The sequence below is a fragment of the Phaethon aethereus genome (assembly GCF_964289735.1).
Source record: "Phaethon aethereus genome assembly, chromosome: 5".
In the NCBI taxonomy this organism is placed as follows: domain Eukaryota; kingdom Metazoa; phylum Chordata; class Aves; order Phaethontiformes; family Phaethontidae; genus Phaethon; species Phaethon aethereus.
The window spans coordinates 55,247,636-55,485,803 of record NC_138579.1 but is presented as its reverse complement, the minus strand read 5'-3'; the positions used below and the strand labels follow the sequence as shown (position 1 = coordinate 55,485,803).

The following is a 238,168-nucleotide window of genomic DNA, read 5'->3' as shown; positions in this document are numbered from 1 at the left end:
ACACCACGTTTTCCAAAGATAGCAGAAGATCCCCACCTGGAAGAAAACTCTGTGTAAATTGGTGTGGGTCTGTGCAAATTTACATCAAAGGAAAATCCAGATAATAAATGCTCGCACATGTATCTTTCCAAGATCAGAGTACGAAGTCCAGGCTGTTGAATTCAGTTAGGCTGTGCCTCTGTGCTGCCTGATTTTATCATACTGTGGCTCTTTATGAGCCTCTTTTCCAGCTCCTCCAGCATAACATGGCCTTCAGAGGTCTGGGGTAACATCTTTGGCTTGTGGTCCTCCAAAGGGCTGCAGTACCAGCATGTAAAGAGAGCAGAGGTAGCACTGTCTCGCATAAATAGGTGAAAATACATCCACATCAAAATGGGTTGATTAAAGGCAATGGCACATGAAAGGGAAAAGTGGTAATTGTTAATGACAGTCTTGCTGATCCTATTCTAATATAATTCTTTTTTTCCTTACCATTTGCTTTTTCGTTAAGAAACCCCTCCCATTTCAAGATGCGGTGTAGCTTTTTGCAAAGTCTTAACTTTCCAAGGGGTTGTCTGCACTACACACACCTTTGTCCTCTAATACATGTACATGAGGGTATGTGATGTTACTGGTGAAGATTGGGTGGTGGTTGCTTTTCACTTGTGTCAAGAAACTGAAATAAATGTTGCTGGAAACATGGGCATTGTCTAGGACTGCCCTCAGATCCGGTGGTGAGTCAGCTTTGCAGATAAAGCACCTTGGTGAGAAATTCTGTGGAAATAAATCCAAATAGTTTTTACTTCAAGACTTTAGGAGAGGTAAGTGCCAGCAAAGGAGCAAAACAGTGCAGAGACACCACCTGTGGTTTTCCTCTATTAGAATTTCATAGCAAAATGAGTAATCTACTGTGAAAATACAGGTTTTCAGGCTGGTGACATATAGGCCTGGTGTTGCTCCTAGTGTTAATTTAGAAGTAAAGACCTCCTAAGGCCTTTCCTGACCTGCTAACATGCATAACTGCAACAAATGCCTTGTCATTTTTAGGATTTACGGTAGGTTAGCTAACTCAGACAAAGACTGACTTTTTTTATTTTTCGTAGTAAAGGCAAGACTTAAGGTTCCCTGGATGTCAGCCAGCTCCAGTTGCCACCTCTGCGAAGTTTTGTTGCACTCTGGGATATTTTGCTGCTGCTGTAGGACTGTCAGGGTGAAATCAAGGGATCCTCTGAACAGCAGTGAAGTCCAGGACAAACACGTGGGCCCGAGGACAGGATGGCTTCATGCAGCCACTGCAGCAGGTCCAGCTCTGGAAGATAAAATAGAGGTAAGATTTCAATGGTCTCCACACTGGCTGCCACAAACAACATCTCTGTCCTCAAGTGAATGCTAGGCTGTTTGAGCAGTAATTGCCACCACCCCCTAAAAAACTAAGCCTGATGTGGTACCCCCGCTAGCAGCAGGAATTCACAGCTCCAGATGTCACTATATTACTTCCCAGCACGAGGTACCTGCTTGACTGATTTCTTTACCCTTGTCACTGTTCAGAATAGCCGTGCGTCTATTTTAGCCAATCAAGTCAAGTGCAAGTTGTTTTTCATGCAGGATGACTGTGTACAGCAGCACAGGCAGAGGGAAGCTGGATTTTTGGAGAGCAGACCCTTAGTATGGGGCAAAATGCTCGCCTGCGCTCTGCTGCTGATTTTCTTCTTTATTGGCTGCTCCTGAGTCTGCAGCCAGAGGAACGGTCTCCTGTGGAACGGCAGCTTTAGACAATTTTATTGGCTGATGAATCTGATCTTGCCTGGCCACCTTCCAGAAACACCGACTTGCCCGAGATGAGAGTGAGAGGAAGGTTGCTCTGCCTGAGGCTGTAAAGCAATTGTTTTGAGACCAGCGTAACACCCATGCCTTGCTGCACAGTAAGTATATAAAGATAGGTCCATATACACACATATATATACATAAAGTGCTTTATAATAGAATTGCTGACACAATTAAATGTGCAGCTCCTGTGGACTGCGTCTCGTTTGCTGCTTAATTATGTGAAAATGTACTTGGTAAATTGCTTGCTGTCACAAAAACGCTCAATTAACTGTTGCAACGATCTAAGTTGAAACACTGCATTTGTCTCCTCCTCTGATTATTTCCTGTGTTGCAGGACATTTATTTAAGCTTTTGCCATGCGAGAACAAAACACAGCTGCAAGATGTTGATCTTAAAATGTTTTCTTCAGCTTTATTCTTTTGCTAGTGGAAACTCAAAATACCAGAGCTAGTTGCTATTATTTGCTCAAGTCTTCTAAAAATTGCTGATTAATCTTGACCTTTCTTTTTTAAGGGTAACTTCTCTGAAGTTTGATGCTGTGGATTGTTTTGGAAGTTGTGCTTTGCAACAGAGCAAAAATAGGGCAGAGCTAAGGAAGAGAATGTTTTTAATGTAGCTCCCAAAGTGTGTGGTGCTCAAAGTGGCAGGATACTGCATTGCACCTACATCAGTTGCAAACAGCTCTCCAGATGAACATTTCTGGAAGAGCCTCCAAAGCTATTGCTACTTAAGGAATTAATGGTTGACCTGCAGCGCTAGAACAGATTGAAGGAATGCAGCTTTTTAGACTGCAGCAGCCCTATAATATTTAAAGATGCAGCAAATGCTGTGAGCATAGCATACCTGCTGCTTCAGAAGTGATACCAAATATTTTAAGTTTCACCCTAATAACCTGCACTGCCCCTAATAGCCAAGGTGGAGTTGGAAACTGTGACTTTTTGACAGCTTTGGGAAGCAACCTTTTATCACCATACTTGTTCAAAATACCTCTCTCTAATATTTCTTCATTCTTTGTTAGGAGAGGTAGGGGAGGAAGTGGGATGGCAGTGTTTTCTGCAAACAGATCCCCGCAGAGTATAGTGCATGAACAATACAGCATCCTCAGGGCTAAGACAAAGTATTAAATTAAAGATGAGTAAAGCTATATACAGTCCCCAAGCACTTCCTGAGCTAGAACTTTCCATACCCTTGAGCTGTGCTTGGCACAACTATGTTGATGGCAGCAATGTTTTTTTTTGTTCTTCTTCCTGAGGGCCATGTGGGAACCTGAGCAGCTTCATGATTTGCCTTGGCTGGTATAGTTTTGCGGTACCATACTGGCCTGGGATGCAATGGGTTCCTTAAGGAGTCAGAAATAGACGGCATGGTGCTGGCTATAGCCTCCTAAAATGACCTGTACCACAGCTGCCTTTCCAGGCTGTGGTGATGTTATGTTTTGAGAACTATGGGAAGAGGTTGGAGTAGGAGGGCCAGGTTTTGCAGGTGGAAGAGAAACGTGCACTGATTTGCAGCTGTAGTTGTAAGGAAGTTTCCCCGTTATGTGCAAATGGAGGCCGCACTTGGTGCAATTCCTAGCTCTGTTTGAGCTTCAGGAGAAAATAACCTTGTTGAACTGGCTCCCATGACAAGTGGAATGGCAATATAGGAAGTCATGTAGCTCTGTTATCAGCCATGGTTATGAGAGTTAAATAGGACCTTATCTTAATGAGAAATGATGCGGCAAATGTGTTTTAGTATGACTTTGGTGCAATTGTACCAGGTAGCATTGACAAACTATGGTGCTGTGTCTTCTAAACGTTCATTTTGTTGGCCCTGTAAGTAGCCTAAACTACTTTTTTGCATGCTTCTGTGTTTCTGCACTACTCCTGCTCTTGTTCTTGCTGGCTGAAGTTTCTAAGGGGGGCAGGGGAAGTTGACATTCATACTCATTGGATTTCAAACATCCCTTCTAGAAATCACAGGCAATGTCATTATATGGAAAGTGAGGCAGTACAAGCAGAACAGAATTATCTAGTTTTATAGATGTGTGTGTGATTTCCTGTGATTTTGTTGTGGAATTTCAATTAGGGCTTCTTTCAGGTTAAGATGTAAGTTTTATACATATGGAAAACATAGTATTGACATACCAGCTAGGTACCTGTTCACCCTCCTAGAAAAGTTTTTTGTATTAATGTTCAGACATGCATCTATGAAGTTGCAAGCTGTGGCTGGTTTAGTTGTAACACTAAAAAGAAAGGAAAAGGGGAGGATACTGTGTGTATGAAGATGTGAATTCTGCTAGTTTTAGCTTTAAATGAGAAGCATTTGAAAGCAACCTATGGTAGGAATGGAGCTTTACCCACTAAGCAGGATGCAACTTACTTGGGGGAGGAATACATGGCCCTTTTGAGTCTCCAAAGCATTTTTTGATACTCCGTTACTAGTACAGTGCTGGTGTGTTTCTGCAGGACAACCATCGTGCAAAAGCTAAATACAGGCTGCTCATTTATTTGTGGAGCATTTGCAATAACTCTAGGTGCTGCAACAATTAAAATGCTGGTGAATTCTGTCACTGTCAAGCCAAAGGTAGAGGTGGCCTCACTTCAGGCACCTGTAGGATGGATACCCAAGGAGTGTTCCTTGTGCCTGCTCTGTGCTGGTGGCCTTTGTGAGCAGTCTCTGGGAAGCAAGGGTGGCTTGTGGCCCTGTAGCAGGTCAGGGGAGGAGGACAGGACAGCAGCAGATGCGTCGCCCTTTCCTGGCAAGCTCCACAGCTCATCAGAGTGCAAAGGCCACGATTGCAGACAGCCTCAAAACAGTGTGGCAGATTTTTGCTGTCCTGCCATCAGTCATCTGGTGTGGTGCTCTGCACCCTAGTTGCCTCCTCCAGCCTTGTAAATGTGCCAGGATCCTGATCTCTCATTTTTCTTGGAGTAAATAAAAGATAAGGGCATTTCTAGCCCTTTTGCTATGAGAGAGGAAAATGGAGAAAAGTAGAAAAATCTCAGAAGAGGAGGCAACTAAAAATATCATAAAGCTTGTGATCTTTGTTAATGGTTATATTTGGCAATTCTGTAGAAATGGATCTGAGAGAAAATTATCATTCTCAGACTTTTAAAAAAGCACTTATTTCAAAATGTTTTGTTTTTAAATTAAGATGTGAGTGAAGAAAGTGGAAATACACTGATTTGTATTTTGACAGTTTAAAATAGCTTTTGTGCAATGCTTTTAGAATATGTTCATTTAGAATGTGGACTTGCAAATTACAGTAGTATTTTAAAGCACTTGGAATTCAGAATGACACATAAACTGACTGCAGTGATTTTATTTTTATCATGGTTGGTTTTGTGTTAGTTTGGATGTGAATTTGTATTTCTTTATATATGTTTATAAACATAATCCTATTACACGTATGTAAGTAGGAAGCCGGTAGGCAATGTACTTACATATATATCAGCATATTATTGATCCGTAATATACAGTATTTACTACCAATATCCATTTGTAAACCTGATGTGCTGTGAATTCATGCGAGGAGTAATAAGGCAAGAAACTGTTATGTTCTGTGATACAAATAGCTAGGTCAACAATAGGAATGAAAGCTGGAATATTGTTCTTCAGTTTTAATTACAACTCGGTAAATGATGCATTCATTTTTCATTGTTAATAAATGGCCCATATGGCATCCTTTGATCACATGCTCTGCAACTTCTGCAACAGTAAAGCACTTATTTTCAGGGAATATAGAACATAACATTTAATCTGGGCTTTTTGAGCAGATTGTCTTGAGTAAGAAAATGGACACTATCAGGAGAAGGTACCTTAGGTAGCTCAGAGTTTTCCCGTCTGAAGGCTTGGCGCACTTGCAAGCAGCTTGGCAGTGGGGCCAGCAACTTCCTCATGTTCCAAATCAAACTGGGTAAAACCAGGAAGGGTTTTTCCCCACCAGCAAATTTCATCCGTTCACAAAATGCATGAGGATGGTTTTTGCATGATGCACAATCCAGATTCCAGGATGCCTGGCATGCAGGGATAGATAAAAACTAACCAGAGAAGGGGGCTTTATTTAGAAAGCAAAGCAAAGCAAAATTAGAATTTATTTGTGTGTGAGAAATATGCATCACAAACACCCCCCCCCACCCCATTCCCCAGAATAAAGACAACCTATTGCTTTTAATCACAGTGTTTATCATACCTTTTAGAAACAAAACTGAAATCCATAGCCAGGACACCAGCTGGAGACATTCAGGAATATCTCCATGGAAATACCATCTTGGAAAGCAAAGCTTGCCGAAGTTTATCTTCACAGCATTGCTGTCGGGGAGAAAACAGGAGCTAGGCGACAACTAGTCTCCCTGTTTTCTACACCCACTGTCACAGCAGATGGATGGGTGATAGGATCTCTCCAGAGAAGCTCGTGTCTTCCCTTACAGTGTAGCTCTTGCAGCCACTTTGGTCTGAATGGGTAGTCGGTGTTCAGCACCTTCTGGGGTGTTTCTATGAGAAAATGATACTGATTATACATGACTCGTATCTTCAATGTAATCTCATGTGTTTACAAAGCATGCATGCATATACGCTACTGAACACGAGAGGTTTCCTCCCTCAGAGTTTTCATGTGACCCTTCCAGGTGCAAGGAGATGCAGGAAGGAAGCAGGGAGAAGGAGAAAGGGGAAAGCCGATTGGTCTCACTTTGGGAAAGCTTCATCAGTAAGATAGCAACCTATGACCACTCATAACCTGCTGCAACGCTGTTAGCCCACTCTAGAGTAGTTTGAACTTCTGGTCTCACAATAGCAAATGACCAAACTTCACAGACTGACCCATTGCTCCTTATGAACAAAGATTTGTGTCCCCTTAACCTTTTGCAAATGGTGGGTACAACATGATAGCTTAAAACCCAAGGCAGATGGTGCATTTCTGTACCATGCATCATTTCATATGTGTGATGAAATGTGGCTGGCTAAGCGTGTCCAGATGGGCATTGCTCCTTTGATGAAGAAATCATTAAAGTGTGGCAATTTGTGGGAATCTAGGCTAAAATAAGCTCTCGCATGGACTGTTAGTACAAGGCACAAAGTTGAAAAAATTGTTCTCCACATATGTAACTAAATTGGGGGAAAAAATCCTTTAAAAGATTGTGTAATCATTTAAGTTACTGCTTCATGGAACTCAAATGTAAGGCACTTAAAACACTGTGAAAGCAAGGAGTGTTCTGAACTTTTAGCCAATACTCTAGTGCTAATACATAAAATGCTTCCCCAACATACTTGATTTCTCCTTTCAGCTGACTTTTTAGGAAGGATTTTTGAGGAAAACGTTCTATCTGATGGTACATGGTTATATTTTCAGGCTAGACTGCTGAGGGATTATATATTTGTTATTTTGGTTTTCCTTTAGAGAGTTCTGCAATGTTTCATAAATCCAGATAACCAGTACAGGTTTTAGGGAATATGTAATTTGCCATGTGGAATATATACTGGTTACTACCTCTGTTCTTAAAGGAGACAGCAGCTAACAAAAATGATGGCTGACAGGCTGTTTCAGACTGTGTGGAACGATCTGTCATCTCCTCAGTTCTTGTAAATTGCTGTAGCTCAAGATCGGGGTAAAAAGTTTGAAGCTGTCAAAAGTAGCTTTAAAGCCACTGACTTTCTAACTTTTAAAAGTGGTTTAGACAGGGACTTAGTTGTTGAATCCTGTAATGACCTTTGAAATGTTCTTCTAGTTCATCTTCCTTGAATGAATAGAAAGTTCGTTCTTTATCAGAAGTAAAAAGTGCCTAACTTTGGCCACAAAGCATTGCTGATCATGAACTTGCTGAAATGATATCTGAGGAGTAGAATTTGGGAGTGACTTGCTGAACTGATAAGATTGTCAGATGGATAAATGCCTCAACCTTTGTAATATAAATGATTACATTTGAAACTAAGCATGGGGGAATCACAGAATCACAGAATCATTAAGGTTGGAAAAGACAGAGCTCTAAGATCATAAAGTCCAACGATCAGCCCAACACCACCATGCCCACTAAAGCATGTCCTGAAGTGCCACGTCTACATGTTTTTTTAACACCTCCAGTGATGGTGACTCCACCACCTCCCTGGGCAGCCTGTTCCAATGCTTGACCACTCTCTCCGTAAAGAAATTTTTCCTAATATCTAGTCTAAACCTTGTCTCAGGAAATGAACAGTGAGCACTTGCATTTTCCTTCTTCCAGAATCCATGCCAGAAATGGGAATTTCCTCAAGCAGTTCATTCTATCACAGCAGATTGGGGTTTTATAGTAAATGCTCTTGCCTGGGCTGCAAACCAAACCTCATTCCTTTTGCCCTTATTTAACATGACGGACATCAAAGTTTAATATAAAAAAGGAAACATTTAGTCAACCTCTTACCCCCCGCCCTTTTGTGGTACGAGGCTCTGTGTGGGTGGAAGGACAAAGATACGATACATAAAAATATGACTGATTTGGTTGCGGGTTTATGTTATATGTCGGCTCCAATATATGGGCATCACACTTTTCATCAGAGTATCACAGAAATGCCATGAAGACCCTATATGGATGGTGATTTCTGCTTGAGAGTGAAGGTAACGAAACTTGTCCCAGTCGTGTTTGTGGTGTATATATAGACACCCCCTGCAGCAACTGCAGCAACACAAGCCCTGAGTCGCAGGTAAGCCATGTGGCTATGTCTCAGCAGTTAGTCCCTACTTCATACTGCAGTTAGGCTGCACTGACTTCTAGGAGGTTATTGCATCTGCATCAGGCATTTGCATCGGTGCAGTTGGTTTCAGGCTTTCCCCGAACGCCCCAGAAATGCACCAGCTGGTCCCAGGAAATGTCTTGTCTGCATGAAGTTTTGAAAATAGATGGTTAGATTTCTGAAAAATAAAATGAAAAGGGAAGTAACACTGAGTAATCTGGAAGATGTCTTTCCATCCTGGCTTTACTAATGATCGTTTCCTACTATGGTTATTTGTGTACATTTACTGAGCCCAGCAGAGCTATTTTCCTTGCTCTGGTTTTGTCTCATAAAATTCCAAACTACAGAGCTGCCACTCATGCTTGCCAGGGATGAAATGTTGGTGTGATGCAATTGAACTATAGGCAAGGTGGCTTAATTAACACTTACAGTTTGTCTTTAATAGGCGGGTTTAGGCTATGCCATTTTGTTTTGTAGTAACGTCCAATTTTTCTTTTACATCTTTCCTTTTCCACTGTAGCAGTGGAAAAAGAGCTCATGTGCTCTTTAGCTGTCATGTGACCATGCAGCTGCACAGAGGGACAGGGAAGGCTCTGTTCAAGAAAAGTCAATGTATTTGGGGCAGGACTCATCAAATTAACTGGGAGCCTGTTTTTCTAAAGGCTGATTTATGCCAACAGGGAGATCCTCAGACAGTGTGAAGCAGCACTGCACTGATCTCAGCAGAGCTACTTTCTTTGATGGGGGTTAAAAATCTGGTCCCAAGTGCGTGTGATTTTTTCCTTACGCTGATGCAATTATCACCACTGCGCCTGGGGAAGGTTTTGCCTCTGTCTCATCCTCTTCTCTCTTCACAGCCTAGTAACACTACAATGCACTGTTTATCCCCTTCTTTTATTGAAGGTTATCCATGCTCACGTGGCGAGCTGTGTTTGCGGCTGGGTGTTGCTACTTGTGTGAGCTTTCATTGCCACAGGCTTGGTGGCAGTGAAAGCACAGCAGCACTGGCTTTACTGCAGCCTTACTGCCTGCAACAGGGCCCCAGGACCTGCTTTGTAAAGCTCAGCCCGTGCTGCTGTCTCACTTACTGCTCACTTACATACCAAGAGTGTGCTTTCCTCCCTGCAGCACAGCATATCGAGGAGGTAGGACTTACTCTGAGATGTGTTTCCCTGCCAGCAGTGGCTCATCATGCTGTATTTGAACCAGTTTGCTTTTTATGTATGGCAGCAGGAAAAGCCTGTCCCCATGCTGCTGCTCCTGCTCATTTTATCATTTTGAAAGACACAGTCCGTTTGACTAGCACTCCTTCTCTGTAAGTTAGACACAGCTCCCTGTGGGTCAGCTTTATGTCTTCAGATGTAAATGTAGGTCAGCTGGCTGCTGTGCAGTGTATTCCTTATGCTTAAAAGCACAGGTCCTCACACGCAACTTCACAGTACATTGCATTTGCTTGTCTTGTAAGAAAGCTGCTTTTGCTAGCATAGCGAGTGGTTCAGCTGCTCTTGTGACATTAGCAGTCCTGCCAGCATGGTAGCAAAATATTTTTCAGTCTAGGTGTTGCAGATGGATAATGAGAAAATTTTTTGCTGTTTCACTTGAGCATTTTCCTGCCACCTTTTTGGTAAGGAGACACTGATCTCAGCCCTGTTAATGAAATTATTACAGGGTGTGACAGTTGCTGCCTGTAAATCAAAGTGAGTCCTTCAGCTTTTCTGCTGTGCTCAGGGTCTGTCTCTTCTGATGCTAAACCTCAGATTTGTTCATTCTTGCATCCTAGAGAGCCCATCAGAGGTTTGAAGTCTAGATGTGAAAGAGATTCTCACGAGCTTGCAAGGAGCCAGTTGGGTTCAGTCACACTGCTGAAGGACCTGCTGTTTCCTTTATAGCACACATTTGGTTTACGTATCCCTGCCTGCAGACTCTAGTCTTAGATATGACACTTAATATGCTTTGAATTTTTTTTAGACCAGTTTCCTAAGAAGTTGAGGCTTATGCAATCCTTAGGCAAAAGGAAAAGTCCCCAAAGGTTTCCCAAAAAAGACAGCACAAACGAGCCAATGGGTTCATGAATCAGAAAATTTATTTTAAGTTTCACACAGAAGAAGGTGGATGGTGTGGACCTGCCTTTGTCCATGGCTGCAGGCACCCTCCAGCTGCTTGTAGGATCATGGCACGTTACAGAGAAGGTGGATGGTGTGGAGCTTCCTTTGTCCACAACTGCAGGAGCCTTCCAGCTACTTGTAGGTCCATGGGAGGGTACAGACTGGGACTCTGGATGACCTCCAGAGGTCCCTTGCAACCTCAACCATTCTGTGATTCTGTTGCCTTGTAGTATTAACTCCTCAGCAAAATTCAGCAGAGGGTTACAGCTGTCAAAGGCAAACAAGTTTGGACAAGTGTCTGTGCTGAGGGGAAGGATCTAGCATGGATGGGGCGGTTGTATGTCTTGATTGGCATGAGTACGCTTGGACTCACCAAGCATTCACAATCCCGCAGAGCCAGTGGGGGTTGGTGGCTATAGAAAGGAGTAAGGGGATACACTGGAGGAGAGATACATGGAAATACAAGACCTGTTGGGGGTCTGTGGGGGAGATAAGGAGATGGTGCATCGATGCATGGGATGTTTCTAGACTTCATTACTTCTGCTGGCAGGACAGCTTGTCTGCAGTATTTAGAGAGAAGGAGATGCAGATGTGGCTATGGTAGCTAACAAGGAAGGGAGCGTGGTCACTTTCGTCTATCTTACATTTACCTCCAACAAAGCAAATTTGTGGAGACATCATCAGTGTGGCCAGCAAAACAAACATAGTCTGTTTGTAATATAGTAAAACCTCTATTCAAATATAAGATAGGTTAGCAACTTTCTTAGGGCAGAATTGTTTTTTTAACAAATGGAAACTTCTCAAAAAAATTGAATTATTTTTCCCCCAAGATTAATTTTCTTAATAACTGAGTCTTGAAATGTTACTGTTTTATTGAAATTAATTTATTTGGCTACCAGAAAGAGTAAAAGAAATTCAGGAAAAACTAAGAAAAGTTTTTTAAAATTAAATGTCTCACGTTTTTCTGAGAAAATGTAACTGTATAATAGATTATTGAGATTATATGAGATGAAGTCAAATCCCATTAAAAATTGCTTGGTTCCATTGCTTCAGTAGTAGGATGCTACTTTATCCTGCTCGTGAATCTTCAAGTCACTGCTTTTTTTTTTTAACCTGTGTCTCCTCCTCCTTGAGCACAAAACAGAAATGCAAAACCCTGTGTGGGAAATTGAAATCCCCAAATTCTACTGCAAAAAAGTCTGCTAAAGTGATGCCAGTTTAATAAGTACTTTGCAGGGTCTCCACTTAAAAGAAACTCTTAAGAGCATCCTTAAGGTCACTCTGACTTGTTACCTCTGAGATAGGTTGTCCTTCCTGGAAGACACTCAAAGTAAGACCAATAGCTAAACCTTTGAAAAAAGCAACCTCAGACTTTGGGGCAGAATTTTGCCTGGCACCGTTCAGTGGGGCACCACCAAAGCCAGCCAAGTTCACCATCCAGTGGTTCACCAGCCCCATGGGCAGATATCAGTGACGTTCGTTGATCACCTACGAAGACAAGAGCCATTCAAGCTTCATTTGACTAAGTAAATACATGGTGCTTGCAGAAAAGTTACCATTTTCCTGCAGCAGAAAATCGGGCAATTTGGAACTTTAAGCAATTTTCTTGCACAAAATTACAAGAGAGTAAAATAGGGCTTCATAATAGAAATGATGTAGCATTAAATATGGATTGTCTGTTGCCTTCCCATAAGAAACAAAAGGCATTTTGTATCTGACAATATATGTAAAACCTCTGTATATTTTTAAAAATACCATAGGTATTTTAAACCATAAATTGTAAATCTTCAGGATTAGCTCTATATATCTTAGCAGCCATTTCCAGCTGGGAAAGGAAGCATTGCTGGTCAGATGTTAGAGCAGTGCCTTGAGAAAATGAGGGGGAAAGTCTGATCAATTGCTGAGAAAATATTACCAATCTGGAGGTGTGACAGGCTGCCTAACCTGCAGTGGAAAGCAGAGACAAGCCTGTCCAACGTGGCCCTGGGTCCCCCATCAAAAAATCACTGACAGAGTACACTGCAGCTTTCTGCTTTGATCCTCCTTGCTCTGCCAGACAGGGATTTGCTTTTCCCTCCACCCTCAGTGGTGCAGCAGCATGCCTGGAAAAGGCATTTCTGACCTGGCCATGGCTGGATGCAGAATAAAACTTACCTGAGTGCTGACAGAGCTGAAATGACTGGAGTCAGGTTTTTGCATCTTCAGGGAGAGTCCCATATACTGACTTTGGCCCAGCCTGCATCAGCTGGACCACATCCCCAAAATCTCTGGGGTGGAGGGGGAAATGGCACCCCTCTGGAGAGAGACTGACTGGTTTTGCATGCACAAGGATCAGCCAGGTGCAACGCAAAAGAATTGCACAGCAGCTGTTCAGACCCCCATGAGCAATAAGATGGCAAGGGTTTCTTCCCTTGAAAGACTCTGCAGAGAACTATTCCTCTAAAATGCTTGCCTGGAAACACACCTGCTATTATAATCTACTAAATAGATGTGAACTAGGCTTCATTAGGAGTTTTGATGGGTCTAAGCAGATTCAGGGCAGCAATCAGACTATGACCTAACCAAATCTGTCTCTTTCATTCCTCCAATAACTACCTGAAGCTGATTTGCTTTCATTATAGGAGTTTATTTGGGCAGCAGTGAGGATGGGCAGGGAGCAGACATTCAGTGAGCAGCAGAAATGAGGAGGAGGCAGCTTTTTCCAGTGGCTGTTAAAACATTCTTGAATGGTGATGGGGACAGTACCTGATCTTTTATTGCTTCCGCAAACATGTACATGTAACAGGAACTGGGAGGAGGGAGGATCTGTCTGCTTTGCTGTTAGCTGAGGGTCAGGCTGCCAGCAGCGGATGCTAACAGTGGCTGTTTTAAATCAGACTGTGTCAAGGTTTTGGAGATGGAGAGAATGTGCTTCTAGAGCCAGGGCAGTGACCTGGAAGAAAGCAGCAAAAGCACTGCTGACACTGGCAACAGACAACATTGGGTCAGGGGCAGCACGGAACAGAAGATGGTTGCTAGGTCAGGGCTGTCTGGCTTGGCTGGAGGTGGATGCGGGAAGCAAGCTATGTGTTTTTATGTGGCTGTGTCTCTGTGCTATGAATGTGAGAGGAGGGAGTCTCCTCAGACACTCGAACCAGGCCAGCTGAAGCACGGCGGGGGAAGTTAGGTGCAGCTGGTTTTTGGAGTCTTCTCACCAAAGGCTGCAGTTTGTGAAGGACAGCGGTGGGTGGCTTGCAAGCTGTCCTTCGTGCCTTCTGCCGATGTGCCAAGAGGAGCTCCTTTCCCATGCCACCTGAATGCAGCCTGTGGATATTGGCAGTGTGAGAGGACGCCATACAGGGACACACAGACTGCTTCCCTGTGGCATTTTCTGGGTACCAGAAGCAGCATAACTGCCTTAGTTCAGCCCAATATTTGGGCTAATTTAGCCTGCCTTGCAACAAGATTAATTCAGTTAGGTGGGAAGCAGTATCTAGAGGCTGTGCTGCGGTTTGCACTTGACTTACCCTGGCTGTCTCTGCCCAGCACTGCATCCTGCTGCAGAGACCGCTTATCAGAGATGACAGCACGTCAGAGACTTTTCTGTCTGGTATTCAGCACTGGCAGTGGAGGATAAGCAGATAAACATAATCTTTACATGAAATCAATCACTGGAACAACTTACCAGTGCTTGTTGTGAACTCTTCACCACTTAAAATTGCTAAATCAAGATGATGTATGTTTTTAAAAATACAAAATACATATGTATGAGTGAGTTCAGTGATATCTTCTGCCTTGTTCCAAACAAGAAGCCAGACTATGATCACAGTGATCTTTTATCACTTTATAAAAATGACTCTATACATAATTTATAGTTATAATGAATATTAGAAGTATATTATTAATTTTCTCTTGAAACATGTCTACTTTTATGTCTGGATCCTTCTTCTGACACACAAGTACATTTAGTAACAAGTTGTTGTAGTCTTCATAGCTAGTTAATGTGACCTTAATTTAAATCTGGCATAAAACAGCAAACATTTTTGCAAGTACTTCATAGTCTCCATGTAGAATTAAGTATGTAAAGCTGAAGTCTCAGATTCCAGAATGGCTGAAGAACCGAGGACTCAATGTGGAAAAAATAGTCTCCTTAATATTAGCAGAGTTGAGTATGACCAAGCATGAATTTTAGTAAGGTCAGGATTTTTGCAAATTAGGGGACTTTGAATATGGAGCCAAAATCCCAGACCAGACTGGAGGAGCTTCCCTGGAAAAGGTTTCACCACATTTCAGGTGCATTAGGTGTCTTGCTTCTTTTCCATACACCTGCTTATTGCTCCCAGCTGTGGCAATCAACAGAAACAGTTATTTTTAAAGATGATGGGCTGTATTTTTCTAGGATATATCTGTCTGTAGGTTACTAGTGATTTCAAGGAGGTAGCTCACTGGGGCTGCTCAGAGTAAAGTTGGACCTGGGGTTTCTGGCCCTCTGGTGTGCCCAGCTGCTGCTTTTCCAAATGCCTCAGCAGATGTGGAATCAGGACCGTGCTGCACTTTGGAGGGGGCTGACACTACAAACGAGGCTCCCTGCAGTGCCAGCACACCCTGCAAAAGGAGCAGGAGGGCCAAAGGCATTGAACTTTTGGACCAGGCAAGGTGCCGCAAGTCAGGAGCACACTTCTGCACAGCCTTGGCTATACTGTATTTGTAGTCAAGGAAGTTTACAAACACCTTGTTCATGGTTAAGTGTGTTGTCTTGTTAGTGACTGCCCTATGGAAGAGGGGCCAGTTGTGTCCCAAAATAAAATACCTTTATCAGGAGCTCTGCAAATTAAATTACTACTTTACTTTAGACTTTTTTCCAGTGGTTGTGAATTCCTTGGAGATGCTTTGCTTTATTAACAGGAGTGTGCAGGAGTGTGCGCTCTGCCAGAAGTTGAGAAGAAATAGGTTACCCATTTCTGGAGGATAGGATTACAAAAGCCTTTGCAGCCGCTAAGGTATAGTTTAAACCTTTTCTGCCTGAGCTTTGCAGGTGCTATGCTTACCAGGTTGGCTTCTGGCCTAGGACTGTCAAACATCAGCTCTCACACACTAATTTTTTGCCTTGTGGTTTCCTAGTGCGTCCGTAGAGGGAACACAACACTGTTGTGCTCCGATATCGGTCCTGATAAAGGTCCAAATATGCAAATTCAGGTCTACTGTATGCTTTTGCAAAAACTCTTATAAACTCACTGAACTGAATCGGCAAGTGCTATAAACATGAGTTATTCTACTGAAATGATTTACAATGACTTCAGGATTTGTGCCAGGCATAGAAAAAGCCAGCAACATAGTGAAGTAAATTCAGAGAAATGGAGTTCAGTTGTTTTTAATTTGGGCAACAGAGCCCTTCTCTTTTATCAAACAAAAGGCAATCCACTCTTTAATTGTTTCTGGACATGCCCAGAGGCACTAATATTTTTGCAGCTTGATTTTTAGCTTCTTTTCACCTCATATTCCTTCTTCTTTGAAGAACAATGTACCCTTAGCCTTGTCTTTTAAACTTGCAACCCTCTTCTCTGGCATCACACTAGAAACATTTTTATTAGATGATATTTGGCAGCGTCGTAGTTTACAAGCTTCATTTTGGTAGACTGCAATCTCAACCTTAGCATGACAGCGTGTACTCCATGGCCCTGTGCAGAGTCTATGGAGGGAATGCAAGGAAGACTAATCCCAATTCATAGCAGTCCTGAGACTGCAACTGAGATACCAGCTACTCAGGAAAGGGAGTACCCTGCCAAGGAGGTTTTATTGCTGATTGTTCTCAGTGCCTTCCCTTGGTCAGCACTGAAAAGCCGGCTTTGGGGGAAAGTCCTGGAGGAGGTAGGACGAGGAAGAGGGAAAACTACCATGATCCCCTTAAGGAATACCTGAGAAGTCCTCATCTCTTCTCAGATTACTGTTTTAGAGAGTGAATTTTGCTGTATCTGTGGGTCAACACTGGGGTAAGAATGAATTTCTTTATCTTCTATTCAGTGTGTTATGGGAAAAGCCAGCTTTATCTCCTTTCTGTCATTGTTTTTAGGATGGTGAAGAAGCCTTTGGCATAAGGAGGATGATTTTCCAGTGAAATACAAAGTCAGGCCATATGCCTGGCTCCTCCTCAGCTGTCTGTCGTTCTGTGCACCAGGGTGCCAGGCAGTGTTGTCTAGTGTCTTGCTATTAAAAAAGGCAATCAAACTAGTTTCTGAGTGCTCCTTTTTTGAGGAGCTGCTTTAAACCCCTCAAGGTAACCAGCGTTTTCTTGTGGAGACGTGAAATCTGATGAACCTCTTGCATAAAAGACTTAAGGTCGAGGCTATAATGGTATCTTTTACTGTGCTTTGTTGCAGACCAAATTAAATCACTGGAGGAAGCCCAGCTCTCTTTCTGATAGCACTCTCTTAAAGATCATTGATTTTATACTTGAATATAATGAACATAACATTCTCAAAATTTTTGACATTAATGTGAATGTTCTCCCATTGAAGTCAATCATTAAATGATCTTCATTTAAATAAGAAAGTCTAAAATGCTACGTCAGAAAAGCCTTACAGGCAAATTTTAACTCTACAGAAATTATTTTACCTCATCAGACTAGCTGAGAGACTTTTTTATCTGCCTCTAGTTAGACTCGTGTTTAGGAGGAATCTCCCAATAGTGGAGAGTGAGCATTTCCAGAGGGCAAATCATTGTACCCATCAGTGATGCTCTTTTTCAAACACGATTAACTATGCTGTGAAGATCTGGGTCACTGTGTACTGACTGGGGTGATTACATTGACTAGTTGCCTGTAGTTCACTCTAAATGTTTGTTCTTTGCCGTATATGCTTAGATGCTTATAAAAAGGGTTCAACTTAATCAGTCTTTCCTGTCAAAATGTGTGTATATAAGTCGCAGTTCATACTAGCGGTGAATTTCATTTAAAAGAACTCAGATTATCCATTCTTTAAAAGCCTTCACCTTGATCACCTTGATTGTGGCCAATTTTCTAGGCAATGAATGCGAATAACACTGTTATTTTTGTTTACTTTTCCCTTACACATTGCTTTCCTTACCCAGCTATTGTTCTCCTCGTTTTGTTTGCTTTCTCATCTATACTCGCAGAAGGCCATAAACTCTTGCAAGGCAGCTTGCAAGGCAAAGCTTAGTGAAATGTCTCAGACATATTCATCTTAAAGACCTGTACTGCAGTGTTGTGACTCTCTCCGGTGCTGGTGGGAGTCATGCACCTCAAGTCTTGCATGCCATTTTGAAAATACTAGAGCAGATTTAATCTTTTAAGGCATATTGTACTTCCTTCATTTCTTGGATGATTTCCATTTCTGAATGATGTGCTAATTTCTGTGCGTTTAAACCACGTGCTGTGGAGAGCAGCAAAAGGAAGCAATTTCCTATAGTTATTCTGTCATTTCCATTCTAGTCAGGGCTAGAAATGGGTAAATCTTGCTCAGCAAAAAATGCAAATTGAAAATCAGCAAAACACTTTGCAAATTTGTGTTGATTTTGCAAATAATTCGGGGAAGAGAAAAAAAAGTTTTGTCTCAGTATACCTCAAATGTTCTTGAACAGTATATCCTTTTTCATCAGACCTTATTAAGTTTAAGTTACCTGCAGACCTGAGTAATTTTCTCTGGTCAGGGACCTGCTTTTCAGTCTTCTTGCTTTTTTATTCATCTACTCTGCCTGGGACACCCATTATGACTTTGGTGAAAGCTAAGGCTATATCTGCATGATACAGCATTGTGCTGTATAAAGATAGCGAACCTGTTCTGCATGGGGTACCCTGAGTGCTGAAGAAGTCCTGTAGCTGTGGTGAATGATGACAGTGTATCCTGTTTTTCAGCTGGGTTGGCAGAAAAACTGTGTTGCTGGTGTATGTTGTACTGCAAGACAAACTTGCTGTCTTCTGGCTAAAATGCAGCTCCTTGCCTCACTACTCCTGTAGCCCTCGTGAAATGGCCAAACATGACTCAGAAAGGCTCAAGCTTTGTCCTGGAACAACTTCCATAAGCAGGAAGTCAACCCTCAGAGACACACATTGATATGCACACACCAGCTTCTAATTTGGGCACAGTAAATATCATTCTGACACATCTATTGGCTTTCTCTGACACTCTTTCTGAAGGACAAGAGGACTGCAGCACAGGTTTAATGGACAGTGTTTCTAACAGGCAAATCAAATACTTCAAGCCTGCAGAAAAACTAGTCATGTCTCCTTCTCAGTGGTAAAATTTTTATATAATCCTGAATGAAAAAAAAATTACATGAAGATGTAGTTCTGGAAATATATGTAAAGGTAGGCTCCAAGGGGAAGATTCCTTAAGGTTATTTTTATTCTTGTAATGAGATACCTGAGGAAGGAGGAAAATATCTCTGCAGGAGTATAAAGTGCTTGCCACCTAATGAAGTGGAATCAATATTGGGAATGTTAAGTGACTACATTATGTTCTCCATTAATTCACTTTGCACTCATTTATCTTGAAGCCTCTTAAAAAAGCTGGTGATTGAAAAGGCGTTATCTCTTCAAAGTGTAAAGATTTATTCTTGAAAAGTGTCTATTGTTAACAGTCCCATGTGACAACCATCTAATTGTATCATTGGTAGCACTGGGGTCTCATTTATCTTTCTTTAGTAATTGGTTTAGTTACATTAGCTTCTATTTGTACTAGTCGATCTCTTTGGGTCTGGATAATATTCCCTCTCTAAAAAGCTCTTTCAGGGAGCAAAGGACCACAGGGAAAATGAGAGCACTCTGTATTCTGGGGAAACATTTATCTCAGTCCTAAGACTGGTGCAAAGCTTACAAATCTCCTAAATCCTCCCTTTAAGCCTTCCCAACAGGGCCCTGACTCTGAACGCTTCCAGGTGTGGATTCCCTGTGCAGGGCTGTGTTTCACTGCATAGGGCATTTCTAGAAGATGTGCCTACAAGAAAAGTCAGAAACATGAATGTGCAAAAGTAGCACCTTCCCTGTTGGTTTTTTTTAATCTCACCCACAAAGTTTTCTGGAAGTTAGGTGTGATATCTCTAAACATGAGACAGCCAAAATCACTATGAAGAAGCTGGCTTCAAGTGAGCTGCAATGGTGACCAAGGCAAGCCTGATGCCCAAGAGAAATGTCTGCTAAAGATAAGAAAGGCACACAATTTACAGGTAGAAGGCAGCATCTTAAGCAGAAAGCATTGTTCTCTTTCATTTCCAGTACCTGAGCAGCCCCTGTACTGGCCACATATTGGGCCCAGCCCTCAGCTGGTAGCCAAGGGATGGGCTTTTTCTCCTGCTTTGCAAAGTGAGTGCTGAGCTCAGGGTGGGTGATAGTCCCTGGAGTGCCTTCCTAGTAAAGATGTCCTCCGGTGCATTGCAGGCTTCAGAGAGCAAAGCTTTGTCCAGGCTTTGTGCTAGCCATTTCTGGAGTGTTTCTGATGGCTTGTCTGCTGTTTTTTTTAATTCTGTTTTTCTGCAGAGCTTATTACTAGACTATACAGGACCCAGAAAAGGTTAAGCACAGCAATTTTTTCCCCCCTTGGGATGGGGAGACAGGCCAGCAGCCTGCAGGCAGTTTGCCTTAACATTTATTGAAACCTTTCAGCTTCAGCAGCTCCACATGTGCCTGTGCTGAACCAGAAGTGCCAAACTAATTTTTTACAGGTGGATAAATGAGGTGCCTGAGTGTTTGCACATGTGCCCAGTTTATTGCAACCCGCACTGTAACATATTAGCTGGAGCCATAGGCCCTTGTCCCATACAAGACAGTGAGGTAGAATAAATAAGTGCAAAGCATTGATGCTCCTGAGGTAGATTTATTCTAGATAGCTGGAGATCAAGTAGTGCTGAAGCAGACTTTATGCTGCAGGACACTACGAGCCTGTCCATGACCCAGAACATGTAGGTACACCTATAATAATTTTTCTTGTCTAGAATGGAGGATGTCACAAAGCTATGGTGTATTTTCCCATGTCAGTGATGTTTTGGAGTGGTTTAGTGCATAAATACGTTAGCAGTGACTCATATTAACCAAGGTAGTTGCACATGCTGAGTTTCATCAAGGCTTAATGACAAATGCTATGGGCTAATCACTATCTTGTTTCTGTTAGTGGAAAATGTAATTGTTAACAATTATTACCTGCTTGCACATATCACACAGGCTCACTAAGGTGTGTGCTTCTTCCTTGCCCACCCAAGGCTGGCTTCTCCCATGCACATCACCCTCTCACTTCTATTTTTCTTCATCTCACGTGGCTGCTTTGCTCTCACGCTCCTGCACATTGGTCCTAGGCCCTCCTGTGAATGCCTGCACACAACAGTGGGGAATAGTGGTTTGCAGCTCTGGGAGGCCTTGCCTGTGCATTTGTGCTGGGGTAATTGACACCAAGCAGCTCCATGGTGTTTAGTCTAGTACAAACAAAGAACAAAAAGGAGGTCCCTCCCAGAGCATGGGTTTGACAGTCAGGGAGATGTGGAAGTGTGTGTAAGGGGATTTGAAGAGACTGTGGTCAACATAGGTCTTCAGCCAGCGTGGCATCAGCCAGACATGTGAAGTTGGTATCACTTCTAAAATAATTTAGGCCTGAGGTGCTTATATTAGCCTTCCTTCCTCTTTGAATGGGGTCAAGGGAAAGGAGACTTTAATTTCGCTTTTGAAAAAGGGGCAGATCCTGAATATGGGAAGGGCTTTGGTGTGTGGGGTGTTTTTCCTGTAGAAAATTCAAAGAGGGTTTTCTGCTTTTGAAAATCAGAAGTTGACTCTATTGTCTGAATAATGACAAAAGGAAAACAAGGTGAAGATACATAACAGTGGGTTGCCAAGAAACTTCCTGGCATGCTGATTCTGTAAGCATCCCATTAGAAACTAGCTCTGAAAAAAATTGTGGATCTTTTTATGTTCTTGACTTACAGGACAATTTAAATATCAAATGATTGTTTATTCTGCAATCCATTATGTTGGTATGAATTAGTGTGCTATATTTTGTACTAGATAAAAGTAGAGAAATTGTCTTTTTCTTTTTTTAATGTGGATTTCTTAGATGTTGCTCCAGTTCTTGTAAGTTCCAGAAGTTGGTGTGTTATTCTTCACGCAGTCATTCTTCATTCTGTGAAATGAGCAGTGTTAAGGCATAACCCGCCTCATAACGGGGTGTTATCTAATCTCAGCTCCACTTCAATGAGAGTGAAACACATGTTGAACTATTTTGCTGAATTGCGGTATTTATGATTTAGACATGCAACATCCATTCTGACGTTTTACAGTAAGAGTCTAAGAATATCTGGTCAGCCTGAATTAGCAATTATCAGCTGCTGCATTTATCTGTTGAATCAGTTCATGTCATTCATTAAGTATCTTTTAATATCATGCACGAAGTTTGATGCATTTTAGCTTTTGTCCCAAGAATTTGGGCTGTATTTTGGGCCTCTGATTCCTGCAGGGTCATTGTCAGCTGGTGGGAACCAGACTAGGAAATGGCCAAAAAGACAAATACCCTTTGTTATAACATAGCATAATGTAATTTCTTGGTAAAAGATACACCATATGTTCTAACAGCTCATTGGCCGTAGCAATTTACCTTCTACCCCGGAGTATCTGATTTTGACCTCTTACACCTCTTTTATAGCAGTGTAGTTTTAAGAGCCTTAGTAGACTTTTGATTTAGGCACAAATGCAGCAATGTGATTAAACACACATTGATTTCAATCAGGATGAAGCTCGTACTTAAAGCTAATAATGTACTTAAATATGCTGCTGAAGATGACTTTTCCACTGATTTATGCAAGGGGAAAATTGAGCCCAAAAATACATATGAAATAAGACAGGTATCTCTTTCTTTTGAGATACCCTTTCTTATCTCCTCCTCTTTCCTCCATTTATCTATACTAAAAAACTATCTTTTTTTGGATTTCCAAAGACTTGATGATGGCATTTTCTGCAGCTATGCTGATGTCCCCAGATTTATGCCAATAAATCTAATCCATATGCTTTCCATCTTTCCTTAGCAGTCTCACTAGATCTACAGTAGCTGTTAAAGAAGTTTTGCTGCTAAAACTTCTATTTAGCTTTTTTTGTTGTTACATCTTTTGAAAAGATTGGTGTCTGCAGAGACTGTTAAGCTTTAAATCTTTGGGTTTGTTCAGGCTATGACCCCTAATCACATAATTAGTGATGATGGGATGCTTACAGCTGTCACAGAGCCTCTGCAGGATATAATGAGCTAAGCAAACTCTCTGCTCACCCTTTTGTGAGTGCAGCCATCTCCTCTGCTCCAAAGATATGGAGTAACGAGGGGAGGCCAAAGCCTTTGGGCTTTCACAGCACACTCCAATATTGGAGTACTTTACCTGTTTTCCAAAGCACGGGGCCTGACCCAGTGTGGGCAGACTGGGCGATCTGCTTAGCCGTGGCTAAATGGTGTAAAATTAGATGGTACTGCCAGCCTGTTCCTGCCTAACACTCTGTTTTTAGGATTGCTGTTCTGCAGTCATCGTTGCTGTTAGTGGGAAGAGGCCCTCTTGCTGGCAGTTGCAGTAGAGCACCTGAATAAAGCCTAGGGAACAATTTTTCTGTTAATTTACAGACATGGTGCTTTGCTGAGGATTTATCTGACTTTGTGGCTATTCCAGGCTAGTAAATAATGTCTTATTGTAAGATATGGGATGTCTTTCCCCGTGCCAGGTCAGCTTACAATCCTTCACAATCGACAGTTGTGGAGAAAACAAAGATCACCTTTGCCCAGAAGTCACAGGACTGCTGCAATCAGGGCAATTCGTCCACCCCTTATCTTGAAGTTTATTAGAAACACACTGCCTTTCCTGTTGAGCAGTGGTAGTCAATGGCCAATACGAACCCAAAAGGTATAAATCTGTAACAGGCCCTCTGGCATGTTACTTGATATGTCGTACTGAGTGCGGTTGTAATTCTACCCTAAGTCTTGGTGCTTTCCTGCCATGCCCTTGAGCTACTCGTTAATATCTGTGCAGAGTGCCTAAAATACGAGCACACCAGAATACGCATTTGATAGCCAAATGATGTGCACCAGTAGCACACATTTCACTGGGCCCAGAGTGAGTGTAGGCAGCTCAGTCGGCTTTGTCTGGTCACACTTTTTGTTTTCCCAAGACTGACGTGTCCCTGCAAGTCGGGCAGAGAGGCACGTCACACCCCGGGCAGCCTGTGCAGCGTGCACAGGAGAGAGCCTGCAACCCCTTTAGTACATTTACACTTGGGGACAGAGGTGTGCTTACTTCCTGCACAGGTATACCAGAAAGCAGAAAGGGGATCCCTTCTAAATCATTTGCAAAAAGAAGGCATAACCTGTTTTGAGGGTGGAGATACCAAAGTGCGTGACAAGATGCTTTGAGGTTGGAGCGCCGTGGGCTGGGAAGGTACTCCCCAGCCCTTTCTCTGGAGCATTAACTCACAGCTGTGTAGCTCCTGGTGAAGCAGTGCTTCCAGGGGGATGAGGCAGGATGCAGTGTATGGCAAAGCTTGCTAGTAAAAGAGCTATAAAAAGAAAATGCGCAGAGTTCTTGAGGACAGCTGAGAGCAATTTTTAAAGAAGTAAAACATGAATCTTAATGTTTTGCCTTGGAAACCTTCTACTTGCACGAGCTGCTTTCATTCTGCGTCTGTATAGAAACAACCCAGCATGTTACGGCCTCAGTTTGGGTCAGGCTACCTCAATATCACAAGTGAAGAATAATCAGAAGATCCCGTCTCTTTAGAGTAGAAAAGCCAGAAAATATTCTTGCTTGAGCACTCTTGTTATCAGAGGTTTACAATTTATGCAGTATTTGTCTTTCAACTCTGAAAAAAAGGGTGACAGCAAACTGTGTTCGGATGTGCAGGTAAGCTCTGATACACTGAAAGAACCCAATACTCATGAAGAGCTCTTGTAGCTTCCAATATATAATCTTACCCAAGAAAAAAAGTCAGGCATGTGCCCAGAGTATGTATTTGGGGATTTATATGAGGGAGATAATACTCTAGTTTGAAAAGGAAGCCAGGAAGTTTTGAGGGGCAATGTTTTCTTTAGTGTCCAAACCAAGAGCCACAACAAGAGGACAACTCACAGACCAGGCCCCATCTATTTAGCAAGGACTCATCTACTTAAGACCCAAGCACCAATTGATGCTGATTGAAACAATTTACTTATGCAGTGGTGAACACAGACATGCAACCCTACCCGTTGGGACTAGGCACTTGAATCTTCGGGTGGTCAGGAAAGAAGCAGGGGCCACAGGGCAAGCACAGACACACAGGGAATTCTCTCCTTAACACCTAGGCAAAGAGCTCAGCCTTTGGCCGCTGCAGAGAAGAAGTGAGGTGAACCAATAGTGCAGCTATTCTTCAGTCCTCTTTTCTTTTTAAGCTGTGCATGATTCATGGGTTACATTAACATCCTTCCAACAGAAGGACATGGATCATTAATGTACCAGTTCAGAGGAGACGCAGTGAGTGACAGCTTTCTGCTTTGGTTACATATCGCGTTGTTCATGTTGCATGCTGCCAACCTGGTCTGTGGCTCTCATCTGTGCAGCACTCCCCATTTATAACATGTAAATTCTCCAGGCTCCAATGTGTCATGCTAGATAGACCCTCCTTTACAAAGAACACCTACTGTTTCAGGAGAACGTGCACTGGTGAAAGTCATCAGCGTTGGGCCACCATACAGAAAGAGTTATGCAGAGCAGTTTAACTTGACATGCTAGAGCAGGTCACACTGATGTAATTGCTAGTGCTGACCCTCTGCCTTTGAGCATGGAGCGCAGTATCTGTGTCAGTGTTGCAGTACTGCCAGCTGCCCTGGGTGGAGAGGATGCCCTTCTCCTGGCTCACCTTCTGTTCAGGTCAGACGAAAGCATGCTGTGTGTCATACTTGAAGAGCATGACAGATTTTAAATAATTCTTTTCACCAACTGTGTGTTCTCTTTGCAAGATAGTAGCTGCACAAGACACGAAAAACTGTTGCCCAAGGTGCCTGTTTTGACATTAAAAAGTTATAGATTAATAAATTAATAAACTGTCCAGGGTCAAGCAGACTGAAAATGCCAAAAGTAACAGGTAGATCATTGGTAGAGCACAGTGTGATCAAAGGTAAATTTGAGATGGAGTACACGCATAGCAAAATCAGACATTTCTACTGTTCTGAGTAGCTGTAAATTTGCACAGTGTAACTAAAAGTCTGGGGTTGTACATGCATGAGTGCTCAAGATCAGACCTCTTTGCTAAATGTGTTCTCTTTCTCTGCTCAGCTCCAGCCTATTCAGCAAATGAATACCCTGCCTAGCACAGCCTGCTTGTCTTCCCAGCACATTCCCCTCAGAGTGAAGAAAGAGGTGTCTTTCCCCTTGCACTTGGGGGAACCTCCCTGTTTGCCCCTGTGCTCTACGACTGGGGTTGCATGGGAGTGGGAATTGCAGTCCAGCCCTTAACAGCACTTTTGCCCCAGTGAAATGCAAGTGCTGTGCCCTGGGGTTACACCGCAGCTGCATCTAACACTTGCCCTCAAGCAAAGATGAGATCACTCTCACTAAGAATAAAATATTTTAATATAAACTTCCACCTTCATCTTTACTGCTCTTAGAGAGAGCATCTAGCTCCTTAAGTAAGACTTTTTTTTCCCCCCGCTTAGCAAGAAATCAAAATATGTGTTGGGAGAAGTGAAAGCTTACAGATTCCTGGCCATCTAGGACTCATCTCCTGCTCAGTCTCCAGAGAGATAGCACTTTTCAGGGTGCTGCGTACAGGCAGCTGCAGTGTGCTTGGGTAGCATTCCTTGTGTGCTCACCATTTCTTGGGAACTAGCTTCCAAATATCTCATTTGCCTCCTACACATAGGTAAAAACAGCTGCAGAAAACCCAAGATTGGCTTGGTCTATTTTTGTCCCAGAAGGTGTCACTGAAGAGCTGGGAAAGGTGCAGTTTTAGTAATAGTCTTAACTGGGGTCTTAGCTGCAGCATCATGAAGTGGATCCTGGACAAGTTAAAAGCAATTTGGAGCCAGAGATCCCTGCGGATCTGGAGATTTTTGCATCAGAGAATGAATACCCTGAAATTTGCAATGCTGTGTTACTCAGACCATCTTATGGTCTGTAAACAAGACTAAATGATTCTTGGGCAGTGGTGGGAAGAGGATCGTGAGTTTGGAAGTGCTTTTTTATAACATACCTTTAAAGGAATACGTTTACCTTCTTGCTCTACATTATAAAGTGCAACCATCATGCTTTTTTGCAAAGTCTAGGACTTTAGGCCTATTCTTAAGGAGGGGAGGAAGAGCTGGGACTTTCTATCTGATTGCTTTGCTGTGATTAATTATGCATTATCAATAGACACAGAACTAATACAGATTTGGTAACAATGTAAGAGGCCTCAAAGAGCTTGCAATGTGAATTCAACCAAGAACAACAATTTACACGTGGCAAGCTGAGTGTCCATCTCTCCATTTGGAAAAAGTAGTTGAAGTTACTGTTTCAATAGTCTTTTCTCCAATTTTAAGTGTCTTACGAGACTTCATCTGATACATAAAAAAAACCCCCAAACATTTAGGGTACCTGCCTCCATGATGGGTATTAGAAAGAAATTCATCCTTAATATAACCAGAGTAGAAAGCCCTCCCAAATCGCTGCTTAAATACCCTGCTTTAAGCCAGTCTCTTAACCGCTGAAGTTGTGTGATCTGGTATGGGGGTCAGATTATCCTGCAACACCCTACTGCAGGTTGTTATTTCCTTCCCCAGAAACATCTGCTCCTGTCTGAGGCAGGATAATGGACTAGATTATTGCATCCATGTTGCCATTCCTGTGCTTTAAAGAGAGAAATTGGAGGGTCTTCAAAAAAACAAGAGGTTTAGTTGCTAAGTCGAGCTATATAGAGGGTACATACCTAGCCAGTTCTCTGCTCTTCAGGGTACTGATGCTGCTGATCTTGTCCTTTTCTCCCAATTTCCAATAGCATGCCCTCAGCAAAGTTGGTTTATCTTGCCTATAGCTTAATACACCACAGCTTTATGACATGTCATTATTAGATTTCTGAGTAAAGAACGAAGGAGGGAGACTCTTAAGTTTTTCTGACTGACGGAGCTATGCCAGGTTCATTGCTCCAAAGGACTTCCAAGGTCTGAAAGAAGGAATATAAAAAATAGTGCCAAATTCTCTAAAAAGTATGTCTTCTTATTTGATAAAAGCCACACAGAGTTTCATTTAAGTGAAAATACTTTTCCTAACCTCTTCAGCACAGGTTGAATCATACACTGGCTGCAAGGACATTTAATGGGAGAAATAGCATAAATTCATAGGAATGTATAAGAAAAACTGTTATTGTTGTTTCAGTAGAAAGAAAATAAGCTGGAAAACCCCATCTTTAACGACATAATAGAGTCTACACCATGACATTCTGCTGAAAAAGATATGTGGTCACACAAAGGCAGCCCAGCAGAACAGAGTTGCAGGTCTGAGCGCTGGAATTTTGCCATTTAATCTTTCCTCTGGCAGATTAGCACAGAGATTACATAGCCTCTGTGCATTGTTATCCACAGAAATAAAACATATAAGAGTTTGTTCACCCATATTCCCCACTTTATTTATCCATTTTTTATTTCAGCCACTAATCTGCTAAGGATTTCAGCCTTTAGCTCAGGGTTATCAGAATGGCATTGTGAATGGATAACATCTGTTTCAGCTTTCATCCATCTAGAACACAGGCATTAATCACTAGAAATGGAGTGTGAAATAGAAAGAAGAGTTAAATGCACATTTGATTCTGAATGCTTTCAGAGAAAATGCCTTTCAGGATCTGACCAGAGGGAGAGCTTTGCTATGCTGTAGCTGGGGTTGCCAGTGCATGAAAAGCTGGTCATACCATCTGACAGAAATTCTTCTTTCAGTTTGTTTTAAAGACACAATAAAACCTTCTCCTGTCTATTTTAAAAGAAATGTTAAAAACAACAACCCCCTAAACAGTGCATCTGTTTAGTTCAATTTGGTTGTGGTTATCAGAAAGCTTCTCTTTGGGCTGTCTGTGCCCTGGTTGCTATCTCCAGCCCTGAGCCATTGCAGCCTTGTGCTGCAAATGGGTAGCTGTAGCTACTCCCTCTCCAGGAAGGGGTGAAGAAAATACAGCAAGGACTAGGAACAATCTTGGACCAAGACACAATGGGCTGACTTAATAGGCTTTTTGAATACAGAGTTTCTAGATTTTCACAGATCTTGGCAATATGTGGTGAGGAACTGTGCTGATTTTTTTACTTGTCTGGCATGCCTCATGGTAGCTGGACTTCTAATTTTTAAGTCACTTCAGGAACAAATCACCAGCCCTGCCTTCATGGGAGCAATAGGCATGAGATACCATGAGACTGCTTAATTTTCTCTCCAAATTCACTTGCTATTGTACATTTAAATCTTTTTTAATGATCTTCATATATCTCTTAATTTGACCTTCCACCACACTCTGTCCTTTTGTCTGGTAAAGGTCTGCCTTTCTAGCTAGAAATACGAGTCTCAAAAAGCAGTACTGTTGGAAGAAGCAATAAATCAGTAAATCAGTGTTTATGTGATGTCAATCAAACAGCTACTGCAGAGAGCTGTCCTGTTTCTTCAAGGAGGTTTGTTAAGGGCCATAAGATTTACTCCTGTAAGCAAATTTTTGCAGAGTTAAGACCCTCATTTTGGGTGGTTATTTGATCTCACAGCTGACCACGTCTACTTCTCTGATAGTTGTACAGGGAATATTTACAGCACAATGGGCTGAATTTGCTCCATTTTGTAAGGATTTATGTGTAACAGGTTACCCTTTTTGCACTGGAGAACCTGTTGGGTGTTGTGTGGCTCCGGAAAGCTGGACGTGAGAGACAGCTGTATTCAGACCTGGATGGTGGTATGTGTTTTGTATGTGTGCCCTTTTGCAGAGGTGATTTCCAGCTTTGCGTCTTACATCACGAGATGCTCAGAAAACTGGCAGTAATTATGGTCTGAAACCCTCAGAGAAGGCTTCTCACAGAATTCCTCCAAAACCACAGAATACAATTAATCCAGAGCAGTCAATACTATCTACTTCAGTCATTTTAAAACCCCTTTTTTCATCAACAGATAGTTAACTGAGTTCATCGTGGCATAATTTCTTTGCAGTGCAATTAATTCAGCAGACTACCTGTCTCTGCTTCCTTTATCACTCCTCACCCTTGTCATACTTTGAGATAAACTGTTCTCAGCATCTTAACCTCTAGAAGCCCCTGGAGAAAGCCATTGCAGCTCCTTAAAAACACCCCAGCAACCCTTGCCCACCCACAGGTCTGTGCTACACTTCCAGGGGGGCACTGGAAGTGCCCTGTTTCCAGAGCCTAAGAGAGGTGTCTCCCTGGTAACAAGAGAGAACCATGTTAACAAGAGCATTATTTCTCTAGCATTTGAAAGCTAAGCCCACCTCTAACGCTTTCTAGAAAAATTACTTCATTTGCTGCCCTCCACCTGACTTCCTTGCAGTTTCACTGTAGGCAGACTTAAATATATTCATCTTACACACACCAGCAGCCAAGCTCTGTATTCTTCAAGCTCTGTATTCTGTGAAGTGTCTCTGCAGGCCCACATCCTTTGGTCTTTTGATTTCCTTGTGTGCTTTGTTGAGGAGTGAAATAGTTAATATTTACTGGCATTACAGTTACAATGCTTGTCAGCTGAGTTGGCACCCATTCAAGTGAAGGCAAATATTATGCAGCAGAGCAATCAGTTTAGTCTCTCTTCAAACTTGACTTATCGACATGGGATAGTTATAATAGAAAGGGAAAGGGAGAGAGTTTCAACCTCTGTAATTAAACCAGCAGTAGTTCCCAGGAGGACACTTTGTGTGTAAAATCAAGGTCTGCCCTTTTTACTTTATATTGCTGCATGAATTCTTTAAGCTATCCTGACAAAATTCAGTCTTCACCTAAAATCAGAATGTCCACCCTGGTCTAACACGAGCCATTTAATTAGACCCGTATAACCAGAAAAAAAACGCCTGCATAGTCAAGCTCACAAGTATCTATTTATATTCACTTTGTGTGAATATTCCCATTTTAACAGAACAGAATTTTCTTTTATAAGTGAGCTGAGAGTCTGCCAAGCAACTGCCAGACATTGAATCCTTTGTGTTTTCTGTAGCTGATGCCATCTACCTGTGCTTTGGGTAACAATTGAAAGTCTGCTCTCTCCCCAGACAGTGCTCTCCTACCTTTCCACACCCAGCCTCCCTCTACCACGCATACTGGTCCCACATCAAGCAAGCTTTTCCTTCTGTTAAAAAAAAAGAGAGGAGAGGGGAAGAGAAATTGTTGCCAGTTCATGGCCCTGTGCTTTTAGGGTTACATTATTTAGGGTGTATCTTACTGACTCTCCTATAAAAATGGCATAGAAAAACCTTTATTATTTTTTTTCTAGGCAGGCAACAGCCTAAACACAGAAATAGAGACACTACCTCCGACTGATTTGTCTCTTCTCTACAGGTAACTTTGCTTCTTTGCAGGTCCTTTTAGTTTTGGAAAATAATATGTTCCATTCTAAAAACTCATTGGTACTTTTAGAAACTCCTTGGGTTTTTTAAGGAAAATCTAATGAACCCACAGGAAAGCAATAGAGAAGAAAAGTCCATGACTGTGTTTTTCTTTACAAGTGATAAAGCGCAATACTGAACTGAACTGAAATACTGTCATTTTTATGAGAATAGGAGTAATTGCAGTTCTAGGCATGGTGGGTAAGAAACACATCCACTGACATCAAGAGTTTAAAATGTAAGTAAACAAAGTCTGTGGGAAAGGCTCCATCCTGCAGATGAAGAACTGTGAGCGGGTAAATGGTTTTGCACAGAGAAATTCAGTAGCAGTGCAGAACTAGGACCTGCTCTGATGAGGACAATATTTTCCTCATGAGACCCTCCTTTCTTTCCTTTGGGCTCTATGCTTTATACCACCTTGCAGAATAGGCTTTTTGAAACTACTTAGTATTCACCACAGATGATAGCCTCTAATTTTGTGAAAAGTAACATCTGTTCAGGGGGAAACTGTTTGTACATGTCTAAGCAAGTTTCTAAGACACCTATCTGAGGAAGAAGAGAAAACAGTTTTGCTTAAATATCCCTAAAATTTACCAGCTTATTCAACATAATCCAGTGATCCAACTGCAGAGCAATCTTCTCAGGTAAAGAAGAAGAATAGATAATGATCTCCAAACTCCCAGATAACATCAAATGGCATTGCTCCATTACAGATCTAGTCCATTATGTTTTTGTTCCCTGATAAAAAGAATTTCCCACCACTGACAAGTGGAATTTTTCAAAACAATTTATGTGCTGGATTTCACTCTGGCTTTAACCGGCAAAGCCTTGTATCCATGCCGCTGCTGCTAAAGGCCTCCTGTGAGCTTTCTGAGAAACTGCTGAGTTTCTTCTGGTTTCACTGGCAAGTTTGGCAAAGTTGTGAGGAGCACAGAGTTTTGTGGCAGAACCACAAGTTGGCTGAGATGCTTGGCACAGCTCTGATGACAAGAGGCTGAATTTTAAGATTTTAATATGACCCCACACACAGGAAGCCTCATTTGGATTCTGCTCTGCTTAAAAAAACCTCTTTTGCCAAGGGTTACTTAAGGTACTTTTGCAGACTACTACAAAGTTAGCTCTCCATATTCAAGTGCAATTATTTGTCTCCCGCTGAGATCAGCTAAAGAGAATATTTTATTCTTCTCTTTATTCTACTCTCTCCTTTGTACCCAAGAATCTAATGGGAAGCAGGACAAGGATTAATTGCATGTCATAGAGTCCCAGAGGGTCTCTTGTTCTGGGTAGGAAGAGATCATTGATGGTCTTGAACTCTGGTTTCATTCAAATATGCCTGATCAACATTACTCCTCTAGTCCTGTAGTCATACAAATATAAATACAAGTGATAACACTTTAACACATTTCATATATGTGTATATTTATTACAATTTCTCGGTCTATGTTACCACAGATTAGCATTTGTTGTTCAAAACTATGGTTATGTTTTTCACTGACTGCCTTTTTAAAAAAGCATCTGTTCTTAGAAGTTGGTCTTACTTTTAATCCCTGTTTATCTACCATGAGAGTTCAAAGTGGATGGCTGCTACATTTAACATGGTTCGTCTTCAAACCAGTAGCATAAAAGCACCATATGGCAGTGGCTGACTGAAGAAAGCAGCCTTTGGCCCCATGGCAAGGCTTGCACTCAGAGGAGGCCTGGGTGGAATATGGGGCAGTGGTGCTCCAGCTGTGGGTTCTGCTTCCAGCGGTGCCCCATGCAGGCTAGCTGCCCCGCTTGCCGCACAGCCATCCACCCTTAGGTGTGAACTGGGGACAAGTATCTCAACCCTCATTGCCAGGTAGCAATTGAGGGAGTGTATGATCAAAGGGCTAAGCAACGTGCTCCAGGGCTTCTACAAACCTAAGGAGCTATTAACAGTCAGTAGATAAGGTGACATGTTATCCTAAAATCTGTCTCTTTGCATTCAGCAGTATTTTTTTCCACCGGTATCTCTTTCTTCAGTCAGCAGCCTGCTCGTATCTCAGATGTGCCACTCTTTTTTTTCTCCAGACAGATCAGCAATGTGATTTTGAGATAAATCTCAAAATCGTCTTTATTTACTACTCTTTAATTCATAGCCAGAGCAGCCTTGGAGTACATGCACCTAGATTCTCTTTCAGTGAAACAGCATGGGAAGATATACTCTAGGAACATACCTAATTCACTGTAGCTGCTGATGGATGCTGACTTGATGGGACCAGACTAAAGCTAGTCCAAAGCCAGCTCTCTGAAATGCAAATAGTGTGGATGTTCCATCCTCACTACCGATTTCTTCACCCTACAGATCTGCTGCTGCTTGCTAATGTAGCAATAGCATGAGAAAGCCACACACCACAGCAAGCCTGATTTCACCGTATGAGGGGATCAGGAGACATAATAAATGACAATAGAAAAATGAAGTTCATCAGGGCTGAAAACAGCTAGGATTAATAATTTTATTTGGAAAATGATGGACCAGATACCTACACTTCTCTGTGGTCACTATCATACTTCCAAGCTATCATTCCACTATTTCAAGACTCCAATAGTAGCTAAATCCAGTTGTCTTCTGTGAGACTGCCTTTGTGTTTCGACTTCAATAGCACAGATCTAATCAGTGACTCTGGGATCAAATCTATGGCATAAGAGATGGATGTTTTGCTCTGGAACAAACCTTTGTGTGTTGCCTTTTTGGGATGTAAGTCAGTCAGAGCATGGTCTCTGGCAGTTAGATCTGTTCTGGGGAAACAATTTTTTTCTTCCAAGCTTCACTTGTGTTTTACTTCTGCAATTGTAATTTGTGACGGGAACACTGGACAAGTCTCCCTGTTTGAAGCAAAAGGAGGACAAGAATACTGGCATCCCTCTGTGCAGACAATAAGCCAGCTACCCTTCACCAGTAGCAGAAAATATTATTGTACTTTCTCTTCCTAATATCCTTCAAGCTCCTGCGGCAAGTGCAGGTGTCCTGTTCATGGGAGGCATCAGCAATAACAAAGAATCCTTAAAATGAATTGCAACAGTCAAGGAGACTTTTTTGCTTGATCACAGATGGAGACAGAAGATGGATTTCAGAGACTAGAGCAAGAAAGAAGCGGTGAGAGGTTCTGTAATTTATCAGAGATGAGCTGGCTGCAAGAGTGAGTCAAGAGTCAGGCAAAATAAAAAGGGTCAAGTATGAGAACAAACACATCGTGTAATGTTTGGAAGCAGCTGCAAGCTCGGGAATATGATATAGGGTTATTACAAAGCTACTAATAGATCAGATTTGTGACTCTCTGGCCTGACTTCCAGATCAATAGCATATGGTTGTCAGGAACTGGTTTCAGTCATCTGTAAATTAAAACACCCCTCTCTAGAGAGGATGTAGTAATGAAAAAAGCAGAACTAAGCTGTGACTTTCTGTCTGCCTAGATCCAGATCTATCTGTGGACAGTATCAATCGGTTAATAAATAAATAGATATGTGTAGAGAGATTGGTACTGGCCTATATGAAGATCTGTGTGTCTATGAGTCTGATAATAAAATCCTTTGTAGAGAGACATGTGTTTATGTTTGTTCTCACTGTAATGTTTCCTGTATGACAACAGCACTCAGTCCAGACAGATTAAACTTGTTGGCATCTGTTCCAGAGTTTATCTGGGGCAGGAAGAAAAATAAACTAAAAATCCTGGCCATTTATAGAGTTTGACTTCTTATGGACATTTCCCATTAGCTGTTAAAGAAATCTGTGATCATTCAGAAACATGTCAGCTATCCATGTGGATGTTCCAATCTTATCCAGCCATGCAAAAAGTTCATTTACATATATATTCATATGCATGTGTGCATATATTTACATATACATGTATGTTTTCATTTTATCCTTCCAGGCTTTGTAACAGCTAGCTTGATTGGCAATTAGCTTGAAATATGACCAAGAACAAGGGCTATTGGAATGTTTTTGAATAGCAAATTGGTTTCATGTCATGTCTTATCAAGGGTTTTGAAATCTAGCCCAGATTTCACTGGACAATTTGTCAGATCCTGGATATCTCGGCTGCTTTCCAGCCTGCTGCTAGCTGCAGAAGGAACCTCGCTCATCAGATCAGCTCAGCGTATTGGGCTGCCCTCTGAGAGGAGACTTGCTGTTTGTTACTAGCCAGGCCTGCAGGAGCAAATCAATGGCGACCAAACTCTTTGATCTATTTTTCACACCAAAGCCATAATGGCAGCATTCAGTTTAATCTGCTATCTATCTTACACACCTAGGGGAAAATAAAATATGTTCATGGTGCTTAATGTGAACAGCCTTAAGCTGAGCAGTAAGAAACAAGGACCACAGGTAGTCACAACTAAACCTCATTGACTCCCAACTGTAGCAAGACCAAGGTGTGTGGAAGAACAGTCTTACCTCCCAGCACAGACGTTAATTGAGGACTCCTGAGGATCAGCCCCCTTGAGACAGAAGTTTACGTCAGTGAGGATGCAGGGTAGGGAAGGTGAGATCTGCCCAAGAAGTCTTGTTTAATGTAAGATACCTGAGATAACAAAAGACCTCTCTGAGATGAGGTCTGGGTGGAAGTAGTTGAAATGACACTGTGTTTAGACTCCTGAAAAACACCCTTCAGGTTAAGGTTGTAGAAGGCAGGGCACCATCCAAGTATATGACAGGTCCTATAGAGAAAATGAAGCTGTTAAGAACATCTGTGATCCTTTATCTTGTTACTGGCAGGTCTTTAAAACTGCCTCCAAAGCCTCTGCTGTAACCTGTTGCTGGGGTCTCTTTTCTGAAATCTCAAACCCTCTTTTACAGGACCATCAGAGCTGCGAGTGGCTTGTGAGCCCTTTGGAGGCTTAGCCCACTGGGTGAAATTCCTAGACAGATAACCTCTTTGCTGTAACCCAAAGCCCAAATGTGGACATTTGAAAATCTTCTGACCACAGCATGTGGGTGAAGACAGACCCTCAGATTGTTCACTTACTCCAGGTTCTCTAGTACTGCTCCAGGCAGGCAGCATGGCGCTAACGTGGCCACATCCATCATTCACACGCAGTGTCTCCTAAGCTCAACTCAAGGCAGATCACAGGGACTACTGCAGGTAGAAAACAACACAGCTGAAAAGGAGATGAAATACAGAGCAGTAGGGTCTAAACAAGTTCTTAGAATTGTGTTATCTACCCGTCTCAGGAGCAAACTGACAAGAAGGATGGGAGCTGGCCTGATTACTGTATGGTGAATGTATTAGCTAGGAGAAAAGTTCTCAGTAGTGAAACACTCAGGAAAAATTACCTCTGCTAACGGAGGAAAAAAAACCCAGCCAGAAACATCATCTCAGCAGGGAACACACACTAACAGACAGGAGCTTCTAAAGTAAACAGAAGCACAGTCCGCAGTATCAAAACATGGTGGTGTTCTGCTCTTTTTGATGCTTGCCCACTGCCAGCTGCAAAGTCTTCATGCTGCTGCTTTTATGCTCTGCAGTGTGATGTGAAACTCTTTGCAAAGCTGATACTCTCTGTATCTGTTACTTACTGTGCAACCTCCTGTATAGAGCCCCAACTTTAAGCAGTCATCAGTTGCTGAAAATTTTCCTTTACCTTTTGCCACAAGAGGACTCCAGTCTCCAGCGGCTCCCTGGGACATGTTTGTGTTTTTTCCTAACTTCCCCAGAGACCTGTTCTAGCAAACTTGCAATTAGGAACCTGGTTTAGCAGCAGCTTTGTTTTTCAAAATGTAAAATGAGCAAATATGTTTAGCTGTGGGCTGACTTTTCTGGAGCTCTAAACAGACAGTCTGCTATTTGTTAGCAAGAAACTCCTGCTCTATCCAGCTATGACATTAAATATTTTTGCTAAGGAACTTTGCCCTGGAAAATGCATGCAGGTAAAAGTAAGCTTTGCTTATTGATTGTATACAGCTGTGTTGAAGCTTACGGCAAATGATAAAGACCCATGTTTAATAACTTTTAATTCATTTGTTTTAAAGCTTCCTGCTTCTTGTCTTGCTCTGTGTCATGAGCTTAAGGGCAAGTATATTGCGATGCTAACAACCATTCATATAATGTCTGATTAAAATGGTTATGGCTGTAGAGACATTGTACTAATTATAATGATAGGAATATGGTTGTTCCTCTCAATTTCCATTTTAATAGAGGCCAATAAATATATCTGATGGCTTTTATGGTATTTAGTTTCTAGTCATAAATGGGTGCTTGTAGAACTATTGTAGATATGTTGTGAGATATAAGAAAGCATAAAATGCAAAACTTGTGGGCACTGCAAAATGATTATGTATTTGCATTTCACAGAGGTGGGGTCTGACCTCTGTTGAGGGGAAGAGGAGCTCAGCAGTTAGCAAAAAGTGAAGGAGATGCAGGGAAAAGTGTTGCAATAATTTCCTAGAGTAAACAGCAGGCTGCTGACCGGAAAGAACTGAGCGATCTGTCTGTTGCTGCAGCTCACCTCCCTGTCTCCCTTTATCACAAGTTTTAAACAGCACTGATACTGTGTTGTTACACATCTCCTAGGGTTGTTATAAAAAGACATTAGATATTGTTTTTAAGTGCCCTGACCATTAGGCTCTCTGGGTTGCATTATTGGATTTTAAGGGTTGGAGTAACACAACTGCATCACTTTGATTTCACTCTCCCAGCACTACAATTACAGCTTATTGTGTTTTGCTGGTTTTGTTTACCCTTGCTTATGATAGAGTTCACACCAGTTTACAAGCCCTCTTAGGACAGAGTTATATTGCTGTGGTGAGAAAGGTAGGTATTGCAAACACTGGCAAATGCCCAAAGAAAATATCACAGCTCCAGACACCCTAAAAGGAAGGCTGATTTCTTGCAAAGGAGAATTGAAGCCAGAAGGAACCTCAGCCCTAACTGCCAGGTACATCTGTCAGACGGCTTTTGCCAAAGGTGTATGTCGTATCAGGGGGACACTGATGAATTAGCTTTAAGCTAGGGAGCTCAGGTGGTGTTAGCACAGAAGCTGGTGCACGCAGCAAACCTCACCCCAAATGCAGGGTTGGGTCATGAGCTCTGTACCCCACAGCTACCCTGTTAGGGTTTTACGGGGAGCTCAGGTGTATCTGCATGACAGCACAGGCAAGGTAATCATAACCAGCAGAACCAGAGCAGATGTGTTGTATTCTGAATGGCTGTTAACAGAACAGACACTAGAGGGCTGTGGAAAATAGCCTTTAAAAATACTAGTGTTTGCATGGTTCAGTTTGCTCACTTTTCTGTAGGGGATTTATAAGGGGGAGAATGGGTCCAGGTCCTGTCTTTGATAGACAGGCAGGGAAGTGATGATGTCACTCTTCCTGTCTAACCCAGTCAGAGGACCCATCTGGTGCAAGGCCTGAAGACACAGCAAATCCAATTTCAAGGTTCTGTCAGAAATGCCATGGCTACCTGATGCAAAGCACCAGTCTGATGTAAATTTTCTCTCATGGTCCAGTTTTACTTACAAAGTACTGACAATTTAACTGGCAAGCCTTTTGCTTTGTGTATCCACATCATGAATGTCACGTGCTGTCCTAGAGCACATAGGAAAACATAACGTATTAATGTATTATTCTTTATCAGGGTCTCTTAACTGTTTTGACAAGAATGTTTTTGGATGCTCAGTTTTTTGTCAAATGAGCTTTATGTGGCGATGTGGCAGTGAACTGACAAAATGTTAATAATCATGGAATGATTGCCTGAGAAGAAAATAGTTTAGTGGAAAACGTAATCCAAAACACTTTTAAAAGGGTTTTAAAAACTTTTAAAACAGAAGTCCTTGGGAAGCGGACTCTTGAGTCCCATGGTGATTTGTGTAGGGAGGCTAGAAACCCTGGATCTACGTACCAAAGTTGCCAAGGAGCCAGCTGGACAAAGCCGATCTGCATGTAGACGGTGGGATCACTGTCAAGTCCAGGGTTTAGTGAAAAAGACATTTGGACCAGGCGAGGTACTGGCAAACTACGTGGTGCATTTCAGTGAGCCAACCCTAAAAGCAGAAGGGTGAAGGGAACAGAGGGCACAGAGAGGAGCCTGGTGTGGCCCAGATCAGACAGGGCAGGAGGCAGCAGGAAGAGGCAGTATGAGCCCCCAGGGTAAGCTGCTTCTGCCTCCAACATGGCAGCTCTGCCTGGCAGTGCCCTGAGCCACTGTGACAAGAGGCCTTGGCTCGTGCTTGTTCTGGCATCTCCATGCAGTGCCCTGCCCCATTGCACAGTACAGGCTTGCCCTCAGGGTAAAATTCTGGTGAGCTTTAAGTCAAAATCCCAACCAACTTGAAGGCAGCTGGAATCATGACAACTCTCCACACCTTGCAGATGATGATAGAAATCACTACAAATACAGGTGAATTTAATAATTACCTGCCTATGCAAGTGATTCAGGGACTTCTTTAATAGGTAGAGAAGGGCTATGGTGACCCTTGAATAGGAAGGACAGCTTAGGCTGTGTGATCTGTTCATAGTCTGGTTCATGCTTTGTACTAGAACTTCTGGGAAAGAGCAAAAATGGTGAATTTTGTCTCCATGCTGTACTCCTAGTGTACTCCTTAGGCATAGTGCATATCGTCCTATGTCTCACTAGGCTCTCTAGGAGAAAATCAGCTACCTCTACTGGCTAATCTTAGATACATGGATGCAAGGGCTGCAGGGTCGTGTAGCCCGTGGATGGGCTGGAGGCAATAAGGGAGAGAAATTGTGTCCTGGTCCAAGTTGAGCTTGCAGCTTTGGCTGAATTCATGATTTTTCTCTTGGATCTGAGAGAATTTTTCAATCAATGAGTTATTGCTCTTATAGAGTTGGAAGCTGTCTTCCTGGGTAGTATGAGGAACATCAGAGCTGGTGGGTCTTTGTCTTGGTTTAGAGGCTGCACACACTACAGAGAAAAAGGATCTAGCCTTTTCTGTGAAGGGTGGAGTAGCAGAGCACTTCAGGCATCTGGTTTAACATTTCTGGTTTCAGACACATGAGTCTGAGCTCCACGCTGTGTTTTGCACCAAGGGCACAGCTGTACATGGGTGATTCAGACTTGGTGAAAGTTAGACATGCATGTTGGTCATGTTATCCCCTTATGTGATTTTTGGTTTCAGAATGTTTGGGTGCCTTTTAACTCTGCTACTCCAAGTTTGGGTGGACTTTTGGCATTATCTTTTCCCATGGCAATGAAGGAGGCATGAAGTCCTGCTTGGCATCCTGCTCTTGGTCCAGCGTTGAACTGTGGGACCTGTGGGGTGGAGGGGAGAGGCAGCAGCAGTTAAATGCGTGTGGCTGGGTCGTTTTCTGCTCATGGTATTTTACAAAATATCATACTGCTGGTAAAGTCATGCCTCCCGCAAGGGGCACGCAGACTGCGGCCAGGGATGTGATGATTGGGTTGTCCTCCTTGTCTGGAGGAGCGTAGGGGTCCATGCTTGCCATGGGATTGATTTTTCATTCTGGATGCACAGGCAAAGCTGGGAGCGTGCCCGGCTGCATGTCAGGGCTGCCTATTACACGGGCGCCTTTGAGTCACGGCATCGGAGGATGCACACGGCTGGATGCTGAGACAAAGTGCTCTTGCAGCGGGAGGGCCTCGGCGTGGCGATTTCCCCAGGTTGAATGTCTTATCACCTTGCACATGGTGTCCGCGAACCCCAGGGATGGCTAGTTGCTTGCCTGGGGAGTGTTGGGGGGGTGTGGTGTCTGCATGATTTTTTTTGTTGTTGTTGTTCTTTTTTCTTTATTTACTCTGCCTTGGCTTCAGCCTCTCCCTGTGTCGAGGAGAAGAAAGAAACAAACTCCAGGGTGGAAATAACAAACCAAACCGAGCCGAGCCCGGCGGGGAGAGGCCGGGCGCTCCCGCGGGCCCCGGCGCGTGGACCCGAGCGCCGCGCCCGCTCCGCGCCGATCCCTCCCGGATTTTGCACGTTTCCTTTCTTCTTTTCCTCCCTTTTTTTCTTTTTTTTCCCTCCCCCTTCTATTTTTTCCCTCTGTTCCCGCTTCTCTTCCCTCCCTCCCTAGCGTGGTTGGATCAGTCTTTTGGTATTTCCTGCCGCCGCCTCCCCCGAGCAGCTGTCCGGCCGCGGCCCGCCGCTCCGCGCTTTCCGTGACGCGGAGGGGGAGAAGCTCCGCGGGGCCCACGCGTGTCCTGGCGGCGGCGATGCGGCGGCGGCGGCGGCGGGGCGCGGCGTGCTGAAGGCGGCGCCGCGCGTGGGGCTCAGCCGCCCCGATCAGGTAAGACGCGCCGGGCTCCCCCCTTCTCCAGCCTGTGAGTCGGTTGTCTCTGAGCTCTTTCCACCTAAAAAGCCACGCACCCCCACCCCCATACCACCGAAAGCTATAGTCCCCAAAATATCCTCTAAAAGCAGATACATCACCCAGTTACCCCAGTCAATCCACACACCCTAAGCCCGCCCTTCTCGTTCCACGCGCAGCCAGGCTGCCTATTTTTAAGCATAACGTGGTACCCCAGAGTCATGAGCCGTGATTTCAGCTAGAGGCTGAGCGTGTGTTGGCAGCTCCGGGAAGGTAACCCTGCTGCCTCTGCCCATGCTTTGCGCCCGGGTTGTGTCTAGGAAGGCTGTTCTGCCGTTTCTGTGTGTGCCTGTTGCGGTTTGGGGTTTGGCGGTGGGAGCTGTGGGGTGCCCCCCCCCCCGGTATCTCTGCATGGTAGGGTTGGATGGCTGGTGTGTGTGGGACAGCAGGCTGTCAAGGTGACATCGTTTCTTCAGATGTGTGGGCATATCTGGTCGGTGGAACCCATTTTTAATGTACTACTTCGAGAATGGTGAGGACATAGTCAGGAGACTGGCTGTGCTGATACAAATTAGCTCCGTGTAAGTGAGGATAGTAATTACCTTTCTTATAGGCACTCGTACAGATACCATACTGGAAACCATTTGCCTTGCAATCTAAAAACCAGGTAGACCTGAGTTGGGAAATGCTTTTAGCTTGCACTAAGTGAAGTGAGGCTGCATTCCCAAAGAAATATATATGCAGATACAGCTGTCTGCTGGATCAGAAACCATGTTTTTCAAATGCTACGCAAACCTGAAGTGCTGTAGTGTGAAACAATTGTTTAACATAAATGAGGAGGAAACTTCTTCAAGCTGTGTAGTCACCTCCTCACTTCATCCAGTGGCACCAGTATCTTTGTTGTCAAAATATTCCTTCCCTCTCTTTGTACTGATGCACAAGATAACAGTATTCAGCAATGTCTGTACAGCAGAGAGCAGCCACTGTATTGGATGTGTCCCCAGCTGCCACCTTTCCTCTTTGGCAGCAAGTTTCCAAAGAGGTGTGAGTGGGGAGGGAGGGAGATAAGCCTCAAGTCACACTTTGCAGAGCTTCCCTTCTGCGCATGGTAAGTTTTCTTGCCGAAAGTGGAGAATGGGTGTTCTCCACAGGGCAGCTCATGGTGGGATGGTAGGTGATCCTGAGAGTACACTCACCCCTGCCTGGTGAGGGTGGTGGTGGTTGACCTGGGCCAAAAAGGTGTGGGGACAGCCAGGTAGTCTGGTTCAGTGCCTGGGTTTACTTCGTGCCACTATTGATCAAGGTAGGGAGGGAAATTCTCTGATTCAAAGGAAAAAATGCAGGCCTTAATCCTGCCCACAGTCTGTTTTGGTCTGAAGTGGACAATGTGAACCTAAGGAATGATTTAATCATGGTGCTACATGAATGTAACTGAAAGGTGGATTTGCTGTAATCTTGTCATGGTACTTAATTTAATTTTCATGTGTTTTATTACAAGACTGATTCATCATGTGAGTGGGAGGGAGGCTTGTACAGTACAGGTGGTTTAGTTTCCATTGCTGGGTTAGGTATTTAGCAAGGTGCTTTCTTGGCTACAGCAGGGGAAAATGGCTCTGTGTTCAATACAGCACTACAGTTTGGAATTTGGGATATCTCTAGGGAAAGGCCATTCCTATAATCTGTAATGGGCAGCGTTTAAAGTCGGTGTGCTGTGTTCAGGAGCAAAACTCAGACTCAACTAATCCATGTTATGTTCATAGATCATAAACATTTTAGTTAATCTGATCTGAATTGGGTTAGACTTGCTTCATGGCCAAGGGACCTGTTATCTGCTGGAGGCAATAGTGAGATTGTCGGTGGTGCTAGGGGTGAAGGTCTTTTAGGGCTGGATCAGGGGCTTAAGAGGCGAAAATGAGACTGCCCTGAACCGTGTCAGCAGGGTCTTGCTGCTTTCAGAGCCATGGAGCACAGACCTCCCTTTGCAACTGCACAGATTTGTGCTATTTGATCTCCTGTTTTATTTGGGGAAAAAACCTGCATTTAGTGTTTCTTCCCCTGACCTCCCTACCTCTTGGAGCATTAATAGCACAGTGTTTTCTCAGCCAGAAATGCTGCTCCTCACGCCTCCACTCCTCAACATGAGACGTCTCTGGCAGCACATTGTAGGTGTTTGTGCATGCCTGCTGTGGTTACTAAGGTACAGGAAACAAGCAGCAGCTCGGGGAATGGGAACAGACAATCCAAATGCCACATACATTTGGGTTTGGGCAAGAATCATGGTGACCTGCTATGCCAGCCTGTCTCATGTGGGGCTGGGCTTGCTTACTCCTCGTGCAGGCTCCTGACTCTCATTGCCAGTATTTGTGCTGTGCTTTCCAGAGCACCAAGCTTCTGAGACTGAGCAAACTCCTCCCAGGTGCTGCTGTGTGTGGAGCTCACAGTCCTCCTTATGGAGTAGCGTGGTTGTGCATTTAATTGTACAGGGCTGTGTCTAAATCACAGGTGCTACCCTCATCCCAGCCCCTCCCCACCACTGTGGGTCCTTGTGGCTATGCAACGAAGGAGGAAGGAGACAACCATCCTGAAAAATACCCTTTTGATAAGCAGCTGCTGAGCCTCTGTAGAGGGCTAAGGAGCAGCGTACATCCTGCCCAGACCTTCCTGCCTGCTACTTTATTGCTCCAGAGGACGAGCTGCTGAGAACCCAGATCCCAAGTGGTTCTCTTCACACCTGGCTACACACTGCCCTGGTTTTGCAATCTCATCTTCCCATTGTACCTGCCTGCCTTCTTCATGTCTTGTCTTCCCTGCCCCCTCCATGGTGATGGGTTACTCTTCAGGGGTGGTTTTCCTGCCTGCAAAATTTACTACCCACATGCTGCTGCTGTGATACTAATTGGACACAGCACATTTTAGCATACTGTATATTTTAAGCCAGCCTTCACTTAGTAGCAGCTCTGAAAATCCTTGTTGAAATTCTTCTGTCCATTGCTACTCTGGAGGTGGTGGGAGAAAAATTAATTCATGGATGGTCTGTCCTGAGCTTGGAACGCGCGATCAGGTGAGCCAGGAAATAGCAAAACCTTCCCAAAATAATGACTGCTGACCAGGAGTATTTTATCACTGAGGGACACAAAAGCTGAGACTGCTTCAATAATTTCCGTTTCTGAGTTATTGGAATACTGTTTCAAGGTGTAGGGGTGTCGTGCTTGTGTCAGGCTCAAGGTACTGTATGTGCATCTGTATAATATGAAAAGATCAGGGGATTAAAGGGGAATATTCTGCAAAATTGGAAGCAGCTGACACCAGGCTAGTAAGAGTTAACCCTTAATGTTAAATGGTTTCTGCCCATCACAAAAGGAGAGTGGTGTGAAAAGTGAATTATTTTTTTAGGTTAGAATAGTCCAGCTACTGTGTGTTGGTTGTTTTTTTTTTTTTTTTGCATGTTTTTTCTTGCAACCTACATAAAAATATGTGGACATATCCCTTATTCTCTAGTCTCAGATAATTTTGTGTTGTGTCTGTAGAGCTACAGTTGAAGTTGTGCCACTGTTCCTTTTGGATTGAAGGATTTATAGCTATGTAAATTGAAAAGGCTCTTTTCTCCTCATTGTTTAATAAACAGCTAGGTGTATACCTAGGCTTTCTTCCTGCAATGTGTCACTGAGGTCTGTGCTATGGGCCAATATCAGAAACCTTATTGTGCTGGCAGCCTTCTTGATAATAGTTTTTGTATGTATTTTGTTAGACTCCAAGCCAAGCTTTGACTTCTTGGGAATTGGCTGTAGGGCTGTGTGAAGTTGAGTGTTTTGGCAACCAGGTTACCATTCGTATGGTTATAGTATCAGTGTAAAATTAACCAACTAAAGGCAAAAGAAATACACACGTCCTTAATAAACTGGGACATGTGCAGCTATCCTTGTCAGGGGAAAAAATACTCAACACCAAGGCTGCCTGCATCATCCTGTCTAATCTGTCATTGAATCAATGTGAAATTGTACCCCCAAGGAATAATGTAATAGCTATTTTGTGTGTATTCCCAATATGGGATGCTACTATAGTAAAGTCCCAAAGGGTATGCTGTCTAAATTCATCAGCAGGGACTAAGATAAAAGCAGACTTGCTGTTTATCTTTAAGATGCAGAATAGCAGCATTGAGTGATGAAATGTCTAGCTCTGTGTTGAGTGGAAAGCTTGAATGTGAACTTGGTCCGTTTGCATTCTAGCACTTTGAGCACAAAAGCAGTGTCCTGCTAGCTCTCCTCTAGTTTTCTTACTGCAAAAACATGAAATTGCTCTAAACAGCACTTTAATTTCCATGCTATAATGCTGTTTGTTCCAGACAACTGTTTGTGTGTTGTTGCTCCTTCCTACCTTCAATGCTGCAGAGACAGTTTGGCTTTTGTTACCTGTTTGATGCCAGTTAAGAGTGCAAAGCCTATGCTAGCATTGCACTATTCAATTGTTTTGCTCTTTTCTCAGCTTATAATGACAGGGAATTCTCTCCTCACAGCAAATATTTGCCATGTCCCAGTGAGGAGAAGGGAACTCTGCTGCATTGTGTGGTGTGGGTAACTGTTACTCACTGTGGGTAATCTTGGCAGAATAAAAAGAACAACTTACATTTTGTTTTAATCTTTTCTTTTGCCTTTTTTCTTTTTGGTATGACTTCTCAGCATCAAGAGAGAATCGCTTTTATGTAGTAGTGGCAGGTGACCGAGGCTTTTTGACACTTTACCAAACATTGCACGGTTCACTGGGGGAGCTGCTGCTGGCTCATCTGTAAAATCCCTGGAAACTGAATGTGAAATTGCCACGGGAATTAATGCGGGACCGGGGGGAGTTATTCTGGTAAGGTCCTGGCATGGATGCAAATAGATGAGATTCACATTTTATAAGATGAATCTTTCTGCCTCTTCTTGCTGTGTTGCTTTGAAAAGAACCTCACGCAATGCTGCAAGCCTGACAATTGTTGATACAGTGAATAATTTTTTTCCCTTTAACCTTACTAAGGAAAGAAATCTCAATTTGCAGATTGTTTCATGATCTTTTCTTTCATATGTGGGTCAAAGAAGGTTCAGGTCTGAGCAATATCAGTTTTTTTATATCAAGTTGTAAATCCTTACTTGGATTGTGAAGGCTTTCTGTGAACACTGAATGCACCATACAGATTGCAGCACTAGTGGGCAAGGCAGTAATTTAAGCTGCCTTCCATGGAGCTCTCTGTTATTGTCAATCTAGAGCAGGACACAGGTGTGTCAGACATGAAGTACACAATCTTTGTATTTTTGAATTTGGTTTAAAATAAATTTTCTTCTCTTCATTTTAACATCTGTTAATTTGGCCCAACCTCCTTGTCTTGCTCTGCCTTTGTAACATCTCTCACTGAAGAGGAGATGTAATTTATTAAAGAATGGATATAAATGGATTATTTTTTTGTCTTAATTCAGGTTCAGTGAATGCCGACCAGGTCCCATATTTTTTTGACTGATGATCCACCCCGGCTTTGTTGCCTATAATCACTCTGCTGTTACTACCTGAATTTCTCTCTGGACTCCAGGTCATGGGAGGCACATTGGCATACCTGCACTCATTTATTCATACATCTATGCATTGCAGTAGACTCAGGGAGCTCTAGTTGTGGGCAAGGCTGGAGGCTGTGTAAACCAAGCCTAGACTGTCAGGCATCTAACTGATTTTTTTCCAAGCTGGTATTCAAGTTCTGGCTTGTGGAAACCCTCAGCATAGGTGCTGAAAGCTTTCTTTTCCAAGAGGGTGAGGTATGCTGAGAAGCTGGGAGGATCCCCTAGCCATGAGCATATCTGAAAAGTGTGGTGTAGGATCTCCTATTCCTGAGTGCCCTGAGTAGGTAAGTGGCCAGGGTGTGTGAACATCAGCTTCCTATGCCTTTTTCATCTTCTTTTATGTCTGCTTGGATTACATGTTCTTTGGTGTCAAGGTCTATCTTTTATTGTAAGTTCACACAGTGTCTAATGTGATGTGGCCTTGGCTTCTGCTGGGCTGTTCTGTAATATAAATAATCCCATTGTGTAGGCAAGATACTGAATAACTCCTCTAAATTAGCTACAAGAGCGGGTGTAAGAGTGCCGGTTTTATTCTCTTCTCCAAACAGGTGCATCCTCATGAGGAAATAAAAGGTAGGTAGGGGCCAAGTGAGAAACATTGAGCAAGAACTGACTGTGACTCAGAAGCAATTTAACCACGATAATCCCTACAGTGCTAAAGATTCCTTTTCCCAGAAATGCACAATATGCTGTTCTCTGCTGTAAAGGTGTTGTCAGCTGACATCATTGTGTTAATATAAGCCTTGCTGTTATCCACAAGATGCACGGTTAGCAGAGAGCAGCTCTAGTGCTGGCTGCTAGTTATTGCTAATGTTCTCCCAATTGTTGAACAACAATATAGTAAAGATACTTCCTGCTTAATATTTTATTCCTAGTGGCTGGTATGCTTACATTGTGTTAAAAATAATGTTTCTAATATCATGTCAAGTATTACCAAGCCAGTGTTTGATTTATTTATGAGAACGTAGAATGACCATTTACCAAGAGTCTCTCTTGGATACCTCTTGTAGATTCTTTTTCTTTGCTGAGTAGCACTGTAGAAATTAATTGCTTTAGACGGACTTACCTTCTAGGAAAAACCTGTGTTTGGGATTTTCACTTCCTTCCATGGTACAGATGTGAATAGGCATGAAATCCATGTCTGCATTTTGTCCTCACAAACGAAATAACTTTGACTGCAGTGGGATTGCTCTAAATAGGGACTTGTTTGTGTAAGTCAATGTTTGCAGAACTGGATCTTCCAAGCTTTTACCACTTACCACCATATATTTATTAGATGGCATGTAAATGCATGTGGCTTCTTACCTGATTTTCTCCTGGCCTCTGTAGTTTGATCTCCTGTGGTGTTTGACATCCTGACCCTCGTGAAGACTGTTTTCTTTCCTGTTGACTGCATGGCAGCCAACTGCTTTTTATCCTGTGTGTGTCTCAGAAGTCACATTAACAATACGTCGCTATCCGGAGAAAACTTTTGCTGAAAGCACATAAAGGCAATAATTTGCCATGTTATTTTGTAAGATGCAATTTTTTTCCTCATATAAAAAATGGAAACTTTGTTGAGGTGAATGAAAGTGGACAGAGAATCAGAGCTCAGATACTGTCTCCGCAATGCGAAAGGGACATTGTGCTCTCATTAATGAGATTCCCCTGTTTTCCCTTGGAGATGTGGTATTGAATTTGGAAATAGAATTTTACCAATTTTCAGCTGAACATCTCGCTTTCCTGCTCACTGAATAGATACAAACCCTTATTGTTTAATAGCTAGATTCATTTTTAACTGATAGATTTTTACAGAGGTAAGATAAAAGCTCTGAAAAAGCAAGTCTTTTTTCTAGACACTATTTAATTTGCCATAATTATATTAAGTGCTAAATTGAAAGGGGCTTTTCTAGTTAAGATGAGGGTAATGAATAGTTGTGTATTATTACCATAGCCACGATGAGGGAAGAAAGAAGAGATTTAAGATTTGCTCCAGACAGAAAGAAAATCTGCATCAATGTGATCCTTGATAATTTAGTTTCCTCTCTATTGCTGACTCCAAGGTTTTGCTAGGAGAGCTTTCTGCCCTTTGTACCTCAGGGATGCAGCAGTTTTTGAAAGGAAACAGCAGGCACTCCAAGTGAAAATGCCTGTGGAGATGGAGTTCACTTCCAAGCCAAACCTGGAGCTACATAAGCAGGGGCACTGCATGGAAAATGCTATTGCAGGAGCTGGCTCTGAACGTGCTGGATTGTAGCATGGCTCCCTGGAGGCTCTTCTCCCTCCGGGCTTCGCCCACGCTGCAGAGCAAGGTGTAGTTTGCTGCTGTTTTCTGCTTGTAGCAAGTTGCAACAGCTCAGGTCCTGGGGCTGGCTGGGCTGGTTGAGTGGGGGCACACCAGCTTGCCGCACCATGTGCTGGTACCTGCCTCTGTTCTTCCCTGCCTGGAGCTGTGGGCAGCTTGTGCAGATGGTTGCTTCCCTCAGTCTCCCTTGTTTGAGGGCCTGAGCAAATCACCAGGTGTGCGGAGTTGTATATCCTATGTAAAAACTCACCAGCTCTTTGGTTTGCCATGTTTGGTGCAAATGAGAATGGTGTCTTTATGCTTTTACCGTGGAGCTACTGTAAGCACATCCTGCCTCTCCATGTGGATGAAAGTGACTTATTTGGGACAGGATTTCACCAAGTCTTCAGAAGCTGAAACAGTCAAGGGGAAACCAAAGCACATTCCCTCATTTATTTACCTCTGTACTCTGGGGTCCAAGATGCCTCTTCTCATTGCTCTCTACAACTACCTGAAAGGGGGTTGTGGTGGGATGGGTGTTGGTCTCATCTCCCAAGTAACTAGCAATGGGACAAGAGGAAATGGCATCAAGTTGTGCCAGGGGAGGCTTAGACTGGATATTAGGAAAAATTTCTTTACTGAGAGAGTGGTCAAACATTGGAATAAGCTGCCCAGGGAGGTGGTGAAGCCACCATCACTGGAAGTATTCAAAAAATGTGTGGATGTGGCATGTCAGGACATGGTTTAGTGGGCATGGTGGTGTTGCATTGATGGTTGGACTTGATGATCCTAAAGGTCTTTTCCAACCTTAATGAGTCTGTGACTCTCCGCAGCATACCTTCCACTGGCTTCTCTTGCTGTCCTGCTAGGACTGCTGCCAAACTGATGCACAGGGATGTGTCCCATACAAGCATTTTTCTGCTGGGAATTGTTCTTGGGCTGTTCTCTTACCTCTCAAAGTCTATCAAGAGTGCATGGGATTGTACTTGACACTTGTGATCCCCGGGCTGGATGTGAACCCCCGGGGAAAGGCAGTGCGTGAATTATTTAATCTCTTGAGCATTAGTCTCTTGTCTAAAAGGCATTAAGCAATATGGAGCTTTTTGCTTGATTTAATAGAGGGTCTGTGTCAGCCTCACCTGAACTTCAGAAAGCTGAGTATTTTGAGCACTAAAAGTTCATTCCCTTGTTCCAAATTCCTTGGACTGCAATATGGGAGACTTGCAGCAATGTAAGCAGTATCTGCTTCTAGGTTGGTCAGAAATATTCCTGATAAATGTTGTGTTTTCTTCCCTTCCCCAGTAATTTGGTACTTCTGGATTCAAACAGGTTGAGGCAATGAAAGTAGCGTAATTTTGTGGTTAAGGCATCTGGCTTTGGATTCAGATCAGTGTTAGTTCCTGCTTCCATCACAGGCCTTGTATGGCTGTGGGGAGATAGCTTGCACCCCTGTGCCTCTGCCTGCATTGGAAATATAATGAACAGGAAGTAAGTTTTGGGGTTGGGTTTGTTTTTATTTTCCTGTGCTGCTGGCCTTCAAGACTCTGTTACGAGGCTAGGGAGAAGGTCTGATCTCTTCTCTGGGTTATTTGGCCTTGTTTGCCTGCCCTGTCCTAGCCAGAGTATGGTTGTTTACTCTCTGGATAAAGCTAGTGGGAAATCTTCAGCCGCCTCTTTTTTTTTTTTTTTACTGCCACTTTTTTGTCATGCTCTTTGCTTTCATTTAATGTCAAAATTAAATGATAAGTTAAATAGTGTAGCTCTTAATAATGTTTTGAAAATGAGCTGAGCTGCACACATAGATGGTGCCCCCAGGAAGCCTTGAATTATACCATAGTATTTTTAATGGGCAATCCTACTGAGCTCTAAGCTGTTGGCTCAGTGAGTCTATCTTAGATGAGCTACAGATGAGGCTTTCAGTACTGTAAATATCTGTACCGTTTAGTTTTGAGTACCAGAAAATGAAACAGCATATGAGATAATAAAAAGGTTTATTTTACTGAAGTCAGTAGAGCAATTTTTTCCTCAGGCTGATTTGGAAATGGACCTTAGAAGAATTAGGTGGAGGATAAATGCAGTGTTTAGGGGCTAGAAATGTTTAACAAGGAAGACGAGTTGGCCCGTTGCGGGTTGCCCTGCTGCTTGGTCACAGCACGGTACAATACTCGGACAGCCTGGAGAAAGACTGTGTGGCACTTGGCATGGTGATCTTGTAAGGTGCTTACCTGGTGAGTAAGTGGGTTCAGATAGGAAGGCTGGAGTTTGCTTTTTGGACAATTTGGTTTTTCTTTGCATTCTGGATTTTAAATCCAGAAATATCAGTCCTATAGATCTCATTTGACTTTGCATACACAAGCCACAAGATTTTAGCCTGGGATTCTTACCTGATGTCTAGTAACTTTTGGTTGAATTACAGTATGTATCTTAGGCATGCAGTGCACTTTAATTTTTGTTGGTGATTCTTTTGTGCTCTTCAGCAATGTGTGCAAAGGGTAATTATCTTTACAATAAAAGATGTGTACTTTCTTTCTAACCTGGCTTTTTTCTAGCTTCATTTTTCTAGCTTTCTGACATCTTTTCCCTCTAAGTAAATGCAGTCTATGCTCAGGTGATGCTTTAAGTGTCTTTGATTACTTAAGGAGGTTGAACACCTTAAATCTCTCCTGGCAGTTGATTTAAGACGTGGACACAGCCTTGTGGTTTTATGCTGGGTCCTTTCCAGTTTTTCATGATACTGTATTTCAGGTAAAGATAAAGTTTGCATGTGTTAATGCCAGCAGTGATCTTGCAACTGCCACAGAAAGAAGTAAGGCTGCCTTTTGGCTTTTACTTTTTTGTTCCTTCCCCCGCCTTGTTTATGCTTCCAGGAATTGAGTAAGTTCTGCTCACCCACGGTATTGCACTTGGCATTCAGACTCTGTTGGTTAGCTGCAATTCGTTATAAATTGGAGCCGTTTTGGAAAACTAAGATATGTGTCTGGACAGAGAGGAGGGGGTGTTTTGGTCTGGTGTATGGCAACACAAGGTTATTTATTATAGATTGTGCTCGCTGCACTTTAATAATCTGCTGACATTTTTCCAGTAATAAAAAGGTCAAGGAAAAAAGTTGCTTCCTACAAATCATGGCATTTGATTGTTGTTATTAAACAGAGCATGGTTTCCTTGCAATGAAATTTCAGCCATCCACAGCTTTGTAGAAGACTAATTACCCTCTGGCTGGTACAAATTTATAAAAATAAAAAAGCAGCTTTCTTAAGCATCCTTTATATACCACTGGCCCCTGTTCCAGTGGTTTGTCCTTTCCTGAAGCAGGGTATAGGGAAGATGCAAGGAAAAAAGTGTGCCTTCAACACTGAATACAGTAGTGATGCTCAGAAGTTGGTACTTGGAAAATGAGACATTAAGTTGATTTAAAAGACTGCTAGAATAATCTCTCTGCTCTTAGGTTCACAAGATCTTATATATTCCTAATTTTTAGCAATGGTTTTCTGTGTTACCTATTAAGAGTATTCTGCTATGTCCAAAGTACAGTAAGTAATTCAGTGAAATATAACTCTGCATCCTTTTCTCATTTGCCTCCAAACTTCCCTGTTGATTTTTTGTCTTTGAGATGCCTCAGTTTGAAACTGCAGTGCCATTTTTCTTGTGACCCCAAATGGCCCTTACTGATACAGAAATCATACTGTTGGAGGCAAGGCTGTGGCTTAAATATAACAGTGGTGGTTGGGCAGCGGATGAGCGTTTGCAGTCAAGTTGGACATGCTGTAACACCAAGCCACGATCAAGGGCTTGGGTGGGAGCTTGAGGGGAAAGGTGCGGACACCTCGCAGGGTTACTGTTTGTGGGGGCAGCAGGCATTTCTGGCACGTTAATGAGTATTAGTGCTGTGGATTAGGGTATCTTGTTATTTTTCACAAAGAGGCAGCATAGCTGGTGTGTTTTTGTTAAAGGAACAAAAGTGTCTTGCAAGGGCAGTGCTGGCTTGTTTCTCTTGTAACCGGGCATTTGCTGCTACCCCTCCCTAAAGCATCTCTGTAGATACCTAAGAACACATGCCTAGAAAGCTGAATTACAACAATTACATGGCTACAGTGGACAGAAGAATTGTGTGCTGCAATTCTTACTGCCAAACCACCCTCCAAATGAATTTGAATGTAAATACTTTCAAAAAAGGGAGTGCTGAATGGTCTGTATTGGCAGAAACAGCATGTGTAGTCTCTGGCTAAGCAAGTCAGGGTTTTTTTAGCACTTTACGATGTCATTATGTGAAAGTCCAGTGGGCAGAAGCTACATATTTAGCTGCCTGAGAATTCAATATTGCTATTAATTGGTGTCGGAAACAAGCCAGATCCACTTGAAATTGATTTGTTGCTAAAAGTGCTGTTTTGCCATTTGAATTACTTCAGCCAAAGTGCTCTTGGGCAGCTCAGTGGGTTTTCCTTTTTCACAGAGCATCGTATGTGTTGGGACTCTGCACATATTGGTCCTGGTGGTGGCTGCTGTGTTATAAAACGCTGAAATGTGCTGGAGCTGGAGCGAGCCGCTGGCTGTGCGAGGGCTGAAGGTGCATTCCCAGCTTCCTGCCATCCCAAGGGATATGGGGAGTCACATTCATGCCTGCTTTTCTAGCCTTTTATATTTAAAGCTTGTCATGCTTGTGCAGAATAACACAGTGTCTTTCTGTACTTGCTTTCTACCAAACAAACGTGTTGCTCTTCTTCACACAGTAAATGTGTGCAGGGTACCTAAACAGACTTCTTAGAAAACCCCTAAGGGTTTATATTTAGTACATGAAGTACAAAAATCTTGAGCTTTACCTTTAAAGTATCTTTTTCTTAGGATGACTTACATCTGGAGGTCATTCTTTCCTCTCCAGGATCATCTCTACTGTAAGAAAGGATGCAGAAGGTTTCCCTTGTGAAAGCATCTGGCATTGCTGTGTTTGGATTTGTGTGCTGGTCCTCCTGTTCTCTGGAGTATGTCTCTCACAAAATAGTCATTTCTGCTCCTAAATTCTTTGTTTAGCCAGCACCGTCTTTAGGCAGGCTGAGAGATAAAGGTGGGAACTGAATGAGACTGCAGAAATGGTCCTAATTTCAGGAAGGTCAGAGCTGAACAGGAGGGGAGCGGGTGGGCAGGATGCTCTGGGGCAAACACATTGTGTAATGCTGGTGCCTGTGTACACATGACAGTGATACCTTTCTTACAAGTCTGATTAATGTCACATTTCTCATTAATCAGATACCAGTGTTATCTCATCCTGGGAATTTCTTTGGCTTGTCTCCACCCCAGCTTAAAATTTGACTTAATGAGCAGCTTCTGGAAAGTGGGGAAAAAAGTACGTCATGGCCTGTCACTCTGTTTTCATTCACAGCTGATTTACTGGGCCTTTTCTTGATATTTTCACTAGCTCCTCCAGGCTTTGGGTGGATTCTTAACAAAAAAACATTTATCAGGCTGTGTTTTTTTCATCAATGTGATTCAAGGAAACGTCTCCTACTTCTCCTATTTAAAAACCAGCCAGTTATGCAAATATCAGAGGCTATCTTAATGGTCACAGAAAAGAAGAACAGAGCCAAGGAAAGGAAGGCAGGGTAACACCATGGCATTTGAAATGCTTGTTTGTTTTCACTCAGATATTTTTAGCTAATGGTGATTTTTTTTCCTTTATGTGAGTTGATGTGCTGTGTCAGTGCTAGAAGCTGCCAGTGTAGATGTCTGTCCCAGGGAAAAAATACCAACTGACATTGAATACATTCCAGGGACTACTGGATAAACTGATGTTAAGGAAACATAAGGAATGCTTCAGCAGCTCTCCTTATTAGTAGTAATAAAATCCAGATTAAAAATTCCAAGCCCAGTTAAAGGAAGATCTTGCAGTCATCCACAGCCTTTGCTTTATTTCCACAGCTATCTTCCTGCTGTTTCAGACACCCCACTCAGGTAGACCATGGGTTACTTTCCTTTGTATGGTGCAGTCCTTCCCAGGACAGGTGGTCTAAATACTTTAAAAGAAAGTGATAAATTGTTTCCAATCTCTCCTTAGCTTGAAATGGATTTTTTTTATTCTGTATATCCATTTAGGCCCTGATCTAAATCCCACCAAAAATTATCAGGGGGGAATGGGACATACAACAAATGAAGGGAATAGGAAGTAAATCAAGCCCATGGTTTGTACTCATGACTTGAATATGTAAAGGTATTATTTTTGTACACATTTGAGCTTTAATTGTGTTCTTGTTTTCTCAGAGCCATGCATGTTTCATGGACAGATGGTGTGATGCAATGGACGTGTGGGAAGCTGGGGACTTACTGTGTTTGTAGGTGCAAGCTGGACCTGCCCTTTGCTAGGTGCTCGTGAATTTTCCAGTATGCGAGACAGCAGCTGCTCTCAAAGTGTAAAATGATGCAAACTGTGTGTAAAATCGGGGCAGAGAACCTGCCCCTGTCTCCCTCAGGGTGTGCAGAGCTCAGGTACCTTGTGCTAAAAAGATTTTCTTCCATGAAGTTTTATTTGCAAACTGGGGAGCCCTGGCTGGGTATGTATTCAGCACTGTCCTTTCTTGGGGCAAAGAAAGCTGGGAGCAGTGATATAACATCTTTTTTTCAAAAATAAATAGCACTAGACACACAAAAAAATTTCGGTTCCTTGCAGGATAAATGAAGGCAGCCCCAAGACTTCTATAATTTATAGCTTTCTTTTTTTGATGCTGTCACTGGGGAAAATAACAGCGTGCCTGCTCGCTGTCAGAGATCTGCTGTGCCAAAGCAAATAATTGTAGCACATGGCAAGCAGAGAAGGCACCAAGGTATGTGATGGATGAGTGTTCCTCCACCAAGCAGAGAAGAATGTTTGTGAGAAGCTACTAATATACTGTGGTTGAAATGGCCCATTCACTGTATAAAATTCCCAATCAAGCTGCCCAACAGAGGCCTTGAACAGCTGGTGTAGGAACAGAAATCACTGTAGATAAATCAAGTTGGCACCTAAATAATTGTGGGCCCTGATCAGGCCAGTTACCTGATCAGGTTAGCATTTTGTCTTCTGTGAATGAAGTCAGGGAAGACTTCATTGTGTGACGACTACAATTTCCCCCAGCTCCTTCCTCTTACAGCTGCCTCGGTTCATCTGAAACAAGATGCTTGGCATGTTATGCTACTGTTGAGGCTTAATATTGCACTAGTATCCCAAAGTCCTTATCCTTGGTCAGGGCAGGATGCTGCTCAAACAGGTCCCAGAGAGATGGTGATAGAGGACAGTAATAACCTGGATGGAGAGCTGGAGCATCGATGTGGATGAGTGTGGCTGCTGAAGAGCTCTCCAGAAGTGAGAGCAGTTACAGCTGGCTGTGAGGTGGAGACAGGCTCCTGTTCTCTAATTACGAAGGCTGGTGTTCTAATTGCTGCTACTTGCTTCACAGGCGTGCTCAAAATTAAGAAGGCGCTTTACCATAGCAGCATTTAACTTTTCTGTCATCTGCTTTATTTTAATCAATCTGGGTTGGGATTTACCAGGGGAGGCTTCCTGAGCTGTGTAAGTCCCTTGAAAGGGTGTGGGCTCCAGGTTCCTAATTCTCCTAGAGGTGATTTGATGTTCCCCTTCAGCCAGGGTAGTCAGGCTCCTCTGCAGCCACACTGTGTCCCACGTATAAAATCCAATGACTGCTTGAGCTGATCCTAGGGAAGGCAGACCCATCTCCTTTCTATCACATAAACCAAGGTACATCCCTGGAGGCTGCATGATTGCTGGGTGCAAGGCAAGAAGAGAGAGTGTGCAGTGGGAAGGAGAGGGGAAAGTCTGTATTTGTGCAGTTGGGTTAGGCATTGAACTGTGGCCCTTTGACAATCACTGGTGGGGGGGGTGGGTAAAACCTTCAGAGCTTCTACCCATTCTTCCATCTTTTTTTCCAAATTTAAACAAGACAGACACCAATTCAAGGTTGGAGTGACAGATTGCATATGCCTAGATATTCAAAGTTAAAGCTCTAGTATGCAGGTATAGCCAAAATAGTTGGGACAGTGCTTCTTGAAGTACTTTGTTCATCCATTTGTTAGGGATAATATTAAATATCTAGGACAATATTGTCAGTCTCGGAGATCCTGAAGTTTTAAGACATTCTGAAGCTCAGTTTAAAAATAGCAACTTTGGGAAGGAGCAGGGTTAAGGAGCCCTCTTTACTGTTAAATTTTTAAAATTCTAACTTCTGGTCCACACACACTTCCAAGCCTTTCTCTCCAACCACAAAAGATTTTTTTTCACGTGTTACTTACTAACAAAGAAACACTTTTTCAAATCAATCCCCTGAGGTTTAAAAGGAAAAAAAACACTGTGAAATTGATTACGAAACTGCAAATCATAGCAGCCCTAGTTAAAACACAAAGTAGAGTGAACATTTCCTTAGTATCCTTTCTTAGACTCCTGAAACCTTTCAAGTCTGTGAATAGTGCCAGAGGAAGCCATTTGCTTAACTCCAGGATCATACTATGGATGGGCCATAGGCGCCTCTCTTGGCATGTAAACTGTATACATACATGCAGGTAAGACCATGAATATAGGTTCGTCCACAGGAAATGGTCAGTCCCAGCACACCTGTAGTCTGGAGGCGAGGTAGCCGTGTATGCCAGGTGGTCCTCCTGGGCTGCTGCATCTCCTTTCTCAGGAGGCAAGCAGAGTACATAGCAGTGTGCACAACTGTGTCTGGTACTTGGAGCAGCACACTTGCAGGTGTCTTATATAGCGCTGTGCTGTGCTTTCATTCACTTAATGTAATTGGCAGTCTTCATTCAGGATAACACTTTTGACATATGTGGTGGCAATTAGAGTCACTGTTATACATTATGTACTCAACTATTGTACATTATGTACTCATTGGAGGAAGACGGGAAAATAGGTGAGGAAATGCTAGCTTTGAAGAAGAGGAGTGGTTGTGCCAATTATCTTGGGTGAGTTGTTCAGTGACAGTTAATCCATGTGAGTGAAAACAAGTCCTCTGTGATGCTTTGCCAAGGTCAGGAATTTGAGCTGTGTTTGGAGAGTGAAAGTTAGTCTTGCAGATTAAAGCTCCTTAGAAGAAAACATCTTTATTGCGAAAATTGAAGCAGAGCTTTTCCAGCTCTGTCATCCATACTCCTTGACATCCAGAAAAGGACTATGGCAGAATAGAGCTAAGACCCCCTCATATGAAGTGTTCAGCAACGCAGGGGTGTAACACAGTGGGTTTGTGAAACTTGTCCTAGTGTGGCTATGCCCACATGCATGCGTACACACATGCTGACAGAGGACATCAAGCAATGTGTGGACTTGATTTTGTAGAACTACTACTGCAGACATACATCATCCTTTGCCATCTGTAGTGACAACAGAGCTGTACTGATTAATACCACCTGGAGCTCCTGCTCAGTATGCGGCTGTATTTTTACCAGGTGGAAAATGGCCAAGTTCAGAAAGGTAACTGACCTTATTTTGTCCATGTTTTCTCATTTTGCAAATAGGATTGAGCCAGCACTTGATATGTTGGAGGTTGAGCTACATTTGCAATACAGTGCTCCTTGTAGCTGGTAGTTTGGAGTATCTGGTTCATCCATATGAATCACTCTATTGTGCAGAACAAGGTCATTTTCCTCTCTGTCTCTGCCTTCTTTCTAACCAGACACCATCTCATAGACACTTTGTTCAATATCTGTGGAAATAATTTCCATTTCACTTCATATTTGGGTTATATGTGTCTGTCTGTGTCCCCCTGCCCCTTCCCCCCCTTATTGGCACATATATTATATAGGCTATCCAGAAATTGACATTTCATTTAGGTCTCTGAAAAATAATGCTATAAATTCCACAGTAGACTGCAGTTTGTAGGACATGTGATCTGTGATGCTAAACAAGGAGATGCCCCTTGATCTCATTATGTTGGCCTTGCTGGTATGTAGCACACCCATTTTAGTATGTATTAGTACTGTGTATTTCAATATACAGAGTATAAATACAGTACTTTCCATATATAGTTTTTTCTTTAATATAGTTGTTTTGCATAAATAGTACTGTTTTCATGCAGAGATTGCTCACTTGCCTATACAGATGAGTGTGTAAGATCCTGGGTGTGGAATCTCATTGAGTTCATTATCCACTTACGTTGGTGTGCTTGAAGGAACAAGACTTCAGTATATAAAATGCTATCGTACAGTTTACACTTGCCTCTCCTGCTAAGTGTGTGTATAGAAGGGAATTGATGGCCTTAAAGATAGTTCCCTCTGAGCATTAAGGGCTTGTTCATTGCAAAGAACAAGTTGGATGGATTGGTCCTTCAAATATGAAGTGTTATTGGAACTCAGCACCATCAGTGTGAAAGCAAACATTGAGGCCCTGAATTCCTTTGCAAAACAGGATTGCTGTGTTGCAGGCAGCCCTGCCGGCGGGTGCCTCCACCAGCCCCAGGGTCACCCGCCCTTTGCAGCGTGGGTGCTCTGGCTGCCCGCCTCTTCTCTCCTCCGCTCTTCCCTGTGCTCTCCAGTGCAGCCTGATAAATTGGTCCTTCCAAGTTAATTTGTTGTGGGAAATGGCTCTCAGCAACTTCTTTCCGTGTTGCTGATCCATCCAGAGAAAGTCACTACCACTTGACCCCTTCTAACCTATCCGTAAGTAATTTTTATTTGTGTCTCAGTCTCGGGCTTTTTTTTCCTTGCATGTTGGGGATGATATCCTCTTCTGTCGCTTAATTAATAAGTACCCACTGCACTGAAAAACCTGAAGGGCTGTATTTGGTCAGGGGTAAAACACTGTTGTCAAACAGTAGGATTTTTCAAGGGGAAATACCCCACTGCCCACATGTAATTGAAACCAGGCTTTTCCAGAATGTCTCACTTGCACAGGAATCTCCCAGTGCTGAGAGCTGTGAGTACAGGCACACCCTCTAATTGCATAAATGCAGAATGAATCTACGGGAGGACAAAGTCTATTAAAGTTGTATTTTGGAAGGTAGGATTGTTGTTAGGGTTTTGAGGTTTGGGGTGTTTTTTAACTGTTTGTGAACAGAAAAGCTACCATTGCTCTGGGAAGGCTTGTGTGAGTGTCTGTGGGAGGGGATGAGCCTGGGCAGTTTTGGGGATGAGGCCCAGAGCTCCTTTTGCTGCTACTGAACACAGGCACTCACACCACAACAAGCACCAGTGCTGGGTGGCATGCACTAAAGCCAACTGGGCAGAAGGGCAATGCAAATCAGATGAAGCAGGTTCTTGAACAGATTGAGCTCTGTGCTTCTAAATTAGAACGTAAATGTCAAATTCCTTCTAAATATCAGGGGGTGGGCAGCTGCACTGAGCTAGCATAGCTGCTGTGGTCTGCTTGATGGGAGAGCAGGGTCGAACTGTTCCCCTGTGAGCCAGAGATATGGTGGTTGTGCTTCTCAAAAGCAATTGGTCGCATTTCCCTCAGCTTGAGGCGATGGGTCACCCCCTTCTTAGCATGCTGAAGAATGCATCCAGTCAGCACTGGGGGGAATCCTGGAATAGTCCAGAAGTGCCAAGCATGCAAACACAATACTGGCATTGGCAAATCAGCATGAATAGCTTCAGAGCGCTGTAATGTGGGCTGCAGATTGCAAGGCTGACTCCTTAAAAAGACCACAGATCCATCACTTCGAAATGTCAGGCCTTTGTCACCCAAAATAGGCTTTTGTCTTCTGTTTCCATGCATGAAACATAGAATTTTTTTTTTTTTTTTGGCTTTGAGTCGTACAGCATAATTAGAAAAGAATCTGGGAAGTTCACACTGAGAAGCTCAGCTAGGAAGAAAGTCTCCTTCCCAGCTGCTCACTGACCAAAGGCACCCAGGCACAGTTGAGTTGTGGTCAAGGCAGGCAACCAAGAGGCAGCTCTTGGGACTCCTGGGACAGTGTTACGATGCTCTCCCCTCTCTGCCCATTGCAATGCTGTGTATATAGGGTCTAGGAGAGCCACTACTGAGCAGTAACATCTGAAGCCCAAAACCTACATTTCCCTTTTTTAGCAGCTTGGGTTGTGGCCCAGGCTGTCACATTTGCATTTTCAATGGCTGGATTGTGAGAGCAAGCTTTCTCCCTCCAACTTATCTGCGCGAATCAGGCATGTTTGGATCCTGTGCGAAAACACGGTATGTGGTGTTAGCAAGGGGGAGCTGTGATTTCCCCTCAAGATCTCAGCTGTGGTGATCTTCTGAGTCTTGATTAGGTGACCTGTGGTCCATGTGTGAGTTACAAGTTTGAGAAAGGAAAGAAAAACCAAGTCTCTATTTTTACACACATGCTTGTACCACCAGAATTATAGCACGTACCTAAGCTCTCATCTGGTTTTGAGGTTGAGGGCTGTGCTGTGCTTGGTGCAGTGGGAGGGAGTTCAGGGTGTTTCCAGTAGCATTTTGGTTCAGATAAGGATTGTGCTTTGCAGATACAGTCTCCACTTCCTTTGCTCTATTTCATGTTTTGGAGCAGTCCTAGAGTATGCAAACTAGCTTACCTTCAGATGAAACTAAGTTGTTCGTCCAACTGCTTATGATAACCAGAAGAGATAGTCCAGAGTAAAACCTGTCCTGTAACTTGATTCCCTAATCTGGATTCATATGCAGTCACGGTAATTACAGTTCATGAGTTTGGATCTTCGTGTTTGTGAAAGGCATCAGCCCATCAGCAAGTCTTGGAGAAATCAGACCGGTATTAAAGTCATTGGCCCATGTGCTGTGTGGGAGCCTGGAGGAGACAGGCTGTCTGAGGGCCTTTCACAAGTGTGGTGGAAGATTAATAGGGTTGAAGTATTGTGGGTTATCACATTGCTCCAACGTTTGGCCCCAACAGAGTGGGACATATATTTAACTTGGTCACTGGTGGTGTTGAGTTCTGACCAATGAATGTCAGAAATCAGTTCTGTTCTCCTGGGTCTTCTGTGCTCCAGGATAAACTGGAGGTCTTTCAACTTTCTCAAAAATGGAGTTTGGTATTTGTGCTTTTTCTTGTAGCTAACACCTGAACTTGTAGGAGACTATACTCTTGTCATGTTTCAGTGTAATTATTACTAACAAATATCCCAGAGGAAACACGGGATAATGAAAATGATCTTGGCAGCAAAGTACATGAAGAGCAGACTTTCATTTGTAAATTTAATCTCTAAATATGCTTTTTTCCCTTTTAGATTTGGAATCTTTCCTGTATCAGTTAATTTCAGGTAAGAAAGGGTGGGTTGATGAGGGTTTAGTTTTTTGGTTTTGTTCTTATCTCACCATTCTTGTACTCTCATGGGTTAGCTTCATGTGCACAAGTTCCTTCTGTGGAAAGAGGCATACAAACCCAACCACCTCCACGCTCGACTTTTTTTTTTTGTGTGTGTGAACAGAAATGTTTCTTCCCTTTTTACTGGGAGGCAGGGTATGAGCACTGTGCAACTCTTGAGTGGTAGAGGGAAGTGGATGTTGCATTGTTAACGGCAAGCTATCCAGCACTAAAGGGCACAAAAGGGTAGTTTTTAAGCAAGTTTGCAGTGCCCTTCTCAGAAGTGTCATGTGAGTCCCCTTTTCATATGCAAACATACCTTTCCAGTAAATTGAAGGAAACCCAGCAGCTCTTGTTTCCAGGATGAGACATGTGAAGGAAGGAGTGTGTTGCTGGGAAGATAAGTAAAAGCCTCACATCCAAGCATAACTTTAGGGGAAGAAAAAGGATTTTTCTCCCTCCCATGTTAATATAGGTTATAGTTGATTGGCTGTGTCATGTGTAAAGCTTAAAGTCTACTAAGAGCCTCATTAGCTTGATCAGAGTTGAATTTGACCAAGCTATTCACACCATACTCTTTTCTTATGCATCCTAACATAGCGTTAGAGGCTGTGCCAGTGAGATTAGGCCCTCATTTTCTGGGACATATGAAAAACCAGAGCTATACCCCTAAGAATTCACACTTGGAAGCCCAGTCCTGATATTTCCTCCCCTGCCCGAACACAGTCACATCACTGGTGCCTTTGCAAAGCCCTGCGTAATTCAGCTGTAGGGCCGGAAAGTCTGCTCCCATGTATTGATCTGTAGGAGAGGGTCAAGACGTTCTAAGTTGTGAGCAATAATCTCCCATCAGCCCAAGAGAGAAAATAGTAACCAGAGTGTTAGACTCATGTTCTGGGGGAAGAGAACCAGCAGCAAGTGTGCAATCACTGCTTCACTGTGAGCGCTATTGCCTCAGCATTTGTATTGTGTTTTCTGCTCGGCCTTGGACCGGGAATTGTTTGCCATGTGACCCGTTTGCTCGAAATGCAAAGCCAGGACGTTTTAAACATCTAACCATGCCAGAGTTTGAGTGAGCTCTGAGCAATACTACCAGAACCTTTAAGGGACACTGAAAGAGGGCAAGAGCTCAGCAGCTCATCATCCCATCCCAGGGCTCTCTTTTGCAAGGACATCCTGTGCAAGTGCTTCTCTCCAACTGCTCAGAGGCTATTGCCCTTTCTCGTTACACAGAAGCTTCACAGTCAGACCTCAAAGACATGGGGAAGGATGTTAGTGTCCTGTATCTCATGGGACCTGTGGGATAAGGTCCTTGTGGTTGCAGTGAGGTGCATAGGTGTTAGTGGAACAGGCTCCAGTTGACCTCAGTCCCCAAATCATCTTTTTGTGCTGCAACTCTCTGCTGATAAAGTCCCTATTGGTGTAAAATGTCATACAGACCAGAAGCAGCTCACAGCTGTCATCAGAAAAGGTTATGTTTTACCAGCAGCTTGATCTTCCTTATTTTCATCATATTGAGTGAACCTGTTTTAAATTTCACTGGGAAGACCAGGAACACCGACTGATAACCTGACAGCCACCCTGTAGCTGAATCTGCATCAGCAGATTTACAATTAATGAAGTGGCAAGGCTTGTCAGCAAACTCTTGAGGGGTAATGATGGAGCGCCTCTTTAGCACTCTATGTATTATGCTAATAATATTGCAAGTAATAGGTCACTGTGAGAAAACACTCTGATCCTTTTCTTCTGTAATATGCTCTTTTTTCTTCTAAGTAGTTTTTGTTGTTGTTGGTTTAGATTTTGGCAGTTAGCAAGTAGAAAGTTGTTCCTGCTGGGCTGGAACAGGCTGGTGTAGTCAGAGTTGCTTGTTGACTTATCCTTGCACAACTCCCAGGAAAATGTATTGCAGGCTTTGCTCCATCTGGCTAAATGCCCCATCCTCTGTAAAGCACAAATTGAATTAAAAAAGCTATTTTCTACAGTCTGGCTGTTGCTATTCAGTCAGACACTGTTAGAAACCATTTTAAACATGGATTCCAAAGTTGATTTCATGTCAAGTACAAATAGGTGCTAGAAAGTGACTCCTTTGCAGCTAAAGGTTGAAAATGGTGTTGATTCCCACTTTCCACCACCCCCACCCCCCCCCCCCCATCTTCAGTGCCAACTTTGGAATATGAATGTGGTCTGTGTCCCAGGCAGACTTGCTTGGTAGTAAATACTTCCATATATTACTCAGGTGCCTGAATTGCAGTAGGATTCTTGGAGATCTTGGCTTACTCTTGAGAACTAAAATGTAGAAAATCGGAGTTTGAATTTTGCAAGCATATCTACAAACAGCTCCAAGGTAGGTGTGGGATGGCACTCCTTTAGCTTTGTGAATTCACTCTCCTTTGTTCTGTACCGGTGGGACTTGCCGGAAAGTAAATCTACTTTTCCTCAATCTGCATTGTAAAAGTAAATTGTAAAAACACTCTTTTGTTACGTGTCTGCATTTCTGTTTTCTCTGGGCCCTTCCATGGACACAGTCTCCAAACTGTAACTACAGTGGAACAAAGGCTTCTTTCCCCTTTTGTGTTTTTGACAGCACCAGGTTTTAAGCCCCCTTAAGGGCTTAAATGAGAGGTGCTGAGCAGAGAGAAAATGATACAACCCTAACCTGGTGTCCAAGTTCCCATCCAGACACTGGCAATAAAGACAACCTCTCCTAAGCTTTGGGGATGGAAGAGCTTGGGAAACAAAGTGCACTTTTAGCAAATGCATGTGTTTAAACAAAATAAAGTGAAGCTGTCAGCCCTTTCCCAAGGCACGCTGGTGACTTGAGCTTGATACTGAGTCTGGACACTACCTCTAGGAGCCCAGAGGTACATGTCTCAGCTGACACAGTCTGCTTTTCAAGGCTGAGATGAATCTGCTGCAGTGGTAGGGTTTATTGGTGAGCTGCCAAGGGGTATACTGTTGTGTCAATGGGGAAAGGTCCCACATGGAGATAAATCATAAAAATTGAATTACCTTTCCTCAAAGGTTGCAAAATATGAAGCTGTCTACCATGGAGCACTGGGGGAAATGATGAATGGTGACCTCAGAAATCTGAAAGCTGTACCACTGAGCCTGTCGACTCTATGAGCTGAAGGGTCTGACATCCCTACAATTGCAGGCTAGTAGGAAGTGAGATAGCATTGCTGCCTTGGCCTCTCCTCTGTCATCTCCCCCCTTCCTTTGCAGCTCAATCCAATCTCAAGATGGATCCAGAGTATAGATAGAAGCTGTCAAATTTCTGAGTGAACAGTGTTCTTCCCCACTTCCCTCTGTCGCATCTGCACCAGTTCTGTTAAATGAGATGTGCTTTAAGAGCAGAAATGTTTAAATGCATTTAGTAGTGACTTAGCTTCTTTATTTCTTTTCCTCCACTGTTGTTCTCAGAAATAGGCAGTGAGTGGTCGGATCGTGGTGGTGTTATGGTGAGTTTTAAGATACACCTTTGATCATAGTTGATGGGTGCCAGCCATCTTATTAATTCCAAGCTGTCCGTATGGTTCCAGACCAAAATACCCCTCCTGCTACTCTTCATTTTCTTCAACACTTAGCCTGCTAGCTCAGACTACTGTGTCTTCCCGTGCTGCTCTAAGAAACTGGATCAGGTTTGATATTTTCTCTTCTCATCGGAGCAGCAGCTGGCAGAATTAAAGCTTTGCATTTGTGAGAGTAGTGGTCAGGTCACTGTGTCTTCCTCAGAGCAGACTGATAGTTCTTGAAGATTTGGGGGATAAAAAGAACATTAGGAAATGGGAGGAGAAAGACTCTGTCAAAACACAAGGTACCACAAGTGCGAACTTAGTGATTTATACCCTTATCTCTTGCCTTTTCAGTCTTCCTGTTGCACCGTTCACTGAAGTGCAGGTACTTTGCAGAAGTGATATTCCTGAAACTGGGGGCCACATTGAATTGAATGCGAACAAGTGTTTGGTGATGTGCGTAAATTGTATAGTCAAGCCCTGGCATTTGTGTTACCTGTTCTACAGTGGCAGGGAAGTGTTGCGCTGCTCAGTATCGACTCCTCTAGCCAAATCAGCAGCAGAATTAATTAGAAGGAAGAACCCTGTCTGATTTTCCTTTGGTAGTAGCTGCAAGAAAAGACCCTACTGATAGATACTGCAGTGCATGCAGATTAGTGTCACGCTGTGGTATACCACCCTTGATGTTGAAGTGTAAGGAGAGAAAATGAAGATTTTGGAGGGGTCATAGGAGGAATGAGAAAGTGTTCCTCATTAGACTGTGGGAATATGAGGGTTTGCACCTTGAGAGCCCAAGACCCAGCTGGGACCAGTTTCCACAGTGTTTCCAGATAAGTAAGCACTTCATGTATGGTACTTCAAAAAAAAAAAAAAAAAAAAAAAAAAAAGGCATCTGGTAACTTCTCAGAAGTGAAGCAGCAGGTAAGTGAGCTGACCTGGCTTAAGATCAACCTTTTCTTGGGTGAAGCATCTTAGTAAAGGAGTAACTTTAGCTTGATACTGTATCAGTGTTGTCCATAATGATCATGGAAAGGACCTTTTCTGCTCATGGACATGGTTTGTTACCAGAGGGCTTTGCTGAGGTAGCTGGCTTCAGGTAATCTGTAGATTTAGCTATTTAATGTGAACTTCTGGGTATGGGAAATGAGATACTGAGATTCCTTCTCTGAAAATAAGTAGCAGAACTCCTACTACAGACAAAGAAGACAAGGTCAGATGGTTTTGTCCCAACAAGCACAATTAAGTCTAGAAATGATATAGCTAGAAGTATGACTGCAGTGGCAGATTGTCCCATCTGCCTTATGTTGGCCAAAGAGGAGTCTATAGCTCCAATGCCTTACTAAACCACTCAGGTCTTCTCACTGAATTGAAAGCAGAAACCCTGCTGAAGTCAGGAGGGCTTAGGCATCACCCAATTTTAGGCAAATAATCTGAAAGTTATTAATGCACTTAACTTGCCTGTAGTATTGGAGATGATGCAGGAATGACTGGATTCACACATAATTGTGGGAGGAAGTGCTGTAATTGGGAAACACTGTCAAAATTCAGCATTTTCCTTGTTGCTGTTTGGGGGAAGTCTGGCCTGCTGATGTAGCAATGCTGCTCTGCAGAAGGTTGTCAGAATAGTTGTTTTCTGGCCTTCAACTTCACTTGTTCTGCAATGGTTAGATGTCTTGTACCTATGAAAATATTTTGCTGTCCTGTGTGGTTTTATACAAATATAACGGAAAAGCCAACTGTCAGGGAATGTGGTGCTTAGTTATTTTCTGTGATTTATGCTCTGGTTTATCTGGCGAGGCAGCCAAGATACTCAAGAGAACAGTCTGAGTATCTGTGTGAGTAGAGCTCAGATAGCAGTCGGCCGTGGCTTGTTGGGCTGGAGGGCTTAATCAGTTATTAGAAGACGATATTAGGAAATATGATTTACAAAGACACTCTGTTCAGAGAGTTTTGAGTGTTGTCAGTTCTAATAGAATATTCAAGAGGAGGTTTGCAATTTCGATCTAATCCTTTTGGTTTTATTTTTCATTTTTGTGTGCTTGTTTTTCTGCCAAGCAATTGCCCACTGCAACTATTTGCTAGGCCTTGCTTATCTAGGCTTCTGTTTTTATCCTGGTTGAATATTATTATTTACTTGTATGGTAATACCTAGAGCTTCTGATCTGGGGTCAAAGCTCCATTGCACTAGATATTACACAGACCTAGTTTATTAAAGACAAGATTCACTTACCTTATGATACAAGAAGGGACAGAACAAGCTAACAGGAGAGCATTCACATGCAGTATAATAAGCAACGGTCAATGCATACCAGCTGTCTTGTTTTGAAATGGCAAAGGTTTGTGCCTGGAAAAAAAAAAAGGCTAGAAAATGTTGTTTTTCCCAGCAAAGCAGCAGTTATCAAAGTGTTTTCATTTTTCTTGCCTCTGTAAAGTATTTGCAGTGCTTTTTCAGTGTAGAATCGTTTTTGCTACTATTTGCAGGACTACAGCCAACTTCACCAATCAGTGGGCACAAGAAGTTTCTTTAAACAGAAATTAAGAAATCCCAGGTAAGAAGTTTGCATGGCAAACTTTAGTCAAATGTATGCTCCTTTGAATTAAAACCTGGCCTGAGCCTCTTGTAAGTCCTTGCCTTGGTCCAGGTCCTGCAAGCATCCACATCTCCTGACTACTTGCGCAAAGCAGTTGGCGTGGCTCGTGTTACTCCTACTTGGCATAAGTCTGCTACAGTTGTGTTACAAGAGGCAGCATCACAGATCTTAAAGGGATTAAATGGATATAGTTTCGGGGTAAATCTGAGTACTGGTCATATGCTGAACTTGATGGTAGCGTTAGCCAGGCTGGGAACTGGCTGGTTGATGTGCAGCCCTATCAAGAAGGACACAGTTTAAAGATGAGCCAACATTGTGAACAAGGCAAACCATGTGCTGGGCTGCGCTATGAAGAACATTGCCAGCAGATTGAAGGAGATTAATACTTTCTTCTACCCTTTGGTGCCCTCCCACTTCAAGGGGGTTGCGGAGAAGCTGAGGGGGCCCAAACCTGCTGACCACATTCAGTGTGTGAGAAAAGCAGTAGCAGTGAGTTTGAGACTCTTTCAGAGTACCACAAAGTGAAAACTGAATGTGTCCCAGCAAGCACAAAGTCTGGGAATTTCCCCTCCTGTGGGAATGGAGGCTTTAAACATTATCTTCCTCATCTTAAATGCCTTCTCAGCAAGTCTGCCTATACCAGTGGGATTCGTCCACCCAGGTCTGGTGGCATCCTTGGAAAAAAATCAACTTTTGCATAATCAGCCTCAATAGTGGGTGGGTGGTTAGGAGGGTGCCTAAAGCTTGTGGAATCAGGTTTGTTTTGTTTGTTGTCTTGTTTTGGGATTTGGTTTTTTTTTTTCCTTTTTTTGGAACAACAGTGTATTTCTCCTGCCAGCAAGGAGGTAAACATCTCTTCCACCTTGGAACTGTGCAGCCTGCACTTCTGTTTTTCTGCTGGCTCCCACACTTGGCTTTCTGTTGTTGTTGCTGCTGGTGAGCTTAATTTCAGAGATGTGCCAGTCTTAGCAGACAGATCCAAATTTAGGTGTCTCTGCCTTTAAACAGAACAGAAGGTCTACAGAAGGTGTTTTTTTAGGATGTATTCAGAATAGCTAATAGCAGAGGCTTATTGGCTGTAAATGAGACTGCACAGCATCCTTGGACCCAGCTGTGGTGAGCACTTGGCTTTTTTATTTTCTTTTATGCCTTCATTTCTTGCCATGGTGATGGCCCTAGGTGGCAGTGGTCCCAGGGAGAAGTTGTGAGCAGAAGCCTCCAGCCAGGATTGATGTGGGACTAGCATTACTTTACCTCTCAAGGCTCTGTACCTCTGGCTGTCTATGGGCTACCCAGGCCTGTTTCCTTTCTTATGTCCTGGTCTCCTGATGCATGTCTTCTCTTCTTCATAGTCCTAATAAAATGCAGGTGCAGTGAGTTTTATTCCAGCCTGGAAGACAAAGATGTTTCCTGAGCAGAAGATGGCATAAGAGGGTGGAGCACAGATAATTTCCCTCATGCAAACCTACCTTTGTAGGTATTGTAGCCAGGAGGGCTGTATTACGTGGCTCTTAGACTGCTTTGAATTGCAGAACGATTGGAGATAGGAGCTGGAGCATTTTAAGAATTGGAGAGAGATTTCTGGCTTGTTTGGATGGAGTTGAGAAGCACGAGGGAAAGGACTGAAAATGACAGGCTGGTGAGAAACTTAACGTGGCATATAACTAATAGCAACGCACATGTGATCTTTTATGTGTGTTTAATTTTATTTTAAAATTGGCTGGCAGTTAACTACTTATTACTTGAAGTCCTTTATGTCTTCAGGTTTAACTTCTAAACCATAAGGGAAGTCACAGCTCTCTACAGCTGACTAGAAGCACATTTTAAAAGATAACTTGCAGTTATTTAACTTTGCCTATGTTCTTCAATAATACAGCAATGGTAAATGTATAACTCCAGGAGCCTACTTGTAGGTGTGTCTGGTTATTGTATTTCTTTCTCCTTAGATTTTTAAGTAGCTAATATTTGGGTAAGCAAAAGGTGAGCAGAGGTATTGTGTTATCATTAGTTGCTTTATTTAATACTCAAGCCTCCTTCACTTTTTTCATTAAAGGGATTTGAGCCTGCTGGGTTGCATAAGGGCTGTGCCAGATGAGCAGCACCTTGTGCCACAGCTGCCAACTGCGTAATGCACTCACCTTCCTCTCTTTCCAGAATACTTGTCTGGCTCAGGAAATGTCTGTATTTGGACCTGGTCCGGGTCTTGTGACGGTTCTTTATGTGGCTTCTTGAACACACATGTTCAGTCAGAAAAATGAAATAAGCTTTGAATCTTGCCTCACATGCTGCGGATCTGTGGGAGGAAGATGGTAGTAGCTACGTGAATGATTTCCAGCATTGCATATAAGTCTTGGGTGGAATTAAACTGCTATAAAATGAGCTGCTGCCTTGGGGAGCAATGTAGTAATGATTGCAGGGTGCTGAAGAATTCTTAGTCAGGATTTGGGAGAATACTCACCTGGACCATTACCACTGGTGCCTTCGTTTCTTGTTTTTGTACCATGATGTTCCTGCTCATGGCCTTAACGTCAGTGAGTGGCACATGGGAAGGAGCTAAGGATGCTTTTAGGACTCCGAGGCATTTTGGTGTGGTGATAGATGGCAGAAATGACTCATGAACTGCCCTTTGTGAGGACTCTCACCCTTCCACTTGACACCAGTTGCTCTGTGCTGCTTCTACCTGTGCTGAAATGATTGCTAATGAGGGATACAGTTGTGAAAAGGAGCTGGGAGTGTGGCTGCCTTGCTTGAGAGGGGATTTGGGGTAGGTCAGGTAAAGGAACAGAGGCTCAGAGTCCTCGCCCTAAACTTCAGGCTCTTCAGTGGAGTGTGAAGGGTATGTGGTCTCCAGGCATGTCTCAAGGGTAATTCTTTGCAGGAGTAGCTGGAATAAGATTGCATAAATCTGGACCTAAAAGTGTCATCTTTAGGCCATTAGCTCAATCTCCAGCCTAATTCTTTCTATTTTAGGGTCAAATACCTACTTTGCTGGCGTTTCTGTCCTCAGTTTATTAAAATTAAAACTATTCTGTTAGATCTCAGCCATTCATTAACCTAACAAACCAGTACTGATTTTAATTTCTGTGGCTGGAATTTAATTTTGCACAAGCCCTGATGCACAGGAAGCTTATAGACGCTTCTGTGATTGCCTTTCAGCAGGCTCGCTGGTGCTTATGCCACGAAACTGTTATTACTAGCAGTGCACACTAATGCCTTCCTGCTTAAACCTGCCTAGGAATCTGTTAATGGGGTGGCCTACTTCCAAATTGCAAAGAGAAGCAAAAGCTCATCAGACAATGTAAATTGTGATAATTTCAGCAAATGCTTTCTGTGTAAGGAGATTGATGTTTTAAGTGTCTCAGCAAATAGGTAATAAAGATCAGCAGTTCTCTACCATTCTTCATAAAGGAATAGGTCTTTGAAAGAAGCAATTAAGTGCAGCCACCTTCTGGACTGAGCTAATGCAGACTTTTCCCATTGTTCTGTAAGTTAACTATTAGACATACAAGTCATGTTTAACGAGCTTTCTACCTCCAGTTCCGCAAGGAGTCTGCGATGAAGCTGGGGAAATGTGACCAGCATTTATGGCAAGTGCCTACTGCAGCTTTCAAATTACACTGGACAAAGCTGTGATTTCCTTAGTGGAAATGGGATAAACCAGGAGATGAGCAATAATTCTGCAACAGCTGCTGTTCCTGTTGTTCTACTTGCTCATCTTACAGGTAGTGACTGCAGAATGAACATCAGCCAGTTCCCTAATGCAACATATGGAAGAATTTCAGCTTGGATGTCTGCGTACATCCTGACTCTGTAATCATAGATGTGAGGAAGAGATCTAAATTGAAGCTAAAAATGAATGCAGTCTTACCTAGAAGCTTCAGTTTAGAGGTCCTTTTACTTTGCTATGGGAGACATTATTAGCATAGTCTATATGTTGCTGTAGCCCCTGAACAACTTCACCTGCTCAGCTGCAAGATGATCAAATTTAAAGTCCTGACTGAGTAGGGAAACGCAGGGAGCAGTTTCCAGATCCAGTGTTCTGTTTAACAACAAAACTTAGTTTCCTGATTGAGTCTGCTCTTGAGCCTATGTAAACTTCTTGTACCCGAAGTGTCCTTTCACAGGGTGATCCTACTTGTGTAAAGAATAGGGATGCTGTTAGCTTCACTTAGTAGACTCAAGGTCCTGCCTTGGAAAAGACAGCAAGCAATCAGTTGTAACCCATGCTGATGCCAGTTATCCTTTTACAGACGTCTGTTTTGTCCCCCTAAGTCAGGTCTCTTCCAGACTAACGAGTCCCAGACTACTCAGTCATTCCTTATAAAGAGCAATATCTTTGATCATTCTTGATGTCTTTCTGTGAGCATATTCCAGCTCTAATTTATCTTGTCTGAGGTGAGAGGACCAGAACCTCATGTAGTATTCAATATGTGAATTAGCTGTGGACTTACAATGTCATCTTCCCTACTCCACTGTGAGCTCCTAATGAAACTTCATGCCTGATCTCCTTTCACTGGGAACTGACCACTTACTCCTATCCTGTTTCCTAACTTTTAAACAAATTATTTTTATAAGGATTTCCCTTCTTATCCTGTGGCTTTTAGCTTACCAGAGCTTTAGATGAAGGTCTTTGTCACAACTCTCCTTGAAATCCAGATCATGTGAGGTAAATCATTTTTATCCATACAGTTGCTGAAATATTTCAGGGACTCCAAGAGGCTGGAAAGGCAGGCCTCCCCCTTACAAAGCTGTCTTGACTCTGCAACAAGCTTGTATTTATGTGGATATCTGTTGTCCTTTATTATAGATTTCACAAAGTTGCCAGATACAAACATTAGTCATATAGGCCTGTAGTTCACTAAATTTTCCCAAAAATCTTTTCTAAAGGCTTCACATTTGTCATTTTCCAGTAACCCAGCTACCTCAACTATGAGTGTTCTTAAAATTCTCAAGCGAACACATGGTCCTGATTTGTTACTGTCCCTTTTTCCTATTTGTACCAGAAGTTCTCCTATCATCATTGAAATTTCAGATAGATCCTGAAAAGGCTCCACTGTGAAAACCTCCCTAGTTTCTCTTTGTGTTTTCTCTTGCAATTAGATCTATGCAGGTTTTAATGGGTATGGTTTTTGTTAGTTACTTAATACAACCTTTAGATTAATTCCTGCTATAAAGAATATCAAGAGACTAACGATGTGTCTTTCCCCTATTTGTCACATTTTGTTTTAACATAATTTCAGTTCTCTTTAAAAGGAGAAAAAAAACCCAGACAAGCATCTCACACTTGGGATGTTTTTTCTTGCTCTGGCAAGACAAAAGGATTTTCAAATTTGGAAAATTACATTTATGTCTCTATACTGACAGATCAGTAGAAAGCTGTTGCTGCTGTAAACAAGAATTACACCCCATAGTTTTCTTCTGGCAAGACAAAGAATACTTTAAGACAGATATGAAGTAATTAAAATGTTCATCAAAGTCACTCCATTGCTCTAAATCTAAGGGGTCAAATTTAAAGAAAAATTAACTGCTGCTGTTTCCACATTCAAGTCAGCTCATCTAGGTATGACTTATTTCTCTCCTGTGTTTACCCAGTTCCATCTGATAAGACCATCTATCTTGATAATGATGGGATTGCACTTTGTGCAGGCAGGCTCACAGCTCACATTGGCACTGTGAGGACAGGTTATGGCTTTTCGCATTGATATCTCTGTGCCATTATAATCTTATCAGCTTGTTTTTATCCCCTGGGGGTATGCAGAAATGCAAATGCCAACCTACCTCTCTATTTCTGGAAGAAGCTGAAGCCAGCGAATTTTGTATGGAACTAAATTTCTCTCCATCTCATCTGTTGTAACATGGAGTCTTCAAAATGGTACCCAAATCAGGCAATTAGCAGCAGGTAAATGACATTTCAGCATACGGCAATTGTTTTGCCTCTATTCTAATTTCAAATTGCAACATTTTGGTTGTGTTTTTTGCAAGTCCAAATGGAACAGTAAATACTCAGTTGCCAACTAGTGAAAAAGTGTGCTCTAGGCTTCCTGAGCACCTGAGCTGTTTTAACAGTCAGCTCTCTTAGTTTGTTGTAAAGGCTTTTTCATCAATGTCTTCACTTGTCATGTTTTTGTTATCATGAGAACTAGAAGCCTATATTTTCTTGAATAAAAGCTGGTATGATTTGTGTTCACATGTCCCCAAGAACAGAAACTTGAGGAAATATACAGAATTCCTTGAAGTCGAAAATGAAATGGCAAGTTTTCGCAACAAAGTAAATAATAAGGTTTGGTATTCTACTATTTTGTGAATGTATAATTATTATATAACCTCAATCTCTGAACTTTTCAATATGAAAAAAAATTTAGGATGTTCAGGGTTGGGTGCCTTTTGGAGCTGAGATGTCCTTTAAGCACTTGCATAAAAGCTGTTGGCTTTCAGAAGTGCTGACTCTTGCAATAGCTGCTGGAGTTGATAAAAAACTGTGTCTGCTCAGACCTTTGAAAACCAGGCTGGCCTTCTTCAGGTAAGCAGATGTGGAGTTACACAGGCATCTGGGCATCACATTCTGGAATTAGGTCTGCAGTATCATCTTTAGTCCCCAGTCTGCCTTTCCACCTTGTTTGCGTTCACCTGTAGCTTTGTCTCGCATCTGCTGAAGCCACTGACAAACCTCCCCCAACCCCTCCCGCCTGTTTTTTTTTTCCTCTGTGTTGCGTGATTGGGCTGTATACACTTACATCCTTTAATTTAAGATCCAGTAAGGTAAATGGGAAAGCTCTCACTGACTTTGGAAAGGTTTAGGCCAGATCCTTTCACGATTGTCTTTTATCACTTGGGAAAAGGCAATTCTTGATAACTTTCCTGAAGTCCCCTTTGCTTTTAGAGATCATTCCATTATTGTAATCAGGCCAACACCAAAATAAGTGTGGTATTAGCTGAGAGGTTATTAGCTTTCATGTTTATTAGTACAGCAGAGGTTACTAGAGGTTTTTTTGGTTACATACTTGTGCTTTTAAAATTTGGCGGGAGGTACTAGGAAGAAAGGTAGGCGTTCTGACTTGGGCATATGAAATGAAAGAAAATAAAATCTAATTTAAAGTCACAAAGTTTCCTGTTCAATGCAGTGTTACACCTCATAACACAGAATACACTGAATATGAGAGCCCCAAACTACATTTGGGATCCAGCTGAAGCCCATCTTTCCAGACTAGATAGGAAGACTGAAAATAAGGGGAGACCTTATCGCTCTCTACAACTACCTGAAAGGGGGTTGTGGCGACGAGGGTGTTGGTCTCTTCTCCCAAGTAACCAGCGATAGGACGAGAGGAAATGGCCTCAAGTTGTGCCAGGGGAGGTTTAGATTGGATATTAGGAAAAATTTCTTCACCAAGAGAGTGGTTAAGCATTGGAACAGGCTGCGCAGGGAAGGTGGTGGAGTCGCCATCTCTGCAAGTGTTCAAAAAACGTGTTGATGTCGTGCTTCAGGTCATGGTTTAGGGAACACGGTGGTGCCGGATTAATGGTTGGACTTGATGATCTTGAAGGTCCTTTCCAACCTTAGTGATTCTGTGATTGAGCATTTGGGATGTTGCAGAAACATTTATTGAAGGTGAAAAAGTTTCAAGGCTGGAATAGGTTCCTAATAATAATGGTATCCCAGAACTCAGGTAACTTTATAGGCCTTTACATGCTGAAGGCTATTGTTCATGAGTTTTACATCCTGATTCAAGCAAGTAGTCCAGCTCTGCAAACCCCTGATGTACAGTTTAGTCTGTATAGGCTGCATTAGCCTATACCTTGCCTATACCTAAGCTTTGTGTGTTTTGCTGAACTGGATTATTTAAGCATGCATTTGAGTATTTTGCTGAACCACTGCCCTAGAAAGGTGGTATAAATTGAGCTTATGTAATTTCTAAAACACTGCAGTGAATACTTTAGAGAAAGATGCTTCTCTGGATCCTTTTATGCTAGCGCTTAAGTAGTAGCGTTTTTTGTATTTCGTTTCTCAAAGTTAGACTTTCTGTTTCATTATTCTTATATGGTGTTAATTCTTTTAGTTTTTTATTCAGAGACATTTTTTGAGACTGTATTCTTCTGTTAAGTGAAATAAAGCTTTCATCTATCCTTAGACATCTCAGAAAATGACATCTATTTATTTTCAGCTGAGGACGTTTTGTTTTGAACTATTGGTATCAAGATTTATTTCCCCATTTCCCTGTCTCCTTTTCATCAGGTCTAAATGCAGTGTCATGATTGTTCTTCTCAGGCCCAAGCCTTCAATGTCCTCTTCTCTTGGTTTCAATTTGATTACAGCTACATCAGGAATACTGTCTTGAAGTCCACTTCGAATATGTGGCTTTCTTTCACTGAGTGAAGTATATTCTCCTGGGAAATCCAATATGCAAATTGATTTCTGGGCATGAGCTGAAAAGGATTCACAGATGTGGAGTGCTCAAGATTTTTCAAATGTCAGTCCTGACTTCAGGTTATCTTAAGTCTTTGATATGCCACTTGGAAATGCTGGAGAAGATCCTAGCTTGCAAAATGTGGCTGCTGAGCTCTTTGAAATTAGGATCTCTTACATTCTCACCTCTTGGACATCTAAGTTGCTGGGTGCTTTTCACAACGGATATAACAAAAAAGACTCATTCTTTTTTCTCAAACTGAGGAATATGACTGACACTCTTAAATAACTAGGAAAGACTGTTAGCTATATTCAGAGAAGTATGAGGTCTGTTTCTCTTTCAAATTTGCAGTTTATTTAAAACTAATTATTGAAAGCCCCAACCACTTGTATATGTCTGTGTAAGCTGAGGTGCCTGTGGGATCTGTCTTCTCAATATCTAAAGGAGGAGACATAAGTGTATTGCACTGATGGATGAGTGGCAGAGTCGTGACTCATAGGCAAAGAAATAAAACTGTCTATTATACATCCATCCCATCTGTTGTGGAGAGATGCCAAATAGCACCAATACTTGGGATGTAGGTTCATATTGCACTCAGCTGATGTGAGGGCCAGCTGCCCCTCCATTGGCCTCCCTTTACATAGCCATTTGCTCTTGTCTCTTTCTGGACTGGCACCCGTGCACATAAAAACAGGTCCTACAAACCCATCTATTTATTTTGGGATGGTTAAACTCCCTGAATCAGCTCACTGCACCTCTCAATGAAGGTGCAAGAACTCAGAGCTGCCTTCCCTCCCAGTGAGGAGCAGGAATTACCCTTCTTGGGAGCAGCTTGCTGTCAAAGCCTCCATCCCAGGGGCAAAGCCTGTGTCCTGGGTTCACAGTCCCACATTGGGATGCTTTTCATGGGGGCTCCAGTGGATGGCTGAAAGCTAGGGAGGGTGCACAAACCCATTCTTACTATCTCTGCAGTCAGTTGTGTAGGAGGGAGGATTGCTGCTATGGGGCAGTTCAGACCAGGGACTGGCAGGCTTTTCTGAGCGATCATCTGCAGGAGATGATTGCTGATTTATAAAGAAGGGACTGGGGTGAATATATTGCCGGACTAAAGCCAGCTTTTTAAGTGTGCTCCTAAATCTCACCATCTGAAACCTTCCACCACAAGCATTTACTCATCAGCCTTCCAGATCATCCTTGTTGTTTTGACATATGATATTTAGAGGCAAACATCCAGTCCAGCTTCTCTTTCACAAAAGTTCAGTAATGACTGCAAATCATTGTGCAGATAGTTTGGAATTGCAGTTTAGATGGTTCTGAAGTGAGCCCTTCAAAATACTTTTAAGTGAGGATATGGGCAAGAATGAATCACTTCTGACCCTTTGAACTCCTCTGGGCTGGTTAGAATAGTGATTGGTGTCTTCTCTTACAGAGTCCAGTCATCTTCCCGAGCGTTTTACTGAGCTATAACTTACGGATGTTGATGGATGAGCTCTGGACAGTCTTGCTGCTGCAGTTGTAAAAGGTGCTACTCTCTGCTCGTTTCTTTCTTGGGGGTATTGGACCTATAACAGAAACAGCAGAAGGAAACTTGCATTAGCAGCTGCAGTAAAAAAATCAAACTTCTCAGCCTAAAAACACTTCTGAAGCTGCCCCAAGGAAATTCTTCAAAGCCAGGGCACAGTTAGTGCCCCTGTTTAAGACGGGGCATAGCTCCTGTGTTAATGTTACTTTCTCAGATACACCATTGTAAAGCTTGATTGATTCTTCTTAAGCTGGCTTTTTTTGCTGTTGTTTCGACAAGAACTGGAGAAAAGCCAAAGTGGTGTCTGCTGGGGCTTTCCCTCCCTTGGGTGTTTGGGGGCATGGGGCAGGGAGGCTTCTCTTACAATCAACAGTACAATTCCAGCTGACTTAGACCAAGAAGCAACCTCATGCTCTTGTCTCAGATAGATAGGTGTCTTGCTAAGTTGCTGCTTTCCTTTTCCTGTCATGTTAGACCTGGGGTAGCTGGTATTTTCCTTCAGACCCCGATCCTGGGAGCCTAGGGGATTGCCCAGAAATGCAACCAGTGCTGAAACACCTTAAATATCTTGCACCTCCTACTTGAAAAACAGGAAGGAGATAAAAGAATAGAAAAATTATTATTTTTAAAATCTCATGGCTTTTTTTTAGCCTCATGAGTTTTATAGTTTGACTCATGAATATATAGCCCTGTGTATTGGCAGTTCTGTGAGCGTGCAGGAGTCTTTTGGCAATCATGGGGAGTCATGCTGAAGGGCAAATACAGAAAGACTAGAATAATTATAAGGCAGTACAAGTAAAATGCCTTTGTCTGGAACTGCACAGTTTCTAAGCTTCTGTGATGCTCCCCTTCATGTCTTGTGACATCTCCAGCAGGAACGCAGAAAATAATGTTAGCCAGCCAGCTATGTATTCTGGGCAGGTTGCTCTTGCTTAGTGCTGTGGCACTGTGTAACAGGATGTTGTTTCTTTTCTCATGTTGCTAGCTGGTCTGCTTGCAGAAGACGACAACATCTATTTCAAAACCACTGTTCACACATGTATCCTTTGTCCTCAGCATGTTGGTCATGCTTCAAGGTAGGAGAAACACCTCCTCTAGGAAGAACTTATACAGGAAACAGGAGCTGCATTTTAGCACAGAAGCTCCAAACAATCTTGGTCATCTGGAAGAGAATGCTTTATGGCTTTTTGGCTTTTTAAATAGAGGCTCTATCCTGCAAGCTCTTGTTGCTTCACAAGGCAGAGTCATGGCCAAGGATCTCAATGAAGAGCTGTCTAAACCTGGGCTTCCTGTGAATTGGTATGGAGTTTCCTGACAAAGAACATCTCTCCTGCAGAGTTCCCACACACCCTGCACCCCAGGATGTGGGGCTCCATTTCTCAGCTTGGTCTTGACAAATGTTGTCTCCTGTGGGTCTTACCCAGAGCCTATCCTTTTGAAGGGAGATCAGTAGCAACACCTATAATGTATGCTGCTTAACTGATTCTGGGGGTGGAGAGTGGTTTCAGGGCTCCATATTAAGAATTTGTTGCAGTGTGATGAACCAGGCATCATCTCACCTGTTAAACCAGAGTGCCCAGGAAAAATTGTCTCACTACTGTCTCTTCAGGACAGTGTTGGCAGACAAGCTTGACACTCTGTGGTCTCTGCAGACTATGACAGCAGCACAAATCATGACCTAGAGGACAGTAATTGTAGCCAAATTATTCCCTTATTGCTTCTATCAGCAGCATTTTTCATGTCACAGGCATGGCTTTTGTCTGACACCTATGCTCTCCTTCTATTCTGCTGATAATCCTCCAGTCACGTCTTTCCTTTATACATCTGTTGTATTATTTTTCTGGCTGGAAGCCGCTTTCACATGCCAGCAAAAGAGTTTTGCACTCAGAATACATATTTAAAAAAAACCTCCATGCAAAGACCAGCTTTGCTTTTGTAACAGATGTCTGTCTGTCAATCCAGATGCGAAACAGGTAATGACTTGGGATCTTGCCAGTAAGCCCCATTCCTCTGCCATGAATAATGAGATAAAGTGTTGCAAATTAACTCTTTGTATTACATTGGTAGATTGCAGGAGAAGAATCTCCAAATGTTTTTGAGTTTGTAAACCAGTGTTAATGTAGTTCTCTCTCTCCCTCTCTTCAGAGACACCTATGCTGAGTTGTGGGCTTAGGTTTTATTTCTCAATTAAATTTAGTAACCAGGAATAGGAGAGGAGAAGAGTTAAGAGCTGGGAGAATATTTTTCTGTCTGTTATTTGAGAAGGGATAATGGAGCAGATACTTTGGGCCAGGTACCACAGCCCATTTAGGTTCTTAATTCTTAGTGAAATAAATGGGAAAGCCAATAAAATACAGACCCATTCTAATGAAATCAATGGTAAAATAAGGAATGTAAATAGCTTATTGAACATGGTCCCTACTGTGGCTTATGAGTAAAACAGATGAGAAAGTTCTCGCATCAAAACATGTCCTTATTGTAGTAATAAAAATGAAGATTTGAAATGAACTGAGCAAATTGGAAGTAAAAAAATAGTTTCTCTTTGGAACAAAAACAATCAGAATAAAAAGTGTCTTTTGCTACTGGAAATCTCTATGCTAGGTTTCAGCCGGGTAAGAATGTTATTTGCACCAGGTAGCAACATGTTCCACATTCCAGAAATTGAGTCCTTAGCATGAAAATGCCGATCCAGTCCTAAGTACAGTTTTATAAATAAAACATAGAATCATTAAAGTTGGAAAGGACGTCTAAGATCAAGTCCAACCGTTGGCCCAACACCACCATGCCCACTAAACCATGTCCATTATGAAAAAGAACAAAACCAAGTATCTTTAAACCAGTCCCAGTGGTCTGCATTAGATGAACTACAGCTGGCAGAAGCAGAGATATTAAATGTTTAATCACTTTCACAAAGAGGAGGAGACCTCCAAAGATATGCAGCTGTGTAATATTCTGAGCTGCTTTTAGGAAATATTAATTTAAATTTGACCACCAAAGCTTTTTTGTTCTCTCTCTATAGTTGTAACCAGGAGAATACTAAAAGATCTGTTTTTTTGTGTGAATAGCTTGTGTCAAAATTTATGCTGATGTGATCTTAGCTGAGACAAATATCTTTCTGTGTACATTGAAATACAGTGTGAACTATGGGAGAGAAGATGAATTTCAGCCAAAGATAAATATAAACAGTGCATTTCAAGCTTTAGCAGAAGATATTTCTGGTTGCAGCCTAATAGGCAGCTGTCTCTTAGTGGTTGCAGCATTGCTTTGGCTTCTGCTGAATAGGTGAAGATGACATGCTTTAATTTTTTTTTCCCAATTTTAGAGTCCTGCTACTTTTAGCATATCTGCATTTGTTGAGCAGTGCACACGCATATATTCCTGCTCCTTTTGAGGAGGAGAATGCAGGACACCTGTCATGCAGGTGTCCTGCATTGAGACTATCCATCAGTCTTTGCAAAATGAGAGCATAAATTATTTACAAATCAAGAGACTGAGATGCTGTACAGTGCTACAGATGTGGTATTGTATAAAGTTTTCTTAATTGACGTGGCTGTTGCAAAAGCATCTACTCAAATGCATTTACTTTGCCCACTGTTCCTGGACTTAATGGACAAAACCTGTCATAAAATAAGTGCAAGTAGTCAGCAAATCAGGCTTTTCATTGTCAGTTCTGCTCATCTGGAATGTAAGCCACCTCTTGGAATGTGTGTAGGTAGATCAGGTCCTTGGATGATTGAATTCAGCCTAATTCCTGTGGAATGAGAAATTCAATGGGAGGTGTAAGAGAGATACCAAACTGCAGTTGAAAATTATTTGACATGTCTCTCTGTAAGCTTCTCTAAGGTGCTTAAAACTGCTCAACTGGTGTCGATGGAGGGCAGTTCTGTAGGAGCCAGGCATTTTGAGCCGCTCCAAAAGATGTGAGCTGAAGATCTAGCTCGTTAAAGCTGATAGTCACAGGTCTGAGGATGCATACTCATAGCTACCTTGAAAACAAACAGATGCTGTGGGACAAAATACCTTTTTGAGCATGCATATGTGCTAGTATGTCCCTTCATGTCCTCTTCTATATGTGTATGTGTATATACATATGTATTAATATGTTTATGTATGAGAAAAGGGAAGAGATGCAATATACTTCAATTGGCTTATTTCATATTTGCATGTCTTTGAAAGAGTTGTATGTCAGAGGGAGCAGGAGGAAAGGTTAGAGTTGGGAGCACTGCCTTGGAGCTTTGAGAGTGCACAGTTGGTTATGAGAAGCAAACAATTTCAGGCTAGTGAAAATTGTCAAATATAATTTTAATGCCTCTGGGAAGATCACTGGTTTGATTGTCCTCTCATTATGTGCCTTGGGAATGGACTCCATGAGATTGCTTATTAGTTTGCCTTTGTTGCAGCAAAGCTGATGGGCTTACAGCATTAGACTTTTTTTTTGCAGGAGATGCTGAATGAACATGTAGAAAACAGCAATCCCAGAATACTGCCAGTTCATTGCTGTTAGCAAGTGGAGAGTTGGTCTTGATGCAGGACCAAAATGAAGTTGCCTCAGTTCAGCATGAGTCATGTGAAACAAATATTTTGCTATTCTGAGTGAATGACTCCTTCCTTTTGCACTTCATCCAAACCAAATCAAAAAACCACATCATCAACTGGAAAGAAAACTTGCAGTCATGAAGCAAGCAGGCCACCAAAAGGGAGCTATTTAATCAATTTCATGTGTTGCTAATGGGAAAATACTGAAAGCAAGTTGTCTGCAGTAGCAGGCATTTTTAAGACTTCCACAAGCCATGGGTTTTTAATGCTTGTGTGAGTATGACTGCACAGTAATTGGTGTCATAACTTGTACTGGTGACTGTCCTGCAGAGAAATTACAGTCTGTACCTGAGAGATGCAGTCAGAGCTCTTGCCACAGGGAGTTTCATGTCATAGACTGGATCTGATATAGGCAGCAGAAGACTAACAGGACAGAAAGCAGAACATATAATCAGGAAACTTGTGGGGTGACAGTAGGGAGGGAACAATCACATTTTCCAGCCAAGTACATCTGAAGAGCCATGTCAGACTGTTGAAAATAACTGGTTCATAAAATCAGTTAGTCACCTGAAGAGCTCCATAGCCTGAGTCTATCCTTACAATGGTGGTTGTCATGGAAATGTAGAAATCCTGGACTGAAACTTAGATTTGAAGTATATTGGGAGTTTTGGATGTACCACAACTACTTTAGAACCATGTACCACAACTATTTTAGAACCATGTACCACATACTGCTGCTGGCTTCTGGTGTTGCAAACTTCCCTCTTGTCTTTGTCAGTTCACAGACTAACTTTCCCAACTGTGTGGTAGCAAAACCACTCCTAGTCACCAGGTCAGTAGATACTGTGTTTTTGTTCGCAAATAACATTGCTTGGCACTGGTCCCAGCAGAATTTTTCTTGATCATTTGAAACACAAAGGCAATCCAGTGCTTTCCTCTGGTAAATCTCCTTAGGCCTGATCCAAGGGTGCAAGACCTGGGATCTCATTTATCTTACAAAGTACCTGCACAGTACCTACTTATGAAATTAGTCCACGTGGTCAGCCGACTTGTGTTCTGAACTGAGCTTCTTGGTTAGGTATCACTGTGTACTACTGCCCTAGAAAACAGGTTTGAAAGCCAGAGAAGTGCAAGCTTTTCATGGCTGGTCCTGCGCAAACTGGCATTGCTGTTTGTTAGTCACAGCCCTTGGACGTATATCGCTATTTAATTTTTAGGGCTCTCTCTGCTTTACAGCAATCATAACTGCTTGCAACAGGGGAAAAAAACCCCAAACTACCATATTACGACGAAGTAGATTAATTTTAGATGCCCTTTTCCTCTTGATACCTTCTGTCATTGCCAGGAACCTCTGTCTCAGGCTGTACATTGAAAACAAAAGCCTAAACTTTTCCTAGTCACTGTTCTGAGCGAGCTGTCGTGTATAAACCAGCAGTACTTTTTGCAATGATTGTTCACATCTGACAGCATGCAGATACTGTTTGTTTAGCTTAGTCATTCTATGGGAGGCAAGGCTGAGAGAATGTCAGCTTATTTTCTGAAATGCTAGCCTTTACAGCTGAGAGCTCTGACTTTGCTATATGTTCAGAGCTGGTAGTGCATTTGGGGCATGTATGCTAGTTTGGGATATTTTTTAATAAATAGCTACCTAGCAGCTGTTTATGAAAAATTGCTATTTTGTGTAATTTTTGCATATTTTTTTGTCTCACTTATTTTAAAGGCCAGTTTTCATAATGTATGTTAAAGGTACAATTAATGTTTGCCGGTCTGGTTAAAATCGCAGAAAATAGTTCCATGCTTCACTGCAAGAGGTGTTTCCCTCTGGTCAGCCACGGTGTCTTCCAAAACAAGAGAAGTTTCCCTCATGAAGAAGTGGTGGGTTCTGATTTGCTTGTCTTAAAAATAGCGTAGTGCAGAGCGTGGTTTTGCAGCTTCCTCTCTGTGTAGTTCCAAGCTGAGAAGATACTTGTTTATGAAACTGAGAGCTTGAATATCTGGCTGTTATCAAAATGCCAGTGCTATAATTGGGAGCATATGCTAAAAGAGTTGAAAATGTAAGGAAGACTCTTAAATGATTAAGTCCATTTCCTTACAAAGATATGACAGGTTCCAGTAAAGGTTTTTCTGCAGAATTAAAGTGATGCTGCAGTGATTAGAACCAAAAAGCTCGTTCAGCTTTTCACATGCTTGCTCAAAAAATAATTTTTGAATTGGAGAAAACATGATTAAAAAAGTGTGTGATCATTTTGGGGTTTTTGAAGTGACTAAATGATGATGCTTTTTCCTATTTCTGTGTTTAGAAATTTGTGTAACACAGAAAACTTGACTATAAAAGTTTACATGGCCTTCAATAAGGACAGGCACCTGGAACTGTCTGTAGAAAGCTGTTCTAGAGATGTGACTTTTAAGTGAGAGCTACATCCCCAGTAGTGCAGCAGCGTTCTTGCTCTTCACACATTGGCAATGCTGTTCCAGGTGGCAGAGGCTTGAATCCTGCATGGTCTGAAAGGGAACATGCACATAGCAGTCCACACAGCTGTGCTTATTTCAGCCCTCATGCTTTCAAATGCCCCTGGATGTGCTGTTATGTATATGTGAGAGCTGTTAAATAGACACACTCGTTGGCTTATGCTTTGTAATCGGATGTGTGTGGGAAGCTTACAGTGACAGGCTGCTCTTTTGCAAATGTTTGCACACTTGAGTAATTTCACTGGTGTGAATAGGTCTGTTAAGCAGGAAAGCACTTGAAGCTTTTCATTTTTTTAACTTGGGGGAGTTTTAGTTTGAAATACAAACTGAGGGGACTCCCTCCTTTGTCTTGGACACAGTGCAAATAGGATTCTTTTCTGTCACTTAATATTATTCCTGCAGGAGCAAAGTGAAAAAAAAGAGAATATATGCAGAGACCTGTATATGTAAATAATGTGTTAGATTCAGATACAGGTATAGATGTAGACGAAACTAAGAGGAACAATCATAGAAATGAAGTTACTCATCAGTGTAAAACCAGGAATGAAGAGAAGATGTGGAGATTAGTCCAAGTTTAACAAAATCATTGCTGTATGCCCTCTTGAAATGCTGTATCCTTGCTAGACCCCCCCTCCCTAAGGTGCAAACTGTCACACAGCTCTGTTTCATATAGGCAAGATAGGTGACAGTATCTCCAGGTACTGGGTTTCTGTAGGGGTTCTGCCCTTGCTTATCTTCCTCTGTTTACTTGTATATTGTTGTATTATGGTTAATTATACCATAAGAGATCAAGGCTTGTTTTTGTTTTTTTCTAATCTTCTTATCTGTCGGCAATGCTGCTGCTAGCCCATTTTGTTTCCCGTTCACTGAGTGACTGCAAATTGAGAACTTCCTCCTAAGTGGTCCCTTTGAAAAATGCTGATGTGATTCATGGCCCTTCCCTTACTCCAGCTGTGAAAAGCTCGATGCTTTTGTGGAGTGACCCTCTAAGGCAGTGTGCCGTGAGAGTCCATTCTATACGTTGTGATGGAAAGCAATGGGAAAAGGTAACTAGAGTGGGATTTAACGTGGTATATCAGGCATCTGTGAGATTGAGTTTACAGCTCCAGATTGGGAGTTTATTATGCCTTCAGCTTGATTGATCTATTAATTTTACAAACTTTGTATCTGTGAAGAGAGACTCATGACAGCGCTCAGGACTGCAGTACTCCATTTGTTTGCAGATAGATTACCATGCTCAAAGCAGGAACATAAGCTTTTTTTGCTACCTTGCCTTGCCCATGTACCTCGTCTTTGAACTGGAGGGATTTATGGGAAAGGCTGAAGGGCAGATTGTGAGTACTAGGTAGTAGTAGGAGTACTAGCTACTAGGAAGTACTAGGAACCAGCTTCTGCTCCACTGAGATTACTAGGGGTTTGCCCACTGAGCTCAGAGTGAATAGCATCAGGTCCTAGACTGTGTTCTTGGAGACTTAGTTCTGGTTGCATCTTCCTCTGTATCTTACTCCATTGTCTGCTGTCAGTATGCCTCCAGCCTTCAGCATGCCAAGGCCAGGCTCCGGTTGATAGCAAGAAAGGCTTAGTATGGAAGATATGTTCCTTGTCCAACCTGTGAGTGTTTCTGAGATGTTTTGAGGCTTGTTTTGCATCTGCTGCCATGTGAGTTAGGTTCAGCTGCCATTGATTTTTACCTTCCTTCATTTCTGAAGTGGCTGTACCAACAGTGGACTCCTGAGCCCCTTCAGGATGGAAGGCTGGAATAAAAACTCATAGCTTGGCCAAATTTTGGTACTTTTCCATAGGAACAGTGCTAGCCTGTATTTGTAAGTTCCTGCTTCCAAACGGGGAGTCAGGAGAGGGTTTCAGTACTAAAGTTTTCAAAGGGAGTGTCTCTTGCTAGTGTGCAAAATACACCATACCTCCATTCATAGAAATCACTGGTTATGTCTGGTTTAAGTATCCTTTAAACCAGCCCTAAGGCAGGTGACTGAGGTGCTGAATTTCAACACAAATAGTTGAAATTCATTTGAGTAGCAGTCCTCTATTAGGAAGTCTTGGGTAACTTTAATTATAAGCTATTGTAGTGATGTTAGTAAGTTTGTTTACCACTGCCCATGGCACCCTCGTTCTCAGTGTAAATAAATGAGTCAGGTGAAGCATTAGGAAAAGCCATGTAACTGTAGAAAAGATGAATCATTGGAAGAGGCCATGGAGGAAAAGCTGTGCAGTTTTCCTCACTGGAGGTCTTTAAGAGCATCCTCGAGAAATACCTGCCAGGCATGACCCGAGTACACTCAGGCTTGCTTTGGGCAGAGGTATGGGAAAGAAATTAAGATCTTTTTCAGCCTGGAATAGAAGGATAACTTATTGATGAGCTAATAACCATTTCACATAATTTTCTTAGATGTCTCTTACTTCTACATAATGAGTGTTGCCTTAAGTGGTAGCTTGCTCTCTCTTACAATCCCTTATCAAAAAGGCACCATAACTCTAGTTAGTTGGCCCTCCCTGCCAGGTGCAGTAGATGAAGGACAACAGTGAGTGATACAGCTTCAGCAAGCCCAACAAATGGGCTGTGCTCTGCTGAGTGTACTTGTACCTTTGTGCAGGTCTTGGCAGCTGCTATGGAATACAGCAGAGATCACTTTGAAGGAAGCCTTTGGGTGGAAAGCTTATCAGCTGGTGTTTGTTGCTGTGTACGTACCAAATAGAAGTCTTCTGGGGCAGTTGCATCTGCATGATAATCTGGTGTTCAGGGTTGGTTTTGGTTGCAGTTCTGGGAGTAAAGGCAGCAAGCGTACAGCCACAGAGACAGAATGGTAATGCTCTTGGATTGCATCTTGCATTTATGCTGCATCGCATGTATCAAGAGTCACTGCACTGGCATTTCTCAAACACTCCAGTCTTGTCTGCTGCTCCAAATTCTGCTCCAGGTCACGAGTTGCAAATCTTGAAAAGCTTCAAACTTGGGATTCTTCCCTTCCCTCCAATATTTCCATTTGTGCATGAAGCTTCCACATGCAGCTGCAGCCAGTCTTGGGGGAGAGAGTAACGCAGCCTTGACCCGCGTCCATCCCTACATGGGTACTTCAGTGGTAGAAAGATACAAGGGTACTTTAAAATAGCTCTTTAGAAGCCAAAATTGTGTAGCCAGAAGTAGTGCTCCTTTTCCAAAAAAGGATATAAGTGAGAGGAATGGAAAGGTGCCTCAGCGAGTGTTTTCACTTGCTACCTTTAGGTGTCTGACTTTAAATGTCTGCCCTAAGAGTTTAGGGATACTAGTGTCCTGCTAAGAGAGGCTGCTGCTTTGAGTCAATCTTGGCAGGAGCCTCTCTCCTTCCACTAAAACCAGATAGACTAATTTCCTAATTTAGGAGCCATAATTGGTTACTAGAAGATGGGCAATGTAAATACCAGCAACAAGGATCTTCCTGAAAGAGGAGAGTGCTGCTAGAATACTGATCTACTGGATGTACAGTTCTCTGGAGTCTGCTACAGGTGGGGCATGATTTAGGGCAACCAGAAAGCCACCATAACTACTCTAGGGTTGAATTTGCCATTAGCTATTATCAGAATTAGGCTTCTATGTTCTGGTATATAACTGGTTTGTCCTCAGTGTATGTGTGTTAGTACTACCTATCTTCCCAGGTGCTAGTCTGCTCCTAGCAGATGTCTGCTTGGAAAGCCTGGGTATCATTTTTATTGATATTGTGGTCTCTCTGCATGCTGGAGCAATAGTTTTTTTTGCTCCTTAGTTCCCCTGCTGCTGGAGTTGCCTGTCAGGGATTTGCACACCAGAGAGATAGAGGAGAAAAGCAAGGCAGGATTTAGGCTGCTGCTTATTTTCCATCAGTTGCCTTGTTAATGCTATTCTTCCAGGTCTAAGATGCATCTTGTGTCCACTCTGTTCCACCTGCTAATCATTTCAACTTTTTTCCAGTTTAAGGGTTTTTCTCTTTCTAGTCTGAGATTTCTACTTTTATTTGTGAACAGAGCTGGGGATGTGATTTGCCATCAACGAGTAGGGTGACTGTAAAGAAAAGGCTGTTGGTAATGCCTTATGTTGTGTGATGTGTGACAGTTTCGGGTAGGAAGAAGAAAACTGGGAAATAAAGAGCTGAGCTGCTGGCACACCTTAGCTTGTATTTGCTCGGAAAGCCCACCACGTTTGGAAAATAGTTGCAAGGAATCATTATGTGGCTGGTCATTTAGGTGGTGAATGCACCTTCAAAAAAGACGTTCTGCCAATTTAAAGGTATCTGCACAGTGTTGCCATTTTTGGAATAACATCCCTTGCGAACAAGTCTGACAGTACATCAAGACTTCTCATGAGATCAGAAACCCAATGTGTTCATGCACTGCGCAACAGGAAGAGTGAAAGTCCCCACCCTATGTCTTTGTACAGTTTCTACATGGACTAGAAAACAGAAAGGCAGAAGGTGTGGGCTTAGGGGTTTTATTTTTAACTTCCAATCCAGTGTTATATCCACAAGATCATAGACCTGTATGACTACATGCTGCACGTGTATGGTCATCTGGATATTGAGCATCAGTGCTGAGTACATCAGCTGACCCTTCCCAACTGTGGTTACACTTAAGATGTTCTGGAGCAAGCAAAGCTGAAGTGCTCAGAATGAACCTGTGAGAGAAGCAGAAGTGGGAGAGATTTCTCCTTGTATGAGAAAGTTAAAGCAAAGTGTTTGGTTTCATTATTGACTTCACATTATTTCTGGAAACATCAGTACCATCATGCTGGTAAGAAATTTGGGGAGTGTTACATGAGTTCATGTAATTCAAATCCTTTGTACTGCTAATTCAGATACTTTTGTACTGCAATGTAATAGGTTAGTAATAGATAAGTTTAGGACAATATATGCAAAAATGTTACTTTTCCGCAAAGTGTTGGTGTTAATTGCTTCAATGTTGTGTAACAGCTTTTGTTGGCATTTACAGAGGATACTTGTTCTGCTTTTAGACCACTTCAGGGCACTATGCAGAGGAATGGGTAAGTGGCTGCTTAGGGCAGGACCCGGGCTGTTGTTTGGTGTGAGGACAGCAGGAAGTATCAGCTCCAGGATGGGTTATTACCATGCTCAATGCCCATTTTAGATATTTGAAACTTACTGACTCAGTATGTTCATCAGCAAACACTTGTGGCAGACTTACGTGTTCAACCTACCTGTGTGTGCGTATCTGTCATTTAAGTTGTGTAAAGCACGACAGGACATTGGAACTGTATTCCCTGCTCTCCTAAAGACACTGAATCCATGCAGTATACAAGGTAAAAATCCACTCTTTCCTTTTTTTGGTGTAACAGTCTTTCTAAAGATAAGACACACCTAAAACATGGCAGTTCCCTGCATGCTGGTATTCTCATACATGCAATAGTAAAAGCCACCCCCTTGGGGCGGGGAGGGAGGAATCCACAAAACACAGATTTTTTTTTTTTTTTAATCACCTTTGCTCACTGTGAGTAGTTCCTTACTCATCATAACCACCCATTCAGATCAGTCAGGCTATTTGTGGAGTACAGCGTTGTTCACTGTGTGGGAGATTGTCAGAGATTTGGTCCCTATTAAAAAAGATTTCTCTTGCACTAGAATGTTTCCAGTGGGATCACCTTATGTATTCAGGCAACATTTGTAAAAAGGACTCCCTGCTGTAAATGAATTATGATTTCAATGGAGCAGCATCCAGTTGTGGCAGCTTAGGAACCACCACTCTGCTCTTAACGTAGGTGCGTGGACTCAAACTATCCTGGAAAAGAAACCTGGGTAGATTTTATGGTGCACTGTGGTTCCAGCTTTCACCAGGGCAAGATCTGAACCCTGATGCTTTGTGAAAATATGGGTATATTCATCTCAATGTATTTTTCTGCTTTTGCTGAAATGCTGTACCTACCTTGCGTTTGATGAAGGATTAAATAAATGGCACCTGCTGATCTGGTGCTCCAATACCCAATGCATCATTCTCTTTGGAAGAAGCTCCATTTATAACTACTGTTTTATTTGCTTTGATGAAAATGCCTGGATTTGTTAGCTCCTGCAGTGTTTGATTGAGCTGAATGGTCCGATCAAGGAAAGTCGCTGTGAAATTTTCTTCTGCTTTGGTAAAATTCAGCTCAGCACACAGAGTTGGTGACATGCCAAGAAGATGTGTTTTTTCTGAAGCTGGAGCTGCTTTGTGTGAATGTCGTGTAAGGACTGTGAGGTGAGTTGAGGGAAGAAGAGGGAAGCCCTTTTCGCATCATGCAAATCCTAGCAGTGATTTCATTTAAGACCAAATACTGCTTTTCAACACCTTGCCGTAGCTTACTGGTGACTCAGGATCAAAGAGGAGCTTTTGCCAGCTGAGTGACTGGAAGGTTATTGTGCAGAGCTCCCAGATGGAGACTGGAATATGAACAGCAACCCGCTGTTTGACCCAACAGAAATTTAGCTGTTGGTTTTTTTTAGGGAGAATGAACACCTAGTGCTTTTCATAGTTCTGATATATTTAGCTTTTGTAACATAGTTCCTATGAAATGAAAATATTTCATTTATAGCCTGTGCAGCTCAACACAGAGCAGTCAGAGTTTAGGGTCAAATCTTCAGTTGTGCTGGGTAGCTTCATTGGAGTGCTCCTCTGGAAAGGTGCAGGAGACTGCATGTTTGCTTTTGCTTTGCTTCCTTTGTAGTGTGCATAACTGGGTCCAGCCTGGATGCAGAGCCTCTTACAGGCCATCAGAAGGTGCCTGCTGTTTCTTTGTATCTCAGTAGTCCTTGTCCATCTAGAGAAGCAGATGATAGGGGAATTTCCTATTTTAATTTCTTGGAGAAACCTACCAATTGACATTAAGCTCTTGTGAAGGATAAATTTTTGCAGTGAAGATTGATTTTTCTGGTTTGATTCTGTCACTTCAAAGTTACTTTTAGTGCATGTTCATAAGGTTGACTAGGCTCTCCACACACCATAAGCTAATCTGTACTATTACCTTGCTGATTAAATTACAGTGTTCTTTTTTGCTTATAAGCAGAAAATTTTGATACGCAAGAGTTGAGAGGCAGTAATTGGAATTTTCTGATGCTTTTTATACAGGGAGCTATAGCACTAAACTTTCTTAATATTGAGCTTTCTCTTTTGTTACAGGCAATGTATCTACATTTTTTTTTTTTCTGTGAATGATTTTTTTTTTTAAATCTAAATTTTCCATTCATTGTCCATTAATATGATTTGGCACAAGGATAGACTAATTGCATGGGCAGGCACAGTGATAGGGATATAAAACTTTTCCAGTGACAGTGTCTTGAAATAGCAATCAGTTAAGATATCATCACTGCAGCATAATATTGCAGGTGAATTTTGCTGCCTTTCTGTGAGGATATGAGTATTGTGTTGAAGCCATACATGTGTGTATGCATACCTATATATTGGGGGGTGTGTGTATATATATACATGTATGGTTTGTGTGTGCAGTTGTGGAGAGCTTGTATTTAATTATTGTTGGATCCTTCTGTCACTGAGCCATTAGGGTATGGTGGATGTTATCACATAGAGATCTAAGCAAAAACCAGCCTCTGCCTACTGTTTTGTCCAACTTCATCCACATTGTAACACCTCCATTGTGCTGTCAGTGTCAGCTGTTAACTAGAGTGCTCAGGAGAGAGATGAAGGCCTGGACCATGAGGCGTGTGATAGTGTGAGTCCAGCCGGTCCTGCCTGCAGATCTGGGCAGGTTGGGTGCAGACAGTACCGAATATGTTTCAGCCCCGTTCACTGGTGTTTTTTGCAGGTTTGGCTTTCCCCAAGCACCGCCTCAATGTCATGGTCCTGCAAAGCAGCGGTTGTCATGCTCTGGTCCTGAGCTTGTAACGTGGATGTTGCCCTTAAACATGTTGGGCATGTTTAACTATCGCAGGCCTGTTTAACACCCCTGGAAATCCTGACCTGGGATTCACCAGCTGTGAACTCAAGATTTGAAGCCAGATTTCAGGGGATTAAAAGTATACTTGGTTTGTTTTCTTTCTTGATTGATATCCACCAGCAGGTCCCCAGTTAGCTACCTTCTTGCCTGTCCCCGCAGGGAAGCACTTTGCTTGCACTGTTTCTCTGGTTGTCAGACCCTAAACCGAATAATGGCAGTCCGTGAACTTAGTCCACTTGGAAAAGCTGTAAAATGCCAGACCGGGAGCAGCAGGCATGAGGACTACACAGGTTTTGTCTTCTGCTTCTTGTGGTCACCTGCTGATTGATGCAGGGAGCTGTGGAGAAAGAGCATTTGTGTTGCCCTTCCTCCACCATCATGTTCCAGCTATGGGATCACAGCTCACAATCTGGTTTTGCATTCACTGATGTATTCACTCTGTTTAATACAAGAAGAAATACTCCAGAAGCCAACCTAGGTCAGATGTAAGTGTCAGTCCTGGTTCCCTGCCCTCTTGAGCTGATTTCCCCTTCTTGCCCGTGCTGCCACTGGGCCACCAGTGGGACAAGTCTGGGGACTCAGCACCAGGGAATCTGAGTCACTGATGGCACAGCTGCATAAATGGATTTTCTTGGCAGAAGAGCCTATAACAGGCATGGTTTCAGAGAAAAAATCCTTTGGCAGACACGTTATGTTGCCATTTTAAAAATGGCATGTTCTGTCAGAAACAGTTCTGAGCGTTCTTATTTGCTTTAGATTTAGAAGTGTGCCCTTTGATGTGGAGAGCAGACTTGGGGCTGGAGGTCCTTCTTTTGGGCGTCCACTCTTTCGAGGGAAAGGCTGTTTTCTAAATCATAGGGTTCAAGCCTGACTGTCTTCACTCTGTCAGAGTTAGCTGCCACGTGTCATACTCCTGAGCCTCCAGCATGTACAGCACTCTCCTGGCTGCAGTGCAGGCTCTGGCGGTTCTCTTGGGTTGCGTGTCATTCCCTCCTTGCTGTGCAGCCGCTCTGCTTAACCACGGGAGCACGGTTTAAAACCAGAAGCCACTGAAACACATGATACTCAGCTTTCTACAGCATGAAACGGTATGTTAGCTCTTCAAAGACAACCTGGAGCCTCACAGTTGTCCTCTACAACAGATCCTGCTCTCTGCTAAACATGAAACGGCATCGTGTAAATAGTCTCACTTGCATCAGTCAGTTCACCAGCTGCGGATCTGGCTCCACATGTCTGGTATGTTCTTTACCAGCAGAGATAATGGTATTTAAAGTGACCTTTACTGAGGTTTTTGACACTCTGTGTTGTTTCTCACTGCATCTGTCTCTGTTACTGGCTTTCTTACCATTCCTATAACCTCTTTTTCTTTATGAAAGCATTAAAGTGAAAGGGTTCATGAAGAGGGAGCAGAACAAGCTGTTTCTGACTGTGATTGCTTATAGCTGGATTCAAAAGAAGCTGACACATGGGTCATTTTGTATGCAGTCCCATGGTTCTGGCTTAATTTTAAGCTACAAAACACTATGTTTGTCTGTGTAAAAGTCTGTCATGAAAACCAGAGTGTTGGAAGAAATGAGGTTGTTTACTTTTTATGGGGTTCCTTCCTTCCTAGTTTAATGAAACACTGTATCCTCATGTAGCTCCAGACAATAAACCCATCTTTAAGCAGTTAGATTAAACTGCTCATTAGGCTTAATTTTCAATAACTGTAAGTGCCCAATACATTCAATTAGTCAGCACGTGCTGTGCTGAAAAAAAAATGACCATTGAACAAGTTATTGGTGTAATCTGAAGTATGTGGGGTTTATTGTGTACAATAATATCAAAGTCATGTTAGGAGGCTACAAAATTACTTAAGTCTACCAAGTTCTCTGGTACAAAACCACAAGCTTTTGAACATTTGAAAGTTGAGTTTCTGAAGGTTTGGATAAATTTGTCTTTTGCTGGAATTTGTTAAATTTGAATAAACTTTACCAAGAAAAGCCTTTTTTGTGCCATTTTATCCTCAGTGGCCCTGTTTCTTATCAGAAGTCTTCTGTGGTATGCTACTATAAAGAAGTACTGAGAAAAAACATGTTGGCTCCAAGCACTAAGTGTGAATCTGAAAATGGACCAAAGCTGTGGATGCAGCTAGAATTTTTGCAAATGAATGGGTTTGGAACAAAACCCTTCCAAAGGTGGGGGCAGACATGCTGTTTCATGGAAGCAAGATGACACTGCTGAGAGAAGACAAAGTCACAATTTAATAAACAACACTTTTTCATTCTCCCTTCTTAACTGCAGAAGTCAGAGTTCAGGTCTTGCATGTTAAACAATGAGGAAAAACAATTTCCTTTTTGTCCTTTTTGCTGACTTTGTATAAAATGGAGTGGTTTTTTTTTTCCTGTTTCAGTAGCTGAAGTTACTGAACTTAGTTAGTTTCAGTAACTAACAACAAACAATTTGGGATTCAACATAATAATGATCACTCAGTGCATTTAGAAAGTTTACTTTGCCCTGGAGCAGCCCACATGTTTCATTGTATGGAGTTTTTTAATCTAAACCTCCTTTTGTGCTCTATAGCTGCCGGGAGCTGAGGAGGGTGCTTGGGTAAGTGAGCAGCACCCTTGTCCTGCTTTTGCTCTGTGCTGTGGAGCAGTGGGCTCCAAAACATGTCCCAGTAGCTTCTGCCCTGATTTTCAACAGGCTGAGCACCTGGTTTGCCTGGTTTAGTGACTCGTTTGCCCATTGCTCACTAACTGGACCAGCCCTAGCCCTATTCCTCCAGTTCTCAATCCAGCAGCTCTTGTGGCTGCCAGTCCTGTTTTCTGCTGGCAGCAGTTGGATAGTTGGAGTTTTGCCCTTCTACTTTTCCCCTGTTTGCCCCCAATGTGGGGCTGATCTTTGTAGGGCAGCATTGCTCTGGCAGCACAGTCCTGCTCTCGCTGCAGTCAAGCCGTGCTGCTGTCATTCCTCAAGACCAGGCTGGGTGCTTGCAGAGGTTTCTGTGCGCCTGTCAGTCCTTGTGGGGTGCATTGCTGGACTCTTGGTACCTTCTAGCTTGGCTGAAGAGCTTTGCTGTTTTTTGTGGGCGTGAAACTGCATCTTGGTTCACAGTTTTGTGGTGGCTTTTACTTTTCAAAGACAAATTCTCTCCTTTTCTTCACCTCTGCAGATTTGCAGTAAGAAGATTTGAAGTCTTCTTTCAAGAAGATGACTTCTCCTTGCAGCCTTTGTTTATTAGACTGAGGAAAAAGAACATGCCCCCCTAAATCAAAGCACTGCTCTTGGCAGCATGGCAGTGTTTCAGACTAACTGGGCAGCACGTACAAATCCTGTCTCGACCACATTGTGTCACTTGGGAATATCATTACAATAGTGCACGTTTCACACAGTGGTATTTCCTCAGTGTCCTACCCCTGCAAAACCTCCTGTTACTGGAGACTCACCAGGTTGCTAATGGAGAGTTTGGAAGCAGACATCAGACATGGCAAGTTTTATAAACACACATTATCGATCTTCTTGCTTCTTCCTGGATTGCGGGACCTAATCACGTATTTGGAAAAAGCTTTACATTTTCACCTAAACTAGGGCCCAAGACCTACCTTGTACTTTCTAGCAGGCTTATTTCACATAGCTGTGTTCCCAGAAACAGGCACAGAGAATGCAAAAAAGGTATTTCCAATCTGATCCTTTCATTGCTGATGGTGCATAACACCTTGTGTTTTCTCACTTTTCTACCGTGTTACTACAGTATTTTACTCCTTAGGTACAGTGGAGCATGCATTGACAGTGGTGATGGCAGGGAAGTTCCTGTGTTGTATAATAGCTGTTAACACTACAAATCAGCCAAGTTCTGAATTTGTATTCTTTCAGGGGACTGCATTCACAGAAAAGCCTGCAGTCACCTTTTCAGACCTGGTTATGGGATCAGTGCTGTTGCTAATTCTGTTTCATGAATTTTAAGCAAATGTAATTAATTCATCTGTTTTCTTAAACTGCTTCCAAGATGCTCTGTAAACAGTGCCAAATCTTAAGCAGGAATGAGAGTGCTGTGATTTAGAAAGGTTACTTTCTTTACATGAGCTAAATTCATGATAGTGGCAGCATTGCCGGTGAAAAGCAGGATCCCATCAAAGCTGTACTTTGCATAAAGCTGCAAGCATGCCTCAGTACTGTCAATAACCTGCTTCCTGTGGGCCTGTTAATTTGCAGACAGAAAAGGGTGATATTTAGGCAAAAGATGCTCTTTAGCATGTAGGACTCTTAGCATAATAAAGGAGAGTTGGCATTATCTCCAGCCTGCTCCCTCTGACCCAGGGCTTCCTCGAAAGTGAAGCTGTGAGGATTTTTGTGCAGAAGCACAGACCCTTCCCAGAGGAGCTCGCTCTCCCAGCTGGGGCTCAGGGTAGCCAGGAGTGCCTGGCCGCATGGTGCCACGCTGCCACGTCTGCACGCTGATTTCCTTGTGACTGGTGTAAACCAGGAGCAACTTCAGTGAAGCCTCAGAAGCAGGCTGTTACCACACACAGCTGAGAGAAATAGGACTAAATGAAAGAATTGGGATAACTTCTACTTCTTGTGTGAAAAGCCATTGCTGCTAAAGTTGTTGGCAGAACTTTCTTTCGTTTCTGTGGTCTCTATTTTATACCTATGGTGGTTTTGATTTATCTGAATGTCAACTAAAAACTGCAGCAGCCACTTTAGATGTAGAAGAGGCCTGAGATGAGTGTATGCAGCTAGGGAAATAGCAGGAGATAGGTTTGGCTGCTGTATTGTTAAAGCCACTGGTGCAACCTACATTGTCTTAAACCATAGTGGTAAAAGCATGTATTTTCTGGAAAATTAAAATGTCAGTTTCTACTCTTTTTTTTTTTTTTTTGTATGGCATGATAGGGAGCTGCTTAAGAGTGGGCCCTGTTTACAGAGCATCTTGGAAACAGTTTAAGAAAACACATGAATTAATTATATTTGGTTAAAAAAACAGCTTTGGTTTGAAAATAGCATGAGAAGGTGAAGCATGAAAGATATTGTAAGACTGTTTGAGAACAGCAATTTAGAACAAAAATTTTTTTCTTAATCAAAATTCTGGATATAAAATGGTTTAATCTGCTAGAAACTGAGGGCTTGCCTGTGTCATTCCAAAATGTGCAGTTGTGAAAATGTGCAGTTAACGGGCAGTCTGGAAGCAGTGAAAAAGTATGGCCAGAAAGCAATTCTTCCTTTGTCTCCTCCACATCTTGCTTAACGGAAAAGCAGCACTGTAGAGACCAGCATGTTTCTTTTGTGTCAATATGTGTGTGTTTGCACTCTACAACCACAGAAAAATGCAAAACCCAAATCTCTTTCACCTCAGTGATATTTCAAGAGGATTCCAGGTCTAAAATTAGAAAGAAAAATGAGTTGTTTCTGGTTGGTTTTCTTTGGTTTGGTATGTTTTTTTTTAGTGCTAGAAATACACCATGGAGACTGTACAATTGAGGGAAGGCCTGGTAGGCTCAGTTGTGCTAAGCCATCCTTGCCAGAGCCCCTGCAGAATACCTCAAGGCATCCCCGCACTGGGCTGGCGCTGGGATGGGCAAACCCTCCTGGGGCTGGAGGGCTGAGGAGGGGTGTAGGGAGTCTTTCCCAGCAATGCCTGCGTCCCATCGCCTGGCCAGAAGAGGGTTAAGGGCTGCCCGCTTGCTCTGTGATTCAGAGTGATTTGAAGGAAAAAGGTGTGCCTTTTTTTGCAGGAAATGAGATGACACAGAGGGAGATGCCTTTGGGCCTTTGCTGCTTGGGTTATAGGAAGAAGCTGTGTTTTATATTACTTCAGCAATGTCTTTGGCTAAGTCATGCCCAGAGGAAAAGGGCCAGTGTAGAATTTGAGGTGGGAGCATGCTGAGATTTTCCTAGACAGGTTACCAAGCTCTTCCGAATTGATAATGTCTTTGAAAGCAGTGTTGCTACTGGATCATGAGTTGCTGTGTGGGAGCTGAACCTGCTTGCGTAATCCAGGTGCCAGCTCAGTTGTTTTCTAGTTGTAAACTGATCAGACCATTGATTTGTTGCAAGCATCAGAATTTGGAGGGATTTTAAGTGTAGGAGTCTGCTCTAATATCTGGTTTTGCATTGTTAATTAGCAACACAAAGCTGCATGTGCTGCTTGGCCTTTTTCTAACAGCATTTAATACTGCTCATTTTGACTGCTGTCTTTTTTTTTTTTTTGAAGATTAGGATGTTTTGCCTGCTTTTTAGGAAAGCAAACAGTTCAGCCAAACTTACTAAAAAAAAATCACCTAGTATAACCTTGGGGACCCAGTTGTGCTTTTCCAAGTCCAGGAAGGAAGCTGTTGCTTGGCAGAAATGGAGCATAAACACAGAAAGAAACAGCGGGAGTGTGATTACCAGGCATGTGGAAAACAACTTTCAAGCAAGTGCCTTACAGATCAAGACATGTTAAGGCTGATCCCGTCCACACTGACCCCAAGCAAGTCACCACTGACCCAAGTCCAGCCAAGTGGTACGAGCTAGCAAGAGAGAAACCACATACCCGTTTGTAGAAATTACTTTTGTTATGCCATTAATCCTGAACTAGGCTGTGTAAGGAAGGAGCAGGACATCTTAGAAAGGAGCATTTCCTCTTGTTCTGGTATGGTTGAGATGGTGGAGATAGATGTGCCGTTGCTCACAAATGATGTAGCAGCAGTTCCCCTCTCCAGATTGTCGTGCCTTGCATGGAGCCAGCAACTCTGGTGGCTGCCAAGGGCAGACCACAGTCCAAAACGTTTGTGAGGTGCCTCCAGGTTGCTGTGACATTTAGTGGTTCAATACAGAGAAGGGTTTGCTTAGAGCTGCCTCCGCATCTACCCGTTCAAAAATTCCCCACGCTCTCTCAGAGGCGACCGGCCACGGTACTGCTGGATTTGCTGGCGTTGCTGCAAATGCCAACAGCCTGAGTAAGTGCTGAAAGACTGACTTATCTTTGCAGTACTGGGCAATGAAAATGGGGGAATTAAGAACCAAAGGAAACATAGGGCTGGAAGGGACCTGCAGAGACCATCAAATCTTTTTCTTGGACAATACTGTTCCTGGCAGCTCCTTGTCTCATGTGCCCTCGAAAATCCCCTGTGTCTTCACAACTAGCATGGCCTCAGGATGTCCTTCCCAGCCAGGAGCCCACCTGCATCCCCTCGGCTTGATGAAGACCTCAGGCTCTTTGCAGTGCCAGTTGCTTGTGAGCTTTTCTCTTCAAATTCATCCCAATTTTTTCTCTCAGCTCATAATACACATCCACAGAGGGCTCCTTTAATAACTGTCTGAAAGTGAGAGAAACTCTCTTGTCTGAGCACTGGCTCCCAGACCTCAAATGTGCTGGGTGGACTTACTGTGCCCCCTGCCCAGACCAACTCTGGTATGTGCAGTAAAAAAACGTTACTTTCCACTCCTCCTGTCATTTACTGCCACAATTTACTGCAGGATTTCTCTGCTCTCTTAAATGAGGCTGGACTTTTTTCTGCACACAGAGTGCGCCCCACTTGGTTGCACCCTTGCTTGGTTATCCCAAGACATGCAGGCAGTGTCTCTGGGTGCCCTGGTTTGCCCAGCCCCTCATGGGAGAGGGGCTGTGGACCCTTGCCCTCAGCATCCCTCCTTCCATGGAGCCCCACCGAGGTGTATCACTTCCTCCAAGGACGCAATGTTAGGATCCCGGCGGTGTTCATGCTGCCTGACACATGAGCATTGCCACCCATGAGGATTCCAACAGTTTCCCACAGCGACGGTGTCTCTGATAGCTGAAATTTCTGATCTAATAAAAGATCTTCATGTCTCAGCAGATGCTGTGGCTTCAGCAAACTATGGACTGTCAAGTGCAGAAGGTGGTGTTTATGCATACGTTTTAATCCTTGTTTGCACAGTACTTTGAAGGTGTAAAATACCTTGGAAATGCTGGCTTCTTATTGTTACTATTATCACTGTCATCTTAATTTTCCATCATTTTGAATATCATTCATGAGAAATCAGTGCAACAAGTGGGAGGTCTTCCAAAGCTTTTTAGTTCATATTGTTTTCAGTCACATCATGCCAGATGTCTTGGAGGAATCTGATCTGACACAAACCCAGACAAGTCACTGTAAAACTGTATACAAAAAGACACAGGCTGATACACTGCAGCTGGTGACACCACCAGATATACATGTTATTTGCAAAACTTCCTTCACTGCAAGAGCGCAAGGGCCAGGGAAGAGCACGTGCTGCAGAGCACAGCAGCCACACAAATAGCCTTGGGAGCAAGCTTTGACTGAGGTGTGTTTTGTGTTTATTACTTAATTTAGTAATATTGGGGAAAACCCACAAAGGAAAAACATTTGGATATTTTCCAGATGCGGAACGATGCGGGAAGAAGCAGGGCTGTGATTAAGCATGCTTGTCTACTGAAATATGTGTGCAATTGCTACGGGATACTGTAACTAACAACTTCTATAGTACTATTTTTAAAGCTCAAGCAGTAATACTGTGCTGGTGTGCCTGATGTCTGTGCCTGTGCTTGGCAAACCTGCCTCTGTATGGCAGGTTTAGGTTCTGTGCAGCTTAGGAAAGGATGCTTTTATTGTGCTCAGCTTCATCAGCTGGGATATCTTTGTCAAACTTGGGTGTATCTGAGCCCTGTGCAGAATGCACCGAGTGATTTCCACCACCACCAGCCCGCTGTTGCAAGGACTTACTTTGTTCCTTGCAGATTAATTACGGAAAAGAGTGAACTTTTTTTTTTCTCTTCTGATTGCACAGTGATTCTGTGTGCCAAGAAGCCACCAAAAAGAAACAGAAAGAGTGCGAGAGATCATGTGTGACAGGAATAGAGTCTGTCACAGAGTTGCAGATTATTTATTGCTGCTGTGCTTTGATAAGTGGCTGCAACTGGCTCTAATTTTCTTGGTGCTGCCCAGCTGCTTTGATCAGCAATGAAACTGTTAACAGCGCTGACAATTAAATTACTGCAGTTTAAACTTCCCCTGACAAACAGTGGCAGATCACACCCGTCAGGCTTATTGTTTCAAGCTTTCTTTGGACATATCACTGGGTTGAATCACACTGCACTTCTTTTCAGGGTTTTCTTCTACAGTCACCATGGTTAGAGAGTCGCTCTGGTTTTCTGAGCGAGAGCTGGGATCGTAGACAGGGTGCTGGCAGCGTGTGGGAGGTGTGCTTCATTGCCATGTGCCCCTGGAGCAGAGGCTTTGCATGCAGGTGTCTTCTCTGGGTCCTGTGCTGACCTGCAGCTTAAAGGAGTGTAGCATCCAGGAGGGGACCACAAAGCCTCTGTGCACATAGCAGGCAGCGAGGATCTGGGGTAAGGGACAGTGGCTCTGAAGGCAGGTGTCGCGTGGGAGAGGAGAGTGATTGCCGTCTGAGACAGCGAGCGCTGCGGTGAGTGTCCTTTCCTCCTCCTTCCCCGAGACTGATCCCAGCCTTCCTACTTTCCTATAGCTCTTTAAAATCTCCCCTCGTGTAGGCTCTTTCTTTACTCCTTTCGATCTCTCCTTTTTTACCTGCCTTCCTCTTCTCCCCTCATCTCTTACTCCCCCTTTCAGTCTCCCCTTCTTTCTTTGTTTCTTTGTATCTCTGAGGCTGGACGCAGTCTCATGCAAATGTGGGGGTTCTTTGAATATTTGTAGCCCTATTCTTTAGGATCTGTTGACTGGCAGGGATTGTCTATAATGGATTTAGAAGTACCTGAACACCCTATTTGCATTTGTGCCTGTCTGCTCAAAAATGCTGGCACTCTGATCCCTTGAGGCTTGAATTCTGCTAGAAGCAGCTGTTACAGTGGCATCCTGTGATTTCCTTCATCAGTTGACATTTTCAGGAATTTGGTCTGAATTAACTAGGCTGGCCATATTACTGCCCTTTGCTGCTAAACAACTTGGGTAACTTCTGACCTGCCTAAAGGGATGGAGTCCCCTAGATATAACTGGCTTTATTAGTGAGAGCCCACATGAAGGCGTGCCTCCTCCTTATGTTCTTTCTATTGTTGTTGTTACTATTATTCAGTGTTCTTCATTGATTTGTGGTATATTTTATTCAGCTAAAACCCTGATCAGCCCAGTTCTGCTCTGTATCTAGACTGTGTGTAGAATTAGGAGTTCTAGTAGCAATTTCAAGATCAGGAGCAAATCCTCTACAAAACTAGGTCTTACCTATGTAAACAAGTTGCACTACTTTTAACTACTGTTCTGTAACGTTGGTGTAACCCTCTCCTAGTGTGCATTCAGGTATGCCAGTACGAACATGCTTATACCAGTGTAGCTTGTTCCCCTGCGGGAAAGGAGAACAAGCTATTCCAGTATAGAGCACTTTTATTTGGCTCTGACTACATCCACACTTTCGTTGTATTGGCAGAAATATACCCAGCAAATAATACTTGTAATTTAACATGGGTGAACTGGTAGAAAATCATGTATAGAACAAGTCTTGGTCTGCAGACTGCCTCAATAACTCTTTGACAAGCAAGTGTTGAATATGCTCTGTATTTATAATCTTGTCTTTGTGACTGGAGGTGCAGTGGAAAGACTTAGTGTTACTGCTGTTATGCATTCACAATTAAGAAACTAAGAACTGGTCAGTGTGTTGGCTATAAAGTCATGACTGCAAGTCATGTGAGTCATGGCTGTAGTTTATTTTTAAGTAAAGTGTGTAAGACTCTATTCACTTTCAGACAGTTTTCTGACCTTTGTTTTTATTTGCAGCATATTGGCAATGTGAGAGGACTGTGGCAGAGATGCAAATTCTGGTAATGCTTACTTGGAAGTACCTTTGAGCTGGCAGGGAAATAGAAGTGTTCTAGCAATGTTGAAAATCTGGGTCCTGAAAAGCCACTTGTGCCAGTGAAAAGTGAGTGCCTGGTGGCTGTGAAACCCTTGGCATTCATATCTGTGGTTACTTACCTCAGTCATTGGCAGGGCAGGGCAGTCCAGAGATCAATGGGCAACAAGTACAGAGAGAAACTTAAAAAAATTCCAGTCAGATACTGTAATCCCAAAATCATGGTTTATTGATGGGTTTTTCCCAGTACTGCTGTGAATCTAGATGATCGATATATGCCTTGTAGCAAGAACCATGTAGGAAAGACTCTTGGTGTTTGCAGGCAAAGAAGAAACATTTGGTAAGGGAAACACTTCCTCTTTAGAGTAATTGGGGGGAAGGCAGTGCCACCAGCAGACTCGGGTCTTCTGGAGAGGAGCTGTCCTAGTTGCACATGACTGACAGGTGTCTAGAAACATGGGACCTAACTAAAACTTCTAGGTTTTCTTCTACCACAGAGGAAATAAACCGGTATGACCCTTTTCTTCTGCAAGAATAAGAGGTTATTTTAAGGCAGGTGATGGTGACGTGAAGGAATCTGTGGGGAGGAGAAGCTGGTGCCAATTAGGGGACTGCAAAGCTTTGCTGGGAGGAATGCGCTTTGTTGTGCTGCTTGTTGGCACAGTTACCTTGCTGGGCTGTTGAGGGAAATAAATGTTCACAGAACCTAATAGTTTCCTCCTGTGAGTTAGTGTCACCTCCATCTCATTTAATTCCCACCTTTGCTTATTGTGAGTGTCATTTCAATGCTGCATTTCTCGACTTCATTACCTCCAGACTGAGCACTGCTTTGGAAACAGCTTTCTGAACTGCAAGTGGCTTGTTTTGCAGAGTAGGGAGGAAAACTTCTTTGACCTTTTTTCCCTGATCTCATTGACTCCCTGTGATTCAGACGATGGTGACGGAGGTGGGTACCATGAGCAGGCTGGGGCTCTTGCCTGTGGGCTGGGGCTGCGGCTCGGTGGTGCTGGGGCTGTCGGGGTGGCACAGGCAGGCAGCACTTGGTAAAACTGCTGTATGGTCATCAGGAGCAAGCAGCTGACTTTGGACAAATCTGCAGTTGGACTGTAAGCCAGCCTAGTGTCCAGATTGACCTGGTCTTTGCTGCTTCTTTCTGGGAGGAAGGTGATCTGTGGCAGTCCTTTTGCTGGTTTAGATTACTTTTCTCTCTCATGGGTTTTGCCTGCTCTGCATCGAGTGGGAGCCACAGGCTGTCAACAGCTGATCTTTCTCCTTAAAGAGTCCAGCAACATTGGCAGCTCTGGAAGGAGAGGCAGAGGCATCAGACAGGTCCTTGCCTGTAGTTCTTGGCAGTGACACTTGACATTGGGACAGTTTACGTGAGATTGACAGACAGAAGCAGTATCAGCTCAGCCCTGCTCCCACAGGAGTCTGCAGAATCCACTGGTGAGCAGTTTTGAAAAGCTCCTTTTTATTGTCTCATCGCCTCCGCTTTTAGCCAGATATGAAATTGTTCATTATAAAACACCCAATCAGGCTTATAGCAGTTGCATCACTGATGTCTGTGCTGATGTGTTGTGAGCTGCACAGGAGAGAAGTCATTAATATCTGTGTTTATACATTTCCCTAAAGATGAAGAGATGACTGCAGTGGAAGATTAGTTTTGCTGGGAAAGACATTGAACGAGCTGACCTGATCAAAGGAGATACATTAAAATGTTATGCTCTTTAGTTTTCTCTGCTTCACTCAGACATTAGCTGGTCTGGTCTGTTGCTCTTCAGTAAATATGCCTGGGCCCAAGCGCTGCTTGAGATGGTTAGAAACCCAATATGCTTTCTGAGGCAGGGACAATTATTTATTACATGTTTGTACAGCTCTTAGCACTTTGGATTGCTGTGCCGGCTGGTTGCTAATGGTTGGGCAATAGTATTTGTTACTGGCAGCTGGTAATAGCAGTCTGTGTTTATGCTCTGCAGGGGAGTTCGGTATGTGTGCACAGCCATGGGATGTTAAAAGTTTTGTACCTTGTAGAGGCACCACAAAGTCTGTGCAGACCATCTAGCCTTCTGCCATTTCAAGTGCTTCCTTATTTAATTTCAGAGATATTTGTTTATTCCTTCCCTTGTTACTCTCCCAAACCTTTCAAATCTTTTCCATCTGGGCTCTTGTGTTTATAAACTCGTCTGTGTTTGGAGTTTGTAGGCAGCAACCACTTTGAAGCCTACTTTTGTAATACAGACCAAATAGTTGCTAGAAAGCACCATGGGCTCTCATTCTCCTCTGCCGACTTCTTAGGGCATTGCAGGTCTCTCTGAGATTGCCTCCCTTCTACCTGTTGGAAGCCCAGCCCTGTGCTTGCTGCTGCAAGTCAGCATCACTCTGCTAAGGAGGCCACAAAACTTCCCTGATTTACACAGCCTGGGGATCTGGTGCAGCACAGTTGCTTTTGAAATATTTTCATTTGTCTTGGTTTGTTTCTCTTGAATCTAACTCCTGTTTTGTAAGACCCACACAGCTGAAGCCTATCACTTTTTGTCTGGTGTGGAAAAGATGAGTTAATCAGCCCTGAAGCGGGGCTGAGGTCCAGTCTCGTAAAATGTCTGTCACCTTTTAGCTGTTCTACTCACCACTTCCTTTTCATAGCAGAGATAATGGGACTGTTTCCTGCTAGCTCTTGTCTCTCTGTCATAAATTGCTGTGGTCTGTATTGGAAAGCATTGTCTGGCTGCTCTTAGTGCTGCGATAAAGAAAATGCTGTGAATTGGCTGCATTGTGTTTGGCTTCCTTTCAGCCAGGGCCAGTCTGGATGCTGAGGACCTGGTCTTCCTTTTGTGCCAGGCCTCAGCTCGTGTTTGTGTGGGAGGCAGGGATTTTTGTTTGTTTGTTTAAAGCCACCTTTACACTTCTGACATGGAGCTGTTGAAGGCCAATGTGATCCATAAATCCATAGACAGGGGTCTGCAAGTGCCCCTTATTCTCCATATCCTCCTTTATGCTCTCCTCCCTCCCTTACGGCGATGCTGGAGCTAGTGTAGGCATCCTTGTGTTGGTAGTGTGCTGTGTGGTTAGTGCTTTCCTTACCCTCCTGAGCTGGGAACCCCTAGCTCTTGAGGCAGGGGTGCTTTCGACTCCCCTTGTATTTCCAGTTGTCAGTGTTTGTGTCAAGGAGGGTTTGTAGCTGAGCAGTACTGTTTTGTTTCAGTTTGGGTTTTTTTGCTTGGACCTTTCCACTCAGTGATAAAAAAAGCCGGTGTCAGTATAGGTTAGCTTTAAAGTGATGAGAAAAGACCTCTTTCTGAATTCCACAGCTTTCAGATTTGATGTCTTTTGTCAAGAGCTGTATTATCAGGTTTGCTTCCTGCAATATCAGGAGCCACATCCTGCCTTGGCTTACACTGGCATCAGCAAGGAGGAATTGCACTACCACCACCGGTACTATTTCAGTATAAAAGCAATATGAGGGAAAGGTGACTCAGGTCTTACTCTTACCTTACTCTCAGGTAATCAGGTATTTTCAACTAATTACCACTGAAATGTATTAGAAGCTTTTAAAAAGGAAGCTCACAATCACTACAAAGCACGTGTAAGTCACTTGGGGACCTTCCTTTTTCACTGAAATTACCTCAGAGGCAAAATGCACACTCCGTCATAACTGCTTTCTTGCTGCAATTCCCCAGGGATTTCACTTATGGCTGATAACTCACACACAGAATTTCTGTCTGGCTTCTGCTTGGCGTGCACACAGCTGCATCTGGTAGTGGGACAGTTGTACGAATACTGGAAAAGTCACCAGCAAAAATACTGGGATAGTATTATTTGAACATGTAGGAGATCAGCGAAGACAAATGCATGGTTAAATTTGCGTGACCTAGGTGTGTTCATTCACCTGCGTGCCTAAAGCTCACTCCAGCTGAACCAAAGGAAAGCACCAGTGCAAAGAGTTTATCCTGCTTGTTTTCACTGTGTAAGTCATGGATAAACTGGGAGAGAAGGAAGGACTGAGGTAGGCACAGAAAACTTCTTGGCTGGAGAACTGAGGCTGAGAGTGGGTTTCGTTGTGTGTGCTGCATCAGCCTGTGCGCGGTTAGAGTCCTTTGGGCTCATTTAGCACAGCATAAATTCCACCCTTAATGCTCTTTGTGGGTTGTCTAGTTTCCTTCCTCCCACAGAGATTTTTAATTAAAAATCTAGGACCAAAATAGCTCCAGTGCTGTCTTTTAACTATTGTTGAAGGAAGAACTTGATGCTCTCGTCTCCGAGAAACAGTGAAGTTTATGCAAAAATACACAGTATATTAATTTCCTGTAGAATTTCAGGGAGAGTGGCTGTATCAGAGGAAGTAAAGGTGGATGCTAAATTTAAACCACTGTACAGCAGATCTTGGTATACTACAGTGCCCAAAAGTCTGAAAAGCTAAACAGGGGCATATAAGGATCTTTTCAAAAATAGATGCACTTCCTTAAAATTTTTTTGGTCTTGTTTATTCAGCCCTCCTTGTAAAAGCCCCTGAGGTTTACAGAGCTCATTTGACAGGAGAAACAACAAAGTAGAGGAGCCGAAAATTCAGCGTGATTGGAGCACCGTGCCATGGCATGTGGTCATTTCTCCATCATTTAGCTGTTCTTCAGAAGCAGATGAGGCAGGTCGGCTATAATTTAGTGGGATTGGGGTCAGAGACATTGGGTGGAAATACAGTTTGTGCTTATACAGGATGTCAAGGTAGCACTGTGCTTCTAATCTAAAATTCTTGGCATTTAGGTGTGTCCATTTCATTCTTTGTGAGAGTGTGTTTGGGACGTGGGTGCTCATGACATAAATAATCTGGAACTGATTCTGGGAAATCTTTGTGAAATTGAACAGCACTTGTTTTCTCTCTTGTATGTTGGTTTGTAAACATCCTTTCCTGCCATTACCTTTGCCTTATTGCCATGGTGAACTTCCCTTTTGAGCCCGAGTCTGAAAATGGCTCAGCAGGACTTGAGATGTAAGTCTAATTTTGTTTTACTTTGTTACAAGCGGCCAATATTTCACAAACAAGGGAATAATGTCAAGAGGACACCATCAAGCATGAAAACTGGTCTTAAAATTAGCTTGGTATTTCCTAGTAATTGTGTGGTGGGAGTGTAGCCCCAAGGCACAATCTTTTCTAGATTTAATTATATAAAGGCAGAGGTGGATATCGTAGAAAGCCATCAGTGAGGCTTGCAGTAGTCTGAGTTTTTTTTAAATGTCATTAAAGCTTGAAGTAGAATCCTTCCATTAAAAGGGAATATGATCTCATTATGTGATTTAGATAGCGGTATGAGGCTGTAATGATGGTCTTTAATATGTTCTTTTTAAAGAAAAATATCAAGGCAAGAATTGACCTTGAAGATGTGGCCTCCTTGCAAATGATGTAACTGCATGCTTGTCCAAAGCAATGTCTTCCTGTCCTGGCTTTAAATCTCTGAGAGCTTCAGCTAAAGCAACTAAGTGATTTTCTCATTTATGTTTCTGTGCACCTGATACCATGTTTCCCAAGGCTGGTCCCAGTGACTACATTAAGGCAACCCTTATCACAGCCTGGGGTCTCTAGCCCCTAAGGTACCACTAGAAAAACTTGGTTATTAGAAAGCTGTTTTCTTAGGTAGTCAGCTACAGTTTAAAAGGATGGTATGGGAGGTCATCAGAGGGTACTAACAACAATTAGCATGCATAAAAACTTCAGGGCACAGGGGCCTGTGGGATATCTGTTCCCCAAGTAGTGTGTGTACTGTGTTATGGATAATTACTGGAAAGCTCAATGTGTTAAAGGTAGACGTTTACAATTATACAACTCATTAATACTGTTCGTGGGACTCGGAGACTTGCTCCTTGAAATGCTCAGGCTTGGAGACCGTGTTCATAGTGTGCCTCACACAAAAATGTCACTGATGGATGAGTTACCAGTATTAATAACAGCAATAAAAAGGAAGTGGAGCACCTCAAATCTACTTTTCAGGTGAACATTTTTTGAGTCATATGTCCAATCTTCTTTGGACCTAATACTATTTATGTTGAGTGCTTATTTCCTTAACTAGCACAAAGCTTTTAACACTGATTTTTAGTGCCTAACCTCATGCTGTGGCTCTGTGCCTGAGCCTCACACATGTGGAAATCAAAGGGAGTGTTGCCTTTTGGCTTGGGTGTGCACTGCCAAACAGCTGTGGGCTGGCCAGGAGCTGTGCCCACCCTTCCAGCACAAGCAGCAGGGATTCAAGGGTCATCTGTATTGCAAGTGAGGTGTAGTGGTGGCTTATATCTCCTTACTTGAACACTTGAACAAGCATGTTCAGTAGCAGACATCAACACGGATTTCAGAATGGTCTGGCCCTGTGGTTCTTGCCTGATTCTCAGACACAATTTCTAGCCTGCCTTGCATGCTTTACTACTTGTGGCCATGCTGTTAGCCCTGCCCCAGCCAGCTAGCTCAAATGGGATTTATGTATGTGTGCCTGAGTTGCTCTTATACCTTAATTTTGATGTAAATGTATCTCCAACAGCCTCTTGAGTTCACTGCCAAGAAGCAGCTGTCATAGCCACATGAATCCTTGTGTCATCTATACAAAACTTTAATTTAAAGAAGTATATAAATATTTCTAGGTTAACAGAAATTTAGAGGCACAAATCTGATTCCTGAGTTTGTTTCAAAGTGTATCCTTACAGGAATTTTTTGGCTAGTGTGTTAACGAAAACTGCGTCAGGACATCAATTGTGATCTGTGATGGCACGTTTCCTCCTATACATTGCACATGTGCTTGGTTGTACATTATGTTTTTGTGGGGACTCTTTGCTATCTGCATTTTGATTTTGTTTTCCTGCTTAAAAGAATGCCGACTAGAGATATCAGTAAGATATAATGGTAAACTAAACTTTAAGTAAAAATTCAGTAAGGTGGGTAAGCATTCAGGTGCTTGATGTATGCTTAATAGCTGTGATTCACCTTTTGGTCATCTTTGGTTGAATATACTAGAACATGGGATTAAAGGGCTGAAGAGGATTCAAAGAAAGCACCTTGTCTTCCTGCATAGATTGGTGCTTCAAGAAAATACTTTTGCTTGAGCTTTATTCAGTAGACATGCATTCAGAAATCGGGGCCTAACAGAGATCATGCAAAGTACGATTTGCTGAAAATGAGTGATTAAGACAAAGGTCTGCAGGAAGGGTGCTCGCTGCTGTCTTTCACTGAGTGCTGGGGACTTTCTCATCCTTCTGGTACTATGGGTAAAACCTTCAATTCTGCATGCACCTGCCGTTACTGGGGAAATAATTAATGTTGATGTACTAGTTGTAATTACAGCAAGTGAGGTATGATCTATGCAGTTGGCAAGGGGAAAGACCAGTGAAATTGCTAAGTCAGGAGAAGCCCCTCAGTGCTAGTGGGAAATTTAATATGCTTTGTTAAATTAATAGCCTTCTGCATAACAATCAATTTACAGTTTAAAGGGCAGAGTAGGTGGATGTAAAAATCATTAAGCATTCATTTCAGTGACCCACTCGATATTCTTAGTCAGAAGAAATCTCTAGCATAATGTTTACAGAGTAAATGGCAAGTGTTTTAAGTCAAAAAACCCACATGAGGATTGTATATTTAATACTTATGGCAATGCCCATTTCTAAGCCATAAGGTTGCAGTGATCCCTTTCCCAAACACCACATGGCTTTAGTGATGGGCTGATGTTTGCTCACAGATGTTTATCCAAACCAGAGGTGATTCTGAAGATGAGGTTTTCCTACATGTCATATAAAAATGTCATGCCCTTTGTGACCCTACCTTCAAATTTCTTAGTCCTGAGTTAAATAAGGAGCCCCAAAACAAATGATCTGGGATGTTTTTTTCTCAGTGTAGGCATTCGGTGCCTGGTTTTGCCTGTAGTTGTTCTGTTTGTGGTCTTTGTACATAATGCTCACCATAGAGTGAGATTAGTTGTGAGAAGATTACGTGTGTAAGTGCTGCTGGTGTGCCTAAAGCGGCAAATGTTCTGGTGTAAACAAAGGAAACATTCATCAAGACATCTTACAGAGAATTAAGGGAGGAAGTAGTTTTGTCTTCTGATTACTACAGAATTTTCACTGCCCAGTGCAGGAAAAGGCAGGCAGAGAAACAGAAGGCGATAGAAAGAGGTGGTGGTTCTGTTTTTTTGGAGAGAGCAAGAGCAGATTGCTGGGGGTGGCTGTGGTAGGCATCTTCCATAAAAATAGCACTAGAGGAGCAGCTTTAAGGACTCTGCAGGGCATGTGAGCTTTGAGTTAGGTTGCAGGGATGAACTAGCCACACTCCTGGGCTTGCTGAAGAAGCTGAGAAAAATCCTTCCTGTTGCATGTAATCTTAATAAAAGCTGTCTGTAGCTTTAGCTTTCCATAACCTTGTCCCTTTGTTTCAGATGGGTGTCTTCAGCAGCCTGTGTTATTTTATTTTCCAACCTGGACTGATTGTCAAGCTGAGTGATCTGGCATGCAGCGGAGGTTATGGCAGTTCTTAAAATCGGAGCACTCTTGCAGTACCAGCATTTTGGTGTATTCATCCGGAGCACATGAAGGATTGAAAGAGTGGGGCTCCATCAAGCTGCTAGGACTGGTTTGGGATCCACTAGAGCAGGACATGGTCTAGGAGGAACTTACTGGGGACCATTGCTGGTGAGGAAGGATCCCTTTGCCAGCACCATGGAGAAATAGCTGACCCAAATAATTCTGGGGAATAGCTGACACTTACTGTGAAGCTTCATTGCTTCAGGTTCCAGCTAAGAGCATGACAGCTCAAAACATTCAGTGTCAGCTGTGGTATGTGTGTTTTGCCATATACCTAACCAAAAAACATGGATTAGGTAGAGAAAAAAATGGCTTCCACAGGCATTTTTCACTGTATCAGGTTTTATTTAACTGTTAGTAGGGTGTTGGTTGTCCAATTACCTATCTCATAAACAGGTATTTTGGGAATAGCTTCCAGAAACAGATTTCACAGGCTTTCTGAACTGATTGTAGTTCTTCAGCTGTTGTAAATCACCAGTGCACCACTGAACTAACATTTTACCCTTGTTGAGGATCTGTGTTGCTGTTTTTCCTTCTGAATACTTAGGACTGTAATCACTAGAAATGTATCTGCTAACAATTTGCCTTCTCTTTTCATTCATGAAATTTTTACCTCCTCAGGGTTAATTGAATCAGGAAATGTTAATACCTTTAGTTTTCATTTTCCTTATTGATGCAGATTCTGGAGTGAATGACTCCTGTGAATACAAAATATGGTTTAATTTCATTTCTGGGAAATATTTAGTGACCAGAAAAAGAAGAGGTTGTTTGAAACAAGCCTTGAATAAATTGAGACCCCCTAACTAGCACAGCCTTCTTGACTATACAGAACCCCTAATTAACTATTTATAGAGATGTGCGTATTTCCAGTCTATTTTAAACTGCTAGAAATGCGAGTAAGCAAACCAACCTATCCACCAGTTTGCAGAGGGTCGGGGCAGCATAACGTCTGCACAGTGTTTAGCTGTGTGGTAATTATATTCAGGAAATGAGAAAATTTGAAGATGGAGCCAGGAAAATCCTATCTCCAAAAACCTTGGGCCCAATGCTGAAAGCTGCCACTGTCTTCCCAGCAAGCGCAAAAGGCTCAAAATGCAGAGCAGCCGTGTGAAAGGCATCTCTGCACCAGCAATGATCATCTATAAATGTATTGGTCACTGCCTGCACCCAAAATGGATCTGGTGAACCTATTCACCCATTCACAAGAGGAGAGTGCTGGAAGTTCCCATTTGCTTTAATGGCAGCCACAAGGTTTGCTGATAAAATAACTTGTATTCTTGCCCCACTGCTCTTCCGTTGGCTGTTCCTGAAGCCAGCTGGGAGTGAAAGTCCCATTAGGCAATTGCACCCTGTTAAGTTCTCCACTTTCATTGTCCTGTGTTTCATGCGAGTTTGATAGAGACTTTACATCTGCTATATTTTTCATTTTTAAAAGATAAAGTGATCTCAAAGACAGTGTTAGCAAGAAGTTTATTTCTCGCTGCTGAATTATTTATTCCTATTTATGGTCCGGCGAGCAGCCCACATTTAATAGCCTATTACTGCTTAGAGAGCTGTCAACGCAAAAAGGGCAATCCTGAAAAACAGTGTGTTTAGTGGCTCTGTCAATACTCGCTGTATTACCTTTCCTTCATTTTTATGATCAAGAGCACAGAATAGAAGGCCAGAAATAACCTGAGCTGCAAACTTCAGGGCGCTTTAATCTACCAAGACTAACAGCCAGATAAATTCATGCAAGAGCTAGAGTGAAGATTTTTTGCAATGAGGTTAGCTTCCTAAGAGGGCTTATGGATTCTGCATCAGTTGTCATCTTCACATCAAGACATGATGTCTTTCTTAGACAATTCTCCATCTCATCTGCCAGATTTAGAGGGACTGCAGGAGCAGCGGGTGAAATTTGTTGCCTTGCATTATCTAAGTGATTTGGTAACATAATGGCAGTTTTTGGCCTTCTGCAATTCTGGCCCCATTTTGATTTTTACCTTCTTTCTATTCCCTGAGCCCCCGCAGAACTGGTTTCTATGAAGCATCTGCCATATCCTGAAGCAACCTCTAAAATACTGATTTAGAAGTAGGTTTGGGTTTCGGAACAACAGTGTTGTCCTCAAATCAGCCATGCAAAATTTGAGGCTCAAAAGCACACGTGTCTACAAGTGTGCCTTCTATGGTTGCTTATTTCTTATCAGATACTTCATCACCAGTGAATTTTTTTGTATCTTCTAGATAATCACGTATTAATAGTATAAAAGTACCGTTAATACAAGGCTATATTTTTGGAACCCTTCACACCCTTGCGTCTCACACAGGTGATTCTGAGCAGAGGCTGGATTATTTAGGTGTCTAAAGAGCCCTGTTGTGAAAAACAGTGAACACACCTTCCACCTTCCTGTTACATCCGTTTGGAAAATTGCCCCTGGCATCTGCTGTTTAGCATCCCCTCAACTCATATGAGCTTTATTTGAAGCCAGCTTGGGCAGGCAGACCCTTATGGACAGATATAACAATTAGCTCTCTCAGTAAGTGAGCTGATGAAGCCTCATTTTCTTATGGATTTGTGGCTTATGTTGGATTTGCTGATGTTTGGTAGTAGCTGGGTTCGTAGTACTGCCCTTGTTTCAGAGGACAGCGATACAGTTTCCCTCCTTTCTTTAACTGTTGATTTTCATGTAACTTCTAAGAAGCTAGTATTTTCAAGTTTTCTAACGCCTATGTGATTTCCTTGACTTTTGCCAATGGTACAAAAGGTATTGGGAGGGAGGATAAAACAGGATAGACACATTGCTGCTGCTGCTTCTCGGGGAGCTTCGGTCACTGGAGGTCTTCTGCCAAAAAGGACCCAGTTAAGAGGAACTTACTCAGATTGATCTTTGTGGTCAAAAAGAGATGATCTAGTGCCAGAAGTTTGTATTAAAATATGTAAGAGAAGACCCAGAGCAAATTACAGACTTGAGAAAAGTCTTTTCCTTTGTTATTGCCCAGTTGCTGTTCCCAGTTGAACAAGGCATCCAGATTTCTTGCCGTCAAGCCTGTGGCTTAAATAAGCATGGGAATGAGAGAGCATCAGCACAATAATTCTGTTGATTATACTGTGATTGAATAGTGTGAAGTAAAAGGTGAGGGAAACATTAGAGCATCAGCCTCTCTGCGTAGTAAATGTAGCAGCAGCTATAAAGAAATTGTGTTCTGGTACATCTGACCCAGCGTACAGCCTGCTCTGCTCCAGTGTCTGGAGGGGTTTTGCCACCCGCATCAGTGTGAGCTGGCTGGCTGCTGCTGACGTACCTCACGGTATTGCTGAGACAAAAGAGTAGGGCATAAGAGACAGATGGGCGGATGTTTTATGTTTGTGACTTGTTCCCCATCCTGCTTTCCACTGGGTGGACCTGGGATTTCTGAACACCTTCCTGCACAATTGCCTCGGCCTTGCTGGATCCCTGTTTTTTGGGGAGAGTATCCCACAGATCTGCTTTCACTCCGAGCCACTTACGAGCAGTTAACAGAGGTGGAGAGTTGAGACAGCCTTTCTGGGAAGAAGGACAGAAAATAACTCAGTGTTAGCATTCTAAACCCACCTATTTAGACCTGGATTATTTTTAAATATTTTGCTTTCAGACACTAAACTAGCTGCATTTTCCTCCTCTCTCTTTTCTTTTTTTAAAGTTAGTTTTAATTTTGCATCTTTTCCCCACCCAGCTGTATGCAGTCAAGAGTATCTATGCAAAAAAAGGATTCTTTACATGGCCAAATATTGTAGCTAAGTTACCTGCTGCTTCGGAGATGCCATTGATCGCCAAGGGAACCTGGGGACTTTTTGAGCCTGGACATATGTTTGCAGGGGGTTTCGCTTGGGCAGTCGAATTGACAGGAGGCAGGGCAGCAGCCAGTACCAAGTGCTTGCAGTCACCTCATTTCACCCAGCTGTCATCACGTGTCGTCGGCCTGAAACACAGCCTGGCGTGATGCGCTGTGCGAAGGGTCGGTCCGTGGCAGCCCCGTCCAGCGCATGGTGTCCTGGAGCTCAGATACAAAGCCTTTCACTGAGAGCTGTGTGAAGTGGTTATGGTGAAATGCTGCTGCTGAATCCGTAGCGTCTTACAGCCACTTCACAGGGCATGATGTGATAACACGTAGGGCTTTTAGGGAACATCGTGTCCTCGGAGAACTGCACAGACTCTAATTCATCATCCACGGATGATGTGGGCCCAGCAGGGGACATGCATCCCCTTCAAATGGCAGATGTGTGGCCTGGGGGAATCCCATTTTTGGGCTAGTCCCAGCAGCTAGGCATGAGCCCCTTTTTGGACGTTACAGACCCTCACATCTGATGGTTCACCCATCCCAGCATGGTGAGCTCGATTCAGAAAGACCTGCTGCTCAAAGTGGCTTTGGTAACCCATGCTCATTGTTGGAGTCCAGACTGGTTTAGATCAAATTAAGCTCTTGGGCACTGAGGCCATCTCTTGTGAGAAAGAAGGAGCAGATTCTCTCTCACCTTTTAAATCACAGTTTATAAAGTTGATGTAGCCTGCTGTGTAAATATATGTGGTGGGTTGACCATGGCTAAGATGCCAGGTGCTCACCAAAGCTGCTCTGTCACTCCCCTTCTCAGCTGGACAGGGGAGCGAAAATACAACAAAAGGCTCGTGGGTCAAGATAAGAACAGGGAGAGATCATTCAGCAGTTACCATCATGGGCAAAACAGACTCAACTTGGGGAAAATTAATTTAATTTATTATCAGTCAAAATCAGAGCAGGATAATAAGAAATAAAACCAAGTCTCAAAACACCTTCCCCCCACCCCTCCCTTTTTCCCCGGGCTCAACTTCACTCCCGATTTTCTACCTCCTCTCTCCCAGCAGTGCAGGGGGATGGGGAATGGGGGTTGTGGTCAGTTCATCACACGTTGTCTCTGCTGCTCCTTCCTCCTCAGGGAGAGGACTCCTCACATTCTTCCCCTGCTTCAGCATGGGGTCCCTCCCACAGGAGACAGTCCTCCACAAACTTCTCCAATGTGAGTCCTTCCCATGGGCTGCAGTTCTTCACGAACTGCTCCAGCCTGGGTCCCTTCCTCGGGGTGCCATCCTTCAGGAACAGACTGCTCCAGTGTGGGTCCCCCATGGGGTCACAGGTCCTGCCAGGAGCTTGCTCCAGTGCGGGCTTCCCATGGGGTCCTGGAGCATCTCCTCCCCCTCCTTCTTCACTGACCTTGGTGTCTGCAGAGTTGTTTCTCTAAGATAATCTCACTCCTCTCTCTGGCTGCAAATTGCTGTGCCTTTTTTTTTCCCCCTTCTTAACTATGTTACCCTAGAGGTGCTACCACCATAGCTGATGGGCTCGGCCTTGGCCAGCAGTGGGTCTGTCTTAGAGCCGTCTGGCATTGGTTCTATCAGATATAGGGAAAGCTTCTAGCACCTTCTCACAGACACCACCCTTGCAGCCCCTCACCAAAACTTACCATGGAAACCCAATACAATAAATTTAAAAAAAATTGCAAAACCTGAAGCATCGGCACTGCCTTTTACAGGGATTACCAGGGCAGAGGGAGGAACAGAGCTCAGATAAAACACAGGAGGGGAATTTCTCACAGTGGGACATGTTTGTGGCATCCCCACCCCATGCAGTGGGTGAAGCTGTGAAGGCTGAGCTCCAAGAGGCCACTGAGGGTTCCCCATTAAATTGGGGTATTTGGGCCACTGCAAGCACTGGGTGGTACTGGGAGCAGGAAGGACAGGGCAGGATGTTCTAGCCCTTGAACAGCCCATTTTCCACAAAATGCAGAATAGTGCCACACAGGTCACCTTACATGCATGCTGATCCTGCCCTCCCGAACGGCACTGTGACTCTGGGCAACTTTTTTGCCTTGCACTCCCAGTAGCCTAAAAGAGATGGGAAAACTTGGAGGCTCGTTTCAGGAAACGTGTACTATCCTAAAGGGTTTTTCTTACTGCATGAACTGTCCCCCAGAGAATCAGCAGACCTTGTGGTCTGTAATGCCCATCCAAAGGCTGAGTTAACGCTTCTTACTGCTAGCAAGAGCCCTGCCTTTGGCTGCACATGAGGAGAGAATAAAGCTTGTAACTCAGGAAGGAGACAGTCATAGTATCTGTTTGTAATGGGCAAGAAAGAACTGCTTATTGGGTGGGTATAAAAGAAACCTTTAGTTCCAGCCAGGATAGTCTAATGCAGTAGCCAAGTGGTGGGAAAGAGCACAGTATCACCAGGCAGGGAGGCTTTTGGGAAGACACATGCTGTTCTTTACCCTCACAGAACAGCAAGTTTTATCTTCTTGATCAAACTGCAAGGCTGATCTAAGTGCCATTTTAAAGAAAACCAAAATTATTTATATGTGCTGTAATTGGAAGTAAGGGCAGGAGTGACACTGGTGTTATCTCTGCTTGCTGCTCTCTATAGCCAATGCAGCTGGTCTTCCTCCATGCAACTCAGAATAACTGTTGATTTTTGCAGAGGTGGTGTAACTCTGACACCAGTGGAGTTAAATTTATGAAAGAGACTCCAAAACCTCAAAAATAAAGGGAAATTTTAGCTGCTGTGCACTGGATAGACCCAGTAAATAGCTATTATCCTTGTAGGCAGGAGGGTGTTACACTGCCTGGATTCACCAAGGAGCAGTGTCCTGCTTCCCTGCAGTTTGCAAATGCTGAGAGTCAGCAAATCAGCAATTGTAGCTTCAAACTAATATCACGTTCTTTTTTTTTTTCCTGCATAGCCTTCTGGCACTCTATAAAAAGATCTGGCACACTTCATAGGACTAGGGCGGCTTTGAAGCAGCGGAGTTATCTGAGTGTGAAACTTTGATTTCCTGTGTCTTGAAATGAACTGTTATTTCTATCTTTCCTTTTCAGAAAACCCCCACAGCTCATGCCATGAAGGAGGAGAACTTTCTTCGTCGCAGGTTCTCCCTCTGTCCGGCCTCATCCACCCCTCAGAAGGTCGATCCTCGCAAGCTGACACGCAATCTGTTCTTCGGGGCCGACAATGACATCTACCCACTCAGCCCAGGTTGGTTTCTGGTGTGTCAGTGCAGAAAGGAGTATGTCTCAGGTGCATGACTGCAACTAGATATTTTAGCATGCTGCCAAGAAACAGAGAGTAACAGGTTAATGTGAAAGAGGGAGAGAAGCTGTTGCAACACAGGTATTACTGGATCCCAGACAGTGCTGCTTTCATGGTGCTATTGCCTTTCATTGCCATTTTCTTAAGCGGGGACGGAGAGCATCAGAGTTGGGGTTCGTAACCGTTTGAACGCTGCACAGCCTCACATACCAAAAATGATTAATGTTTTCAGGTTCTTCCACTTTGAGGTGCTTGATGTGTTTCACCCTAAGCGTTGGACTCGTTTAAGATTTACTGGCCCCATTTGCAGACGTTTAGTATCAGATTTCCCTGTTCAGACTTGAAGCCCAGGATAAATATTACAAGAGCAGACTTTCTGTGGTTAATGTTCTGTAAATACCTACAAGCACTACTGGTACCAGGAATCTTGACAGGTTGCAGTGAATGGCAGACTGGTTTTAAGTGTTCTTTTTACATCTTTTTTGCTTTGAATTTCCTAGCACCCTTTTTGAAGGAAATAGAGCTTATTTTATTGTTTCAGAATTTGTTGTTCACAATAAACATTCAAGTCTTTCCTCGATTGCTGTCTGCAAACAATGCTTCAGTTCTAGGCTGTAAACAAGTGCTTCAGGGAACAGTCACAAGTTTGTGGAACTGTCATTTGCAGCTGCCATGTCAGTGTTAAATAATCAAACCTCACAGCACCTTCATGAGCTCTCAAAACACTGAAATCTAAAGAACATAGCATCTGTCAAAAGGTTTCACTGTTCATATAGATGTAACACCTGACGGACTCTCTGGGCTTTGCAGATGTAGAGCAAAACCAGGTCTGGGTTTCCTGAGCTAATTGTTTTTAAGTGCAAAGCTTTCATGGGCTTCTGATTTCACAGGTATTTCTATTTGTGGGTGTCTTCTTCAAGGCAATGGGGAGCCTATTTTCAGCAGTGCTGACTAATGCTGGCTGTCACTGAGGTCTCTGGAAGCTTGAACAACCTTTTGGTAATCAAATTGAAAACAACTTAAAATGGGACACCTAAAATCTCATACATTTCAAACCGGTAGGGACTTCTGAACAGCTAGCTGCACATAAGTACAGCTTGTATGGTAAGTAAATAGCTGTTTCACTTCTGCTATCCTTGGGAGCTGAAGGGATGATTTTACAGGCTGTAGTCACTTTCCCTTGCTTTGGGGAGCTGGAGAGCCATGGCTTAGGGTTTGCCAATTCTTCAGTTCTTACCAGCATTTTCAGTGCTAAAAAAGTTACAGACTTCCTCACAGAGGTATTTCAGTGCTATAATCTCTCAGAAACCAGGGAAAGTTGAGGGTTTCAGCATGGAGGAGGTAGCTGGAAGAGTTGGTCTCTTCCTCAGCTTTCCCTATCACCTTGTTTGTCCTTGATCCCTGCTGGCAGCCAGACCAAGCAGCCTTTGCTGGGCTTAGCAGAACAAGTGCCTTGAGCCATGCTGGAGCTTTTGTTCTGCTGGGCAGTTCTCCTGAGTTACCTCCAGCACGGGCATCAGCAAGAGCGGTAGCCCTCTGTATTGCAAAGGAAGAGCATAGGCCAAAGAGGTTTGTAAAGGAGAGAATATCCCTTTTAAGCAAACAAGTTACTGCTTCAGCCAAGGATTTTATTGCAGAGAGTCTGGGTTTTTGTCTATCCTTAGGTTTTTTTTTTTAATCCATTAATTTCTTTCATGGTCTGTACAGACCTGCCTTGTCTCTTTGTTTTCCTCACACTTCCCTTAAGAAGTAACTGTCATTCCTCATGTTCAGTTGCCATTTCCTGTGGTGGGCTGTCTTTTCGCTCCTTTGCTGCTGCTTCTGCCTCGTTTTCCGCTCAGCCTTGTGCGCTTCCCCTCACCTTCTCCCATCCCTTTGAAGGATGCTGCTATGACGCTGGATAATCCAGAGGTCTATGTCCATAAGCTGCATCCCATATTTGTCTGTCCCACATTTTTCTCTGTTGTTTTACATGAACTTTCAGTTCCTGAAGCTTTTCCAGTGGTCTGTGTTTTGCTGCCCGACCCCAGCTGATTTTCTTTATAAGGACACTGAGCTGATGGTGTTGGGTGGGTGCTGTGGGCAGTGCGGGCAGCAAAGCCCAGTGATTTCCTGCCAGGAATTTGGTGGGTTGTGAGGTGGCTGGAGCTGCAGGTATCACAGGACCAACACCTAGGATTAGCCCTCCAGCAACAAAGGTGTGCAAGTAACTAATTCAGTGAGAAGGGAGTGACAGACTTTACACTTCAGGCAAGCTACACTATGAAGATTCAGTTCAACAAGAGGATTTTTTTTTAAAGGAAACATAGGAAATGCAGAGGGCACTATCTGAAATAACACTTTGGACTTTTGGCCTCTTGCTTGCATACAAAGATGCTATTGATCCTGGTAACTAAAAGAAATTTGAGGAAGACTTTTTCTTTTTATAGGAAGTTCACAAACTAGAGAGGCATGAATTCATGTTCCTTGCCCTGCCTGTCTTTCACTTAGCAATAAGGAGAGAGAATCTTTCTCTATTTTCTTTTTCAGAGGGTAGGAAATTTATTCGGGGAGTAGCTAAGAGAAGTTTTAGAGAATCTCCCTTTTTGACTAGCCTGTGAGATCACAGTGGCTTTAAGTAAACATTTAGATTAGCCTATCTGCATCCTCAGAGGTGCACTGTCATGAATATGGGAATTTTACTCTGATTGGTAGAGACATGGAACTAAATTTCAGTCTGGAGTACACATTGGGCCATGTGGATGATATTTACAGCAGTAACAGATTTTATTCTCGGTAGTTTTGCCACACATCAGAGCCTGTGTTTCCTCTTGGATACCTTATCAGAAAACCTATAAAATAATAGTTCATGCTGCGTGGAGCTAATCATGAATTCCTCAATAACCCAGTAATTTTGCTTCCCGTTATCATTGATCAGTCGTACTTGCTGTATCATTCTTTATAAAGGGAAAGGCAAATGCACCTGTAGGATTGATGCCCACCAGAAACCCAAAGGAAAGGAATAGTTACTGTTCTGGAAAGGAGGTAAATACTTATTTTTCCTGTGCATGACAGCAATGGGATAAAGGAAGGTACCAGTAATTCTACTCCGTAACTGCAAGAGTGGTGTGTTGGCAGTTTTCTTCATGGTGTGGTGAAGGCTACTTCCATAAGCACCACTGATTCCCTTCCTAAACTCTTTTACTTTATTTGGTGCAAAACTTCTGGGCTACTTTGTGGAGGACCCTTCTTTGCATGCCCTGCTAGCAGCCAGCACTTTAAGTCAGGAGAGGTTCAGTTCTATTTCTGTTGAGGGCGTTATGTTTTCTTGATCAGGGAGATAAGAATTTCAGCTTCCATAGCCGGTTAATATTTAGCTTCTTTTATGTTTTTATGTGGTTTCCTATTTATTTTCTCGCGGTGGCTATGACTGTTGTGCTATGTGTGGGACTCTTGCTTTTGGGCTTTCTGTGCACTTAATTATGTGCAGGTTTTTGAGAAACTTGCACATTGTTTCAATGAAGTTTGCTTTCCAGACAAGGGCTGGCTCTCTCCTTCCACATGGCTGCAGCAAGTCTGCTTGAGACAGACAGCAAAGATAGCTCTCCTCCAAAAAACAACCTTTCACTCACAAGTGCCAGTAGGCTTAATGAGTTTGGCATAAGAAACCAGTATATGCTGCTTCATAAACATACATTACGAATCCTTGTAATTGATATGGTAAGAGTGAACAGTTGCATGTTCCCATTTTTCATGATATTCTGTGAGCAGGATGGTCCAGAACCTCAGGAACAAATCTCATTGTTCAGGTGCAAAGCCTTTTAACTGTGTTACTGAGAGAGGGCAGAAATCTCTCATGTCCAGGCTTTTTGTATGGATACCAGCTTGGAGTTAAGCTTGCTTTAAGAAATGAGACATAATAAAAATGGATGTGAATTCTGTTGTGCTGATAGACGCCGTTCCCTCGGAGCAGGCAGCAGCTGATTCCCATTAACTTTACTTGAACTTTTAGACCATATGTTACTTTCCCATACATGCGCAGAAAAAACTTCGTGGGAAACAAGTGCAGCAGCTACATGGCTTTGTGAGTGTATTCCAGCCTCCTCTGCCTCTGTCGAGGAGAGTGGGGGCTTTAGAGAGGAAAGCACCATCAGAGAAAGAGAAGGTATGGAGATACAGGTCCTAATCCATCCACAGCAGTGCTTGTGGCCATCCCACTTGTCACAGTGGCACAAGGGGACTGTCAAATATCCAGCCACTTGGGATTTTCTCCTGCCCACGGACATTAGGTTTCCAAGTGCGTTACCTAGGGCGCACGGAGAGGAGTGACAGTTACGAAACTAGGTTGCACTGCCTTCCTGTGTAACTGTGTAGGTCCTTCTTCTGCTTCAGTTCCCCACATGAGCAACGAACGTGCTGTCCCTATTCTCCTAGGCATGGAAGTGTTTGCTTTCTGTGTCAGCACGGCTGCATACACGTGGCACAAGTGCAGCACTGTGCCACAGGGGGAGAAACGCATCTGAAACCCTCACCACCCTTAGTCACCATGTGGAAAGTTGAACTCCTTCTAGGGACAATTGTCCCACAAAGCTTTTTGTTAAATTTAAGAGTTGATACACCAAACTGACTGGTAATACCTGTAAAAAGGGCATGTTTTTTGTCCTGTCTCTTTATCAGTGAAATCCTGGAAGCACAGTTGTAGTTCCAGTTATAATGGGACATGCATGTTCTCTTACATGTCCCATGATGTAAGTGCAGAACATGGCCCTGAGGATATTTAACTTTCACTAAGCTTCAGTGACTGGCTTTTCTAATGTTGCTTAGCTTCTTAAATGTCTGCTCTGAAAACTCCAGAAGAAGTTGTGGCTTCTGACAGATCTGCGACAACTTCTGCTGACTTCAGAAGAATCAGATTTTCCCTTGCTGGTTTTGGATTTGGTGGTGTTTCCAAGACTGGCCCACACCGTGTTTAAAAACATTTTTAACAGTTCCCATGTTTGTAGTGTGCTACAAGTGGATTATATTTCACTGTCTCATTGGTCTTTACTGCATGCAGTATTCTGAAGCTCTGATTGCTAACAATTTTGGGAAGAAAACTACATTGCAACAGGATAACAATGACTGTCTTGGCACTAAAAAGCTAGTCTCATGAGATGCTTTTTTTTTTCTTTTTTTTTAATGGAAGCTCTATCCTTTCCTTTAGTCTAAGGACATGATTGCATTTGGCAAAAAGAACAGAATTTGTCATTACATTATATTGCTTGGACTAGGACTACACACACTCAATAGTATATAATGTGTCTAATGTACTGCAAGTTTAGTATATTTTGGTAGTGGAAATATATCTCTACAATGATTGGAAAATGTCACATTGTTCATAAATACTACTTGTTAATTGAAAATGTTTCTTTTTTTTAACAAATAACTTGGTCAGAAGACATTGATCTTTCGCAGGGTTTTGTTGTTTTTTTTTTACTAATTATGTCTAGATGCTGTTCTGTCTTCTGTAACGTTTTATGACCATGGTTATTATTTGTCAAACAAAGCATGCTATCAAGTGCATCTGTGTATAGTTGCCAGATACTGACCAAGGAGGATAATGTATTGAATAGCTGCTTATTAACTGAATTCCATTTTGTATTTGCGTTGAATGAGGCATGGGGTATGTAAGAAAAGAACAGACTGTGGTAATGTAATTAAAGACTGCATCATAATGCAGACACAGAAGGGAGCTGATTAAAGATGCATAAGCAACCTTACTTCTGTTTTTTTTCCAGCCTTCATATGCTGGACTTTACAACCACCATGTTGGGTTACCACGGTGTTTTCAGACCTAACTTTTAAGCAGTACTTGTTGTGTAGCCCAAACATGTGGATCCAGGCTATTTCAAGCTCTGCAAGATCCCTCTGTGATCCTGGTGTGCCCGCTCCTGCTCATGATATCTTCTCTTGCTTGCTGTTAGCAGTAGCCCTTCTAACGCCATGAGTAGCATTTTGCACAGAATTTCTCTGTTTCTGAATCACATTTGTTTGTTGCAGGCAAAGACGTGGAAGGGAACAGCCCATCAGCACTGAAAGATGAGACACCACAGACTCCAAACTCCATTAGTAAGGTACTGTGGGATAGGGATCCCATCCCTAGTCTTGCTTTTATTTCTTCTCAGGCTGTTATTAATCATCCTTGTTTTTTTTTTTTTAAGTCATTGAGAAAGCCTCTCCCTCTGATCCTGCAGGAACTGTGTATGCATGTTTTGAGAGAAAGAAAATGAATGTTTTTGCATGGATGGGATAACAGAGAAGCCCACACTTCCCTCGGACTGATAGCATCTACTGCAGAAGAACGCTGTTTATTTGGGCCTCATTTGGCAGTGTAATTAGATATGAATAATTATGGTTGAAAGGTTGATTTTGCCAGCAGAGGTGTCTCCTCCTGTTCCTGATCAGCAAGGCAATCATAAACCTTAATTGTTTTGGAAAAGAAAGCTGTAATATTTAGTGTAGTGCATAGCATCTGAAACTGAGTCGACATCCTGGGAGAGAGCTCTGGGAATTGGTATAACAATAGAGGAGCACAAACTGAGCAACATTTCCTGAACGCAACGTTTCAATCCAGCCTGTTATGGAGAGGTAAAACTGAATCTAAAGACCTTGGATCTGGGTGTTCAAAACCTGACTCTGAGTGCCTAGGTTTGATTTCCTGTAGAGATGGAATCAACCTTATAAATTAGACCTGTCTTTGAGATTCATGTACGGGATTTTTTTGACTGCAGCTCCCTAACATGTTTCTGGAGGGTAACTAGAAATAGAAGCAAGGCCTGTTAATAAATTTTTAACTAAATTTATTCAACTATGAGGCTATAAATTGCAAATGACACCAGCTGAAATGAATATAACATGAAGGAAGCAGCTGCAGACAAGTGATTTCTTATAATACATGAAAATAGGCTCTGTGTCTTCAAATACATTTGGCTGTGCTTGCCTGAAGCTTGCAGGTTTTTCTGCCGGGATGCCTTGGCAGAGGTCAGCACAGGGAGATGGTAATGAGAGGAGCTTTGGGACTATGCACCAAGAGCTTGTGTACATGTCCTCTGCTATTGGTTAGAACCTGGAAAGTTGCAAACCGACCTTGGTTTTACTTTTTTAGGCAGGTTCCTCATGGGAACCCAGCCTCCCACTTATTCTGGCAGTGGAGAAGCCCAAGGACCAGGTAACTGCATCCAGGGCTTTGTTTTAAAACTAGATGTTTTGCATGCCTTACAAGGAGTGGTGTTGAATTCCCAATGACTCGGGAATGTAAAGAAGGAGGACATTTTCTGGACAGGACAGCTCAGAGCACTAAAATGCTCTCTGAAAGAGAGGTTGATTTCTGAGATGCAGGGTGAACGCAAGAGTAGGAATGTATTTATGAGAGGTATCTGGATGAGAGCATGGCCCAGCTGTGTTTTCCCAGCCTCAAGATGCTTTGCTACTTAGTCTCCTACAGGTGTGTTTTTGAAAGGAGAGGTACCCTTGGAAGATTTGGGTGCCCACCTAGGTTTCTGCCATGCTTTGTGTGCACCTGGGAGATGCTGGTGGGTCTCTCCTTGACAGTGTCAAGGAGAGGTAAGAGAAAATGCACAGCGTAAAACAACTGCATCAGATTTGTATTTCAAAACAAAGGGGGATCTGAACCTGGACACGAGCTTTGCTTTCACCAACCCAAGACCTTAGTTTTACAACAGCCAAAATTCCTCTGAAACACCAATGGACTAAAAACAGGTATCAGGACCCCAAAACACCAAGCTTCAACTTGCCTACTCACATGCAGGGTTGCAGGCAATTGCTTTGGCTACTGAATGGGCCAGAGCTAGCTTTTTCTTAACTGCCTGAATGTTCTGCTTAGACACATGATGTTTGGTTCAGAGACTTTCCTCCTCACTGGACCTGTGCTGTCGTGCCTGTCATTCTCATTTCACTTTCACAGAATCACAGAATCACAGAATCACTAGGTTGGAAAGGACCTTTAAGATCATCAAGTCCAACCATTAATCCAAAACCACCATGTCCCCTAAACCATGTCCTGAAGTGCCACATCCACACGTTTTTTGAACACTTCCAGGGATGGCGACTCCACCACCTCCCTGGGCAGCCTGTTCCAATGCCTGACCACCCTCTCAGTGAAGAAATTTTTCCTAATATCCAATCTAAACCTCCCCTGGCGCAACTTGAGGCCATTTCCTCTTGTCCTATCACTAGTTACTTGGGAGAAGAGACCAACACCCTCATCGCCACAACCCCCTTTCAGGTAGTTGTAGAGAGCGATAAGGTCTCCCCTCAGCCTCCTCTTCTCCAGACTAAACAACCCCAGTTCCCTCAGCCGCTCCTCATAAGACATGTGCTCCAGACCCCTCACCAGCTTCGTTGCCCTTCTCTGGACACGCTCCAGCACCTCAGCATCCTTCTTGTAGTGAGGGGCCCAAAACTGAACACAGTATTCAAGGTGCGGCCTCACCAGTGCCGAGTACAGGGGCACAATCACTTCCCTGCTCCTGCTGGCCACACTATTCCTGATACAGGCCAGGATGCTGTTGGCCTTCTTGGCCACCTGGGCACACTGCCGGCTCATGTTCAGCCGGCTGTCAACCAGCACCCCCAGGTCCCTTTCCGCCGGGCTGCTCTCCAGCCACTCCTCCCCAAGCCTGTAGCATTGCATGGGGTTGTTGTGGCCAAAGTGCAGGACCCGGCACTTGGCCTTATTAAACCTCATACAGTTGGCCTCTGCCCATCGATCCAGCCTGTCCAGGTCCCTCTGCAGAGCCCTCCTACCCTCCAGCAGATCAACACTCCCACTCAGCTTGGTGTCATCTCCACTTTGCTTGGCTTTGCTGTGCTGTACACTACCTTGGTCTTCTCCAGCTGCGTAGCTTTTCTTCTGTCTTGCTTTGCATTGTGAAATGTCTTGTACCTTAAAAATTTAGGCAAACTGGTAATCAGTTTGCTTAATACTTCATTTTTCACGTCCACTCAGCCCTAAGGCTATAAAATGAAACCTTGCTGTCAGGTGTCCAGAACTGTAAGTAGGGAACTGTCACAGTATTTCAGTTTAAAAATAAATAGCGATTCCACCTACTTGAACCAAAGGAAAGAGTGTGTGCTAATTGGGTCATGTTTAGATTCCTGATAGCTGAGGGGAAATAATTTTTAGAAACCAAACTGTAGGGTGTGCAGTTTTAATTAATGGATTCAAAAGTAAATGTTCTAGGTAACAGATCCGTGCCATAAATACTTACCCTTCTTTTGGCACCTTGAATACAACAAACCGTGTTGGAAATCGGTGTTCCTTCAGCAGCACTATTTTGATACACACCACATTGACTCTTTTCACCCAGTAATGAGAAGCAAAGGAAAGCCAGTCAAGTGTTTTGGTCCTGGCACTGGGGCTCAGGGGACCTCGAAATCCCAGCTCTGACTTGTAGTCCCTGCATTTCTCCAGGCAGGTTAGTTGCATTTCTGTTTCACATCTTCATCAGTGAGGTGGAAATGGTTCTACATTTTGTTCACCCAGGCCATATAAACACTGCATGATGGAGGAGGCTGCAGGTGTCCCAGGTTAGTAGACACCAAGCAGAATATCTCATAAAACCCCTATAAACATCTGTGAACTTGTGAGCTGTCAAACCATTTAATTGCGACCACACTACCCTGTGCCTGAGCTCATAGATGGACTGCTAGTCTATGTCTAAGGTGTGAACACATCCCAATTGTCCTATCTGTACAGACAGTAAAATACTTGAGGTTGGAACATTTGCTTTCAGTGTGTTTGTGCAGTTCTTAGCAATATATATTTCTGATTTCAGTTGTGACTTCTCACCCCAAATTTTATTAAAGCAAATTTAAGGCACAGTTCAGCTATGTATTACATTGCTAACCTTCCTGAAGTGTATTTTCTCCTATTTCATTTTTCAAGTGGAGTCTCTTTCATCTCCTTTTTTGAGGGGAAAAAAAATTATTAGCTTATTTATTTCAGATTGTTTGTCATATTATTTTCTTTCTTTTTTAGAGCCCTTTAGCCTTGTTTTCTGGGACCAGTGCTCATAGTGGGGTGTGAAAGTATCACAGAACTGTGTCTAAACCTCAAGCTTGTCTCTGCAGCCAGGTAGTACAGTTAGCACATGCCTGATAGTGACAGGAGATGCCTTTCTCTCATTTTGTGCCTCATTCATCACTGTTAGCATCCTTCAAGGCACCTTTTATTGCAGTATGCAGTGTTGCATTTTCTCTTTCTTCCCTTCCTGTGCTTACCTATTTATTTTACTGTCTGGAGAGCAGCTGGGGTCTTCTGGTACACATGCAGAGCCCACAAAGAATTGGAGTGTACTTTAAGGGATAGTCCAAAAACTCTTGAAGCTGGCGCTCAGTAGTACCTCATTCTTTTCAGTCCCAGACTAATGCCACAATGAAGTCTAAAATTACCACATTGTAGGAGTGTGGCTGTTGCGTGCACAGCTATATGACATATGGGAGGGCAAAGCTTAGATTGCTTTGTTCATCATGAATATGTTTTTCCACATGCCTGAATTCATCAAGTCTTCAGTGTGTGATTTGTAATCTTAAATATGAATCTAAGTGCCTGCTAGAAATTTATTTTAGCTGCAAAATAGTTTGAAACAGCTCATACTGATCTCATACTTGAGATATAAGCTACAACTCCCATGCTGTCTCAAGCTCATTCTTTTAGATACATGAATCATGCTCTTAACCTCTGAGTCAATTCCAGCCATGGTTATATTTGGTACTATCATAAAAAATCATTCACAACTCTTGCAACCTACAAGTATACCTTTCCCTCTGTTCTCCCTTAGCCAGCAAACCTAGGAATCAGTTGTCAGAGAGATGCAGATATGTTGCAGGCATCACTTTGGAGAGGCTCAGGAGCAAAATGTCCCCTGTGTGTGCTAAACACAGCTTGATAAGAGAACCTGGCCCTTCCAGGTGGTGTTATGCCTAACTGGACCCTTGCTGGCTTTTCATTACCATGCTTGATGCTGTCTGTTGTGGATGGAATTATTTTGGAGCTAGATGTCTCTGTCAATACTTGCACTCAGTTCCTGTTCCCTGGCTCAGGCACCTTGCTTCTTCAATTCCACGTGCAGCATTTCAGAGTAATCACTGTTGTCCACAGAGGGCTTTGCAGCTGATTTCAAGTGAGCAGAGATGCAGCCTGGAGTATCCTGGTAAATGGCATAGAAGAGGGGTGGGATTTTGCACTGAGAGGTGGGAAACATGGGGCATCCCTAACTTACGCAGGTGCAAACAAGCCCTGAAACTCCCAGAGGGGAACATAGACAGTAGTCACTGTTGACTTACAGAAATGAAGTCTCAAAGTTGATAACACTGGGTAAGCCACAGTAGTACTATTATGTCACCTTAGGTCACTGGTGATCATAATTCCTTACTCCAATGTTTCTGATGGGGAAGATGAGGATAAATGGAGGTGCTAAAATTGAAATGATTTATTAAACAATTTAGCAAAACGTATTTTAAGCTGAAAGTCCAATTGATTTTCACTTCTCACTTTCTTGTTTTGTTTAAACTCAGCCTAGGAACAAAAGCTGTACCTATAGCTAGAGGGGAAAGCAAAGCTTTGCTTCAGATTTCTGTTTAGCACTACAACTGTATCAGTCGTGAAACAGCATCTTTCTCAGTGTGCAACTTCCCATCTTGCCTAGAATGTTCTTTAAGTGTTCTAAACTTGCAGAACGTTCTCCCCATGAAAGGCACACTTAAATGATTATATAGAAATCCCGCAAGGTTTGTGACTTTTTCTTTAATTACTATAATCCAATGCAATGGAGCAAAGCATTCCACTAAACAGTAGTATAACTTGATATTTGGAGTTGCTTGGATAGCTGAATTTCACCAGTGATTTTCCCCAGATATTGCTGTCATGTCAGCTATTTATTGTATGGGCTTTTCAATTTATGCTAATCATTGTGCTACTTCAGTATTACAAACAGTTGCTGTGTCTTTGTAACATTATTGAAACAAGAGGGATTTTTTTTATTCCATACTATGAAGTTTTAGGGGAAAATTATTCAACTTGCTGTAAAGCAGCATATTGATTGAAGGGTAATCTTTTCTAATGCAAAGCTTGTTTGTCAGTAAGAATCGTTTCACTGACTCTACTGTGCTTTGGATGAGCTGTTAATTCACAACAAAATAAAAAAGTTTTAAAAAAGAACTGCTTATAGTAAACTGAAAACAAAATATCTGTGAATATACACACCAGTATCAAGAAGCTCTTCGCTTCTAATGTTAAACCCAGCTTTTCTATAGTGTTTATGCCTCTTCAGGAACTTTCGTTTCTTTTCTTTTATTTCTGCAGTGATACAGATCTGTAGCAATTATATGTGAAAAAGATACTGGAGAAATTACATGTGAGCAAGGATGTGTCTCCCATGTGATGACTATTTTTGCTTTTGTGAAACATGACTTATGACCCCAGCTACTTTTGTTCTGCCTTCAAATTCCCATCTGATTTTACCTTTTTCTCACGTGAATGCAAAGAATTAAAAAGAGCAACTTGTAAGATGACACTGCTGTTAACATGTAGACCACAGCTTGAGAATGACTTTATTTAAATGTTTCTGACTTGGAATAATTCTGTCTATTTGTCTCTCATTACATATTTTTTGTGTTCATCCCATGCAGCAAGGATTACTTGTGCTAAACAACGGGATATTCTTTTGCTGTTATCCAAGGCACAGCATGCTGATGGGATGGCATCCCCCACACCAGCCTCGATCCCAAACTGTTTTTCTGTGAAATGATTTGGTTCCTCTTGGAAATGAAGTCACTAAAAAGACACTGGATCAGAATAGCACTATTGTGAGAAATCTGTATGCTTTCTTACAAAGCCTAGCAGAAAAGTGTAAGGGTATTGTGATAGCTGCTAACAGTCAGCACTGGATCTCCAGAGCTACATGGCTGAGATGAAAGCCAACAGAAAGTTAACAGGGATAAAAAGTGTGTCTCTGACTACAGTACAGCCCATCATCAGCCAGCAATGTCATCACTCAGTCCTGGAAAGGACAGATCTGATTAGAGAACTAAAGAGGGACAACAATTTCCTACCCCTGCAAGTGCTGCTGCATGCCTGGTTAAAGTTTTTGTCTTCCTTACAATTATGAGAACCAGTATATGGAAAACATATTTATTGCTCTCTTAGAATATTCCAGTGGTTTTTTTAATTTTAAAAAGGACACCAATTCCCTACTCTCCCATTGTACAAAGTCTCATCTCTGGTTAATATTGTTCACATGTTGCTGCAGAAAGAGGGGGTCAAATTCTGATACCCTGCACAAGCATTATCCCAGTGTCCTTGAAAGATTTGCTGTGATGACAAATGGTTTCTCTTAGTTTTCTGCCAGGCTGAGGAAGGCAGTGCAATAGAAGGACATCGTTAAAAGCTCTTGACGTGTCTTAATGATGTAAGGCCCTGCTGTGTCTTAGGGATCTCTAGAGCTGATGGCCCAGATTTACTGAATCTTATATATGCCACGCTATCTGTCACACAGCTGGTATGTCACAGTTTTTGGGACATGGCAGCACAGATACTTATTTTCCTGTGCCTAGAAATTCTTACACAGGCAGTGAGGGACTTACACTACTACTTCTTTCTTACCCATTCTTAAGCCTGTCTTAGTGTTCACCATCCCTGTGGCTGTGTTTCCCTTTACAGGCAAGGTTAGCAAATTCAGCATGTCTGGACATAGCTCAGACATGGGGGAGGCAGTGCCTGAAGGAAGCAGCACAGTGGTTCAGGAGCGCACCGCAGCAGCCTCCAAGGCTGTTAATTCAGCTGCTTTGACCAAGTGAAAGACGAAGTTTGTAATGATTTCAGACAAGTTTCACTTTATTTATTTGGGTCCTAAAGGCTACGGAGATTATTGCTTCATCTGTTGTGTGCTGCAGCTTTATAACATGCATAGCAGTGTCGGCTAGCGTCGGGCGTGCGGTGTCCCTGGTCATGGAGCTACAAGTCAGCTCTCCTGAAGAGGCAGAATCAATGCCTCTCTGTGTAAACATCCCACATTTGAAGTCTTGTGGTTCTTTAACTCTATTTTTAGCATGACCCAGAGAGATGCTGAGGAGGAGGCAGATGTGTCTGGTAGAGCAGTGAAAGTGCCTCTGTCTGGGTTAATGCCAGTTGCCAATGAGCAGTGGGTTTAGGGCTCACGTTTGCATGGTTTGAGGATGTTGGAAGCCTTTCTGAATTCATCATCAAGTACATTTCCTTGAGCCAAGTGATCTTAGGGGCCAAGATTTTATTCTTTTTATAATTGCTAATATGCAGTTGTCTAGACAACAAGTGACTGTAGCTTGTTTTAATTAGTAAGCAAAAAGCATTCATTATATCCTGATGCTCTGCAGACACCTGCACAGGATTTTGTAGAATCTTGGGGACATCTCTGCTTTTTCTGCTTCTCACACTGGCTAATGAGGAATAGCACGCAGTGTTTCTCTCTGTGGCTGGAAGGAGTGAAATTGTCAATAAACAGTTACCTCATAGTTGTATCTCAAGGACAGGACATTCTTCCTGCTAATTGGGAGAAAGGGGGAGAATTCTTCTGACCGGTTTCAGAGGACACGTCTTGAGTCATGAAAGCATAATCTCCTAATAATTGCAAAGGATTCTTGCTCAGAGACATTTAAGCACGTAGAAATGCTTCCTCATAAAGAAAAGCTTATAGCATAACTCCCAAATGTCTACCACTGCCCTTTGAAATGTGACAAAGACCCTGTGGGCACAATTCTCTGCTCAGCCATCGTATCTGTGCAGTGGTCCCCACCGTAAATCTTGTGTTTTTATAGTGAAGTCCCTTGTGCAGAAATACAAAATATGCATCAGAGATTGCTTTGTGGGTGGAGGAGGCAGGTTTAACTTTCTATTAAAACAAAAATTACAAATATTGAATAGCTTGCAGGAGCCCAGAGCTGGCATTTTCTTTGAATGGATCCAGTGTCAAGTTGATTTTTAAACTGCCAGTAATATCAGGGACTTGACTGATCTTTATGTGCCATCATAGAGTTTTCATTTCTCTATTTGTTCTTAAGAGTCAAGTGTACTTTTGTTTTTAGTGAAAGACTACTATAAGGGTATGTGAGAAGAAGTAATAGGTTCTACAGTGACCCCGACTCTGTTGCAAATGGCACCTTCTGCCCCTAATTTCTAATCCTGCATCATCCAGAAAGAGTTTTGCACCTTTTTCTCCCATTTTTGCTCCTGCCACAGTCTCCGAAGCATAGTTGATGGCCTGTTTGCTGTTATCTGATCATGCATTTGCGTGTTTTTTTCTGTCGTGTGAAAAGGGCTGATACGGCTGCCATTAAATATTTTCCTGTTCACACTAACTTTCAGCATGGTTCATGGCTGCAGTAGCTGGAGAGGCTTCTGTGTCACGGGGAGGGAAAAAGAAAGTGGGTCTCTCAAAACTGAAGGCTCTGTAAAACGATTACATCAACTCATGACATACAGGAAAGAGATTTTGAGAGCTGAGTGCGTTTGTTTCATGTCATAGCAGTGAATTTAGAAATGGGAACTATACTTGATACTTTTTTCCCTTAGTACAGCTCATTTTTTTGTCCGACCCATTAAATCAAGGTGGCCAGGGGCTGAGCTTTTTTATAAAACTGCCATGCACAAGTGTGAGAGACAGTGCCTGACCCCAAAAGATCACAGTCTGAATGCATCAGACACCTGAAAGGTTGGAAGAAAAAGAGGTACAGAGAGAGAAAGTAACTTCCCCGCAGCCACATAAAAAATAGCAGAGTCCAGACTGTACCATAATTCTCACGTCACTAACCCTCCCCAAGTTTTGAACAATTTACAACAGTACCTATCCAAGTAGAGGTCCTTGTCATGAGCTGGCCTCCAGAGAGCTCTACTCTCTAAGCGTACATTATTTTGGGAACGGTTATATGGTGATCATGTCTAACAAAAGTAAAGCATTTTTTCAGTCCATCAGCACAATTATGGGATCAGTCTGCAGCCTCTGAAAATTAATTTAAACAGCACTGACACTACCAAACATGATTTGAAGTGACTGTGTATTTTGTGCCTTGTTTTGCAAGGCCAAGATGATGATGATTTCCTCTGTTATCTGTAACATGATTAGGTCATTTCTTGCCCACTCATGTTTCTGGACATTTCAGCTAGGGCAACAGTCATTGCCAATATTGAGTCTAGTTTTGAAAGATCTATACCAGCTTCCCTGTAATTTTTATTCCGGTAATTAAAATGCTTTCAGATCTGAAAAAGAGATGGGCAGTTTTCAAGGTAGGACTAAGAATAGGCGTTTTGTTTTGATTTGTTTTGGTGGTTTTTTTTCATTTTACCAAGTTTAATGTCTACATGGGAGAAATATGAAGAAAATTTGATGGGGAATTTTCCAGCTAACTATGATGATAAAAAGGAAGTTTGGAGTGCACTGCAAATATGTGTTTTCTGTGCCTGCCTAGGGTTCCACTGCTTAAGTCTGCAATTAGCTTTTTCATGGATCCCTGAAAGATATAAACGACTCTTCATTAGAGCATAACTTGAACAACTTAATGTTAACACACTCCTATTTCCTCTCTCCTTTTTTTAGATTGAATATAAGCTTTGCAATGGGTCTGACAAAGAGTGCATGTCTCCCACAGCCAAATTCACGAAGAAGGAAACACTGAAGGTATGTGCAAAGCAGCCAAGTCAGCATCAGCTGACTTTTACAAAACAAGTAGTACCTTCCAAACAAACCATTGGGAACTACTGTGACTCATTTCCCAAGACCCAGAGAAGCATCCAGCTCTTCTAGGAGTCATTATAGGCCAAGGGCATTTACAGGTTTTATATATAGGATTAGATTATATACTGCAAACAGAACAAATCGGTGTAATTATTTCACTCTGTTCATATGTTCCAGAGCCATTAGGCACCTCAAGAGGATTGTAATCCTTCATTGGTCTTGTTAGGAGGGGTATACTGAGGCAATCTGAGCAAATTATTGCTTTAACACTTGCCTGTCTACCAAACCAAAAGTATAAATAATTTGGTTTGGATGAAATTAATCTCTTTAATTTGAGGGGTGGGGAGGACTGGGTATTCAGCCTCTTTCCATGCCCCCCAAAGAAAAACCAAATTATTATGTTTAGTGAAACTTCAGGAGCAAAGAAAATGCTTGCTATCTCGTAATGTTTTTGTTCTTCCTTGTGCTCATTTCTGGAGAACCTGTGCTGGGTCAAGTTCTAGCTGTGCTATACATAACTGTCCTTAATGCATTTAATTCTTTCCTCCCCAAAAGAGGCCATGATTACAGCTGCTATATTTTCTCTGTTCTCAACCAGGTACAAAAAAAAAATTACAGACAGGAGAAGAAAAGAGCTACCAAACAACTCTTCAGTGCTCTGAAGGATCCCAGCGTAGTGATCACAGCAGACTGGCTGAAGGTATTTAACACAGACCATTGCTTCTGAGGCTGTAGGGAAAAAAAAGTGAGAGGTACTTGATGTGTCTGAGACTTACGCACTAGCACTTTTTTGAGTGAAGGAAGACTGAATAATTTTGAGTTGAAGTTCCTGTAAAGCTGTACTTAAATAACTGCTATAAAAGTGGAGTTATAGGGAATATTTACTTTCCATCTTAACCTAACTCAATCCATCTATTCCATTCCTTAAGTAGCAACAAGGTCTCAAAAGTGCATAGTACAAAAGGAAGTGATGATGTTTCTTTCTTTCTTCCACTCTGAAAGAGTCTGCTGGCCTCTTCCCATAGATGTGTTTTTGTACTGAAGAGGGAATAGGCAGAGTAACAGCATGGAAGTGGGCAGATACAGCTTGTTCTATTGACAGCTGGATTTTGTGTTGTCACAGCACAGAAAGAAACATATTGGACCTGATGACAACTGTAATTTCTCCTTGTGCAAAGACTCAGCTAGTGACAGCTCACGGAAGTCCTGAAACTTTGTATGTGGCAAAATAAATTTGGATTGACATTGAGAGAAGTTACCTTTGTCCACTGTTTTTCTCCTCATCTGGGGCCATTTAGTCTTCTCAACTAACAGTGAATTGGTTGCCCCTTTCATAAAGTCAAAACGTAGTTTCCAGACATCACCAAACACATAGGTCTTTAAAAGAAAAAAAAAACCCAAAACTTAGGGATTTCATGAAACAGTACAATCACATTTGACCGACGTGAAAAACCTCCAACATTGTTCTACAGTCAGTATAAGCGGCCAGAAAACTGAGATGCGTATGGTTTATTTGAGAAATTAGATTGGCAACAAAATGTTTCCATAGTGTTTAGTGTTGATGATAGATAAATACTGAGATTTTTTAAAGTACAAAATAGCTAATGCAAGTTTGCTGTGGCTGGAGATTTCTGGTTCAGCAATAAATGATTCTGTGACACAAAAACAGAACACTGATGTCAGACTTGAGGTTTGGGCTATGTACGAGGAAGACAAGAAGACCTTAGGCAAAATCAAATCTTACAGAGAAACTTCCCCATTCTTGAAGCTGTTATCTTTAATATATGCTATCAGATTTAATGTCTTATATACAGTAGAGACCGTGAATTGAGCTTGACAGAGAAGTAAACGAGCTGGAGAAGATGCTTTTAAAAATGGGGTATTTGACAAAACCCATTAATAGTGCTGTTCTGTAGAACTCTATTAAAATGACTTATAAGTTGAGTTCAACTAGCTATAGCATTTTTCTGTGCAATGTTCTAATTGACATGTCCTCCATGACAATTAACAAATTACTCTCACATGGCCCGGCAGTGCTGGTTGCCTAAAAAATTAAGCAAGCTGCTAACACTAAGCCAGTAATAAAAATATGAAGACTAGATTCTGATAGCCAGATTTAGAAGGTCTAGGATTTTGCTATAAAATCCCTAAGACTCTTCAGATAATGCAGTGTATCTTCCTAAGGAAGTGTGTTGTAGTGTGGCCTTGGGAGAAACACATATGGGAAATACTGTATAAATACTGAATGAATGCTGTTTTTCTTTTAAGGAGCAACGTAAATGCAACTTTCTGTTCTCTCCCTGCTTCCCTCCAGATTCGTGGCACTCTGAAGAGTTGGACCAAGCTGTGGTGTGTTCTGAAACCAGGAGTGCTGCTGATTTATAAGACTCCAAAGATCGGACAGTGGGTTGGGACAATCTTGCTCCATTCTTGTGAGCTGATCGAGAGACCCTCCAAAAAAGATGGCTTCTGTTTTAAACTTTTTCATCCTTTAGATCAATCAATCTGGGCTGTAAAGGTAATGATCCTGATGAGTCAAACAACCTCTTCTTGATCACGAAAGTGTCTGAGCACTAGTATTATCTAGCATTGATATTAATCTAGATTTGCAGTTATTCAGTTGTTGTTAGTGATGGTGAACTGACTGCATAAAAAGATGAAAGACACCAAAGCTTGGTCACAACATGAAATCAAAGGAACGTGGTGCGTTGTGATTAGTTATACAAATGTATCATCCTTGGTGTATAACTGCATGCATAGACTGAGGAAAGGGGAAATATGCATGCATGCATGCATGCATGCATGGGGAAACAAGGGGAAACATGCATGCATGTTAGTGCAGGGAAAAAAGATCAATACCTAGAAGCTGTATCAAGCCATGGCCTACATTTTAAAAAGAGATGAGTAATAGACCAAATTAACTGACTTTCCCAAAACAAGGACACACAAACCACCAAATGCTTCACGCAACACTGGAAGAGGGCTGGCAAAGTGACAAAAAACATATTAATAATTTGATTTTATTTTTCTTAATGTCTCTGACGTTTGAGTTTGTTTGCCATGGACTTGGAACTCAGTGAACTTGGAACAAGGCTTGGAGCTCAAGCCTTGACTGTTCCACAAAAGTGTGACTTAGGATAGGTTGTCTTAATTTTCTGTTTTTTGAAATGGAAATAGCAAGGTTTTCTCTCCTTCACTTTGAGTGGTTCTTCAGTCTGTTTTTACTCACAGGCGGAGACAGTCTCTTCCTGTACACAGAGTAGCTCCTGCAGTGACCTCTGGATCTCCCTGTAATGCAAATGATGAATAGTTTCTCACACTTCTTAAAATAACTCTGCTTTAAAGAGCTGATTTTCTTTTTCTTCCTTCCTTTAAGAATAGGCAAAAAGAAAAAAATTATTTAATGCCTATGAACGAAGAGGAAGACCCCAGTACCTCCTGAGGCGCACTGAATGCAACATCTCTTGGATACCCTGAATGTTCATGAACTCTTGTTTCCCCATCAAAAAACAGTGACTCAGCAGAGTTACTGCAGACATAAATTCTCTGGAAGACATCACCAGTGTAAGCAAGGCAGTTCAAACTACTGGCTTGCTGCAAGGTGGTCAGCAGAGTAAATCCACTTGGAAAGACTCGTGCGAGAACGATGAAGGCATTTGTCATTGGCATCAGAAGGTCTAACAAAATGGAGGGGAAGCCCTGTGGGAGCAGATCAAGCAGCCTCACTTGTGCTCATCCCTGCAGTTAATTGAACAGTTTTAAACACAGCTATACAATCACTATAAAAAGTCTTGCAATTTTTAATAAGGAAGGAGGAGACAATTAAAATTAACCTCAACAACTGCTGCTGAGCTCAGCTCTGATCTGTGCCTAGATGCATTGCTTTTGCTTTAAGTCCCAAAGGTTACATTGCTACCTTTCTTCTTACTCAGTTTTGAGAGTTCTGATGCTTTTTAAATTCAGAGCATGCACCCAAAGAAGGTTGGCGATCATTTGCTGTCCATCAACAAAAAAATTTCTTGTGACTTGACAGGTCAACTGAATTCTTCTGAAAAGCACAGTCAGAACAGTGAAAAAGTAGAATCAAAAATGCAGTCAGGTATTGAAAAATAGTGTCGCTGACAGATCTGAAGTGTTATCCTAAAATGCCCTTCCCTTGGTATGAATCATCCAAAAGGAAGAGGAATTTTTATCAATACGTATATGTATGTGCATGTGTAAGTATATTTGTTACATGTCTCTTGAGAAAACACATGACAGAAATAGGAATTAGTATATTAAATATGAAAGGAATATATCTCTGAAAATGTTTGTGTACTAGAGGAAGTGCCAAGAGATTTGAATTTTAAAGTCAAAGTAATATTCTAAGTCAATTGAGACAGTTATTTAGAAAGCTACAGTTGAGCTGCATAGTAGCCTGAGTTCAGCCTGGATAGTTATGTGTGTCACATGCTTTCAGCCACAAGGTGAACACCAAAATACACATGAAGAAGAAATCCAGCAGCGAACTGCTCAACGTCAAAGAAGCTGTCTGCACTCTGACAACAGTTTAAGGCTGAAACTGCTAAAAAACTGTTTTATGTCATTTCATGGCCTTCTTTTAAAGCAACTGGAGTAGAATTGACTGACCTAAATTGGTTATGTATAACTGTGCAAAGAAAGCCTATTTCTCATTAAATATAGATTAGCCCAAGCTTAAGCAAGAAGCCCAAGTTATCATCCGTCACGATAGTGATAAGATCTGGCTAAACAACTTTCACTTTTGGCTAAAATGGCTTGTGAAATTTTCAAGGGTTTTCCAGACTAGAGTTGGTGGTCCAGTTTTGACTCACACCAGTGGACTTCCAGCTAACTCAGGGTGATTAATGAGCACCTTTGTACCTGTTGACCTGGCTGCTCAGCAAATGTTTGGATCTAACTGTGGGGTTCAGCCCTGGAACAAATGTCTGGTTCAAGAACTGCCCTAGACATTTATAATTGTGCTAGCCAATTAAATTCGATGTGCAGGTGTTTAACTTCAGTTAGACCAGGATGAAATTTTGGGGCACCTCTCAAATGGTAAGTAGGTAAGATGTAAGGTCATTGCTTATAGTTGAAAGCTAAAGATATGGCCAGGGAACTGTTTTTCCTATAAAGCTCTCTCTAAGATAGCCTAGCGCTATCTTAGAAGCATCTCCCTGAGGGGAGAGAGTTCTTTATTCTACGCTGCTTCCCTGGCTTTTTGAGAGTTTTAGCCTGAGACTCCTTCACAGTGAAAATGGATTAGACCTTTTACCTTTTTGCTCTGCCCAGGCCTTTGTAAAGCCAAGACCAAAACTGCCAAGGTCTCAAAACGAGTTAGCGGCACAAGCAGTAATAAGAAAAGCTTCCCCCAAATGCTCCGAATACTGCTGCAAAGGCACTTTGTCCGTCGTGTGAAGGCAGTTTGATCCCATGCTGCTTCAGGGAAGAGACTTTTTGCCAAGATGACTGCGAGAGACTGCGGAATGCCAACCTAGTAATTAGATGAGGTTGTGAGTGTCTGTCCTCTTGCTTCACAGAGGGAGTGTAGGGCTATCAGCTGGCAGGATTTGCTGGGCGGTCCCAAAAAAACGTCCTGGAATAGTTCGTATTTCCTTTTGAGCTTGCTCAGAAGCTAGCTGAACAGTATGGTGTGGGAAAGCTTTTACTGACTGCAGCTTCTTCTGACATTTATTTAGAGCGCTAAATGAGTTGGGGTCAGACCCACTGAATCTGGGTATATATATAATTTGAGTTTTGTTGATTTTAAGAACTTTGAGTCATTCCTTTAAAGAAAAAAGTTCTAGTAGTGTGCTCCTGCTGCTGCTTTTACAATTGTTTGTTCTACTCCATAATACAACACAGTTAATTTCATCTTCATCCACAGTTATCCACAGTACTGTTAATGAAAGGGATTTTTTCCCCCTTTTTAAGCTTTGTTTTATGACTCTCTAAGACTAGGTGTCTTGTCATACTATCTAAAACAGTGTGAGTCCACTCCATTTTTCAAAGCCTAATCAACCCCTGTTTGATAATGCCTTTTGAGTCTCAAATCAAATGTAAAGACAGGAATGATCTGAAAATGATCCTTTCTTAGTTGTACTGTCTAGAGACTGCAGCTGAGCTCTGGGTCCTAGTGTAGCAGGGATAACATTCACTTTTAGTGAGAGATGGTCATTGTCTTGGAGGTCTTAGACTCTGAACAGACATGATGCTCAAGTGCTGGGAAACAGAAAACATCAGTATCTCTGCCAGGCAGATACAGAACCTCATTTACTCTGCGGAGATGTTGACTTTATTTTTATGGCCTCTCTCTTTTCTTCTCCTCTTCTTTCTGTGGGAAACAGCCCTCTCCTTGTATGACCATGCCTTGCTATTGAATATGCTTCCTTGACAGAGTGAGCTGGTGGCTCCTTATGTTTGTCCACATGCCTAAATGTCTGTTAAAACCTTGTGTTATCCCCTCCTTCCCTTCTCCCCCTTTTTTTTAATAATGGTTCTCTGGATCTGTGCTGTTCAGTTGTGGGGTTTTTCCTTCAACAGGTAAAATATCAACCTCTACACTGAAAACACAAGTAATGGCATTATTAACAGTTCTTGAACACACCCTGCTCAGCTGCAAGCTACTGAAAAGAAAAATGCCATCGGGAATGATGCCTGATTGCATTAATATCACTAGTAATGTCTTAAGCTGCTCTGCTCTGGTTTACTAATCAAATTTCAACTTTGCCAGTCCTGACAATCAAGCCTTTAAACAGTCTTAATTTTGTGAACCTCTTGTGGGAGAGGGGAGGGGAAAAAGAAGTGAGAGTAAGGATCCCAATTTCTCCTGGCAGCAGAAGAACCCCGCAGATGTGAAGACAAGAAGCTAGACTGGAGATTGTTGTCTTCTCAGCACTGCACCTTTGTGGCATAGACTCACATACAATTTGATGCTTGTCCTATGCTTGCACTCTTCGTTCTTTCAAATTTGGTTTTCCTGAGTGGAACTCAAAAACAAAAATCCAGATAAAAACCACCATTTAACTACCAGCCACTTGTATATGGGAGCACTTCTCAGTAGTAGTCACAGTTTCCCTGCATACAAACTAATGCTGGGGAGAAGTCCTTCTTTCAAGGAGCAGGATGGTATACTAGAAAGGCCCATGTAAGGGAGGAGAGTCATACTCAAACTGCAGAAATTTGCCTACAGATTTTCAGCATTGTGTGATATTCTGTAGAAACTTAAGGAAACATGTATTTGAGCATCCTGGAGAAAACTGCTTGTTCCACCCTGCAGTTGGCAGAGCCGTCATGCAAGTATTGATGGTGTTTTCTGCTCTGCATTTATTTCTGACATGATGTCTGCATTTTTGAAAAAGGATCTGCTTTCATGTTGTTTGCTACAAAGTGAGGGAGAGAAGAAACTGAAGGAGGCTGGGTCACTTTGGAAATGCAAGGGGGAGGATGGACTCCTATTTATATTTCAGCCAGGTCATGGCACAAAGTCCATACCATGGAGAGTATGAAGCTGTGCTCACTGGGTACAGGAACTGCTTTTTCTTAGCAGCTTCTGGAGCTCAAGAGATGAGAAAACAGGGAGGAGATCAAGGTGGTAGCCTGTTCAAAGTGCCTAATCCAAGATGGACTCTGCCTTTCTGGGAATCGTTTCTGGAGGGTCATATTGAAAGGATTGTGGCAGGATGTTTACAAGACACTATAATCTTTTTTGCCACAGCTCCTAAACTAAAGGTGACATAAACAAGCAAAGCCTGTTTTTGTTAAAGCCTGAGCTGGCCATCACCCCAGACAACGGCATAGAGGTTCTCAAAGGGTCTAGATGTAGAGGTGAAGGGCTGCAACCCAGCAGCACCTGCCCTTTGGTCCTCAGCATGTGGTTTTCCCTGTCTCTTCCTTTCCCACAGATGGGTTTGCAGGATGGAGTTATGCCTTTGTTTCCCTCCAGAAAAGCTGCCATTGCCTCTCTGCTAGAGGCACTCGCACAAGGTGTGGGCTCTGCCACTTTTATGGTGACACGTAAAGGGTGTATCATTGCTAGTGTGTCAGGCTGCAGACAGACTTGATGTGCACCACATGGAGCAGTCTGTTCAGGTGTTGCACAAAGATGGCTAATAGTAGGTTGCCCATCTACAAGAAAGGCCGGAAGGAGGATCCTGGGAACTACAGGCCTGTCAGCCTGACCTCCGAACCGGGGAAGATCATGGAGCGGTTTGTCTTGAGAGTGCTCACAGGGCATCTGCAGGACAACCAAGGGATCAGGCAGGGGTTCATGAAAGGCAGGTCCTGCTTGACCAACCTGATCTCCTTCTATGACCAGGTGACCCGCCTAGTGGATGAAGGAAAGGCTGTGGATGTTGTCTACCTGGACTTTAGTAAAGCGTTTGATAGCGTCCCCCACAACATTCTCCTGGAGAAACTGGCGGCTTGTGGCTTGGACGGGTTTACTCTTTACTGGGTAGAGAACTGGCTGGATGGCCGAGCCCAGAGAGTTGTGGTGAACGGCGTTAAATCCGGCTGGTGACTGGTCACAAGCGGTGTTCCCCAGGGCTCAGTTCTGGGGCTGGTCTTATTCAGTATCCTTGTTGATGATCTGGATGAGGGGGTTGAGTGCTCCCTCAGTAAGTTTGCAGATGACACCAAGTTGGGTGGGAGTGTTGATCTGCTGGAGGGTAGGAGGGCTCTGCAGAGGGATCTGGACAGGCTGGATCAATGGGCAGAGGTCAACTGTATGAGGTTTAATAAGGCCAAGTGCAAGGTCCTGCACTTCGGCCACAACAACCCCATGTAACTCTACAGGCTTGTGGAGGAGTGGCTGGAGAGCTGCCTGGCAGAAAAGGACCTGGGGGTGTTGGTTGACAGCTGGCTGAATAGGAGCTGGCAGTGTGCCCAGGTGGCCAAGAAGGCCAACAGCATCCTGGCCTGTATCAAAAACAGTGTGGCCAGCAGGAGTAAGGGAAGTGATTGTGCCCCTGTACTGGGCACTGGTGAGGCCGCACCTCGAATCCTGTGTTCAGTTTTGGGCCCCTCACTACAAGAAGGATGCTGAGGTGCTGGAGCATGTCCAGAGAAGGGCAACGAAGCTGGTCAGGGGTCTGGAGCACAAGTCTTATGAGGAACAGCTGAGGGAACTGGGGTTGTTTAGTCTGGAGCAGAGGAGGCTGAGGGGAGACCTTATCACTCTCTACAACTACCTGAAAGGGGGTTGTGGCGTTGAGGGTGTTGGTCTCTCCTCCCAAGTAACCAGCGATAGGACGAGAGGAAATGGCCTCAAGTTGCACCAGGGGAGGTTTAGATGGGATATTAGGAAAAATTTCTTCACTGAGGGTGTGGTCAGGCATTGGAACTGGCTGCCCAGGGAGGTGGTGGAGTTGCCATCTCTGGAAGTGTTCAAAAAACGTGTGGATGTGGTGCTTCAGGACATGGTTTAGGGAACATGGTGGCGCTGGATTAATGGTTGGATTGATGATCTTGAAGGTCCTTTCCAACCTTAGTGATTCTGTGATTCTGTGAAATATTTCACTGTTTTTGTCCCAAGCGACAGGAATGAGATTCTTCCATTCCTGAGGATCTGAATAAACAGAGTAGGTTTTGGGCTGAGCATAGGTTAGAGCAAGCCCCATTTACGTCAGAGTTCATTACTGCTTTGGAGCTGCAGCAGCAATATCATGATTACTAATGAGTCTCTCTAAATTACTCCATCTGCTCCTTCCTTCTTTCCTATCGCAAACATACACACTCTGCCCAGGAAGGGTAGAGAGGCGTTGAATGGTCCATTGCATCTTCAGTGCTTTACGTCTTTTTGTCTGTGTGCATTTCCAGGGCCCAAAGGGAGAAAATGTTGGTTCGATCACTCAGCCTCTTCCCAGCAGCTACTTGATTTTCAGAGCAGCCTCCGAATCAGATGGTAAGTTTTGCACTTAGTTTGCTTTGTCCAGATTGCATACTCTGTGCTAGTTGAGAAAATAGGTCGATGCAAAAAAAAAAAAAAAAAAAAGGTATGTAAAGGAAGAAATGGCGGCTTACCCAGCTTGAGATGCCATTCATTAGCAATGGTCAGAATAGGTCAAGCAGACTACACGCACATTTCATATTCCTCACTGAACAGCCACCATTCTGGCCATTTGTGTGGAGGAAGGACCTAGGCTTATAGCTGGGGCAAAAAGCCTAATATACTAAAGGATGAAAGGAGTTGATCCCAAAATTGTGATGAGAGGGTGGCTTAACTGTTTCCACAGTTCAGCAGAGATTTTAGTGGGTTATCTGCCTATGTTTTACACTAGGTAGGGATCTGTTGGAGGAAAATGACATAGTAGTGTTGAAGAACTGTTGATAGATGTCTCTCAACCAACAGAATTCTCCTGTAAACTTGCTGTACCATGGTTTACAGTATAGCAGGCCCAGGTGCTGGTGACTCCACATGTAAAATACCATTCTGGGAATTCACAAAATTATGGAAGGTAAATTTAGGTCAATATGTAACAGACATGCCAGCTTGCTATGTGAAAATCTCTGTAAATGACTTCAGCAAACCTAAAATATCAGTGATTTATAAGTAGATAAGAAGATTAAAAACATGTTTTCATTCCATTTGACCTTCAGATTACTGTAAATTTTTTTTTACCATAGCAAGTTAACCCAGACTTCATTTCACGGATATTTTTCACCTACTCCACCAAGGGTGCTCATGTAGCCCACATGCTCCTTTGGGTCTCATCTACAGTAACTTTAAGGACACAAGGGTTTTTTTTATGGAGCACAGTAGGCTTTGAAAGTGGTGTCCTTCTGGTCCAGTGATTAAGTTTTACATATTCTTAAGGCTGGAAATGGGACAATGCCACATGCACCTTTTACTTAGATGCACTTAGAATAGGAGGAAACCTTCTTTCATTACAGGCTTGGTCTGCTGTTCTTCCTGCTACTGTGCAAAGAGGGCTGTTCATAGTGAGGGAAACAGTCTTGACACTGACAGCTGCTTGCAGATGCCAATGTAGTGAAATGATATGAAAATAACTAGAACTTGTATAGAGCCATAGAAACACATCTATTTCTTTGAATACTATGCTTTTGTAGCTTATGGGACAGTACAACTTATTTGTATAAAGGAATACAGGATTCCAACCCGGCTCCAAATATCACTTGTCTAGTAAGGAAGAGATTGATACAATAGTCTCTTGGGGAGAAAGAAAGAAGTGTTGTTGCTAAATTACAGGCATTTCAAACCCTGGTTATATAGTCAGCCTGCGGAATAGCTATACAGAAGAGTCCCATAGAGTTCTTAGGCAACCAGATAGCTTCAACAACTCTCTATCAATCCAGATTTTCTAAATTATTATTTCCTTAGAGATCCATGTAACTTGTCTTTCCATTAACTTAATTAGAAAATGTGCAAAGGGGCCAATATGGTCATTGTATGTGTTCAAGACAAATTGCTGTCTCATAAGGTACTTAAGTACTTTTTTAATGGCATTTCAGCTATCTTCTAAATGAAAACTTTCATTCTGGTGGAAACCTAATGATTAAACCTTAAAGCCAGCCTAGCAAAGAGACCTGTGGCTAAACTTCTACTCTCTCTTTTTATGACAACTGCCATAGGCCAGTTATGTGGAGTAGAATAGCTTTATATTTGTTCTAACTAACCTTACCCATAAAGAATCCCAAGCTAGCAATAGCTCCCAAGAAATCGCCAGAGGTAAGACTTTGCTAGCTGTGATCTCTCTGTCTGCATCATACACCACATGCTGAAAAAGAAAAAAAGACCATATCTGGCACATGAGAATTTTCAATATTTAAATGCCTGTGGGAAGCTTTCTGCCCAGTGAATTATTACATGGCTCTGGTATCCTAAGAGTTTAAAATAGTGAGTTACTGGAATGTATTTTTAAAGCCAAGAAATTGGCCCAGATTCTTGGGAAGCATGCAGAGGCCAGGCAGATCAAAGTAGACTTACTTTAGAATTAGTAGGATTTTCCTTTACTTTGCTGCTTCTCTGCAGTAGGGTCTTAAGGTTAGATGGAAAGCTAATGTGATCAAGGGGAGGAGGAGGAACTGAGATACCTCTCAATCAAATATTGTAAACATGTATGTAGAAAATAACTAGGGCCTTTGGTTAAAAATGAAATAATATATGTTCTTGAACGGCACTAACAATGCCGTAGAACCACCTGTACAGGCTTGGAGCACCCACATTATGCCTGGTAGATCCTGGGAGTCTGAGGAGGTGACTGTGACAGCTGATGTGAAGCTTTGGGATCTGTCCATTTAACAGTGGACTTCACAAAAAAATTTGATACAGTATTGCACCAGCAATACTAGCATGAAAAATGGTGTAATTTTCAGCTGAATAAGAGTATTTGACTTCACAGCTGAGGTCAGTGAGCTGTGAGAAGTGGCTGTGCCTTGTGCAGGAAGGGAAGGATGTGAATCTGCAGACAAGAAGGAAGAACAGCTCGTACACTCAAACTAGCATCCCTCCCAAACACAAGAGCTGTCCTGGCATGGTGACTGTGTGATGCTCCTTTTGTTTGTTAGTTAGCCTTCATGGGGGCAGTTTGGGGGTATCTGCTCCACTGAGCAGTGTAGACATGCTGACAAATGCCAAATACATGGGTGTCACACTTGGAGATGAGTGACTTGGAAATGGTATTAATGTCAGTAGGTGGTGTAAAACATATGCAGACAAGGACACAAGGAATAGAAACTGTTACATTTAAAGAAATCTGTATAAACTGCAGAAGATTACAGCTTGTACTTTGCAGTTAATACAATTTGATTTTAAGCCCAGAAGACACTACTGAAATCGTTGTAGACTGTTATATAGCTTTACCTATTGTAAAGAGGCATCTCCAAGAGAGCGTGCCTGAGTTTGTTTAATTTCTTTAACACAAACATACAGGATGCAGTTATGGTCAAGAGAGACAGGAGATTAAGGTAAAATGAGCTAAGTTAGCTGACACAAATGGGGCAGGTGGAATCTGGTCACTTGAATAATGTTAGCATATATTTGTAGTATGTTCGTGTCTCCTCTGTAGATGCAATATTGTGTGAATCTACAGCGTCTCTGATGAGGTGTCCTGACCATGTTCTTCTTAATGCAGTCTCCCATGTTACTAGTGGAAAACGAACAACAGAGCATTTGGCAAATTTAACAGTAATTCATGAGGCCTCTGACTTGCTGGGGAATATTGAGTTGCAGCATATGTTAGATGTACAGTTCTGCTATCCAGGCAACTATATCATGATCAGCAGCTACATGGCCTACTTTTTCTCTCAGCATTTCAGAATGCCTTTTCTCCTCTCTGCTGTACCATCTGTGGCAGACTGTTGGTAGGATTTAAGATCCTGACTTCTGGGCAGCCTGCAGAACCACCTCAGAGCTACAGTATATTTAACATTCACAGACTGCAGCAGCAGTCTGCTTTGTGATGTGTTTTAAAGACATCTGGAAGGTCACGTCAGCATACAGGGCTCAACCTGTACAAACACAGGGTCTTTCATTCTTACCAGTTTCAGAAAAGAAAATTGCTTTTTCCAAACCAGTGACTGTGTATGCATTCAGATTTATGCTATGAGTGGCTTAGAATTTGTAGTTTAAACCTGTCCTGAGCTTCCTGCACAGACCATTCTGGGGCTGCCCCTCTGAGATCTCCAAACCGGTGCCCCAGACCTCCTAAGCATTTTGAATCGCCTGCTTAAATCTCATCGTGCACATCTCCACCTTGCCATGCGCACTGCCACCAAAGGGGTTACCAGGGGAATTCAAAGTGTCAGCAAGAGTTAAAGGCTTAACAGTGGGATTGTAAACCACGCTTACATTTTGTTCCGTGTGTTTGTCCCCTCCTTCAGGCATGCTTCAGGGAGTCTCCGTTGCTTGATGTGGATGGAGTTGTGTGGAAATGCTGATGGTCTGGCTTGCAGTGTTGTTGTTTTTTTGCTAGGCATCTGGCCCTTCCCCCAAAATGGATGCTCTGATCTGGGGAGGAAATTAGATTATTGAAATAAGGGTCACACACAGAAACAATGATCCAGGAGGAAGATTGCAATTTGAAACCAAGTTCACAATGAAATATATCACTGGATCCTGGCAGTACTGGGAAAAATAGAAGTTACCTTCTCAGCTTTATGTCTGCTCTTTATATTCCTTAGACCTCTCATAGCAGTTTAAAATCCAGGCATTTGCAACCAGACTTCCTTTAGCTTGGTGCATAAATTACACCTGCAGCTAATTGAGGGATTGCATCCTTGCATCTTGACAGCCAAATCATGCACACAGGCACCCAAGTGGTACAGCAAAATAAGCAGTCAGCTGAATACAATGACCTTAATGTTCACTGGCTGAACCAAATCAGCCTCTTCCTCATCATTTGTGATTTGTGTGCACTTGAGCAAGAATTCATCATTTTCAGGTGACGGTCTACTTCAGATTGATTTTTAAAAGCTTCTATCTTGTAAGTATGAGGCACAAGGCCAAAAACTGGATAACTTTAATAATTCGAGAAGAACAATATTCCCTTATTGATACCTCTCTGGAGGAATGTATGGTTACTAGGTGTGAGGCTTTTGAAGTCTTAATTGGTAAGAGATTCATCCCAGCTGTTCTGCAGCTAGAAGAATGTAATGGAAAAAAAGTATAGTCCCAGGCTGAGATTTTGGTGTGCAACAATGTGATTCCATCTTGAGCAGATTTTTGTTATTGGTTAGTGCTGAGAGAACATTGGCTGGCTCCTCTGTGATCGGCTGTTGCAAAACGTGGCAGATAGACTTGGCATGTCAAATTATTAATTGTTCTAGGTGAAATCATGGTGACCGTAAAGAATTCCAAAGCTGAATAGCTTAGTGTATTCAATACTGCCTGGTTGGGGTTTTTTCCTGTGGGATATTGTTGTAATTTTAGATCTGTTCAAAGACTAGGACAGACTCAAGGTACTCCTTGAACTGTGCCTGGGTTAGCAGCATAAGCAACCTTTGTTTTTTGTGGGGTTTTTTCCAAGGGGGAGAATAAATGGGTTTTGTCACTTGGTCTTAGTACTTCCTTTTCTCTGTGAAAAAAAGAATTGGTGCGAGTGTGTGCCTGCTGCTGTGCAGCCTTGCAGCCTCCAAGTTTCCGCATGGTACCAGCAGTGCCCTGTGGGCCCATGAAGCATCCTGCAAGGAGCTGTAGTCATTCCCATTTGTGCAACTGTACTGCAGGAGTCATCTCAAAAGACTACAGGATGCTTTTCCAGCCTGCTGAGCCAAAAAGGCCTGGAAAAAGCATACAGAAGGTTTCAAAACATATGTGGTATGCATATTCAGCTTTGTTTTTGCAAAGTCAAGGCAACACATGTCCTTTATTAGCTTTTTTCCCCCCAAACCTTTCAAGAAGGAAGGAACTTTGGAACCCAGCTGTGTTTAACTAATTTTTTAAAGAGTTTCCTTTTTCAAATTGTCACTGATGGCTGTCGTCATTTCACTGTAAACACATAAAACAGAAAAAAAGAGTTACAGGCCTACTCAGAGAAGACACTTCTGTTTCTTTTTTTCTATTTTCAGTGAGCACAGCTGAGTGATGTGCAGATGTGTTCCTCTTGACATCCCACTTTCCCAGGACATCTGTCACATGTCAGACGCTGTGATCATAATTGCTAAAGTGATGTAGGGAATGGATATTGAAACCAATGATCAGCACAAGGAGAGAGGCAGCTACAAAAGAGAGCAGGAACCCAGGTTAGTGCTAGCACTCTGATAGGGCACCCACTTTGGGCACTTTAGGAACATCCTTGTCGAAGAGTCTCACTCTTTCCCCATTGTTCCTGGAGGGAGCCAAAGGTGGCTGGGCAACCTGCCCACATGACCAGTTCAGGTGCCGAAATATGGATGATATGAAATGTCCTCCTCGTGCTGACTGCCAGTATGAGTGATCTAGCTGGACTTGACTTTGCACGTCAGAGTTGGGTATCTTCTCTATGTGGGGTGTCATTCCTCCCTGTTACTGTCCTCGCTGAGAACTGTTATCTTGGATAGAAGAGCCAGAGCTTACTCTATGCGCTGCCCCTTGGAAGTCAGTGACAAAATACTAAATACAGTGAAGAAGGGGTCAAGCTCAGAGATAACAAGTGAAAGGGAATACTTAGTTCACAGCTCCCAAGCAAGAGGAGGTAATGCAGGTATTTTTGAGACAATATGATCTCCGCAGAAATTGTCCAGAAGTAATCATTGTGGTGGATAGAGTAAAAGTCTTATGGGGTGATTCTGCTCTTGAGTTTTTGTTCAGAATTTAAACATGCTTGATTTAAGCCACAATTTGTGGAAAATTATAACTGATAATTGTTTGCAGTGTTTTACATTGCAGCTTTAAAAAACTCAAACCTTCTAAAGGAATACCATTGTAACTCCTTCGCAGCTCTTTTTTGCCTCCTTTATATGCATCATATTGGGCTGCCATTCCTCTCTGAAAGAACCCACATTTTGCACCTTTCTGTAATCTAATTACCTTGCACACAAAAAAAATTACTTGAGTCAACCACTCAGAATTAGACAATGTAAGAATTAAGGTAACTATGAAGGCTTTATCCAGACTACTGTCACTATACATGACAGCCTTTAATTATGTGACCACATACATTTTTCCCCTTCTGCAGTTCCTGAGGGAGTGAGTAGACTTGTCAGGTAAGCAATTAAATAATCCAGATGCTTTCATTTTCACAATAGAGTATTACTCAATAACAAGATAACTCAAATGTAAAAACATTTCATGAAGGCCTTTAGCAATGAAATACGTTTATCTTGTGTGCAATCCCTGAAATTGAGAGGGTATAATTTTATGGTGTTAGGCTGCAATTAACACACTGTTGACTTGCAGAGAATGTAACCTTTTCATTTGCAGAGGAAATCCCATATTTTATGTCTGGTTTTGTGGCATATATTTGTTTGGGTTCACAGCACCACCTGATGGCTGAAGGCCTGTTTCTTAGCTTGGGGTTGCTGTGCGTCCCTTGAATTCAGTTTCTGTTAGAAATGAATACAAGGGCATACACTGATGCCGTGTCTGTGTTCTGTGGGGCACAAGTAATGCTGACTGCTAATGCACAGCGAGTTCCTCTAAAGCTTTGTGTCTCTGCCTTGGAGTATTAAAATGAAAAATTTTTTTTTTTTTTAATTTAGTCTCCTTGAATAAGGTTTCAAAAAAGATTCAAGTTACTCATAACCCTTTCCACGGAGTTATCTAAAGAGTTAAAAAACCTAGATACGTTATGCAGAAGTTTCCTCTGGTAACGTGGTGGACCCCAAAGGTTTGGCCAAGCCTGTAAGCTCATGTTAGTGCTAGTGAATACCTGTGGCAGTGGCGGGGGGGGCGGGCGGTAAGAAAGCTGCCTGTGGGGTTGTGGCCAGTGTGGCCTGCTCTGCCTACACCCCCAGGGAGGGGCGGGCTGCAGGGGCACGGTAGGGGAGGTGGCTGAGGGAGAGTTTGGGGTCACCCTTGCCACCCTTGTTAGAAAGCATAAACGTGGCCAGTGTGGTGCCGTAACCATCATAAGATAATGTCTGTACATGAGTGCTGCAGGGTGCTGAGGAGCTGACCTCCGTTACTGCTCCGAAGTGCTCCTGCTTCTGTAAATCAAGCTACCTGTCAAAGTACCTGATTTTACAAGCCCATTGAATATAAAAATATCTTGACATAAGCAGCATTTCCAAATGTCAAATCCTGCAGTCCTCACTCTGCAGAACAGGAAAAGAAAAGCAAAGGTAAAGAGAGAGGAGAGTCAAAGGAGGTGAGCCTAAGCAGGAGTGTGCTGCCTTGTATGGAGTAGCCTGAAACAGGTTTTCATCTTGCTGGGTTTTGGGGAGAGGGGATATGTAGGAGGAAGTGGATTTGTGCTCAGCACAGCCTTTCACTCTAATAGGTTATCCATGCAAATCCTCCACATGGTGAGAAGGGAATAAATCTCTGCATGCAGAGCCTTAATGCAAGAATATTTGTTAAATACAAAATAGCGTGAAATCAATTCCAACAGCCTTCGACCTTCCTAATCTTATATTAACCATTATGTGTGATTTTATTATTAAATCATAAGCTGATGCTGAAGGAATTTATGGGATGAAATTAGAATAAATGACTGGGCTCTGCAGTGTTTGTGGCTCAGTGTTCAAGTGTAATTCTTCAAAGTTTTGGGTTTTTTTCCTCACTTTTACTGATTGCTGCATTGTATCAAAGCAAGCACTGAAAGCTACTCAAATTTATAAACATTTCTGTATATACATATGATCTGGATTTTTTTTTAAATTCTTGTTGATCTTCTTAAAGAGCCAAATTTTGGTCATATCAAAGTTGGTGGGAATTCTGCCCTAGAGAACCGGTGAGGTTTATGCATATGCTTGACGCTAAGGGTGTGATAGTATTGAATGTAATGGAAACATTTCCCAAATGGGACCTAGACGTGAATGTGGTCCAGGGAAAACCTGTTGCAGCACTTGGCATTGCTAGAGCAAAATCCTTTTGTTTTCTTCACTGCCTCTCAAGCACAATTCTAATTATTGCAAAATATATTCAGAGGAATGTAATGAAGAGCTCTGTTTTACATGCTTGAAATTAGAGGATAACTCTCTCGATACTTCAATTCTTGAATGTTCAGCCAATTTGCAGGTGTCCTGGCCTCATTAATGACTGCACTACAGAAGCAGGCTATTTTCAGGTGCTTCCAAGAATACAGCGACTCCAGCATTGTGGTGGTACACAGCTTTGCAGATTTGTATGGATCATTGCAAAAGGAACCAAGGGTCAGCTTGGATTCCTGTGCTTTTCCTTTGCTGCCTGCCTATGGGACCTACACGGGCCTTCAGAAAATCCAGTGAGGCTCTGCATAGGAGCTGCAGTTTGTCTCGTCTCTGTGCCCTGCTTATAGGGTTCTGGTATTTGCAAAGTAGACCCTTCAGGTAAAGATTTTTTGTGACAAGATAAGAAAAACTGATGCTCCAACCAGATTTTCTGATGGACTGGGCAGAGAGAAGGAATAGAGAAAAGGGAAAAAAAAACAGAGAAAGAGGAAAAATAGACAGCCTGACAAACAACTCCCTCTAGTCTTAATCACTCTGGCAAGTATTGATCATGCTGGCTTTTGTTCAGGGTGGTTGTTATTGCATCACTACACCCTGCGTGGGACCCCTGAGCCGGCTTGTAGTTAGTGATCCCAAACCAAGCAGGGGCTCCTGCACAGCGCAGTGCATCGGTATCTCCCTGCGATTGGGTAGGGTGTGTGCTGGAGATGCCAAATGCTGAACGTGTTTTCGGGGTGTATTACTTGCAGACATGAGCTGCTAGGTGGTTTGAAAACACCGTACCTGTACACATTTCCAGCATCTCGGACAAAATCAGAAAGGGGACGTGAACAGTTTGTGGGAGATCAGAGGAAGAGATGCTATTAGGAAAGAGGGAGTTGGGCTGAGCTTCCCACTGTGTTACCCATGCAGATGTATCACTTATGCAGCCTCTAAAACACACCATTTCTGGCAAGGTAACCTAGAGATTATATATATGAAAAATAGACTATTGTACACAGTGACTTCCTGAATTATAATGAGCTTTACTTCCAGGCAGGAAGCTTTTGTGAAGCAATGCATGAATTGTCTTTCTTACTCTCCTGTGCTTAAATAATTTCTTTTGCTTTCACAGGCCGATGCTGGCTGGATGCTTTGGAACTTGCCCTGCGTTGCTCCAGCCTCTTCCGGCTCAGTGCCTCCAAGCAGGGAAAGGATGGAGAAATGAACTGCTCGAGCGATTCTGCGCATGCAGGGCTCAACCACCTCTTGCACACAAGCACTATCTCAGACCAGGAATTCTTCCAGTAAGATGGGGCTGTCACTTCTTAATGCATGGAGACATGTTGCATGGCTCACACTTGGTCATTCTTTTAACTTAAGCATAATCTAGCCAGAGGCCACTGAGGAAACATGTTTAAAAAACAGCCTGTATGTTCTGCTGCATTCATCACTTATATATAGGTTTGGTGCATATGAGGTTTGTTGTCGCCTAGTGCTTGAGCACACAGACTGTGAGGAGCCTCAGCTATGATTGTGTGTACGTAAGCAGCTTTCTTCTGTCCCCTGCTTGGGCCAAAATGCTGTCTGGAGATGCTGGCATGAAAAACGGCTTGCCTGAGTAAAGATTGCAGAATCTAGTTACTGGAGTAGAGGTGTAGTCCCACAGACACAATCACTAACGATGTCTGTCTGTCAGCTAGCACATATGGCTCTGAGTCTGATCTATTTTTTTAATAATGTGTTCTCTTTTCTAATAATATTGTGTCGTAGTCAGCAGAGTGCACACACTGCATCCTTAGTTTTCTAATTACTTTCTCTCTCTACAGGGGTTTTGAGTGGTTTCCAATTTCTACCTTGATGCATCAGATAAATTTTTACATAAGGGAAAAAAGTCCCCACAGCCTTCTTTCTATTCATATTCCTAGTATTACTGCAGCGTTTTGGAACAACTCACATCCATGCTCTGTAAGCAGTAAAAAACCCCAGGCCTCATCTGTTGCTTATATCTAAATAGGCAACTTCAAAAATCCCTCTGGTATAGACACTTGGGCCTTGGAGTGGGAACTGGGATATATAGTGTCTGTTTCTGGTTCTGCTGATATGAATTTGACTCTTAGGGCTCACAGCAATGCATCACTGGTTACAAAGTTTTTAGGGTAGCAATTCTTGCAGTCTGCAAAGATGATGCCTTGCACTGTGGGACCTCACCTTGAAGTGGTTTTCTTAGGCTCTGTTATAACAACAGCAGGGATCTGAGTCCTCTTCAGAGTGTCGAGGTATCTCTGGTCCCATGGGACCAAAGGGATGGCAACAGTTTGGTCTGCCCTTTGCTCTGAAAGGCTATGGTATTCCCAGCATGTGTTCTCCATTCCTGCTGTTTGGGTTTTTAGCTAGAGTTTGAAAAACAGCTTTACTGAGGAGCGATGGGAGAGGAGAAGGAAATCTGATGTGTTACTAGGGCATGTGCCCTAGTACTTGTGCAAATACCTCTATTGTTCTTGGGCTTCTTCCATAATACTTTACTTGCTAATTTCTTTCTGCCTAAGAGAGAGTCTCTTGGGACTGGTCTCACTGTGATAATACCTCCAGGAATGCAGTGGACTTGTTTTTCAGCTGATGGATGTGTGTACAGAAACCCAATATTAAAATGGAGCCTGTGGCACTGAGAACATTCAGGCAGACCCATAGCTACTGTAAGGAAGTGCAGAAGATAGAGTTAAAACTATTAAAATTATTTCTTCAAAATATGATATGTAAATGACACTTAAATGATACCTCTGTTTCACCTCTTAGTTGTTCAACATTAAAAGCCCTCTTGAACTGTGGGGCTCAGCAGTAGCACACGTGGCAGAGTTTTCAGCAGGACAGAGCATCCACAATTGGAACCAGATTTTTCTGACAGGCTCAGACTGTAGCTGAGCCTAGTTCAAGCTGGGTGTTCAGCATCTATCGTCTGGACAATACACTCTCCTTTCTGACTCCTACCACTGGTTTTAATGTGTACCCAGACTTTCCCCAGTGCTTAAAGCCCATGGGATTGTGATAGTTGTGGGACAGGGGGACGACTTGCTGTCATCCCTGGAGGAATAAAGAACATTTAAACAAGGGAGAATGCAAAACCAAAACTGTGCAAGTGCTGAGCAAAGGGGTTTTGTTTTGCCACTGACAGTGGCTTCCTCACAGGGATTCAATCATTCTAATTAAATGCCTTCCCTACAGGGAATTTTACCAATTAAATTGGCACGCTGTTGTTAGGGGACCAGTTAATTACATTTAACTCTATCTTCAAATTAGCCAAACTACTCTGTCAAGAAAAGAAAAAGAAAAGGGAGATGATGGGTATTATAGGGAGAACAAAACTCAAGGGAGTTGGCAAAGGCATATCTTCCTTTGAGCCAAAGTTGCATTTGTCTGCTTTGCTCCTTTCCTGCTGGGAAAGAAGTCAAGATTATACAGTGATTTTAACATCCGTGTCTTTAGTACCATATAAAAATGAGACCAAGAGAACTATGCAAGTGAATCAAAGACTAAAGTACTGTGTAAATCTGTGATTTTAGACAAGACGCCTTTAGAGCACCAAGCACTCTTCTTTTTAATGTGAAGTTGTATTTCTTGTGGCTTCCATGTGTTATCTTCCATCTCTTATCTTCCTTATTCCACGGGAATCTGGCTGGTTTACTTGTTTGACAAGAGCCAAAGGGGGTTTTTTGCTTGTGTAGAAGAGCAGTATCAAACCCAAAGAAGTCCTAGCCACTAACTGAAGTTTCCAGGAAAGCACCTAGAGAATAAAGCACTGGTATAAGACAGCTCCAATATGCTGAAACAGTAAATTAGCCATGAAAAATGCCAAGTTATTCATGTCCATGGTGGAAATCCAGTATTGACTTTTAGCATAGTCATTCCCTCTCAGCTTTCAGGGCTTGGTCTAAATCCTATCGGAAGCCCCTGGGAAGTCTTTACGTTGTTTTTAGTTCAAGCTCATGGTGTGGCTTTTGTTTTTAGCGTATCATACGTGTTCAGTGGTGATTCTGTTTGGCGGAATAGAGGAGCCTGGCTCCACTTCAACAGCTCAAATTTGTTCCTCAGACTGAGGAGCATCTGTTTTTCCCTTGGTTCCCCAGAGCGGCTCCTTGGCTCTGGATGTGTTAAGTCTTGCCTTGTTTGTGGCTGGTGGGTAACCAGTGCACAGTTGAATGGGATTTCATGTGAATTTAATTCCCTCTTGGTCTAAATCTGGAATCCTTAAAAAATAATGGAGGGGAGCAGAGGAAACTAAGAAAAGAATCATTTGCTCCACTGAAAGTTCAAATATTTCCCAAATGTGAGGCAGGTGACACTGAAAAACACTTGCTCTTCTTACAAATGTGAAATAGAAACAAGTGCTGCTTCTCAGCCATGAAACATAAGACTTACAATGAACTGTTCTTTCAAGCATTTTTACCCCATGGAGAAAACTTTCACTAGGTAAGGGCACATAGCAATCACAGACAAATGCTCACATATTTAACTGATCATTGAAAAATTAAGAAATAAATTAGGTTATTTAAATAATCAGCAACTAAGAACTTCACGGACCTACCATCCAGGAAGTATCTGTGCTGAGGAATCATGGGATAATCTCTCTAGGCAGCTCCCTCCTCACCTTTTTTCTCCTTTAGTATCTTAAATTCATCCACATGCTATACTCTGTGCTTCCAGTGTATTTGGTTATCAGTCATTACACTTGCTGGTTGTTAGCTAAAAAAAAAAATAGTAACATCCTGGCGCTAAAGCAGTGAAGGCATGGAATGTCTAATAGCAAGTTATTAGTGCTGGAGTATAGTCGTCATTGACTCTCTGATTTATGATCTTAGTTTTATTTTACAGTAAAATTGGAAATGAAGAAAACTTCTGGTTTATATATATACACACAGACGTATATGCATACATACATATATATGCAAATGGACTTAAAAGAAAGATTCTCTAAAGGCACAGAAAGCTACAGATGACAATTTCAAAAGGACTCTAGAAACCGAGCTGCTGCAGAAACTGAGCTGTGACTGTCACAATGTGGCTTGCTTTGTGTGTTAAAAATCATGCGCTTATTTCAGTGCATAGCTGGAAGTTGAAATCTGCTGATAAGCTGATGCCAGTTCTGTGTTCTGACTCTTTGCTGTTTTTTTTTATTCTGGCTCTAACTAGCAAGGTCTAATAATCTTTAAAGGAAAAAAAAAAGAGGGATATGAACTTTTGAGCATTAATCTATAATCAAAATTGTAACATGCCCAGAAAGGCCTGAAAAAAGGCCCATCATGGAGAGACTTGAAACTTACAGAACATTCCCATGTACTGAGGAGAGAAATTTTGCTTTGAGGGGGAGATGGACTACAGGAAGTAGCAAACCTCTTCAAGATGCCCTGTACTCGGCACTGGTGAGGCCGCACCTTGAATACTGTGTTCAGTTTTGGGCCCCTCACTACAAGAAGGATGTTGAGGTGCTGGAGCGTGTCCAGAGAAGGGCAACGAAGCTGGTGAGGGGTCTGGAGCACATGTCTTATGAGGAGCGGCTGAGGGAACTGGGGTTGTTTAGTCTGGAGAAGAGGAGGCTGAGGGGAGACCTTATCGCTCTCTACAACTACCTGAAAGGGGGTAGTGGCGATGAGGATGTTGGTCTCTTCTCCCAAGTATCTAGTGATAGGACAAGAGGAAATGGCCTCAAGTTGCGCCAGGGGAGGTTTAGATTGGATATTAGGAAAAATTTCTTCACTGAGAGGGTGGTCAGGCATTGGAACAGGCTGCCCAGGGAGGTGGTGGAGTCGCCATCGCTGGAAGTGTTCAAAAAACGTGTGGATGTGGCGCTTCAGGACATGGTTTAGGGGACATGGTGGTTCTGGATTAATGGTTGGACTTGATGATCTTAAAGGTCCTTTCCAACCTAGTGATTCTGTGATTCTGTGAAGATCTAGTGCCTGTTTAGAGCCTCTGAAACTCCTTGTATAGCTGGAAGTCTTTTCTTACTGCTCTATCCAAGAGCAATTTCGCTTGAGGACTTGAGTGAGAGATTTTCAGAGGAAGGACAAGCTGAGAAGGTCAGCACCTGAGAGGTAGGCTAGGCCATGAAGTAGTGATGTGTGTGCGAAGACATGCATGACTAGGGAAAACTGAAGCCCATGCTAAATATCACTTGAAAAAACAGGCATTTAGTGAATACTTTTCAGCATCTGACCTCTGTCCCATCTAATTATGTTTGCCATCTGTCATATGAGCTGCATCTGCTTTTTCAAATGGAGATTCTATAAGGCTACTTGAGAGAGAACTTTTGGCTTCTCCTTATTCTCTAAAGCCTGGATCACTGAGCATGAAGCTTGCTACACCTTCCACGCTTTCCCTTGGGTGCTATTGTAATCTGAGTATTCTTCTTGCATGTAATTGTCCAGGCCACGCTTTCAACTCAGTTATTCCACACATTATCTGGGGGAAGCACATTCCCCAGGTTAGTTTTAGGGGTGTGGCTGTGAAAATACTTGCTTCTATTGATTTTTAAATTTGCCTTTTCTAGTGTAGGGCTGACTTAGGACCGCTATCTGTTGAAATAAAGTATCAGTAGTACTGAAAAGAAAATGTATCCCATGTCATTTATTTCCCATATGCTACAATCCACTGATTTGCTTCTGTAGCGGGAAAAATCTCTCTTGATTGACACTTCAGTTCTCTAATCAGCAGTGTACAGCCATTAGTGTGTGTTCTGTTTCCCTCCGGAATGTGGGCTCCCATCTGGAGCCAGCGGCAATTCTGTGTAAGGGTGGGTAAGTGGAGCTGTGTGGCAGATTTTGCAAAGTGCAGTTTGGAGGGAAGAATTTTGATGGAAAAATATCTCACTGTTTCCGTGATAAAAACCCTGCTATTCAGGAAATCAATGTCTTATACTCTCCTGGGCTGCACACCTTATTTTGAGTCCTGGGAGGTGTCTTCACCTTATCTAAAAGGCCTTACGTAATCTGGCTTTGTAAATTAAATTGAAGCAAGTAATGAACTGTGTGTTGCAGTTTGAATGAATCAACCTTGGAGAACCACCACCACTTGGACAATGATGCTTTTTCGGACAAGTCTGAGAGAGACAATGTAGAAGAGTCAGAGAACGAAACGCATGAGAACAGCCGGAAGACAAATGAAAGCGAGAGTGATCAGTCAGAAATCCATGGAGAGGTCTCTCTGGGAAGGAAAGGAACAACTTACATTGAACAGATCTATGAAGAATTTGGGGAGGTAAAAGAAAAATTATATTTTAATCACAGCCTGTTTCTGTTAAAATGTCTCTGTTCATAGTATTTGTCATTCAGCCTTTTAGACGCATGGCAGTTAAGAACCAGCTTTGTGACTTCCAGTGTTTTACAGATAAAGCAATGCACAGCTTTCTGCTAAATTATGTTGAATTATCATGTGCTCTTATAATTATGCATTATGAGCAGCAGCTCCGCTACTGTGCTTTGGCGTGTTTCCAGCATCAGCGATTGCTTTAACCAGTTATTGCATTAAAGAGACACATAGCATTGGCACAGTGCTTTGTGGAGCCAGCAGGAGGGGGAATTATTATTCTGGGCATGTGTCCTGGGCAATTAGGATGCTCAGTCCTTATGTGATACAAAATATGATACTTTCTTTTTTCATTATGCATGGAACATCCTTTTTGTGTGTCCTAATGGAGCATTTGAGCCACTTGATTCCTAAATGACAGTTTCTTGTAGGAAAGCCATTTCTCATGTCATTTAACAGCAGGACAATGCATTTCTGTTCCATATAAGAGCCTTTGTTAGCTGCATGTCACTGTGACACCTCTGAATGAGGCAGTGGTAGAGAGCTGGGGGAGCCAAGTGTGTTGGGTGAGAATCAGTCCAGGCAGGCAGCGGAGGAGCTCTGCTGCAAGCGCAGGAGGGCTCTGAGCACTCCCTTGCCTATTGCTTCGAACAAAGAAGCTGAAGTCTTGTTGGTGCTTCAAAGAAAACCACTTTGCTAGAAAGCTGTTTCTTTCTTAAAATCATAGAAGAAAGGCTAGGAAAGACCCTTAAGATCATAAGAGTCCAATCGTAAACCTAACACTGCCAAGTCCACCACCAAAACATGTCCCTAAGCACCATGTCTACACATCTTTTAAATACCTCCAGGGATGGTGACTCCACCACTTCCCTGGGCAGCCTGTTCCAGTGCCTGACAACCCTTTCAGTGAAGAAATCTTTCCTGATATCCAATCTAAACCTCCCCCGGCACAGCTTGAGGCCACTTCCTCTCATCCTGTCGCTTGTTACGTGGGAAGAGAGACTGACATACACCTCACCACAACCTCCCTTCAGGTAGTTGTGGGGAGCAATAAAGTCTCCCCTGAGCCTCCTGTTCTCCAGGCTAAACAACCCCAGTTCCTTCAGCCGCTCCTCGTAAGACTTGTGCTCTAGACCCTTCACCAGCCTTTTATGCTCCTCTTTCAATGTTTTCCTGAAAATGTACTACTAATATTGAGGAAACAGACATAGTTAAATATATCCTAATAACTCACTATGTTTCACTGAGTGATAACTTAAAACATTGAGAATGGTTAGGTGTCCCACACGCAGATTATATTACTCCTGTTTATTTCTCCACAGACTCCTTATAGCAGGACAACTGTAGGTTGGGATGTAAACTAAACTGTGGGTTTTGAGAGACCACAAAAGAATATCTCTGCTGTACCACCTTGCAGAGGTGCAGGAGGAGTTCAGTTCAACCACCCCCAAGAGCAGCAGTTTGTGGTCTGGAGCCACCAATCCAGGTAGCATATGTTTGCTCCCATTTCAGATGTCAGGTGTGAGGTGCAAGTTCCTGCTGTAGAAATGTGCTTGCAAACAGAACTGTGGCCTGCAGAAGCAAAAAACCCCAACTCCTCTTTTGTGCATCTCTCCCCTCAAATCCCACCCCAAACACACAGCAAATGGTAACTGAGTCCAAACAGGGTATTCTGAATGTGGCTGAGCAACTAAGCAACAGCAAAATGAAGGCAAACTTTATTTCTACCATCTGCTTATTCTAAAATGACCTTCTGCCACATGACAAGCTTGTCCTAGAAGTGTTGCTAGGGCACGCTGATATTTTGGTGTTTGAATGAGCCTTACAGGCAGCACTGATGTGTTTATGTGGGAATGTGAGAGTGAGAGAGATGTCTGCAGTTTTGCATTAAAATAAAAAAAGGGCAGTACAAACCAAATGGAAAGGACTCTGCTGTAGAGTGACACTTTGTGTAGTGTAAAATAAGGCTAACCATAGTGTGGCTGCTCAGGCAGAGGTAACACCCACTGGGCTTTCAGAAAGAATTGCCATGTAGCTTTGGCCGTTAGGTGTTTTACTAGATTTCTGTTGTTGGCCAAGAGATGGGGCTGTCGTCACCTGGGACACGCAGATAGGACTGGTTGTTGAGTCTGATCCTACTGGTGATAGTAACATAAGGAAAAGTAGGTTGTATGCAATGATGTAGTTGGCTATCAGCAATGGGCGGAGATGTATCAAGGTAAATGACATCAACTGTCATCTTAAACTGAAACTGCTGCCCCTCAGTCTGTGTGTACAGTTCAGATTTGGCAGGACAAAGGTCATAGATGCAAACATCACTGTTAAATTTTCAGCTTGGCTTTGAAAGATCATTTGAAAGGTGTGCACGCGTGTACGTGCTTGTGCATCTGGTGTTCCTGCTTTGCCTTGTTTGCAGTAGGAATGTGAAAGTAGAGACAGGTGTCAGAAGGACTTTGAGATTGCAAAAGTTGGTCTGGAATATAAAAAACACACATCCTCAGTAGGTAGATTGATAACCAAATAACTTTTTTTCCCCCAAGCTTTTAGTTTTAACAAGTTATAAGAAGAGTTATTGAGGGTGATGTATTTTAGGGGGAAGCAAACCAGAAATGACTTGAAGTTGTTCTCATCCTCCTGCACTTCTCCTCCTTCTTCTCCTTCCCTTTTCATCCATCCCTTCTGCAGTGATTCATTCTGAGTAACACTTTGTACAGCAGTTTCAACATGACATGAATTTATATCGCCAATACACGCACACTTGAGAACCTGGATAAATAATGAAAGTTCTGACAGATCCATATATATTGTAAGCCCTATTCTGATGCTGTGGTATTATTTCTTTAATGGTTTCCATTTCTTCTTGGGGGTTCAAGCTGTGTATTGCATCAGACTGTCACAAGAAGAATGGTATGATAATGGAAAAGCAATGAAATGAAAAGAGCTTTGTTGTTCTTCAGTCTGAAATTCCCCTCAGCCTGCAGGCTGGACTTAGTATGTTTCTGGATGACTAGTAAAAGGGATGATTTGGAACCAAAAAGGTGGTGCTGGGAATGCTCAGGTGGTGAAAATGAGTGTTTAGTCATTTACACCATCTGCAAATCCTGTTGGGATATGCTGTGTCCTCTCCCAAACCAAAGCCCATTCCAGAAGTGGATCTGTGCCATTTTTCTCACAGCAATCTCTTGCCTAAAAACAGTAGAAAGCTTAAGTATTTTCTTTTATGGTTAAATTATGATGCCTAGAATGCATTAATATGACCGCCATGTTTGAAAATTTCATCTCATTGTCTTTCTCCAGTGGCTCGAAAGGCCCATTCTCCCATGTTAAACCTCACATAACCCCACCGAATGCTAAGGAACTTCACAGTTATAGCTGAAACCACAGCATAATCCCTGGCTTTTTTACTGTTACCTGCAATTCTGCTGCAAAGGGCACTGAGCAGCGTTGGGGGATGCTGTAGTTCTTGTGCACATTGCCTGGCAGTGGGCCTTTACCATACCTACACTACCAGTTTGTCTTATTTTGAACTTGGATGACTGCTTCCATTCTTTGTTGATCATTCATTTATTTCCTAAATTTTTCTACACATATAATAGTAAATCTTATAGCCTGTCATTTGCTGAGAATGGGACTGAGAGGAGCTTCTTGAATGCATCCCACCAGGCCACAGTGATGCTGTAACAGCCTTGAGCATGTCCACATCTCCTGACTCCAGTGCAGAGTCCCCTTGGTTAATGTTGGTCAAGGTTGGCCCATTGCTGTCCTCAGGTGTGTGGAGAGAATGGCTCAGTAAGGACCACGGCAGAGGTGTGCTCCCTGCCTCATGCCAGCTCTCGCAGAGGCCTGGGGCTTTCTGTACCACTCACTTTAGTGCTTTGGGGATTCAATTCTCCTGAGACAGAGCTGATGACTCTTTGCAGTGCATAGCTGAGCATTCACCCTTGTGCTAGGGCCAGGTGTGCCTGGGTGAGCTTGCACCCTCCAGGTAAATGCACCCGCAAGAACTGGTTTTCCTGTTTTTGCCCTGAACTTCCCTTTTCCCATTGTAGACAGGTGAATCATCTCAAACAGAAACCGTCTCAGAGGAGAACAAGAGTCTGATGTGGATCCTGCTGAAGCAGCTGCGGCCTGGCATGGACCTGTCACGGGTGGTGCTGCCTACCTTCATCCTGGAGCCACGCTCGTTCCTTAACAAACTCTCTGATTACTACTACCATGCTGACCTGCTTTCCCAGTAAGCAGTGCGCAGAGTGTGCTCGATGTGGGCACTTTTCTTACATTTGTGAAAATGCATTACGATGTTAGCTTGGTGCTGGCTGGGGTGTGTTTGTATGCTTGAAACGCTTCCAAATAATACCCAGTTCACTGGATCAAGCCAAGTGCCAGCTACAGTGACCTTTTAAGGATGGACTGCTGCCAGTGGGGGACAAGAAAGCAAGGAGAACAGTTAAACTTCAGACTAAACTACCTTTGCACATGCACATGTTTGCCAGCATTGGCTGGAACTGATGGGGATTCAGCTGATGCCTTTGAGCATCTTGCAACGGAGCTGTGCCACCTTCCCGTGTACTCATGTACAGAGGGGAATAGGACAGAGAGCAAACAGAATTGTCAAGCAATTGCCCCCAAAAGCAATATAATTATGATGGTTGATAACCAAGTAAGAAACATCTTTTAACACCTTTGATGAGAGAGACCTGATGGGAGCAGCAGAGTAGAAAATAGAAAATGTTATGCTTGCAGATAGGACCAGCCTTCTCAATGAGATATGCCTAGTATTGAAAATACTTTTCAAACCAGCATGTGCAATATTCCAATAGCAGCACTAGTTAGTCATATTTATTCCACTGCCTCTGGGTAATTTTAGAATCGTGGTATTTTCAGGCCTTGTTTGTGGTATTTGTAACATCTGAAGTCAAGGAAATGGTTCTCCTCAGTGCTGAGGTCTAAGAAAACTTCAAGAGGTTTGGAGGTTTTGTTAATTAAACCTCTTTGTGGTACAGATGATCCTTCTAAATGGATTTTACAAGAACTTATCCAGGTTGATTTTCAAATCTAACTAAATGGTCTAAATGACTAAATCTGACTAATCTGATCAGGAACTCTATGTTCCCACTTCATCTTTGAGCGGGGAGGGGTTGGACTAGATGACCGTAAAAAGTCCCTTCCAACCTAAATTATTGTATGGAATCTGAAAGTACTGAAAGAGGCCATGTAGCACATCAGCTTTAAAGATTTTTTAAGGAAGAGGGAAACAAAGAAAAAGAGACAAACATAGAATCGTCTTTGATTTTGTTGGCGTGTTATTGTTTTTATGACTCATACTATACTATTAGCTGTAAGTAAATGCTAGTGTGAGTGGCAGTCCCACATTAACATACTTGAATGTCCAATCAAACCTGATACACTCCAGAAATTTATTTGGCTTTTTGCAAGAGTGCAGGGCAAGGGGTGCCACTTTAAGAGTTTATGTGTGTTTTGTATGATGTACATTGCTAACAAAAAATACTTCTGCTGGCAGACACCTTTTTTGCTGGCCACAGCACAGAAGTTAATTCCCTTTAGTATGGGGGAAATACTATTGAAATTAGTGTTATTATACTAGTCTGAAATGAATGTGATGTGTGAATAGTGTAAAGAGCATTTTATGTTCTGTCCTGCAGGGCGGTCCTTGAAGATGATCCATACAGTCGAATGAAGCAAGTTTTGAGGTGGTATCTGTCTGGCTTCTATAAGAAGCCAAAGGTAAAAGACTGCATGAAGTTGGTGTTATAAAGGGCATTGAAATCTTCTGCTCTGGTTGTGTATTTCTTTATTGCCTTTCCTTTGACACTTTACCTCTTTTATTGTTCGGAGGACTTCGGCCATTACTTTAAAACCGAAGTTGCATTTGGTTTTGGAGTAGATACTGAGTGCAAAATAGCGTTGATCAACCTCAGAGCCTTTGGACTGGACAGTTAGAAGGCAAAACTAGTCATCAACAGATAATATGTCCTTGGATGCAAGATTTTTCCTTTGACTGAAAGCAGGTCTCCTTTCTCTTTTCAGGCCTATTAGTGCCATAGTGTCATGTTTCCACATCAGTATGCACCTGCTGCATATAGCGGCAGAAATAGTGAAGTTTGATCATCTTGTAAAGCTTTGATCAGGCAGTATCAAAGACTAAGTTGGTGAGAATAACAGAGGAATCTATGGCTGAGATTAAAAGATTAGATTAAGAGGATATATGTAACCAGTTCTTCAGTTTTTGTTCTTGTGTTTGACTTGGTTTAAAACATCAGGGAGAAAATTATTATGTTGTTTTGTGGCCACCTCTGTAGAGTTGGATTGAAAATCTTCATTTGCAGCAGGTTTTGGTTACTTTGTTTTTCAGGGAATAAAAAAGCCATACAACCCTATTCTGGGAGAGACGTTTCGCTGCTGTTGGTTTCACCCTCAGACAAACAGTCACACATTTTACATAGCTGAACAGGTAAGTGGCTTTATTTGGATGCTTGGGTGTTGCAGACAGCAGCGTGCTTGCACCTCCATGCGTAGGAACGCACTCCTCATCTCACCCTTGGAGTTTTGTGTAAACATCTAGAGTGGGACATGGGGTAAACTAGCTGGTGATCTTTTTTTCTTTTTAGATCTGCAGAGATTATGTGAGCTTTGGAGGGCACTCAAGACTATAAAAGCAGGTCTCCCGTATATAACGTTAGCCTCTTCAATAAAGACCTTTTCCATGGGATTCTGCCCTACTGTTTTCTTATAGTTAATAAAAGGTGTTTGTGTTGCCTCTGTCAAAAGGGGCATAAAACACATAACCAAATCCTACCTTCCTTTATTTGTAAACTTTCTATAGTGTTTTTAATAGGGGTAAATTGAGGGCTTATCTCTATGTTTTTGGGGATAAATGAAGGGCAGAGCTCACAACTAAACTGGCCTGATGAAATTTAGTTTGAGATTTACAGTGTTATTAGAGGGATCTGAGGACCATGTGGACTTTGGTACAGCAACTCCCTGTTTCACATACATTTTTTTTCCTATTTAATTGAAGATTTTTGTTTTATTTTATTTCAGCCACTGCATCCATTTTATGGAGGTTATTCAGATGCTGCCAAAAAGTTCTGCACTGTCATTTATTGTGTTGAAAATCTGACAGTGTACCTGTTGGCCTAAAGTGATCTCAAATGCACAAGGACAAGAAAATACGGGGTGGGGGTGAAAATTTACATATATAATGGTCTCATATATAATGGTCTCCCATATAATGTTCCCTCCTTTAGCATTGATGTTAATGGTACGGATGGGGCTTGGAGGATTCCGCTCAGTCCTGCAGCCTCCACCTTGCACTTTCCCTAGAGCATGTGTAACACCGCATGAGGCTGTGTATGCATCCACTGCTCTGCTTAGCCTGTAAAAACTGCTGTAAATGATCCGTGCCTGTTTTTCTTCTAGGTCTCCCATCATCCACCAGTGTCAGCTTTTCATGTCAGCAATAGGAAGGACGGATTCTGCATTACTGGCAGCATTCTAGCTAGGTCCAAGTTTTATGGTAAGGCATTAAGCCTAGGCATCTTTGGGTAACATCATGGCATTGGTTTTGGTTTGTTTCTCAATTAGTCCTGAGTGTGTTGAGAGTTAAGAACAACAAAGTAGTCTGGTTGTCAGACTACTTTGCATATGCTCACAAGTGAGTCATTTTGTAGATAACTGACTTTTGCAAAAGTCTCTGTATAAATGTAACCATTTATGTAGCTCCCAAATTTCTGGAAGCTGAACCCTAGAACTTCAAAATGTCCTTGAACCTTTTAATATCAATGGAGACAGCACAACTGCAGGCTCTGGAACAGTATTGCTGTTTGAAATAGGTTTTTTTTCTTTAGACAGACGGCTCTTAAGTACTATCCTCCAGTAAAGGTATTTGCTGAAACACTTGTAAATAGTCATTGCTCTCCTTCTGGCAATCTTATTTATTTGGGATCGTACACAATCAGAAAAGTTGTGAGAACAGAAGGACCTGAAAACCGCCTAAGCATTGGACCTACTTTCTGCATCCCACTAATGACTTATTTAATCTACTGCCCTTTCTGCAACAGGGGTAAATGCCAGAGCAAATATGAGCTGTGCAGCAGAGAGTTTATTAGAACTGCCTGTCTCCAACAGTAAATGATTTCCAGGGTCCTGTATTACAGCATTTCATCTCTCTTCTTTCATTAGGGACCTCCATTTAAATGGAAAAGTTTTTCTAAAATAGGATGAGTGACCAAGTATAACGTGTTTTTTAATATATATGTATTTGTACTTTTAAATTCTAGGTAACTCACTTTCTGCACTGTTGGATGGGAAAGCAAAGCTTATGTTTCTAAACAGGGGAGAAGATTATATAATTACTATGCCATATGCCCACTGTAAAGGTAAGTTATCACTGTTCAAACAGGAAGCAAACAGAAAGAATAATATAATGGTATCTTACTGACTAACTTTGCACTGGCTCTCTTCTTCCCTCTCGAATAGCTGGCACCACAGGGACTGGTAATTCCAGGGAGCAGTTGCTTCACACGAGTCATAGCATTTAGCAGAAGACTGGTAATCCTCATTGAAGTCTTTTTGATTTGTCTGTGCAGAGCTGAGGACAGAATTAGGCCCATTTAAGTTAGTTTTAACACTATGTTGAAACAAAAAAATACTGCGTATATGCACTGCAGATGAAGTGAAGATTGAAAGAATAAGAGTCCATTTCTGACCTTCTGAGGATAAAAAGTTTTTCTAATATTAACACTGAAATTGTTTAATATATTTTCTGGCTTTTTGAGAATAAAGAAAATTCATGACTTCTCTTCTGATTTCTTTGTTACTCTAGTCATGATATTCCTCAGCGTATGAGCTGCCTCAGTGAGGCTGATACCCATTACCATGTGGCTTCGCTCTGTTGAGCTGAATGTGCACTGAGGCCAGGGGGTGGCTGCTGATTCACTGCTGTAACTTTGCTTTTCGCCTTAGAGAGCAAAGCATCGGTGGCATTTCAACCACAGTGATAAAATCACTCCTGCAGCAGTTTGATCCAATTTGGAGTTTTGAATATTTTTTATTTTGGCATGTTGACCTCTAAGTTAATATTTACGGGTAGTCTAGCTACCTGAAAACAGTAACTTCTGTAAATCACACTCTGTCTGAACTATCCCTGTACATAAATCTTTCTCTTGGCAATTTTTCTTCTTCTGCAAATTACCTGTTCAGGAAAGGGTAAGCATCTGTAAAAAGGCGTCCCCTACATGACTGCTAGTCTCCCAGATTCTGCTGAGTCCTGTTACAGCTCCTTTCTGCCCTGTCCACCCTGTGAGAAGCGACTGGGTCTGTTTAAGCACTAGTATAAATAAGTTTATAAAGTTGCTGGGTACAAATTTCCTTATTTTTCCTTTCCCACTTTGAACTTGCCACAGATGCACTATCAGCACCTGTGAGTCAAGCTATTTCCTAGCTGGTGTAATAAGTGGACAATATGGACTCGAGAGGATTCTTCATGCTTATAGTAAAGAGCCATTTCCTAGAAACTTTGATTTCTGTCTTTTCAAAACTTTAAGCCAAGTAGCAAATTTCACAGTGTGTCGGCAAGAGCCAGTTTGAGTTGAGAAAGCAGATCACTTCCATTGAGGTCTCTCTTTTTTCCTTTTTAGGACTTTTATACGGTACCATGACAATGGAGCTTGGAGGGAAAGTTACCATTGACTGTGAGAAAACTAACCACAGGGCAGAACTGGAATTCAAGCTAAAGGTAAGAGACATTGTGGCCCCCATTTTGAATGAGTCTCAGGCTTGCCCCTGCACTCCAGGCAAGGTTTGACCATACACGCCAGATTATTTATGTACCAGCAATGTATGCATGCACCACAGGGTGGCTTACCCAGAGAGGAGGCATCATCCTGCTGTCACTTTTGCCTAATGCAACTCGATTTGAACCCAGGAAGCCTGAGTTTTGCACATGACTTGTTCATGGTCAGCCAGCTGGCTACTGGCCAAACTCTACTCTGAATGTTTGGCAACGACAGTGTGGCTTCTCTTTAGGAAGGTACAATTATTTTGGCTTGCAAAATACAGCGAGGTGTACAAACTACTTTGAGGCAAGTTAGGATGTGTATCTTCAGTGTAGCTCTCCAGGAGCTAGTCTTACCTTGCAGGTATTACAATGAACTGTACCTTGTGTTTCTCAAGGCTACAGGAGCTTGTCTTGATGGTAGGGTAAGAGCCCATTTTCGGGCAGATAATTTTGAGTGGCTGTCACAGTGATGAGCCGCATTGTCATTGCCTTGTACTGACTTGTTCAAGTAGCTCTTCCCTCCCGTAGAAAGCCTGGTGATGCAAATTTATGGTATGCAGGTAAAATTGAGACATCTTTGAGCATTCCTGTAGTTACATGTGTTAAAAATTGGGAGGGAAAGTAAGTTTTCTCAGATACTTAACTTGCTTTTTAAGGAGCACCCATTTCTCTTCTGTTCCAACAAACAATTTCTTGCCTGGGCATAGAATGAAAGATGGAGAACTGAGAGCCTGCAGGACTTTAGAGTTGCAGCCTTAGCCAACATAAATGTGTGAGAGATTACTGGAGTTAGGGGAGTCTTTTGCCAACTGCGTTTCTGTGGGGGCAGTAATAATTTTCTGTCTTTATTTTCCCTTACAAAGTGAACTGTTGCCCTGTGTACTTCCTTGACATTTGCATATACTTGTCTTTAAAGCCTGTTCTTCCCATAGGCCTGATGTACTGTCTTGAGGCCAATGGAGTATTTCCCTGACTTTGGTCAGTGTCATCTCAAACCTACAAACATTTCAGAGCTTTAAATGCAGACCCTTCTTTTCTGGCTTGCAAACAATATGCTTAGTCCAAACATGACTCAGAAAGGTCCCTGTGCCTTAATTATGTGCTCTGCTTTGAATATTTCTTAGCCACCTTTTTTAGTAGAACTGTGGGAAGTTAAAGGTAAACCCCATAACTTTGTTATTAATTTGGATATGTAGTAATTCTCTGCTGGATTGCAAACATTGATTCTTGGGATACATGTGATTCTTTTTCCACGGTTGTTGTGGGAAATTTGGTTTTATATTGTTATTTAAAAAAAAAAAGTTCCTCTAAACAAACGTTACTGGAAAGTAGCTGCTAAAATGTCTGAAGAAATGTTGTGTGGTATGAATGGAAGAACTGGTCACTCTATCACTGCTGTTTCCTGTGTTTGGCAGGGAGGAGGTGAGGGGAATTTTCCATTGTTCTGAGAATCTTTTTCCTCGACTCTGGAAATACCCTTTTTCTTTTTTTATTTGCTGCTGACAAGAATTTCTTCACACTGGAAACTTCATGCAGATGCAGCCATCTGCAGTGCCACACTGCTGTTCCTGTCCCATACGCAGGAAAAGTCCCCAACTGCATTAGTGCTGCTCCTTTTCTTTGTACAAGGCTGCAAGTATAAGGGTGCAAACTGTAATGGGGTTCTGGACAACGGGAAGGACTTGCCCACATACACTTACCCCAATGTCTAGCATGTGCAATGAAGGCGAGGCCTTCCAATGCTGCATGTTAATGCACCTGAAGGCTTATCTCCCTTCCTGCAGCTCCTACAGTGATTTTGGTATTGCAAACAAAAGGAGGAGGGCACAATGCTAGACAGTCAAAATCCGTGTTAGAATTCATTCTGTCTTTCCCCAGAAATAGTGGAAATCAAGCAGGTTGCACTTTCCTTCCCTCCTGCTGCATCACTGTGTTTGGCTCCCTTCCAGTTCTCACTAGACTGATCATATTTTCTATTTCTATTCTCCCCTGACAGCCCTTCTTCGGTGGCAGCGCAAGCATTAATCAAATCTCTGGGAAGATTAAATCAGGAGAAGAAGTGTTAGCAAGTCTCAATGGACACTGGGTAACGTACGATAATCGAAGTTGCTGACAGTTTAAGTGCGCGTGGCAGCAGGGTGCGTGGGAGGACTGGCAGTCCTTGGCAGGATCCCTGTGTTGGAGCAGGGGCTGCAGAGGGCCCATGTCCTGCCTCTTCCCGCCATCCCCAAGGAGTGCAGTCGAGCAGAGCTTTCCGGGCCACACCTCTCAAGGTCATTTACGCTTCCATAGTCCTATCCACCTGCAGTGTGAGTAACACTTGCACTCCCAGAGCCTGGGCCAAAGCTGGCACTATGAGGTGTGTTTCGATCGAAGCCAGTGGCTCTGTATTTAGGGTCCCAGGCTTAGGAGAAACACTGATAGCAGGAGACATAGTGTGTCTTATGTGTGATTGTGAAAATCATGAGGCTTCTTTTTGTCTTATGTTTCATACTTCTCCAGCTACAGCAGTATCGGGGAAGAACTTCACAGGGTTTTAAATTCATTTTCAGAGCAAACTTTTCTGATAGCAGATGGTTATTCCTCTGCTCATGAGATGAAGGACCAAGAGACAGATTCTGTGAGGGTCTCTCTGTATAGGCAGCTCAGAATAGTCAGCAGAGCAGCTAGCACCTTTCCACGCCTAGTATCTACAAGTGAATCACTCAAAGGCATCCTTAAGCCAAAATCCAGCAAGAGTAAAGTTGCATGGTGAAGGATGTAGACTAGAGTTTTGGTTGGAACTCCTGGTAACCAAGGCAATAGCAGTGAGTCCTGGCTTTGGGCTGGACACTTAGGTGTTTATCTCAGCTACATTTAGACATCTATATCTTCACTGTAGCTAACCTGTGCTCCCTTTCCAGTCCATAGAAATCGTCACTCCTGACATAAGATTTGTCTTATCCTAAAGGAGACATTTAAAGTAGGTGAGGTGAAATGTGCCTGGATAAAGCCCTTTCTGTAGTGAGGTCCTAACCACAGTGTAGCCTTTGGTATTGGACTCCTCCCCTCCGGCAATCTGTCTTTTTACATAAAAAGCTAATGACCATTTTGAAATTGGGAGATTTGCCCTTTCTAGGTGTATACAAGGAGATTTGCTCCCTGTGCCTGGGTAGCTTTTTCATTCTGAGCTCCCTTTCTGGTAGGATGAGCCTTGGCAATTGTGAGTTGTACTGGACTGTGGAGTACCTTGTCTGCAGTGGGTCCTGGAAACACCATCCACAAGAGCACGTAATCGAGTGGCTCCCCTGGGGCACTGAGCCACGTGGTTACGTGCTGCTCAGCTTCCAGCCTTCTGTGTTTGGGTTTTATCAGCCTGAAAATAATTTATTCCTCCCTTGTTCTTTGTTTCTGGTTGTTTGTGGTGCACAAAATTAGAATGGTGTATAAAAGAAGTTAAATGACTTTGAAACTGTGGCTCCGTAAGCCGCTGTTTGCAGTTGCATGCTGTGAATAGAGTAGCTGCTGTGCAGCGGTAGGGACGTTGTTTCTTCTCCTCCCTCCCTGCTGAGAGTATTGGCCTGCTCTTCTGAGCTCTGCAGGCTTTTCTCTGGCACTGTCTGATTTCCTGACAGAAACCTTTGCAGCTGAAAGGCTAATTCTCTGCCTCAGGACCTGAAAACCCACCTGAATAAAGAAGGGAAGCAAATCCCAATGCTTCTCAGACCCAGGATCAAAGCAGCAGCTGAGGGCTTGTATATATACCCGTTAGAGATGCAGGTAGTGGTGTTTGACAATGCCTGCCTGCCTCCTCCCATCCACAGGTGGGGGGCTCTTGGGGACCTGAGATCTGTCCTGGAACTGGCACCTCAGGACATGGCAGAGGAAGTCCTGAGGGAGACTTTGAGGAGGGATGAGAGTCCCTCAGGGTTGAAGGTGTTTCACCGCTGAAGATGTGGGAAGTGGACTTTGAGATGTGCATCAAGGGACCATGGCAGGGGAAGAAATGCAGCAGCTGGAACGCAAAGAAATTAAGCAGCGACAGGCAAAGCCAATAGCTATGACCTAAACAAGGTGTGCACAATACTCATGCCATGTCCAAGCAGCTGAATGGCACCGTTGCACATGTTCAGCAGCTGTAATCGTCTGATTCATTCCACTTTCAGTCAGCATCATGCTGTTCACTATATGCTCTGTAAACTACCCAGTCTGGCTCCATGGCATGCGTCTGTGAGCAAGGCTGGGAAGCAGCTTAGTTAAGCAGGGACACAGCAATATTTTCTAGCCAGCCTCAGATCAGAGAAGTGCTGCTTAAGAGTTGGTGGCCAAGTAAATTGGTAAGGAATAAGGATGAAAGACCCCTGGCATTTTGAAGTGCTAAATGAAATTCAGAAGCAATAATAGAAAAACCTGGCTAAACTGAAAAGAAATACATGTGAAAGAATGTCTCAGCTTTAGCTCTCCTTTCTAGAGAGGATGGTATTTCAGTAGGCTCTGAATGAGATTTCAGCATTGAGGAATAGAAGAAAGACTGGAAAAGGAGCTAGGGATCTTGTTTATATGTGCTGGGTGGTGCCTGGCAGGAACAGTGGGGAAAGAAGAGCATCTTAGGGCTTCTGTGGGTACCCTTGTCTGAGGACAAGACTAACAAAAGGGACCGGGTCCCTTTGTAATTCTTCTCTGATTAATTCAGCCAGTGTTTCCGGGAATGCCTTGCCTCATTCATTTTAGAAACTTTCAGGAAGTGTTCAGTGAGATTTAATAATGGGATTAGGGGAGGAAAGAAGCCTTCCAACCAAGCCCTGTCCCTGATCATCATCCGGAAGCACCTTCCATTTGTCAGGATTATTTTTTGCCCTGTGTTTCTGATTGTCATTAACCTTTTCACTTAATTTTCCTTCTCAGGATGGGGAAGTGCATATAAATGAATTGAAAAACGGGAACATGGAAATGTTCTGGAACCCAACCAGTGAAGTACGAAGGCAGAGACTGAAGCGCCATATTGTGCTGTTTGAGGAGCAGACGGACTTTGAGTCAGAGAGGTAAGGAGCTCTGGGAATGCCTCGCTGACACTTCCCTGCTGGTTTGCTCTGATCAGAAAGCTCCAGTTCCTCAGCATAGTCCTGGAAAGGCAGTGACTTGCTTTGCCTGCACATATTACCCAGCCATTTACCTGTTTTTTTCCAGTCTATTAACTCTGGAGTATTTCCATGAAGTATAGTTCTGAAATAACCAGGAAGCTGGGCTCAGAAATAGTGCAGACTATGTTTTGTCTGCTAAAGTAACAGCTCTCCCTGAACTCCAGAGATCATGAACAGAGTCTCTGTAACTGCTGGAACATTTTGTGGCAGGGCAAGATGTCAATCTGAGGTCGGATGTCTTGTTAAGAAGGGTTGTTTCAACCACAGCCTCTTAAACCAGATGCAGGAATCATGTGGAAAGTCCTGGCATGAGCAGAGCAGTAGTTTGAACCACATAACAGGATTTTATGAGAGAATGTAATTAGGCAGATGTTTAACCCTGTTTCATAATCTCAGTTGAGATCTCCACTGAAGTCTGCAGCAGTTTTTTTAGGGTAATCTAGATTACCTAAAAATATAATCCTGGCACATGATTTAGGAAGTGGAAGGAATGACTGCCTGATGCAGTGAGCATTCCCGAGCCAGTTCTTGAGTAAGAACAGCTAGAACAACATCATGTGGTGCTGGCTTCAAACCAACTAGTCCTGCCATCCCACCAATATGGTTAGCCAGTACCAGCTAACATCCCAAACCAGTACCTGCAGCTTGCTGCCTGGTTATGCATTACGTTGGCTACTTCCCTATGGGCATCTGATTTTGGTGTTGCATCACATCATACTAAGAAGATTCCCCTTTTTATGGATAAAGAAAGGGTTTGCACAAAAATAAAAAGGCAGGAACATGTAGTTTGTTCTGGACAGCAGTGGATGTTACAGGCAATAAAGTCTGTATTTGTAACTTACAGTCATGCAATTGCCAGTGTCGCAGAACACACTGCAGCACATTTCTCTATTAATATTCTGAAGAAGATTCTTTTAAAGGAGAAGAGAAATCTCAGTCTTGCAGTAAAAGAATCTCCATTTGTCTGTTTACCAGGGTACTACCAGAGCTTACTCCCTTTGCTATGTCAGAGATTAATAATGATACATGCATCTAGGGGAAGGAGGCAGAAGGAGAAATTCTAGAGATCCCTAACAGATGTTCCACCGAGCTCCTTATTATGCTGACAGTTGCATGAATAAATTACCATCTGATCCAGGTTATGTTCTGCCTGAATTGCTTAGTCTTTCCTGCAGTGCAGAAAATCACCTATTTTCGCCAATGCCGGAGAGCCTCTGAAGCTCATACCATTATGCAGCTCACCACAGAGGGTCTCACTGTCTGACACATGCAGCTCTTGATGGAGTAATTTGCCCTTGTCAGACAATTTTGTGCATGTCCCTCTGAGGTTCTTAGAATTGGAGGACTCACTCTTTACACCACCACATTCCTTAGGACTGACTCTACGCCACCACAGTATTTTTCTCAGGCTGTTATTTTCACTCCTCCCTCCCCCACCCCCATCCCTTTGAGTTTGAATTTAGTTTCCGTCCTTTGTTTCTGGGCGAAAAGATTCATACACAGGAAAACGGGGGTGACGTGTCAAAAAGGACAGGAAAGTGTTCTTCTGCCTTCAGTTAATTATCTAGGAGGCTGCTTTTTTGGAAGTGTTGTGTTAACGTATGATGATAGAAATATAATGAAAATATCAGTATCCCTTTTAAATTAAGAGCTTCACAGCAAGCTCCAAATTAAATGCAGTAATGTATTCATCTTCTAAATGGAGGACTGGCGTTTTGTGGAGACTCGAATACTTTAACAGCCTGGATCTCCAGTACCTATTCTAACCGCTAAACCACTTGGTAATGTTTTGGGAGGGCTAGCTGCTAATCTTAGAAGTATTTCCAATCTGAAATGAAGATCAGAGTGCTCTGATCAGAGGAACTGTGGAGAGGCCTATCACAGCTTGGCTATAGTTTAAAAAAAAGGTAATGATTTTTCTCTTGTAAAAGGCAGATCCTCTCCTCCGGGCAGAAGCTCAATGAGACATCATATGACACATCATCTATCTTTTGGTAGCTGAAAACAAGTGCAAGTGAAAGCCTGTGTTTGTGCTTGCAGTTTGTGAGCACAGGTACATCTCCATTCCTTGCAGAATCAGCTTCCTACAGATCTAGTTGCTAATCCTATATAGCGATACAACTTTGCATGTGCAGCTGCAAGCCATGCACATGAATTTGTTTTCCAATGCTTCTAAACTTTAAATATAAAGCCTTTGTTTCAGGGATAGACATTAACACAAAGGCTCCTAAACATAAATCATTGAAAGGGCGAGGAAGATCCTCCATCATACATCAATCCTCTGAAGAGGCCACTGACCTCAATGAATTGAGCATAACTATCTTATAACTCCCCCAGACAGCACTGAATAACTCACACAGACAGCACTGAAGATTTTAATGAATATTGTAATTGTAGGTGATGTTATCTAAGGGAAAGTTCCCTTGTTCTTCAGTAGATCATTGTATACAGCATTCAGTGTTGCCATTCTTATAACGTTCCTTTAATTTACAAGGCAAAACTGAGGCTGAGCAATCCTGTTACAGTTCCTCTGAAGTATCAATAGACCAGAAAACTGTCTGCTTTAAGGTTCCAGCTGGCAAAATGCATTGTTGATTTTAAGGTAGTTTAACTTGCTCCCCTGTTTATTTCTAGGCTTTGGCAGCACGTTACCAGTGCAATAAACAAAGGCGATCAACACAAGGCAACGCAGGAAAAATTTGTGCTGGAAGAGGAGCAGAGGAATGCTGCCCGGGAGCGGAGAGAGAACGGCACAGAATGGAAACCGCTGCTCTTCCGGCACGACGCCGTGACTAACGAATGGCACTACAAATATGAGGAGTGAGTGGTGGGGTTGGGGGTTATGAACAGACCTCGCTGCTGGAGTCCCCAAGGATGTGAGTGAGGTTACGGACCTGTAATTTGGGTCCTGCCATTCCTCAAAATTCCTGGGCTTGCTCTTTCTGAGCGCCATGTTATTATTAGAATACATATTCCTGATACTAATTGGGAATAGTTGGAAATGAGGGCTTGAGAATGGAAAATCTGCTATGCCATTGGTACAAATCCCTATTGCTGTGATCAAGTGTGGAATCACTTAGCAGAGATTTTCTGCCCTGTGCAAGCAGAGTTGACAACTATGTTCTCCTCCCCTGGCAAGAAGGGTGAAGCCTCTGGAGGCTGAACCCCCCTCATTTATTGCTAGGAACTGTGAAGGTAGAGGGAAGTATCTGTTACTCCTCACGCAGCATCTGCAGAAACTCTTGTTAGTGTCAGCAGTGAATGCCTACCCTGATGCATGTGGAATTGGTGCATTGCTCTTAACATACCTGGTAGGACTGTTGCTTTTCTGATGTTTTTTCCTTTGGTCTCAAAAGTTTAAGACCTTGGGATCCTTTGAATGACATTGCTCAATTTGAGAAGAATGGGATACTTCAGACCATGGAAAGACACTTATCCACAAGGATGTCGAACCACAAAACAACATGCATAAACAATCAAATTACACGGCACAAGGTAAAAAGCCTGGTTTGGGGAATATAATATTCTTTAAGACTGTTTAGATACGTAGCCCTTTTCTGCAGCATTTTCATGTAAGCGCAGCATAGGCTGAAAGGTTTGTTTTGGGTAAATATAGCTTACAACTCTAGACCTGCAATATCACAGCAAAATTAACTCCAAATCATTAAAATTGTTAGTTGACATATCCTATTCATTTTGGTATTTTTCTTCCACCCAGTGACAGTGACTCTTATACTGGGTTTTGCACATGACTGAGCTGAACTCCACTGTTCAGTATTTCCAAAGCAGAAAACTTCCCATATTGATTTTGTGAGCAAGGTTTTGGAGTACACAACTGAGATCCTGCAACTTCAGTTTTGGTCTTTGCCACTTACTTCCTCTTAGACAAGACAAGAAACCTCTCTCCATCCTCTCTTTTAAACAGGAATGATGCTTTCTTAATTCATTGCATTCATCTTTGGAGTAATATATGTCATTCATAAAATGCTTTGTAAATGTAGAACTGCTGAACTAGCTAGATGTAACCCATGTTAGTGAGGAGCTCGTATCTTATTATGAACATAGACTTTTCTTTCACAATGCCCTGAATCTGAACATGTCTGAAACAATGGGAAAGTTGAGGTTCATAAATGCTTTTCAGACCCTCCAGTGAGAAGTGTTTGAATCACTGTGTTTGGTTTACCCATTCAGAAGGTAGGAAGAAACTTTCCAAAGTGCATCAAGAAATTAGATACAAAAGTTCTCTGATGTTTAAATCTTTCAAGCACCTTCTGAAAAATCTATTTTAGACTAAATTTTTCTTCTTGTCATCCTTTCTCTTACGTATCTGGTTGGTGGGTACGCAACTCAGCAAAAGAACTATAAAATTTGTCACTAGTGTGTGTCAGTTAAAGCTACAACAAGAATAATTTGGATGGGTGTCTTAAGGATGTTATCATTTGAGGAAATGCTTCTGTATGGGGCATGTGTGTAATATCCTTAACTAGCTGCCAGGAGCCCAGCTACTAGGAGTTGCTGAGGAAGCAGTCAAACTTTGCAATCTCACAGATATTCCCCAAATTATTTTGTTTAAAACCAAAATTTAAACAATTTAAGACTTCAATTTGACTGTGACCGAGTCCCTTTTAATTCCTGTTTTATCCAGAGGTCTGCCAAAGACTGCAGGCGCCGCAAGACCAGCGATCAGCCGTCCAACCACAGCCAGAATACAGAGAGCAGCTGTTCAACACCAGAGTCAGTGCAGGAGCTCTCAGATGACGATGGCAAGTACTTGGGTATCAGTGGGTCAGGCTTTAATGTTCTTCCCTTGGCACCTTATTCCTTGAGCTAGTCCTGGGACATTTCCCAGCCCAGTTAATGCCGTGGGCCCCTAGCCCACAGGCAAACACAGAGAATGTTCTGCTTTTCTAGTCTTGGTATGTACTTCTGCTTCTCTTTCTGCCCTATGCTATCCATGCCAACAAGGGCTTCCCAACTCCTGGCACAAACATGTTGGAAAAATAGGCTGAAATTCCAGTAGGCGCAAGCTGGCATGAACATGCTGAGAAAAATACACTGATGTTCCAATTGACAGATAAGAAACAAGCTTTGTTTCTCATTCTCTTTTCTCAGCCTTTGTTGAGGTGACCTTGAATGTTTCAGAGATTGGGGCAGGTGTGAGCACTCCATTTCCCTCCCCTCAGCTGGGCAGGATGCTGCAAAAATTGTTTCCTGAGAGCCAAGAAGGACCCCCAGGCCAATGTCACAGGACACCTTCCATTGACCTATGTTTTTGGGGTGGAAGACTATGTCCCCTGTCTCCATCTCCCCAAGCTTCCCCCTGGCTGTGACAATTTGATCACAGCCAGCCACTTGCTGGGCAAACCTGGTTTGTGTTTCACCACCACCACCAGAGATGGTGATGCAAAACATAATGTCCTTCAATACTTCCCTGCAGGGTTTGAAAGCCTGTGCGCTCAGTGCGGAAAAGAAATGAATCACCTGAAGGAAATTCATTCAGCCGTCTTATCCCTACAGAGAGCCCAAGAGGACATACACAGGTAACCATTTTCTCTCATCAAATCCATGATCTTAATGGGCTAAAAATAACCTGTGGCATTTTAACTCCTCACTGCAGCCTTTGGAGTGTCCTTATCAGCTGCAAGGGGGCAGTTAACAACTGTTTCAATAAGTAACCTATTAACACACCGGAAAGGCAAAGCCACCCCCTACTTGAAACAGTGAGGAAATCTCTTCCTGACTCTTCGTATGGGGCAAAAAGCATCTCAGCATGTTAAGCATCTCCTGGCACTCCCAGCTGCAAAATAGCTGCAGAAGTTGGGATGGGATGGGCCAGATCCTGGCTATAAATAAATCTGTGCTAGGCAAGAAGGCGTGGAGTCGCCCTTCTCATCAACTATGTTATGAATCTGCTCAGTTTGGCAGGCTTGTGGTCTGAAAACTGGGCTCCATGGGTGAAAAGCACTACATTCCCACCTTCTGTATAAAATGCTAGTTGCTGTCTGAGGTAAGCAGTGAGCACACCTGCCTAATCTACTGCTGGCGAAGGGCTTTGCACCACAGACTCCTGTGGGGAGGACAGGGGAGTTACTAACTGCTACATCTGCTCCAGGGAGCCCTGCTGATCACCCTCTGTGTGAGGAGTATTATCCAGCCCTCCGAAGGCCTCAGTGTTGTGGGATCATGTGAGGCCCACCATTTCTGGATGCTGAAGCCATTGGTGATAGGCTTTAGCTTTTCTCTGCTACTCTTGGGGGTGTCCAGGGCAAGTTCTTATATTTGGGAAGATTAGGGCATAGATTTGGGAGTGGATGCTGGATGAAGAGATTTCTTGGGGTTTGTGCCTTACACCTCATGCCAGCCAGCGTACTCGCTCTGATCCAGCATCAGCTGGAAGTGCTCACCTTTCTGTTAAACAGAGGGGCACAGTGCTGTACCCGTGAGGGTGTCTCTGAAGTGTGGGGATCCCTCCCTGCGTGGAAGCCCTGGGTACATGCACACAGGTGAACGTACACCTCCCTGCAACACCCAAATAAACATACTGCTTTCTTTTCCAGAAACCTCAGTGCTCTGAACAAAAAGTCCTTCCACAGGAAGGTGTCTTCTGAAAGCTTCCTTCTGGACTCTCGCTGTTGGTTTCTCCTCTGCATCTTTCTTACGTGTCAACTATTCATTAATTATGTCTTCAAATAAAATCACTACGTTTGGCAGCAATAACGTTTCCTGGCTGCAGGAGAGGGGCCACTCACGCAAGGAGCCCAGCAAGGCACCAAAGCACTTTAGAACCAACGTGGCAGAGGTGGAAGAAAGTCAAAAAATGAGGTTAAAAAGGGACTAGGGAACCTGCAAAACTTTGTTCCTGCAGATTATGTCATTTTTGCCTTTTACATGTACATCTTCAAGGACCTCTTAACCTGTATGGGCCTTAATGCTGAAGCCAAATGTAGCTTTAATTGTGCAATTTGTTTTCTATGTCTTGTCATTTTCTGATGCAATTAATAATTACCCAGCAGTATTGGTACCCGCAAAATGGTAAACACCCCAGCACTTCAGAAAGGTCATGCCGGCCTGGTTCATAGCTGTATGAGCGAGGGAGTGCAGCTGGGGAGCTGTAAAGAACTGATGTCCATGGTGCCCGTCCAGCTGCGCTTCATTATGGGAGGGAGCACGCTTGGTCCAAAAAATCCACCCCCGGGATATTAAGTCATGATCTATTTTGTCAGCACACACAGAATGGGACCTCAGGATGTGTTTTATTTTCCATTCCACGGGAACTGTAAATATGCACAATTTCCTAGAGCCATTCCTCTTTAGGAAATGGGAAGCATTCAGTGAAAGCTCCTCGCTTGGTTACGGAGCTGACCAGTGTCTGGACCGAGCCCATCAAGTGTAACGTCAGACACGCCTGTTTGTAAAGCCTGGTCACTTGTTGTTGTTGTTATTATTTGCTATATGGCTGTTTTATGATATCACACACTAGCATTGTAGAGAGGAATCCACTGCCCCAGAATAGGTGAGGAGGACGGGAGCGATGTAGGTGTACGTGTGTTCAGTTGTAGGCACGTTTATTGTCAAAGGTCATGAAGGAGGAAGGGTTTTGCCACTGCATTGTTCAACTCTGTTAATAGTCTTCCTATTTTACACCATTTTTTAAAGATTTGCAATATTTTCTGTAGACTGCGGACAATACTAAGCCTTTCTTTTCTGGCCTGAAGTAGTTCCAAGTGGTAAGTACTGCTATATATACAGCCTTAAAATACTTAGTGGTGGTGCCAGTCTGGGCTATCTTTCAATGTAAATGTTTCCAAATTTTTAAGTACATTCCTTGTCATATTCCCCAGTTAGGGGAAACCTGTTTGTGCTTGATATGTTGAAATAAAACTACACACAACTTTCAGTGGCAGTCTATCTGAGAAATTATTTGTGTGCTTGAACTCGGTTTTGTGTTTTATAGCATTTTACAAGTAAACAACTCTTAGGCCATGCTTTTGAGAGGAATAGCTACAGGAAAAGGCCTTCCAGAATCTCAGATGGCGGCCATAAGTGAGAACAGCAATAGCATTTTGATACCCTCTGGCTCAAATAGTTCATGTCTTCTAATTGTAGCAACTTTCTCAAAATAGAAAGAAAAGTGGTTGCCTTGATTTTCAGTTGTACGTGTAAATGCACAGACTTGTCTTGGTCTTAGAAAACCTTCATATTAAGGAGGTAACTTGATGATAGAGAATAGATAGTTCCATGGAGAGAACCACAAATCTCTGACCTGAACAGACAGGATAGGAGCTAGCGTCTGGAAGCTGACATTGAAGAAACAGATCACAAATAATAAAGGCTGAGAGTGACTTCATTATTAGCAAAAGTATCCAGAAAACCAAAGGATTCTTATCCTCAAGGGACCATTATCAATCCAGATTGGGTGCCTTTTTGAAGGACATCATCCTAGTCACTCCTTTCTGAGGAAGCCTGACCCATGCTAACCCCACTGTTGTAAACCTCGGTGAGAGGGGATCCCCCTGGCCTCTGCCTGTGAAAGAATATCCAGCTGCTAAAAATGCCTGCCTGACCACGCAAAGAACTGTATGCACCTTGAAAGCCTTCGCTCCTAATGCTGTGCAAACACGTCTGCTAATTTCCTGCCTAAATCTCCCTTTGAATGCTTCAGCAAGTCAGCACATCTCTGGCCTGTCAGCACAGCCATCTTCCTCACACACATCGCCCTGTGGGGCCATATATTCGAGTTTCTGATGGGAGTCTCTCTTCTCCTTTAGGGATATTTACATCTCTTAGGGACAAATGTATTCTAGGTTTGAGAAATAGTTACTAAAAAAAACAAACCAGAAGAACCAAACCCATCTGAACCAAAGAGAAGCACTGCTGAACAGGAAGCCTTCAGTAGGTGTAAAGCGAATGCTTGAAATTCTTTGGATCATTTCCATTTTACCAAACTATGCACCCACAGGGATTTCACCAGGGCTCGTTACTGCAGTTAAATAAAACAAACGCTGTTCAATGAAAGAAACTATTAGCCTACATAAACTAATTACGCATCAGCAGAGGAAGAGTTTTCAACATGCACTGCTGCTGCCGCAGGGGATTGAAAAATAACCCAAAAAGGAACAATCTAGAAATCCTTCTGCAATTCATTTTAATCCAATTTCAACATCTGGAGGTGAATGTCCCTACATGCCCGTTATGTGCACAAGGAGGATGAAAGGTATTCTTGAAGAATTCTTGAATAATCGTGGCCAGAAATGTTATTTTTCTAGGAGAAATAATTGCTGCTGAAAAAGTTGAAAACCCTCTCAGGGCTTTGGAAAACCCAGTTATGCACTCGGTGCATTTTTGGAAAAATTCTCCTTCCATCCTTTGCCCTTCCTTTTTGTGATCAGTGAGTAGCCCTTCAGCAGCAACGTGAGCTTTGAGTGGAGAGACGCGAATCGGCCATTTCCCAACATGGTTTCCCGCTGCTCCTAACAGGTGCAAAGCATGGCACCGGGGCATGTCCTAACGCAGGAGGTGGCCTTCCTTGACGCCAGCGGGTGGGCAGCGTGCTATCAGTTGTCCCGCTTCCCGCCCCCGAGGGCTCTGCAGCCCGGGGGCGGGGGGCGGCCACGGCCCGCCCCGGGGGCGGATAAAGAGGCCGCGGCGCCGCCCCGAGGACGTACCGAGAGGAGCGGAGAGTGCAGTGGGGTTGCTGCCATGGGAGTCGGAGCGGTGGCGGGGCGGCGGTGGCTGCTGCGGCTGCTGCTGCTGGTGAGTGAGGGCCGGGCCGGGCCGGGCCGGGTCGGGTCGTCTCGTCTCTGCGCCGGGGCCGCTGTTTGCGGGCAGGGGCTCGTCCTCCACCTGCTTGTCGCGAGTGGAGGCTCGCACCTGGCCGCAGCCAGCCCCCAAATCTCTCCTTTTGAGAGGAGTGTGGGGAAAAAAAAACCCTCAAACCTTCCTCCAGGTGCCGCGTGGAGGAGCCTTGCGGGGTGTTCTACCCTCCTCTTCCTCAAGAGACTTTAGTAACTTTTCTTAACTTTTATTTCGCGTTGCTTAAAGTTTCTCTGGAATCCTGGGTTAACAGCTCTCCCAAAGCTGCGAAGAGTGAGGAGGCACAGCTGCCGCGGGGGCGAACTCGGCCCCGGCGGGGCAGGTGTCGCCTCTCCCGAGCGCAGCCGCCCGCCCCGCTCCCCCGGGAGAAAGGACGAGTACGAGCCAGGAGAGAGCTCTTTGGCAGCCCACACCTCATCTGCCTGTGGCACTGGCGGTTCTCCCCGCGCCGGGGTTATGGGACAGGCTTTCAGTTCGCCGTGGAGAGAGTTGGAAAGAGCGGAGCTGGGGAGTGGAGACTCGGTTTCGGCATAGAAATTGGCTGCTGGTGGCAATTAGCGACCGCGAGCTCCGCGGCCGCCCGTTCCCCTCCTCCTGCCTCTCTTGCCCTTTTCTCTGGCGTGAAGCCCGCCGCACCTCGGCTTCCTGCTCGCCTCCTTGCGAAACAGCTTGCTTCCCGGTGCGGGGAGGCTGGGCCGCAGGTACCCGCTCCGCTGGAGCTGTGCCGAGGGGCTTGCATCCCGCAGGTTTCTTAGGAACTTTTTTTTATTACTCCTGTGGCTGTAGTAAGTTATTTTCGTTAATGACTCAACTACTTGCCTTCTGGTGAAGATTACAGAGCCAGAAAGAAATGTTGGATGAGGTTCTCTGGGGCGTTTCCTCCATGTTGCTGGAGAAAGAGTAACGCTGACCCTCCTGAATTAAAAAGATGGGAGGAGGGAGAAACGAATCCCTTGCACAAGGTGGAAGCCTCGGCCTCTGAAGTTCAATTGTAGTGAATCAGTAAAGAGAAAATAGAAGTTTAAAATGGAGGCAGGGATCTGGGGCAATAGTTATGTAAAACGCATCAGCCACTGCATGGTGCTGCTCTAACCCCAGCTCTGAGATTGTAATTACCGCTGTGAGCAGCACACTTAGCAGAAATTAGTTTGGGTTTTCTTTGTGGCTTCCTGTGAACTTCTGAATGTGTTTTCAAGCCTTCACAGGAACATCTCCTCAAGATGGTTATCGTGTCCTGGGAGGATGAATCACTCAAACACCTGTCTGTCTCTGCTGTAGATTACACTGCTGATAATGCCTGGAACCAGAGCAGAGGACTGCAGGGAGGGAGAATACTTACATGAAGGTCACTGCTGTGTATCTTGTCCAGCAGGTAAGATTTCAGGCAGTTATAGCTGATAGCAGCCATGTTGGTTGTTTTTTCCCCATGGAGATGACTGCATCACTGTTTTTTACAGTGCATCCAGTGAAAGTGTAAGCCCAGTTGGAGCTGTGGTGGCTTCTTGGTGCTGTTAAGGCCGGGTTCTGTTTTGAAGTGAGAGCCCCTTGTGCAATAGGTGATGACTGGGAGAGGTGCCTTGGCAGCAAGCCAGGAAACCTCTGCCCACTGCTGAGGATGAAGAGTTCAAAGTTGGGTGGTGTTAGGTGGTTTTTTTTTTTTTAAAAGAAAAAAACTTTAGTTAGCACAAAGAACAGGTCTAGGGGAATTCTGATATTTCTGTATCTGTAGGTAAAACTTTGGTTTGCCTTTGCTCTCCCCTCCTTGCTCAATGTGTGCAGAGTTAATAAGCTTTGTGCCAGGAAGCACCCTGCCCTTAGATAGTATTGGAGGGCTATCGGGTATACTTAGAGATAATTCAGACAAAGGAGAAGAGAGGTTGTTACAAGAAATTCTCCCTGTGCCCACCGTGCCCCTTCAGAGGAAATGATGCTGGGTGACTCTGAGCTGCCACAGTGAGTCCTCGTCCCCGGTGTGTCCCAGCAGAGGCCTGGCTGGATGCCTCATTTGCCACCGCTCCTTGTCTGAGTGGCAAGCTGTGAACGTGCCTCCTGACCCTGCTGTGCTGCTCAGTTGATGTGGTGCACTGCTTACTTGCGAGGAGGGGTTGAAATTTCACCAAGAATGGCTTTGTGTTCTAACATCCTGTTACAGTCTTTTGCCTGTTACATGATCCCTTGAGACGGCTGCCGCTGCCGGTTCTCCTCTTCCACAGGTACTTACGTTGCTCAGCACTGCAGTGCTCCGCATTTGAGAGGAAGATGTGCACCTTGCACCGAAGGAGAGGGTTATACCGCTCATGAGAACGGCTTAGAAGAATGCTTGTTGTGCAGGCAGTGCAAAGATGGTACCAAGCACGATTTTGATGAAACCTTAACCCTTTTCCCCTTTTTTACTGTGGAAAGCCTGGTCCTCTGGTTTTCTGCATTTCTAATGACTGAGAATATTGAATGTGCAGATAAATTGCCTTTGTGGCCTGAGTATAATTTTTGCACATTTGTAGAGAATCACAACTTTTACTTTGTAACTTATATTTTATTTTTAGATCAGATAACTTTGAGACCCTGTACTCTGACGCATGATACTGAATGCCAGTGCAAACAAGGGTATTTCTGCCCTGCCAAGGGCTGTGAAATATGTCAGAGATGCAGTACAGTGTAAGTTTGATAATGAATATAAGTGATTGTTTTCCTTCTAGGGAATGTTAGAGCTGTGGCCCAATCTGTGCCAGTACCTAACACCTGTTATTAGGCTGTAAATAACTGCCCTGAGGCCAAATGGCATTATTCATGCATTTCAACTTCACATATTTTGACACCTAAAATTTAGACCTAGAAAGATGTGGATTTTGGTATTTTTGTGCTTGTTGCTTATGGCTGTAAGCTTATACTTTTTGTGTCTTCAGATTAGTATTTCCCCCTGTAGACACTTAAACGAGCTTTGTAGAAGCCAGTACAAAATTTTGGGAGGTAGAAACACCTGTTCTAACTGTGCATGAATAATGCATCTACTCTGTGGGGTTTTTTCCCTTGCCAGTTAGAAGCTAACATGAGCTTTATCTGCTTTGCTTCTATTTAAACTTGTAGCATCATCTTGGGTTGTTTAAAAGTGCACTTCTAACAAAGTTATCTGTTTATACATGTTCTGTTCATGTCTCTAAGCTGTGCATGAAAAAAAATCAGGCCTGGGCAGAGCTGCATATTGCTCTGGAAATGTTAATACAATCTTGTGTTGCCATCCACTTCAGGTGTCCGGAAGGGAAAGAAATTGTGCAGAATTGCAATGCTACTATGGACCTAGGATGTGGCTTACCCAGTCAAGGTCTGGTACACAAATACCACTCAGCTTGGTTTGTTGGATCTGTGGCTTCTGGCTACTAGAGCTTACCAGAGCAATCTGTAAAACAGTGGTTTGAACTACTGTAGCATGTTTAAGAGCTGCTGTATTTTGATCTGGGAACTACTTGCTAGAGACAAGTTCTCAAAGGGGTTGGAGTGAAAAACCATCTTAAATTTCACTCTGTGAAAAGCTACATGTATTCCCAGTGTTTTCAAAGTTGTTGAAAGTTATGGATAGTGCAAAGATTTCTTTCATGTTTCCCATGTCTGAGAAGCTGTGTATGGAGTGGCTGCTGGTAGATAGCTTCTGCCAGGCTGGAGAAAGAAGGAACTGACACTGCCAACGCTACAGCACCTGAAGCTTGCTGTCATCTCTTGCATACTTGTTTCCCCATTTTCTTAAATGTCTTTTCAGAAAGCCTTGTAGAAGTTGTATTGCAGCTCTGTACAGAATCCCCTGCTGCCATTGAGATAATGATGTGCAGTGCAAACTAGTACTTGCATGTTCAGGTCTGCTGATGGTCCCAGTGCCTTTTCTAGGATGAGGTAGCTGGGTCATTGTACTAGTGCTGAGCTTAGTCTGTTCTCTAGGACAGCAGGGAACACCTGCACTTCAGAATATCTTGTTTGGGTACTGCTTCAGTACTAACTTTATTCCTTTTTCCTTTGCAGGAAGCACAGCTCTTGTTTGGATTATTGTGATTATTTTGGTTCTTGGTGGCATTTCGCTGTTCTTCATAATTAGAAAGCTGAATAGGGATAAAGGTAACTGCTTGATTACTAGCCATGAACTTTCTAGAATGTGGCAAAGCATGCATTAAGGCTCTCCTTGGCTTTTGTGTTACCTTATGGGGACCTGTTTAAGCTCTATCTCATTTAGTATGTCATTCAATTAAGTAACTCCTGTATAATGGAGACTAGTTTTGTTCAGTTAATAAAATGCATAAACTTTAACTATGAGCTTTCCTACTTTGCTGACATATGCCTTTGTTTCAAAGCAGGATTAGCATAAGGCCCTTAAAAGGGCTTTTCCTATCTACTTGCATTGTATTGGCAAAGCATGAGAAAAATCTGTGCTTAAGCTCAGACGTGTGGGGCAAGAAGTAGCAACTAATTAGATCATTAACTACTTTCATTCACTGTGTTTGGCTGTGGAGACTTTTTCTACAAATTGTTGCCCTTTCATCATTTGAGCCTCTTAACATGAATGTTAGGCTGAAAAATCCTGTGTGAATTAATTTTATTTTTTAATGGGAATGGAGATGTCTTCCTGAGAAACTTTTATTTCTGCTACTACATATTAAAGTAGTTTAGTTAGAATAATGTTGAAAATTAGTCTGAATTTTAACTGTTAATTTTGTTCAAATCATGGCTTACTGATTGTATTGCAATAAACTTCTGCCTTCTCTTTATATTGCAATAGCCCACAAAAATGCTAAGAAGCATAATCAGGAGTGGGGGAGGTTGAAAGAGTGGCTTCAAAGCCTAACTGCATCTCGTGGTCTGTATTTTACTAAGCAGGACTCTTCATCCCCTGTATGAAGGCATAGTATTTGTGCTGTTGGTGGAAGCTAGGGGTAGTACTCTCATGGAACATATGACAGGTCAAAGAAAGAAATGGCTTGTATTAGAGCTTTGGTTTGTGTTATGAATGTGTCTACTGCATATAAATCTTGTGTGAATTCAGCTATGTTTAAGTTGCTGCAATCCCTAAAAGTTTCTTAGACCTCTCTTGTTTTCCAGCTGCTTCAACTGATAAAGATGCAGAGAAGGGTCTGGTAAGTATGGGCTGGATCAAGTGTTTCATCTCAGTTTTGTGCAGCTTACTTGTGCACTGCTTAATTGTACCTGATACACAGCTCTCAGTTTGTGTCTCGCTGTAGACCGCTGGTAGGATGCATTCCTGTGATGCAACAAGTTGTGATTCATACAGGGCCAGATGTTAACAAGGGCCTGATGCATTCATTAGCTGCATGTGTCCACTGCAGTTGATCTTTCCAGTACTTCCCTTGGAAATGTTCCAGAGCCTATGGCCAGGATATTTTGAAAGTGTGGAAAAAAAATTAGGTTAAATGCAAGCTTTTGCTTCAAACTGTCTCTAAGTGATGCCTTGATCCAGTTAGTTCTTTGCCATTTCATGCATGTATTCCCCAGGCAAGGACAGCTATTGCTTCCCTTCATGGTGGTGGCCTAGCTTTCCTTGCATTTTGACTGCAATGTTACGTGTTCATAAGACTGACTTCTCTTTATCCAGCAAAGTGACTGAGCCTTCCTGCCTTTCAGCTTATGTTACGAGCTACAGACTAGGACCTTGCAGTCTAACATCTTGGTCCTAGACAGTCCCATAAGACAAGGGGTTCAGGGTTCAGAGCACACCAGTTCAGAAGTACATCCTTGAAAAGGGTTTACCAAGCTGAGGCTGGCTGCTGGCATACATTCCACTTTAAAGCTAGGCTCATCCTGGCCCCCTGTAGTCAAACACCATTTCAGAATCTTACTGTTTTGGTCTACAAAGATTATTGTGAGTCCAGCATTTTGCAAGATAAATACAAGACTAGCTTGTATTTAGCTAGTCTAGCTTTAGCTTCTCTATTTGGAAGCTATACTCCTAACAACACAGCAAGGCACAATTGAGTTCAACCTTCACTAGTACAGTTAATGATGCATAACATCAAGCTGTAAAACATATGTTTGTCTTGATCAGGATCTAAGAAAAAGCACCCAGATTTCTCTCATAGCACATGTGCAGCACCTTTTTCTCCCTGCTGCCTTTCTTGTACCCCACCCAATGCACATGCTACCCACCTGGCATGTGAGCTCTTGTCTAATCTTACTAGTTAGATATTTCAAGTAATTAAATGCATCTTAATTATGTCACAAATACTTGAAGACTGAAGAAACAGAATGAAAAGACCTGTTAAAAACATTATGTTAAACTCTTTTTCTTTTTTTAAGGTCCATAAGTGGCTCAAATATGTGAATCACCCATGGGTTTTTCTTGGGTTGTGTCTCCCCCCACGCACTGGCCAGATTCACAGCACTTCGTGTATTCGTAGAAGCTGATGAAACATGACAGAAAAATTCGTCAAAATGCTGTAGAACAGGAATAGGAAAATAGAACATCTCTGTGTTGAGCAAAACGGTGGTAGAATTAGATCACAAATTGGTACATAGTGACACTTAGCTCTGTAAGAGTTGTCACAGACTTGAGTTGCGACATCTGCACGCTTGGAATGTTCATGCTACTGTAACAAAAAGCTTATTTGCTAAGGAGAGTGACACTGAGACCACATGTTCTGGCAGCAACACATTGTCCTTTCCAAAGTACCAGTGAATTTATACTGCTGTAAAAAAGAAAAAATAAAAAATACTGCTGATACTTTATTCCATTCCAAAATAGAGCAGCAGCTATTAGTCAGCCATGCTGTGTACCTTCAGTTGCTCAGTTACCTATTTAAGAATGATTCTGTATAAATAGGATGAACTTGTTTAACCTGTTCACACCCTTAAACAGAAAGTGGATTCAATGAGGATGATGTTTGACTACCTGTGTTGGGTGGTTCTCACAGCCGTGCTTATGCATATTGGTCACATGGTGGTGTCACATGTGGGTCACTGACCTTCTGCAAACAGAAATCACACTGGCATATGCTCATGGGGGGGAAGTGCACCTTAAACACAAGTCTCATTGGAAAAAGTCACTCCTTACCCTCATCTTCCCCCTTTAAAAAAGAAAAAAAAAAAGTCCTAAGGCTTTTGAGTTTCAGCACTAGCTGATATGCTAAATAGATGCTGGTTTGCTTTATACTTGTACAGTTCTTGATGAGCTGGAGTTGATATTCCCTGTCATATGCTTGTTTAATGTATTGACAATGCTAAAAATGATGCAGCCCTCCTCACTTGCTTCCCTCTTTGCCCCCTCACAAAAGCTATGCAATGTGCACTGGTACCCACTGGCTTCTTTCAACTGATTCTAGTTTGTGAGTCTGTCAGAAAAACTAATCTGACCTCCCCAAAAACCCAAGCTAGTGCACTTACATGGAATGTCAATATGTTTTCACTGGCTATTACCAGCTTGGCAAAAGCTCTGAGGGTGTTAGCCTTGATATGATGATGGGCGTGAGGCCCCTGTTGCTGTTAAGTCAGCTCAGGTGCAGCAAGGCAATTTAATTTCCTCCTGCCTCAGGAGTGGTGCACAGGTTCCATACTTAGAGAGGAGCAAGGAGCAACACATGCCAGTGAAAACATTAGGAAAAGTTTCCTGCGTTTGTTGAGAACGTAGCCTGTCAGCCTTACCCCACAGTCCAGTAGGAGCAGAACAGCCAGCGAAGCGGAGAGTTTAGGCTCTGAAGTCCAAGTTTAGAAAGGCTGTAACTTTTGTATGTTTGTAACTTTGCCAAATTAGCAGCTTTCCTATTATTTCTCTGGCATCTGGTGACTTCAAGTATTATGTTTTCTTCTTCCAGACTGTCCTTGAAGACCAACCTATGAAACAGGTCTTAAAATATGTTTTTATTCTGTACAGGAGTCTGAGGGCAGTACTGAAAGCCTCATTTTACCAGAAGTGGAGACACCTGCAAATAACGCAGCCAACCCAGAGGGTGAGAACCCTGGTGAGAGCCCAGAGGGCCAAGCACAAACCGTCATTAACTTGGAAGTAAAAAACACATCACCAGAGCAAAACAGTGTTGTGCTTTCCGAGCGGGGCATCATCCTGCATGGAGGCTGGAGGTGCCAAATGAAAAGGTGCTGGAGGAGGATTGCTGAATCTTCGCTACCAGCAAAAACTGGGCAGAATCCTGCTTTACATCAAAATGCCCCGTCTAACGTACCAAGTGGTAGGATGCCAGCAAATTGTATGGTAAGTATGTGTGTGAAATTATCATAGTATTTTCTCTGATACACGTGTAATTTCAGTTGAGTTCTTAACTATTCCTTGAGTGATAGGTGCTGTTTTCAGGAAGAATGATAGGGAAGAGGAGGCTTTCCTTAAAGATGTAATAGAAAGTATGGGAAGTGATATCTTGGGAAAGCAAATGTCAGTCCCTCATTTAATCTGCTCTGCCTCTCTCATCTCCCTGTTCAATATTTACACAGAAGCTATTGTTTTGCAATAGCAGCAAATGTGCTGCCTTGTTGCTTCACTTTGGATCTAGTAGCATGCTTGTTTCAGCATGCAATTTTCTTTACTCAAATACTTTCAGCTGTGCTGTGAAACCTGCCCCCCTTCCCCTTATTGGCATGTGTGCTGTGGAAGCAAAATATGGAATAGCTCAGGAATAATCATGAGTGAAGCACGCTGCTATGTTGGAGTAACGGTCCAACTTTGTATTACAGGTACGAGAATCAAAGTGTCGAATAATTGTTAAAGATCTCTCTCAAAAAGGTAAGTATTCCATAAATTGTCAGTACTGGGATTTTTTTTTTTTCCTGTTTACTTTAGTCTACTTAAGGAATAGTATAGGGAGGCTAATGAATATTGCTTAAAGCTATAAGGCTTTCAGTTCATTGCAAAATATGCTGAAACAGGATTAGTATTATATTTGAGAGAAGCTGTAATCCCTGTGCTGAATTGCTCTACTTTAAAATGTGGCTTTTCTGCACAGGAGTATAGTGCAGCCATGCTTTTAAGAATAAGAATGGTACAACATTTTTTGTATGTTTTAAACAAGTCTGCACTGCAGCAGTCTACTCTGCCTTAGTGAGCGAGATGTAGGTCACAGCAGGAGATCTTTCTGTCAAACGTCTGCTCACATGGAAGACTGCATCAAATCCCCATATATCTGCCTGTACCCAGCAAGTTGATGTGCTGGATGGCCAAGTGACAGGTTTTGCTCATGCTGTTCTTGGCATGGCAAACCTATACCAGTAGCACAGTGAAGTGGTTAAAGCCTGCTGTTGAGTAGCCCTATTACTCTTAAGTGAAGATGTGCAGGCCTATGAACCTTTACTGAATAGTGTCTCTTCTTAAGAAACAACTTTTGAAATATGTAGACTGGTACCTTTAGCTTCTTTCAAGATCACTCAGTTGGAACCCTATTTGTCCTACTGCTTCTTAGGTGCCAAGCCTGGCATTGCTGCTGCTTTTTGATCTATGCATGTATTGGCTGAAAATTAATGGGAAAGCATGTACGTTAGCTATGAAAAAAATCTGTATTTTAGAAACTAAGCTGATATGTGTTGTGTGGGTTTTTTTCTTTCAGAACTGAGATACACCTTTTTGACCTTTATAAAGGAAGTACCACCAAAAAAATGGAAGCAGCTTATGAGAACTCATCTGCAGGAAAATGATATTGTTAAAATTATTCATGACTTTCCTAATGATATAGAAGAGCAATCTTATCAGATGCTTCTCACCTGGAAAAACACACTGGGAGAGAAACAATCTATTATTAAGTTACTGGATGAGTTAAGGTATCTAGATACCAAAAATTATAATAATGTATTGAACACTTTAAAAAGTAATAACATTATAAATAAATGGGAAGCTGCAGATTAATGTTTATGATGAACTTCAAAAATGCTCCTGTGTACATACATATGTCAACAAACTTCCTGTAAATGAGGACATCGACAAACTGCTAGTAAAAGTGATGGCATGGACTTTATATCCTCCTCACCTTCACGTGGAGAGCTGGAAGTGATTTAACACCATCGGTGTTAACATGGACTCCGGTTGTGATGTTCACTAAGGTCTTTTTGAGTTGTGCGATATTAAACGCAGGTGTCAGATGCTAGCTTGAGGGCGAGGAGCTCCAGCTTGCGCTTCCCTTCACATGAGGTGGGACCGTGCTGTTCAAGCTCGGGGGGTGGGAACGAAGAGGCTGCTGCTGTTTTTGAGAGGATTGCAATGCTTTTGGTTTCCAAAATGATTGTGTTTTCTATCGGTATGCTCAGAACCGTTATGTTTGAAGCACAGCAATAAAAGCCCAGTTGAGCCAGAAGCTGGAGTTGACTCTTGCACCTTCTTGTCTGAGGGTGGGAGGTGGTGTGGGGGCAGCCCAGCTGTGGTAAACCCCTGTGACACAACGGCCGCTGCTGAGGCCATCCCGGCCGCGCGACGACTGCCCAACGGCCGCGTCCTTAGCGGGAAGGCGGTGTGGGCGGGAAGGGGGGGGCGGTGCTCCCCCGTTGCCGTGGTGACGCGAGGCGCCCGTCGGAAGTAGCGTAGTGGCGGGCGGGGCGGGGCGGGGCGACGCTTCCGGGCACCCTGTTGCATCAGCTCGCGAACGAGGGGAGGAGGCAGCAGGATGGCAGCGGCCGCCGCTGAGCAGGGTAGGTCGGCAGCCGGCGCCGCGGAGGTCCGGCGAAGCGAGGCGAGGGGTCCTCGGGGGTTGTCACTGCTCGGCGGGGGTTGGTGTCACGGTTCCTCAGCTGTCACGGTGTCAGGTGGGCACCGTGACGTCAGGCGGCGGCGGGGCGGGAGGGGGCCCACGGATCCACCCGCCCTGTCACGGCGGCTGAGGCGTCGGGGCGGGAAATGGCGGCTGGGGGCGTTGGGGCGTCGTCCTGGCGGCCTCCTCAACGGGTTCCTCGGGGCATCGGGCGGCGGGGCCGGCGGCAGGGTCCCCCCGTCCCAAGTGCGTTGTAGGGGACCCTACCGACGGCCCCGCCGCCCCAGGCCTCTGAGGTGCAAGGTAGGCAGCCATCAGCCATCACGACATGCTTGGGACAGAAATGACATGTGAAATCAGCCCTCCATGCCCATTGTTGTGTGAGTGTCCCTGGGGAGGTCACCTGTGTCCCTCGGTGGTGGGTGACACGTAAGCAGCACCTGCTGCCACTTCAAGCTATTGGGACTGAGGAGTTTGAAGTGTGGCGTATGACCGGGTCTGTACGTGCATGGGGTGGTGGGAAATGTGGATCTATAGGTGCTGGTTGCACCTCTCACATTGTTGCCTATGGATTGGAGGACCTCTGGTGCCTTGCAAGACCATGGGAGGTGATCCCCATCATGCCTCGCCTCTAATGTAAAAGTTAATGATGAGACATTGTGATTTGTGGAAAAAACCCAGAGCTGCTCAGTACTGAAGTTTGGAAACGGCTGTTCTCTAGCTTGATGGGTTCGAAGAGATGTTAGGTGGCTGCCAGACTGCTTAGTCAGTTGTACGCTTATCACCGCATCGTCTGCTCTCGTTTGCCTGCTTCTATCTCCCTTACTGTCTTTCCTAGTCATCTGTGTTCTTCCTTGAACTCATGCCTGAACTTTTTGGCTTTTCTGGACTTTTTTTTGTGGTAGTGTTTTAATGATGGGTTATACTGCGCTCTTCCATATGTCAGGAGGGCTAGGGTAGTCCTGTAATTTTTGGCACTACTGTAGCAAATGGAAACTTGGAATACCAGTCATACAAGTATGAAATACCATTATGGTATGTAAGGGGTTGGAAATTTCTGTCATTCCAGTTAAGGATCTGTAGATTCAAGGATTTGTGCCTTTTTCTTTGTTACTGAAAGTTACTTTCCTGTTTGTTCATCACAAGTAGTGTTTCTATGTAAGGGAGTTCAGAAACATTTATTCTTGTCAAGGGACTGGCTTTTTCAGATGTGTTTTCAGTATCTTAGTTACGGGGGGGGGAGTGCTTTAAGAAACTTTTTAGTTAAGTTTATTAATGGACAAATAGATTTGCTTTTTACTTAGATTGTGATTGTTACATTTAGTTTCAGTTCAGGAAAAGTGGAAGTGGAACTCGCAGGACTAAAGTGACAAGGACTGAGAAGCTCTTCTTTGCTGGGAATCTCCCATCTTAAAAATCCTGCCCTGCTAAAAGCCTCTTGATCCTCATGTGTGAATCTTCAAAAGTCTGTTGTCTCCCTGTCTCTCTGTGTGTATGCTGTTGTCTTGCATAGATGGGATAGGTGCATTGGTTCAGTTCTTCTGGAATTTTTATGGAAAAGGATAATTTGTCTTGCCTGAGCGGATAGTTGGACTTCTTTCCAAAGCTACCAGAATGGCCAGCCAGAATGATAAATGGCCAATTTGGAGCCATATTAATAATGAGGCGTGTTACACTTATCCTTTATAAGTTGTTTTAAATCTGTGAAAGCCAAGTTGGAAGAGAAATGACATTTTAAAATATTCAGAAACATCTAAGATTTCTTCTCAGAGAATGCTTCCGCAGAAATCCCAGAACATTTCAGTTGTCATCTAATTATGACTGACAAGGTTAGCAGGTTCAGGGAAGCCCAGGAAACCTAATATTTCCCTGAAGCAAAGTAACTCCCTGTTTTCGTGTCAGCTAGCTTACTGCCTACTTTATGGCTTTTCTGTATTTACTTTGCTGTCAACACCTTCAAGGAACAGATGTTTCCATTTTCAAGTTAATAAAAGTGAAAAATTTCCATCAGAGTTGATATTGTGTGGGTTACACATCTTGATTAAACTTCAAAAGGTATTTTGTGTGCAAATAAAACGTAGAAGTGATCTTATGCCTTTGAGTCTGTGTGTTGCTGCAGTCTTGCAGGCAAATTCCCAGTGTCCTTTAGTAGTCACTGAAGCACTCCATGCATGGAAAGAAGAATGTGTGACAATTATGTTGCCCAAAGAGATCATACACTGGCAATTATTGTATGAGAACTATTAATGTCTACAGTGGAATTTTTCTGAAACAACTTTTTAACATGCGGGGAGTGTTACATTATTAACATTAATTCTTAGGATTTTTCAAGGTTATTTTGCTACCTCTCCAATACTTGTGCTCAGTGCTTGTTTTCTGAACTGAGTTGCCCTTGAGTGATATGATTGGGTGTCTATGGACCATTCCATTCACCTGAGTTAACATTCAGTGTTATGCAACAGCTCTGTAATACTCCTGTTTTTCTGTTGTTAAGAAGACACTTCCAAATGCAATTGAGTAGTAGCAACTGTAATTTTTGTTTGGGGAGGGGAAAAAGTTGCAGTCAGAGAAAAGGGCTGCATCTTAGCCTGGTTTCCTAAAGAAACAGGGCTAAAGCAACTCAGAGCTATATGTGTCTATTGGCCTTTCTCTCTCAATCTTTTGAATCCATAGATTGCTATTAATTACATTTGACAGTGGGCTGCCTCTTGCAAATAGTTGGCAGACTGAGCAACGGTGAGTTGGAGCTGTATGAGAGGATGGCAGTACTAAAGTGCCTGGGGAAGGGGGATGAAGCACTTGCGAGGTACCAGGAAGTATTTCAGTGGGAGTGTGTGATGAATTAAAGACATTGTGAGACACTGGGGAGGGGGGTAGAACTGAGGGTGCAGGATATAAATCATGGAAGAACAAGATTCTGTAGATTTACTACTTTGGTTTTTAGTAGCGATATAAATGAAATCGGAACAGACTTTTATGTAAAGATAGTTTTGACTGATTTCTTTTGCTTTCAATTAAATGGTCCTCTGCTATACTGCCTCCCAAAAGGCAGCGTTATCATATTCATTCTTTCTTCCCAGGAGAGCACCCTGTGCTTCAGGAGAAGAGCTTTTGTTTCATTAGTTCAGTCCAGTTTGGAGCTATTCACAAGAATGCCAGAAGTGAGAATGATTTTGTCCTGTATGTACTGAAATAGGATACTTAGAGGTATTTCAGAGTTGCACTGATAACTCAGTGCGCTCTTAAACACAGCAAATTTGCTTGTATCTCTGCATCTGACTGCAGCAGAGGATAGAACACACCTGTGCTAGCTTTAAGCTATCTGTCATGGTTTGAAAAGTAGCTGTGAGTCTAGAAAAGGAAGTTTGGAGCTCAGCACAGCCTGTGAAACCAATGTGGGAAAGTCGTATTGGTACAGTGAGCCTGCTGGGAGCTTGAGATTGCTGTGGCTCAGCTTCTGCTGCGCCCTGAGAAACCCTGTCAAGAGCTGCTCAGGTGTGTTCATGCTGTACTGCACTTACTGTGGTGTGCAGTCATGGACGTGAGTTTGGGCTGAATTTGAGTCAGTGATCAGTCTCAACATAAAGACATCCTCCTGTTAGGTCCCCTGGGCTAACCGGTTTCTTTGATGTATTACACTTTCAAGTCTGCTTGTTGCTCTTGCAACTACATGTAATGTCAAACTTTGTAATTTCAAGTATTAATGTGTGTGCAGAGACTGTTCAAAGTAATTTTGGCTGCTCTGCTTATCATGGCTGAGCTGGTACCAACATTCGCAGGCAGCATTTGCCATCTCTTCTTACCAAAATTAGCTTGTCTGAGTTCTGTCATCTTTGTTGTATTTGTGTGTAAGTTTGAGCAACTTCCCTTTTAGATTGGTTTACAGATGTGGTTGGAAAGCACTTACATTGTTTCAGATACACTGAGTTGCTTCCCATTAGCAGCCTGGTGTGTGAATAATGGTCATAATAACCCTAATAATACTTTGCAAATTGAGTGTTGCTTTCCTTGCAATAGATGTTTAAAGATCTTTTCTTTGAGATACAGTTTCATTTCTACACAGATCACTCCTGTAATACTTTTTTTTTTTCCTTCTCCCTCACATGATTCATGGATACAAAATTCACATTCAAGGAAGATATATGTCTTACGTTTCCATAGTTAATGAACATAAATATTTCAAACTATTTCATGTGTATAAACATGTGAAGTTCTATGATGATAAGCATCAGTAAATATTTAGGAGCCTGAAAAATTTATAGTAAAATCAACTATGTGAACCGAAGCTGAATCCCATTCAGCTAGGTAAGGCAAGCCCATAAGGTCTGATTTTTGAACCATTATTTACTTGTTATTCCTTATTTATATGGTATTTATATGGAACAATAACATGGATAGCCCTTGATTGAGACTTTACAGGAATCTAACTTTGATTCTGCAGTTCCTCACATCCTCTCCTAGCCATCACTTCCCCATCTCCGTTCATTTTTCCCTTTCCAAGAGTGTTGGTCTGTGAGCACCTCCAATGCTTTGGGAACTACTCGTGCAGAAGATTTTTGTACTAATGTAAGAACCAACAGTTGTGGCAGTGGTCTCTGTCAGGGTTTGGGAGCAGGGACAGGCTTTCTCCTACTGCCTCTCTCATTTTATTGCACTATGACCTTGACTATATCTTAAATTACCTTCTTGGCTGACTACCTAAGCAGGATATCGGCTTAATGTTTATACAGCACTTTGAACATGAATGGAGTTACAAACGTTGAATCATTGTAGGAAAATATGAATGCTAGGTTTACCTAATGTCAGTGCTAGCCCAGATGCCATAACCTCCGCAGTGCTTTCTACCCACTGACTTGCACAGGGCTTGCCGTTACTGTGAGCATCCCCACCAAGTCACAGAACCCTTCCGCTGCTTCCTCCATGTCCTTCCATTTGTAAAGATGAGACTTAATTGAACCTGCTTTGCAGGTATACAAAATAAATCATGGAATTAAAAAATTGTGAGGGAAGAGCATGATCTAATATGCTTTCTGTTCATTTGTGTCAATCGTACTAATTTTAAATATTATTCATATGTCAGGGGAGAGAAAGTGGTGAAGAAGTATGGGAATATACAACAGCTTAAGTTTTGAGTTGCTAGAGCAAGTAGGAGTAACTGAGTGTCATGCTGAGAGCTTGCTTACGGGCACCAGTCCTGCAGAGATTTAAGGATATGCTCAACTTCAGTAGACATATTCACAGCCTGTCCACAGTGTATAAAATTAATCATATTAAATATTTGCAAGATGGGTGTTTTAGCAGCATGGAAAAGGGTGACTGATTAGGTTTGTTGTATGTGAAGAATTTTCTCCAATTTCAAGTAAATGATATTTCTTCATGAAAAGGACCTGTGCTTTTGTCCTTACTACTTTTTATAAAGATGCCTCAAAAAAACTTACCACAGCATAAATATAATCCTCTTAATAGGAAATATATAGTTATTCAGTAGCTTGTATTAAATATATTTTTCTCAAATTTCTTATCATTTGACAAAGCTAATTTAGAGGGGGAGATGTATAGTATAAGGATATATTTTGGTCATGGGATCTCCTTCTTCTTTTAATGCTGACCAAATGTCCTGTGCCTCTCTTTACAGCTTCCAGCTACAGTTTTATTCTGAGCATTAGTGAAGAGGAAGCCAGGGTGAAGGCTTTGAACGAGTACCTGAGCACTCGTAGTTATATCCAGGGGTTCACATTTTCACATGCAGATGTGGAGGTATTCAGAAAGTTTTCGAGGCCACCTGTGGACCAGTATATCCATGTTGTCCGGTGGTACAGACACATAGAAGCAATCTATGATGGCAACAATGAAAAAAATGAGCCTTGTAAACTTCAAACAAGTGAGTAATACAAAATTGGTGCACAGGTTATAGACTAGCTGACATTGTATTGGTTTTTATTGCTGAGAATTCCTAGAAGTTCTCTTTCATACTCTCTTGCACGCTTTAAAATTTACTGTATCAACTTGTATTCAAGGTCATTAAATTCTTCTTCCATACAGTTACTGTGTAATTGATAGATCCTGACCTATTTGAATGTTAAAGCTCTGTTTCCACATTTCTTTGATTTTAAAATTCTTCAGTGTACAGAATTCGATTATGTGTATTTTCTTTAAAAAGCTAGCCACTGAATCGTAAAAGAACATGTGGGTTTTGGCTTGTTGCCTAAAATACCAGGATTTGCTCAGTCCATTTTTTTTTCCCTGCGAGGGTGACTAAATAGTTGTTGTGTAATATACAAATTCATAATAAAGTAAACTGAATACTGCCTTTTATGATTGTTATTAACACTGAATTTCAGAAAGAATGTTTGGGGTTCTTTTTTAACCCTGGTAATTTAGGTATTGCTGAGGATTTGAGGAAATACTAACTGGTTAAGCTAGGTTATTGTGTAAGCATGGGTGCTGGCATTTTTGGGAGCTGCATCACACTCCTGAGTTGTTTTCCAATGAGCTAGTCTAATTTAATTGCATTGTAGTGAGATCTTTGCGCAGGGAGTCATGAAATAATTAATAATAATAACACAGAGCTGTTGTGTAGTGCTTGCAATATCTATGAATGAATGCATAATGTCTGTCATTTTTGCTGATGGTTGTTGACTAATATTACTCCAATGCCATCTTCTTAAAACCTGTCATCATATGTGTTGTCAATTTCGAGCAGACCAGCAGTTAAAATCAGACTGCAGCAAGTAGATTCAGTATACATGTGTGTGCATGCGTTTGTGCTGGTTATTGATTTCCTTTCACAGTGAAGGGAATCTCAGCTGTACCGCTGTCTCTGATAGCAGATTTAATGCCACTAACTACAGTTTGTCTGCAGAATTTCATGGATCAGGGTGGAGCAATAAGAGATAAGGTTTCTCTTTTCCTGTCCGTGAAATCTCTGATGTTAAGTTTCTCCTTCTGAAGGGTTATGTCTTCTTATCTTCACAATCTGTGCATATGTATAAAAAGTCCTGAAATGGTGTTCTGCAGTGTTCACTATGAAAATGACGTGTAAATCTGCTACACTTCTTAGACCTTGGATATTAGTGTTTTTTGGGTGTATCAGGGAGCTCCAGGGGTGGATTAGAGCAAATGAACTTCAGTTCAACCAGGGGGAAGACTATAGCTGGCAGAGATATATTTAAACAAACTAACCATTATGGCTTTTACTTTGCCCTTGGTGTCCATGTAGTGGATATAATGTAACACCTAACTCCCAAGCTGAGAACTTTAGGGTGCAGTATCTGGGTTTTTTCATATGTTTAGTGTGGTTGTAAGTAAAGCAAGCTTTACAGATTTATCTTTTATTACACTAACCCGCATAGGCTTCCTTCCCTGAGGGAATGTTAGCCGCAATTAAGCATGCCAGCGTAATCTTTGTAAATCAAAGAGTAAACAAATCCATACCTGGGTATACGGTCTGTGTTATGGATAGACTACTCTTGAACTTGAGGTGTTCTGAACAGGAATACCTCATACAGTGAAATGTTTAGGATAAACACATTTCTGTGGATCCATAACATGGAGTTTACATGGAGTCCATTTGTGAGACAGAGTACTATAGTTAATAACTTCTTTTCTTATTTAGGCAGTTATTCAAGAAAGGAAGATGAGGAAGAGATTAATTTTTTTTATACTGTGAATGTTTGTATTGAAGGTTTTCAGCCAAAACATTCCTATGAAGATATCAGGGAAACAGAGTTAATAAAAAGCACTCTGAGACACAGGATCAGAAAGGCAATTTTGTTGTCAAAACAAATCGTTTGTATAATATTTTAATTGCAGTTAAAATGCATACCATGAGAATTCCTAAAGACAGTGCTGTGTGTATTAAGCTGGCAGCCTTTCTGTATTTTTGAATTTCCTGGTTTGCTTTCATTCCTAGTTAATGTGATAATTGGTTTAACACCATTACAGCTGTAAGCAGCCCTGTGCATAGCAAACTGCAACTCTTGAACACATGACATACTCATACTTCTGTTTGAAAAAAACACGAGTTTAACACTTATGTTGCTTCTTAAAAATTGAAAAGAAAACAAATACAAGAATATTGTCACTAATATTACCGTGGGTTTTACCTGCTCTCTTTAATGGCAAAATTTATCTTCTTGCTGAATTGGAGCATGTTTGTGGTAAATGACTGTTCAAAAATGCCTCATGTACATAGCAACAATGTATGATAAAAAGCTGAGGTTCTTTTTAAAGCTTTCCATCTCCCCTCCCTCTCATCCTGAGTACACACACTCTGTCAATATTGGCTCTAGAGACTAATGCTGGTCTCTGGAGATATTTTGAAATTCTGTGTAGGATCTGTGATATGCTATCACAGTAAAATCAGTGGCATTGCAGAAAGCCCAGGACCGCCATAAGAATTTATTAATAATACATTAAATTTCAAAGCTCTTTTTAATGCTTTAACTGAGTTGCATGCTCTCACTTTTATACCCTCTTCCTTCCTGTTACTTGGATCAAAAGTTAATAGGAATGGCAAGTCAGAGAGTAGAAAATAAACTCGATTGAAATAATTTACTTTGGTTTTAGTGGCTTTGTAGGAAGCTCTAACAGAAATAGTTGGATTACTGAGATTGGAGCTGCTTTGTCTAATCATGTGGTTTTTTTCTTTTTAAATAACTTAATGATGTGATAAGGAGAAAATGTTATACTGCAGATCTGTTTGTGGAAAGTGCCTTTTCAGTTCTCTTTAAACTATTTTTTCTCCTAGGTAAAGGCAAGCGTGTGCAGCCTCCCTGGTCTCCCCCTGAAGGGACAAAACATTCTAGGCTCTGCCTCTACAACAGTCTGACTCGCAATAAGGTGACTAAATGGAAAAAAAAAAAAAAGGAGATTTCCATAGAAACACAGATAGAGAAGTTCTCAAATGTTTGTTTCTTAAGTGTTTACCCTATCAGTAGACACATTTCTGGGTTGTATTTTGTGGAATGTTAACAAGCACATGCCAGAGATGCTGTGTCAGTCAAGTGTGTTTGCTGAGGCAAGTGTTATAATATACACAATAAATATACATGTACTACAAGTGTGTGCATGTATGTCTATATTGCATAACATATAGTTCACAACTGCAAGTTATCATGCAAAATAGCCAGCGGTTCAAACTGTAATACACATAAGTATAGGCAATGTGAACAGAATAAAATCACAGTTTCCTTCTTTAGATGTTGTCAGTATAAAAAAAAAGTCTTGCCAATTGTAATATGAACTGGTAAAACTTCTTGTGGTCTTGTTTAAAGATCCTTTGGGGAAGTGAGGAAATACTAAGAATACTAAAGTTATATCCAAGTATGTGTGAAATTATTATATTCTGTAACCTTTTTTCAATGCAAAAGAAAGCCTGATCTTCCCTTTTACAAATGAACTTGAATAATGCCCTGCTTAGTCGAAATCTTTGTAATCTGATATGATTGATAAGAGTGCAGATAACAAACAGCCACACCCTGTTATCTCTCTTATATGATAAAGCTAGCGGTGATCTCTTCTTACGGTAAAACTGGGAGTGGAATAACCATTTCTTTTTTGTAATTATAAACCATGTTTTCATGTTCTAATTTCCAAACATGGTGTTACTGGCCCAAGATCATGTCTTCAATTTCTTCTGATCACTGTATCTTCCCTTTCAATTAAGGAAATATTTCAGCCTCAGAATGGAAAAAAGGTCTTGTGGTATTGCTGTGGCCCAACAGTCTATGATGCTTCTCACATGGGACATGCCAGGTACTGCAGTTCCTTATTCTGGTATAGGTAATAACAGTGCCTATTGGAAGCAGAAGATTAATAGAAAAATGAATTTTATTAGATGAGTGTATTACTATAAAATAGTCTTGTTAGACTCAACACTTGAGATTTAAGATTAAAAGCATATTATAATATGTCATTGTGTGATTAAAAACTTACTATGAGGGAAAATTAAAACCACTCTAAAATTATTGACTCTGAGATTAAAGTAGTTAGTGCATAGAAAAGAAATAGGCTTGAGGTGTTCACTAAAAATACTCCTATACCTTTTACGTTTTTAGGTCATACATCTCATTTGATATCCTGAGAAGAATCTTGAGGGATTATTTTAAATATGACATTTTCTATTGTATGAATATTACAGATATTGATGATAAGGTAAGATCTTTTTAAATTGCAATATAAAATACTGTACTTTGAGCATGGAAGTCAGAGAGCTATATGTAATTGCCATTTGATAAGACAAGATAAATCTTACACTTATTAACTTAAACATACATTTTGTACACAAAGTAATTGATTTTTCTCAGTTTTGTAGCATTTCTGTGGTAGCAAAGCCTGGATTCTTGTGTATAAATGAGTATTGTCATAAATAATGAAGACTAAGCATTTTATAAAGATAACTTATTTTGTTTGCCTGTTGTTGAGATAGCTGATTAACTATGTATGGTGTGTTTAATTTATATTACTGCATGTAATTATTGTAGTTTCTTAAATTTATAGGGATTCTGAAAAGCCTTTGGTAGCTAATAGAGTTAGATTTTAGCTGCACTTTCTGTAGCTATGTGTTGCTTCACAGAAATATTTTCACGTTTCTGCTTTGTAGATCATCAAGAGAGCAAGACAAAATTACCTTTTTGAACGGTATAGGGAGAACAAATTAGCACCAGCTCAGCTGCTTGAAGATATTAAAACTGCCTCAGAGGTGGGCATGGTATTTAATCCCTGATAGTGTCTTTGGTTCTTATTCAGTAATGTAGCAAAGAATGTAAAAAATGCCTCTGACTGCTACCTCCGTAAGCTTTCTGTTTGTTTCAGTTATTCTCTTGAACTGGTACCACATAAATTAGGAATGTTACTGGAACTGCACATCACTGATTTTTCCATTGGTTTAGAATTGACAAGAACTACCTGTGTAAAAGGCATGTCTGATTTTTATGTCCATAGAACTCCTGAGTGCATGTATATTGTTGTTGGGATATTGGGGTAAAAGCTCAAAAAGCATTTAGATGTTTGTGTGTTAGAATTCAAACTTTAAAAATAACCCTTTAAAATAGTTTTTAAATGGTGGTATGTCCATAATCTTTTAAAACTTGTGAGATTCCTCTTTTGTACCATTGATGGCCTTGGAAAGAGCAAAAAGTCTCCAAAGCCTTAGGGATTTAAGAAATTGTGTATTCTGGACTGAAGGTGGGGGAGGGTGATTCTCTGGTCATTTTTAGAACTACAGATCACAAAGAGATTATCAGTCTAATGAATTGAATACAGGCCTGGGAATAGGAGGCCTGGAAATTTTGCCCAATTATCATTGCCTGACATATTCTCTAAGCATAACATTTAAACTCTCTGTGTTTCACATTAAAGCTTCTTCTTTTCAGATTTGTCGTAATCAACTGTGTAATTAAGGTTATGAACTGCATAGAAAATTAAAACTACTAAACAACAGTAATGATGACGATGTAGTAATTTGTAAAGTCTTTCTGGAAAACTGAATTCAGATGTGAACGGAACTGTTTTGCCTTCACCTTTATTTCTGATGAGGAGTATATTTTAGTAGTTTGATATCAAAGCTTTATATATGGCATAATGTATTATTTATCACTAGTAAGGTACTATGTAGCTAAGATAATATATTGTGTATGGAAGATAGCACTACTGTACTGGAAGTTGCTTTCTAAATGTTTTTTTTTAATTGTAGCTCTTTTCAGTTAAATTAAATGAGACGACAGACCCAGATAAAAAGCAAATGTTGGAAAGAATTCAAAATGCAGTGAAGTCTGCTTTTGACCCTCTACAAGAAGCTGTGAGAACAAAACTCCCTGCAGAAGAGATCAACAGATGTCATGAGGTCAGTTAGAGCTCCTTTTAAAATTATATTTGGTTTATAATTGCTACGGGTTTTAAAAATAATATTTGCTTTGTAGTAATTCCCTGAAACTTTATGGAAGTTTTTATTCATAAAAAGAGGGATGGTGTGCCTGAGGACTTTTCAGTACTTTGCATTCAATACAAGAAATTTCATCCTTGAATTCAACTATATCAGTTTTGGATGCTGTTTTTATCAATGACTTTTTTTTTTTCTTTCCTCCTACTGTGATAATTACTCAGTCATTTCTACCTTTCCAGTGGGATTTTTCTCTTGCATATATTTAGACTTTCTCTTTGACTTTTTTGTCTTGATAAATTAGTTTCAGTATAAACTACTGAACATGCATATATGACATACCAGTACTGCTGGCAGTTTTCTACACAAGTGTTTCTGTCTCTGATCAGAGAATAAAGTACATCCCCCCAAAATTATGCTCAGGATAATTTTTATCCAAAGACCATTACATTCAGTGACAATAATCCTGTTGACTTTATTGGACTTTGGTACTGTCCCAGTAACCAAGTCAGGCAATATGACTACTGTCTTTTAGTAATTTGGTTTCATGCTTTCTTGCTTTCAGATTATTCATGATAACTACTGTAAGAAGCATAGGGTACATGCTCCCTTCTTGAGAAGACTCTCTCTAAATTACCTTTTTTAAAAAAGTCCAGCTATTCTAATATATGGTGTCTTTATAAAAGTGTATACTGACCTAAGAGAATTTTTAAAACAACTAAAATCTAAGCAATCATGCCTTCTGGGCTATATCCTATTATTTTTAAAATGTCATCTTTTAATATAAGACTGAAATGTATCCTTGCTGGTGTTCAAATTAGTCTTTCAGACACTTTTTAGCAATGTACACAGTAAGGCTTCTGTTAGGATTACCCAATAGTAATGGGGGGAACAAATGATGTGATATAACTGCAGGTCCCATCTGGTGTTTACAGCATAAATTACGCATGCCTTTTTAAGTGACTGGTATCAAAGCAGACATTACTTACCAGTTTGTCTTCCTTCCTCTGTTTGTTTCATCCGTATTTAGGAAGGGCAGTATGGTAAAAATCTGGTACAAGCACAGATTACTCTGTATTCATAGCCAAGGTCTTTTTCCTTAAGCAAACCCCTCTGTTCAGAATAAAATCTTTCTGCAGAGTTTAAACAGGGCAAGTCTGATCTGTTGCACTTACAATTATTGTTTTATAGATACTGTTGGAAGAAGCCAAAGATTTGCTGTCTGAGTGGTTGGACACAAAATTTGGCAGTCAGGTGACTGACAATTCCATATTCTCAAAGCTTCCCAAATTCTGGGAAGGGGAATTTCATAAAGATATGGAAGCACTCAATGTAAGTAAACAAACTGTTTTATGATTTATAGGTGTATGTGCCATGCCTCATAATACCCAGAATACAATTTAGCTCCTTAATAGCTTTCAAAAAACCTCATATTTCAACCATATTGATAAAATATTTCCTTTAATGTGAACATGTAGCTGTTAAATCAGCACATGTTCTGTTTCCATCCAACAATCTCAAATTCATTGTGCATGTTACCAGAGCCAGTTAACTGGTGATCAGGTTTGACGTGTGCACTCCATCCCTTCCCCTTCATGTAACATGGGCTTATAACCATAAACTGATCCAGAAGTTTGAGATAGTCTGTTAGCTGCACAAGGAAGCCCTGCCAACCTCAGCATTTAGACCGACTACTTCCCAGTCTTCAGCCACTAAGAAATTATGTGATGATAACAGTCAAGGACAGATTTGTCTGTTACAGATGATATGCCATGTCATATGCAAAGGTTTATTTACCTGCAAATCAGAGGGATTTATTATCTGTCCTGTCAGAAGTGGAATAAGTGGAAAAGCTGACATCTCCTGCAGTAGTTTGTTGTTAATGTTGCTTTAAAGGCTGAGGAAAAAATGGCCACAGCACATTGTTTCAGAGCAGAAAGCTTGAAATAGATTCTACTGTCACTTGCTTTTGAGCCAATTTTTAACCAATGTGTAATATATATATATATTTAGTGCATATTTGCATATATATTCTACCTGTATCTATTCTAGAATTAATAAAATTCTACCTTTAATCTACAGGTTTTACCTCCAGATGTTTTAACACGGGTTAGTGAATATGTGCCAGAAATTGTGGATTTTGTGAAAAAGATTGTGGATAATGGTTATGGGTAAGTTTGCTACTGGATGGTTTTGTTGTGCACTCATACTGTATCAGAGCTAGAATGATTGCTTTCAACACTTAGCTGTGAATTATTTTCTCTATTTTCATATGCAATAGTAGTCTTTTCCAGAAGTAGTTTCATCAAATAAAGAAACTTCAGCTTCCTTTGCAAAAGACCTGTTATTTCTCACATGATGAAAATGTGCTATTCTATATTTCTTGTGATGCCTTACAAAGAGAGAAGTTGAGTATTAAACTTATAGGGTGAAATCCTTGTTCATAGAAATAAATAGTCAAAGTCCCATTCACTTGAACTGCATTTGACTCCTGGCCTTCAGCAAGGTGTTTAAAAAATGGATGCCTGAGCAGATGCCTAGAAATCAGTTGTAAACAACATGTTAAAAACCTCAAAGTAATCATGAACTGTTTTTCTGCCATTGTCTAATATTTGTGAAAACCAAGCTAATACTCCAGAAGTTCCTAAGTATCAAGACAGATTTCTGTTTGCAATTTTTGAGTTCTCTTTCTATTAATAGCCTCAATTTTTCAACATGGATGTATTTTTATTGTGAAAAAAGCAAACCTATGGTTCAGACTGCCATAATTTCTCTTGTAGGTTTAAAAGAAGAACATGCATTTTAAAATTTTCTTTAAAAGGAAAAAAAAGGGGAATAGTTCAAAATTATTTGCACTGAATTATCAGCATTCCTAGTGGTCCTGAAACTTACCTTTGTGTCAGTTTTTATTATGGCTGTAGCAAGACAAAATTAGCAAAGTGAAGGAGGACAAAATGGTCTGTGAAATAAACACGATTCATATTATATTATTGCAAAATATTAAAAGCAACCAGAAGTATTGTAGGTATTTCTTCTCTTGGGACTGTTATCTGACGCCTCACCTCCTTAAGAGTTTAACAAAAGATGTTAGTTGTTTTCCCTTTGATCAATTTTATTCTGACTTTCAATGATTTGTCTGAAGTTTTTATGGTAAGGCATTGAAACTTAGGCTCACCTAAGTCATCTTTACAGTACTGAGCAGTACCATACTCTATGTGGTTTCACTAGTGAACTTAAACTTAAGACAGTGATTTTGGGGATAAAATTCAGTTAAGTCTTGGTAGAAAGTTGGCTAAGTAATGATCTTTAATTTTTCAGGTACGTGTCAAATGGGTCTGTATACTTTGATACTATGAAGTTTGATTCCAGTGAAAAACACTCCTATGCTAAGTTGGTTCCTGAAGCTGTAGGTGATCAAAAAGCTCTTCAGGAAGGTGAAGGTAAAAAGGGGAAATAATGTTTCCTTAAGTTGCTGAAGAAACTGATGATGTGTTGATCTCTTCAACTGATCAAAGTTAGTCAGAGCTGAATGGTTTACCTGCTGCATTTCCTTTACCAATAGGTTTCTTTTCCAAAGTTTTGTAGCTTGAGCCAGCACTTTCCTGAAAGTTTTCAACTGGAAAATACTAAGAAACTTTCTAGGATGTTTTTGGGTAGGGTTTTTGTTTGGAATTTTTTTTTGTCAGAACTGTGAATAGCTCAATCATTTGACTATATAGCCCAATTATTTGACTGTTCGTCTAGTTCAAAGTAGGAGGACCAAAGACTTGAAGCTGGGTCTTCCACATGCCAGGTGAAAGCTCTCTACACTAGGCTGTGGTTGTTTAATTACAAATATTTGGGTTCCTCTTTCATACTGAGAGCTCTTTCTACTTTGAAAACTTTATTGTATTGAACTAAATCCAAATACAGATTTTGGGGGGGGGTGGTGGTGGTGGTGAGTTGAGCCATAGCAGAGGAGTAGCTTAAAATGCTCAATAAACCAGACTCATTAGTTATCTGCTCCTAGGGTTGTACAGCTTTAGTAGCAAATCATCCACAAAGTCTATCAGAAGAATATTAAAAGGTTTTTATATAACACTCATACTAGGTGAAATTAGGGCACTCGTACTAGCAATACTGAAACTAGCAATATCTGAGAGGTGCAGCTTAAGATGAATATGATTTTTTTTTCTTCTTAATTCAAGCCCTTATAGCTGAAATCTTCTATGTACATGTGAAATAAAAGGTGCTAGCTTAGACCACCATCTTTGTGGTAACATAAAGGTATCGTTTCCACCATGTAACCAGTCACTTTTGTTGAATTCTTGTGTCCTTTTGCAAATAGGAACTGATACTGAGCAATTAATGTAACTAACAAAGAGTAGGCATACGTCAAGTTATTGCTTGTCAGCTTAGCTGCTTTGACTCATTTGTGATGATTGCTCTTTCCCTGACAGATAATGTAATTTTGACTATTACAGGCAGCAGAAATGCTAAGTTTTGAAAGTCGCAATTAATATAAATAGAAGCATAATACTTTTTATATTCAAAGCACGTAATGTTAGATATTCTAAAAAATTGAGATTGCAGGTATCTCAACCTCTGCATCACAATTAATTGACAAGTTTAACCTTGGCAATTTTGTCTTTAATACATCTTGGATTCTTATGTGGCAGGTGGTATTGTTAACCACATTTAGTCTTGGACAGTACTGCAGAAACGGTACATTCCCTGTGTTTTAAAGATGTCATGAGAGTACCACCTACATGATCATAAGGAGCTAAGAGCAAATAACGCATAACACATCTGTGATGGTAACAAAACAGTAAACATAGCTATTGAACAACTACCAGCCATTCTGTGCAGCAGCTGAGATTAGGGGTAGAAGAAATATCCTATGATCATGTTGTGTGTGCAGATTAAGACAATCCTAGCCTTAATTTTGATCCTTCAAACTTTGGAGAGAATTGATTCTGCAGTCTTACTTGCCTATAAGTATAGGGTTTGTTGTTTCTTTTTCTGTAACTTTGGGCCTGCAGAGAGAATGTAGATGAATCTCTTGTCAAAATTCAGAAAGCGGTACAGCTTCCACTTGTCAGATATTTCCTGCCAGCCAAACAATCAAAAACCCAAAGGATTATCAGGGTTTTTATGAGGAATTTTGAGGGCTGAGTGTTTTTCTTTTCTTTTTAATTTTTTTTTTTAATTCACTTGATGTGAGGTACAGTGAGGCCAAAAATCAATAATGCTGGTGTTTAAATGAAATGATGAAATGTATATATTTACCTTTTTTACCTTCTTTTTTTTTTTTTTTTTTTTTGAAAGGTGACCTGAGCATCTCAGCTGATCGCTTAAATGAGAAGCATTCTCCAAATGATTTTGCGTTGTGGAAATCCTCCAAGCCAGGAGAGCCCTCATGGGAGTCTCCATGGGGAAAGGTACGGACATTATAATCAAGATCAAGATCTTCTACATCTTATTAAATAGCATGTTACACAAATACTTTGCCTCACCTCATATTAATAATGTATAGATTATGGGGAACTTGTATTCAATAGTAGATTATGCTATGTTCATTTAATAATTCAGAATGTGTATCATTCTGTCTGTGTGACACTTTTTAAACAGAAGTCTGCATGCAGGCTCACGATGCTGTTACTGATTGTCCTCTATTTATCTAGAGGCTTTATCTGCAGTAATTCCTATATGCTTTTTTCCCTTGTGATCAGAAGTATTAATGTAACTTTTAAAAGAATAATAAGCAGGATAATCAAAGCATCACAGATGCATATGCCGTGTTTGATCTTTAAATCCAACAGTATACTTTTATGAAGCTGAGACTGAGAATCTTTTTTTTCTTGATAACACTGTATCTCATTTCCTCAGGTGTGTAATTGCTTAGGGGCAGACCAATGAGGGAATGATACATAGGCAGAAGAGGAAGATAATTAACTAGTAGCCAAATAATTTCTTTTTATTAACAGGGTCGTCCAGGTTGGCACATTGAATGTTCTGCGATGGCTGGATCCATTCTAGGAGAGTCGATGGATATTCATGGAGGAGGGTTTGATCTCCGATTTCCCCACCATGACAATGAACTGGCACAATCTGAGGTGAATGAACTGGCCTTCAGTTTCTGCAGTGAAATAACTGACATGGTTTGCTTTGACTGCAACTTACACAAATCCATCAATTAATTTTTAAAACTTTACGTGTGTTTTGTATAAGCATAACTTTTTGTTCTCAGGATTTTGTTCTTAAATTATCCTACTTCATGGTATTTATGTAAACAGTGTTGGATCTTTGGGATTTTTTGTTTCCGCTGCAGGCATACTTTGAAAACGATCACTGGGTTCGGTATTTTCTGCATACTGGCCACTTAACAATTGCTGGCTGTAAAATGTCCAAATCTTTGAAGAATTTCATTACCATAAAAGATGCATTGAAGAAACATACAGGTAAAAATTACTTTGGAATTTGAATGCTTTTGATGTACTCTGAGTGGTGACTGTGGTAATTTTTGTTGTTCAGGTACATAATGGAGTTTCCAAAAATGGCTAACTTCAGGTGTCTGTCTTCTTCGCTCACTTTAGAACAGCTTCCTTGTTCTTCTGTTCCTTGTCGGTATTATCTGTATGGATAATGGTGTTCTTCCTTTTTTGATAGATGTATTGATAGTAAGAATATTAAAAATTATGTTCTTAGCCACTGCCGTATTGGAGGCCATAATAATGCTTCAGATTATTATTTTTTTCCTTGTTTATTTTGAAACTTGTAATAGCACGACAATTACGGTTGGCTTTCCTCATGCATTCTTGGAAGGATACACTGGATTATTCAAACAATACCATGGAGTCGGCTATTCAGTATGAGAAGTTTATGAATGTAAGTAAGTTTTCTGTTCCTCCTCCAGCTCTCTAAGCTTTGTGTGTCATATATGTTTCAAGGAATAGAACCCAATGATAAATAGGCCATATCCACAGGCTAAGTTTGCCTTCTGAATTCATCAGGTGGGATGTCACAATATTCATTTATCTATCATTGAAGATTCAAGTCATGTAAATTCCACTGAGAGCTACATTACTCTCCAGCCGGGCACTCTCTCCAAGTTTTGACATCTCTGAGCAGGTTGGCACTTAACATGCAAGATTAATTTCTCAGTTTAGCTTGCTTATAGGACTTGGTCCAACAGACACTCTCATGTCTACCAGCTCAGACTTTACACAAATATAGCCAAAGGGGAAGAGGGAGTATCATTCTGACCTTGCCGCCTCACCACATACACCGAGCATTTGCCTGTATGCCTTGTGGGCATATGTGAGGGGTCAGGCATAGTTCCTTTCCCTGCTTAGTTTGGAGCTGTGACTTAAACCCACATTTCCCACAAGGAGGCTGTACGGCATTTTGAGGTTGTTGATTTTGATCTCTCCAGCTGAAGCTATTCTGCTTTTTAAGAAAAATGTTTGGTTTGGGCCGCAGAATAATTGAAAGTGACTTTTCACCAGGCTGGATAAGCTGGATGCCCACATGAAATAGGCCCTCACTATAAAGCTATTTTTATTCTTCAGCTTCCATTGCTAGCAACGCATTTAAAAATCTGCTATGAGAACTCTTGTCTAAACTTTTTTAAAATGGTTTTGTATTTGAGCAGCTTGGTGTTAGAGTATGGTAGTGTATCATGCAGTGGCAGAGCCAAGAGATAGAACTAAATTACAGTCCAACTGTGATTTACAGAGTTACGCAAAATATGTGGGTTTCCTTGTTTTGACAGACACTCAGTAGATCCTGGCTGAAACAGTGTGGAAACCGTAAACTTTAGGAGGCTAATTAAGAAACAATGTCTTTTCATAGTAAAGATTGGTTGTGTCTAATTTAAACTGATTTTTAGCTATATTCTTCTTTTATAGGAATTCTTTTTAAATGTGAAGGATATTCTTCGAGCTCCCATTGATATGACAGGCCAGTTTCAGAAATGGGAAAATCAGGAAGCAGAGCTGAACAAAAAGTGAGTGGAGCATTCCTACTTCTCTGTGAATAGCCATTGTGTAGCTATATGCTTAATTTTATTTTTTTGTCCTTGCAAAATGACTTCCTATGTATATAGTGATATTTATAAGTCTGTAGTGTTTCCACCGAGTACGCCATCTCTACACAAGCTAGTGAATTTAATCTTGCAACAGCTTTATGAAGTATAGATTAAATTGTTAATTTCGCTTTCATTTATGTTAAGTACACTGGCATGCCTCATCGCCCTGTTTGTGAAGGGAAAGATAACTTTTTTATTAGGTAGTTGTCATTTTCTTCACTGCTTGAAATGCTGTCCTTCTATCTGAGAAGTGACCAATAATTCAGAGTGTTTACATCTGGAAAAACAGTATTTTACACATTTTGATGTGCAGTGAGCCACCCGAGACAAATAGAAGGTAAATGACCTGACAAAGCACAGATCAGAGTGCCAATGTTGGAAAATTTGCAATTGAGAGAGTAATACCAATATTGCAGTCTTTCACTTCTGTAACAAAACTATCATCATTGCTTGTAATACAAACTTCCTATGTGACTTCTATTATGAGCGAAATTTAAAATAGAAGCATCTTATGTTGCAGTACTAAAATTGCTCCTAGTTCAGTTTACTGTTGTGGACAGAGATGTTGACTATCGAAGGACCAAGTGCAGATGCTTCTATTTAGTGATGTCCTCTGAAAATTTCATCTTCAACTTGAGGTTGGTAGAGATAACCCTTTTATAAAAAAAGAGTGAAGATAGTAACTAATAGAGAGGTCAAAAGAAAGGGACAAAGGAGCGGGAGGAACAGAAGATTTGCTTAATGGGTATTTGTTTTTGTCTCCTTTCCCTACCACTTCTCATTCTCTTTTCTCTGGGAAAGGTATGTTGTTTGAAACAGTAGTACCCCTCGTGTGATGAAATGATTCTTAATATACTGTATTACTTATTATGCCTATTCATGAACATTACAAAGTGTTGTGGTTTAACCCCAGCTGGCAACTCAGCCCCATACAGCCACTCGCTCACTCCCCCTCAGTGGGATGGGGGAGAGAATTGGAAGGGCAAAAGTCAGAAAACTCGTGGGTCAAGACAAAGACAGTTTAATAAAAAAAGCAAAAGCCGTGCAAGCAAGCAAAGCAAAACAAGGAATTCATTCACCACTTCCCATCGGCAGGCAGGTGGTCAGCCACCTCCAGGAAAGCAGGGCTCCATCACGTGTGGTGGTTACTTGGGAAGACAAAACACCATCATTCTGAGCATCTCCCCCTTTCCTTCTTCTTCCCCCAGCTTTATATGCTGGTATGGAATATCCCTTTGGCCAGCTTGTGTCAGCTGTCCCAGCTGTGTCCCCTCCCAACTTCTTGTGCACCCCCAGCCTACTTGCTGGTGGCATGGTGTGAGGAGCAGAAAAGGCCTTGACTCTGTGTAAGCACTGCTCACCAATAAGGAAAGCATCCCTGTGTTACCAACACTGTTTTCAGCACAAATCCAAAACATAGCCCCATACTAGCTACTATGAAGAAAATTAACTCTGTCTCAGCCAAACCCAGCACACAAAGGTTTACATGAATTTATTCCTTGTATCTGCTTGTAACAGCTTCATAACACTTTACTTTGCTGTAAGTTAACTTCCAAATTGGTGCTTCTTGCTGGAAAGATACTAAATAGAATATTTGGCTGGTACATGGGGATAGGAGAGCAATGCTGAAAAAAAGAGATACTAAACACAAGAAGGTACTAAATAAGCAATTTATACTGCTTTTAAAAACTGGTATGAAAAGGTCAGTTGCTGAAAAAGTGTTAGATGTAATTTGTTTGGATAGTTGTTGCCAATTAGATTGTCCTGCCTGCCTTTGTCCATAGCAGCAAAACATCATCATTGTGATAACGCCTTTTTCTTGCTCATCTGTTTTTCCTTCAAATATAAACTATGACCAACAGCAGATTATCTCATGTTTAGGTCCCCTTACTCTTCTAACAGAAGTTCTTCAGAGTAGGTTGCAGATACTTTTGACATCAACAGTAAAAAAAAATGTTTTTCTTCTTAGTTTTTACGACAAGAAGGCAGCAATTCATGAAGCGCTGTGTGACAATATTGACACTCGCTCTGTCTTAGAAGAAATGCGTTCGTTAGTCAGTCAGAGTAACTCCTATATTGCTGCAAAGAAATCTTCCAGACAAATGCCAAACAGACTTCTTTTAGAAAACATCAGTTCCTATCTCACTCAAATGCTAAAGGTATGTAATAGCAAGTAGTAATGTTGCTGTTGCACTGTGCAGTTGTAACTGTTGTATTTTTCAAGTATGTAGGGGTCTGTACAGTCTTTGTTTAAATCCTGTAGGAAACCAGGGATCTTCCACACACACACCCAACTAAAACAACCTCAAACTGCAGTGTGTGCTGCAGCAGGAACAGTTTGAAGTCCTTTGTGTTACTTTATAATTTCAGCTAATGTTTTCTTGAATAGTGGAGAACCCCTAACATATGCAAGGAAAATTAGACAGCAGAAAAAATATGAAGTCAGAATATCAAATCTGACAGCTTTAAACCTAAATCTGAAAGCCAGTGCTTAGTATGCTGTATCAATTAACATCATCTTATTAGAGCAGTGAATTGTGGGGTTAAATGAGAACTAGATGGCATCAAAACCCTAGTACATGTGCTTTTGCTTAGTTTTCACATACCTGTGACTTGATGTACACAATTTTTTCTTTTTTTCTTTTTTCTTTTTTTTTTTCCCTTGACCAGATTTTTGGTGCCATAGAAAGTGATGATGCAATTGGTTTTCCTGTTGGAGGGAATAGTCAAAACATAAATGTAAGTGAAGGACAAAGTATGCTATACAAAATGACTCTGTGTCCTTTGAAAGCTTGGGTTAGATAAAGTGATTACATTACTAATATGTAGCCGAATTACATTCTTTCTGCTTTTAACACTTGAATCTGAAGTAATTAACTGGCTTAGGAAGCAGGATTTTTCTTTTATGACGGTTGGGGTTTTGTTATAGGTTTGTTTGACTTAATGACAGACAAATTATATAGCAACCAGAAAAAGAATTATCTTGTCTTCTGAATGATGAGTCTGTTTAAGAAACCACATGTTAACTACAGACAGCACATGCTGCAGTCTAAAGACTCATTACGAGTATTTGTAAGTTAAGTAGTTTTAAAAATATAATTATACTGATTAAACTTCCTTGTGGTACACCAAAAACCAGCCCGGAGGCAGCTGGAGTTTTATCCACATTTCAATCTCTTTTTCTGATCTCATTTGTAGCCACAGTTTTTATCTGGCTTTTGAAGGTTGTTTTGCTTTGGTCACACAGCAGTTCCACTGTGATGCAGAATATTTCTGGAAATACTTGGGACATACCTGATGAAAGTGCTGATGAGCCCTGTAAAAACAGTAATGTTTTGAGGTGCAGGAAGGAGAAATAACTCTATATGAAAGCTATCAACTTTGCTGTCTTTGTTCATGCGAAAAATTTGACATGGACAAATCAGTGCTGTTTTTCAAGTATTTTTCTGGCATTCAAAGGTGTAACCATATGTTTTTCTGTTCCTTCTTAGAAGGAATAATTAAAACATTTGTGGTATAACAAAAAAGCCAAACTTTTTATTCATCAAAGGAAGAGGAAGGCTTGCTTGTGGTTGAAGAATGTGAATGAACACTCATCTGATAATTGCCCATGCAAATACTTACATTACTGTGCTGTGGAAGTCTCTAGTAATGGTATAACAAGAATAATAAGGAAGATGCTCAGTATTCCATACCAAAACCCATCAACAGTGAATTTTAATTTGTCTCTGAATTATTTTGAATTTCAGAAGAAAGACAGCACCTTAACAGTTAATGTTTTTAGGGAAAATTAAAATTAAATTTGTATTTAGCACTTAATGGGGTGGTTTACAGGCAATGCTTACAACAGACATGCTTTACGGAAGGATTGGCAATAGCTTGTAACAAGAAGCTAAGCCCTTTTCACTTCTTTAAAGTAACGTTGCCAAGAGTAGTAGAGTCAGAAGAATCTTGTGCAGAAAGAATCCTGTCCTAACTCCTGTCAGCATGCTTGTCAGAAGAATCATGATAACACCTGTTACACACAGGTTTCTTCAGGAAGAAAGTTCTGTTTTTATCACCTAAGACATTACTGGTTTTAAGCATTATAATGCAAAGATGCATAATATATCACAAATGTTTTGGCTGTTCCATTAAATATTATACTTTCTTTCAGTCTGCCATGCAGATACTTATTTTTCTTAGCAAAAGTTATCAGGTGAACATTCAGAATTGGAAAACTTCTCATTAATTACAGAAGGCTGTGGATCAAGCCTATTGTTTCTTTGTCTGAATTGGAGATGGAGGAACCAATAAAGTCATTATCTCCAAAAAAGGCATAATTCTCTTCAAAAGCTCTGAAAGAACAACTAGCTTAATTACTGTGGTTCAGTAATTTACTTGAAAGGGGATAGAAGAGATTTGAAGTCAGAAAACCTCAGATTCCATAGTCTCCAAATGAATTAAGCGTTGCTGTCAGGTTAGTTATCTGGAAATAAAAATCTTTCATCTTTAAATGTCTCATAAGGTAGTGACAGTGCATGCTTTCCTGATGCCACTTCTTTTGCATGTTAAGCTAGTTTCAGTGTAGAGGTGCTAGTGGAGATGTGACTGTTGCTCACTTTCCAGAATCTGTTCTTTCTGCCAACTTGTCACCACAGGTTCCAGTTGTGAAGCTGGAAGCATAGTATTCAGAGTTATGAAAAGTTTTAGCAGAGCCCCTCAGCTCCTTTCATATGGGCATTTTTAGAGCATAACAGACTGTCTTGTCTGTTAATTGCACAGAAATTCGTCGTGGAGGTTTAACAGATGGGAAAGACGTGGACACTGTAGGGGAAACAGAAGTATGCCTTTTTTTTTTCCCCTCTACCCCACCCTCCAGAGTAGTGAAACTTTTAAGTTAAGCAGTCCCTGGGTGCCTGGCTTCTCCTCTTGGGATTCCAGAGAAGTGTTGGCAGACAGCCCTGATCTGTAGTTGTTTTTGTAATTGTCCACTACTGTTCACTAACTGCTTGCTCTTGCTATTCACTACCATTGAGAGCAGGATTCTCAGGACTTTTTCTTTGAGCTTTCATGACCAGCATTTACTTATACCTAAAATAACTCAACAGTAATCTCTCCTCACTTTTTGTGGGGGAGGGAGTCATGTGAGGAAGAGACACAACTGCACTATATTGGAAATAAATTAATTAGCATAAGGTAACATCTGTGGAACAGATTTATGTTCTAATGAAAATAAGTCCTAACATCAGTTTCACCTGGTATTATGTCTGACAAGCAGTTGGACTTAATTAGACAACACAGAACATAATGGGGCAAATTCATCTGGGTGCTGTTTCTATCACTGTGCTGCATTATAGTTAGCTGGACTGTAGCATAACCCTGTGGAACTGATGTATCTGTAACTGAAAGGACACAGAAAAAGGAATGGGGAGAGACACAACTTTTCAAATTGATTTTTATCTGCACAAAAGGAAAATTCACAGCTAATGCAAATGATCATCTCTCCTTTGACAACAGAAGAGCAATGACAATTTTTATTGATGCAGATCTGCTCTGAGGGTTAAGTTCCATCCAACAGCACATAAATATGAAGTGGGTAAGGACATGTTTTATATCTAAATGATGATTAGCTAACTGCAGAAATTGTTATCCTCCAGATTGAATCTACAGTGATGCCATACCTACAAGTTCTTTCTGAGTTCAGAGAAGGAGTGCGACAAATTGCCAGAGAGAAGAAAGGTGAGAGTTCATTTTTGCCTCTATTGTTGCACATGAGACTCTAAGGTGGTAAGAATCAAACTGGGGGTGGGTGATCCAGCTGATACAGTCTTTCTTTGCTTAGAGAATAAAAGTAAGGCATTTTTAAATCAGAGCTGGCTTGAATATTTGCATCTCTGCTACCTGTCTCTTTAATTTGGGGATCTTTTACAGGCAGGTACACTAATTTTCTTTTAATTTCTTAAAGAATCTAGAAGTTCTGGAATGTTGAGGACTAGCTATTGTTTCTCTTGATTAGGGCACTCCCTGCTTTCCAGGTATGAAAGTACCCATGATCTCTTCCTCTAGGGAGCTTGTGTTCTCTTAAAAGTGTAGATTGCTACACAATGATATTGTCTCTGTTTAAAGAGCCTGAGGTGTTCATTCTTATTTGTTAGCATAGTTGGAATTGTAACTCCCCTGATGGTAACGGAGTGCTCTCTTTGGAGAATTCATTTGGGAATTTGCTAGAAGTTGTTTTGGACGCTTCTTTTTTCCCCTCTGAAAAGCTTTGATCATGCTGTGTGTGTTGGCAGCAGAACTATATGGTGTTAAAAAGGTTGTTCCATTAAGCTGTCTTTGATTTTACTGGTTGATTAGTTCCTAATAGAGCTCTTAGTATTTTCTGCTGTTCCTGTGGAATTTTACATGTCTTCAATATGTATTTGATTCTTGTTTTCTTAAAACTTTTTTACACTGAGATTTGTACTTGAAGACAAAATAGGGCATTTTTAATATATAAAACATATAAATAACCCATATGTTATACAGAAATATAAAATTACTTGTAGAGTCTGATTGATAACCTATTCAGCTGGCAAAGATTCTGAACCCTAATTCTGCTACTGTTTTGAGTTCTTCTAAGGACTAATAAGTTTACCTTAAAAGCACAAACCTGTATTTGTTAAAGTGACTACTCGGCTATTACTGTCAAACTCCTATAGGCCTAATTGATGCTGAGAAATAGGTTTCTTAGTTCCAACAGCAAAAATTTTCTGTAACTTGCATTAATTCAAGAAGTTTGTGTGTATATCCTCAGTCAAAAATGTGACCTTTGTTCTTCTAATATTTAACATACTCATTTTATATGAGGCTTTTTTTCCCTCAACTTTCCAATGGTTGAGCTAAACTGATCCTCACTCTTAACAGTGGAAATGCTTCTTGTAGATCACTTAGAACGTACTTAGTGCTAGACTGCTTACTGGCACTTGAGTTTCTTACTTGGAAGGTGTTGATTTTTTTTGCCTGAAATAAATTGGGCAGTAAGAATCTAGTTGCTATTCGGTTGGGATATGGAGCAGTTATAGCGCTCTGCAGTTTGACTAAGGAGGCACCTTTCATTAAAGTATCTGATATATGGAAGCTGAGTGGTGGTTGGGCAGGACCTGCACTGACATACTACTGATTTGTTTCCCTGTACCCATTAAATTCTTGCTTGCAGAAAGTGTTAAATTACTGTAAAAGCTGTTCTGACTAATGGCTAGGGATATTTCCTCTACATGGTTGTAAGTGAAGAGAGTTTCCCTATCATAGCCTGATGCTGGCAGGATGGTGTTAAATATTAATTAACATGATCTGTATGGCTTTAAGTATTCTTAGAGGTTAAATAAAAAGTATGCTGCTTAAAACCTGCAGAGTAATACCAATGTCCCCATACGTATACATAGAACTTTAAAAAATGTATCTTATTACAAAACATTTCACAGAATAGCCATTGTAAAATTATGTTTTCTGGTAAGAAAATGTATATACTCTACAAAAATTTTACCATCATTCAGAATTGCTAACATTCAAACATGTTAATAAAATAAACTCTCTATTTTATAAGCTTATTAGTATGCAAACTGGAGACCTGCACTGATGATTTGCAGTTGAATCTTGACTTAATTTGTGAACATATCTAGCAATGATGGTAAACGGGAAAAGGAAAACACTGTGCTTGCTGTACAAGGGAAATAAATGCAGAAAATGTCTACCAAAGACGTCAATGATTGGTTGGTCAGAGCATCTCTATATTGTGCACCCTGATGTTTTACTAGAGTACTCGACCAACTGCAAAGACCCTGTACGGTTGTCTCTGCAAGGATGCACAGTGGAGCAGATCTGTGCTCTAGTGCAGCCTGTGATGCTTGGGAAGAATACTCATTAGTAGCAAATTGTTATTCAGATGTTCAAACAGGATGTCGTGGTTTAACCCCAGCCGGCAACTAAGCCCCATGCAGCCACTCGCTCACTCCCCCACGGTGGGACAGGGAAGAGTAAGAGTGAGAAAACTCATGGGTCGAGATAAAGACAGTTTAATAGGTAAAGCAAAAGCCGTGCACTCAAGCAAAATAAAACAAGGAATTCATTCACTACTTCCCATCGGCAGGCAGATGTTCAGCCATCTCCAGGAAAACAGGGCTCCATCACACGTGATGCTTACTTGGGAAGACAAATGCCACAACTCTGAACATCCCCCCACCCCTTCCTTCTTCTTCGCCTAGCTTTATACTGAGCATGACGTGGTATGGAATATCCCTTTGGCCAGTTTGGGTTAGCTGTCCTGATTGTGTCCCCTACCAGATTCCTGTGCATCTCTGGCCTTCTCGCTCGCAGGCCAGCATGAAAAGCTGGACAGTCATGAACTGCTTAGCAATAACTGAAAACATCAGTACATTATCAACATTTTTTCACCCCAAATACAAAATATAGCCTCACACTAGCTTCTCTGAAGAAAATTAACTCTATCCCAGCTGAAACCAGGACACAGGAGCAAGTCTCTTCAGTTGTTGTTGGTTACTTACCTCAGGGCATCTGCTTAAATTGACTACCCTGTAGTAAAGGTGTCCATGACCGAGCTTTGCCTGCATGTTCATTTCCAGCTGCTGGTGCTATGTGGTATCTTGCTCTAAGCTGCTTCTAGGACACAGTGGGAAACCCTCTGTCCTCTTCCTAGAATGAGTTGACCAGAACTGAGACAAACTTGTGCACTGTAACCATGCCTGCTCTTGTCTTTTGCTGCCAGTCTTAACATCTAGCACTCTCAAGATGCTTTTTAAGCTCCTCCTTTTCCTCCCCACACAGTGTTCCTATTTGCAACAGCACAACATCTATTTCGCACCCAAGACTCTGGCTTGAAACTCACAGAAAATGTGAAAGGTCTGGGAAATAGTCACAGGCTCATGGAGTGCCTATGGACCATGGTGTTCATGGGAACTGGTGATAAGGCACTATCCCACTGGTTTCCTGATCACCGTCCTGACCGAGGAGAATGGCTTATGTCTTGGGGTAGCCCATAAACAACTTCCTACCCAATCCATAAACATCTTTGCTCTGGAGGTACCACATGCAAAGAACAGGTACATTTCAGCCCTAAGCAGCACGGTGCTGACTCCTCCAGATGACAGAGGATTGGTTGATGTTCTTTCATAAATAATACATGTTTTGTTATACGTTTCTCCTTATTCTCTACCTTGATGGATTTCTTCTTAAACTTTCAATTATTCATTATTTCAGATAAGTAAATATTTATAACTGAGCAGATGCTGTTTTATTGAATAAGCAGCAGGTGTATCTGATATGTTCTTGATATGACACACATAATTCCTTTGCCTAGGTTAGCATCAACACCTTTTAGTGTTAATAGCCAGTGAGGTAATCTTATCCCTTGTTTATCTTAATGGCTTATTTAGAGCTGCATTAAACATGAATGTGGTTCACTGTGTATAACTGCTCTGGATCAAGAAAATAACAACTTAGTTCACAGCAGACAAAAGAGCTTCTATAAACTGCAGTGCGTTCCTGTACAAAGAGAGAGTTGCAGAACACTACCATGCCATGAAATAGGGTGGTTGTTCCTTTTCATGGTATTAGGATAGTCAGTGCTCTGTTCAGTGTCAGCTCTCTGAGGCTCTGAGAATTAGGGAAGAGAAGAAGGCTCAGGGATGGTACTTGTATCTACTGATACATGCAGTGTTCACTACAGTGTCTGGATGGTAGCTTCTACTGCCGGAAGTATTACCTTTGAGACCCCTATTTCTTCTTAGGTTTAACCAGCTGAGAGTTGCTGAAAGGGAGAACACTTGTTTATTATAAGCACATGGTATCATCTAACCCAAGTATCTATCTTGTCACACTTGCTAAGCATTTCTTCCTAAATACAAGACTGTCTATAAAAAATGCTACTGAATTAAGTTCACAGCAGCAGCATGCTGGGTGTTCTTGATGCATTTAGTGTGGCTGACACAATTTCCAATCCAAATAAATATCTTGTGTGAAGATTTATTTTCCCTTAAGACCTGAGAGCATCTATTTGAGCTACATTTTGAATTCTTAACCGTTTTCTGTCATCAAAGGCTCTTTGATAAGTTTGCAAGAAAAAAAAAGTTAGTCATGATGTCCTGATTGCCATCCAGAAAGTCAAATCAAAATTCTCTGTTCTGCTGCTGCTAGCTTGCTTGAAAAAAACAGCTTGGTCAGACTAGGTGGTAAAGAGAACTGTCTGTAGAAACAGAGGATGTTTAGATTACAGTCGCTCTGACAAATGTATGTGTAGTTATCAAACCAACAAAATCATAGTCCTTCAAAGGTACTGTTAGATGTAGCACAGGATATGTTAATTTGTGATTTTTCTAAAATACGAGTTCTTAACCCTTCTTATTGAAAATCCTACAGCAACCATTAGGATCTTTCTGAGTCGTATAACCTTCCACTATACTCTGGCAAAATCGTTGCATCATTTCGGAATTGCCTTCTGTTTCTCTTAAGTGACGAGGGTATCTTGGAAGAAATTTATGAATTTCAAGCCCCTGCAAAGAAACATACTTCTTCTTTGTGTAGCTGAAAGAAGGTAGAACTTACTGAAAAGGTTTATCACTTTAAAACAAAAGACCTTTCTCTGGCTTGCGTGAGAGAGTGGCAATTTCATAATTGCATTTAAATAACTATGTAGCAGGACAGAAGGATACTTTCACCAAATCTTCCTTCACTAAAAGTATTTTTCATGCTGTGTAGTAATTGAAGTGCTGCAGTTGAGTGATGCTCTTCGAGATGACATCCTTCCTGAACTTGGTGTTCGATTTGAAGATCATGAAGGTACCCAATTATATGTCTTGCAACTTTGTAGGTAGCTGTTTTTATGATCTTACTCTTTTCATAAGAAGTGGGAAAACAACCTGTCAAGATTAATCTGGAATAATCCAACAAACTCAAGGACTGCAAAGCTGTAGCATATCATATTTCTGATGTATGACTATATATTGTAGAACTGTATATTGGAATATATGTATAGAATATAAAAATGTACATTCCAATCTTTTTGTATAACACTTGATTTCTTAGTCACTTTTGAGTAGTTACTCAGTTGTATTTGCATTCAGCTTGCAAAAAGAAGAGTTATCACAGGGTAACTACATTTATCTTTGACTATTCAAGCACTGGAAACTCACTCACCTGTGTTTGCTTCTTTAGGCCTTCCAACCGTGGTTAAATTAGTGGATAAAGACACATTACTGAAAGAAAGAGAAGAAAAGAAAAAGGTTATTTTAAGCATTCTATATTTTTAAAATTTGAAGTAATGTGTAAACTGTGGATACTTCTACATTTCTTTGTTAACTTGTAAGAAAAATCTTAACAGACTAGTGAGCAGGAAAATAACATAAGAGAATTAATACTAAAATTTGAGTGTGTTCAGGAAAAGAATTTTAGAAACAGTCGCTTCCTGAAAATTTTGTATGGGACCTAAAGAATACCTCTAAGGTTTTTATTTCATTGGTTTGTTTAAGATCTTCATATAATTAAGGGATGTCGAGTATTGTATGCATACTGTCTGATCTTTCTAGAAGAGCGATTCCAATGAGAAGCTAATTCAGACTCTTTTGTCTGTACAAATTTAGTTGACATTTTCTATAGAACTAGACTGTATTTATCTGATGTGTGAGAACAAAATGCACTGGCTAAATCTTAATTAATGTAGTATGGATGAGTGAGATATTCAGGGTGTGGGGGCAAGAATTCACATTACTTTATAAAGAGTGTGAATTCTAATTCACATGCACAAAGTCTGTACAGAAACACTCCTTTTGGCGCTTCCTAGCATTAATATTTGTAACATTTAAAAGTAACACTTCATATGTCTGTCTTCAGTTTGAACAAATTCTGTAATGACTAGAAATGCTTGGAAGACTTTCCAACATTTCTCCTTCAATGTAGATGTTTTTTAGAAAAGGGAGAAGTAAAATGTAGTTTCAGCCAATTCCAGATGTTGTCATCAAAAAGACATTTGAAAGCAGTTTGTATATAGCTGCTGGGTGGAACCTGCAGCTAAAGTGCATTTTCCCTGGAAATGGTATTATGTTCAGTACTGGCAGAACCCTTGGAGAATTGATAGGTCTCTCCTTAGCAAGTGCAAGATGAGATTTTAATTTTTTTTAAGTTTTAGAAGTTGGCTAAATTTGGATAGTTGTTTCCCTAGGAACATCAAGGGGTACAACGGCTTCTTGAGAAACTGTAATGTCTTCACAGTTTGAGGCAAGAGCTTAAAATATCAGTGAAATATGGTCTTTTTTTTAAAGTCATTTGCAAAATGTCTTTCCCCATGAAACAGGAAGACCATTTCTCTTGCAGGCTTTTTAGGTATTCTTTTATATGTGTACACTTTGCATGCAAAATCCATTCTGAACAGTTAAAACTGGTTTAACTGTGAATAAAAGCAAATTAAATCAAAGTTGTACAGTGTGAAGTATCAGACAATCCTAATTATAAGGCATGGTGTTTTTGTTGCAGGTCATGCTGCCAGTTCTGTCTGTAATGAGATATCCAGGGCAGCTAGCTGGCTTAGATTTGTAGAAAACAACCAAATGAAGTAGTTAGTTACCTTTTACTCATTAACATTGCCTTTCACAGATTGAAGAAGACAAAAAAAGGAAGAAAGAAGAAGCAGCCAGGAAAAAACAAGAGCAGGAAGTAAGTGTTCAGATCCTTTTAATCTCGTTTTGAAGAAAAGTGTTAGCAACAATAGTCATGTGCAGGAAAGGCTACATTAGAACACAGGCTCTCTGCCTGGCGTTAACGGGGCCTCCATTTATTTATTTTTGTCTACAATTTCCTGCTCAGAATGACTTTGGCTTGCAGTTCAGATATGAATATTCAGCTTCTATTATAGAGAAGCTATCCTTGAAAACACAACTGAAGGCTGCAAAAGCTTCTTAGAAGAACTTGTAGCACTTACTTCAGTCCATGGACAGTATTACTTTATTAATTGCCAAAGTAGTATCTTGAATGCCTGTTAGAGAAGATTTTGCTTGTGTCACTTACTATTTTTTTCCCTTTCCAGTGTCATAGGTATGTGTGAATTTTTTTTTCTCTTTAAGAATCCACCTGTTCCCTATGATTGAACTCTGAAATGTAGTGTTTTGTAAAAACACATTTTATTTCTACAGTTGGAGTTGAGATAGCTCAAAGGTTTATAGCCTTTGATGAGGAGTGGACAGCCAGAGGAGATGTAAGAATAAAAGATTGTTTGCCATGCTGATGACTCCAATAGTACAGGAAATGTGTTTCCAGGTTAAAAGAGGAAGTAAACTTTTAGAGAGCACCATGTACAGAAAGAAAACCAGATAGCATTTATCATCCACAAATTCCAAGTAGCTTTTTGCATTCTTGCAAAAAGGTGATTCCCTTGCATTGGGCATAAATTACTTGGAAAGGATTCTGAGGTGTGCTTGTTTACAGATAAGTGAAAGTTCAGTTTATTTTCAGTTCAGTTGCATCCTGATCCTGCCGTGACCTGTATAGAAACCTGTGCTTGTGTCATGGTTTAGCCCCAGCCCGCAACTAAGCCCCATGCAGCCGCTTGCTCACTCCCCCACGGTGGGACAGGGGAGAGAATCAGAAGAGTAAAAGTGAGGAAACTCATGGTTTAAGATAAAGACAGTTTAATAGGTAAAGCAAAAGCTGCACACGCAAGCAAAGCAAAACAAGAAATTCATTCACTAGTCCCCATGGGCAGGCAGGTGTTCAGCCATCTCCAGGGAAGCAGGGCTCCATCACGCCTAACGGTTTCTTGGGAAGATCAACGCCATCACTCTGAACGTCCCTCCACCCCTTCCTTCTTCTTTGTCCCAGCTTTGTATACTGAGCATGATGTCATATAGTATGGAATCTCTCTTTGGTCAGCTTGGGTCAGCTGTCCCAGCTGTGTCCCCTCCCAACTTCCTGTGCACCCTCAGCCTTCTTGCTAGCAGGCCAGAACGAGAAGCTGGACTGTCCTTGACTACTTAGCAACAACTCAAAACATCAGCACGTTATCAACATTTTCTCATCCCAAATCCAAAACATAGCCTCACACTAGCTTCTGTGAAGAAAATTAACTCTACCCTGGCTGAAACCAGGACAGCTTGTCAGCAGGAAACTGTTGGTAAAGGTGGTTCCCTTTGCAGCATTTTAATTGCTGAAAATTCTTTACTCATAGCAACTATTCACTTTATGTTTACACCTAAGAAACCAAATTAGCAAAAGTCAGATTGCTAAGTTTTTGGAGTATGTAAGTGAGTTATTTTGAGTTCCTGCAGTACATCTATTTTATTAAGCGGTTCTCTAGAGATTTAAAACATTATTTTTTTTTTCCCCAGGACAAGCACAGCTAAGGCTTATTGAGTTGTTCCTCACTGAAAGTTTCTTTTCACATGATAAACAATTGTGAATTAAATGCTCTTTGATTTGCGAATTATAGTCTACTTTTCCTTTTGCATATGTGACAGGTTGTCAGTAATTAACTGTAATGCTAATGCAGTTAATGCATGTTTTATATTACAGGCAGCAAAACTGGCAAAAATGAAGATTCCCCCACATGAAATGTTTAAATCAGAACATGACAAATATTCCATGTTTGATGAAAACGTAAGAGACTTTTCTCTCCCTCCCCAGTTGTACATACTCAATTGTATGTGTACGTAGCTGATTTTGTTCCAAAACCTCCAGGGCAGCGTTATTAACGTAGTGGGAGGAGGGAAGGACAGAAATAAAAGGCAATACATTAATTTTATTCCACATACCTTGCACTGGGGAGCAAGGCTCTCTAACTGTTAGCCATCATTTCAAGGGTATTTTGGTCTGCTCTGGCCCCTTTCATTGCAGAGCAAAATTCCCTGTAGATATTGTGGGTAGGAACATGTATGATGTGTGTTCAGAGATTTATTACCCTTTTGCAAGGCAAGGAATTCACTTGCAAGTACAAACTCCCCAAGTCTGCCAGAACTGATGGAGACAGCCATTTTTTTCAGAGGTGCTGTGCTTCCTTTTTGATTCTGCCCACTGTTTTGCTTTCTCCTGGCAAAGGATCTCTGAAGCTGCTGTACTTTGCTCTTGATTGCTCCCGTTAAGGTTAAAAGGTGTTACTTGAAAAACATAAAGCACTGTTTCTTCAGGACTTGATCCGGGACATTGATCCTGCTTCTGCCTGTCCTCTTTACCAACCAAATTCAGGCCTTGGGGGCAAGAAAGAATGGAGAGTGTAGATACCGGAAAATACCCCTGCAAACCAAGGAGAATGTCGATTAAAAATTCTGATAATACTACTTCATCAAGAAAATTAATTTTTTACTGCTTTTGCTTTAAGCCTTGGATTTAATATGCTGGTATGATTGATAAGCCTTGGATTTAATATGCTGGTATGATTGAAAGTGGTCTCCTAACCATCTGTTTAGGGATTAGCCATTATTCTCTTGACTATAACCATCTAGAAGTTAGTTGTCTAAGCTTCCTTTACTTAGTACAGGACAAAAAAATAAATACACCCTTTGCCCCTTCATGAACTAGGAAGGGAACATACACAAATAGTCCAAGTTAGTTGTCAAACTTCTAGGTGACTAAAATTAGCCAAGATGCACCCCATCCTGACAGCTTGTCATTATGACATTATTACTCTATCTTATTAAAATACTATTCCATAAGGAGCAAAAGCAGTCCAAGAATTTATCTTAAATATTCCATATTCTCCTTTTTTTTTTTTTTTTTTAATTTCAGGGATTTCCCACCCATGATACAGAAGGCAAAGAACTCAGCAAAGGACAAATTAAGAAGCTAAAAAAACTTTATGAAACCCAAGAAAAGCTATACAAGGAGTATCTACAAATGGTTCAGAATGGAAGTGCAAATTGAAAACAACAGGACTGTTCTTTGAGAAGGCGAGCGCTGGGTCCCCACTGAAGAAATGAGCACATAGTGATGCTCAAATTTCTGTTTACACTTTCTATTACGTGCAAAGTAAAAACCCTGTTTACGTGGATTAATAATGTCATCTGGAAAGTCAATAAAAATCCATTCTTAAAAAAAAGGCCAACCTGTAAGATGTTTCTGCGCAACAACAGTAGCAGGTTGAATGGTTGCCAGTTCTATTTGGCAAGGTGCTGCTCAGTCAGCTAATACACATAAGGATTCTTGTTTATTATAGTTGTCCAGGCTTTGTTTAATTTGTCTTGCATACTGATCTCTATCTAAAACCCACTGTAGCTTGCATTCTGGAATATGTCACAGTCAGCAAAATTTACTACTAAATGGGAGCCGAGTAATTTGCCCCACAGTAAGAACAGTATTTTCCAGATGACTTTAGTATCTTTACATAAGCAGGAAAAACTGGGTAGTTCCACTATGATACTTACTCTAGCTGCTGTTACTACAAACTCTCCTAAGTATACCCAGAACACTTTGCATAGTAGAAGCTAACAGTCCCTTTGTTGCAAAAGGGAACAGGTCATCATCTTTGCTCAACCTGCAGTTGCAATCAAGTCGGTAAGTACAAGGCAAATGCACCTGCACTGAACAAACAGGTGGGAAATACATGAAGGACTAATGGTGGAGGGTGGTGTGTTCTTGCAGCTATCCCTCCGAGGAAACAGGAGTGCTGCCAAAGGACCTGATTACCCAAAGTACTCAGTACCTAATTACCTGTTCAGAGCCAAGGGGAATTAAGAGAGGGTTTCTAACTAAGATACAGTTTGTGGATTGGCTTGCAACTAGGCAATACAGCTATACTTGCTCGTTATTCAAGACTGATGTTTTTAACATGACAATTTAACCCTGAGTTAATAATCTTTTTGATGTAGTGTGGTTACATTATGTCTGCAAGGACAGTTCTCTGTTGCCTAATAATGCATTTCACTGGCAGTAGCTACTAATGAACTAAAGTTCATGAAATCCTAAAAAATATCCCACCTACTTCACAACTGCATATAATGGTTAAGTGTCCAGTATGCAGAACTCTACTCATGCAGTATTCTTAGGCCTCGAAGTGACTTGCAGAAGGTCATAGCGTGATACCTCAGTTCTCTCAACTCTTAGGTTCATGCTATAACCACTAGTCTATGTACCTTTCCTTAATTAAGAGTTAAAACATCTTTGCTTTATCTTTATATTTTTATATTTATATCCCTCCTTCTGAGGAATGAACATATTTAGAGTAACAGAACGGTCTAGTAGTTTTTTTCCTAGTTTGTCTGTATTTACCTTTGAAAACATACATAATGTTAAGGTCAGTAAAGCACATGCATCTTGTATGCAGAAAATAAAATCTGTTTTAAAAGTACAAGTTGTATGTGACCTTCGTATAGTGGGAAGAATATAGAGCTTATCTTTACTCCACAGCCATCTTTTTGAAATGTGGTTTACAGAGCTTTTCCTTTAGCTTGCTATTATTAATTTAATTCATTTTTCATTCAGTACTTGATTATTTTGCTAACTTCTAATTAATTTTATAAAGGCATGTTTAAACTACACAGTGATACTCAAAACGGCCAGCCACAGCCACAAGGGCAACTTCTCCATCCTTTGGTCTGAACAGAAGAGGATCAGTTGCATTTTTACACATTCTAGCTTCTAACCCCACTCAACATTATCAGCTTATCGCTTTCTTGCCAGCATGCTCTCCCAAGACACGCGTGCACTCAGGATATCCATGAAGGGATGGGATCTGCCTAGGCTGCAGTCACAAGACGCTACTTCACAGCCAGATACGGTTCTCCTCTTCCAAACTCCCTGTGGTTCCTAGACAGATTCCAGGGCTAATTCTGCAAACTTTACTAGGAATCCTAGACCTGAATCATTTCTAACCACAGCATAGACTTCACTTCCCTGAACAAGAACTGCTTCTGAAGTTGCTACTTAATGTCAAATAGTGACAGAGTAATTTGCTTACAGAAATTATTTTCTAGTGATCCAAGTTAGCGCTTGCTTGAGGCTAGTTGGTATATAACTACGGAGAAGATGCTGTTAATCTCTTGCTGTCCTGGATTCTAGTTTCTTTATGACAGCTCCTTGATAATATCCTGGCTTTCCCTGCCACACACTGCTTTTTCTCTTCCTCCTATGTTTTTAGTAGAACCTCATTCAATTCCATGGTTTATCTACTCCATCAACGTAGAATAATTTTAAACAAAATGCCTTTTTCCTTTCCTAAATGCTTCATTTTGTTTCTGGTACAACTTTCCTTGCATAGGTCTTAAGAGCATTTCAGACTCGCATTCTCCAAAGGTTATCTTCTGTTTTTTCTGTATGCTTCCCACATGCACACACTGCTTCCTCCCTCAGTATTTTTTTTAAAATTCATAGTTAGTCATGTCAGGTAGGGTTCTGTGCTGTATTTACTGCCCCATTAAGGTCATACTCCATCTCCAAAATTATTTAGCTCATGCTTGCCATTTCTGTGTTTTGTCTGATTGTCAATTTGATTGACAGTTTTAAATGAAGGCAATTTGAAAGAATTCTTATCTGAAACATCAGTTCTGCTATAGTCATCATTCTCTTCTGTTACAGCATAACAGCATTCCTGTCTTTGAATTCCCTTTCAATGCAATCAAGAGTCTCCTAAAATCAATGGGATTATTTTCCTAGACATCATAAGGATCAGAGCCTTTGAAATCACCTCCTCTTCCAGCTCACCTTATGTCTTTGGTGATCATTGTTCTTCCCCACAGCCACTTATCCTCCCCTGCTTTTTATAGTGCTTTGCTATCTAGTTCATGCGTTTTCGAAGTTGCCTTCAGGCAAGCTTGTCACTTGACTCCTCCAGCAATAAAGCCCTCAAAAACCTTCCCACACTTGAACTGGTCTTCCTGTTAACAATTTTCCTTTCCTATCTGTTTCAGCTGCCCTTAGAAATCAGCATGGAAAATGTCTGCTTCATGAAGCATCTGTGAATTAGCTGACAGGCCCAAGTATTTTCTATTAAAAAAACAACATCACCACACACACACACAAATTGGCAACTCTTCCTGTGAAGAAGCTGCTAAAATATTTCCCCTTAATACAAAACCAGGAAGTTAATTCATTCTCTCCAAATAAAATCAGAGTAAAATACGTAAGAATAAAATAAAATCCTATCTTGAATTCCTTTTTTTCCAAAAGCAGCAGGGTAATAAAAACAATGACCTTGGCAAAGAGTCAGAAAAATAGACTTGGTCTCCTAGCATTTATATCAAAATCAAGCTCCAGAGCAACTGCAGATCAGTTACTTTTATCCTCTCTATGGCCACAATTTAGCAAAAAGATAAGTGTGCATAGTCTTGGTGAAGGAAAACTTGCTAGCAAACAAAGAATGTTGCAGCCAGGCTTGGATGTTTAAGGTGACCTTTTTGGTGAAGGTGTCCAACTGATCTGTGCCATTGCTGAAACGTACAGCACAGTACATCGTCTTTGGCAATTCATCAAGGTGGCACTTAAGTGAATTCCACTGCATTTGCCTAGTGAGAGTGACCTGGCATCCAGGAGAAGAGAATGCAACAGCAGTGATCTGCATTCAGCACCCTAGTCACCTGTCTCTCTCAGAAAGGAAAAGGGAGAGGATAGACTCCACCGTATTTTCTTTTATTTTAAAATATGCATGTAGCATGCACATGCTCAGGGGAACCAGTCTGGAATGTGATTTTCTAAGCATTATGAAGATACGCATAGCAAAATCTTGGAATTTTTTAATATTTTAAATTTCCTGGAACACAGAGCTTGTGTTGGTCTGTACAACATGCAGCTTTTCATTTCCTACCTAGCAAGGCAAGGTAGAAGTGTGGCGTTTCTTTTTAGTTGCACCCTTGGCTGAAGGCCCAGTTTGGCAGCAGCAAATTTTGTTTCTGTCTTTTGCTCAGAGTGTGCCTTTCAGTCTTTCTAATGTGAATATTCACATTAATGTCAACTGTGACTACTGTTCCGCTAAAGAGAAAAGTTCCTCCATCACTCAGTTTGTTCAGATACTAGTAGAAGAGTCTGTGAATTGTTCAATCTGGTCTTGTTGCCACCAACCTTTTTCAAATACTTTAATGAGTATCTAATTACATTTATGACACCCTCTTTAACTTCTTCATCCTAGTGTTTGTATTTGCTGTCCGCTGTTCCAGGAAGCCACTGATGCATTTTAAATGTGCACATAAGCAAATCTCTGCCACATACAGTAGATACCTTCAGCTTCTTTTTCTACATTTTAAGCTAACATTTTCAGGTGGTGATAGTTGTTGGACCAACTCTTTAATTGTTAGCTCCCTCTTTAATTACACAATTATGGAAAGGAATTTTAACTCCTCTCTGTGATTTTACAGGGCAATTTCTATGCAGGACACTGTACCACATGCATAGTACTTAATATGTCTCTTGAGACAGAATAAATTAAGCAGCACATTAGCTATTTAGTACCAAGAATCCACTTAGCAATGATCAAAGTTCTTCCTCCCCCTCCAGAAAAAGTCATTGACGACCTAAGTCTTATCTCTGAAATTAGGCTG

General features: G+C 42.0%; 3 protein-coding genes across 3 annotated transcripts; all 3 read left to right on the top strand.

Annotated features, from left to right (window-relative positions):
• Positions 1 to 41,792: 41,792 nt before the first annotated feature.
• Positions 41,793 to 183,946, top strand: OSBPL5 (oxysterol binding protein like 5; the record flags this gene model as incomplete). The annotated part of the gene is made up of 23 exons (XM_082000852.1): positions 41,793 to 41,852; positions 119,570 to 119,726; positions 125,799 to 125,872; positions 126,904 to 126,966; positions 136,388 to 136,468; positions 137,124 to 137,225; positions 138,840 to 139,043; positions 146,345 to 146,429; positions 156,171 to 156,342; positions 162,067 to 162,286; positions 166,384 to 166,568; positions 167,998 to 168,079; positions 168,708 to 168,806; positions 169,775 to 169,871; positions 170,635 to 170,733; positions 171,994 to 172,091; positions 174,130 to 174,219; positions 177,018 to 177,154; positions 179,888 to 180,073; positions 180,610 to 180,748; positions 181,899 to 182,028; positions 182,691 to 182,793; positions 183,811 to 183,946. Exons 2-23 carry the CDS (start codon positions 119,591 to 119,593, stop codon positions 183,944 to 183,946), a joined length of 2,718 nt encoding a protein of 905 aa, XP_081856978.1. The 5' UTR covers positions 41,793 to 41,852; positions 119,570 to 119,590.
• A 2,793-nt stretch (positions 183,947 to 186,739) lies between these two features.
• On the top strand, positions 186,740 to 197,145 carry LOC309405413 (uncharacterized protein; the record flags this gene model as incomplete). Its single annotated transcript, XM_082000183.1, has 11 exons — positions 186,740 to 187,006; positions 188,345 to 188,438; positions 189,280 to 189,411; positions 189,610 to 189,721; positions 190,312 to 190,385; positions 191,075 to 191,167; positions 192,146 to 192,180; positions 194,928 to 195,263; positions 195,740 to 195,788; positions 196,606 to 196,816; positions 197,127 to 197,145. 11 exons carry the CDS (start codon positions 186,740 to 186,742, stop codon positions 197,143 to 197,145), a joined length of 1,422 nt encoding a protein of 473 aa, XP_081856309.1.
• A 507-nt stretch (positions 197,146 to 197,652) lies between these two features.
• On the top strand, positions 197,653 to 233,564 carry CARS1 (cysteinyl-tRNA synthetase 1; the record flags this gene model as incomplete). Its single annotated transcript, XM_082000342.1, has 23 exons — positions 197,653 to 197,677; positions 203,372 to 203,617; positions 206,486 to 206,577; positions 207,404 to 207,492; positions 207,795 to 207,891; positions 208,340 to 208,438; positions 209,432 to 209,581; positions 210,809 to 210,949; positions 211,700 to 211,788; positions 212,936 to 213,057; positions 214,925 to 215,037; positions 215,584 to 215,712; positions 215,928 to 216,057; positions 216,381 to 216,484; positions 217,507 to 217,604; positions 219,655 to 219,844; positions 220,356 to 220,424; positions 223,325 to 223,406; positions 228,420 to 228,500; positions 228,876 to 228,943; positions 230,310 to 230,369; positions 232,221 to 232,304; positions 233,430 to 233,564. 23 exons carry the CDS (start codon positions 197,653 to 197,655, stop codon positions 233,562 to 233,564), a joined length of 2,493 nt encoding a protein of 830 aa, XP_081856468.1.
• Positions 233,565 to 238,168: the final 4,604 nt, after the last annotated feature.